This window comes from Adiantum capillus-veneris, chromosome 17, assembly GCF_014529385.1.
Source record: "Adiantum capillus-veneris isolate H3 chromosome 17, ASM1452938v2, whole genome shotgun sequence".
NCBI classification, from domain to species: domain Eukaryota; kingdom Viridiplantae; phylum Streptophyta; class Polypodiopsida; order Polypodiales; family Pteridaceae; genus Adiantum; species Adiantum capillus-veneris.
Window position 1 is genome coordinate 28,804,675 of NC_140947.1, and position 288,358 is coordinate 29,093,032.

The 288,358-nt window shown below is 43.6% G+C and overlaps 3 protein-coding genes and 2 pseudogenes across 4 annotated transcripts; 3 read left to right on the forward strand and 2 right to left on the reverse strand.

Moving 5' to 3' along the window:
* The first annotated feature begins 36,554 nt into the window (after window positions 1-36,554).
* LOC147436983 (NAD(P)-linked oxidoreductase superfamily protein) lies at window positions 36,555-144,312 on the forward strand. The gene is made up of 12 exons (XM_086486387.1): window positions 36,555-36,907; window positions 96,859-96,933; window positions 97,030-97,046; window positions 100,134-100,174; window positions 116,777-116,938; window positions 117,026-117,048; window positions 117,552-117,623; window positions 141,455-141,622; window positions 142,214-142,296; window positions 142,424-142,486; window positions 142,607-142,675; window positions 143,883-144,312. The coding sequence occupies exons 1-12, from the start codon at window positions 36,613-36,615 to the stop codon at window positions 143,997-143,999; spliced, it is 1,185 nt and encodes a 394-aa protein (XP_086342513.1). The 5' UTR covers window positions 36,555-36,612; the 3' UTR covers window positions 144,000-144,312.
* Window positions 133,902-134,557, forward strand: LOC147436984 (diacylglycerol O-acyltransferase 2D pseudogene; annotated as a pseudogene).
* A 3,131-nt stretch (window positions 144,313-147,443) lies between the features above and the next one.
* Window positions 147,444-195,424, reverse strand: TIP1 (Ankyrin repeat family protein with DHHC zinc finger domain-containing protein). 2 transcript variants are annotated; one of them, XM_086486389.1, is made up of 14 exons: window positions 195,014-195,424; window positions 194,500-194,643; window positions 181,072-181,184; window positions 180,914-180,993; window positions 180,658-180,821; window positions 180,436-180,574; window positions 180,239-180,338; window positions 149,791-149,845; window positions 149,562-149,639; window positions 149,395-149,493; window positions 149,232-149,310; window positions 148,962-149,110; window positions 148,128-148,367; window positions 147,444-147,526 (listed from the first exon to the last, which is right to left on the reverse strand). In XM_086486389.1, the coding sequence occupies exons 1-14, from the start codon at window positions 195,278-195,280 to the stop codon at window positions 147,473-147,475; spliced, it is 1,761 nt and encodes a 586-aa protein (XP_086342515.1). In that variant the 5' UTR covers window positions 195,281-195,424; the 3' UTR covers window positions 147,444-147,472. The 2 variants fall into 2 exon arrangements, with proteins under 2 accessions (XP_086342515.1, XP_086342514.1); XM_086486388.1 differs by having other exon boundaries at window positions 147,444-148,367; window positions 195,014-195,421.
* Window positions 195,425-214,615: 19,191 nt separating this feature from the next.
* LOC147436986 (pentatricopeptide repeat-containing protein At3g26782, mitochondrial pseudogene) lies at window positions 214,616-217,975 on the forward strand (annotated as a pseudogene).
* Window positions 217,976-256,000: 38,025 nt separating this feature from the next.
* LOC147436987 (putative protein ABIL2) lies at window positions 256,001-273,007 on the reverse strand. Its single transcript, XM_086485810.1, has 9 exons — window positions 272,582-273,007; window positions 271,895-271,977; window positions 271,583-271,733; window positions 271,371-271,470; window positions 271,104-271,211; window positions 257,024-257,129; window positions 256,899-256,939; window positions 256,657-256,745; window positions 256,001-256,341 (listed from the first exon to the last, which is right to left on the reverse strand). Exons 1-9 carry the CDS (start codon window positions 272,957-272,959, stop codon window positions 256,177-256,179), a joined length of 1,221 nt encoding a protein of 406 aa, XP_086341936.1. The 5' UTR covers window positions 272,960-273,007; the 3' UTR covers window positions 256,001-256,176.
* Between the last annotated feature and the right edge of the window lie 15,351 nt (window positions 273,008-288,358).

A 288,358-nucleotide genomic window follows, 5' to 3' on the forward strand; every position in this document is an offset into this window, starting at 1 on the left:
GAGCAAGATGAAAAGAAGAGTTCAGTGAAGATTGAAGAGGTGAATGTCACAGGATCTGGTTCAGACAGTGATTCTGGTATAGCAGCTGGTGACATCTTCCTTACAAGCAATCTTGATTTTGTTTTCTTGACTGCAGAGGATGGACATGCTATGAGTGATTGGATTATTGACTCAGGGGCATCTTTACATGTTTCTCCGCACAAAGAGTGGTTTACATCATATGTGGCTACTAAAGATTATGTCAGACTTGGCAATGAGCAGGTTTGTGACATACTTGGAGTGGGAGATGTGCAGTTGAAGTTTCAGAATGGCTCTTCTTTATGGCTCAAGAATGTCAGACATGTTCCAGCAATCCGAAAGAGCTTGATTAGTACAGGGAAGTTGGATGATGCGGGTTATGTGACAGTTTTTGGGAACAGCGCTTGGAAGATCTCCAAAGGTTCGATGGCTGTAGCACATGGCAGAAAGTCAGGAACTCTGTACACTTTATATGTTTCAGAGGTTAAAAACCATGTAATTAATGTGATTGAGCAGCCAAGTGTGTCACTGTGGCATCGTAGGTTGGGACATATGTCAAAAAGAGGAAGTCTCATGATTCGAAGTCAAAGGATGACATAGAATGCTACCATTGTGGTAAGAAGGGTCACATGAAGCGAGACTGTACGAAGTGGAAACAAGAAAAAGGCAAAACAAAGAGTTCTGAGCAAGATGAAAAGAAGAGTTCAGTGAAGATTGAAGAGGTGAATGTCACAGGATCTGGTTCAGATAGTGATTCTGGTATAGCAGCTGGTGACATCTTCCTTACAAGCAATCTTGATTTTGTTTTCTTGACTGCAGAGGATGGACATGCTATGAGTGATTGGATTATTGACTCAGGGGCATCTTTACATGTTTCTCCGCACAAAGAGTGGTTTACATCATATGTGGCTACTAAAGATTATGTCAGACTTGGCAATGAGCAGGTTTGTGACATACTTGGAGTGGGAGATGTGCAGTTGAAGTTTCAGAATGGCTCTTCTTTATGGCTCAAGAATGTCAGACATGTTCCAGCAATCCGAAAGAGCTTGATTAGTACAGGGAAGTTGGATGATGCGGGTTATGTGACAGTTTTTGGGAACAGCGCTTGGAAGATCTCCAAAGGTTCGATGACTGTAGCACATGGCAGAAAGTCAGGAACTCTGTACACTTTACATGTTTCAAAGGTTAAAAACCATGTAATTAATGTGATTGAGCAGCCAAGTGTGTCACTGTGGCATCGTAGGTTGGGACATATGTCAAAAAGAGGAATGGAAATACTTTCTCATTATGGTTATTTGTCTGGCTTTTCATTTCAAGATTTCGAGTTTTGTGAGCATTGTGTTTATGGTAAGCAAACACAGGAACCGCACAGATCAAAGAGGAATCGTAGGGACGAACGGTTAGCTCTTGTACACAGTGATCTATGCGGACCAATGCCTAGTTTGTCACTAGGGGGAGCAGCGTACTTTTGTACATTCATAGATGACTATTCTCGCAAAGTATGGGTTTACTTCTTGAAGCACAAGGATGAGGTGCTCAAGGTCTTTAAGACATTCTTGCAGCTGGTGGAGAATCAGAGTGGTCAGAAGCTGAAGTGCTTGAGAACTGACAATGGTGGAGAGTACGTTTCCAAAGCTTTTCAAGACTTTTGTGAAACAAAAGGGATTAAGCGGGAACTTACTGCACCATATAATCCTTCACAAAATGGGGTTGCAGAACGTATGAATAGGACCATACAAGAGAAGGTCAGAAGCATGTTGTCAAATGCTGAGTTGCCTGATGGATTTTGGGCGGAAGCAGTGGCTACAGCAGTCCATTTGATCAACAGGTCTCCTAGTAGGGTTCTGGATAAGAGTGCAGTGGCCGAGATGCTATGGACAGGCAAGGCACCTTCGTATAAGCATCTCAGAGTCTTTGGTTGTGAAGCTTATAGCCATATTCCTAAGGAGTTCAGAAATAAGTTAGAACCAAAGAGCAAGAAGTGTACATTTCTTGGCTACGGAGAATCGGGCGAGATGGGTTACCGGCTTTGGGATCCTGAGTCCAGAAAGCTTATTCGTAGCAATGATGTGCATTTCAATGAAGCCAAGTTTCACGCTAAGCCAGAGAAGACAGAGGAGATCAGAAGAGTTGTCTTCAGGGAAGATGGACCTAGTGCTAGCACATCAAGATAGCATGGTCAGGCTCAGGAACAGCCTATAGTGGCTAGAGAGGCAGAATCAGTTGTGGTGAGACGTTCTGAGCGTGTCTCCAAACCACCTGATCGTTATGTGCCATCTCTAAATTATGTCATGCTCACAGATTGCGGAGAACCATCTTGTTACAAGGAAGCATTACAAGTGGTTGACTCGAAAAAATGGCAGTTGGCCATGCAGTCAGAGATGACAGCTCTGCATAAAAACCAGACATGGAAGTTGGTTAAATTACCACAGGGCAAAAAGGCTCTACCTTGTAAATGGGTTTACAGGTATAAGATCACCGCTCATGATAGTCAGCCAAAGTACAAAGCAAGGCTTGTTGCCAAGGGCTTTAAGCAAGAACAAGGCATTGACTTTGATGAAGTCTTCTCTCCAGTGGTCAAGATGACTACATTGAGATGCTTTCTTGCATTGGTTGCTATATTGGATTTGGTGTTGCACCAAATGGATGTCAAGACAGCGTTCTTGCATGGTGATTTAGATGTGGAAATTTACATGCAGCAGCCAGAAGGGTTTGTTGAGAAAGGCATGGAACATTTGGTATGCCAGTTGTTAAAGAGTCTTTATGGCTTAAAGCAATCACCGAGGGCATGGTACCATAAGTTCCACCAGTTTATGCTTTCTCAAGGCTACAAACGTAGTGAGTTCGATCACTGTCTATATACAAAGAAGGCTAAGGATGGCAGTTGGCTGATCCTTATTTTGTATGTGGATGACATGTTGATTGCCGGCAAACACTTGGAAGAAATTTCAGCTTTGAAGTCAAAGATGGCAAAATCGTTTGACATGAAAGACATGGGTGAGGCAAGTCATATACTTGGTATGCGCATTGAGAGAGACAGATCAAAGAAGTTGATTTGGTTATCTCAAACACAGTATATTGACAAGGTTTTGCAACGTTTCAATATGGAGAAGGGAAAGGCATTGAGTGTTCCATTGCCACCATATGTGAAACTTAGCAAACAAGATTGTCCTGTGTCTGAGGAAGAAAAGGCTGAAATGGATAAGATTCCATATGCGTCTGCAGTGGGTAGTTTGATGTATGCAATGATTGCTACACGTCCGGATATTGCATTTGCAGTGGGAGTGGTTAGCAGATATATGTCAAATCCCGGCAAGAAACATTGGGAGGCAGTGAAAGGTATCATGAGATACTTAAAACATACAAAGAGTATGCGCATATGCTATGGTAGTCAGGATTTGAGTGTCAGAGGATACACTGACTCAGATTATGCAGGAGACTTGGATAAGAGGAGATCTACATCAGGCTATGTCTTTACATTGGCTGGAGGTGCCATATCATGGCGATCTCGATTACAAAATTGTGTTACGCAGTCTACTACAGAAGCTGAGTATGTTGCAGCAAATGAGGCATGCAAAGAAGCTATTTGGCTTGGTAGATTGGTTGCAGACTTGGGAATCAATGCAGATATGCCAGAGTTATATTGTGATAGTCAAAGTGCTATACAATTGGCAAAGAATCCAGTGTTCTATTCGAAGACTAAGCATATTGATGTGAAATATCACTTCATTAGGGAAGTACTTGAAGACAAGCAGATACAACTGCTGAAGATCCACACCAAGGACAATCCTACTGATCTACTCACAAAGGGACTTCAAGGAGAGGGCTTTGTGCATTGTCGTGAGTTATTGGGCATTGGATAGATGGCAGGCATGTAAATCTTTGTACATTTATGTTCATAGATTTACAGTTACTTAAAGTGCCACATTGGACTTTAAGTGGGAGGTTGTTGGGATTTAAGCCCAAGTGGCCTCTTATGCGGATATGGCCGGCCGCCCGCCTAACTCACTTACCTCTAACTCTTTGTATATACTAACTTATTCTTTGTGAATACTAAGGAATTGGGAGATAACCCTTCTAACAGTTCTCTGCGTACTGTACTGTGTAAGCTCACTGTGTGTGTGTGTGTGTGAGAGAGAGTCGACCCACGCTCCGCTCCGCGACTTCACTCATGCTAGAAGCTAATGTGGTGATGCCAAGACATGTGGATATAGTCTCTATGGAGGATGAGGGAGTGATGACTATCCTGGAGTCAAGATTGACATGTCCATACATGACTAGTTCTGGTAGTGATGCATTGAGCGTTGAGATACTACAAACAATTGTGATCCCAACCCACTTCTCATTGTTCATATCCTAAAGAAGCCTCATCATTTTCACCTATTGCATGCTACTACTGGTGCTACCTTTTCATCACCTCATGTGTACTAGCATGCTCCTCGTCATCTACTTGGCACTCGTCAACAACCTGCAGTTCGCTGTTCACATCATCATCTGGCTCACGTGCTCATCATTTCCTGCACTAACAACTATTAACCCTTTTTTGGCTCGATATAAGCGACCTTTTATTTTATTCAAATCTATCCTCAAGCAAGGGTATTTTCCCAGGGCTTCCAAACTATCTTAAGTGAGAAAGGCCTAGTTCACACACTCCTTGGTCTCATACCCATATTTTGAGTACCAAACCTTGATCACACAACACCTACAAGCATTCCATTGTATTTATCTTTGGGTCCAACACTATGCTATACCCTCTTCCCGAGCCTGTTCTCACAAGCTCTACTTCATTGAGGCTATTTTATGGAACTATGGTATATTATTTCACCGCGCTATAGAGACGCATGTAAGGATTCGAGCATGAGGTAAATGTTTCTATGGAACTATGGTATATTATTTCACCGCGCTATAGAGACGCATGTAAGGATTCAAGCATGAGGTACATGTTTCAAGGCCTTTAAACATTCAAGATTTGGGTAGAATTGTAATGTATGCAAAATTTGAGTCATCAAAACTCCTACAAAAAAATGGAACCATTTATGCTATGCATGTCATACCTAATCTCAAGGTTGTAAGGGGTTATAGACACAAGACCACCCATAACCAAAGCACCAACATAATCATGCATATACTCAAAATGTGCTTCTATGATGAATATAAACCTAATACAGATCAAACCATGTGCACCCACATGTGCACGACCATCAGAGTTATCCAAATTCCCAAAAGGAAAGGAAGTTAATGCATAGGAGATGAGGCCCATAGTCCCCTAAAGAAAATAATGACCAACATTTGTAAGCGTTTAGACATTTCCCAAACCATATAGTTTTCTTGCATCAGATTCCCTCTTTATGAGCCCTATGAAGTTACCCATGTTAGAGTCCGTAATTAGAATCTTTTCTCTATCATGTAAGCTTTAGCTTATGGGAGCATTTTTCGAGGTAATCATGTAGCTTACACTCACAATAATCACAAACCCTTACACCAAGCATGCACCATTTAAGTGCATAGTCACATTTTTCCTATGGAACCTATAAGTCTCACACATGCTACTCATTCCCTAAGCACATGCTACACACTTGATAGCCACATGCTACTCATTCCCTAAGCACATGCTACACACTTGATAGCCACATGCTACTTGTGGTATCTCACATGAACCATGCCATTTCCACTTGTGATGCATACCCATCCAATCATTGATTGCACTTCTCCACATTGAGCCTATAAATGGCCAATATCCAAAGCTTGTAAATCCCCTTCTCCAATTCTAATCAATCAAGCAAGATCATTTCTTTGACTTTGAATACATTCTTTCTAATCTACTTATTAGTAATTGTTATGAATCTATTATTATGATGAATTCCTCATTGGTCTATCCACCATATGTGTTACAAGGGTAATTTGCTAAGGTGAGTATATAAGCACACTTAGCCCCCATCATAAATCATATCAGTTTATTTCCAAGGTTGGTTGGTTCAAAAATATCTCTTTCCCTCTCTCATGTATTCTCCCCATTGCTCTACACTTTTGCATCGTCAACTTTGACATGGTATCAAATCTTTAAGCTCGTTGGTCATAAGGTGACCACACCCATGGAGCGAATTGGCACCGTGAAGAAGAAGAGGAAGTGAAGTTTCCAAGGCTTCAATGTTTTGCTCATGCCAGAGAGAGGCTTGTGAGCGGCAGAGAGGGGCAAAGTGAAGCTCCCTATAAATGATTTAGACCCATGTGTTGGAGTTCAAGTTATCCATCGGTGTTTGAACCCATGGGTCAGAGTTCAATGCACATTCATCTTACAAGGAACCAATCAAATGTATCTAAAACACTATAATGAGTGCACCAATTGATTGTTTTTTGCCACATTATGGACATGATTTGTTTCAAAGTTCATTATCTAGAAAAATTTGAATGTGATGTGTTCACAGTTCTTGGATGTAGTGTACTCTACAATTTAGTTTTCTATTAGGCAAACGATGCTCAAGATGGCATTCTTCTAAGGTAAAATTTTGAAGGTAGCATAACGGAGGTGCACCTAGTTGGAGGCCTCTTTTGGGGTGTCCATAGTAGCTTCTTTATCAACTTGGCCTTCCTACATATGTCTAGTGTGAGCTACAGCGCAGGTGTTAAAGTTTATAGCATCTCAAGTGAATAGCCCAATGTGATCTCAATATTTTGGGTTGAGGTATTTATTTTTCCCACATAGATCACTATGTACCAAGTCTAGAGGATTCCCTAATTCTCTATTCAATGGCAAAGTGGTAGCCCTACTCTCTTTGCCACATAAATGCAATGTTCACACAAACTAAAATCAAAATAGTTTAAGACAGTGAGTAGCCCAAACATTGAAGTTGTTTCATTCCTTTTTGACTCATATGTCCAAGCTAGCTATGCCACAACTCAGTAGAAGGCAGCTCGACAACATAAATGGATGTGTGCGTATGTACGAAGGAGGGGGAGAAGCAAATTCACACAGTTTGGTGAAGCTTAGAGTGAGGATAAGAATACCTCACTGCTCCTTAATCTATTATGCATTAAAAGTAAGGTTAGATGTGCTACTTACGGACGTGGGCATCCGACCAGTTGGTGAGAACCCCATCATTAAAGTAGACAAGAGGGACTCCTTAGAGAGTGGCCTATGATCATTCAACTCAATTATAGGTAATTAAGGAGTTTTATAAGATCTTGTGGGCTGAGCATAGAGGGGTTTGGGCTCCTTCTGCAAAATTCAAGGGTCGTTATTGATGGAAGGACATGTATAAAGATGTGGTTCAGTTTGTCAAAACCTATGCTATTTGCTAGAGTTATTTGAACATAAGCCGTTGTCATGATGGTTTGCATCCTAAATATTTACTCGCTGTCCATTTTAAACGTGTTGTGGATTTGGTTTTGTCTATGGCAGATGTAGTATATTGTGCTTCAACAAGGGAAGATTTGGATAACCAGGTTGAAGAAATGGCTTTGAAAACCAAAGGCACGAGTATCGTATGTAAGTTTTTCTTGACGATGTTATATGTAGTTTTGGATGCATTGGGAAGATTACTACAGACAAAGGTAAATTGGATGCTGATGAAGCAAAGGATTTCTCTCCTTGGATGGGTATTAAGCTAGCTCTTATTATTACTATAACCCCAAGGGCAATGGAAAAATGGAAAGAGGGAATCCCCCTATCATCCAATCATTGGCAAAGGCGTATAAAGGATACATTGGGGAATCGCCAATATAGTTACCTTATGCTTTGTGGATAGACTATACCACATGTAGTACTGAGACAATTTATATGCCAACAAAATTGGTGTATGGACAAAAGAAAATTATGCATAATAAGAAGTAGTGGTAGCTTGGAGTATTTACCTTGGGATACTCATTTGCGTAGGGAGGATCTACTTGCTTTGAGGATACATCAATTGGGGAAAAGGGATGAAGTTATAAAAGCTGCAAAGGCAAAGTTAAAGGATGCTTAATTGAAGAGCAAGGGAGCATTTGATGAGCAACATAGATTAATACGAAGTGCAAGTAAAGAGGGAGATCGGGTTTTAGTTTATGACACCAATCATGATAATTAGTATGAGATTAGTATACAACTTTGAAAAATATGGTTAATTGGTGGTTTGGCCCCAATGTGGTTAAACATTCTTATGAAAATGCTAGTTACTTGTTATTGCGAGCTAGATGGTACATAAATGGAGATACGTATTCCTAAAAAAAGGGCTAAATTGTTTATGAAGCAGGGTTCAAACATCTAGGTTGAGGATGAAAACTTGGAGTAGTATGAAGATGAGGAATTGGATGATAAATCTGATGATATTTCTGATTTGGATAAGTTTTAGAGGTTGACACATGATAGAGGAAGTGAATGTTCAGAGGAGGTGAATGTTCTCCACATCGAGTGCATAATGTGAAAAAACCTAAAAGGGACTCTCAGGTTTTATGCATGTCCAAAAGACTTAATTGGTGCATCAGAGACAATGGATTTATGATTGGAATGTATAGTAAACATTGTCCTTGGACAGAGTTTCGAAAAAAAATGTCACTTTTTGAAGAAGTTTGAATGGTTATGGGAAGAGGGTAAATTGGTTGTAACATCAATATGGAGGCCGTACAGAGAATATGGAAAACTTTTATCAATTTTAGTGGCTCTATTGATTAGGTTATGGGATTTGGGGGATCAATCGGGTTCTAAAACCATGGTTTTGTGAGGTTTTTGCCCATTGGAGGTGGCAAGGCATATAGCCCATATGCATTGTGTGGGTCTTGAGGTTTGAAGTGTATATAAAGTAAAGGGTGGAACCATTAGGGTTCTCAAAAGGAGAGGCTCCCTTTGTTGGAGTTTGTGAGCTTTGTCCTATGCTTTGTACCTTCTTTGTGTATGCCCTCTCTAGTATACTAGGATGCCAATGTGGCATGAGTCATATAATTGATGATACAATAGCATGTGGATACTTTCCACCTAGTATGATGATGTATATGCTAAGGTTTCACCCAATGATGTAGCCATGATTCCACCTTTTATGATGCCTATATAAGAGGCTCATAATCTCTCTTTCTTAATGCATAATCAAGAGATATTTTAGATTCTCCATCTTGTGTTTACTTTCTTTTATCACACACACACACACACACACACAAGCACACACCATGAATGCTACACTCACTAATACTCCCTAGATCCATCACCTTTTTTTGGGGAGGCTGTCTCATGGTGGCTATGGTGGCCACCATGAGTGCTTTGTGTGGCCTCCACGTGTACAAATGCATGTTGATGAGGTGTGGTAGTTTCTGCCATTGATAGAGTAGTGTCATCACTCTCCTTGATGACTTCCATTAGGTACACAATTCACATTAGGTGGCTGATGGGCAGCCTCTATTGAATGGATACCCCCTTAGGAAGTTTTCCTCCCTTGCAAAAAGGTACTCACGATAGCGTGATGAGATGAAATGAGAAGTCTCATTTGTCTATTAAAGATAAACCTTGTACGTGATGGATGTAAACTTTTGGTGAGCATTTTTCGATGAGCACTTTTTGGAATCCAGTGAGTAGATTCCAAAAAGATTCTTTCTAGACCTCAACCCTTGATAGTTGAGGATCCTCTCTTTTTTTACTCTCTCCTTATTCTCCCTCATCCTCATCCTCCCTCTCTCTCTCTCTCTCTCTCTCTCTCTCATTTGTTACCTTGGTAAACACACCTCAATTAAACATCTAGTATTTACAAAACTCCCTCTTTTCTGTCTCTCTCATGTACACTCATACAAGCACATAAATACATTTAAATCATTGCATACACACACTCTTTCAAACATCGTTATCTATGTCGAGCAACGAGTTTAACCACCAACCAGATAATGCTACACCCGAATAATTCACAACAAGCAAATTATAATGATTTTCATTCCAAAATAATCCAATCTAACTTTGCCTGATAAATCTCCCTCTTTTTTGCCTCATTCATGTACATTCATACACATGCACACTCATATACAAGCACAAAAATACACCCGAATCATTACACACATAACATCATGATCAATGTCAAGCAACAAGTTTAACCACCAACCGGACAATGGTACATACACTCTAATCATTCACAAAAATCTAATTTTAAGAGCTTATAACTTTGCTTTGATAAATCAAAGAATGAATAACATTGAAAGACTATTGAAACATATCCATGTAAACTAATATTGAAAGACTTGAAAGTAAACATTTTAAAATAGCAACTTCAAAAAGATAGATATGGAGTAAAAGAAAACAATACAACATTCTCATATGGGTTCACAAGCTTATTGTTCCGCCACTAGCTTACAATGGGATAATCTTTGTCGTCTTTGTTAGTGTCCTCATCATTGTCATTGTCATTACCATTGTTCTTATAGTTGGCTCCATTGGCTTGTCCTTTTGAAGAAATGTATGTCATTCATACTTCCATCCAAGCCTCCACATGTCTCTCAAAGCCTGCACACTCATGTGGGTGCAATATCTATGTTCCCCCCAAACCATTATTCATTGTGGGCAAAAATTGCACCTTCCTTAACATCCTCTTTGGCTGGCTGTGCATTTTTGTCAAGCTCATACATGGCATTGAATAGGGTCTTTGTGGCGTCATCGACTACACGAAAATCATCCGTGTTGTTGCGTGCACTTTGTGTTGCACATAAATTATTCATTGCATACACATTGTTAAGAGTGTGATTAGCATGCACATTGTTGATGGGGTCAACATGGAGGAATGGTGGACCACGTTCAGAGCCATGTCTTGTTGAGCGGCTTGTGTATGCTGATTGCCTTGTCCACAATTTTCCCTCAGCATGGTAAATGTGTGAACGCGAGAAGATTGAAAGAGAAGCTTGTGAAAAAGAACACAGAGAAACTTGTGAATGAATGATACTAATTAATTTTTGGTTTTTAATAGGAAATCCTAAGCGACTGTACTTCAAAGGCCATTCACACCATGTCCTTTGTTTGATTTTTGAAAAAAATAAAACATTCGATAAAATGTCAATTCAAGATTAAACATCTTCGATTAAATTACATTCAAACCAAGGATTATTTAACATAAAAAATAAACTAGCCTCACTAATTAAAAATTAAAGATAGATCCTTCCAAATTTTAAATATAGTGAGAAGAACAAATACCAAGTCTAAATGTGGCATTGCATAGAAAATGAGTACATACAAAATAATTAATACATCATGGGTTTCAAGCACTTGGTGGCCGCAGTTCTGGTGATGCGTGTGCAGGTGTAGGCCCCATGGGTAGCAAGAGAAATAGTGGCCTGTAGAGCGATCGAATGTGGCATGGCCAACCTAGTGCTACAGGTGGTGGTCTGCTTGGGGGTGGAACAGACGGCACCATGGTCTCCTAAGGACATGGTAAAAGCAATGTGGGTGGTTGTGACTATGCTAAACATGAGACCTCACTGAAATGTGGATTGCTGTTGTTAGAGTTGTTTTGCCTACAGTAGAACAAGCTGATTGAGATGTAAAAGATGCGTAGGCTCATGCCTTGATTGTGTTGTCTATGAAGCGCACTATTACTCCTCATATTTGTTCAACGAAATCTACAAAACAGGCTTGGGATATTCTGGCTGGTCTTTATGCAAGTCGCAATGAGACTAAAATTGCATTGTTGCGTAAAGAGCTGGAATCAAAGATTATGCATGAGGAAGATGACATGGACACTTTCCTTGCTGGTGTCAAGGATATCAACGAGCAACTTATTTTTGTAGGTGAAGTCATTACAGACAGTTTCCTTGTGCAGACCGTTCTTGATGCCTTGCCAAATTCTTATCACTCTTTTGATAGTACTTGGAGACTTATGACCCACGGAAATCATGAAGTTGTCAAGTTTGATGTATTATGCACATCGCTGTTGCAAGAGTCACTTTCTAGAAAAAAAAGGACAAGAGGGTGTGCAATTGAACATGCTTTTATTGGTCCTCAAAGAAAAGGTGGTAGCAGTAATGCAGCCACTTCTCATGGTTCTTCTACGAGTGAAAAATCACTTGCTTCTAATGCTTCTGCTGGCAGCAATTTGTCCGGAAATGTTGGTGATAAGGGCAAAAAGAAGATGCGTTACCATTATTGTAAAGCTAATGATCACTTGATCAAGCACTGTCCTAAGCCTTGAAGGCCAAAGAGGCTGGTTCCACTACTAATGCTGGTTCCATTACAAATGCAACTATTGTTGAGTCTTCTGTGAAAGAAGACTGTGATGCTGATGTTCATGCAGAATGGGGCAGAGTGCACTTATAATCCTGCTATCCATGATGCATGCATGTCAGTTGCTGCATATTCACATGTGTGGTATTTTGATAGTGGTGCTACAAAGCACATTACCTCACATCGTGATTTTTTCACCTCTCTTGAGTCTGTCTCTCATGAGAATTCAGATACTTGTGCCAACAATGTCTCTTATCCGGTTCATGGAGTTGGAAAGATTGTGCTTATTGCTACAAATGGAAGTTCTTTCACAATTACGAAAATGGCACGATGTAAAGTCAAAAGTCAAGCTTTGCCGCATTCTTTTTGGCTTGAGGCCATCATGTGTGCCACTTATGTTTTAAATAGGTGTGTTACAAAAGCTTTGTAGTCTATGACTCCATATGAACATGGCATGATAGAAAGCCTTCTATTGAGCACATGCGTGTTTTTGGATGTTTGACATATGCTTTGGTGCCACAAACACAACGTAGAAAATTGGATGATAAGGCTGTCAAATGTATTTTGTTGGTTATAGTGTTGAAAGCAAAGGTTACAGGTTGTATCATCCACAAATAAAGCGTATTCTGGTTTCATTGGATGTTGTGTTTGTGGAAGATTTTGTTCATTGTTGTCATGTACTAGAGACAATAATGTAAGCTCACATGACATTTATGACACTTTGTTGCCTCTTTTTAGTGGTGGAAGTTCAAATGTAAATTCCAATGAGGCAAATGTACATCCTATCGGGGTTTTTGAAAATGTTACAGATCAGCCTATTACTGATGTAGATGTACATGATGTACTTGATGAGGAAAGGGCTGAAAATGAGTCTATTACTGATGTAGATTTACATGATGTACTTTTGCTCCCACTTGTCGTATGACTACTGTGCATTTTTTATGTGCATTGGCATATCATTCTGGTTGGGATGTACATCAATCAGACATTGTGATTTCTTTCTTGAATGGTGATATATTTGAGGAAGTTTATGTAACACAGCCTTGCGGTTTTATCAAGAAAGGACTAGAGGATAAAGTGTGCAAATGTAACAAAGCTTTGTATGGGTTGAAGCAATCTCCTCGTGCATGGTAAGAGAAGGCTCACACTCATTTGGTCAAACGAGGCTTTTGTAATAGTCCAATAGAAAACACATTGTATGTAAAGTGTGAGGGTGATGTACTTCTCATTGTGGTTCTCTACGTGGATGATTTGTTGATCACTAGACCCAATGAGAGACATATTGCTGAATTTAAGGCTAATTTGAATGCTACTTTCAAGATGAAAGATTTGGGGCTGTTGCATCATTACTTGGGTATACATTTTTAAGCAGTGTGATGGTGGTATTTCCTTGTGTCAGGAAAGTTACGTAGAGACATTTCTATGTAAGTTTGGACTTGAGGATTGCAAACCTATTGCCACTCTGATGGAAACAGGTTTGAAATTGAGTCTTTATGATGCTGGTGATCCTGCAGATGTCACTCTTTACCGAACTGCTATTGGATGCCTCATTTATGTATGCAACACAAGGCCGGATATTCAATTTGCAGTCTCACAGGTCAGCAGATTCATGCATAGCCCAGGGTCTAAGCATTGGTAGGCAGTCAAGAGGGCTTTTCACTACTTGAGTGGCACTTTACATCTTGGCTTGTTTTATCCCAAGGGAGGATCATTGCCGCCAAATTTGCATGCTTTTTCGGACTCAAATTGGGCTGGTTGTTTTGACACACGAGTGTCCATAAGTGGTTTTCGTTTCATGCTTGGCAGCTCATGCATATCATGGTTGAGCAAGAAGCAACCTACTATGGCCACTTCCAGTTGTGAGGCTGAGTACATGATAGTCTTCACAGCTACGATTAAGTGTGTATTTCTTAGAAGTCTTATGGCTGATTTGGGTGTTGGGCAAGACACTACCAACACTATCTACACTGACAGTCAGAGCGCATTGACAGTTGCGAGGAACCCAGTTTTTCATGCTCGCACAAAGCACATTGAGGTGCATTACCACTATGTCAGGGAGGGGCTTTGAGCAGGAGAGATTATCTTGGCTTATGTGCCAACACATGACAACCTGGCAAATCTTTTCACAAAGGCATTGTCTCATGAGAAGTTTGAAGCTTTCCACAAAGCTTTGGGCTTACTCCCCTTTGTGGACTGATCATGTCCGCAGGGCATGGAACTACCCTTTACTCTATGTGACAGCTCTTGTTCACTGCATCCCTCCAGGGGGGATCTGCTACCATATACATGTGGTAGTGATGTGTGTGAACACACTTAGGATCGCTGGGGCATTTTTTCCCTCACTAGGAGGTTTTTTCACCCGTGCATTGTGTATACGCCCATCACTCTAGGGCTAACTTATCTTTACATTGCACACTAAGCAATACACTCTCTATTGTGTGCCCTGAGCTTCCTTCATCTCCTCCAAGCTGTGTGTGTTTTCCTGCAACCCTAATTCCAACATATAGTACACAACAAACCCCTAGATCTTGAGCCATGAGATAGACTTGACCTCCACAATTCCAAGTGTCGATCGAGTCATCATGCTCAAAATAAGAACCGCTATCTTGTTGTTCGCTCCTTTCAATCTACTGCTCATCTGAAAACTCTTTGAATTCTTCAATGACTAGTCGTCCTCTCTTCTTACCGCATGCAAGCCCACTAGCTGCAGTTTTTGGGTTTGGATGTCCCTTAGCAATGCTAGGAGAAATGGGTTGATGGTGACACTTCTGCTTTTGCCCTTCTTGTGTAATGTTGCAAGTCAAAGCAATAGTGAGGACACTATTCAAAATCAAATACCACATTAGTTGCATAAGGAAAAGATAATGTACCATTGTATGCTTTGGCTTCGTTTTCGGGAAACTCGCCATCCACATAGTCCAAGAACCATGGACAGCCTCTCCACATATCCTTACCATGGATTTTATCTATCCAAACATCGAGATAGATCCCACTCTCCTCTCTCTCAGACTCCACTCAAGCATCGCTTGGATGCTCGGGGTATGGACTATGCAAGCCTTTCTTGAGGGCGCCCAACCACCATCTACAAGTTACAATTACAGCTCTATTAATTAGAACACACAATATGAATCATACATCCCAACAAAACTCTATAGTTGAAACAATCCAACAAAACTATATGTAATGTGCAACGCCTATATAGTAGGCATCACACAATACATATAAAGTGCGGTTGCTCCTCTCTATTGTGCGTGGCTCATATGGCAGTCTTCCACCGCACAAGAGCCTTGCCAAAGTGCTCTTGTTGAAATGCCTACCTTGCGTCTTCAAGGGATATGGCATAATCGCGTGTGGCACGTGCATGCAGCTTCTTCAACATGGAGTTCTCGGCCTCCATCTTTTCTACCAAGCTCAATACACCTCTGTACTTCAAGCATTAGTAGCAGGGCTAGAAAAATACATTTTACCTAACCAAAGAAAATAAGGGCAAGCTTGAAATTCTCCCGGTTTTTAGGTCAAAATTTAAAGCTTTTGCCGATAATTACACTAAAATTTGTGAAAACTTCCCGGTTTTCTTCAAGGCAAACTCAAAATCTAATCGGGATTTTAGGATTTCAGTCGGTTAAAATACACTCAACCCCGGGTTTTTTCTAACATTGATTAGTAATATTGTACTAATAAATGTGATCCCGTACTATAATGTTACTACATCGATCTTCCAATTGCCACTAATAAATGTGCATTCTCAGTCACTATGAGAATGGCTTCTCTTGAGTTGGAATAGATGCCTCAATCATCAAAACATCACCATTGGCCAGTATGTCAACCAAACCAGATTTCCTAAAATGTTTATTGGATACCATCTTACATAATCATTTAAAAAAATTCATAAATACTTACTCCACAGGACTGATGTGTGCATGTGCAACCTCGGACACTATGAAGGGGGTCATTTTGCAACCCTTCTCTCCCCAACCCACAAATGAAATTCATTTTCAAAAGATTTTCATGTCATTCTCGAGATTGATGATGATTGCTATGTCCAATCCCTTTGAAAGAAAGAAGTTCTCGGTCTCCTTTACCGCCAAGTCATTGGTTGCCTTGTAACCAACTTCGTTGGAAAGGTACTCTCTATTGTCCTTAGCTGATAATTCTATGTTTTGAGTTGGTACATTGCATTGAACTCCTCCCATAATACACATCATATAAATACAAACTAATTCTCAAGCAAAATAATATGTAGTCATCAAATGCATGTGTATTTTAATTTACACTTACCTTCCTTGCGTCAGATGGTAATGAAACTTGGCACACAGCTTGCCTTGGGTCCACTGATCTTTGCTATATGGTTTTTGTGTGATTTGGACTTGTTTAGGTTAGGCAAAAGTCAATCCACAAATCTGTTTTAGGGTTTTCACCTTGAAATATTTTTGGCACTTTTGATGAGTTTTTTGGGCTTTTTCTAAATAACTCTTGGAGACTTTTGTTCACAATGGTCTCTGCTACAGGCTGGTAAAGTTTTTCCCAAACATTCCTCAAGGGTCATGGATCACGATCCACGTTTCACCAAATCTGGACACCAAATTTGGTATGCTGATTATTGGTAGTATCGGTAGTCTACTCCACCACTTCTTAGTTGTGCTAGCAAATACATCGCCATTTTGATCAGTTCATTGTCGTGTCACGAAGTGCCCTCTCAGTTTTTGCCCTATCCTCTTCATTGAACTTGTCCAACAAGGATTGTGGGTCCACAAGTGCCAATTTTTGCATCATGAAGATGTCCTGGACACTGGTGTGAGGCACATGAACTCCTTTGAACCTATTTTTAAAGGTAAGAAACTAGTAACAATCCAAAATTTAAGTGCACCAAAAGTAATGTAAAAGACCTTACTTGTTGATCATGCCGAGCGCTAATAGAAATTTCGCCATGTCCTTAGGGTCAAATTTCACAATCGTGCACTCGACCTTTGGGGTAGAGAATTCATATAGCCGCTCGTGCAATGCCCAATCTTTCCACGCATTGAGCCAATGATTCTCATCCCAAACAATGAACATTTTTTCCTCCATTTGAGAGAGCTCTAGATAGGCTCTAATTTGGTCTTCAAACGTGGCCCATATCACCAACTCTCTAACATAAGTGCCGTGCATATCAAATGGTATGAGATCTTGCACGGGAAAAGCTTCGGACACAATGAAACAAACCATCATGGGCTGGTAACATATTTTGGCTATAGAAATACACAATCATTGTTCGTTCTAATGGTCGGATTGGCCAAAGATAACAAAGAGAAATTCGAGGCAATAGGTGACTGTATGGCACAACATGTGCATCAATCCAACCTTTAAAAATGTGGCTATCAACCACAGAACCAAAGAGATCACCAAGAGGGTCATTATCGGTGTTTTGTGCCTCTATAGATGTTGGCATGACTGCAACCTTCGTTGGACGTACGTGTGTAACCATCAACACAGACGCTCCAATCGCGAATGTCATTACAAGAGACGAACCACTTTCTTGAATTGTGTGGATTGGGGTTCCTTCTTGGTGGTCCACACCTTTAAACTAATTTCTAGTAAGAATTGGAATTTTTTTATTATAGGGGTGCAAAAAAAAGAAGTGAGAATGCGCTGGGTGAAAGAGAGAACTATAGAAGCGGGACGTGTGAAGAGAGGATATTGGGTGGAGAGGTTAGAAGAGAGGGATGTAAGGGAGTGAATGAAGAGATCAAAAGATAAATATAGTAGAATGGAGGGGAGAGGTACAGCGTAATGAGAGAAAGAGTGAAAGAGAAACTTGAGAGTGTGAGAGTAATAGTGAGGGAGTATGAGAGTTTTAGTATATGATTAATATTGAAAACCCTAACAGCTTGAGAACTTGAGAGTGTGAGAGTGAATGCTTGAGAGACAGAGAATAAGAGCTAGAAAGAAACAAGAGTGTATGGAAACACTCCTCTTTTATAGGAAAGGGGGAGATAGTTAGGGGGGGAGGGTCGGCTTTTTGGATTTCACAAAGTCTTGAACCCTGAGAGTTAGAGAGTGAGAGTGAGAGAAAAGGGGAGTACAAGAGGGCACTCCTCTTTTATAGGCGAATGAGGGGGTTGGCGGCCCCCACTAACGGTCATGAGGGCAGGGGGGGAGGGAGACAGAGAATAAGAGTTAGAGAGAAATGAGAGTGTATGGAATGGATTTCACAAAGTCTTGAACGGTGAGAGTTAGAGACTGAGAGTAAGAGAAAAGGGGAACTCTCCTTTTATAGACAAATGAGAGGGGCTAGTGCAAGGGGGAACTCTCCTTTTATAGACAAATGAGGGGGGCTGGTGGACCCCTCTAACGGTCATGAGGGCGGGGGGGGGGGGGGGGGGGGGGGGTCCACAGGGACGCCCCACATGGACTCCAGACCGCCCGTAGTCCACGCGCGCTACGTTGTAGACCAATGCTCCACGGGAGCGACTCCGTGGCGGAGGGCGGTCCCGCCTCATCAATTACGTTGATAATGGGCTTACATACTTGGGAGAGCTCAATTCCAAACTTGATGACAATCAATGTCACCAAGTAAGTGACCTTTCTATTGCAGTGAATGCGATCAACGAGGAAGCTTCTTGAGAGTGGATACCTTGCCAACTCAACGAGGATACCTTTTGATTGTAGTGAATGCGATCAAGTACGTGATGGGGATACCTTACCAGTTTAATGAGGAGCGGAATTATCAACTCGGTGATGGAAATATACCACTTCATACTGTTGGCCAAGATTTGTGGTCTTGGCCACCATGGACGCAAAACTTGTCAATTGTTAGGTCGCTAAACCAAGTGAACTAAATATACTTGATTTGGGAATGAGCTTGAATAACCTGTAGGATACTATGTTTCGATAGTTTATTTTGTAATACCCAAATATCTATGTTTGTAATGGTTTTTTGTTGGTTTGTAGCACATAATGTGGATTGGACAATTTCTTTTGGGTTCATAACGCCAATATCTTTTTTTGTAACGTTGGTAGACAATGACATTAGGCATCCAAAACAACCCTCTCAGATAATAAAATACAAATTAGAAACAAAAATAATTAATAAATTTAGGATTACTAAAAAATATCCTTAACTCTCCTAAACACAATTAGACACTTTTACTCTCAATTTTCCAATCTATTGCTTATTTCTTGATCTTTGCTATTTCCCTCCTTCGAAAGTGCTTTTCCTTTTACCAATGGGAAATTATTTTTGGGGTTAGATATCTATAAGAACATGTTGCACCGCAAACATTGAGTGCTTTACATGCCATTGTCATGGTTGGGAGCGAAGAGTTGTTAGTGCCATTAGAGAAAACTAGCAATCACTTAGGAGAGGGGTTTTATGTTGTAAACAAATCTCTCTCTACAAAGTTCGTGGTGGTGGTCGAAGATGGCATAGTCTCAAATTCGAGTGGGATGGTTGCTCCTCTTGTGGACGCTTCCTACACAGACCTTACTATCCCAAGCAAGGAACAACTTTATGGGGTGAAAACATTGGAAAACTCTACCGAGATAAGCGGAACAAATAGTATTTTGTCTTTTTTTAGCTTAGTGATGAAGCCAAACATATTAACAAATCTTCTTTCAAGGATGGTGGAAACCAAACAAGTGACAAAAATTCCAAAAATACACGATGGTAATAGGGTGTTTGAGTTTCCACCAACCTTAGGCAAGGTTTATCCAATAGATGCTATGGAACATAAGTATGTTCCACACCACTAAACCAAATCGCAAACCTCGAACATTGCATTTCTTGGAGTATGTCACAAAATCCATTGTGTAGAGTGTCTCAATGAAAGTTGTCCAAAATTAGCCAATTTTGGGAAGTCGAACACGACACATTCCAATGGTTGCATGTTTAAATTACATTGTATGGGCGAGTTGTGTGATGGCCATGGAGGCAAGCTTACTTGTCACTATTATGGACAACCACCCATTCGTTTGCGTACATGTGATTGCTTCGTATATTATGGCATGCTAAGGGATGAAAGCATGAGTAGATTAATGGTACATTAAGGGAATCACCAACATGACATGAGGGATGGTTCATTCAAAAGAATCACCATAAAACCAAAGAAATGGTTGCACGAGTCCTTAGTGTAGACAGACATGCAGGTGTACGAAAGGTACAAATGTGTGTGGCAAAAGAAATTATGACAACAACTTTGATGCAAGAAGGGGGCTCTCACCATGTACTTAGCGAACAAGAATTTTTGAATGTTGCTAAAGCAATTGGCCCCTTAGTGGAGGAAAACTGGTGAGGATGAACAATTGTTGCTCTTGTTTGTACATATTATTTCAAAGTAACTCAATTATGTAATACAGGTTTCCTAGGTTCGTGGCAACAACAAGAAATGGTCCAACAAAAGAGAGCTTCGGTATAGATTTCTGTTGCGGCTAAAAAGGTATTCCACATATGGTTTTTTCACAGAAGCGGATTTCCAGGGCAAGGAGAAAAAGGAGAGCGATGCTTTGTGTTCAAAATGTCTACGATTGGCTCTGCCTCTGGATTGGATTTGGTCGATCGGATGCTACAAAGTGGAACTACAGATCTTTGACACGCTTGGGTGCAATTTGATCACACTCACCAAGTGGTGGATTGGGTGACCACGGCATGCCATGTATTCGATCCAAGGTTTGACTTTTTAGCAGCATATTTTTCAAGTTTGACATATCTTAAGAAATGACTATTAATAGGGGATGGAAATGGAGGGCGCTTTGGAGGCAGCTTTTTCTAAATTTTGCTCAACTAACCAATTTTTTAAAAAAAAAGACTCGCTTCGCTCTAAAATTAGTTTTTGGAGCGAGCTTTTTCTTAAAATCCCTCTCTCCCTCTCTCTCTCTCTCTCTCTCTCTCTCTCTCTCTCTATTTATCTCTCATGTGCAATAGAAAAAAATAAAGTAAACCTCTTTCTATGTTGAGTAGCACAATGTTGTTTCCTCCCGTGTTTCACATCCGACACATCACCATGAGAAACTCTATGGGCAAGTCTTGCATATACATTGTAAGAGCATGGATCCATTAGAGGTAAAAGCCCTGGTAGCATTCTGGAAATGTGCAATCTATTGATCGAAACACGATCAACACAGGGTAAAAAAGATACAGATACCTAATTTACATATGTGCGAACCCCTGGCTGAAATCTTCCACTTGCTAGTGGTGACGGAGTGAATGCAAAGAGGTGGTTGGATGTTGTCGGCCCGCTCTTGGAAGACCTTGTTACACCTCTTCAAATACAGCCAACACTTTGACAGATGGTTCACTACATTCTCCCTTGTTAAGAGGGCTCCCCCATAGGTCGAGGGGCTTTGGAGTGCCCTCAAATCACAAAATGGGTGCCCTATACCCATTTTCTTTGAGCAATTTTGATACAGGGTGGTCGCTTTCCAATCGCCTACTAAACTGACTACAACAAGTGGTGAATATCCAGAAAATTCCACAGAACATCACTGCATACGATTGGACCTGCACATCTCCAATTTCCATAATGCATCCACTACCTAAACCATTGTCCATCTCTAAAGCGATTGAAGCGTGTGTGTGTGTGTGTGTGTGTGTGTGTGTGTGTGTGTGTGTGTGTGTGTGTGAGAGAGAGAGAGAGAGAGAGAGAGAGAGAGAGAGAGAGAGAGAGAGAGAGAGAGAGAGAGAGAGAGAGAGAGAGAGAGAGAGAGAGAGAGAGAGATAGATAGAGAGAGAGAGAGAGAGTGCCATGAGCTACACTTGTTGTGCCATTGAAACCTGTGAGAGAGAGAGGCTACTGATAGCCATAGACTGATGTCTGAGGCTAATAAACTCTGAGTATGCACTCATCACATAAAAAACGACAACGTTTGTTGCAGAATTGTTAAGGAACTTTGCAGGATAGTGAGCTTTGCATGCTGAACCTTGAGGCTGGGGGAAGATTTGGTAATGGATGATGAATCACCTCTCTCTCTCTCTCTCTCTCTCTCTCTCTCTCTCTCTCTCTCAGCCCAAGTGGGTGCTTAGTGCCTGCTTGGGCTGAGAGGGAGGGAGGGAGGGAGGGAGGGAGAGAGAGAGACTTAGAGTGCTCCAGATTCCGATCAGCATAGCATGTTGGGCGATTGAATTCGCTAAGATTGAGCACTTCGCAGGCCTTGTCGAATATTATGAGGCAACACATAACCCTCTGTTGGCGTGATAGGATTTTTTTTCCAAAATCTTGGCAGACCTACATACAAGAAACATTAGAGGTAAATTGACTAAATTTGAATGTTTTTACATCAAATTACATCAATTTTTTTTAAAAAAATTGTAAGTGTGTCAAATTTTATACTACCATTTCAGAGGAGGCAACAAAGGAAATTGGTTTGGCTCTTGGTTTAAAGGCTAAGGTGATTGAAGAGTAATCCATCTTAGACAATGTACATGAAGTCTTCATGGTGGAGTCTCTCGTAGGATACGAACATGTAGGGGTGTATGAGGTGCTTATCAAGGATAAGCCCTACTGCACATGCCCTAATTTCACCGACAGGGAGACCAAGAAAAAATCATATTTTGCTTGCAAACACTTGTACTTCATTTTCTTGAGAGTGCTTGATTGAGCCAAAATGAAAACATGTTCATACATTAGCGTGTGCTCTTGGATTTTAAAAAAGTGCTCTCCAAAAAATGCTTGCTAGAAAATATTCTAATTACATCTATCTGCCAATATGCCATGCTCATACAAGAACAACTTATATATCACAGAAGTAGAGGCATTCCACCAATTTAAAGTGTGAATAGGTGGTCCTCAATCCCTATGCCTATCTTCTAGGAAATGTTCAAGTTGTTGACACAAGCTTGCAAAAGCCCCCATTATAGAGTGAAGGAAGTACTGTCTCTTGGAAGTAGTACAAGATTTCAAGTCCCCATTAGAGTCCACCACATTACCTATACAACTTCCCTTTTTGAACAACTACAATGCTTTATTTTTCAATAGCAATGTAGGAGGCTCATTATACACAAAAGACCAGCAAATACTTTCAACAGCAATGGAGTTCACCGATTCTACCCTCCCAGATGAGCTGCCCACAAACATGTTTCCATGAAGCAATCAACATTTGGGAGACTGCATAGCTAGTTTTAAGAGGATCATGGGAGAACAGCTTGTCCCAAATAAACATATTTGAACTACCATGAAAATATAACACTGAAGAATCAATCAAAAGCCACATACATTCAGCCCATAGAGTGTCAGATTTGGTCAATGTTTCAAAAGTGTTGCCCGTCTAGCATAAGCATGCTTAGACACATTAAGCACTCCCATCCTACACTAATCTATGTATCTTTTCAAAAAATTCCATGCTATCAAGGTTGCAGAGCCAATATTCCTCTCCCATACAAAATTAAGCATGGCAGACATGAAGGCCTTTAAATTTTTCTCAGACTAGTCCAACAAAGGCAATCAAAATTGTAGGTACGGGGCAATGATGGCTAGCAAAATCCTAACCCTAACATGGAAAAGCCTCTCATTACAATGCCATTTAGCTATCTTTTGGTAAACTTTGTCAAGAACCCATAATTGTAGCTTGTTTTGAGAGGGAGGAATACTAGTTCTGTAGCCTTGATATGTCCCACAAGTAGCTTTATCCTTGCAAGATATCTGGAGATATGCCCCACAAGTAGCTTGATCCCTTGCCAAATGGCATTATCTAGCAAAGACATCAATCAGTTGGGACTTTAATTATAGAGAGGGTGAGTGGCAATCGTAAAGAAAAGGGGCTAAGAGGGCACCCCCGTCTAACAAAACCCCAGGTGAGAGTCTACCATTGATTAGTCTCTCTCTTCTTCTTCTTCTTCTCTCTCTCTCTCTCTCTCTCTCTATCCCCCCCCCAAAAAAAAAAAATCACATTCCTTAGGTGTTGGTTGTAATATCCTTAACCATTAAGAGATAGTAGGTGCTCCTAGTTTTAGAAAAACAAAAAGTACATGCATTAGAAAGGGACAATCTCAAACATAGGAATTTTGGAAGTGGGAATCATGAGATTTGGAAAGTCAAGGGATAATTCTATTTTGTGTCTTTTTGTTCTATGTGATGAAAGAAGGCATAATACTCTTTCTCTCTCGCTTTCATCGCAAAAGTTTCTCTTTTCTATAATAGTGCCTCATACCATACTCGCTTCTACTCTTTCTTCTTCTTGCACAATGACATAACCTCTATCAATTCACTCACACACACACAGACTTAAGGGGGGCGGGGGGAGGGGGGTCAATATGTACAAATTGTGTATATCGCATGCGTTTAAGGGCTATTTTAAAAACTCCTTATCTGGTAAAAAAAAAATTATACATAAAATACACCCTTTTCATATTTAATCTGTAAATTTTTTTCCCAATTCTATTTTACGGCACCCTTTTGTATGTGAAAATGTGAGAGAAAATAAAATTTAATAAACCCTTCTAAGTGATGGATACATAAGTATTAAGTGACCCGCAGAGAGAGAGAGAGAGAGAGAGAGAGAGAGAGAGAGAGAGAGAGAGAGAGAGAGAGAGAGAGAGAGAGAGAGAGACCCTTTCCCTCTTATATCTACGCATAGGGCCATCGCTTATTAGCAAGATACATATTAAGGAATTAGGAAGAAGGCAAGGTCGTTGTTCAACTAGAGGGTTTCATGAAGTGTGTACACATGGGTAAGTGGATGGATAAGTCCATACTTGAGAGAATCAAGAAAATTCCAAAGAAATCTCCAAAAAAAAGTAATAGCATATTTATTTTCTCTCGACCTATGAGAAGATACCCATTATGATTTTATTTTTTCCATTTTTATTTTTGTCTAAAACTCACTCTAGTCAATTACAATTAGTGAAAGTCCACTCTAATTCTTGTCTTTAAACTCTTAATTATTCTAACTAAACTCCTCTCACAGCTAGAGGCCCAGTGACTAGCTAGTCTCCCCTTGAGCAATAATTTTTCTGACAGTGCACTTAGCGGCAAGGTAGCTAATTATTGAGTTAAACCTCTTTGTTGTCTATATTTCCAAAAGAATGTGAGCTTTAGCTTGAATGTTTTGTCTACTTAAGCTTGACAATGGGTAGAATAAGCATATGAGGGAATATCTAGAACTAGTTAAGTGTGCATGTAGGTGGATATATTATGGATGCACGCATAAGAGGACCAACTTCTTTTTTTTAATAAAAAAATTGCTTACTTGAATTGCCTCCCCCCATTGTTATCACTCCTCCTAGATTGGCCCCCTCTTAATCACTTGCAAGTGGTATGTGAATTATGGGTTTTCTTTCACGGATGGTTGTGTGTGCATTAAGATGTCTTCCTAGCTGGATAAATGCATAATCCCATGCATTAAGACCATATCCTTATCTCTTTCCCTATTTTTTGGTTATTATATTTCCTTATTTTGTAATCAACATCCAAGTGATTTTAATTGATTCTTTTCCTTTTCTGTGTACTACGTGAGAGATGGCCCCACTAATGAGAAATATGTGAAGTTCTAATACCATACCCGCAGCTCCAACAAACCGTCAACTTGCAACACCAATGAATGAAGTTGAAGTTGTCCATCCTTAACCACAGGCCATTATTGCACTTGCACCTTTTCCTAGTAACTCAAACTATCAAATCCTGCATCGGTGATACATGAGTTGACCTTTTCAGAGAACCTATGTTGTCCCAGAAATGGCAAGAAATGTGATCTACATCACAAGACTCAAGCATGTGTTTCTAGGTTAAGTTGAAAAGACTTGTTTGATGAAAGTTTTATATGGTTTAATGGTAGACATATTTGACCACTATTGACAAGAATTCTTTGAGAAGAAGGTTACTGATAGGGCATCTTTTTGCCATATGGAACTCATAGTTTATAAGGAGATCTTACGATTAGCGAGTAAATACCGCAATTATTGGAGAATAAGTTATGGTTAGCAACTCTTATATCTTGTAGCGATAAAATGCCAAAGATCTTTCCAACTTCATGATTAGATTTTTTTTTATATTTTGTGGCAAAGGCTCTTTTGGTTGGATTAAGAAAGTCCATGGCCAGTGGGACACTTACAACTTTGGACAAGTCATTTGGGACCTTATTTGAGAAAGAATTATTTGGGTGATGTTTCAAGGCTGTATGAAGAAACCAACGATAAAGACTACTGAAGAAACACAAATGGTTTATGTAAGCTAGTGCAATATTAATTAGAAAACAAGAAGAATGTCTGAGTGCACTGTGGAAAGTGGGTTTTTTTTTTTTTGAAAGGCTATGTTGGTTAGACACAGCGAGCGACACACTTATAACTTTGGACAAGTCATTTGGGACCTTGTTTGAAAAAGATTTGTTAAAAATGATGTTTGAAGAGATGTATGAACAAACCAATGATAAAGACTCATGAAGGAACAAAAACGGTAGATGTAAACCAATATGGTATTAATTAGAAAACAAGAGGAATGGATAAGTGCAATGTGAAAACTGGGAGACTAGTATCCAAGTGGACCTATATCTACGAACTGGTGAACTAAATTAGTCAGGTCTTTTTCACAAGACTAGCTATTAGTTAAGGATAAGTCCCCTACCATGTCTAAAACAAAAATGCATAATCTATAGATCCTAATCATGTTAAGACTTTAGTTTAACAATAGTAGGATGTTAAATCCCATCATGACCTTCTAGTTATTGACCTAACTTGTGGTGTAGGACCCTTACATCCTTGACTGTGAAGGATAGAGGCATGAATGATTCTCCTTCCTCTTCCCTACCCTCATTCCCCGCCGCTAGCTCTCTCCACCTTCGAGGGTGTTTGAGGCCTTGGGACTGAGGCTTGGGATAGTTAATGCTTTTTGCAAAGTTAATGTTATGCTCGTGATGCATGAAGCTTTCCATCTTCATTGCATCACCTAGGTCACAAGGAACACAAAGATTGTATTGTACCAAGTTTCTCTTGATGGGAGAATCTATAATACAAACGCCTTTTGGAGGGGGGACCGCCGGCTCCAAGTAAATCCGGTCCTCAACTATTGTCATGTTCTCTATTCAACTCTCTCTTGCAAAATTATTGTTCATGCCAAGTTGATTAAGTACTATGTTTATGTTGCTACCATCAATTAAGTTCACCCTATATGTTCTTAAAGTAATCTCACAAAAATGCTCACTTTTTCTCAATTGGAGTGAAGTGTCATCAATGGAGCCTAGGAACAAAGGTCGGTCTAACTATCAAGTCACCCCAGGTCCCAGGTTGAGGACCTAACAATTGGTATCAATTTTCTAGGTGAAAAGATGTGGGTTATTTCCATTCTACACTATCCTTTGACTTGTATGCATGAGTTCATAGAATGATATTGCTATTCCTTCTATTTCTTAGCACCAATTTATGGATTTTGACTGTCTAATCATTTTAGGAGCAATGTAGCACACCAATCACCAATAAATAGACTTTCACTTTTGATAGAGTGAGTTTATCATTCTTGAGAAGTTTTTTGTATCCCATATTACTATCATCCCATCTCTAAGTGCATACAATTCTTTGGGTTTGTGGATATTGCTTTTGTATCTGAGCTTGTCACGTTGAACATTTTGAAGAGTTGAAGTTGGTTTGCTTCTTCTAGTTTATTGAAGCTTCTCCAAAAAAACATGGCCTCTAATGGAGTCACCACCCTAAATAAATGGCTTTATAAAAAAATAATAGCTATAGTCCCTGCCAATCATGTTGTGTTAGTAGGAGAAATTGATTGAAATTTGGTGAAAGAATTTTGTAAGTCTACCCCTAGCTTTCCCACTTGTATCATTTTTTGTATGCATATCTTTATCCACTAAAGGACTGCAACCAACCAATTGCCTTGTATAACCACTATGGATTCAAGACAGATTGAAATTTAGGGAAATAATTTTGTAAATCTACCCCTAGCTTTTCCACTTGTATCATTTTTTGCACTCATATCTTTATCCACTAAAGGGCTTCAACCAACCAGATGCCTTGTATTACCGCTATGGATTCAAGACAGATTAGGTTTTCCTCATGGAATTTTTTTTAAAAACCTCAACTTTTGCAATTAATAAAAATGTTGATGATTTTTGATACTTCATACCTTTTTTATGGTTGCATGAATTTTGACTCTTTTGTAACTCCATAACATCAAGTTTATTTTCAATTTTTGTGCATATTAAATCTTGTGATAAGCTCTTAGGGGAGTCCATAAATAAGTGCCAGTCTTAAATTTAAGGTGGATAAAAGAGAGTAGCATTCATGCTAATAACATGTTAATCACAACTCAACAAAAATTGACTAGAATGTAGGCACAAAATGAACTATATTGCTTGGTTGAAATGAGTAAAATAGGGGGTGCTTCTATAGCACTAGATATGTAGCATATGCTTGCCTCATGCATGACAACTTGGAACAACCTATTCTAAGACCCAAACTCAAAGCTGTATATTTAGGAGGTTTTATTCATGCCATGTCATGGGGAAATCTTACGATCAAGGGATGGCAGTGCCTGTTGGAACCCCTCAAATGCATACACATCATTTGAGCTTTTATCATGCTTTGGATGTATGGAAATATGAAGTGCATAATGCCTATGCTATGCTTTTGTACAAAAATAAAACTTGAAAAAAGTTTTTGTGTGGTGAATGTGAACTCCCCTTGTGTGTGCTTGAGGCCTTGGGAAGGGAGTAGTCCATAGGAAAGTTCCCTGTAGAGGAGAAAAGAGTTTTGAAAGGGTGGATGCGGGAATCAACACCCCCCCCCCCCCCCCCCCCTCGTGTGGTGAATGTGAACTCCCCTTGTATGTGCTTGAGGCCTTGGGAAGGAAGAAGTCCACAGGAATGCTCCCTTTAGAGGAGAAAAGAGATTTGAAAGGCTAGATGTAGGAATCCCCCCCCCCCCTTGTAAGGACCTTGGAGCCCTTTGGGTAAAGGAAGCTCCTCATGGGAGTGCTATCTTGTAGACCCAAATGGAAGAATAGCGCATATTGCAGTGAGGGTCCTGTCCAATTGCACTCCAAGCTCTCAATTGTGTGTGCTATCCCCAATAGACATGAAGTAGCTCTAAATTCCACCTTGGCGTGTTGATTGAAATCCACCCATGTTCCTAACAAAGAGCTCCAAGGCACACACAACCTAAAATTGGAATCAAGCTCTTGACCTTATCCACCTTTCTCAAATACTATACTCACCTCCTATCCACTTGACCATGCACTTTTGAGTGATCCACCCTCCAAATTTTAAGATGTTAAGCTCGCATAAACAAAGAGCTTCAATGCAAAAAACTCGTGGGTCTCCACCTAGTGAAAAAGAAGCTTAATCACACCCAAATGAATCATGCTCAGGCTCAATGGAGAGCTCTCTCTCCATAGTTTGAATATAATACGCACACACATACACACACACACACACACACACACACAAGGATTTAGTGGCTACAATACTATATATAGAGCACTCATACACACCCAAAGATTTAGTGGCTCCAAACAAGGCATAAAGCTTGTGGATAAGATTAGTGCAAACCTAAAATGCATAATGAGAAACCTACTATCTTGCCAATCGACACTCATTAATCATAGAGAGTAGTGGCTCATTGGTGCTTCCAAGAACGCACTCTCACATGATCAATTAAACATTGACTAGTAGAAGACTAACTAGCTAGTATGGTTACACTGGAATATCTAAGATTAGGAAATGATAATCTCTTTATAGCTTTGATATCATATTTTAGGTTTAAGGTGGATAAAAGAGAGTAACATTCATTCTAGTGACACATTAATCACAAAACTAATAGCTCAAGCATGACAACTTGGACCAGCCTATTCTAAGAGTCAAACTTGAATTTGCATATTTAGGAGTTTTATTCATGCCTACATGACTTCTACATGTGATATTATTCTCTAGAAATTCTTCACATGGGATAACCTATGACCAAGGCCTCTTTTGACAATGCTACACATGCTATTCTTGGGGAGGGTCACTATAATTAAAAAAGTGTATCATGTGGGTAATAGCAAGGATTATTTTATTCTATATTTTCTCACATTTTTAGATACAAAAGGGTGTTGAAAAAATGATCTTGAAAAAAGAAATACAGATTGAATAAGAAAAGGGTCCCTTTTGTTGGTTAAAAAGTCACAAATAAGGGGTTTTATAAGTAGTCCTTGAACACACGTGATATATATGTTTTAGATACAGTGACCCCCCCCCCCCCCCCCCCCCCCCCCCCGGATGCCACTTAGGAATAGACTAGGGGCATGCTTCATGGTGACTCTAGGATAATACCCATGAACGTAACAAAAAAGATACCTTGTTATTTGGGTTGGTCATCAAAATTTGCAAAGGGAATGAATTCAAGTGACCCATTGATGTTTATTAAAATATATTGATATATGATTATGCTCCAAAAAACTCTCAAAATGATGTGGTATACACAAAAATACAAGAAAAGTAGTTGATGCTAAGATAAATGCAACCACCCTCTTTTAAAGGATAGGGGACAATAACGGAAGCAGACATATGAATCAAAGCTATGGATAATTACCTTTCAACTACAAAAACAGCCTATAAACCAAGCAATGCTAGGGATATTTTGCCTCACAAGGGAGGCAAAGTTGTGGTGAAGACAGCCTTGCCCCAACATGGGTGTATTAAGTGACTCCCAGAGTTAGAGTGAGATTAAGCAAGCACCAAAGGAGAGATACTTACCCTCTGTCCACGAAGCAACAAAGATAAACGGTTTCTATAGCTTGAAATAATATGGGTTTTCCTATGAAGAATATTGCATGTAGTTTGTGAGTCTTAGATGTTATACATTGCCAATGACCATAGATCAATAGGTAGCTCGCTTTTGTCAAGGCTTGGGGACACAAATTAGTTCGTATCTAGAATCTATGAAACCCACCACTCTACAAGATGTGTTAGTGTGAGCCAAGCCCTTGATGAAGGAGCAAGGGATCAAAAGAATATTTGAAGAGAATCAAAGTTTGAATGGCGCTAGGCAACCAAGAAGGTTTAGCAATGATAGGCAATTGCAAGGAACTTATAGTGCTAATGACCAAAATTCTCCATGCTTGGATGTTTGATCCTTTGAATGAGGTGTATTGGGGCATTACCACGACAAATGCCCATAGTTAACTAACAGAGGAGTGGTTGCATCTAATGTAGACCAAAGATATCACCCTGGTAGATGAAATGGTGGGAAAAACAATGGACGAGTTAGAGGGTGAGGAAGAGGAGCAAGACCCTTTGGAGGATGCACATGTCCATGCAACCGTAGAAGAGCCTACTCTTGGTGAAGGAGAAGAAAGCAACTGTTTATGTGACTATTGACAACTCTAGAGCACAACAATAATTTGTTGATACTCAAACTCCTACCACACATTGAGGTTGAATCTCCTTATTGATTGTAATAGTACTTATTCCCTTATATCATGGAAATGCTTACAAATTTTGAGCTTAAATTAAGAGATAGCTAGACCTATGCTAGTAGAATTGGCTAATGGAAAAACCATGGCACCTCGATATTTTGTGGGAACCCTTGATTTTGAACTAAGGGGATATTCTACCTCAGCATTCTCTAGAACTCTACCAGTTGGGATATACGATGGGATTCTCAAAATGGATTGATTATGAAAAAATCAAGCTAGCATCCATTATGACAAAGGAAGTTGTCCTTTAGAGATAAACATGTGCAACAAGACAAAGTGCAAGGGAAGAATGGGAATCGAAGAATTCAATCAGTTAAAGCAAACCACCCCGTACTCTTCCAAACTAGGAAAGGTGAAATGTTTGACTCTGCATCAACTATAGAGGATTGAAACACGTAGCCATTAAGAAGCTATCCTATACCCCCCATTGATAAATTGTTTCATAGCTTACATGGATCTAAGGTCTTCTTAAAGATAGATCTAAGATCGGGGTATTACCAATTTAGAATAAACTATCCCAAGATAGCCTTCAACACGATATGTCCATTTTGAATTTATAGTCATGCCCTAGATTGATGCATGATATTTTCAAGCCTTACCTAAACGGCTTTGTTCTTGTCTTATTCACTTGTATTCTAGTCTACTCAAATAACGAGAAAGAACATGAAGTTCACTTGAGGAAGGTGCTAGTTCTTCTTTGACAACACAATCTGTATGCTAAGAAGAGTAGTGCACTTCTTTCTCTCCAAAGATCAAATACATGGGATCTATCCTTTCTCAAGAAGGAATCTCAATGGACCTTTTTAAAGTTCAAGACATTGTTTAATAACACTTGTCATGTCATGTATGTGAGCCTAGAGGATTTTTGGTGAATGGCCCCAGTCATCTATCATGTAAGTGATTTTAGAGGATTTTTGGTATTTACAGAATGGTATATAATCTTTATAAAGGACCATGTTGTGTTCATATTACCCTTGACTTGTCTTCTAAAGAAAGGGGTAAAGATTAATTGGAAACTAGAATACCAAGAAAGGTTTGATAAGAAATATATCACTATTGCACCTTGTCTAAAGACACTGCCAACCAAACCTTTCATATTGTCACCGATGCTAGTGGCATAGCAGTTCAGAAAGGCAGACTAATAGCTTTCACATCACATAACCTTAAGATTCATGACAAAAACCACCCAACCCATGACCTCAAAATATTGGCATCCATACTCATTCTAAAGATATGGAGGCATTCCTTGTTGGGAAAAAAAATGATTTGCAACCAACCATAAGAACTTAAAGTGGGTCTTCACTCAATTGACCTTGAGTATGCGACAAAGACAATGGGTTCAGCTTTATAAGAATACAAGTTGATATTATCTATCGCCAAGGGAAGGAAAATTCGATTGTGGATTCTCTTTGTCAAAAACCCTTTTTGAGTTTCATATCTATATCCAACAACCCTATCATTGAAAGAACAAAGGAAGCTGCATTATTAGATATGAACTATCAAATGGAGCTTACCCATGTCTAGATCAATGGAGAATCAATGAATATACCATCAATGTAGTACTTCACATATGATATCATTATCTTTATTATAGACATATATTATATGTACAAAAAGGATTCTAACCTAAGGAAGGCTATCTAGGAGTTAAACCTCTTTGTTGTATCTATCTACAAAACAAATGCTGGGCTCAACTTAAATTTTTTGTCTTCCTTAGCTTAACCATGTGTAGAATAAGCATATCATGGTATATCTAGAACTAGTTAAGTGTGCATGAAAGTGGGTGTGTTATAGATGCATGCATCACTGATTAGAGGATGAATTCTTCTTTTCTTTTTGAGATTTTGGTTACCTTAGTTGCCTCCCCCTATTGTTAGTAATCCTCCCAACACGTCCCCCTTCTTAATCACTTACAAGTGGTGTGTGAAGCATGGTTTTTTTTTTCAATTCTGGTTGTGTGTGCACTAAGACGTCTTCCTAGGTGGATAGATGCATAATCCTATGCACAAGGATTATATCCTTACTTCTTTTCCTATTTGTTAGTTGGTAGATTTTCTTGTTTTGTGATTAACATCCAAGTGATTACGATTTATTCTAGTATTAACCCCTTGTTTACCTTTTTTGTGTACTACACGAGAGATGGCCCCACCAAAAACGAATGTGTGAACCTTACCTGCATCTCCTGAGAATCTTAACCCATGCTACAAGCGAGCGAGTTGCAACTGGCTATCCTCAATTGTAGGCTGTTGTTGCACCACCACATCAACTCTTGCATTGTTAGTGTAACATTTAATGGCCTAATAACTTATGTGTAGCGGAAATTAGCATGAACATAGTGGGCATTTCATTAGAATAGATTCCTAATGAGAATTACAAGAGTGCTTGGGTGGAGAGAGCAACAAAAAGCATAAAATCTAGTTAGATAGCATCGACAATACTTTCAAAAGAGAGAGAAATTAAGCTATTGACAACAGTTGAGGACCGGATTTTCATGGAGCCGGTCCCCCCTCCAAAAGGCTTTGTATTATGGTTTCTCCCATCAAGAGAGACATTGTACAATACAATTCTTTGTGTTCCTTCAAGACTAGCTAGTGCAATGAAGATGGAAACTTCATGCACTAAGCAAAACACTTAACAAACACAACTTGAATTATCCCCGTTCTCAGACCCAAGACCTCACACACCTTCGAATATGGTGAGAGCTAGCAGGGTATGAGAGTAGATTGAGAGGAAGAAGGAGTATCTTACGAGAAAGATGTACATCTCCTCACATAATCACTCATATGTAGCATAGATTAGCTTAGTAATTAGCTTGGTAGAGGAGATGAGCATGCATTGAAGCTTGGCTCTTAGTTGGATTTGCATCCACATGCCAAGAGAGTGTTGATGTAGGCTTCTATCTCACAAGCTTGGAGTAGGTGATGAGTTCTCCATTAAAGCTTGGGAAGAGATAGTCTTCTCTTTCTTCACACATGAGCTTGTGTGAGTGTGTGTGTGTGTGATAATGCCTTGCAAAAATCAGCCCCCTCTCTCTCTTGGGCGAGCCCTCTTGCTAATTGCTCTTGCTGAAGCCTCATTGGCCCTCCCCAAGTCAAGCCAATTACAATTAAGCAGCATAAGTGATAGCCTTCTGACATGTGTCCCCCTTTCCCCTTTTGTGAGAGCTTTAGGTAATTAAATAATTAAACTAAACTCTCATTGGACCCCTTTGCCTCCTGGCCAATAGGAATTAGGCAAGCCATGGGGCTCCTGAATGCTCATTGGACCCCTTGGGAGACTGCCCAATAGTCTTCTAGGAGACTTAATTCTCATTGGTTTCTTTTATTAAATGTTTTTAAATTAATTAAACTAGATTTACTCTAGCTTAATTCTCATTGGTCCACTTCAAGGGTCATCCAATAGAAATTGGGCACACCTTGTGGGCATCTGGCCTAGGGAGCTGACATGTGTCCCTCATTCCCTTTGTGTAAAGGGAGCCTGTGTGTGTGTGTGTGTGTGTGTGTGTGTGTGTGTGTGTGTGTGTGTGTGTGTGTGTGGCTTTCTCTCTCATCCCCTACCTTTAGGGCTCGCCCCCTCCCATGTAGGGATGTGCAAAGACTTTTAGGGCACACACAAAGCATCCAATTTTCCCTAGGGTTGACCTTTGGACACAACCTTTGAATTTTGGAACCTTAGCATTTTGGAAGTCTTAATGGGCTGAACCTTAGGGTCTTTTTAGCCCATTGTTGCACATGGCTCTTTTGCAGATGGCCCCCCCTTTGGATCCCTATTTTCCCTCCTTTGGATCCCTACTGTGGCCGGTCTGCTAGCTTAACCAATATTCTAGCTTTTTCTCCCTTGGCCTTCCCCACATTAAATGATCAGTTTAATATGAGAAAATCATTTAGGAGAATTAGATATTGATTATTATGACAGTTAGTACATGAGGTGACCTTAGTGAGAAAACTTAGGGATGTCCCAAAAACGGCCAAGAAATGTAATTTGCTTAATGAGGGACAAGCATGTGTTTTCCAAGTCAAGTTGAAAAGAGAAAGTAGTTTGATTTCAAGGTAAACCTATCTGAAAGGAATTCCTTGATAAGAAAGTTATTAATAGTGCACCTTATTGCCACGGTGAGCAAGTGTCCCTAGCGGTTAGCAAAAGGGGAAAGATGGAAAATAAGAAAACCTTTGCAAAGGCTTTGTTGGTTAAATAGAGAAAGTTTGCATGTAGTAGCAACAAACTTATAACTTTGGATGAGTCTTTAAGTTAAACTTTAAGACTATTTCATTAAATATTGTTTCAAAAAGAATTGTTTGGGTGATATTTAAAGGGTTGTATGAACGAAATACTAATAGAAACTTATGAAGAAACTCAGATTGTATATGTAAATTAGTGTGATAGTAATCTATAAAAAAGAGAATTGGATGAGTATGATGTGGAAAGTGAAAATTTAGTATCCAATTGGAACTATGTTTACGTACGGGTGGACCTAATTAATCAAGCTACAAAACTAATTGTTAGTTAAGGATAAAGTCTGCTAGGATGTCAGCTCCCATGACGTGGCTTGTAGTGTAGGACCCTAATAACCACAACCGTGAAGGATAGTTCCTCCCTCACTTATGTTGCTGCTTCTCTCAATCGGAGCGAGGTGTCGGCAATGGAGCCCAAGAACAAAGGAAGGCCTAACTATCAAGTTGCCCGGGCCCCCGAGTTGGGATCTTACAAACTAGCAACACAATAAAATGCAATGTATTGCGCAAACCGAGGTGCTCCAATCTCTCTCTCCTCACTCCCCTCGCCCCCCCCCCAAAAATACACACACACACACACACACACACACGCACATTCCAAAATTTTCTTGATTCATGTTGGTGTGCGCATGTCCTTCTTTCCCCCTCTCTCTGAATCTCATCATCTCTTACGCTAGGATCAGTGAGCAATAAGATGCCACGTTGCATGCTCAAAGAAAGCACCACGTGGCGAAGCCCTTTTCATCTTACAACTTGTAAGCCTAGTGTACAGCAGCTAAAGCCAGTGAGCAAACGAGAGAGAGAAACTTTAACGTCTTGGGACAGCGCGAGCAAGAGAATGGCGAGTCTAGTTTCAGAAGGGGCTGCTGCTCTCTTATCAAAAGGTGCTTTTCACCATCATCATCAGCATCAGTACAGTAGGAAGATGAAGACCCCCTCCGTCTCCCAGCGCTTCAGAGCTTCTTCGACCTCACCATCAACAGACACTCCGACCAGCAATTCCTCAACAGCAATTTTGCAAGCATCAGCTGACAAGGTAAGACTCGGAGCTTCAGATGTGGAGGTCACGAAGGTTGGTATTGGAGCATGGTCGTGGGGCGATACTTTCTACTGGAACAATGGGTCTTGGAACGGTATGTTGTACTCTTACTACTATGGGCATTACAACAAAAGAGCGCTCATTTGTTCATCAATACTATTTAGAGAGAGAGAGAGAGAGAGAGAGAGAGAGAGAGAGAGAGAGAGAGAGAGAGAGAGAGAGAGAGAGAAGATTTTACTAACTTCTTCGAAAGGCCGAGCTCGGTCTATGGGATGGAGCATAGCCTTACCTTCATTGTAACACAAGAGTTATAATGACCATGTTTGAAGTTGGAAGTCTTGCATTTAATTTATTGTTTGGATCCTGGTCGAATCTTGTAGCCATGAGGTCTATATGCTTGCCTTTTATTTCTTAGTGTCTTTGTATCTTTTTATACAAAAGCAACTATAGAGCTCATTGAAATGCTCACAAAAGGAAACTTTTGTTTTGGTCAAATTTTGGAAGAGCTACACATGTTAAGTTGGTATAGAGCACAGTGGTGCGGAACAAGAGTAGTAGAGACAATCTCAAGAGACCTCAAGCATTAATTCAATGAGTCTTGAACTCAACATCTACAGCATATGGGTGATACAAGAAAGGTATAAACAAAGTTGCGCGATGGGAGGTTGAGGGTTTTGCAAAGGCGTGTGATGGGAGGTTGAGGGCTTTGCAGCGGCGCAAAGGTGCTAAGTATTGCAATTTTAGGCTTCCAAGGTGGGTGCGGGTAGTTGCTCTGATTGGGGACGCGAGTGTTGGGTAGACGGTCTGCCGCTGCGTTGGCCTTGCCTCGGTTTGGGGTGGCGAGGGTGTAGCTGCCTTCTCTTGGTGCTCGCTGGGCTTTCAGGCGGTAGGTCATACTTTTTTCAGCAACTGGTATCCGGTGGTCACAACAATGAGTATCTTGTGAAAGTCCTTGCTTTTGAAGGCGTGGTACACTAGCGATTATAATCGTCTCTTTTTCCTTTGGCATCAAAGCTAGCTTGGTGGGGGGTCTTGTCCCATGTGATGGAGCAAGGTCTGCCTCTGGAATGTGAGCATTGGAGGGAGGAGCCCCCCATTATAGATATGGATGCAGCCGGGTTTGCAAGATTGGACTTTGTGTTTATGTCTGAAGGCAAAAAGCGTGGCACCGACACTTGCTCTTTCGCAAGGCTCCATGAGAAGGCCCTCAAGCCGGCCCCGTTTGGCGAGTGCACTGTGGCGGAGGAGATTTTGCATGGGATAAATGTGTTTTGTCAAAGCAAGAACGCTGATGGCGTCGGTGCAAGTCGAATTCAATCCTGACGTTGCTCTCCAAAGCCTGAAGATTTGCTGCGCTAAATCGGTAGTGTTGTATTTCATGGGCAAATGGTTGACGACCCAAGGTTTATGAGATTGGGCAACTGCCATGTTCAACAACGGGACAAGGTGTACCACTTTACAGCGGTGGGCAAGGGGTTTTATGTTACTGCGTGTACCTCGAAGAAGGTGGTTCAGGATCTGGTCTTAAGAGGGGGAGTTTGGGGTGCCTCGTCGTTTGCATATGTCATGCCGTGGATCCCGAAATTCTACCTAGATGAAGAGATCATGTGCTCTTGCCCAATGTGGGTCACTTTCAATATCCTCTTGATTTGGTTGCATGATTACGTACAATCCGTTGCCGCTAGATTGAGCCGGCTGCTCTTCATGCCGAAGCTGTAAAGGATGAAATCTGGTCTAGATATTACGGTGTGCATATTGTGGAACATGGACATACCCATTCCGAGGTTTGTGGATCTGAACATGGGATCCCAATGAACTCGTGGCCATGTGTCAATAGATCCAATTAAGCCACTCAATGGAAAGTTGCGAACTAGGCGCCTTAGAGGTGTGGAATGTATTTGTGACAGATTCAGAAGGGCATCATCTAGGAGAGAGGACTCACATTGATTGGACTAGATGGGATAATGGCCTAGTAGGTTCTCTCCTTCGTTGGTCTGATGTTTCCTTGGATGGTGCATAGGTGATTGGTGCTATCTAGGGGACCCGCCGAGGGGTTGTTGCCCATATGAGAGATTGATGAGGCTATTCTTGGTGACTTGCAATTGTACCCTCACTTGAGAGAATCGATAGTTGCTCATCACTAATTGGCTATCACATCAGGTTGGAGTTCCCAGGCGAGTTGCCACTTGATCAGCAGCTGGATGTGATTGGCAGCTTGTTAGAGCTTCTTAGAGGTGCTCTTGTGTTGACCTTGTCTTCACTACAGAGGAGGCACCACTCTAGAGATTGTGGCTATGGCAAGGAAAGCCCTTGTTTGAGTTGGACTGGTATCTTGGTGAGTGGGAGTGGTCTTCTTTGCAGGCTGATGGAGCCCCCCTTTCCTCTTTTTCTCACTCGGGAGGAGGCTCATCCTCTGAACACGACACCTGCCTCACCTTCCACGTTAGTTAAGAGGTATGGCAGGATCAACGCATCATGCCCTGGACCCTCGAGATCAGCTGGAGGATATGTTATTTTATGTGGATGATCACACATGCAGGATTGCCTGTTGACACTTGACTGCAGTCTATCATGATCCGGCTTGCTAGAGATGTAGTCTATAGCTTGAGTCTTTGAGGCATTGTTTTTGGATTTTTCCATATGCTTAGCTAGTGTGGAAGGCAATTTGTTGATTAGAGTGAGCATACATAATGTGTTAGCGACGTGGGGGCATTTACATGGATTTTGCAATTTCTAGGGTCAGACATCCTTTTTCAAGGCCTACTGACAAATCTAGTCTTCATGCTTACTTCCTTGGGATACAGATCCGACAATCTGCAAATGATTCTAGGTGCAAGCCATCAGTTGGACTTCTATTGACAGGACAGTTTTTACTATGGTTTGCTGTATCACTCTCTGGACCATGTGGAAGGCTCGTTGTGTACACATTTTTTTGGGCTCATAGTCTTTCCTTACATCCACCACTTTGACAGCCATTTGGAGTGAGCTACTGCATACTTTCTACCATTAGTGGGACACTTTTTCATGCTTCTCCAGGACAACGGAGCAACATAGACGCTCCTTTCTTCACAAATGGGCAAGATCTTGAGTTCTCTCTAGTGGAGACCATAGTCACATCACCTCAAATTATGCACCTCCGCTGTGGTTCGTTTTACACTCATCATAGAGAACACCTTGATATCTACATAGCCCTCACTTTGTTACCCCACTTTTGTACTTCCTCTAGGAGATAGATCATAGGCCTTTGAGAATCTCCAGAGGTCTCTTTTGTACATAGAATATACCCTCCTTCACACACACACACACAGAGAGAGAGAGAGAGAGAGAGAGAGAGAGAGAGAGAGAGAGAGAGAGAGAGAGAGAGAGAGAGAGAGAGAGAGAGAGAGAGAGAGAGAGAGAGAGAGAGAGAGAGAGAGAGAGAGAGAGAGAGAGAGAGAGAGAGAAATGAAATGAAATGAAATGTTATATTAACGTCTTCAAAAGGCCAAAATGACCTATGAGACCAATCAGTTACAAAATAGTGAATCTAATACCATGTCTGGGTACAAAAGAACTAGAAGTGGAACAAAATACTACTACTACTACTACAATCTAAAACTACGTGGGTGTAGCAGCTGATACAATAGATACCCGGTAAACTGGATGTAACAGTGTGTGAAACAAAGATGGAAGAAATGGTGAGGATCCATCCTCATCTGCACTCTGGATGTCGAGAGAGTATGGCTCGAATCTTCTGTTGTAGTCTCCGTCGATGCTGTGTAGCTCCTCTCCTCAGTCGTGGTCGTCTGTATCTCTGTAGCTCCAATGCTCGGTCGATGAGAGTGCCAGTAGTGGTCGAATGAGTGTGGGACGAGCTCTGCAGTGGTGGCTGCTCCTCTGGCTGTCCCATATCTAGTGAAAAGAAATCTGTAATGTGTCTCTGGGACTGCCTCTCTCTAGCTCTCCCCAGTAAAGTGTCTCTACACCTGTGTAACTCAAGTAGATATAGTCCAAGACATCTCTGATCCTCATAACTCATGACCCTAGATAGAGGACCAAAACCCTCTCTGAATAAGCAGTGGAAACGCCCCCGTATCTCATAGAACACTGTGCAATGACATATGTAGTGCAACTCTGTCTCTGGCTCTCTCTGGCATAATCGGCATATCCTGCTGGTATCCCTCTGAATCTACCAGTCTCAATCTCGAGCTGATGTGAGGATGTGCGTATCTGACCAATGGCACAACGCAAACCATGAGACATATGTGTGTCCATGTAGCTGGGTCGAATCACAAACCCATCTCCTGTGAGGTGGAGAAGATGCTCTCTATAGAAAGCCATCTTCGTGCTCAACTCCTGAGGCGGCTCTATCCATGTCCTCCTGGTGTTGAGCTGGATCAGGTCCTGACGAATGAGTCTAGTGATCTCCACCCGTGTAAGAGACAGCGAGGGTGCCTGAAGAGAATACTGGAACGGGGGCAATCTGTCCATGGTGAAGCCATGCGTCTGAAACCATGAAGTCGTCTGTGCATACCAGCATGAAGTGTCCCCCTGTAGAGCTAACTGTCTGGAAGACTCAAGGGCCAGTCTAGCATATCTGTCTCTAGTAGTATCCCATCGGCTGTGCACAAAGGACACTGATCTGGTAAGCGCCTCAATCTCCATGGGGGGGGTAGCTAGCTGTGCTCGAATGATTGCGTGAGGTACGGAGGCCTTGGCTCTAATCAATCGGGAGATCATAGATACCAAGGGCCTCTCCATACGTCTCCAACCATCCTGGCCTACAGAAGGTCCCCATACCTGTACCCCATACATCATAGCTGAGGCTACTAAAGTATCAAAGAGCCATAACTTTGTCCGAGGTTCCTGGAACTGAACCTGCGAACACATCCTCTCCAAGCCTCCCAAGGCCGCATAAGCTCTGGTCAGTCTAGTCTCTGCTGCTCTCCCCAAAGAAAACCTCGGCCCAGTGAAGACTATCCCAAGGTAAGTGTATGCATCTGTATACTCCACAATCTCTTGACCATACGTGAAGGTCGGTGCTGATCTCCTGATCCACTGCGGTGTGGTGTTAAACACCATGACCTTGGTTCTACCAAGGTTTACAGACAATCCACTATCCTCTGCAAAACTGTGTAATGCATCCAACTGTCGCTGCATACCCTCTGGTGACTCAGAGATCAAGAAAATATCATCAGCATATAACAACAATGGGATCCACGTCCCTGCCAGCTGGGCACCTCTATCACCCTCTCTGTCAATGTAATCAGACACCTCATCAACATACATACCAAATAGAGTAGGAGACAATGGGCAACCCTGTTTCACCCCGATAGTGGAGTGAACTAAGTCAGATATCCCCTCTGGGGTGCGTACATGTCCCATCACTGATCTGTATAAAGCCATAATCCCCCAAATCAACACTGTGGGCACCCCCATCTCCTGCAGTCTGCGCATCAGTCGAGCTCTCGGTACCATGTCAAATGCTTTGCGGAAATCCACAAAGCTACAATAAATCCGTCTCCCATGTGACCTGCCCTCCTCAATGATAGCTCTGAGTGTCAGAATATGGTCAAGAGTGGAGAAACCCCTCCTGAAACCTGCCTGTCCCTTTGCCCGTACACCCTCACCCTCTGCCCAGTTACTCAACTGCTGCTCAATAATGGATGCATACAATCGTGCGAGTGTGTGTCCAACCATAATAGTGCGGTAATTTCCAGGCTCTGTAGGATCACCTGCCTTGAATATAGGCACAATAGTAGACAACCTCCAAGTCTCAGGTAATCCCTCACACATGGCACGATTGAACAACACTGCAAGAACCTCCATCAGCATATCCCTAGCATGTATAAAGTGCTCCGCTACTAGACCGTCATGATCGTAAGCCCTCCTGGTCCTCATCTTGTCAATGGCTCTCTTTACCATCTCAGTGGTAAAGAAGGTGCTCGTAGGTGGACATGGCTCTGTAGGATCTGGAAGCGGATCCTGCCCAGGAACCGTATATAACGATGTCGCATATTGGCCCCACACATCAGGAGAAGTAATCACTGGGGGAGGGGAGTGCTCATGGAAGAGTCGCCATGCCTCGCCTGAGTCTACTCTCAAGAACAACTGATACAAGTCTCGCTCCATCTGGGCCAGGTAAGCTCGTTTCTTCTGTCGCACAAGGCGCCGGAAAGCAATCCGCGACTGTCTGTAGGTGATGACTCCTAAATGAAGATCCCTCTGAAGCTGGGCTCTCATCTCTCTGCACTCCTCATCATACCAACTATTCTGGGGCATGCTCCCAGAATGTCGCCTCCGATCGAGTTGAGTGTGTGGGTATGCCTCTGATGCTGCATCATGTAGTGTCTCAGTCAGTAAAGTAGTGCACTCCTCTACTGAGAGGCCTGGAGCAACTGTGCATAGACGATCCCAGATCGCCTCTGTATAAACCGAGTCAGTCTCTGGTGTAAATGTATAACGGGTGTGTGACCTGCCTCCTGATTTCTGGGCTGTACTAAACTGAAAAGATACGGACAGTGTCAAGAGAGCATGATCCACTGCTACGCCCACTGGTCTGGCTCCCACTGTGAAATCCTGAATACAAGGAATAAAGCTCGGCTGTGTCATAACATAGTCCACTGTACTGGCCCCATGTCTGTGTGTGGAGAGAGAGAGAGAGAGAGAGAGAGAGAGAGAGAGAGAGAGAGAGAGAGAGAGAGAGAGAGAGAGAGAGAGAGAGATTTTATTATTGTCCTGGAGGTCAAATATGACCTATGGGACCAAAGTTACATGTAATGTAGTGTGTGTGTGGCTGATGAGTGATTCTTGATGCTTCAAAATTGTGTAATGATAGTCGCAATGGAGAGTTCACACTGTTGACAGGGAGAGGAAAGTGTGTAGGTCTAAGTCATGGCTAAAAATGTGAGCGAAGCAAGTTCGGATGTGACCAAAAACTGAGCACTCTAATAGCGTGTGGTACTTAGACTCTCGAACTTTCAAAGTTTATGTTATGCTCGTGATGCATGAAGCTTTCCATCAACATTGCATCACCTAGGTCACAAGGAACCAGTGTTACCAGGGAACGGACATTTCGGGCCTTGGAACGCCGGAACGGCGTTCCGGCCGGCTGGGATTTTCTGGAACGCGTCGGAACGGAACGGCGTTCCGGCTGGAAACTGTCACAGGAACGGGACGACCGGAACGGGCTGGAACGGGACGGAACGGACCGGAACGGCCGGAACTGCCCCAACGGCCATAAACGGCAGTTTTTGAAATTGAAAAAAATGACTGTTAGGCAGCCAACGGCCATTTTCAGCAGTCAAAAAAGTATATAATGCCCCCCTCCTCCCCCATTCTTCACACACTCATCAAGCCTCAAGGCCCATTCTCCCTTGCTTGAGCCTTGCTCTCAACTCTCAAGCCAAGCTCATTCTCCCTAGCTTGCTCTCAACTCTCAAGCCATAGTGTGGCGCCACGGCATGCCTCAAGGCTCAAGCTCTCAACCTCTCTCTCTCTTGGGCTAACTTCTAAGTTCTAACCCTCAACTTTCAAGGCTCAAGGCTCAAGCTCTCACGGAATCAAGCGGCAAGCCTCTCTCTCTCAATCCCTCTCTCTCTCTCTCAAAGTTCAAAATCAAGCTCTCTCTTTCACGGATAATCCATCATCCATGGCCTCTTCTTCTCGTTCAACCCCCTCCGTTCATGCGGGCAACACTCAAAAGGCGAAGGAATGGTCGTGGTGGGATGAAGTGACCTCGGAGGGCACCTTGTCGGCGGCGGGAGGTTCTCGTGCATGGGGATGCAAGCTATGCTCTTACACGCGGAAAGGGGGGCATGACAAAGTGAGGGCACACTTTCTTCGAGTGCCGGGACATGAGGTGAAATTTTGTGCCAACGTAACCATCGAGAAGAGGAAGGAGCTCGAGGAAAAGGATCGGCAATTCAACCATAAAGCCAAGCCGGCACGCAAAGGTATTGATCCAAAGACCCTCATTTTCCCTTCTTCCTCTCTACCCGGTGTAGGTGTTGGTGCATCTTCAAAAGGTCCAATTCGTCGCCAAAAGACCCTTACCACCTCTTGGGACCCAAAGAAGAAAGAAGAGGTGGATGCGGCCGTGGCCCGATTCTTCTATCACGACCATATCCCATTTGTCGCAGCGAGGTATGTACATTGTTTTATGATTCATCAATCTTCTCTCTCATTTCTTCCGTTATCGTCGTTTCCACTTTTTTGATACTAACCTCTTCTATGTTTGATCGAAATAGGTCGGAGTATTGGAAAGTCATGGTGCAACGGATAGGAGAGTATGGCACCGGCTATGTGCCGCCATCTTCAGAGGCTCTCCGAACCACCTTGCTCGATCGAGAGAAGGCTATCGTGGAGCAAGCAACCCTCAACATTCAGCGTCTTTGGGCAAAACATGGCGTTTCCCTCATTGCTGACGGGTGGAGCGATACAAGGAAGAGATCTATCCATGGTCTCGTCGCATACTCCAGTGGAGAGATGTACTTTGTGCACTCTCATGATGCCACTGAGAGTGGCAAGTCCGCCGATGTCCTCTCTGCAGAGTGGACAACGGCCATAGAAACCATCGGTGAGCAACACGTGGTGGCCTTTGTCACAGATGGGGAGGCATCAAACAGGGCAGCAACAGCTATCATAGATGGCCACTATCCGCATGTGACAGTGTGCTTTTGCATGGCACACTGCTTGAACAACCTTCTGAAAGACATCGGCAAGCTAGACTGGATTGCTCCAGTCATTGCTGATGCAGTGAAGATGGTTACTTTCATCAACAATCACAACTTGGTTCGGAGTGAGTACCTCAAGAGGTCGGGCGGCAAAGTGCTTCTAAAGTATTCAGATACCCGCTTCGCATTCAACTTTCTTCTTGTACGCAGGCTGTCTGAATGTCAAAATGCGGTCCGACAGGTCTTCATCAGTGATGAGTTCACCACCTCCCCCTATGCAAAGACAGTTGCAGGGATTTTGTGCAAGGATAAGGCAGAGAATCTTGAGTTCTGGAAGGAGCTCAAGAGTCTAGATGCACAGGTAAAACCGGTGGTTCATTTGCTTCGAGTTCTGGATGGCATGGATCCTTGCATTGGCAAGATTTATGAGGCAATGGACCGCATGATTGAGCAGCTTGCACAGCTTGAGCCGAACGCAGAGCGATATGAGGAGATCCATGCGCTTTGCAGCTCGAGGTGGAATTCATATGCCTCTCCTTTACACGGGGCAGCGTACATGGTGGATCCAGAGTTCCAAGGTGCAGGGCAAGAGACAGATAGGGAAGTCATGAACCAATTTACAGAGATCTTAAACAAGATGGTTCTAGACAGAGATGGGCGACGCATTGTCAGAGATCAGCTGAGACAGTACAGAGAGATGCGAGGGTCATTTGGCAGTCTAGATGCTCAGATTGATCGCAGGAAAATAGGTTCAGTGCTTTGGTGGGAGGACTATGGCTATGATGGCCCTGAGCTTCAGAGATTGGCGATCCGTATTCTCAGCCAGTCAGTTAGTACCTCATGCTTGGAGCAATTGTGGAGTACCTTTAGCCACATTGCTTCCAAGAAGAGGAATCGGCTTGGAGTGGAGAAGGCTAATGATCTTGTCTTCGTCAGCGCAAATTTGAAAATGCTTTGCAAGAGTACAGACAAACAGACAGATCCTTTTACACAGTGGGAGATGGAGCAAGAGGCTTCTCAGGCGGGTGGAGATGCACATCCACCAACACCAGGTACTTCATCTGTGGCTGAGATCGAGCCGGACCTAGACCTCGATGATGAGGAATGGGAGGATGTGCATGATTTACAGCCGGCTACTACGGATTGGGAGGCCTCTCAGGCTAGTGGCTCTTGAGTCTTGAGTCTTTGCCATTTATCCACCTTTTTGTATGGCTGCTTGAGCCTTGCCCTCTTTGCCATTTGTAGCTACTAGCATCTTTATGGTATTTGTCACCTTCAGTCTTTTGGTATTGTGGTCACTGAAGTCTGGTTTGAACTTTGCCCCCCTTTGGTTTTTTTGTAGCACCTTGGCCGTTGGCGGCCCTTGAGGCTTGTTACTATGTTAGCCATAATTAATTCCAAAGTGTTATCTCTGACTACTACTCTTGCAATTATTTGAGAGCATTGTGTATGTACTATGGGCATTGTGTTTGCTCATTGTTGTTCATCTGGCTATGTTGTTCATCTGGCTATGTACTCTGGGCGCCTCACATCCCAATCAAGTCATAATAAGGTTAAATGGTCTTCGAATCGTGTTTTTTGTGGGTATTAGAGTCAAAGGACTCTAATACTACTTGTATTCAAACACATAACGCTAAAAAAAATAATATTTGGGTGTTTTTTTAGCCTGCCGTTCCGCGCCGTTCTCGTTCCGGGCCCATTCCCATTCCCCCGTTCCGCAGGGAGGCCCGTCGCCGTTCCCGTTCCGCGTTCCGGGTAACTCTGCAAGGAACACAAAGATTGTTTTGTAACAAGTCTCTCTTGATGGGAGAAATCATAATACAAATACCTATTGGAGGGGAGACCGGCTCCACATAAATCCGGTCCTCAACTGTTGTCATGTTCTCTAAATTCTCTCTCTTGCAAAAGTATTGTTCATGCCAAGTTAATTAAATGCTAAGTTTATGTTGCTACTACCAATTATGTTCACCCGTTATTCTCACAAAGTAATTTCACAAAAGTACTCTCTCTAATTTCCGCTACTCAAGTTAATAGGCCAATTCCATTACACGGAATTTCCTGTTTGTCCCGTGAAGAGGAACCCTCTTCCCTTGTGTCAGCCGTTCTGTCAGCCATAGTGTAATTCCAAGTTCCTGTACTCTGTCTTCACCAAACCAACCGAGGCTCACTTCTCGAGGAAAAAGTGATTCTGTCCCGGCAACGGAACCATGAAATAGGCCCGTGGGACGGTGGACTTTGGCTTTTACCCAAAATTCTTTACTTTAGACTTTAGGACACAAACGAACTTCACGAATAATCTTGTGACTAGAATTCAACCCCTCAAGACAAACCACGGCCTGGTTGCTAGAGCACTACCAAGTAGACAACGACACCCTATTGCCTCCAAGAACTGGCACCCCTTTCAATATTTCTTTATTCTTATTACTTTGAGAAGAACTTGTAAACTTCTACAAGCTGTCCCACTTTTATCGGGCTGAAATTCCTCTACTCTAACCTGATTTCGGCAACATAACCACAGTAGAAGTCTCCACGAACAAAATCCCAAGTAAACATTGACTTTCCACACACTTTAGAGCACTTTGTAAAACCTAGTGAGAAATTGCAGCTCACTGAATTCTCTGTTTTGTGCTCCGATCCGTGTGTCGGTCACTTTTGTGGATAGCCCTCGAGCTCTCGCACCTGTAGGGTCACTTGCGCCTTGAATTAGACGAGATTCCTTACGGGAAATCTCTCTAAATTGTCCTATACCCAATGCTTTCCCGAGGCTCCCCTGGAAAATAAACGATCCGAACGATTTCACCTAACCCTCACCAAGCTGTACAAACCTGTCCATGGCTGTAATTGCAGATTTTTGACCCAATTTCGCCAGCATAATGGCGCAAAAATCCCTGTAGGCCAAAAGTACACGTCAAGGACACTTTCCTTGCAGTATGGAAGCTTTCCAATGAGCTGCAGGTCAATTTCAGCATGTTATAATTTTCTGTTTTGCCAGTGCTAGGTGCCTACTGCCCTGTACATGCATCCCAAGGCCTTTCCGTGGCTCCCCTGGCGATTCCCTGCAGTTTAGGTGCGAAACCCTAAACCTATAGAAAAACACAGCAGGCTGTAATACTCTGTTTTGGACCGTTTCGAGCGGAGTGAGCACGCCTACGCATATCTCAGGTGCTCCTGCACGCAATGGGACAGTTCCCTTTCAAATCGGACGAGTTTTCACGTGAGAAAACTCTCCGTTTTTGCATTCCTTCGCGATGGAACTATGCGTAAGTGAAGGGGATTAGCAATCAGCTAATCCGGTTCCTATACAGAAGGCTCTGCCCTTGGCAAACGCGCATAAACCCCCATAACTGTAGATGGTCATCTGAGAAGCCCAACTAGAGGGGCATTACCATATGTGCAAAGGGTAGAGAGATATGCGCCAGAGTAAATCATCGCACTACATAGAGCAAGGGAGAAGGCAAGGTTTCCTTTAAAGCTGTGAGCACCTGCACCCACTACTCACACACATTGTAGCACTCCTTATGGGCTGAAATCAGCCCCCCCTCTTGAAATGGGCGCCCCCTCTTGCTGATGCTTCTGGCAATTGCATCTGGAACCGCCATGTGTCCAGTTTGCCTCTTTTGAGTTAATTCCCTAGTACCCACCAATTTATAAGTGTAGCGAGGGGTTTAAATGACTTTGAACTGAGCCTAGACACCCTTTTTACTGCTCGGATTCGAGTGCCGATTGGCCCGACCAACTCGTGGTGACCTGCCCTTCCCAACTGCGGGTGAAACTCTCGATCGTTGGTCGTTTCACACTGGCCATACAATATTCGGACATTTGCAACTTCAAAAAGAGGGTCCCAAAAATTAAACAAAAATCATCGGAAAGAAACCAACAACTCAAGTGAGCAATTGGCACGTCCTCGTGACACATGCATATAGGGTTACATGTGCACGTGACATCCCTCCCTTTTCAAGGTGAGGTACTGGTACCGAGGTGCATGGCTTTTTTGTAGTGTGCCAACAACTCAGGAAAATGTGTGAAAAATGCTCGTGGGTTCCTCGATCTTTGAACTTTAAAAGGTATTGTCGTGCTTGCTTCTTTGATCCATGGTGAAACCGATGCAGCAAAATTTGCTCCGGTTTCATGACTTGTGCTTCATCAATGATCTTGGGTTCTTCTTCTTCCGAAATGCCCTTTAGTGGGTCTCCTTGAAACAACTTCAACCAAGAAACATAGTAAACCCTGTGCATTGACCATGAGTTAGGCAACTACAATTTTGTATAAACCTCATTTATCTTTTTAACGACTGGAAAAGGGCCATACATACGAAAAAACAAGTTTGGACACTTTTTTCCTACTTTTTTGAGACGTTGCTTCATGATCCTAAGATAAACCCAATCCCCTTCCTTGATAGTAACATCTTGACGATGCTTGTTAGCCTGCCGAGAATAAGACTCTTGAGCCTTGCTTAGCCGAAGCTTCACACTCCCAGTAATCTCATCCAAAGATTGGCTCTTAGCATTGGCATCAGGCAACTGACTGACCGATTGAGTAAAAAAAGACTGAAACAGACGGCCAAATATTGCCTTATACAGAGTTCTACCAATGGCACTAGAATATGAGTCATTCAAAATGGCTTGCACTAAAGGGAGATATTACTCCCAATGAGACTGCTGATCATGCACATAAGACTTCAAAACATTGAAAGTCAGCTGATTGTATATCTCAGTTGACCATTGGATTGTGGGTGAAATGCGAATGAAAAATTCAACTTGGTGCCAAAATTTTCAAAAAGTGCTTTTAAAAAATTCAACGTGAACTTGACAGCTATATCTGACACAATTGACTTTGGCAGACCACAAAGGGGATACCAATGCTTAATGAGCAGACGTACTACATCTTGTGCTGTCACTGTGGCCTTACAAGGAATAAATATAAAAAACTTGCTGAAACGATCAACGATGGTTAGACATTGAGTGTTCCTTGAATGCAGACTAGGTGGAAGATTAGTCACAAGATCCATGGAAATGTCCTGAAATGGCCCTTCGGGAATAGGCAGCGGTGGCAAGAGGCCTTGCTTACCCCGAGGAGCTTTTACTTTTTGACAAATGGAACAGTGTGTGACATACTTGAACACATCGATTCGCATTTTAGGCCAAAAAAAGAATCTTTCTACCTTTTCTAAAGTGGTATTCATGCCTTTGTGCCCACCCATGAGTGCATCATGTGCATCGTGCAATATGGCTTGCCTAAGAGGAGGCAATATACATAGATGGTGGCGAAACTACAAGAGACCCTCACGATGAGATTGTTGGTAGGTCCTTGGGAAGCAAGAGCCTGCAAACATTGCTTACCAAACTCGGAATTTGCATACTTTTTCTTCAAGGTGTCGAAAGAGACTCCTTGATTAGAGACGGTTGAACTTGTCTCGAGTCAAAATCTGTCCTTTGCGACTTAACAAATCTGCAATAGGGTTAGCTTTACCTGGAACATACTAAATCAAACCTCCAAATTGCTCAAAAATTTGTGACCACCGTGCTTGGGAGTCACTCCAATGTGCACAAGGCATAGACTGAAGCCATTTGAGGGCTTGATGATCAGTATGCACAGTAAACTCTCTACCATACAGAAAATGCTTGAGAGAATGAATGATAGAGAGAAGTTCCTTATCATACACAAATTTTTTCTTTTCAATACTATTTAACTTCCTACTGAGAAATGAAATGCAACTGGACGGCCATCGGGTTGGAGGACAGCTCCTATGGCGATGTTGCTTGCATCCGTCCATATCTTAAAGGGGGTCATCCCAAAAGGCAAGGATGAGACACGGAGCCTCCCTCACGGCAAAGTTTGAGAGCTTCAAAAGCCTCAATGGCTGCCTCGAGCAAAACAACACGCTGTCGGCGAGTTTTCATCCCTTCAAAACATTAGTCATGGATGCGGCAAAGCATGCAAAATCCTTGATATGCGAACTATATGCCTGACATAGACCTAAAAAAGAATGCACACCATATGCAGTTTTGGGCAAATCGCAATTACGAACCTGCTCCACCTTTGCGGGGTCCAACCTGACACCGTCTACAGAGATGATATAACCCAAGTAAGTAACTTCGGTTAGAAAGAAATCCGACTTCTTAGCTGCAATGTACAACTGACACTCATCTAAACGGGCTAAAACCCTTTCCACATCCCGTTCATGCTGTTCGTATGAGGCAGAGAAAATGAGAATGTCATTTACAAAAAGAAAAACACACGCCAATCATGTTTACAAAACGACCTATCATGAGATGGTTGAACATACCCACGGCACTTGTCAATCCAAAGGGCATAACAACATACTCCCATTGCCCTCGCTCTGTATGGAAAGTTGTCTTGTAGATGTCGCCCTTGAATACTCTTACCTGTTGGTACCCACTTTTGAGCTTGACTTTGCTGAACACCTTCGCGTCATTGAGCCTTTCGAGGATATACCCAATGTGAAGCATCGAAAACTTATTCTTCACAGTCATCTTGTGCTACACATAAACGAGACAACCTATCTTTCTTACGAACAAACAAAATAGGAACAGCAAAAGGACTTACACTAGGGCGCATGAAACCATTGCCCACTAATTGATGAGTTGTTGTCTCAAAGACGTGGCAACTGCTAACCTAGTTATTGGTTTCTTTCCGATGATTTTCGTTTAGTTTTTGAGACCCTCTTTTTGAAGTTGCAAATTGCCGGACATTGTATAGCCAGTGTGAAACAATAGTTTTACCCATAGACGGGAAGTTGGTCGGCACTGGAATTCGAGTAGTAAAAGGGTGTCTAGGATCAATTCAAGGTCATTTAGGTCCCCTCGCCACACTTAATAAGTTGGTGGATACTAGGAAACTAACTCAATGGAGGCACATTGCCAAGGTGGGGTCATCAGGAGAAAATCACCCGGGAACTGGGTTACATTGCATTTTTGGACGTGGTCCTAGTGGTGAAAGATTGTCAGATGACCAGTGAGAGTCCAATGGAAGCATCTCCTAAAATATAGGGAACGCTATTTTGGGCCATGGAATCTGTTCGCATCATTAGCTCCAGAATGACAAGAGGAACATTTTATTACTTTGCCGCTAAGTCAACTGAGCAACCAGTTGAGATATTTTTAGATCGGAAGGTATCAAACAGGAAAACCATGCATGAGTGCCACTTGGCACATTTTTGGGCATTTTCCACCTTGAGAGAGAGAGAAGCGTTAAAATAAACGTGGGGAATTGCATTTTTTATCCGCATGGTGAATTGTTGCAGGCAAGCTTTCCCTCTCATGTACAGTGTAGTGCAAGAAGTGATGTCCTGCACACTCTACACTGCTCTCTCTCTCTCTCTTCCGTGCAGTTATGTGATGCCCCACAAGAGGGCTCTTCATTTGACCTATGTACAATTGTGTGGTCTTATGCTTCTTGTCGAGGCAAGAGTCTCTTTGAGCAGAAACAAGAGTAGCTAACTGCTACTTCAAAAGCAGGCACTGGTGAGGGTGATAACCTCACCTTACATGTACATTTTCAGCGTTGGTTATGCGTTGTTTTTGGATTATTTTGCAGCCGTATGGATGCCAGAAGCATTGAGAACAGTGCCTCAGTGTTAAGAGGACAGTTCCGGGACTATTTAGGGAAAACAAGGTAAAAACCAATAAATATGGCGAGCTATGGCAAGTTGTAGTTGCTGTTTTTGGGTTGAAAACAGAGGGTTTACATCTTTGGAAGCGAGTTCCAACAAGGGGATTTGTTCAGGGCGATTTTTGGAACCGTTATGTTGCCGAAGCCAAAACAGGTGTGATCTAGCTGGATACAGGTGAAGATCTCGAGGACTAGTGTTTTGTAACTTTACCCTCTAAAGGAATAAAGAAATACCGAAAGGGGCGCTAGTTTTTAGGCCTGTATGCCCTACTGGTTGTCGGCGTTTGCTCGAAGCATTCTAGCTTCTGAACCGTGTGTGTTTGAAGTATCAATTCCCTATTACAGGTCTTTATTTGCAAAGTTTCTCTATGTCCTAAAGTCTATAGTAAAGTTTCGGGTGAAAGCCAAAGTCTACTGCCCTACGGGTTGGTTTCATGGTTCCGTCACCGGGATTGAATCACTTTTTCCTCAAGCAGTGAGCCTTGGTTGGTTTGTGGCGAAGACACAGAGTACAAGAACGTGGGATTACACTATGGCCGACAAAGGGAAGGGCATTATGGAAGAGGGTTCCTCTTCGAAGAACAGGCAGGAAATTCCTGTAGTGTTCGAGGTTGGCGAGAGTTCACTGCCACGTCTGTCTATACCTCCTGTTGATGTGAATGTTCCCCTAGTGCAAGGCTTTATGACTGGGCAACTTGAAGATGGTTCGTTTAGGACTCAGTTGGTTGCCGTTGTGAATGTGTTTTCTTGACTGGTGTAGAACCCAAGGTTTATGGAGTTCTTGCAAGCGCCGCCAATGCCACAGCAGACAAGGCAACTCACACAGCCAATAGAGCCTGTTGAGGCTCAAGCCCAGGTACTTCATGCGTTCCAGCAGAATAGGGAGCACTTGCATGTTGCGGAGTAAGGGGCTCCAAAACAGGTTCCTTCCGTCCATGAATAGGGTGTTAGGACGCCTATTCTACAGGCTTTGCCAGTTCAACCCGCCACCTTTCCAAGCCCGTATGTTGCGTTACAGGGATAGGGAATCAATTTCCAAGCAATGCATCAGGTTTTTCCACCACCCACGGTGCATCCTGGGTATTTCGGGGGTGTATCTGTGTTCCAAAGTATGGCTGGTTCTGCGCCTGGAAACCAGCATTATGTGCTAGGAACAATGTTCGGGGGTATGCAAGGCATGATGCCAAACCCCATGTATGGTAGCATCGGCATGCAGCAAGGCTTTTAGAGCAACCAGGGCCACTTTGGGGTGCCACAGGGTAATTTTGGCATGGTGGTTTTTCCGGACAGCAGCTAGACATGGCACCTATGACGCAAAATGTCAATGGCCAAGACGCGCAGATGATCCCTATCACAGTACCCATGTTGCAAGCAATTCCCTATGACAATTTGGGGGCACTGGAGAAACCAAAAGCATACAAAGAAGGTGGTGCAACTGTTAAGTTTGAAACTTTCAGCGGCTTTGAGGATAAGACAAGGGCTCTCACTTTCCTCCAGCAGTTTGATACAGCTTGTGCAGGGGGGAATTTTATAGAGGCCTCCAAGGTCAAGAAAGCTTCCACCTTCTTGAAAGGCAATGCGCATACATGGTGCACGACCCTCTTGATGCAAGGACAGGCACCTGCCACATGGGTATACTTCAAGAAAATGTTTGGCTGTCAAATGAAGCCGTCGTCATGACACATTGGCACCAACTCACTGCGGCTACTTGCAAGAGCCTACAGGAGTACAATCGGAGGTTTTGTAAATCATTGCTCTCAGTAACCTCCTACAGGTTCGTGCCATTGATAGAGCAGATAGAGAAGAATTGTTGTGGGTTGCCGAAAGGGCTTCGAGATTATTGTACAAAGAACAAAGTGGCTACCCTCACTTAGCTTATGGAAGTTGCCAACACTGGTCTTGCCTTGTTGAAGGGAGAGGGCAGTGGATTTCTGCGCAACGTAAAAGGGGGGCAGCAAAAGAAAAATTCAGCAAAGAAGCCCTTTTCAAAAGCGGCTCCTAAAGCATCACATGGGTGGGAAAAGGACAACAAGGATAAGGACTCAACCGGTACTTCTGAAGCGTAGGCAAAGAAGCCAAGAAGGAAGCCTTTTGTGCGCAAGTCGCTCGAGGAAAAGAAGGTCTTGATGGTTGAAATTAAATGCTTTATATGTGAGCAGCTTGGTTATTTTGCTGCAGATTGTCCACAAAGGAAAAGGTAGCTAATGCGGATGATAAAGAAGATAAGGAAAGAAGCCTAAGCCTTCGGTGCCAGATATGGTGGGTGACAGGCCAAACACAGATGAAAGCGAGTTATGTAGAGGAGCTTTTAGAGAAGGGATTGATTAAGCCTAGTTCTTCACCTTTCTGCTCCCCTTGCTTTTAGTGCAGAAGAAGGATAGCTCTTGGCGCATGTGTATTGATTACCGTGTGTTGAACAAGAATACCATCAAGAACAGGTTTCCTATTCCAAGGATTGATGATATTCTTGACCGTTAAATGGGTGCTGCAATTTTCAGCAGGATAGACCTTAAGAGTTGCTACCATCAGATTCGTATAAGGCTAGAGGATGTGCACAAGACTGCGTTTAGAACAACATTTGGTCTTTATGAGTTCTTAGTGATGCCATTTGGTCTTACAAATGCTTCTGCCACGTTCAATAGAATGATGGACCGGATTTTCCGCTCGCATCAGAAGTTTGTTGGCACATTCTTTGACAACGTGATAGTCTACTTGAAGAATGAAGAGGAGCATAGGCGTCACTTGACCGTTGTGTTCGAAGAGCTACGGTGTCACAGGTTACTTGTTAATCCTAAGAAAAGTGAGTTCGTCTTGGAAGAGATCCAGTTTCTTGGCCACAGTGTCAAAGGATGGTGTCCGGATGAATCCCACAAAGGTTGAAGCTATTAAGACATGGCCAGACTTAAAGACTGTGCATGATGTCCAAAGCTTCTTGGGATCATGCTCATACTATAGAAGGTTTATAAGGAATTTTGTAGAGATAGCTTCATCTCTTCACGCTTTGCAAAAGAAAGAGGTCACTTTCAGATGGACCCAAAGAGAGATTTCAGCTTTTAGCCTCATAAAGGAAAAGTTGACTTCAGATCTCGTGATTGTTTCACCAGATCTGAGGAAGTCATTTGTGGTCCAATGTGACATGTTTGGCAATAGCATCGGAGGAGTGCTAATGCAAGATGGTCAGGTAGTAGCTTATGAGAGCAAAATCCTGCAAGTTTCAGAAAAGACTACGCAAATTTATGAGAAAGAGTATTGGCCGTCATTCATGCGCTCTGTAGCTAGAAGCACTACCTGTTAGGTGCTGATTTTGTTGTCCAGACAGATCATCAGACCTTGCGATACTTCTTGACACAGTCAAAGCTATCCAAAAAGCATATGCGATGGGCAAACATTCTCTCTATGTTTCACTTCCAGATTATGTATGTCGAAGGCAAGAAGAATGTTGTGGCTGATGCGTTATCAAGGAAGCCACAAATTTCAGCTGTGTCAATTCCTTATCATCATGAGCCGGATGATATGAAGGAACAATATGCTAGTGATGAAGATTTTGCAAGGAATTTTGAATAGCTACAAGAGGGGCAACATCATGAGCACTACACCTCAGAGACGGTTTTATGATGATGCATGACAGGCTTTGTGTTACCAGGCCATTGCGACATAAGGTCATGGTAGAAAGTCATGTCCCACCGTATGCAAGGCATCGTGGTATTGATGCGACAGTTAAAGCGATAGAGACATTCTTTTATTGGCCTACTTTGAGGAGAGATGTGGATGCCTTTGTGCGAGCATGCGTAATTTGCCATAAGGTCAAGTTTGACAGGCAAAAGGCACCAAGGTTGTTACAGCCACTGCCGATTCCGGACAAGCCATGGGAAAGCATTGCTATGGACTTTATCTTTGATCTTCCAAGAACGCCAACAGGGAATGATGGTATATGGACCATTATTTGCAGTTTCAGTAAACAAGTCCATTTTATCCCTGTCAGCAAGAAGATAAAATCTGATGAGATGGCACGGTTATTCATGTACAATGTATTCAAGTACCATGGTATGCCACAATCGATTGTTAGTGATCGCGATCCTCGCATGACAAGTTTGATTTGGAATGGATTGTTTGAAAACATGGCACTATGCTCAAGTTCTCGTCTTCGTTTCATCCACAAACTGATGGACAGTCAGAGAGGCTAATTCTACTGTCTTGGATCTGCTAAAATGTTATGTGTCAGATAATAAAGGCAAGTGGGAACAATATTTGGCTATGCTTGAGTATGCATACAACAATACGGTCCATTCGTCCAATTGGCAAGGCACCTTTTGAGATTGTTGAAGACGGCAAAAAGGTTCCTCCCATTTTTGCATACAAAGGACAAGATCTTTGAGGCAGATCGATATGTTGAGAACATGGATGAAATGTATAAGAAAATCAAAGTTGCCTTGGAGAAGACTCAGGCAAAGCAGAAAAGGGCTGCTGATCGTCACCATCGTGAACTATTGTTTTTCCTTGGTGATTGGGTACTTTTGTGATTTAAAAAGGCAAGCTTGAAGAAAATGAAGGGCAAGGAACGGTTGTTTCCGAAGCTCAGCATGCGTTACTATGGGCCTTTTCAAGTGTTTGATAAGATTAGCGATGTTGGTTACATGCTGAAATTCCCTGACGCTTGGAAGATTCATAATGCGTTTCACGTGAGTCTTCTAAGACCCCTCGTTGGTGATGTGCCGGAAGATATGCCAGATGAGGACCAGCCAGAAGTTGAGAAACTTGATGAAATCTTGGTTCCTAAGCAGATTTTAGCACATAAGGAAAGAAAAGTAAAGGGACAGGTTGCAAGACGCTATTTGGTGAAGTTCAAGAACTATCCACCTATGATGCAAAGTGGATGGAAGAGCATGAACTGTCACAGTCACCAAATGTATAGCAACTTTACCTTGAGACCTTTGGGTTACAGCCTACGCATGCCCCAACACGACGTGTGCAAAGGAGGGGTAATGATAGAGCTAGTACATTGAATATACATATGGATTCAATGTAATAGAAGTGTGCATCTCTCTTTAAGTGTTAAACGTATAATGTTCACTTCTATTATAGATGGAAATGACAAAAGTATAAAGGTCTCATTAAGTCATTTGTATCTATGTCTTATCATCTCTCTTGCGGATACATGTGATGGTAAAAGAGTGCTGATAACACAAGATCATCAATGGCATGTATTTATGGTATGCAATCGACGACGTTTGCGATTTCAAGAGGGGGATATGTCACGAGGACGTGGAAACTGCTAACCTTAGTTGTTGGTTTCTATCTGATGATTTTTGTTTAATTCTTGAGACCCTCTTTTTGAAGTTGCAAATGGCCGGACATTGTATGGCCAGTTTGAAACAATAGTTTCACACCGCAGACGGGAAGTTGGTAGGCATTGAAATTCGAGTAGTAAAAGGGTGTCTAGCTCAGTTCAAGGTCATTTAGGTCCCCTTGCCACACTTAATAAGTTGGTGGATACTAGGAAACTAACTCAATGGAGGCTGGCTCTTAGCATTGGCATCCGGCAATTGATTGACCGATCGAGTGAAAAAGACTGAAACAGACGGCCAAATGTTGCTTCATACGGAGTTCTATCAATGGCACTAGAATATGAGTCATTCAAAATGGCTTGCACTAAAGGGAGATACTGCTCCCAATGAGATTGCTGATCATGCACATAAGATTGAAAATCAACGAAAGCCAGTTGATTGTAAATCTCAGTTTGACCATCAGATTGTGGGTGAAATGCGGATGAAAACTTCAACTTGGTGCCAAATTTTTCAAAAAGTACTTTCCAAAAATTCAACTTGAACTTGATATCTCTATCTGACACAATCGACTTTGGCAGACCACAAAGGGGATACCAATGCTTCATAGGCAGACGTGCTATATCTTGTACTGTCATTGTGGCCTTACAAGGAATCAACATGCAAAACTTGCTGAAACGATCAACGATGGTTAGACATTGAGTGTTCCTTGAATGCAAACTAGGTGGAAGATTAGTCACAAAATCCATGGAAATGTCCTGAAATGGCCCTTTGGGAATAGGCAGCGGTAGCAAGAGGCCTTGCTGCTTACCCCAAGGAGCTTTTACTTTTTGACAAATGGAACATTGTGTGACATACTTGAACACATCTTTTCGCATTTTAGGCCAAAAAAAGAATCTTTCTACCTTTCCTAAAGTGGTATTCAGCCTCTGTTCCCATCCGTGAGTGTATCGTGTAATATGGCTTGCCTAAAAGGAGGCAACATACATAGATGGTGGCGAAACTACAAGAGACCCTCACGAATGAGATTGTTGCTAGGTCCTTGGGAAGCAAGAGCCTGCAACCATTGCTTACTAAACTTGGAATCTGCATACTTGTTCTTCATGGTGTCGAAAAAGACTCCTTGAATAGAGGCGGTTGAACTTGTCTCAAGCCAAAATCTGTCCTTTGCGACTTAACGCATCTGCAAACAGGGTTAGCTTAACTGGAACATACTCAATCAAACCTCCAAATGGCTCAAAAAACTGTGACCACCGTGCTTGGCGGTCACTCCAATGTGCATGAGGCATAGACTGAAGTCATTTGAGGGCTTGATGATCCGTATGCACAGTAAACTCTCTACCATACAGAAAATGCGTCCAATGCTTGAGAGAACGAATGACAGAGAGAAGTTCCTTATCATACACAAAATGTTTCTTTTTAACACTATTTAACTTCGTTCTGAGAAACGCAACTGGACGGCCATGCTGTTGGAGCACAACTCCTATGGCGAGGTTGCTCGCATCCGTCCATATCTTAAAGGGGTCATCCCAAGAGGCAAGGATGAGACACGGAGCCTCACTCACCGCAAGTTTGAGAGCTTCAAAAGCCTCAGTGGCTGCCTCGGGCAAAACAACGCGCTGTTTGCGAGTTTTCACCCCTTTCAAAACATCAGTCATGGGTGTTGCAATGCGTGCAAAATCCTTGATATGCGAACCATATGCCTGACAGAGACCTAAAAAAGAACGCACACCCTATACAGTTTTGGGCAAATCCCAATTACGAACCTGTTCCACCTTTGCGGGGTCCAACTTGTCATCGTTTGCAGAAATGATATAGCCCAAGTAAGTAACTTCAGTGAGAAAAAAATCCGACTTCTGAGCTGCAATGTAGACCTGACACTTATCTAAACAGGCTAAAACCCTTTCCACGTCCCAATAGGCAAGGATGAGACACGGAGCCTCACTCACCGCAAGTTTGAGAGCTTCAAAAGCCTCAATGGCTGCCTCGGGCAAAACAACGCGTTGTCTGCGAGTTTTCATCCCTTTCAAAACATCAGTCGTGGGTGCGGCAATGCGTGCAAAATCCTTGATATGCAAACTATATGCTTGACATAGACCTAAAAAAGAACGCACACCATATGCAGTTTTGGGCAAATCCCAATTACGAACATGTTCCACCTGTGCGGGGTCCAACTTGACATCGTCTACAGAAATGATGTAACAGACTTGGACACTCCAAGTCAAGAATCTACCACGACAGCACAAATAACCACTTCAAAAACAGTTCACAATTCACAATTGATTCAACACTGGCCCGACGGAGTTTCGTGCCTAGAGATATTGGCCCCAAAGACTGGCGCCCCTTTCGGTATTTCTTTTTGTATTAATCTGAGTTCAAAGTACAAGAGTGCGGGCAAGCGCTCACACTCAGGCTCTGCGTCTAGATGCTCTGAGTTGTGAGAGACCTGCTCACATATTTAAAGGTACAAGGGATGCCAAAAGCAGAGCCCCAAAAGCTGAAAATCAAAAGCTCAAAAGCTTTGCAAAAATAAAGCAGTTTCTCTTTCTCTCTCTCTCTTGCTAAAATAAAGCAAAGAGGCTTCTCTCTCTCTCTCTCTCTCTCTCTCTCTCTCTCTCTCTCTCTCTTTTTCTCTCGCTTAGTAAATTAAAGCAAGGAGGCTCTCTCTCTCCCAATTGCGTAGGAAAAAGCAAACCAAAAAGCTGCCCAAAGCTTCCGTGAATCCCACCGCAAATCACGGAGATCTGTACAACTGCCACATGAGCAAAATTAGGGTTACTGCAGTTAGGGTTAGGGTTAGGGTTTCTGATTTTAGGGTTAGGATTTCAGCAAAATTAGGGTTTTTGGCAGCCATGTCATCACTTTGTGACATACCCCCCTCTTGAAAGCATTGTAATCGTCCTCGATTACGCCTGCAAAACAGACAGGTCATAAACCGTCTTAGCAGACACTGACTGTTAGTACCTACGCACGAGGAACACACATCTAGCACATGTACCAATTGACAGTCACATCACACGACATCACAGGACATCACTAGACATCACAGAACATCACATGACATTCAACATTCATTCGGATCTTAGACCATGATTTATCGGCAATGTAGCTAGCAATCGCATCTAGATCCAGTCAAGACCTCATCGATGTCCGATTGACTAACGCCTATTGCAACCATGTCTATTCGAGATCAATTAGACCAAAATGCTGCAGTCATTTCGTCTATCAGTTCGTGCACTCAAAAACAAGTCAAGAACAAATCAGTTTCATATTCCGGAATTCCATTTTATAAAGTCATCCAGCAAAATACTGTCAGCTCTCAGTATCCCTAAAGCTCAAAGAGACATCAGTGACTCTAGTATTCAAAAATCGAGGCATCTATTGACAAAGGAGCGGAGTTACTCCCCTCTTGTGCAAACCCATTGCACCAGATCTCCGGCCAAGCTGAATTCTGGGTTCCTTTTGGAGTAGACTATGCTAAACCAAAAGCTTCAAGGTAAAGATTCACATTCCGAGGAATATCTGCTAGGTCTTCCTCCTCCATTCGCTTCGCATCCAATGCAAAGTAGGTCTTGAATTGAACCAAGAACAGTCAGTTCGCTTTACCTTCTTTCTTTCTTTCTATGCCAATTTCTGTTCTGGAACGAGTATCTGCTCGTTTTTGTCCAAGTCTAGTTGTTCATCATCAGGCACATCGCCTTCAAAAGGCTTCAAGAGAATCACATGAAAAACATTGTGAATCCTCCAAGCATTCTGGCGGCTGCTGTCCAAAGGAGACATCTTTTATCTTTTTGGAAAATCTGGAAAGGTCCACACTATCTCATGCTAAGCTTTCAAAGAAGCCGCTCCTTTCTCTTTTTTTCTTTTCTCGCGCGTCCCTTCCCATAAAGTAAGAGCACCAAATCATTCTCCTTCAATTTCAAATCGAGCAAATGGCGATCTGCTACCTTTTTCAGTCTTTCGTGAAATTTTTGCAAAGCCTTCCGTACCAAGTCCCTCGTAAACTGGGCGACTTCAAAGAAAAATTTTATCTTTCGTGCTAAGGAAGGGTAGAACCTTCATAGCAAATTCAAAAATCTCAAATGGCATCTTCCCCATCAAAGAGTCAAACGTGTTTCTGTAGGCATATTCCACCAAAGGTAAAACCTTCCGCAAGCAATCTTCTGATCCAACCAAGAAGACTTCAACAAAGCCAGTACCACTGAATTAGCAATCTCTGATTGCCCGTTAGTCTGCGGGTGGAACGATGACGAGAACTGCAACCGAGTGCCTATGTTCTCCCAAATAGCTGTCCAAAACAAACTCGTGAACCTGGGGTCCTGTCGGAGACAATCGTCTCAGGCATGCCATGTAATCTGAAGACCTGGGCAATAAATAATCGTGCCCACGCTGTGTTCTCGGGAGATGAAATTCAATGCAATACTTTCCCAGGGCGCGTGGGTATGGGTAAAAAGGCTGTATCAATCCTTGTGCTTTATGCCTCTCAAACTTGACCTTTTGGCATACCAAGCAACTGCGCACAAACTCGTCCACATTCTTCTTGAGTCTCGGCCAAAAGACGTATCTCTCTACCCAGTTCAAGGTGGTAGCAATGCCGCGGTGACCGTAAACGGTGGACAGTGGCATTCGGTTAGAACCTTTTTCCTCAACGGTTGTGTAACGCACAACATGGTTTTCCTCATCTAGTCGTCATCCCGAATGGAATAGTCCGCTACTATCTCCCCTTTCTGTATTCAACTGAATACATCTACAAAATCTGTTCTGTGGCGTATTGACCGACCATATCCTCAAAGTTTCTATGATGTATCGCGGAAATAGCTAGAACCAACGGCTTTCGGGACAAAGTATTTTCCACCAATTTCTTCTGTCCTTGCACATGGACAATCCGGAAGTAAACCGTGACAAGATGTTTGCCCACCACATCTACTTTTCCAATAGCTGCTTCCATGACAAGAAGTAGCATAACTCCCATCATCTGTGGAAAACAGTAAAATCGGCTGCGAGCAAGTAATGTCGCCATTGAATAAGAGCTTGGATAGCCACCAAAAGCTCTTTCTCACATATCTGTACTGTTAATTTTGGCCTTGAAAACAATCGGCTTTTATAGGCAATGACATTGGCCTTTTTGCATTAAGACCGCATCTAGACTACGACCACAAGTATCACAATATACTTCAAACGACTTCTGCAAATCTTGCAAAGTCAAAAACTGGTCCTATAGTCAAATTCTGTTTCAATTCCTGAAAGGCAGTCACTACTGTGGGTCCCCACAAGAAAGGGACTTCTTTCTGTGTCAAGATATGCAAAGGGGAAGCAACCTCTGCAAACTTTCGAATGAACCACCTGTAGTACGAACACAGTCCCAAGAAGCTTCCAACTTCCTGGACATTCTTCAAATCGGGCCAATCACGGATAGTCTCTATCTTGGCCAGATCCATTTGCACTCCTGCTGCTTAGACAAAGTGTCCCAAAAGGTGTATCTCTGGTAGGAGAAATTCACTTTTCTTTGCATTAATAACTTGGGTTACCTGCCACTCCTCAAAACCACAAATTAGGGATCGACACGCCCAAGTGGTCTTGGGTTACGTGCGACCACAAGAAGCAAAAAAAATTCTTGTGGTTCTTTCCTTGAGTGATAATACCGAACACTTCCAAAGAGCTTTGATACCAATGTAATGTGCAGCGGAAGTCAATGATGGTGTATGGCTCAAGATGAGTGACCAGTGGTCCTCAAGGTTCCTTTTTACTTAGCGGAAGGGAGAGCCTTCCGTGCTTAAAGAGAGAATGTGCAATGACCAAAACAAGTGAACGGAATGCAAATTGTGAGTGAGACGCAAGAGAGTGCTAGAGGGAGAGAGACAAAAGACGACAACAAATGGGGTCCCAAACCCCTCTCCAAGGGCCCCCCTCTCTGTTACTAGTAGAGAGGTATTTGCTTTAGATTGCACAAAGGTCTGGTACAATGCTTCTAGATGCTGTGGTACTCAACGACGATGATGTTGACGACGATGACTACAATGATGTCGATGACGACGAAGGCTGAGGCTGAAAATGGGAGAACGCTAGGGTTGAATCTGGCTGAAATCTGAGCGCTGTCCTAGGACTGAAATGTGCAATTGTCGGCGATGACGACGTGAGCGACGGCGAGTCGATGCTGAAAACTGATGGGCTGAAAATCTGAAAACTGATGGCTGAATCTGAAAACGCTGGCTGAACTAGTAGCGTTGGAGAAAACCGGCTAGAAACCGTGGCGAGACGGTGTGGTACTGCAAGCCGAGGGCTAATCTGCTGGCGATAAGGCCAAGGGCTGAAAACGCTGGCCTGAACTCCAAAACGCTGAACTTATTTACTGAAAACGCTTGCTGGATTGCTTCAGAAAAACGCTGGGAGAGCCTGCTTCTTGGATGCACTGTGTTCTCCTTCTACTTCTCTGCTGCTTCTCATGTGCCCAATCTTTCTTTTGTACTTGCCAAAGAGTGGGTCGAGCAATTCTCAGCCAACCCCCACTTGTAATTTGTAGTCACTTAATAAATTGACTTCATTTAAGAGGTGGTTCACATGCCTTGCAATTTTGGGTTCATGCGGTGGTAAATCATGCTGATGCTAGGTGTGTAATCAGAGGGTATGTAACTACGCTAAGTGCCTGGACACGCACGGCTTGTGTACAGGCTCACAAGGTTGCCAGAACACTTCCTAGGCTTCCTGAACCCTAGAAGTAGGAACAACTTGTCCACATGCACATAGGGTTAGATGTGCATGTGACACTTTTGTGCATCCTCTAAAGTGTGTGCTAGAAGCACTACATCGTCCGTATACAACAAAAGCATGATTACTGCAATCCTTCTCACAAATTGTTATGTGGAACCATATCAAAGCCTTTCTTAAAGTCCACAAAGCAACAATACAATCTCTTGCCTTTTGATGGACTTTCCTTCATGAGAACACGAAGAGTGACGAGATGATCAATGGTGCTATAGCGTCGACGAAAACCCGCTTGTTCTTTTGCACGGTTGCCATTCTCTTCAACGCAATCACTCAATTTTATCTCCATTATGTACCCAAACAACTTTGCCATAAGAGACCCAATCATTATAGTTCGGTAGTTATTTACATTCTTTACATTTCCTACTTTATGCAAAGGCTTGACCCAATTAGTACTCCAATCACAAAGCCTACCATGTTGAAGTGCAAGGTTGAACATATTACACATCCACTCGTGTAAAATCTCCCATCTATTTAATCACTGTACATATCCTCAATAAAAAAAAAAGATGGCATACATGGGAGTGAACCGTAAAATGGCATTTTTTAAGCATTTGGTTGCTCATATAGTTGTCTATAATGTGTGTACAACTTTTCGAGCCCACTATACATATCCTCAATATTAAAAAAAGAGGGCATACATGGGAGTGAACTGTAAAATGACATTTTTTAAGCATTTGGTTGCTCATATAGTTGTCTACAATGTGTGTACATATCCACAAGACTCAAGTGACCAAAACTCTCAACCTGTTTGCCCCTCAAGTTTCTCCAAAATCTTTCACATGCACGTGTCTTTTCTTAGACTTGAAACAACTAATGCTTTACTTACCATCTTCTTCTCTTCTTTTGAATCAATGCCTTGTATGTATGCAAATGACTTTGATAGTCATCTTTAACCATAGTTGCATCAAGCTTTATCAAGGACTCTGGAGCATCTTGACATTCTTGATCAAACAACCTTTTTCTTGATCTATCTTTGTTGATACCATGGACATGCTTTATGGAAAAGCATTCTTCGGCACACGAACAAACAACTTTCTTGAAATCTTCCCATTTAGTTTCCAATGGTGCGTCATATTGAAGCTTTGTCATCCATAACTTTTACTCAATCATTTCAATATACATTGGTGCCCACTTGAAATCCATACAAAGTGATAACTTCTCTTTCCTTTGGCTGAGATTATCATGCTTAGTTGCTTCTCCACATGCAAGGTCAATACATAAGGTCCGATGGTTTTATTCCAAAGTCCATTGGTCAAACGTAATACTCTTTATGCGATACTTGATGGCTTCGGAGAGTAGCATATAGTCAATCACACTATCCTCATTATGTTTTCTACATGTAAATCCATCGCTTCCACTCCACAAAAATACACCATTGGCAATGAGCATACCGGTGCTATTATACATGTGTAAAAGTAACTTTTCATATTGATCCAGCTCTTTCTCATCCATTGAAGTAGGATCATATTAGTGAACTTCCTCCAACTCCCTTGAAATATATGGCATATCAAATTGTTGAGTATCATATTGCAATGTTTTTGTGCGAGCATTCATAACCCCAAAGACAATAGCATCACCTTTGCGTTTAAAATAAGCAATGTCCTCCTCTAAATAATAAAATGGTTGATCTCTATCCATGGAAGCATAAAAGGGGGATTCATGACGAGGAATGTAGCAACCGGCTACAAAAATAGGTGCTCATTTGGTGTCATAATTTTCAGCCATACATAACGTTTGTGCTTGTCATCTTTCACAATTGCACCGAGGAGCCAGCGCGGCCTCTGGAAGAGCTTACTACTATACTGACACAAACATTGCATGATGTAGCAGAGACGACGTTCTCGGAGCATGTCCCAAAACGGCTAGTATGATGAGGAGTGCCACGAGACGAGAGCTAGGCTTCAGAGGGATGTGCTTTTGGGGGACATCACTCATAGACAGTCACAGATTGCCTTCCGACACCTAGTATTTTTGGCTCGACTAGAGCAGGATCTATATCAATTATTCTTGAGTAAGGACTTAGGTGAGGCATGGCGACTCTTTCATGAGCACTCCTCCCCTTCTGCCATTACTTCTACAGAAGCCTAGGGCCAGTATGCGTCATCTCTGTACACAGTTCTTGGATAGCCGCCTCCTCCCGACGCCCGAGCCATGCCCACACGTGCTTTTTTCATCACACTGAGATGGTGAAGTAGGCCATTGATAGGATGAGGACTGGGAGAGCATACGATCATGATGGCTTAGTGGTTGAGCATTTTATACATGCCAAGGATTTGCTCGCAGAGCTTCTAGCAGTGATGTTCAACCGTGCCATGTGTGAGGGTTTGCTTGATACTTGGAGTTTATTTACTATTGTACCTATCTTCAAGTTAGGAGATCCTATGGAACTTGGGAATTGTCGCACTATCATGATTGGACACACATTGGCACGGTTGTACGCATCCATTCTTGAGCAGTAGCTAAGCAGATGGGCAGAGAGGGAGGGTATATGCGCAGTCGGGCAGGCAGGGTTCAAGAAAGGTTTTTCTACTCTTGTCCACATTCTGACACTCAAAGCCATTATTGAGGAGGTCAGATCACATGGGAAATGGATCTATTGTAGCTTTGTGGACTTCCACAAAGCACTTGACACAGTGCCCATAGCTAGATTGATGCGCAGACTACAGGAGATGGGAGTATCCGCAGAGCTGATTTGGGGGAATATGGCATTATACAGGTCAGTAGTGGGGCATGTATGCACTCTAGAGGGGTTATTTACATTAGTTCACTCCACTATCGGGATGAAGCAGGGCTGCCCGCTCTCTCCTACTCTATTTGGTATGTATGTGGATGAGGTTTCTGACTATATTGAGAGAGAGAGAGAGAGAGAGAGAGAGAGAGAGAGAGAGAGAGAGAGAGAGAGAGAGAGAGAGAGAGAGAGAGAGAGAGGTGCATAGTTAGCAGGGACCTGGATTCCACCATTGTTATATGTTGATGATATTGTGTTGATCTCGGACTCTCTGGAGGGGATGCAACGTCACTTGGATGCTTTGCATAGGTTTGCTCACGACAGTGGTCTGTCAACCTTGGTAAAACCAAGGTTATGGTGTTTAACACCACCCCACAATGGACCAGAAGATCAGCACCCACGTTCACATACGGCCATGAGACAATGGAGTATACAGATGCTTACACCTACCTCGGGGTGGTCTTTAGTGGACCAGAATTTTTATTGAGGAGAGCAGTAGACACTAGACTGACTAGAGCACATGCAACATTGGGTGGATTGGAGAGGATGTGTTCACAGATTTAGTTTTAGGAGCCTCAAATGAAGCTCTAGCTTTTGACACTTTGGTGGCTTCCGCATTGCTCTGTGGAGTTCAAATATGGGGGCCTTCATTGGGGGTCGCACTGATGGACGGGAGACATGGAGAAGCCTCTAGTCTCTATGATCTCGTGGCTTATTAGAGCCAAGGCTAGTACCACATGACATTATTCGAGCAGAGCTAGCTGTCCCCCCCCACTAGTGGTTGGTGGGCTATAACTGTTACCATATACATGTGGTAGTGATGTGTGTGAACACACTAGGACCGCCGGGGCATTTTTTCCCTCTTTAGGAGGTTTTTCCCCCTGAGCATTGTATATATGCCCATCACTCTAGGGCTATCTATCTTTCCATTGTACACTAAGTAACACACTCTCTATTGTGTGCCTTGAGCTTCCTTCGTCTTCTCCAAGCTGTGTGCGTTTCTCTGCAACCCTAATTCCAACAATTGGTATCAGAGAAGGTTACGTCCTCTCGGGCTTAGTCGCCAGCTGCCCCAGCACACGCCTGCTCACTTTCTCCGATCACAGTGAGGTTTGGCAAGCGTTCGGCAGGTCGACAAAAATTTCGGGAGAGCTCGTAGAGCATAGTTTGCTCAGATTTTTGATTCGGCTCATTTCGGCATTTTGTGCAGAATTTTTGTTAGTGCCATTTTCTGCATATCAGGTGCCTTACAGTCTTCTACGGTTTGTGCTATATAGTACGTGTTGTTCCCGCCTCGTTTCTCCTCTTTTCGGGCAGTTTTCACATTAGGTGCAGCATTTACCATGGCTGACAACAACACAAATGTGTTCAAGATGTTTGCTGCTGAGGACAGGTTGGATGGGGACAGTTACCCTATGTGGGCTTACATGATGCAACATGCTCTTGTGTCAAAGGGCGTCTAGAATATTGTACAGGGCATTGATGTACGTTCTGGTTCTGAGGATGTAGGCGATGTTGAGGATGTTGCAGGTCTTGCTGCAAGGATTGCTGCTATTAGAGTTGTTTTGCCTACGGCAAAACAATCTCGTTGGGAAATAAAGGATGCGCAGGCTCATGCATTGATTGCGCACCATTGTTCCTCACATTCGTTCAGCAAAATCTGCAAAACAGGCTTGGGATATATTGGCTGGTCTTTATGCAAGTCGCAATGAGGCTAAAATTGCTTTGCTCTGTAAAGAGTTGGAGTCGAAGATTATGCATGAGGAAGATGATATGGACACTTTCCTTGCTAGTGTCAAGGATATCAATGAGCAACTTTTTTCTGCAGGTGAAGTCATTTCAGACAGTTCCCTTGTGCAAACTGTTCTTGATGCCTTACCAGATTCTTACCAGACTTCTGCTAGTACTTGGAGACTTATGACCCAAGGATCCTGAAGTTGTCAAGTTTGATGCATTATGCACATTGCTGTTGCAAGAGTCACTTTCTAGAAAATACAGGACTAGACAGCATGCAGTTTAACAGGCTTTTATTGCTTCTCAGAGAAAGGGTGGTAACAGCAATACAACCACTTCTTATGGTTTTGCTGTGAGTGGAAAAAATTCTGTTTTTAATGCTTCTGCTGGCAGCAATTCGTCTGGAAATTCTGGTGATAAGGGCAAAAAGAAAATGCGTTGCCATTATTGTAAAGCTAATGATCACTTGATTAAGTCGTGTCCTAAGTTGAAGGCCAAAGAGGCTAAGAAGAAAGAGGGTGGTTCCACTGCAAATGCTGGTTCCACTACAAATGCAATCATTGTTGAGTCTTCTGTAAAAGGAGACTGTGTTGCTGATATTGATGCAGAATGGGCTTTTAGCGCTGAGTGCACTTACAATCCTGTTGTCCATGATGCATGCTTGTCAATTGCTGTAGATTCACATGTGAGGTATTTTGACAGTGGTGCTACAAAGCACATTACCTCACTTCGTGAATTGTTCACCTCTCTCGAGTCTGTCCCTCATGGGAATTCAGTCACTTGTGCCAGCAATGCCTCTTATCCGGTTTAGGGAGTTGGAAAGATTGTGCTTACTGCTGCAAATGGCAGTTCTTTCACACTAGTTGATGCACTTTATATACCTAGGATCAAGAAGAATCTCTTGTCTGTATCCGCACTCGCTAGACTTGGACTTGTAGTCAAATTTGTGGATGACAGATGTACAGTTCATGATCTCAGTTTTGGTGATGAAATTGTTGCATCTGGCCTTTTGTGCCGTGGGCTATATAAGCTCACTTTGTATGACAAGTGTGGACAAAATTTTGCAAATGTTGTTGCAGATTCAAGGGCTATTTCAGATGCAAAACTTTGGCATGCACGTTTTGGTCATCTGAATTTTGCCAGTTTGCTGCATTTGCAGAAATCTGATATGGTTGCTTCTTTGCCGCGTCTTGAAGCACCTGTCAAACATGTTTGTGAAGGCTGTATTTTGGGTAAAATGCAGCGTTCTAAGTTTCCAAAGGATGGTTCGGTTAGGGCCACATGCAGGTTGCAGCTTGTGCATAGTGATGTTTGTGGGCCCATGCAAACTCCGTCCTTGGGCAATTACCTAAACTTCGTGACTTTCATTGATGATTACTCCAGGCATGCATGGGTATCTCCGCTTAAAGCGAAGTCCGAAGTTTTTATGTGCTTCAAACAATTTCTGGCTATGGCTGAAAATGTCTCAAAATGTACTATGGGCACCCTCCGTTCCGATCGAGGGGGGGAGTATATGTCTCATGAATTCAATGCATTTCTGGCTAGTCGTGGGATAAAACACCAATGTACAGTGCCTTATACACCTCAGCAAAATGGTGTTGCTAAGAGGAAAAACAGGTCACTTACGAAAATGGCACGATGTATGGTCAAAAGTCAAGCTTTGCCGCATTCTTTTTGGCTTGAGGCCAAATGTGTGCCACTTATGTACTAAACAGGTGTCCTACTAAACTGACTTTTAGGCTGATTTGAATGCTACTTTCAAGATGAAAGATTTGGGGCTGTTGCATCATTACTTGGGTTTACAGTTTAAGCAGTGTGATGGTGGTGTTGACTGGATATTATATGTTGAGTCTAAATATTGGTTGGTCTGAAATTGGGATGCTGCTCTGAATATTGTTAACTCTGAATATTACTGAGTCTGATATTTGGTCATGCTAGTCGGATTATGTCATGCTGGCCAGATTATGTCATGCTGGTCGGAATTAGTTTCAGTCGGATTTTGGCTAGGTCTGGTTTTGCTGACTCTGATATTTTATGCCAAGAACATTTTTGGGTTGGACAGTTATAACCATCATTTGGTACTTGTATTGGGACGAGTTCTGAGTAGGGGAATGTGAGAGAAGCTTTAGCCATGGTGTTCTTTGCTCTGTCTGATCTTTTCTTTGTGTTCTGTTTGTTGACTCTAAAGTTATCTGACTGTGTCTTTTGCTGAGTCTGATTATGGAGTGAGTGTTTATTCTCTGTTTGAGAGCATGTGTACGAGAGAGATTCTTGTGTTGTTTGAACCCCAACAGGTGGTATTGCCTTGTGTTAGAAAAGTTACATAGAGACATTGCTATGTAAGTTTGGACTTGAGGATCGCAAACCTATTGCCACTCCCATGGAAACAGGTTTGAAGTTGAGTCTACATGATGCTGGTGATCCTGCTGATGTCACTCTTTACCAAACAGCTGTTGGATGCCACATTTATGTATGAAACACGAGGTCGGATATTCAGTTTACAGTCTCACAGGTTAGCAGATTTATTCATAGCCTAGGGTCTAAGCATTGGCAGGCTGTCAAGAGGTTTTTTCGCTACCTTAGTGGCACTTTACATCTTGGATTGTTTTATCCCAAGGGGGGATCAGTGCCACCAGACTTGCATGCTTTTTCGGACTCAGATTGGGTTGGTTGTTTTGACATGCGAGTGTCCACAAGTGGTTTTTGTTTCATGCTTGGCAGTTCATGTATATCATGGTTGAGCAAGAAGCAACCTACTGTGGCCACTTCGAGTCGTGAGGCTGAGTATAGGCAGTCTTCACAGCTATGGTTGAGTGTGTGGCTCAGACACCTTATGGCTGATTTGGGTGTTGGACAAGACACTGCCAACACTATCTACACTGACAGTCAGAGCGCATTGGCAGTTGCGAGGAACCCAGTCTTTCATGCTCGCACAAAGCACATTGAGGTGCATTACCACTATGTCAGGGAGAGGCTCTCAGCAAGAGAGATCAACTTGGCATATGTGCCAACAGAGGACAACGTTGCAGATCTTTTCACAAAGGCATTGTCTCGTGAGAAGCTTGAAGCTTTCCACAAAGCTTTGGGCTTCCCTTTGTGGACTGATCATGTCCTCAGGGCATGGCACTTCCCTTTACTCATGTGCCAGCTCTCGTTCACCGCATCACTCCAGGGGGGATTTGTTACCATATACATGTGGTAGTGATGTGTGTGAACACACTAGGACCGCCGGGGCATTTTTTCCCTCTTTAGGAGGTTTTTTCCCCCGAGCATTGTATATACGTCCATCACTCTAGGGCTATCTATCTTTCCATTGCACACTAAGTAACACGCTCAATTGTGTGCCTTGAGCTTCCTTCGTCTTCTCCAAGCTGTGTGCGTTTCTCTGCAACCCTAATTCCAACAATAACCTAGCATCAAATCTATCACATGGTCCTTAGGCCTCTCGAGCGGCAATCGAGACGATAGTGAATCAAAAAAACAACCACTAAACTCTCACAAAAATGCTGACCTTCCTCTATCTGAAACATCCAGTGCAATAACCAGGTACGTAGAAAGATGATTCTTAATTACAAAAGTGATAGCCGAAGCAGATACAATAGGGACAAGACTCCCCTTTAAGCTTTACATCAAGGATGTGAGTTTTGCCCCTATGCTAAAGGGTGATCTTTTTGTTGAAGACATCCAACACTCCCATGTATACAAAACATCCACGGGATTCCCAATAGCGCATCACACCCTGCCAGTGGCATGATGTAAAATTCCTCTCTGTTTACATATGACTAAATATGGAGACGGAGCTTTCCAATGATAGGAATAACACACTCTCAGTGGCCAGGACATGCCAACCCTGCCTCTGTTGTGTAGCCCATCTTTTCAGCTTTGATACCCAATTTGATGGCCAATTCTGGTGAGAAAAAGTTTTCTTTAGCACCTGGATCAAAGAAGATAAGTGTCGTCTGGTCTCTAACTTTACCCCACGCTCTGCATAACTCACTGGCATCTGAGTTTAGCCTATCACCCACCCTACCTGGCACTAATCCGGCTATGGGTTTAATCTTCTTCCCTCTCTTGTCCTCTTTGTCCTCTGAGTCACCTAGCCTCCTCTTTGGGAACAATCAATCTGCAACAAAATGACCAGGTTGCTCGCATATAAAGCATTTGTTCTCAGCCATTAAAGTCGTCTTCTCTTCAAACAACTTGCGCACAAAAGACTTCCTTTTCTTTTTCTTAGCATGTCCTTCAGACGTCTCGGCTAAGTCCTTGCCTTTGTCTGCCTTTTCTGATCCCTGTGACACTTCAGGATCCGCTTTTGCAAAGGGCTTTTTTACTGAATTTTTCTTGGGTTGGCACCCTTTTACGTTGCCTTGGAACCCATTGTCCTCTCCCATTAACAAGGCATGACCTGTGTTGGCAACTTTCATAAGCTGAGTAAGGGTGGCCACTATGTTCTTTGTACAGTAGTTTCTAAGCCCTTTAGGCACCCCACAACAATACTTCTCAATCTTCTGACAATGGCACAAACCTGTAGGAGGTTACTGAGAGCAACGCTTTACAAAACCTCCAATTGTACTCATCTAGGCTCTTGCAAGTAGCCACAATGAGTTGGTGCCAATTTGTCGTGACATCGGCTTCAATTTCGTTTGGAAGCCACTCAAATGCAAATATTTGCTTGAAGTAAACCCATGTGGTGGGTGCCTGTCCTTGCACCAACAGTCCATGTACGCGCATTGCCTTTCATGAAAGTGGCAACTTTCCTGACCTTGGAGGCTTCTGTAAAATTCCATAGGCACTATCAAACTGTTGGAGGAAAGTAAGGGCCTTTGTCTTATCCTCAAATCCACTAAAAGTATCCAACTTCTCAGCTGCACCACCTTCTTTGTATGGTTTTGACTTTTCTAGTGCTCCCAAATTATCATAGGAAAGTGTCTGCAACATGGGACACTATAATAGGGATCATCGGTGTCCCTTGGTCATTGACATTCTGAGTCGTTGGTGCATAGTCACAGGGGACGCCCATTTTTGGGCTTCCCATCCCCACTTGCCGTCCCATCCTCTTTTTTACACTCAAAATCCATTTGAGCCCTGTCCCCCGTCCCCACTCCTCGGGACGCGTCCCTTGTGACTATGCATTGGTGCCATATTTGCTTGCTGGTTTAACATGTGGCACCTCTCAGACTGGCCCTAATTGCGCTGAAACCCTTGTTGCATGCTAATATTACCATACATGGGGTTTGGCATCATGCCTTGCATTACCCCAAAGACCGATCCTGGCATATATTGCTGGTTTCCAGGCGCATAACCAACCATGCTTTGAAACATAGATCCACCCCCGAAATGCAACATTTGGACTCTGAAAGGTGGCTGGCTGAACTGGTAAACCCTGTGGAATAGGCGTCCTAACCACCTGTTTGTGGACAGAAGGAATTTGTCTTGGAACCCCAATTGACTCCGCAACATGTGAGTGCTCCCTATCCTGCTGAGACGCATAAAGAACTTGGGCTTGAGCCTCAACGGGCCCTCGTGCATGAGGAAGTTTCCTTGTCTGTTGTGACACTAGTGGCGCTTGTAGAAATTCCATAATCCTAGGATTCTGCACCAATTGAGAAAACACATTCACAGAGGCAACCAACCATGTCTTGAACGCATCCTCCTCTAATTGCCTAGTCATAAAACCTTGACCTTGTGGAGCATTCATATCAACAAAAGGTATAGACAGGGGTGGCCGTGAACTCTCGCTAACCTCAAACACTGGAGAAATAGCCTGTCTGTTCCTGTGAAGAGGAACCCTCTTCTCTAGTGTCATTCACTCTGTCAACCATAGTGAAATTCCAAGTTCCTGTGCTCTGTGTCCTTGCCAATAACCAACCAAGGCTCACTCTTTAAGGCAAAAGTGATTTTGTCCCGGCAATGGAACCATGAAACCGGCCCGTAGACTCGCTAGAGGGTGGTAGACTTTAGCTTTCACCCGATCTTTACACTGTTAAACTTTATGACACAGAGGAATTCACGAAAAGCATGTGACTGGAAACTACACTACAAAACATAACACGGCCTGGGAGCTAGAGTGCTTCCAAGTAGACAGTGACACCAAGTTGCCCCCAAAGGTTGACGCCCCTCTGGGTATTTCTTTATTCAATCAAAATTTTGGAGAAAACCTGTCAATTCCTACGAGATGTCCCACTTTTATCGGGCTGAAAATGATGTACTCTAGCCCGATTTTAGTGGCATAACCGCAATAGGAGGCTTCATAGAAAAAATCTCCACGCAAGAGGTGACTTTTCAGCGCATTTGAGCACTTTTCCAAACCTGGTGAGAGATTGCAGCACACTGAATTCTCTGTTTTCTACCCCGAAAATGCATCAGAATACATGTACAATGATCCCCTACCTTCCCCGAAGCTCCTGGGGGATCAACAAGGGTCAAAACCCTAAACCTGCAAAAATACACAGCAGGCTGTAATTTACTGTTTCGGGCTCCGTTTCATGTGCCGGTCGTATCCGTAGCAAGCCCTCGAGCTCCCGCACTTGTAGTGCTACTTGCCCTTAGAATTGGACGATATTTCTCGCGTGAGATCTCTCCGAGTCCACCTATACCTACGGGGGATTAGCAATTAGCTAATCCAGCACTTGTGCAAGAGGCTCTTGCCTTTGCAATCGTGCATGAACCCACACAACTGTACATACAGGTGGAAAGCCATTGAGTTGGGCATTACGTTTCTATATTCAAAGGAGGAGAGAGGTGCACGAGAGCGGAATCATCGTGCTACATAAGATAAGGGAGAAGGCAAGCTTTCCATTGAAGTTGTGAAACCTGCACCTCACACACACTGTGGAGCACTTAATGAAGAAGAAAGGCAGCCTCCTCTCTCAAAAATGCACGCCCCCAGTTGATGTGGCTTGCAAAATGCCTTGAGTTGGGCATTACGTTTCTATATTCAAAGGAGGAGAGAGGTGCACAAGAGCGGAACCATCGTGCTACATAAGATAAGGGAGAAGGCAAGTTCTCCATTAAAGCTGTGAAACCTGCACCCACTACTCACACACACTGTGGAGCACTTAATGAAGAAGAAAGGCAGCCTCCTCTCTCAAAAATGCACGCCCCCAGTTGATGTGGCTTGCAGAATGCCTCACAGACCGCCAAGTGTTCAGAATGCCTTCTTGAGTTAAATTCCTAGTATCCACCAACTTATAAAGTGTCACGTGGGGCCTAAACGACTTTGAACTAAGCCTAGCCAATCTTTCACTACTCGGATTTCAATGCCGATTGGCCCGACCAACTCGTGGCGAGCTAGCCTTTACTGCTGCAGGTGAAACTCTTGACCGTTGGCCGTTTCACACTGGCCATACAATGTCCGTCCATTTGTGACTTCAAAAAGAGGGTCCCAAAAATTAAATAAAAATCAAGGGGAAGAAACTAGCAACTAAGGTTAGTGGTTGCGACAACCTCTCTCTCTCTCTCTCTCTCTCTCTCTCTCTCTCTCCAGGGACCAATGCAATACTTTCTCGAACAACGATCGATATCGGGCATTCTCAGGCATTGACGATGACGATGATGATCTTAGTCTGATGATTTAGACTTTTAGTTTAGTCTTTCACTTTACTTCATTTTATTTTTGTACCCAAACGTTGGATTAGATCCACAAGGATTGTATCAGTTTGGTCTCATAGGTCATTTTGGCCTTTTGAAGACGTTTAATATAACATTTCATTTCATCTCTCTCTCTCTCTCTCTCTCTCTCTCTCTCTCTCTCTCTCTCTCTCTCTCTCTCTCTCTCTCCATGAAGCCTGAAATTGTCTCTTGGATCAACAACACACATAGGCACGTACCACCTGAGCACTGCATACTCACTTTCAAGGACAAAGATGAACGAATGAAGCTGCTACGCCAATCTCGACTTCCCAAGGGAAAAAAGTTTTGAATCACTGAGGAATTGACTACAAATCAACTCAAGAACAAAGCAAGCGAGCTCAAGAAGATGCATGACACACGCAAGCAAGCTAAATGGGCAGTCTATCAAGGTGGCGAGTTTCGAAGTTCGAACTCCTAAACCGGCTCTCCTCTTAGCTGACCCCCTTAGGTTTTTGTTCTTTCCGTTATCCTATCCTCCTAATGGACCCTCAGTCCTTGATTGATATGTATCGACCATCCTCACTTGGAAGGATCTCTTGCAATGTTTTGTTTCGGTCCCATGGGTCATATATGACCTCTGAGGACGATGAGTCAATCTATCTAGTTATCTCTTTAGTGCAACCGTTTTTGACCTAGTAGACAACAATTCACTCTTTTGATCATAACTTCTTCATCGAAACTCTGATTTGGGTGATCTATAGCCTCAATCAAAGAGCACAACGCCCTTTACATATTGATGTAGAAACAAAAAAATTTGAAGTTATGGAAGGCTTTTCTGAAGCAAAATTTTTGAAGTGTACAGGTTCGGGGAAGTTGACTCTCATCTCTTACTTTACATACAATGTCTGCCGGCGCTCGCAAGGGTTTTTCTTCAACAAGGTCCACAACCATTGTAGAAAATGATCCAAAATCTCCTAAGTATGGAGATAGCAAAACAACCACTCAACCAACAACATCGGAAACCATGATAATAGCATACTTCGCATCGTTGCAAGAGACCATAAACAAACAAGGTGAAGACTTACAGGCACTTGCAATGGAGAATGGAAGGCTAAGGGTTCTTGTGGTTGAGAATGAGAATCTCAAGAGGACACTTGAGATACAAACTACACGTTTGAGGCAACTTGAAGTGGAAGTCAAGGAATGTAAACGCTCTCTTGTGGACTTGTGCTTTGAAGGAGCGCATGAGCAAAGTACAGCATGACTAGGTATTGAAAGAGGAGAAATTTGACAGCATGAGCGGGGATGTATGCGACATGTGAAATGTATGCACAAACAAGTCTTGGGCTCATGTATGTGGTAATAATGTGGTTTCTAATTCCTCCCCATACAAGCTATAGCTCAAACAAAGAATGTTGAGAATGTGGATGTAGAGGAGTTGAAGGAACGGGAGCGACGTTTGAAGAACATTGTCATTCGTGGAATTTCCGAAGAGAAGTTAGAGACAGCTCCTTCTCTTGCCATTGTTATCGAATATTTCTTCAAAACCCACTTTGGCATGTCAAGAGTTATGGTTTACGGAGTACATAGAGTGGGTAAGCACGGAGTTTCTCCCTCAGGAGAACAACCAATTATGTAAACCATGCCGGATGAGACCAAATGAAAGATTATCCTTGATAATATTTGGATCTATTTGAGGGATACAAAATGTATTTGTATGTGAAGATCGTACAAAATGTGTCGCAAGGTACATGAGGAGAGGAATAAGAAAAGGTGTAAAGGTGTAGCGAGTAAGGGCTGCTATCCATGGTATGTGTGCTACACTAAATTAGAAAGAGATGGTCATCAATACAAGGGCATGATCTACTGCCACACCAGCAGGTCTAGGTCCAACTGTGAGGTCTTGGATACTAGAGATAAAGCTCGGCTGTGCCATGACATAATCCACTGTGCTGGCTCCATGTCTGTGTGGAAAGCATGTAAAACCTCCCGCAGCAAGAAATCTTTGTAGGCCATTCAAAGTGGCCAATCCATGTGCAGTCCCCATGTCTATCAAGTGTTGTCCATACTCATTATTCTCCACATCTTGTGATATTCTAGATAGGCCCATCTCTGCAATGTTCAGCTCCCTCAGCATCTCCTCTGAAGTATCATAAAATATTGTCTGGTGATGGGCAGTCCTACCATTGAAGTCCCCCAAGATGATAATGAGAACTCCCATATGTCATCATCCAAAATAGAAAAGGGGGAATGTCCTCTAGGTGGTGCATATACTGACATACTTGGAGGAAAGTAGCTAATAGCAATGTAGAGATATTTATGTGTCTCTGCCCTCAGTCTTACCCATATGTACCTAGCATGCTCATCCTTGCGGGCTATACGTATCAATGGATGCAACTCCTCCCTGAATAAGATTGCCACTCCCCCTGAGCCCCGTCCTCTGTGCTCTGATTGAGTTTCCTGTCTGCAAGCTATCTCCCATTTGTATCCGTTGACATGTGGCATAGACTGCCCAGGGGCCTGATGTGTCTCAGAATAGATAGAAGATGTTGTCCCTCCTAGTGAAACTAACCTCAAAAGCACCTACATCAAGGTGTAGAGATCCATTACAATTCCAAGTAGCAACTTTGAGTGTGGTCCCATAGGTCTCGCGTCGTCATGTAGAGCGCCTCTCCATAACAACCACTTGTCCGTCTCTATAGAAGGCCAATTTCCCTTTCTCTCGGGTTGTCCTTATCTCAGGCATAACTTCTTGCATTTGAGCAAGATGTGAGAGTGTGAGGTCGTCCCTAAGGAATATCCCTGTCTTCTTTAATGTAGGATGCTTCTTCAAGAAATCCTTCTTTGCTTCCATGGAGGGGAAGCGAAAGATCAATGCTCTCACCTTGGAAGTCTCCCCATTTCCTTCTCTCTTCTTCCCCACTCTCCATGCCTTTGTGTGAGTAGCCTTACGTGTAAGGCCCGCATATCCTTACGTGTAAAGCCCGCATACGTCTCCTTTGCTCCTCTTCTAGTGTCAAGTTAATGATGGTTGGTGTGGGGGTTATTTCCTTGCCCTTTCCTTTCTTGACAATCTCGATCCATTTCTCGGCCTTGTCTGCTTTTTGTTGGGTCTTTGTGATGACATCTACCCACGAGGTCGTCATTTCTTTTTGTTGCTTCTCACCTTCTTTCATGGCCCGTACTTGTTCTTTAATCGTGTTGAGCTCTTCAACTAATGAGGGTTGAAGCTCTCCCTCTTCGAGAACATTTTGCGCTCGCACCTCTGCAAGCTCCTTCTTGAGTAGAGCGATCCTCATCTTGGGCCTTCACACGATCCTCAAGTATGTATCGTGCTTTCCTAGGCCGACACGCGCTCGTCGAGTGCCTAGAATTAATCTTGTTGATGGACTCGATCATTTCTTCCTTGCATTTTTGAATGGCATCCTCCATAGGATCATCCTTGCCATTTTGTTTCCTCATGTTTGAAGGCCGCAAAAGAAGAGGGAGAGGAAGGGAATTTTGAATTTTGAAGAGAGAAAATCGGCTATCAAACCATGACAACGAGTAGCAAGGGATCATTGTGGGTGCACTTCTTCATTGCCTGCTATGCAGCATTGCTCACCATTTTTTTTCCTCTCTCTCTCTCTACGCGTGCAGGCTCTCTCTCTCTCGACGCTTTCTCTCTCTACGTGCCAGGCTTTCTCTCTCTACGCGAGAGAGAGATGCTAGGGGGGGAGGGAGAGAGAGAGAGAGAGAGAGAGAGAGAGAGAGATGAAATGAAATGAAATGTTTTATTAATGTCTTCAAAAGGCCAAAATGACTTATGGACCATAGCATTACGCTGGGGTGGATCTGATACAAAGTCAGAGTAACAAAATGATAAAATGACAAAATAAAATGAAATACTATGGAATCCTAAACTAGTAGGTGTGAACTAAGCAAACTAAGTAGCTAGTTGGGATAGCTAAATCACAAGTCACAAGAGATCCAGCGTCAGTCGCTGGCGGATCTCATCAAAATGACCTATGAGACCAGAGCGTTACAATGGGGTGGATCTGATACAAAGTCAGAGTAACAAAATGATAAAATGACAAAATAAAATGAAATACTATGGAATCTTAAACTGATAGGCGTGAACTAAGCAGCTAGTTGGGATAGCTAAATCACGAGTCACAAGAGATCTAGCATCGGTCGTTGGCGGATCTCATCAATCTCCTCCATGGTGAGTAGTTTGACCGAGCGTCGTGCATGTCGGGCCAAGGTGATCCGAATCCTCTGATGTAACCTTCGTCAATGCTGTGTAGTCCTCCGCAATCGTGGACGTCTGGATCTCCCCAGCTCAGTCGCTCGGTCGATCAGTGTGCCTCTGGTGTGAGACAAGCTCTTCTGTGGTAGTAGCTCCTCCGGGTGTCCAATGTCTGCTCTAAAGAAGTCTGTAATGTGTCTCTGGGACTGGCTGGCCTCGCCTCTCATCACGCTCTCTCTGTGTCTACGCAGCTCGAGTAGAAACAAATCCAAGCATCTCTGATCTTCGTACTTGATGACTTTGGAGAGTGGTCAAAAGCCCTCTTTGAACAAGCGGTGGAAGCGGCCTCGTATCTCGTAATAGACGGGGCAGTCACATGCAGCTCTGTCTCAGGCTGCATGTTACGCAGGGGGCATGTCTTGGCCTTTGCTGGAGCCTGGCACTCCACTGTATCTCCCAACTCTCGATCTGCAGCTGGTGTGAAGATGTGCGTATCTAGCCAATAGCACATCGTATGCCATGAGACAAGTGGATGTCCATGTATCTGGGCCTCGTCACAAAACTGTCCTCCGTAAGCTGGAGAAGATGCTCTCTGTAGAAAGCCATCTTTGTGCCCAGCTCTTGTGCTGGCTGTGTTCATGTCCTCCTGGTGTCTAGCTGATTCATGTCCTGGTGGATGAGCTTGGTGATCTCGGACTGTGTAAGAGTCAGAGAGGGTGCATCCAATGAGTACTAGAAGGGGAGCAATCTGTCTATGCTGAACCCATGCGCCTGAAACCATGATGTCATCTCCCCATACCAACACGTTGTATCTCTTTGCATGGCTAACTGTCGAGAGGACTCAAGTGCAAGGCGGGCGTATCTGTCTCTGGGAAGTTCCCACATGCAGTGTATGAAGGAGACACATGTGGTGAGCGCCTCAACCACTAGTGGGGGGGCAGCTAGCTCTGCTCGGATAATGGCACGTGGTACTGAAGCCTAGGCTCTAATGAGCCGCGAGATCATAGAGACCAGAGGCTTCTCCATGCCCCCCCACCAATCAGTGCGACTTGTCCTCCCGTGAGAGGAGGGGGGGGGGGGGGGGGGGAGAGAGAGAGAGAGAGAGAATGAAATGAAATGTTATATTAACGTCTTCAAAAGGCCAATGTGACTATGAGACCAGAAAGTTACAATGTGGTGGATCTGATACAAAGTCAGAGTAACAAAATAACAACATAACAAAACAAAACAAAAAAATACTATGGGATCCTAGACTGGTCGATGTGAACTAAGCAAAAGGGGCAGCTGGCCGGGATAGCTAAATCACAGGAGATCTAGCATCGGGCGCTGGCAGATCTCATCAATCTCCTCCATGGTTAGTAGTTTGACCGGGCGTCGTGCATGCCTGGCCAGAGTGCTCCGAATCTTCTGATGAAGCCTCCGTCGATGCTGTGTAGTCCTTCGCAGTCGTGGGCGCCTAGATTTCCCTAGCTCACTCGCTCGGTCGATCAGTGTGCCTCTGCTGTGAGACGAAAGTGATCTCTGTTGTGGTAGTAGCCCCTGCGGCTGTCCAGTGTGTGCTCTAAAGAAATTTGTGATCCGTCTCTGAGATTGGCTAGCCTCTCCACTCATCAGGCTATCTCTGTGTCTGCGCAGCTCGAGCAAGAACAAACCCAAGCATCTCTGATCCTCATATCCCATGACTCTGGAGAGTGGTCCAAAACCCTCTCTAAACAAGCAATGGAAGCGGCCTCGTATCTCGTAATAGACGGGGCAGCGGCATGTGTAGTGCAACTCTGTCTCAAGCTCCATGTCACACAAGGGGCAAGTCCTGGCCTCTGCTGGTACTCCGTTTTATCTCCTAGTCTCAATCCGCAACTGGTGAGAAGATGTGCGTAACTGGCCAATAGCACATCTTATCCCATGAGACAAGTGGGTGTCCATGTATCTGGGTCTCGTCACAAAACCATCCTCCGTCAGCTGGAGAAGATGCTCTCTGTAGAAAGCCATCTTCGTGCCCAGCTCCTGCGCCGGCTGTATCCATGTCCTCCTGGTGTCTAGCTGGGTCAGGTCTTGACGGATGAGCCTGGTGATCTCGGACTGTGTAAGAGTGAGAGATGGTGCATCCAATGAGTACTGGAAGGGTGGCAAGCTGTCTATGCTGAACCCATGCGCTTGAAACCATGATGTCATCTCCCCATACCAGCATGTTGTATCTCCTTGCATGGCTAACTATCGAGAGGACTCAAGTGCAATGCGAGCATATCTGTCTCTAGGAAGTTCCCACATGCGGTGTATGAAGGAGACTGATCTGGTGAGCGCCTCAACCACTAATGGGGGGGCCGCTAGCTCTGCTCGGATAATGGCATGTGGTACTGATGCCTTGGCTCTAATGAGCCTCGAGATCATAGAGACGAGAGGTTTCTCCATGCTCCCCCATCCATCAGTGTGACCCGACCCCCCGTGATGATCCAATGAAGGTCCCCATATTTCAGCTCCATAGAGCAATGCAGAAGCCACCAAGGTGTCAAAGAGCGAGAGCTTCGTCCGAGGCTCCTGAAACTGAACCTGTGAACACATCCTCTCCAATCTACCCAATGATGCACGGGCTCTAGTCAATCTGGTCTCTGTTGCTCTCTTGAGTGAGAATGCCTGTCCGCTAAAAACCACTCCAAGGTAAGTGTAAGCATCTGTGTACTCCACAGTCTCCTGGCCATATGTGAATGTAGGTGCTGACCTCTTGATCCACTGTGGGGTGGTATTAAACACCATAACCTTGGTTTTACCAAGGTTGACAGACAAACCACTTTCATGGGCAAACCTATGCAAAGCATCCAAGTGACGTTGCATCCCCTCCGGAGATTCGGAGATCAACACAATATCATCAGCATATAACAAAAGTGGAATCCATGTCCCTGCCAGCTATGCACCTCTATCACCATCGCTCTCAATGTAGTCAGAAACCTCATCTACATACATACGGAATAGAGTAGTAGAGAGCGGGCAACCCTGCTTCACCCCAATAGTGGAGTGAACCACATGCCCAAATACTGATCTGTACAATTCCATGATCCCCCAAATGAGCTCTGTGTGTACTCCCATCTCCTGTAGTCTGCGCATCAATCTAGCTCTGGGTACTGTGTCAAAGGCTTTGCGGAAGTCCACAAAGCTACGATAGATCCGTCTCCCATGAGATCTGCCCTCCTTGATGATGGCCCGGAGTGTCAAGATATGGTCAAGAGTAGAGAAGCCTCTCCTGAACCCTGCTTGCCCATCTGCACATATTCCTTCCCTCTCTGCCCATCTACTCAACTGCTGCTCAAGAATGGACGCATACAACCGTGCCAGTGTGTGTCCAATTATGATAGTGCGATAATTCCTAGGCTCCATAGGGTCTCCTGACTTGAAGTTAGGTACTACAAAAGGCCAAAATGACCTATGAGACCAAATTGATTACAATGGTGAGTCTAGTACCAAGTCTGGCTACAAACAAAGAAAACTACAAACTAGAAACTGAGATAGGAGTCCTACCGACTCCTATGGGTGGCTGGTAAGCTGAGCAATGGTATAATGCCACAAAGGTACAAAATGGGGGTAAGTGTCACCATGATACAATATAGCAGTAGCATGAAGTCTATCCTGATCGACACTCTGGGTGTCATGCTAGAATCCTGTGGATCCTCTGCCGCAATCTCCGTCGGTGCTGCGTGGCTCCCTCCTCAGTTGTGATCGTCTCGATCTCCCCAACTCTATAGCTCGGTCAATGAGAGTACCACTGGTGTGTATGGGTGGGAACCGAGCTCTGTGGTGGTGGTGGCCCCTCTGCCTCTATGGTACTCGAACTGAAGAAATCTGAGATGCATCTTTGGGACTGTCTCTGTCTATGCCCTCTCAATAGAGAGTCTCTATGTCTCTGTATCTCAAGTAGAAATAATCCGAGACATCTCTGATCCTGATATCTCATGTCTCTATCTAACGAGTCAAAACCATCTCTGAATAAACAGTGAAAGCGTCCCCGTATCTCATAGTAGACTGTGCGGTGACATATGTAGTGAAACTCTGTCTCTGGCTCTGCATGGCATAATTGACATATCCTACTGTCTGTTGGTATGCCTCTGAATCTACCTGTCTCAATCCCAAGCTGGTGTGAAGATGTGCGTATCTGGCCTATGGCACATCGTAACCCATGAGATAGATGTGTGTCCATGTAGCTGGGCTGTGTGACAAATCCGTCTGTAGTGAGTTGGAGAAGATGCTCTCTATAGAAAGCCCTCTTCGTACCCAACTCCCGTGATGGCTCTATCCATGTCCTCCTGGTATCAAGCTGGATAAGATCCTGCCAAATGAGTCTAGTAATCTCCATCCGTGTAAGAGCCAAAGATGGTGCATCAAGAGAATACTGGAAGGGGGGCAGCCTGTCCATGCTGAAACCATGCCTCTGAAACCATGAGCTCATTTGTGCATACCAACATGATGTATCTCCCTGTAGTGCCAGTTGTCTGGATGCCTCAAGAGCAAGCCTAGCATATTTGTCCATGGTGGTGTCCCATAAGCTGTGTACAAATGATACTGATCTGGTAAGTGCCTCAATCTCCATAGGTGGGGCAGCCAGCTCCGCTCGTATGATATCATGTTGAACTGAGGCCTTGGCTCTAATCAGCCTAGAAATCATAGATACCAAGGGCCTCTCCATATTACTCCATCGAGCACTGTCAACAGATGGTCCCCAAACCTGAACCCCGTAGTGCATAACTGAAGCGACCAAAGTGTCGAAGAGCCAGAGCTTTGTTCGAGGTTCCTGGAACTGAACCTGCGAACAAATCCTCTCTAAACCGCGCCTAGGGCTGCATAGGCACGAGTTAATCTAGTGTCTGCTGCCACTTTCAGTGTGACCCTCGGTCCACTAAAGACCACCCCAAGATATGTGTATGCATCAGTGTACTCCATACTGTCTTGACCATATGTGAATGTAGGTGCTGATCTCCTGACCCACTGTGGCGTGGTATTAAATACCAGGACCTTGGTTTTACCAAGGTTGACAGACAATCCACTATCCCCTGCAAAACTATGTAATGCGTCCAAATGTCTCTGCATACCCTCTAGTGAGTCTGATATCAACACGATATCGTCAGCATACAATAAAAGAGGGAACCATGTCCCTGCAAGCTGAGCACCTCTATCTCCTCCTCTGTCAGTATACTCAGAGACCTCATCAACATACATACCAAATAAAGTAGAGGATAATGGGCATCCCTGTTTCACTTCGATAGTGGAGTGAACTATGTCAGATATCCCCTCTGGTGTGCGTACATGACCCATCATTGAACTGTACAATGCCATAATCCCCCATATCAGCTCTGTGGGTACCCCAATTCCATAAGTCGGGGCATCAATCTGGCCCTCCGTACTGTGTCAAAATCTTTGCGGAAGTCCACAAAGCTGCATTATATCCGTCTACCATGTGCTCGACCCTCCTCAATGATAGCTCTGAGTGTAAAGACATGATCAAGTGTGGAGAAACCCCTTCTGAAACTGCCCTGTCCAGGTGCCCGTATGCCCATAGTCTCTGCCCAACTGCTCAGCCTATGCTCAAGTACGGATGCATACAACCGTGCCAATGTGTGTCCTACCATGATATATATATATATATATATATATATATATATATATATATATATATATATATATATATATATATATATAGAGAGAGAGAGAGAGAGAGAGAGAGAAATGAAATGAAATGAAATGAAATGTTATATTAACGTCTTCAAAAGGCCAAAATGACCTATGAGACCAATCAGTTACAAAATAGTGAATCTAATACCATGTCTGGGTACAAAAGAACTAGAAAAGAACTAGAAGTGGAACAAAATACTACTACTACTACTACAATCTAAAACTACGTGGGTGTAGCAGCTGATACAATAGGTACCCGGTAAACTGGATGTAACAGTGTGTGAAACAAAGATGGAAGAAATGGTGAGGATCCATCCTCATTTGCACTCTGGATGTCGAGAGAGTATGGCTCGAATCTTCTGTTGTAGTCTCCGTCGATGCTGTGTAGCTCCTCTCCTCAGTCGCGGTCGTCTGTATCTCTGTAGCTCCAATGCTCGGTCGATGAGAGTGCCAGTAGTGGTCGAATGAGTGTGGGACGAGCTCTGCAGTGGTGGCTGCTCCTCTGGCTGTCCCATATCTAGTGAAAAGAAATCTGTAATGTGTCTCTGGGACTGCCTCTCTCTAGCTCTCCCCAGTAAAGTGTCTCTATACCTGTGTAACTCAAGTAGATATAGTCCAAGACATCTCTGATCCTCATAACTCATGACCCTAGATAGAGGACCAAAACCCTCTCTGAATAAGCAGTGGAAACGCCCCCGTATCTCATAGAACACTGTGCAATGACATATGTAGTGCAACTCTGTCTCTGGCTCTCTCTGGCATAATCGGCATATCCTGCTGTCTGCTGGTATCCCTCTGAATCTACCGGTCTCAATCTCGAGCTGATGTGAGGATGTGCGTATCTGACCAATGGCACAACGCAAACCATGAGACATATGTGTGTCCATGTAGCTGGGTCGAGAGAGAGAGAGAGACTAAAACAACCAAAAAATACAAGAACCCGTAAAAAACAGTAAGAAACGATTGTGAAACCCTTAAAAACAGAGAAAATCAGCTTCTAAACCCAAAAAAGCAACAAAACACATATTTGAAATCCTAAACAACAAGAAGAAACAGTGACTAAACCCTAAAAAACAGCCAAAAATAGTTTCAAAACCCTTAAAATAGCAAAAAAACAGTGACAAAACCCTAAAAACAGCCAAAAAGTAATTTCAAAACCCTGAAAACAGCAAAAAAGTGATGATAAAATCCTAAAAACAGTGAGAGAACTCAAACCCACGAGAGAGAGAGAGAGGTCTTCAATTTCTACTAAAGGCTGAAATTGGCCTATAAGACAAATAGAAAGTACATATGGTGGGTGCCCTTTGTGCATCCATCAAAGGAGAACTGTGGGGTTCGCTTGGAGGCAACGGGGGTAATACATGGGGAAGAGGGCGGGTGGGGGGGACATGCAGCTCTACCACTAGGGGAAAAGATGCAGTCTATATGTTGGGAGGAGTATATTCATGAGAGATGCAATTAGTATGCCCATCACCTCCGGAGGGTGATAGAAACTTAGCTCGTTGGTTTTGTAGAGTACGTTCAAAGCATGAATGACCTCTATACAAACCTGCACCTACTCTTGGGCACTGACAATGTGAGTAGGGATGTCATAGCTGTTGTCCAAGCTATGCATGATAAAGGTGATAATCTTATTCTTCCTGTTTGGACAAGCAGCGAAGTTCAGATCACATATTGTCAAGTTGCTCTTCGTAGGTTTGTAGTAGTATTCATTTTTCGATTTCGTATTTAGCTTACGTGAGGACTTAAGAATGTGTTCCTTTAGAAGTTGTTGTGTGAAGTTTGATTTCTAGGATTAAGTTTTTAAGATGTCTTATCCTTTTTTGCTTAAAGTTGAGTACTTATTTTAAGCCAAGTAAGTTGCGTCAACTTATTTTACGCATGCCTTTTCTAAAAACTTTCTTAAGTTAATAATGTTTTGTTTTACCTAGTTTTGTTTCGCAGCAAACAAAGTGATTTAGTTTGTTTGTTTTTTTTCTTTTCTTTTCTTTTCTTGTGTCCCTTGCTTTTATAGTTTTATGAGTGCTTTATTTCCTCCTATAATTCGGGAGTTCAGACTATTCTAAACTTATGAAGGTATATATATGCTATTAGTAGTCTAGGTCCATCCAGTCGCCCCCCCCTCCTCCCCCCAACAACCCCAAAACACACACACACAAACAGTGTCACCAAGTGATGATGCATCAATCTGGCAGATCTGTGAATGGTTGCACATTGACAGAGCAGATTCCCCAACAGACTCTGTGATTATTAATAACAAAAGAAGTATCGAAAAGGGTGCCAGACTTTGGGGCCAGTGTTTGGAAGTGGAATTAGGCCAGTGTGTATCGCGACTTCACTTCAAGTTCAATTGTTAAAAGTTTTTCAATTCTGTTCGGACGTTTACTGTGGGTTTACCACTACCGTAGTTCCAAGCGAGTTCCAATGGTATCAAAGCTTCAGTCAATTTTTCTTCTACGGAGGATTCAATCCGACTTTTTGCAACGCATGACATGGATTCTGGCAGAGAATCCGATTAGGAATGTGAAACCATCCTAACGACAGTCTTGAAGGATGAAGAACTCAATGGCATTAGGGATTCAAACAATGGTAAATCAGCTAAGAATCAACTAGAGGATCAACTTGAAGAATCACTAATGGAGGATCCAAAACTTGCACATCTTCCACGGAAACTGCAAGTTAGCACTTGTGCTTAGCAACTTTTGAAGTATCAAAGGATCTTAAATATTCCAAATTTCTGAAGAGGATGACAGTATCCTACGAAAGTTGATGGAGAAAACTGGACTAGCAATTTGAGTCGTCTTCCGTGTTGGCAACTGTAAGGTGTAGCGGAATGAATGTTGTATTTTCTCAAGATTAGTGATCCATATTGCTCAAGGTTCCTTTTTAGTTCTTATGGAAGGGAGAGCCTTCCGTTCTTTATGGAGAGTGCTATGATCACGAACAAAGTGAGTGGATATTGTGCGTGCACGTGTATGAGACTGAGAGAAAGAGAGAAGAGATGATATGACACCAAAGACGTTGTAAAACCCTCCTCCGAAGCCCCCACTCTCGTTGTGGTCTACGATTGATTGCACAAAGCGGTACAATGATGATGCATGGAACTGATGCAACTTGGGACTATGTCGGTGACGACGTTGACGACTTAAGGGCTGAAATCTGCGACCTATCTGCTGTCCATAAAAACGCTATGGCTGATAATCGGGGACTGTTTTGGGGCTGCTGAAAATGCTGTTTTGGCTGCATTTTTGAAGGCTGAAAATGGCGATCTTCTGCAAGTGGCTAGGGCTGAATCTGCTGCTGTTCCTAAGGCTGAAAACGCTGCCTTGTCTACTTCACTGATGGCTGAAAATCCACAAACGCTGGCAGCTATTGTAGCGTTAGTGAAAACGCTAGGGGTCTGGGACTGTTGACGATGAAGCAAAGCTGAAAAACGCAAGGGCTAGGGAGGATGTGGCGATGACCAAAAACGCTAGTGCTGAGGGTGGAAAACGCCAAGGGCTTGATGGTGCTTGAGGGGTTCTTGTTGAGAGAGAGGGAGTACCTGCTGCCTGAGGGCCTGTTGTGCTCCTTGCTTATCTGCCAAAGAATGCTAGCTTTGGTTTGCTTATATATTTTCTTACCCAATTTGCCCTTCCTACTTTTGTTGGGAAGTCACTTAAAGTAATAAGTGAAAAATGTCAAAAATAGGGAAAATAGGCTAAATGCACTGGAAAAATCCCCTAACTAATTCTAATGGATTCTAATGGAGATACTGATGATCATGCTGTGTGCAACCAGAGGATATGCATCTATACCAAGTGATTGGGCATGCACGGTCTACGAATAGACTCACAAAAGTGCCAGATCACTTCTAATCTAGACTTGACTGGACTTGATGGAAACCCTGTCATGGTGTAGCTTGTCCACGGACACATAGGGTTGGATGTGTCACGTGACATCCCCTCCTTTTCAAAGTGAGGTACTGGTACCGAACTGTATGGCGTCGAGGGAGATCGCCAATAGCATCCGGAATCCTGGAAGGGACTCTTCGCCGGCCCACTTTCATGTGTGGGTCGTGCGGTACTTGAATTTCATAAAGGTCTGCAACGCTTGCTTCTGTGGGCCGCGCCGAAAGCGACACAAAGTCTTCTGAGTTTCCTTCGATGCTTCAATTTCGTCGAGAGTCATGCTTCTTTCTTCTTCAAGAATCTCCATGGCTGAAAATTCCTGAAATCACTTCCAACACAAAAACATGAACATACCTATTTCATGTAAAGTGAGTGGAAAAAATCTTGTCTTCCTCAAAAACTGTGCATGCAATGTAGATGAACAAAGAGATGGAGCGCCAAACCGTTCACCACACACACGCAAACAATGAGATCCAATCTTTCTCTTTTGATCTAAAGCAACGAACTGTGGCAATTCACAACGGAAATGCCCATGCTTGGTGCTCATACTTTCATGTGCTCTTACTACGAATGTGTCATGCCAAGGAAGAGACATGGAATGTAACTTCCTTGAATGCATACTTTTCAGCTTTTCATGAAAAATCCGCATACATTCGTGCTCATTCATGGGTGAAACATGCTCAACGTACATTATGTCATGCCTAGGAAAAGGGATCACGTAAAGACGCTGACTAAAATACAGGAAACGACCACGAATGAAACACTCGAACAATGCGTGCGTATCAATCATGCGAACACATAATACTTCCTGTGAGGGTTCTTTGGACCTAAGCTCAAAAGTCAAGATCGGTTCTTCTTGAATGATCGAATCGTCCTGTGGGGGTTCTTTGGACCTCGACTCGAAAGCCAAGATCAGCTCTTCGTGATTGATCGAATCTACAACGAGGTTAGCTGCGCTAGAAAAAGCATCCATTAACACATTATCCTGGTGAACAATCACATCATCTTCATGCAACTCATCATGCTTGTGAGAAATCACATCTTGATCATGCAAATCATCATGCTCGTGAGAAATCACATCTTGATCATGCAAATCATCATGCTCATCATTATCATCCAAATCATCATGCTGATTATTGTCAATGAAATCATCATGTTGCTCACAATCATGCAAATCCTGTGTCATGCTTTGGAGAAAAAGAGACTGAGAGTCTCTCCTTCTCCTGAATCCTTTCAATCTTGTCCTGCATATTAGCAATGAGAGATGGAGAATGAACGATGTCCTCTCCATGAATGACAATGGGAGAATCACTTTTGGCATTGAGAGTGAAAGTATTAGCCTCGCAATCAATGAGAGGGTTAGCATCACGAAACCATCGAATGCCTAAAATCATATCACGTCGTGAGAGAGGAGAAACAACAAATCTTCTAGTGAAGGCAGCTTTTTGAATTGCAAACAACACATCAAGACACTCCTCCGTGATGAGAGCGTCCATACCGGGAAGAAAACCAGAGACCTCGATAGGAGATCTCTGACTAACTTCGAGGCAGGCTCTCTCAATAAGAGAGGGACTGATCACATCATACATACTACCTGGGTCAAACAATATGACAAAACGCTGCCCCGACGTACGACCATAACATTTAATGAGAGAATCATCAATGGGAGGGTCATGAGAAACTTGGGGCACACTCGTGTTATCATTAATTGCATTGACAGAGAAAGTGGGTTCTGTGGATTCTTTAGATTCATTCGATTCAAGCTTAGGACATGTTCTTTTTATGTGACCCTTAATGTGACAATGAAAACAACGACCTTCCTTAGAATAAGTGCTTTGCTCTTCCGACGTGATGTATCCTCCTCCAATTCCTTGTGCTACCTTTTCATCTGGAGTAAGCTTAGGTTTAGCAATTGTGTTAGCCTTACCCTTAGATTCATTGGAAGAATTCTTTTCTGAGAGACTGTTGGAAGATTGGTCAGAAGAGTTACCATTCTGAGGGTTCTGAGAAGTCTGCGAGGTACTTGTGGAAGTCTTGTTCTCCTTAGGCTTTCCCTTGTTGTGCTTCATCTCCTGTGCGAGAGCAATCGCTACTGCCTTGTTGAGATCGATTGGGTCGAAGACTTTGACATCAAACTTGATGTATTCGTCTAACCCAAAGAGAAAAGCCTCTTTGCGCTCATCATCCGATTTGCGTAATTGAGTACCTAGCTGCAAAACACGGTTAGAAAAAGACATGACTGGCATACCATGTTGCTTGAGATTGCGCCAATCCTCCTTCAATCGTGCAACGTACTGAGGTGGCATAAACCGCGCCTTGAGCTTGTCTTGGAAATCAGCCCAACTAAAAGAGAGGGGCGTGAATTCGTCGGCTTCCTCTAGGTGCGCGGCTAGCTGTGCCTCTTGCCATGCGTGGTATCAATTGATGGCATCATCGACAAGGTACATAGCTGCCGTCAAAACTTTGCTATTTCCTGTTTTCTTAGTTGTCGCAAAATAAGCATTAAATTGATGCAACCAAGAATGACTAACCGTAGCATCCATCTTACCATCATACTTACTGAAAGTCAACTTTTCGGTGACTTGGTTGTTGGAATCCGCATCGTGGCTTGCACCACTTGAGGAAGTCTCACAATCTTTGGGTGGTTCGGTCTTCGAGGCTAGCACTTGTCGAAGCAATTCTTGAGTGCGTAGCTCTCTTTGAGCTTCACGCTCGGCCTCCCTTTCTGCTTTTCGTTCATCACGCTCGCGTTCAAAAGCAAGGCGATTGGTTTCTTGTTGTGCCAACGCAACTCGATTCGCTTCTTGTTGTTGTATTGCATTTCTTTCAATTTGTTCCAAAGTAATGCGAGTCGCTTCTTGTTGTGCCAGCATCATGTCCATCATTGACTTGACCATCTCCATAGGAGTTAGTACAACTCGTGGCGTAGATGGCGAAGAGGGAAGGTCGAAAAAATCTCCTGGTGGGGAAAATTCTTCATCGCCTCTCTCATGCTCATCACCTGTATGCGAAGTATCCATTCCGCTTCGGGTGACGACCATGCACTAGGATCTTTGGTTCTTAAGTTCACGAGGAACTTCGGTTCTTGAGGGTCTTGGGTTCTTGGGTTCTTCAGGTTCTTCAGGTTTTCTTTCGCTTGCAAACCGTGTTTGAGAAGGATCTTCTCTTCACCCGAGTTCTACTCCTTTCTGCGGGCGCACCCCTTGGCGGCCTTGCGCTCACACCAAGGTTGCTTTTTCCCACCTCACGTCGAGTGGCCGGCCGCTAAGTGCACGGTCCGCTCTCAATGAGTGAAAAGAGACACAAGGGGAGGCTGGACAAGCCCTTCTTTCTTGGGATTCTTGTCACTCTTCAAAACACACGATTAGGAATCGACACGCCCAAGCGAACTTGGGTTCGTGCGACCGCAACAAGCAAAAAAAAAAATTCTTGTGATTCTTGTGGTTCTTTCCTTGAGTGATACAGAACACTGCCAAAGTTCTGATACCAATGTAAGGTGCAGCGGAATGAATGTTGTATTTTCTCAAGATTAGTGATCCATATTGCTCAAGGTTCCTTTTTAGTTCTTATGGAAGGGAGAGCCTTCCGTTCTTTATGGAGAGTGCTATGATCACGAACAAAGTGAGTGGATATTATGCGTGCACGTGTATGAGACTGAGAGAAAGAGAGAAGAGATGATACGACACCAGAGACGTTGTAAAACCCTCCTCCGAAGGCCCCACTCTCGTTGGCGAGAGTGGTCTACGATTGATTGCACAAAGTGGTACAATGATGATGCATGGAACTGATGCAACTTGGGACTATGTCGGTGACGACGTTGACGACTTAAGGGCTGAAATCTGTGACCTTCTATCTACTGTCCATAAAAACGCTATGGCTGAAAATCGGGGACTGTTTTGGCTGCGTTTTTGAAGGCTGAAAATGGCGATCTTCTGCAAGTGGCTAGGGCTGAATCTGCTGCTGTTCCTAAGGCTGAAAACGCTGTCTTGTCTACTTCACTGATGGCTGAAAATCCACAAACGCTGGCAGCTATTGTAGCGTTAGTGAAAACGCTAGGGGTCTGGGACTGTTGGCGATGAAGCAAAGCTGAAAAACGCCAGGGCTAGGGAGGATGTGGCGATGACCAAAAAACGCTAGTGCTGAGGGTGGAAAACGCCAAGGGCTTGATGGTGCTTGAGGGGTTCTTGCTGAGAGAGAGGGAGTACCTACTGCCTGAGGGCCTGTTGTGCTCCTTGCTTATCTGCCAAAGAATGCTAGATTTGGTTTGCTTATATATTTTCTTACCCAATTTGCCCTACCTACTTTTGTTGGGAAGTCACTTAAATTAATAAGTGAAAAATGTCAAAAATAGGGAAAATAGGCTAAATGCACTGGAAAAATCCTCTAACTGATTCTAATGGATTCTGATGGAGATACTGATGATCATCCTATGTGCAACCAAAGGATATGCATCTATACCAAGTGATTGGGCATGCACGGTCTACGAATAGACTCACAAAAGTGCCAGATCACTTCTAATCTAGACTTGACTGGACTTGACGGAAACCCTGTTATGGTGTAGCTTGTCCACGGACACATAGGGTTGGATGTGTCACGTGACAGCAACACTTCACCTAACATCCCCCCTTAATGCGAACTTACCCAAGTTGTACCTACTTGACAACTAGAGCTAACAATGCTTCAAGCTCACGAAACTTAGGCCGGGTTCACAGTGGGCGGCGGAAGTCGCTGCATTATCCTGCTAACCAATCAGCAAGCGGCCTTTTTGATGCCCCGTTCACATAGGGCGGTGGAAGTCGCTGACGGGGCAGCCACGTTAAGGAAGAGAAACGCTTTTTCTCTTCTGACCCCCCCACACCACTTCCACCCTGACAAGGGTCTCCTGCAACCTATGAGGAATCGACATGCAAGCAAAGCACGCCAGGCAGCTACCGCCTTGTGTGAATAGCAGGGCGGTGGATGAACTACGTGTGCTCTATTCCGCCTGAAAGCGATGAGATTCTTATTTTCTTCCACCCTTCCAGTCTGAACCCACCCTTGATGCCACAAGTTGAATTCCTTCAAAGCCACCTCATGGCACAGCAGTTAGGGCTGCACTGATGATTACAAGCCTCCATATATCAGCACCGTAGGACCTGAGCTAATAGCTGAGGAGGTTCAAGGAGCACGACCAAAGTTGCACTACCCCATAATGGCATCACCAAGACGTACGACAAGAAAGGGCTTTGATATCATGCACGAGGTCATCCATCATAGTAGTGTCACCACACACGTGTTCAAATGAAAGATTTCTCGAAGTGTTTAGCCGTCTGGACCCCCAAAGGCTTAAGGTGATCAAGACCTCCAATCTAGCCAACTTGAATCATCTTACACGTGGACAACAGTTTACTCAACATTTTTGTGGGCTTTGTGGCTGCCTTTTGGAGAGATTAAACCACTTTCATTTGGATGGATGGCGGTACTTGTGTCCTTGAGGCTTGCTTCTAGTATCATGTCAAAATTTACCTGTGTGTTCGATGCCAACCAGAAACATAAATTCTAAAGATTAAAGCATGGATCAAGAGGTAGGTTTTCTTTTCACTTTCGTACATCCATGCAAGGCAGATTCGTTAGCGGTTGAGTGATTCGAATAAGCTATACAGGTAAAGTTATGGATTATGAGTTCTGCATGCCCTTGTTACTTGGTGCATGACCTTTGTTACAAGTAGTAGCAAAGGGGCCTTGTGTGTGGACATGTATGGTTGGTGCATGACCTTTGTTACAAGTAGTAGCAAAGGGGCATTGTGTGTGGACATGTATGGTTTGTGAATGAGGGAAAATTCCCTACTTGAAGCTGTCCATATTTATTTGCTTTTTCCCATTTTATGTTGTTGTGGTGCTTAGTCAAGAATGATTTTGTTTAAAGATAGGAACATAGAGGATGCCAGGGCTGCCTTCAATGCTAGCGTGGATGTGGGTATTAATTTCTTCGACACAGCTGGTAAGCACAAATCTCAAATATTAGCTTTGGGGAAACGATCAGTAGATTAACATGTCAATATTACTGAATGATGAAATCGTCTTTTGTGTCTTGCAGAGGTGTATGGATCTCAGGTATATTGGTGCTTTTTGGAAACCAATCATCTTTAACACAGAATTTGTGATCATCTCAGATAATGTTGAAAGCTCTTTCTAGAAATTGGAGTTTTACCCCCCCCGGTTTGCGACAGTGCTGGCAGGAGTGTGTGAATACTAGGAAGGGGTAGCTTAGATCTGGCAGTCTGTTCTGGGGTTGGTATGTAATTGTTTATTAAGAAGCGAAACACGTTCAAGTTGAACACAGTAACATGCAGATTGAAAGTTTAGGCTACCTTTTCTTTAGTAGTGTGTGGTGACAAAGTGCTATCAACACTCATTCCAGTCTCCAGAGAAGATGTAAAGGAGATCAGAACAGAAAGCTGTGTCATCTGATATGACACTGTTCAAGTATAAACAGCATTGAAACTAGAGTTGAACGTTTGGGCATGGTTTAGATGGTGCAGCCTTGTGACAGAGCAGCACCATGTTTACTTGGGCTGGGGCAGCAGATAAGCATTGACATGGATACATAAAATATGAATCCCAGTGTGGCTAGTAGTGCACAGGGTTGTCACAAAGCAGCAGGATGTTTAAACATTATTTTGGCTCAGGTTCTAGATAAGCTTTGACAAGGACGTTAGCTGTGTATCCCGATTGAAGGCGGCTACTAAGGCACTGGGTTAAGTAGCCCCAGTGGTTGAAGGAACAATGAAATAAAGGCCCATGGGGTGGAGATTGTACCTTCATTAAGAGCTATGCCCGACTGAACTAAGTGCACAAAGTTTAGGAGTGATGTGTGACACATGGTTATGCCAAATGAAAGAGAGTTTCAGGGAACTCAAGCTGCTACTTCTTAAATGCCATTTCATCAAGTAAATCCATTGGCTTCTGAGAATTCTACAGCTGAGGAGGAGGATCTGTAAGTTTCTGGACCATGGTAATATTACTGGTTGCATCCAGAAAGAAGTTTGTGGAAGTTTTGTTGTGCATTCAGCCAGTGAATACAGCCTTCACAATCAATCTCCCATAGGGATTGACCTGGCTCCCTTGAATCTGTTAAAAATACCTATTTTCTGCTTTGGTTCTTCACGTGACTAGATGTATCATAATTAAGGGCTGGCTAATGTTTTTGCTTGATGAGCATCCCCCATGTGTTCCACTTGTAATCACGTGAGCGTTATAGTTCGGTCAGAGGCATTGGGCTTGATATCGATGTGAAGATCTCTCTGCACTACACATGCCACTGCCCCGTCTACTACGAGATACGCGGCCGCTTCCACTGCTTGTTAAGAGAGGGCTTCAGACCACTCTCCAAAGTCATGCGGTACAAGGATCAGAGATGCTTGGGTCTGTTTTTGCTCGAGCTGCACAGACACAGAGAGAGCCTGATGAGGGGAGAGGCCAGCCAGTCTCAGAGACGGATCACAGACTTCTTTAGAGCAGACACTGGACACCCGGAGGAGCTACTACCACAGGAGAGCTTGCCGCCTCAGAGGCACACTGATCGACCGAGCTAGGGAGATCCAGACGCCCACGACTGTGGAGGACTACACAACATCGACGGAGGCTGCATCACAGGATTCGGATCACTCTGGCCCGACATGCACGACGCTTGGTCAGGCTATTGACCATGGAGGAAATTGATGAGATCCGCCAACGACCGATGCTGGATCTTTTGTGATCTGTGATTTAGCTATCCCACCTAGCTGCATAGATCACACCTAGCTGTTTCGGATTCCATAGCATTTTATTCTGTCATTTTATTTTGTCATTTTTGTTACTCTTCACTTTTTATCAGATCCACCACATTGTAACTTTCTGGTCGCATAGGTCATTCTGGCCTTCTGAAGACATTAATATAACATTTCATTTCTGCCACTAGTATTTCATGTGTGGTTCATTGCTTGCCAAGGCCACATCGGAAGCTGGCTTTGCTTTAGTCAGTTTTTCTTGGCCCCCCTCTCCTTTGAACATTTTCAAAGGAGGTCTGGAAGAGTTTGAGATTTCTGAAGGCATCTGTTACTTGACAAAGAGCTCAATCTTAGTTGGTGTTCTACTTTCAGAGATCTCTCATGTAATGGTGGCCACTCATTAGATTCTTATTTTATCTTCTATGTTTTTCTGGAGTCACCATGCATAGAAGAGGGGAGCACAGGCAGCTCAATCCTTAATGGGAGGGAATTGGATTCCAGTCACATGGGAGTTTGTGCAGAGAGGCTTTTCTCAAGTAAAGGTGTTGGATTGCTACTTCATGAGAAGCATGCTCAGAATTGTTTTGGGGTCAGTCATCCCTGAGGGTGTGCGACTGGAATAACAGAGCATGGCACGAAAAGACTTTTTACTTCCCTGAGGGGGAAACTTACTTCCTGCCCCCGCCTGCTTGACAGCAGCTCGAGGCTCTTTTCCCCTTGCCGGCTCTAGCCTGAAAAAGTAAAAAGTAAAAATAAAGTGCGCAACTGGAAGCTGTACAGAGCTTGCATTCAACTACTTCACTACCTATGTCCAATTTGCCATATTATGTTCATTGACCTGTCTGTCCCCTTTGATTAAAAAATTTCACGATGTGTGACCTTTAAAAATGGAATCAGGGATATGGCATTCTACATCGACTAGGGTGCAAAGTAATGGCATATATTTTCAAGTTAATGTTTCTTGTGGATCCAATCTTTAAATTGTACAGATACACGCCCTTTGATCATGGTTGCGAATATCTCAAAGTTTCACAAAGAGCATGTTATATATTGGTAGCAACTAAAATTGGTGCCCATTCGGGGGATCACAGTGTGCATTGACTGAGTGCCAAACCTTTTTTCTACGTCATATGAAAAGGTCATTTCAGATAAGCGCCTTTACTATTTAAAGCTGATTGACTACTGTTTCTTGGATTTTTTGTTACTGAAATTTCAATAATAGGTGAGGTTGTGTAAATTTAGGTGCAATTCTATTTTGTTGTTTATTTGATAACAGTAGGCAGTCCATGGTGACTTTGATATAACTTCAACAAGTATTATTTTGAAGCGCTGTAACTGTTGTAGGCAGGTCAATAGAGTTTTGTCTGAGATATCTACTATTGAGGTTAGGTATTGTTCTTGTATATTTAAAAGGTGACCTTTGGTTTCTCAGATTATGGGCGTTGGAGGAGAATCAGAAAGGTTACTGGGCAGGTATGTTTTCTTTCCTCTATGGATACAAGGCAACATTCTAAGGAAAAAGTCAGTAGTTTTTTCATTGAAACTGTTGTAAGAAAACAGTCCTTTTGTCTTGTCTCATAAGCCTTACAAGCTACTTAAGTTTTCGGAGAGACACGTTAGCCCTCCCCCCCTTCACATTAAAAAATGAACTAGGGATGAGCTGTATTTTAAGTTTTTATCCAATGAGAGATTTCCTCGTGAATTGTGACGCCCCCCATTGGCACCTTACTTCCTTAACCCCTGGTGAAAAATGGCAACAAGCCCTCCCACCCCTTCTCACCTATCTCCCCTTTTTGTTCTTCCCTGGCACTCTTGGCACCCTCACGAGATGCAGGTGGAGCACAGGACAGCATTAGTGCTGAGGTGTTTCAGGCGAGGAAAGAAGGAAAAAGAGCCCTCTACAAGGATGGTATAACCGGCCTGTACAACGTAGAGGGCGGTACAATTTCAATTACCTGTTAACTTTACACAGAGCTCTGAGAAGGGAAGAGAAAACAGTTGCGTCCAGCGACTAGAATGTCACTGCGCACACGAGACCGACACCCTGTAGGCCCCAAAGACTGGCGCCCCTTTCGGTATTTCTTTATTAATTTAAGGTAGACGATCCGACCCCTTAGCACAAGCTTTCACAAAGCTGTCCAAACCTGGCGAGAGCTGAAAACGCAGGTTTTCGACCTGATTTCGGCAGCATAACGGCGCAAAAACCCCTGTAGGTCAAAAGTACCTGTCTAGGGCGGATTTCCTTACTATCTGGAAGCTTTCTGGTGAGGTGTCACAGAAATTCAGCGGGCTGTAATTCTTTGTTTTTCATTTGCCGGGTGCCCAAAAGCATGTACACGCATCCCAAGGCTCTCATGAGGCTCCCCTGGTGTTCCCTTGTAGTTTAGGTGCGACTAAACCTGCAGAAAAACACAGCAGGCTGTAATTCCCTGTTTCGGATCGTTTTTAGCAGAGCGAACACGCCTACACATGTCCCAAGGGCTCCCGCACGCTATGGGACCGTTCTCCTGTGAATTGGACGAGTTTTCACGCGAGAAAACTCTCCAAACTCGCAATCTTTCGCGATGGAATTGTGCGTACCTGTGGGGGATTAGCAATTAGCTAATCTGGTTCCTGTTCAAAAGGCTCTTGCCTTGGCAAACGCGCATAAACCCCCAGAACTGTACATATTCATCTGAGTAGCCCAACTAGTAGGGCATTACCATTTGTGCCAAAGGGGAGAGAGAGATGCACGAGAGCAAGTCATCGCACTACATGAGACAAAGGAGAAGGCAAGCTTTCCATTAAAGCTATAGACCTACACCCACTACTCACACACACACTGTAGGTCACTTATGTGTAAAAGTCCAGGCCCCAGCCTCAAATGGGCGCCTTCTCTTGCTGAGGTGTCCCGCAGGCTGCTCTCCTCTTGCCAAGTGTCCAGTTTGTCCCTTTGAGTTAGTTCCCTAGTTCCCGCTGACTTATAAAGTTATAAGTGACTTTCGGAGTGGCCCTGACTTCATTTGGCGCACACAGGCTTCCATACTCATCAAAATTCAGTACTAACTAGCCCGACCAGTCCCAGATTGACCGACCTAGACTCTCGATGTGAGAAACCTGTTCGGCCGCAGCCGTTTCACATTGGCCATGCAATGTCCACTTGCACCTTTTCAAGGGTTCTGGGCAAAATAAGTAAAAATAAAAATAAAAATAAATATCTAGAAAAATACACCTCTTGGTGACACACCTCACCCTTGAAATACTGCAAGCGGCCTCGATTGCATGCCAATAATACATGCGGTATCTCTTGATATCACACATATTCTATGATGGGAATCCAAGATATACATGCTTCCGGAAATGTAGCGTTGGACGATTAAACAATCCCACCAACCTGGCTACGACACATATATCAAGCATAGAAGTCTTCTAGTGTACTCTCAAGCACAAACTTCTCTAGCTAAATTTTGTATGGAAAGAGTAGATACAATTGCTTAACTACTCTCTTGAGCATCATGAACCATGCTATTGCCTTGCTCCAAAAAGGCTACATCAAGTCACTGTGGGTTCCATCTGAAAGGCTTCAAGATATAATTGCAATAGCTGAGGTGAATCAACCAATTCAGACTCTTCCATCCATTTGGCATCCAACGATGGATGGTTCTTGAACTTCACCAAATAGCGTCTTGCAACTTTTCCTCTAACCTTTCTTTCCTTATGTGCCAATATCTGTTCAGGAACAAGGATCTCATCCAATTCTTCCACTTCGGGTTGTTCCTCATCAAGTATATTCTCTGGCACATTACCAACAAAGGGTCTTAGAAGGCTGACATGAAAAGCATTATGTATTTTCCAGCCTTCTGGTAGCTTTAATCTGTAAGCTACATCGCTGATCTTTTCTAAAATCTGAAAAGGACCATAATATCGCATACTGAGCTTAGGAAACAAGCGTTCCTTGCCTTTCCTTTTCCTTAACCTGGCCTTTTCAAAGCGCAAAAGCACCCAATCACCAAGTGAAAATACAAGTTCACGACGGTGACGATCAGCACCTTTCTTTTGCTTAGCCTGAGTCTTCTCAAGAGCAATCTTTATCTTCGTGTATGTTTCATCCATATCTTGCACATACTTGTCTGCCTCAAAAATCTTGTCCTTAGTCTGCAAAATGGGCGGGAGTTTCTTCCCTCCTTCCACTATCTCAAATGGTGCCTTACCTGTTGACGTATACAGAGTGTTATTGTAAGCATATTCAACCAATGGAAGATGGTGTTCCCAAGTTGCCTTGTGCTCTGACACATAACATTTGAGCAGGTCCAGGACAATAGAATTGGCCTCTTCTGACTGTCCATCAGTTTGCGGATGAAACGAAGAAGAGAACTTTAGCGTAGCGCCCATATTCTCAAACAATGCTTTCCAGAAAAGACTCGTCATACATGGATCCTTGTCACTGACAATTGACTGAGGCATCCAGTGATATTTAAAGATATTGCTCATGAATATCGTGACCATGTGTTCTGGCTTTATCTTCTTCCTCACAGGAATGAAATGGGCCTGCTTACTGAACCTACAAATGATAGTCCAAATCCCATCATTGCCTGTTTGCGTCCTTGGAAGATCAAAGATAAAGTCCATTGCTATGCTTTCCCATGGCCTATCAAGGATCGGCAATGGCTGCAACAATCCCGGTTACTTCTGTCTGTCAAATTTGACTTTTTGGCATACTAAGCACGATCTTACAAATGTGTCAACATCTTGACGCAAAGCTTCAATAGGAAAATGCCTCAACCCCTTTCACTGTCGCATGAATTCCATGATGCCCAGCATAAGGTGGAGCGTGACTTTCCATCAAAATCTTTGGCCGTAACTATTTAGTAATGCATAACTTTCCATGCATCATGAGAAAGTCATTCTTAAGCATATAGTGCTCATGATGTTGCCCATCAACAAGCTGGTCATAGATCCTTGCAAAATCTGAATCTTCAACATATTGTGTCTTCATTTCGTCTAAAAATCAGCCCCTAGTAGATAGTGTTTCCAACTAGTGAGAACATGAATTACTGCCAGCAATTCTTTCTCATAGACTTGCAAGTTCCTTTCGGTCTTCAAAAGAATTCTGCTCTCATATGCGACTACTCGGCCATTCTGCATTAGAACCGTACCAAGACTATGGCCACACGCATCACACTGAACCACAAAAGGTTTCGAAAAATCTGGCAAAATGATTACCGGATCTAAAGTCGGCTTCTCTTTCAAGTGTTTGAACGCTAAAATTTCCTTGGCTATCCACTTGAAAGTAACTCCTTTGCCTTGTAGTGCATGGAGTGGAGAAGCAATCTCAGCAAAATTTCGGATGAACCTCCTGTAGTAGGAACATAAGCCTAGAAAGCTTCGAATGTCATGTACGGACTTCAAGTCTGGCCATGACCTAATTGCTTCCACTTTAGCGGGATCCATGCGTACCCCATCCTTTGAAACAATGTGCCCAAGGAAGTGAATCTCTTGCAAAAAGAACTCACTCTTCTTCGCAGTAATGAGTAGCATGTTCTTCTGTAACTCATTGAAAACTGCAGTCAAGTGATCTCTATGCTCCTCTTCAGACTTCGAGTAGACAATCATGTCATCATAGAAGGTACCCACGAAGTTTCTATGTGGTTTAAAAATTATGTCCATCATTCTATTAAAATGTGGCAGGAGCATTTGTGAGACCAAATGGCATGACAAGAAAGTCATAAAGACCAAATGTTGTCCTGAACGCGGTCTTATGGACATCTTCTGGCCTAATGCGTATCTGATGGTAACCACTCTTTAGGTCTATCCTTGTAAACAATGACGCTCCCTCGAGCCGATCAAGAATGTCATCTATCCTCGGTATGGGGAACCTGGTCTTGATGGTATTCTTATTCAAGGCGCGATAGTCAGTGCACATGCGCCATGAACCATCCTTCTTTTGCACTAAGAGTACAGGCAAACAAAAAGGGGATGAACTGGGCTGAATCAGCCCCTTCTCTAAAAGCTTGTTGACCTGACTCATAACTCTTTCTGCTGGGCTGCACTAACCCTGTATGGTGGTCTATTCGGTGGACTAGAACCTGGCACAAGATCTATGGTATGATCCTCAGGTCTCTCAGGAGGTAACTCCCCTGGCAACGAGTCCGTAAAACAATCATTGAAACCACTCAAAAAAGTTGATCTGTCTTTATCTAAGGTAGACAAATTAGATACAACTTGAGGTACTTCTTTTGCAAAGATCAAGTACGCAGAAAAGTACGAAAGATGATTCTTATTACAGATGAAATAGCAGAAGCAGAAACAACTGGAACAGACTCACCTTTAAGCTGTACATCAAGGACATGAGTCTTTCCTCTATGTACAAGGGTAATCTTTTTGTTGTAAGTATCCACCATAGCATGTAACCTGTAACACCATGGGATACCCAGTAAGACATCACAGTCCTCAAGTGGCATAATATGAAATTCTTCTGCATCCACATAGCTCTGAATGTGCAGACAAAGCTTCCCCAAAATGGGAGTAACAGGCTTTGAATAACCTGGGCATGCCAAACGTGCTTCCCCTTTCATACCCATCTCCTCTGCACGAATGCGCCCAACTTTGATGCCAATTCTGGTGATATGAAATTTGCACGGGCTCCGGGATCAAAGAAAACGAGCACTGTCTGGTCTCTAACTTTGCCCCAAGCTCTGCACAGCTTGTGGCATCTTTGTTTGGTTGGTCTCCAACCAAATCTGGAACAAGTCCTACATTTGGATTTGACTTCTTCCCTTTATGGTCTGACTTGTCATCCTTATCCTGTGACTTCTTCTATGGGCATTCATTTGCAAAGTGTCCTTCCTGTTCACAAATGTAGCATTTCTTGGCCTCCCTAAGAGCTTTCCTTTCTTCAAAAGTTTTTCCAGAAAAATGCCTTTTTTGTCCTTGTCCTCGTCTCGAAGGAGATTTAGACTGCTTCTTGGACGTATCAGTTTCTTCATTGGAGGGCTTCTTTGTGGGGGGCTCAGAAGGCTTTGCTGCAACATTGCCCTTGGCTGAAAACTGTTTGCCCTGGGACCCTTTCTTGTGGCTATTAAATCCATCGGAATCTCCCTTCGATAGATTGCTGGCCACTCTTGCATTCTCAATCAACTGAAACATATTCATGATAGTAGTCTTTGTGCAGTAGTCCCTGATTTTCTTGGACAATCTGCAACAGTACTTCTCAATATGTTCTGACAATGGCACAAACCTGTAAGAGGTGACTGGCAATAGTGCGGCCCAAAACTGTTTATTGTACTCTTCCAGATTCGCACACTGTTTAGCATTCAACTCGTGCCATTCTGTCATCGCATCCACTTCAAAAGTGTTTGTTAGCCATGCAGGCGCAAAAAGCTGTTTGAATTGGACCCACGTTGTTGGGGCTTTACCCTGGTTTAACAATGCGGTCCACCATTGAAGCGCACTCCCTTTCAAGAAAGTGGCAGCCTTGCGTATTTTTGAAGATTCCGTGAAGTTTCCTCCGGCATAAGATGCATCAAACTACTGTATGAAGGTCAAAGCCTTCAATTGATCCTCAGTTCCTCTGAAATTTTCAAACTTCACTTCCTGCCCACCTTCCTTGTAATCCTTAGGCCGACTCATAGGAGCCACATTATCATAAACAGGTGCCTGTAACAGTGGTGCTCCATGATTGTTCATTCCAACACTTGCATCAACCTGTTTACCTGTCATATCTGCATTTTGTACGTATGGCTGCGAAAAACCAGCCATACCAAATTGTGTTCCAGGCACTCGAAACTGGCCATAGGCACCCTAAAAACCTGGTTGGACACCCATGTTCGCGTACATAGGGTTACCCATGCCTGTTTGCATTGTCCCGAACACATTCCCTGGCATATAACCTGTGGAAGGTCCAGCCATAGCTTGAAACACTGAACCACCTCCAAAATAACCACAGGATAAGTATTAGGTAATGGAAGGGTCCGACACATAGCCTGTTCATTACTCCCTTGACCATTCACAAACGGTTCCTGTCCAGCTAAAGCGAGTTTCTTTGGATCATTGGACACCGCTAGTTGCTCAACCACATGGCCTTACCCTCGAGCATCATGAGTCCTCTGTGCATTGGAAATCTCCTTTTCTTGCAACGGCTCAGTCATGCCCCGTGTAGGAGGCTGAAAACCCTGTGTCGGAGCTTGTAGGAACTGCATCCTTAGATTGCTAGCCAACTGCTGAAACATGTCCATGCAGCAACGCAATTGAGTTCTAAACAACCTGTCCTCTTCTTGAAGAGTTGAAGGAATTTTCTCTGTGCCATGTAAGGAAGATCCCTCTTTAGGTACTTGGTCTTTCTTCTCTGCCATAACGACAAGCTATGTGTTGCTTTCACCCACAACAATCCACGCTGCACTTTTTGAAGAAAAAGTGACTATCCCGTCGATGGAACCATATAAAAGGCCTGTATAACGTAGAGGGCGGTACTATTTCATTTACCTGTTAACTTTACACAGAGCTCTGAGAAGGAAAGAGAACACAGTTGCGTCCAGCGACTAGAATGTCACTGCGCACATGAGACCGACACCCTGTAGGCCGCAAAGACTGGTGCCCCTTTCTGTATTTCTTCATTATTTTAAGGTAGACGATCCGACCACTTAGCACAAGCTTTCACAAAGCTCTCCAAACCTAGCGAGGGCTGAAAACGCAGGTTTTCGACCTGATTTCGGGAGCATAACGGCGCAAAAACCCCTGTAGGTCAAAAGTACCTATCTAGGGCAGATTCCCTCACTCTCTGGAAGCTTTCTGGTGAGCTGTCACAGAAATTCAGCGGGCTGTAATTCTGTGTTTTGCACTGCCGGTTGCCCAAAAGCTTGTACACGCATCCGAAGGCTCTCACGAGGCTCCCCTGGTGTTCCCTTGCAGTTTAGGTGCGAAACCCTAAACCTGCAGAAAAACACAGCAGGCTGTAATTTCCTGTTTCCAATTGTTTTTAGCGGAGTGAACACGTCTACGCGTGTCCCAAGGGCTCCCGCACACAATGGGACAGTTCTCCTGTGAATTGGATGAGTTTTCACGCGAGAAAACTCTCCAAACTCGCAATCTTTCAGGATGGAACTGTGCGCACTTGTGGGGGATTAGCAATTAGCTAATCCGGTTCCTGTTCAAAAGGCTCTTGCCTTGGCAAACGCGCATAAACCCCCAGAACTGTACATATTCATCCGAGTAGCCCAACTAGTGGGGCATTACCATATGTGCCAAAAGGGGAGAGAGAGATGCACGAGAGCAAAATCGCGCTACATGAGACAGAGGAGAAGGCAAGCTTTCCATTAAAGCTGTAGACCTGCACCCACTACTCACACACACACTGTAGGTCACTTATGTGTAAAAATCCAGCCCTTAGCCTCAAATGGGCGCCTCCTCTTGCTGAGGTGTCTTGCAGGGTGCTCTCCTCCTGCCAAGTGTCCGGTCTGCCCCTTTGAGTTAGTTCCCTAGTTCCCACTGACTTATAAAGTTATAAGTGACTTCCCGAGTGGCTCAGACTTCATTTGGCGCACACAGGCTTCCATATTCATCAGAATTCAGTGCTAACTGGCCTGACCAGTCCCAGACTGACCGACCTAGACTCTCGATGCGAGAAACTTGTCGGCCGCAACCGTTTCACACTGGCCATGCAATGTCCACTTGCACCTTTTCAAGGGTTCCGGGCAAAATAAGTAAAAAATAAAAATAAATAAAAAAATCTAGTACTTATTGATGGAAGGCAACAAGAAAAATACACCTCCTGGTGGCAGATGGACGGGTCATCATTGATGGCCCGCCCATGGACTAGTGGTTTGGGGCCTAATGGACACATACTAGCCCGCCTACAATGTTGCGTCTGGAAGTGCAACAGATCATTATCGGCACAGCTTGGACCACTAGAGTGGGTGATGGGAGGGGAGAGACATATTACTAGTGAGACAGAGACACACCAGAGCTTTGAGAGAGGGCTACCCTAAGTAGAGGGATACCAGTGGGAGTCAGTATACAGGAGGACTATATGCCAAGGCACTCGAGAGGATCTGGTGGAGTGGCAGTGTTTTTCAAGCAAGAGCTATAGGGACGCCTTGGAAGGGTTGCTCAGTATCCAGAGGGTAGGTACATCTATATAGCCACCTCAGACAAACACTCACGAGAGGAGATGGGACATCATCACACATTTATTTGTTGGGGGGGGGCCAGCTAGCTCTGCTCGGATAATGGCACGTGGTACTGAAGCCTTGGCTCTAATGAACCGCGAGATCATAGAGACTAGTGGCTTCTCCATGTCCCCCCATCCATCAGTGCGACCTGTCCTCCCGTGATGATTCAATTAAGGTCCCCAAATCTCAGCTCCATAGAGCCATGCAGAAGCCACCAAAGTGTCAAAGAGCCATAGCTTCGTCCGAGGCTCTTGAAACTGAACCTGTGAACACATCCTCTCCAATCTACCCAATGCTGCATGGGCTCTGGTCAATCTAGTCTTTGCTGCTCTCCTCAATGAAAATGCTGGTCCACTCTAAGGTAAGTGTAAGCATCTGTATACTCCACTGTTTCCTGACCGTATGTGAATGCAGGCGCTGACCTCTTGATCCACTATGGGGTTTATTAAATACCATGACCTTGGTTTTACCAATGTTGACAAACAAACCACTTTCATGGGCAAACCTATGCAAAGCATCCAAGTGACGTTGCATCCCTTCCGGAGAGTCGGAGATCAACACAATATCATCAGCATATAACAATCCATGTCCTTGCCAGCTGTGCACCTCTATCACCATCTCTCTCAATGTAGTCAGAAACCTCATTCACATACCTACCAAATAGAGTGGGGGGGGGGAGAGAGAGAGAGAGAGAGAGAGAGAGAGAGAGAGAGAGGGAGGGAGGGAGGGAGAGGGAGGGAGAAATGAAATGAAATGTTATATTAACGTCTTCAAAAGGCCAAAGTGACCTATGAGACCTGAAAGTTACTATGTGGTGGATTTGATAGAAGGAGAGAGAGAGAGAGAGAGAGAGAGAGAGAGAGAGAGAGAGAGAGAGAGAGAGAGAAAATGAAATAAAATGTTATATTAACGTCTTCAAAAGGCCATAATGACCTATGAGACCAGAAAGTTACAATGTGGTGGATCTAATATAAAGTCAGAGTAACAAAAATGACAAAATAAAATGACAGAATAAAATGCTATGGAATCCGAAACATCTAGGTGTGATCTAATCAACTAAGTGGGATAGCTAAATCACAGATCACAAATGATCCAGCATTGGTCGTTGGCAGAGCTCATCAATCTCCTCCATGGTCAATAGCCTGATCGGGCATCGTGCATGTCGGGCCAGAGTGATCCGAATCCTCTAATGCAGCCTCCATCGATGCTGTATAGTCCTCCACAGTCGTGGGCGTCTGGATCTCCCTAGCTCGGTCACTCGATCGATCAGTGTGCCTCTAGTGTGAGGTGGCGAGCCCTCCTGTGGTAGTAGCTCCTCCTGGTGTCCAATGTCTGCTCTAAAGAAGTCTGTGATCCGTCTCTGAGACTGGCTGGCCTCTCCCCTCATCAGGCTCTCTCTGTGTCTGTGCAGCTCGAGCAAGAACAGACCCAAGCATCTCTCCTCCTCGTACCGCATGACTCTGGAGAGTGGTTCGAAGCCCTCTCTGAACAAGCAGTGGAAGCATCTGCGTATCTCGTAGTAGACGGGACAGTGGCATGTGTAGTGCAACTCTGTCTCGGGCTCCAGGTCCACAAGAGGCATGTCCTGGCCTCTGCTGGTACTCTACTGTATCTCCCAGTCTCGATCCGCAGTTGGTGTGAAGGTGTGCGTATCTGGCCAATAGCACATCGTATCCCATAAGACAAGTGGGTGTCCATGTATCTGGGTCTCGTCACAAAACCATCCTCCGTGAGCTGGAGAAGATGCTCTCTGTAGAAAGCCATCTTCGTGCCCAGCTCCTGTGCTGGTTGTATCCATGTCCTCCTGGTGTCTAGCTGAGTCATGTCTTGGTGAATGAGCCTGGTGATCTCGGACTGTGTGAGAGTCAGAGGGGTTGCATCCATTAAGTATCGGAAGGGGGGCAGTCTGTCTATGCTGAACCCATGCGCTTGAAACCATGATGTCATCTCCCCATACACACCAGCATGTTGTATCTCCCTGCATGGCTAACTGTCGAGAGGACTCAAGTGCAAGGCAGGCATATCTGTTTCTGGGAAGTTCCCACATGTGGTGTATGAAGGAGACCGATTTGGTGAGCGCCTCAACAACTAGTTGGGGGGCAGCTAGCTCTGGTCGGATAATGGCACGTGTGTATTGAGACTAGTGGCTTCTCTATGTCCCCCCATCCATCAGTACGACCTATCCTCCCATGATGGTCTAATGAAGGTCCCCAAATCTCAGCTCCATAGAGCAATGCAGAAGCCACCAGGGTGTCGAAGAGCCAGAGCTTCGTCCGAGGCTCTTGAAAATGAACATGTGAACACATCCTCTCCAATCTACCCAATGTTGCATGGGCTCTGATCAATCTAGTCTCTGCTGCTCTTCTCAATGAAAATGCTGGTCCACTAAAAACCACTCCAAGGTAGGTGTAAGCATCTGTATACTCCACTGTCTCCTGGCCGTATGTGAATGCGGGCGCTGACCTCCTGATCCAGTATGGGGTAGTATTAAATACCATGACCTTGGTTTTACCAAGGTTGACAGACAAACCACTTTCATGGGCAAACCTACGCAAAGCATTCAAGTGACGTTGCATCCCCTCCGGAGAGTCAGAGATCAACACAATATCATCAGCAAATAACAATAGTGGAATCCATGTTCCTGCCAGTTGTGCACCTCTATCACCATCTCTCTCAATGTAGTTAGAAACCTCATCCACATACATACCAAACAGAGTAGGAGAGAGCGGGCAACCCTGCTTCACCCGAATAGTGGAATGAACTGCTGTAGATAGGCCCCCTAAGGTGCGTACATGCCCCACTACTGACGTGTATAGTGCCATGACCCCCCAAATGAGCTCTGTGGGTACCCCCATCTCTTGTAATCTGCGCATCAATGTAGCTCTGGGTACTGTGTCAAATGCTTTGTGTAAGTTCACAAAGCTGCAATAGATCTGTCTCCCATGTGATCTGCCCTCCTCAATGATGGCTCTGAGTGTCAAGGTATGGTCAAGAGTAGAAAAACCTCTCTTGAATCCTGCGTGCACCCAGCTACACGTATCCCCTCCCTCTCTGCCCATCTACTCAGCTGCTGCTCAAGAATGGATGCGTACAACCGTGCCAATGTGTGTCCCATCATGATGGTGTGATAATTCCAGGCTCCATAGGATCTCTAGACTTGAAGATAGGTACAATAGTAGATAGGATCCAAGTATCAAGCAAGCCCTCACACAGCACGGTTAAACATAACTGCTAGGAGCTCTGCTAGTAGATCTCTGGCATGCATGAAGTGCTCAGCCACTAAGCCATCATGAACATATGCTCTCCCAGTCCTCATCCTGTCAATGGCCTTCCTCACCATCTCAGCGGCGGTGAAAAAAGCACATGTGTGGGGGCATGGATCGGGGGGTCGGGAAGGGGTGGCAGTCCAAGAACTGTGTACAGAGATGACGCGTACTGGCCCCAGGCCTCTGTAGAGGTAATGGCAAGAAGGGGGGGGGGGGGGGGGGTGCTCATGAAAGAGTCGCCATGCCTCACGTGAGTCCTAACTCAAGAATAGCTGGTATAGGTCCTGCTCTAGGTGAGCCAAAAATGCCCTCTTCATTCCGCCGCACTAGGCGTCTTAAGTCAATCTGCGACTGTCTGTGAGTGATGGCCCCCAAAAGCAACTCCCCGTGAAGTCTAGCTCTGGTCTCGCGGCATTCCTCATCATACCAGCTGTTCTGGGGCATGCTCCCAGAACGGCGTTTCTGCTCAGGCTGCGTGTGTGGGTATGCCTCTACTGCTACATCATGTAACGTCTGTGTTAGTATAGTAGTAAGCTCCTTCAAAGGTCGCCCTGGCTCTTTTGTACACAATCGTTTGTAGATCCCATCTATGTATACAAAGTCCGTCTCCCGCGTGAAGGTGTAGCGAGTAGGAGCTGCTGCCTGTGGCCTGTGTGCTACACTAAACTCGAAAGAGATGGTCAGCGACACAAGAGCATGGTCCATTGCCACACCAACAGGTCTAGGTCGAACCGTGAGGTCCTGGATACTAGAGATGAGACTCGGTTGTGCCATGACATAATCCATTGTGCTAGCTCCATGTCTGTGTGGAAAGCATGTAAAACCCCCGGCAGTGGGAAATCTCTGTAGGCCATTCAAGATGACCAATCCATGTGCAGTCCCCATGTCTATCAAGTGTCGTCCATACTCAGTATGCTCCCCATCCTGTGATAGCCTGGATAGGCCCGTCTCTACAACATCCAGCACTCTCAACATCTCTTCTGCAGTATCATAAAAAACTGTCTGATGATGAGCAGTCCTAGCATTGAAATCCCCTAGAATGATGATGTCGCCATCTCTAGAGAACTCCCAGATGTCATCATGCAAAATAGAAAAGGGGGACTGTCCTCTAGGTGGTGCATACACTGACGTACTCGGGGGAACGTACCAAATAGCAATATAAAGATATGTGCTTGTCTCTGCTCTCAATATCTCACCCACATATACCTAGCTTGCTCATCCCTACGAGCTATATGTATCAATGGCTGCAATTCCTCCCTGAATAACATTGCCACTCCACCTGAGCCCCGCCATCTGTGCTCTGATCGTGTGTCCTGTCTACATGCGGTCTCCCATCTGTATCCACTAATGTGAGGCATAGACTGCCCAGGGGCCTGATGTGTCTCAGAGTAGAAGATGATATCTCTCCCACTAAAACTTTCCTCAAAAGCACCCACATCTAGACGCATAGATCCATTACAATTCCAGGTAGCAACTTTGAGTGTGGTCCCATAGGTCTCACACCGTCATGTGGAGCGTGGCTCCAATATCACCACTCTTCCATCTCGGTAAAAAGCAATCTTACCTTTTTCCCTTGCCGCTCTAATCTCTGGCATTACCTCCTACATATGAGCTATCTGTGAGAGGGTAAGGTCATCCCCGAGGAAGATACCCATTTTCTTAAGAGTTGGTCTCTTCTTCGAAAAGTCCTCCTCCGCTTCCATGGAGGGAAAACGAAGGATGAATGCCCTTTCTTGAGAGAGAGAGAGAGAGAGAGAGAGAGAGAGAGAGAGAGAGAGAGATGAAAATGAATTGAATGTTATATTAACGTCTTCAGAAGGCCAGAATGACCTATGAGACCAGAAAGTTACAATGTGGTGGATCTGATACAAAGTCAGAGTAACAAAAATGACAAAGTAAAATGCTATGGAGTTCGAAACAGCTAGGTATGAGCTGAGCAGCTAGGTGGGATAGCTAAATCACAGATCACAAAAGATCCAGCATCGGTCGCTGGCGGATCTCATCAATCTTCTCCATGATCAATAGCCTGACCGGGCGTCGTGCATATCGGGCCAAAGTGATCTGAATCCTCTGATGCAGCCTCCGTCGATGCTACGTAGTCCTCCGCAGTCGTGGGCGTCTGGATCTCCCTAGCTCGGTCGCTCGCTCGATCAGTGTGCCTCTAGTGTGAGGCAGCGAGCTCTCCTGTTGTAGTAGCTCCTCCGGGTGTCTAGTGTCTGCTCTAAAGAAGTCTATGATCCGTCTCTGAGACTGGCTGGCCTCTCCCCTCATCAGGCTCTCTCTGTGTCTGCACAGCTCGAGCAAAAACAGACCCAAGCAGCTCTGATCCTCGTACCGCATGACTCTGGAGAGTGGTCCACAGCCCTCTCTGAACTAGCAGTAGAAGCGGCCGCGTATCTCGTAGCAGACGGGGCAGTGGCATGTGTAGTGCAACTCTGTCTCAAGCTCCAGGTCACACAGGAGGCATGTCCTGACCTGTGCTGGTACTCTACTGTATCTCCGAGTCTCGATCCGCAGCTGGTGTGAAGATGTGCGTATCTGGCCAATAGCACATCGTATCCCATGAGACAAGTGGGTGTCCATGTATCTTGGTCTCGTCACAAAACCATCCTCCGTGAGCTGGAGAAGATGCTCTCTGTACTGTGTGAGAGTCAGAGAGGGTGCATCCATGAAGTACCGGAAGGGAGGCAGTCTATCTATGCTGAACCCATGCGCTTGAAACCATGATGTCATCTCCCCATACCAGCATGCTGTATCTCCCTGCATGGCTAACTATCGAGAGGACTCAAGTGCAAGGCGGGCATATCTCTTTCTGGAAGTGCCCACATGCGGTGTATGAAGGAGACAGACTTGGTGAGCGCCTCAACCACTAGTTGGGGGGTAGCTAGCTCTGCTCGGAGAATGGTGTGTGGTATTGAAGCCTTGGCTCTAATGAGCTGTGAGATCATAGAGACTAGTGGCTTCTCCATGTCCCCCCATCCATCAGTGCGACCTGTCCTCCCATGATGGTCCAATGAAGGTCCTCAAATCTCAGCTCCATAGAGCAATGCAGAAGCCACCAGGGTGTCGAAGAGCCAGAGCTTCGTCCGAGGCTCCTGAAACTGAACATGTGAACACATCCTCTCCAATCTACCCAATGCTGCATGGGCTCTAGTCAATCTAGTCTCTGCTGCTCTTTTGAATGAAAAAGTTGGTCCACAAAAAACCACTCCATGGTAGGTGTAAGCATCTGTATACTCCACTATCTCCTGGCCGTATGTGAATGCGGATGTTGACCTCCTGATCCACTGTGGGGCGGTATTAAATACCATGACCTTGGTTTTACCAAGGTTGACAGACAAACCACTTTCATAAGCAAAGCTATGCAAAGCATAGGAGAGAGCAGGCAACCCTGCTTCACCCCAATAGTGGAATGAACCGTTGTAGATAGGCCCTCTGAGGTGCGTACATGCCCCACTACTGACCTCTACAGTGCCATGTCTGTGGGTACCCCCATCTCTTATAATCTGCGCATCAATCTAGCTCTGGGTACTGTGTCAAATGCTTTGCGGAAGTCCACAAAGCTGCAATAGACCCGTCTCCCATGTGATCTGCCCTCCTCAATGATGGCTCTGAGTGTCAAGGTATGGTTAAGAGTAGCAAAACCTCTCCTAAATCCTGCGTGCCCGGCTGCGTGTATCCCTTCCCTCTCTACCCATCTACTCAGCTGCTACTCAAGAATGGATGCATACAACCGTGCCAATGTGTGTCCGATCATGATAGTGCGATAATTCCCAGGGTCCATAGGGTCTCCTAGATGATATCTCTCCCACTAAAACTTTCCTCAAAAGCACCCCCATCTAGACACATAGATACATTACAATTCCAGGTAGCAACTTTGATTGTGGTCACATAGGTCTCACACCGTCATGTGGAGCGTGGCTCCAATGTCACCACTCTTCCATCTCGGTAAAAAGCAATCTTACCTTTTTCCCTTGCCGCTCTAATCTCTGGCATTACCTCCTACATATGATCTATCTGTGAGAGGGTAAGGTCATCCCCGAGGAAGATACCCGTTTTCTTAAGAGTTGGTCTCTTCTTCAAAAACTCCTTCTTAGCTTCCATGGAGGAAAAAAGAAGTATGAGTGCCCTTTCTTTCGAGGTTTCCCCCTTGCTCCCCTTTTTCTTGTTGCCCGCTCTCCAAGCTCTTGAGTGCATCGGCTCATGAACCCCCATCAAAACCATGAGTTCTTTTACCTCTTCGTCCACATTATCAGTGTCTTTAAGACCGCAAATCCTCACATGTAGAGAGCGCACACGCCTTCTTTGCTCCTCTTCAAGTGTCAGGTTAATGATGTCGACGTAGTTGTTTCCTTGCTTTTCCCCTTCTTGGCAACCTCAATCCACTTCTCGGCCTCATCTGCCTTTTGTTGAGTCTTTGTAATAACGTCCACCCAAGAGGTTGTCATTTCTTTGTGCTGCTCTTCCCCCTCTTTGATGGCTCGCACCAGGAAGTAGACCTGGTTTTATTGGTTTTCTATCTATGTCAGCTACTATTGGGATTACGCACTTTGATATAAGTGGCATTTTTGTATATCTCATCTTGGGATATGTGCCCTCAAAATGTTTAATTTACAAAAAGATATTTTTTCAACCACATACACAGAGGCTTTTATTTTCTGTAGGTTTGTGAAGGAGAGAAACAGACTTGACAGCAAGGGCATCGCCATAGCCACGAAATTTGCCGCACTGCCATGGCGATTGGGTAGAGGAAGTCTGATTTGTGCCTTGAAGGAGTCGCTAAAACGTCTTGATCTTAGTTCTGTTGATTTATATCAGCTTCATTGGTAATCTTGTTTGGAACTATTTTCTGTCTCACCGTGCGTTGCGTGCTTTAAAAGCCTCTATGCCTTACCGAACTCATCTTCTTGCAGGCCTGGACTGTGGGGAAATGAAGGTTTGTCCTTCAACTGATAAAACTTACTGATACACAGTTAACTTTTTTGACTGCTAAATTGCTGTTCCAAAGTTTTTGAGAGGAGTAATAGTGCCCATTCCTTTTTCTGGTTGGACACATTTCATCCTCATTTTTGCATATCACATGCTCTCTGTTACAAAGTATATATGTTTCCACAGATCCGAGTCTAGTGGCCAGGCCTATTTGACTTCAGTTTTAGCATTTACTATTAGCCAGTCTTATTTGCATTCTAGGAATATTGGGTCGTTTATTGACGTTGTTCATACTCTATTAAATCCATTGTAACAAGTGCAAACATATGAATGTGAAAGAACTATACAGTCATCTATAAAGTTTGGGGAATGGAAATACAATTTGATTTTAGGGACTTTTGGATCATTTTCTACGATGTAGGTCTTACCTTTTCACATTTTGATTTATGTTGCTTTGATGTATTTTTTGGATGGGGTTTTATGATGTGATAATTTTGTGCCCTTAAACAGGTTACATTGACGGATTGGCTGACGCTGTTGAGCAAGGCCTTGTGAAGGCAGTAGGTGTTTCAAATTATAATGGTGGGTCTTCTCTCTTCAAATGGTGTGTTTGATTGTGAAGCATGGACAAGATTAGGATGCATCTCTAGCCTATGCTGAAGTGATAGTTATAGCTTGGACCAGCTCTTTCAATTTCAAGTAAGATACTTTATATCATCAGTTGCATCAAAACTAAAAGCAGGACCTGTAGAAGGAGATGAGAGGAGTGCAAAGTACGGTGAGAAACACAGAAAAGGGCGGGGTAGACAGAGAGGGAGAGGGTTTCATTGCATCGTAGATGTTCCTCCCTCCGTATTTCTTTCCACAGCCAGCCTTCACCTATCACCTCATCATTCTCGTTCCGCACACTTCCCGCACACACACACACACACACGTACTGTCCACATCACTTGAAGGGTGAGGTTGGGTTGAGGAGAGTACTAGTCTTGATTTTCTTGGCAAGTTACTCTCTGAATTGGTATGGCACTGTCTATGACCACATTTAAAGAAGACCTTCAATAGAAGGTTGGCGACTGTATTGAGGTTCTCTCCCTCTCGTAGAGGGATTATCAGACAAATAGTGCGATGTTCCTACACCCAGGTTAAAATTTGAGAATGGCTAATGGGGTTATAGCTTCCGTGTTCAAGGTAGTGTGGAGGACATCATTTTGTTGGGCAGAGGTACTTTCATTGCTATTTTTACATCACAAGAGCTTGCTTCTACACTGGCTGTCCACTCTCCTTTCACTATTAGGGACAGATGGATTTTCTGGTACCGTGATATGAAGATTTTACATTACTTGCTTTTGAGGAAATATGTCTATCTTGTAAAAATTGATGTTTTTAAGCTACTTGCATAGTTTGGGTTGCCTGATATGTTAGAGGCAAAGGGGACTATCTTTGGCATAGCTTTCAGGTGTTCAGTACAGACTGTGATATCGGTGCCATCTAATAAGGTGGCTGTCACCCCTTCCACACAATTTCGAGATACTATCAATTTTGAGTGGAAAGGGGTGTTACACTCACAGAGGTTTGTGGTTATAAGCATACTAATCCAGTGTCTTCTCATCTGATGGATCATCTAGTTAGATTAGAGATAGATTGGTTGCAATAGATGTTAGGTGCAGCGGAATGCTTGTTTGCGCTTTGCTCAAGATGAGTGCTCCGAACTGTGCTCAAGGTTCCTTTTGTTCTTATGGAAGGGAGAGCCTTCCGTTCTTAATGAGAGAATGCTATGATCACAAACAAAGTGAATGGACACTGTGCGTGCAAGTGTATGACACTGATAGATAGAGAGAAGAGAGACACGACACCAGAGACGTTGTAAAACCCTCCTCCGAAGGCCCCACTCTCGTCGGCGAGAGTGGTCTACTTATGATTGCACAAAGTGGTACAATGACGATGCAATGGACTGATGCAATCGGGGACTATGCCGATGACGACGACGGTGATGACGACGAAGACTTGATGGCTGAAATCTGTGGTCTTCTATCGGCTGAATTTCGGGACTGTTTCAGTGGCTGAAAATGACTGTTTTGGCTGCATTTTTATGGCTGCAAATGGAGGTTCTTCTGCAACCCATGGGGCTGAATCTACTGCTGTTCCATAGGGCTGAAAACGCTGTGGTTCTGAGGCGGTAGTGATTGAAAACCACTAACGCTGATCTGCTTGCTGAGCTAGCAAAAACGCTAGGCTAGCTGGAATCGCTAATGAACCTTAATGCTGAAAATCTGAAAACGCTAGCAGTTGAAGGTGCTGGTGATGGGAGCAATCTGCAAACGCTAGGATGCTAATGATGATGGCGATCAAGGCAATGCTGAAAACGCCAGATCTTGGGGGGTACGGCTGAGGTTGTCCAATCTAAAAACGCTAGGCTATGGGGAAAGGTAGCGCCAAGGTTGGGGGTTCTGCAGGTTCTGCTGAGAAGTTGCCTGTTGAGCGGGGAGCTCCTACTGCCTCTTCGGCCATTTAGTGCTAACTTGAGTTTGCTTATATATTAACTTTGCAAAATTGCCCTACCTACTTTTGTTGGAAAGTCACTTAAAAATAATAAGTGAAAATACCAAAAATAGGGAAAATAGGCTAAATGAACTAGAAAATTCCCCTAACTGAATCTTATGGATTCTGAAGGGAATACTGATGATCATGCTGTGTGCAACCAGAGGATATGCATCTATACCAAGTGTCTGGGCATGCACGGTCTACGAATAGACTCACAAAAGTGACAGATCACTTCTAATCTAGACTTGACTGGATTTGATGGAAACCCTGTTATGGTGTAGCTTGTCTAGGACACATAGGGTTGGATGTTTCACGTGACATCCCCTCCTTTTCAAAGTGAGGTACTGGTACCGAAATGTATGGCGTCGAGGAAGATCGCCAATAGCATCCGGAATCTTGGAAGGGACTCTTCGCCGGCCCACTCTGATGTGTGGGTCGTGCGGTACTTGAACTTCATAAAGGTCTGCAAGGCTTGCTTCTTTGGGCTGCGCCGAAAGCGACACAAAGTCTTATGTGGCTCCTTCAATGCTTCAACTTTGTCGAGAGTCATGCTTCTTTCTTCTTCAAGAATCTCCATGGCTGAAAATTCCTGAACCCATTTCCAACACAAAACCATGAACATACCTATTCCATGTAAAGTGAAGGAAAAAAAAACTTGTCTTCCTCAAAGACTATGCATGCAATGTCGATGAACAAAGAGATGGAGTGCTAAACCGTTCACCACATACACGCAAACAATGAGATCGAATCTTATCATTCTTTTGATCTAAAGCAATCAAATGTGGCAATTCACAATGGAAATGCCCACGCTTGGTGCTCATACTTTCATGGGCTCATTCGGAAACTGTGTCATGCCAAGGAAGAGACATGGAATGCGACTTCCTTACATACATACCTTTCGGCTTTTCATGAAAAATCCGCATACATTCGTGCTCATCCATGACAGAAACGTGTTCAACATACAATATGTCATGCCTAGTAAAAGGGACCACATAACAATGCTGACTAAAATACAGGAAACGATCACGAATGAAACACTCGAACAATGCGTGCGTATCAATCATGCGAACATATAATACTTCCTGTGAGGGTTCTTTGGACCTAGGCTCGAGAGCCAAGATCGGTTCTTCCTGAATGATCGAATCGTCGTGTGGGGGTTCTTTGGACCTAGACTCAAAAGCCAAGATCGTTTCTTCGTGATTGATCGAATCTACAACGGTTAGCTTCGCTAGAAAAAGCATCCACTAACACATCATCCTTGTGAACAATCACATCATCTTCATGCAACTCATCATGCTTGTGAGAAATCATCTTGATCATCATGCTTGTCATGGTCATCCAAATCATCATGCTCATCATTATCATTCAAATCAATGTCATTCAAATCATCATGCAAGTCATTGTCAATCAAATCCTGTGTATCATGCTTTGGAGAAGAAGAGACTGAGAGAGCCTCCTTTTCCCGATCTTGTTGAATCTGTGCCTGCATTTGGAAAAAGGGTCGCAACATCGCTTGCATTCTTGCTGTGGTCTCGCGGTCATATTCTGCTTGTCTTGCTTTGGCTTTTAAGCGTGCTTGCTCGCTCTCACACGCTATGGCTGCCATTCTTTCTTGGTATTGGCGCTCTATGGCTGCCATGTCTTCTTCGTAGGCTTTTCTTTCTGCTTCTCGTTCGGCATCTCTTGCTTTGTCTTCTAACTTCTTGTGCATCATCCTCTTGTCAAAAGCCTCCATAGGAGTTAGCGCAACTCGTGGCGTAGATGGCGGAGGGGGAGGGTCGAAAAAGTCTCCTGGTGGGGAAAAATCTTCTCCGCCTCTCTCATGCTCATCACTTGTATGCGAAGTATCCATTCCGCTTCGGGTGACGACCATGCACTATGATCTTTGGTTCTTAAGTTCACGAGGAACTTGGGTTCTTGAGGGTCTTGGTTCTTGGGTTCTTGGGTTCTTGAGGATCTTGAGGTTCTTGCGGTTCTTGAGGTTCTTGAGGTGTTCTTTCGCTTGCAAATCGCGTTGGAGAAGGATCTTCTCTTCACCCCTACTCCTTTCTGCAGGCGCACCCCTTAGCGGCCTTGCACTCACACCAAGGTTGCTTTTTTCCACTTCACGTCGATTGGCCGGCCGCTAAGTGCACGGTTCGCTCTCAATGAGTGAAAAGAGACACAAGGGGAGGCTGGACAAGCCCTTCTTTCTTGGGATTCCTGTCACTCTTCAACAAAACATGATTAGGAATCGACACGCCCAAGTAAACTTGGGTTCGTGCGACCTCAACAAGCAAAAAAAAATTCTTGTGGTTCTTTCCTTGAGTGATACAGAACACTGCCAAAGCTCTGATACAAATGTTAGGTGCAGTGGAATGCTTGTTTGCGCTTTGCTCAAGATGAGTGCTCCGAACTGTGCTCAAGGTTCCTTTTGTTCTTATGGAAGGGAGAGCCTTCCGTTCTTAATGAGAGAATGCTATGATCACAAACAAAGTGAATGGACACTGTGCGTGCAAGTGTATGAGACTGATAGATAGAGAGAAGAGAGACACGACACCAGAGACGTTGTAAAACCCTCCTCCGAAGGCCCCACTCTCGTCGGCGAGAGTGGTCTACTTATGATTGCACAAAGTGGTACAATGACGATGCAATCGGGGACTATGCCGATGACGACGACGGTGATGACGACGAAGACTTGATGGCTGAAATCTGTGGTCTTCTATCGGCTGAATTTCGGGACTGTTTCGGTGGCTGAAAATGACTGTTTTGGTTGCATTTTTATGGCTGAAAATGGAGGTTCTTCTGCAACCAATGGGGCTGAATCTACTGCTGTTCCATAGGGCTGAAAACGCTGTGGTTCTGAGGGGGCAGTGGCTGAAAACCACTAACGCTGATCTGCTTGCTGAGCTAGCAAAAACACTAGGCTGGCTGGAATCGCTAATGGACCTTAATGCTGAAAATCTGAAAACGCTAGCAGTTGAAGGTGCTGGTGATGGGAGCAATCTGCAAACGCTAGGATACTGATGATGATGGCGATCAAGGCAATGCTGAAAACGCCAGATCTTGGGGGGTACGGATGAGGTTGTCTAATCCAAAAACGCTAGGCTATGGGGAAAGGTAGCGCCAAGGTTGGGGGTTCTGCGGGTTTTGCTGAGAAGTTGCCTGCTGAGCGGGGAGCTCCTACTGCCTCTTCTGCCATTTAGTGCTAACTTGAGTTTGCTTATATATTAACTTAGCAAAATTGCCCTACCTACTTTTGTTGGAAAGTCACTTAAAATAATAAGTGAAAATACCAAAAATAGGGAAAATAGGCTAAATGAACTGGAAAATTCCCCTAACTGAATCTGATGGATTCTGAAGGGAATACTGATGATCATGCTGTGTGCAACCAGAGGATATGCATCTATACCAAGTGACTGGGCATGCACGGTCTACGAATAGACTCACAAAAGTGACAGATCACTTCTAAATCTACACTAACTAGACTAACTGAACCCTTGTCGTGCTGTAGCTTGTCCACGGACACATAGGGTTGGATGTGTCACGTGACAAGAGAGGACGACCTTCTCAGCCACAACAGACCCAACACAATTCTGCCCAGCTACACGATCCTGCATGACAGCAATATAGAGATCAAAGGGGTCAGATTCAGCAGCAACAGAGTAATCAGAAGCAGCAGGGTGGTGAGCAGGCATAGAGATAGAGATAGAGATAGAGACAGGCAGATGGATAGGGTCAGGTGTAGCCTATCCTTGTTTACAGGTAGATAGGGAGACAAGGGATTGATAAGGTAGAGCAGTCCTCAAATAGACCTCCTGAAGAGAGGTTACCAGACGAGGATCAAGAGGTTGAGCCAGAGTAGTTAGACAGATGAATAAATCATGCAGATCTACAGTCGAACGCATTTCGTATCAGCCTGAGGAACCCCATGAGAGGTGAGTTAAGCAGCTTTTTGATTCCTTGGAGATTCACACAGGTGCCTCTTACAATAGGCACTATTGGGAGGGAGCAAGATATCGTTTCTCCTTGATTAGCTAAGGAGTTTGATTACTCAGCGAGTTTTGCCTAACCGACAGGTGTTCCATTATCCAAGTGGTTCCCCGCTCGTTTCTATGCTCGTGGTCCATAGAGATTTCCAGTTACATCCTTAAGGTGTGGGCCACTATGTGTTGATATTTTCATCTTGCAGTTGTTTCAAGATGCCAGACTTTTTTGGTCCACAGAGCTCCTATGATTAGCTTCACATTACAGACGCTACATGATCTCTCTTTGGACAGAGGAGCCTATTGATGATACATTATAGAAGCAGACAATGGTGGAGGCCAGCAATTTCATGGATCTTAGACAGTTTTCGCAACTATATGAGAGTCAGATTAGTGATACCTTGGGAAAGTTGGTTTGGTAAGCGAGATCTTTATCTTGGTACCTTCTCTTGGCTTTTATGGCAGAGGACAAGTGGATCCCTCTCTTACAGTTTGGTTGTGCAAGAGATCTGCATCCCCCGTGGAGTAACACGTAAAGAGAGAATGGACTGGATGCAGATGATTTTGGATGGATAGGATAGGGGATTTTCAGTCCCATGGCTTTTATGATTGGCTATAGGAGGGTTCTTACAGCTAATACTTCGTATCATTTTGGTGAGTGCCATTGGACTACACAGTCTCGCTACACAGCTAGATGTGGATAGAGTCTTTGGGAGATTTGTGTAGGCTTTCCGCAGCTAGTTAGGGCTACTCGTTAGTAGCCATCCTCTACTATAGTCATGACTCATGAAGCGAGCTATGTAGTACTGCATCCTCAATGGAAGAGGCAAAGGCAGTGCGGGTGTAGTCCATATCTCCTGGATGTATAACTTCAGAGACTGTGTCTGAGGATCTTTGTATTACTACTATTTCAATGGAAGAGGTAGTTTGGGTCCAATCTATGTCTCTTGGATGTATAATTGCTAGAGATCTTGCGTGAGAATGTAAGGTTTCCAGTTTTTATAATAAAGAAAAGGTTTACCAAGTCAATTAAAGTGGAGTGAAATTATCTCATTAAGTTTTTACTAATTTACTAATTGCTTTGTTTAATTTTCGGCTAAAAACAGAAAATTTAAGTAGAAGTAATAAGCAAAAGTAATTAACTAATTATAACATAATTATCATAAGTTCCTAACAACGTAATTTTCTTGTGAAAATGATCTCACTAACTTCTAAGCTTATTTACTAATTATCTTGCTCAATTCTCAACTAAAAACAGAGAATTTAAGTAAAATTAATTAAATATGAGATAATTATCACGATTATTGACAATATAATTTTCTTTTGAAAAATATCTCACAAACTTTTAAGCTAATAATTAATTGTCTTGCTTAATCTTTAGCTAAAAACAAAGAATTTAAGTAAAAATAATAACCATGAAAATCATGTCATAATTAGTTAAGTAGTTTTGCTCATTATTTTTGCTTGAACTTTTTGTTTATAGCTGGGAAGTAAGCAAGATAATTAGTAAATTAATTTAGAAGTTAGTGATATAATTTTGAAAGAAAAATTACAATGTTAGAAGTTCATGGTAATTACTTTTTAATTAGTTAATTAGTTTTATTAATTATTCTTGTTAAAATTCTTTGTTTTTAATTGAAAATTAAGCAAGATAATTAATAAAGAAGCTTAGAAGTTAGCGAGATAATTTTTAGAAGAAGATTCCAATGTGAATAATCCATGATAGTTAATTATTTTTATTTAAATTCTCTGTTTTTAATTAGAAATTAAGCAAGACAATTAGTAAAGTAGCTTAGAAGTTAGTAAAATACTTTTGAGAGAAAGATTACAGTGTTAAAAATCTATGATAATTATCTCATAATTAATTTATCTTGCTAATTACTATTGCTTTAGTTCTTTGATTTTAACAAAAATTAAGTAAGATAATTAGTTTATGAGGATAGAAGCTAGTAAGATAGACAACAAGCTTAATATAAAAATGGTGCAGATATGCTCGGCTCGCTAGTGTTGTGCATTGTCCTCCCCATCGCTGATCACCCTCCCTTTGTCCTTGCGCTGCCGGTGCACTGCACTCTGTGTTGCCGGCTCTCACGCGCAGCCCGCCTCCCCCGCTTGCTCAACTATCCTCGCGTGTCACCCCCCCATCGCCAGCTTGCTCATTCGTCCTCTGGCACCAACCGCCCCCTGTCCCCAACTCGCTGCATCCAGCTTCCCCACCCCGTTCCTCCCTTGCGCAACAACCCCCCTTGCCGTCGGTTCCTCCTGGCGCCTCGACCCTGCGGGCCTGTCTTTCGCAGTCGAAGCTTCTCGGAAGTCGTCTTGTTCTTGTCATTCGTCCCACTCACAACAGTAGACACAGATGGAGGCTCATGCTCCGTCCCATAGGGACTCTCCATAAGCCCTCTCACTTGACCTTGCAAAGCTCACCATCCGACTTGCTCTCTCGTCGACAAAGCAAGCGAGCCTAGCCGCAGAGGTGGAGCGCCTCCAAGCGACTTCCGTCATTTGCAAGATCATCGGCCCCCGACCTAGTAGAGGAGAGGTGTGTGATCTCCTTCAGGCCCGCCTTCTAGCAGAGGTAGGCAAGATTCTCGATGTACAGTTTCTTGGGCGTGGTTACTACCAGATAGAATTTGAGACTCCCGAGATGGCGTCCTAGGTCATTGCGATGAGCCCCCTGGCCATTGAGCAGTTCGGGCCCACTTTCGAGAGTGGTGCCATGGTTTCGACCCAGCTACCGACATCTTGTCGAGGAGGTGAGATCGACCTGCCCATCTCAGTCTGCTTCCCCGGCTTGAAGAGAGAGTACCTTTCGCTCCTTTCCAGGATAGGCTCAAAGATTGGGGCTGTCCTAGAGGCACCTTGAACGGTAGCCTCTGTAGCTGCCAAGGAGTCCGGCATTCCCATAGTACGTGTTTTGGTTCGGGACACCCACTCTCTTCCGAAGGTCATCCTACTACCTCGGGCGAGTGGTGGCTGGTTCCATCAAAGCGTGGAGTATTCGGGCCTATCGAATCGGTGTTTTATTTGCCATCAAATGGGTCATCTTGCGAAGGCCTGTTCACAGAGGAGACCCCGACCTTCACCTCAGGCTGAGCCCCAGCCTTCAAGGGTTGGCCAGCCAGCAGACAAAGTCACAGGGTACGCAGGCTCGGAGGGTGGCTCAAGTTGAGGAGGCTTGGCAGCAGGTTCGTGGTCGGCGTCGAGAGGGGCCACCACACCAGCCTGGCACTCAGAGTGGCCCCCAGGCTCCAATCCAACAGCAGTGGGTTCACACAGGGAACCGTTTCGACCCTGTTCAATAGGAGGAGGTTTTGGCTTCAGCCTCTAACGCAGCCTCACCCCCGACAACCCCCCCCCCCCCCCCCCGAGTTCCTCTCCGCCCCTCCCCCTCCGCCTCCTTCCTCCTCCTCCCCTCCTCGCCCTTCTCCCTTTGCCGCTCCCCGTCCCCCTCTACTACTACTACTGTTATCCCCCCCCCGCTTCCACATCTCCTCCCGCTCCTGCCCCGCAGCCATTAGGGGGAAGGACGATCCTTGATTGCTAGAAGATCTCCTGGCAGCGCCTTTGCCACGAGTCGCTTGGCAAGAGAGGGACAACCTTTCTTGCGAACCCCCCTTCTGGTGCAGACGTCTCCTTTCGCAGCAGTTCCTCGTGGACTGACGAGCTTTGACATTCGTCGTCGTCGGTGGGACTTCTTTGCCTACGACTCCACACGTTTTCTTGGCGACCCTTGACCAAACTTTGAGGCAGCTTGCTTCAGAGTTCATGTATTGTTCCTTGCAGCTAGAGGGATAGAGGCCCTAGACTTGGCGGTTGGCTTCTCTTTTCCCCTTTGTGGCAGGGACCAGCCTGAGTGGACTTTGGATTCGGTGTTGGAGTGGCTGCAGGCACAGGCCCTTGAGTTCTCTCACCACATGGGAGACCTAGGGGTTACAGACCTGGTTCAGACTCTCTGGCCGTTGACCAAGCTCTTAGTAACACCTCCAGACTCGGCAGGATGTAGATACATTGTGGTTCACTTCTTTGCTGACACGCGGAGCCCGCCATGCTATGTACACATACATGAGGACTCCTAGACAGAGGAGGTTGCCCTGTGCATGGCTTGTTCTTCTTTGGCCTAGGCTAGACACTCTTTGCAGTCACCCCTATCTCGGGGACGCTCGGATGCGGATTATTCTCAATCCAAGCCAGCCTTAAAGATAGCACGGTTAGCTGCTGTTGCTGCAGCATGAGTTCTCTCGCTCTATGAGGATCGTCTCATGGAACGTGCAGGGATTAGGTGGGCCCCAGCTTCAGTGCCAAAGGGGCCGATTACGTCAAGAGCTTCAGCAATGCCTTGTGGGAGGAGACATTGATCTTCTTATGCTACAAGAGCGGCATCTATGTGAGAGCCGCATTAGATGATGTGGTCAGCTTTTGCGTGGTCGATATGAGACATTTTGGTCAGCTGCATTTGGACTCGGTGGTATCGAGGTAGGGGTATGTATGACTATTGCGGACTCTTGGCAGCAGGCCATTGCGGACAGAGGTATTATTGTGCCTGGCAGGGCTCAGTGGCTTTTTAGGCTTGTCTCTTGGGCTTCTAGAACATCTATGCGCCCAATGTGGCAAGTGCACATGCAGAGTTTTGGTCTCATATTGTAGAGTCTCTGCCGCATGTAGAGCAATGGTGCATTGAGGGAGACTTTAACATGCTGCAGGACCCCTCCTACAGGATTGGAGGTAGCCATGCTACTATGCATGGTGCAGAGTTGGCAGCTTGGGAGAGGCTATATATGACTCTGAGGGTTTTAGGTGTTTGGCAGCACTCTGGCTTTGTGAGGCCCCAAGACAGCCTTGTCTTCTCTCGTTCAGACTGCAGAGTGGGAGAAGTGAATCTATCTCGGATAGATCACTTCTACGCTAGTGACCACTTCTATGACTTGGGTGGGGACAGTTTGCATTCTGGCTGGGACATCTTTTTCGGTCCGTGCATGAGTGATCCTCACAGTGACAGATAGACGGAGGACGGGGAGCACGATGCTACGAAACCTTGAGAGAATCTTGCTGGACTCCGAACTCAGAGAGCGAGTGTTGGCTCCTCTGACAAAGTCCCTTGTTGATAGAGTAGCCTCTAGACTTGCTCAGCTTAGTCGGTTCTTTCTTTAGGAGTCTACGGGAGCAGCGTCTCTGACGGGGCGTTGCGTCCTTGCAGAGGATGCAGGAGCAGCACCCAGACAGTCCATGGTTGGAGGAGCAGTTGCAGCAGGCTCGCCAGGAGCTTGCCAGCACAAAGGAGAGGCGTCATGAGTTTGCTTTCCATCAACAGGCATCTCAGTGGACCCAAGTGGCTGACAGAGTGATTGGGGCGTTCTTTGTGATAGTGGGACCACGGCACGCGCATGCTAGTTGTAGCAGGCTACTGTGTCACTTCTCAGGACACACAGTTAGTACAGTTGGTCTGGTCTAGTTCACACTGGATGGACTCTCTAGGCTGGGCAGTGACACGTGGCAGGGATATGGACGGTAATCTAGTGGACATCGTGGCCAGGTCACCACCACTACTCAGTTTGGAGATAGACTTAGATGGCTGACATTTATGAGCCGTTGGTGGCTCTTTATGGTTGGACATATGAGTAGTAGTTGTTGGGTCATCAAGATTATCTTCTTCATATATGGTCAAGCATCGTCGTCAGACGAGTGAGTCTATACACAGCACATCTGCACCATCCCTGCACATCTGAGCCTCGACACCCCCATTGTACCCATGAGTTCTGGGCTGGAGCTAAGTGTGTTGCCACGCCAGAGTCTGTACTGGTTCCTTTGAGATAGTCGAGTCCATATGTTCTGGTCTGCTGCTGTGTCTCTATGTTGATTTGTTGTTATCTATTGTTTCCTATGTTTTCATGTTGTTTGAGTGAGATGTCACGCACATTGCACTGAGGAGCACCTACTGTAGAGAGCACGACACACTATCCACGCTACAGGTGCTCTCATTTTTGGCACACCCGGTGGGACCTCAACCAAAGTCTCACTCTCTGTTGAGCTACAAATCGAGGAGCTAGCTGGTTTTTACCTAGCCTCGCCTACTTCGCCTTGCACCGTGCAGCCTGCTGATCTGGTCCAGTTTCACCCTAGACAGCTTAGTCTAGCTGACCTAGTCTCTCGCCCTGCTGGTGTGGTCCTCTCTTGCCCTAGTCCAACTAGCTCTCGCCCTGGTCCAGTCCTTCCTCGTCCCTGGTCCAGCCAGATGGTCTAGTCACTCGCCCTGGTCTAGTAGAGTCTAGACCGGTGTTCAGCCATTTAAAGGTCTTCTTGCCCAAAGCTCTAGCTCTCGTCTTGGTCTAGTCCTTCCTCATCCTTGGTCCAGTCCTTCCTCGTCCGTGGTCCAGCCAGGTGGTCTAGTCACTCGCCCTGGTCTAGTAGAGTCTAGACCGGTGTTCAGCCAGTTAAAGGTCTTGTTGCCCAAAGCTTGGTTGGGTTTGTGGTTATTGCATGACACATACAAGGTGGTCATTAGAGCGTCGAAGCGCACTACCGAGTCCTCTGAAGTACTAACACAGACGGCCTCAACCCTTGGTACCTAGTAGAAGTCCACCAACCTCATCACCCATACCTCCACATACGGCATCATCCATTCCTCCATCCGGTTCTACATCTTCCAGGTTACCTTCCCCAGTAAAGCCCTCTCCCATTTTGTTACAGCAAGCTATTGAGCAACAGGCTCCTGAGCAAGAGGCCATGGAGGAGTTGACCAGTGTTTTGGCCAAGGTAAACATCAAGTTTCCTACTTTCAAGGGACTCTCCTCAGAAGATGCAGACGACCATGCAAGGAGGTTTGTATCTCTCTGTAGAGGTCGTGGTCTTAATAGAGAAGATGCTTATTTGGTGATGTTTCCATCAACCTTGGATGGTTTAGCAGACAAGTGGTACAGTCAGTTTGCAGAGAATCACTTTCGAACTTGGGCAGCTTTATGACAACAGTTCTGTGCAGCATTCAGGCCAGGTGACTTCCAAGAAAAGGTTTTGGATGAGTTGGCCAACATGGTGCTCCAGCCAAAGGAGACTTTTGCAGAACTCATGACTAAAACCAAGTCTCTGGTTCCAAGCTTCCTCAGAAACCAAGGGAATTTACGGTCAAGAAGTGGGTAGAGAAAGCTCTTCCAAGGACGTCTCAGTAGAAACTACGCGAAAGTCTTCGACCTGAAGCATCTCTTGAGGAGTTTATAGCGGCCGCTACCAGGATAGGAGCAAGGAGGCTATTCAAGGACCCCCTTCAGGTGGAGACTGCCTCAGCACTCACGGAAAATCCCTGTGACCCCTTGCTTTCTTTACGCGGGGAGTTAGAAGCACTGAAGTTACAAAGAGCACTTCAAGAGGAGAGGTCCTTCTCTCTTAGACCGGAAAAATCTCCACAGCAAGAGGCTTTAGAACAAATCAAGCGGGAGCTAGAAGAGCTCCAGGCACAACAGGACACTAAGCCTCGATGGTGTGGTGTTCCTCCTGTCGCTCTCCAGGGCATCCTCCTCAGTATTGGCCACTTCGAGCTTACTGCCATCTCTGCGAGAAAACCTGGCCATGATAACAAAGAGTGCTATTATCTGAAGGGAATGCGGCAACTACAACAGAGCCTCACCCCCAACCTTCAACAAGGGTTGACACCTGCATCCAACATGGTTTCACCCTAAAGCCATCAAAACCCTATGCCACCTCTGCTGACAACACCTTCTATGCAAATATGCACAACAACTTTGCATCTCCCAGCTTTTATCATGCTAATGCTCCTTCAATTTCCCAAAGCTTCTACACATCAGCATCCGTCCACATGCAACAAGGGCCGAGCCCTCCAATAGGCCAATTTTGTACTACAGGTGCGGGGAGTATGGACATTATCAGAGCAAATGTCCGTTGCCAGAAGGGTCCCCTCCTTGCCAACACCGCCCTAAAGCTAAGGATCACTATAGTAAGGACTACCCAAAACAACGCTCATCCACATCTGCAAGCACAAGCCAGAACCAGCAGGAGTTTACATTCTCGAAGATCAACCTAATCACAGTAAGCACCATTCCACAGGCCCCGTAGTTGCCTCTCGAAATGGGTTGAAATAGGTGGAAGAGCTTGCCTATGTGCTCACACGGGCACAGAGAATTGCTCTTGGTCTCAGCCTCCCCGACGGTCCAACTTTTTAATCTCCAATCACACAAATGAGTCAACCTCCCCTAGTAGCTGATAAACCAGCAGGTAGTGCCAGGAGCCAACCTACCTCTCTTCTCTCAGATATTGATGGTGCCTTCACGGAAGCAGTAGAGGACTTGCAGAAGCTCAAGATACCAGAGCAAGCATTGACCAAAAGAGAGAAGCCTACAACAGAGACTCTCTTGAAAAACACCTTTCAGCAAGTGTCATTGTACGACATGCTTCGACTTGATGCAAATTTTCGAAGTGACACCCTTTTTATCATTCAATCTCTGTATCCTGGTGCAGGGTCTAGTGGCGGGCACCTACCCGTGCAGCCCTTAGAGTCCTACATGATTTCATTTCCTGCTGCCCCGCTCACTGATTACAGGAATCCTCGTCTCACCGCGTCTATTTTACGGCGCGACTTCTCCGGTGTCATAGTGGATGGTGGGTCGGGTATCAACTTGATGCCCGAATTCACTATGTTGGCATTGGGTCTCGAGCCTACCCGGCCCGCTCCCTTCACAGTTATACTAGCCGACCAGTGGACAGTCTACCCAGTGGGCATAGTGGACAATGTGCCTCTCCAGGTACAAGACTTTACTTTTAACTTGGATTTTGTTGTGGTTCGTCTTCCCCATGTTGAGGGCGGATTTCCCTTGCTCATCGGTAGACCATGGCTGTGACACACTAAAGCACTTCATGATTGGGGAAACGATGCCATGTAATACATACTCCTGGCTCCCCGATGCAACCCATTCGCCTAGGAGGCATGGATCGCATCGTGCAACATAGTTCTTTGTCCCTTGAAACCAGCCTTGAATTAGAATAGCCTACTCCACCTGACGGGTCAGACGAGGATCTGTTGGAGTGGTTGGACGCTACCAAATCTATGTCTTATTATGGAGTCTCTATTCACTCTTTGCCTGAAGGTACACCCTCTTCCAATGTTTCCACAGTAAGTAGACCTAACGAGCCACCTAAGCTAGCTCAAGGGTGGAAGGTCACAGAAGCTATTCCCCGTGCGTCCTGGGTGGAAGCATTTGGAATTGGTGAGCCTATGAAGAATCATAAAAGCGGAAAGAAATCTCCCCTACAGGAGTTCACCCCCCTTCAACATCAAAACCCATCGGTGTCTGCTTCTCCGACTAGAACAAAGCTCTTTCTGTGTTTAGCGAACTCCCTTCACAAAGCTTCCTCAAGACGGGATACAAAAAAAACAATGTTGATTTCAAGCTTGATGAGTTCCCTGATCATGATATCTCTTTGCTTCAGTTCCATCTCCCCTCACTACCTCCTCCCTCCCTCCTCGCCCTTACCCACCCCCTCACCCCTACACTCCTTCCCTCGCCCCTACCCTCCCCCTCCCCCTCACTCACCCCTACCCACCCCCTCTCTCTCCCTTGCCCCTACCCACCATTTTTCCCCCTCGCCCCTAGTCCCTACCCCTCACCCCCCACCCACCCCCTCTCGCACCTACACACCTCAACCCCCTAGCCCCTATCTAGCCCCTAGCTACCCTCTCTCCCCTCGCCCCTCTCCACCTCTCCCTTGCCTTCGTCCCTACCTAGTTCCCCCTCACCCCCCCCCCCCCCCCCCCCCCCCCCCCCCCCCCCCCCCCCCCCCCCCCCCCCCTCCCTCACCAGCCCACCTCTCGCCCCTCCCTCACCAGCCCTCGCCCCTAGTCCCTCCCCCTCGCCCCCCCCCCTGCCCAGGCCTCGTCCCCTCACCAGCCCTCGCCCCTAGTCACTCCCCCTCGCCCCCTACCCACCCCTCGCCCCCTCCTTGCCCAGGCCTCGCCCCCCCTGCACCAATCATACCATCCTCCCCAAGACCACTAGCGCTTTGCGATCTCCTGCGCAGCTGCAAGCTTTGTAGCGAGATCTCCATAGCCACCCACATTTCTTCTCTGCGAGCAACAGATCTGCAGAGCACTATCTCCACTTACACGCAATGGCCTGCACAAGAGCTTCCGTGTGCTGGGCATTCCTCACAATCATAAGCTGGATGGTGGTGATGATGATGGTTGCAGCCAACGCACAGGCACCGACGCCCAGTCTCATGGTTCCAGAGAGCGCAGCCTCCGTTACAACATTGTCAGGCTTCTTAAGCATCATCGCCATGCTAGCAGTTGGCGGGTTCACCCTCCGCCTTGTGTAGGAGTTTATCACAGAGGATTGCGGCGGCTATGGAGATGGCCAGTGACACAAAGGGGGAGAGCAAGTTTTCTGTAATCCGATCACAGCAGACGAGCAAGCTGAAGAACCTTTTGGATGTTTCCTTGTGGCTTTCAAGCATTCACCTGGTTGCCATCCTGTTGTTGTTAATGCTTTTCGTTCTGCCATCACGATGGAGCTTAACCTTATTTGCGGTGTTATTGGGCTTATGGTCATCCCTCTTTTCGAGAAGAGTGCTGTTGCAGAAAGTGTTGCAAGGTTCATCTGCAAGCATGGACCAGGTCATTTTCTTCTCACTATGGTTATGGAGGATAAAGAGACGCTGGATCCAAACCGAGCATATCTCTTTGCTGTGGAGCCTAAGTCTGTTTTGCCAACTGGGATTCTTGGACTATGCAATCATACTAAGTTCCTGCTTATTCAAAGGCTTAAGGCGTTTGCAAGCAGTGAGTGCAGTGTTTTTAACTCCACTTTTGAGGCATGTGTGGTCATGGTTGGGCCTAGCATCTGCTCCAAGAAAGATCGTAGTAGATATATTAAGCAGGAAGTACAGTTGTATCCTATCCCTGGAGGGGTCAGAGAGATGTGTTACATGGAACAGGATTGCAAGATTGTATATCTGAAACAAAGGCTCGGCTTCATACGTATAGCCATTGAGTTGGGTGCTCCGTAGAATCAGGAGCTCACCATTGTACAGATGGAGTACCTAGTGGTTTTCTTTCACCATTGTACAGATGGAGTACCTCAACGGAGATGCCAAACTTTGGTGGAAACAGCCAGTTGTCCGTGTGATATCCACGTCTCTCATGTGTGAAGGTGCCACAAGACCTGCCTCGGAACTCTATTTCTCTACTATACGAGAGATGGATATGTAATGCATCTTTGCTATATTGGAATGGTGAAAGGTTGTCCATGTCAATCTGGTGTTGTGAGCCACCGTGTGACGTGAGCATACCATGATCCTCTATCTTGCCTGAGCCAATTGTCTGAATGCCTCAAAAGCTTTGTATGACAACAGATCTGGTGGCATAGCTCTGAATTTGCCTAGGAGATACATGGTTTGAAACAAAGCCTCCACTACCATGGGTGGTACAGCAAACTCCGCTCAAATGATGTCATGAGGTACCGAAGGTTTGTTGGGTATCATTCGTGCCATCATAGAGCTTGTGGTTGCTCTACCTGAGGTTGTTGATTTTGAGAGAGAGAGAGAGAGAGAGAGAGAGAGAGAGAGAGAGAGATGAAATGAAATGTCATATTAATGTCTTTAGAAGGCCAAAATGACCTATGAGACCAATCTGTTACAAAATGGTGAATCTAATACCATGTCTGGGTACAAAAGAACTAGAACAAAGATACTACTACTAGAATCCATCATCATCTGCACTCTGGATGTCGAGAGAGTATGGCTCGAATTCTCTGTTGTAGTCTCCGTCGATGCTGTGTAGCCCCTCTCCTCAATCGTGGTCGTTTGGATCTCCGTAGCTCCAGTGTTGGGTCGATGAGAGTGCCGGTAGTGGTCGAATGAGTGTGGGCCGAGCTCTACAGTGATGGCTGCTCCTCTGGCTGTCCCATATCTAGTGAAAAGAAATCTGTAATCTATAATTTGTCCCCACCCTCCCCTCCCATCTCCCCCACTGGCCCTTCAACCTCGTCTCTTGGCCGGTCTCATATTCCATCACCTGCTTAAGGGACAGGACACTCCTTAGTAGCTTGGAGATCTCTTGGCAGTGCTTTTCCGACTGGCTCGAGAGGGACACCCGTACTTGAGGACACCACTATTGGTGTAGGCTTCTCCTTTTGCATCAATTCTTGTAGGCTAACTAGGTTTGTCATTCGTCGACGCGAGGACTTCTTCGACTACGACTTTACATGCTTTCTTGGCAACCAATCTCCCGACCTCGAGGCAGCTTGTTTTAGAGCACATGTGCTCTTTGTGGCAATCAGAGGTGCAAAGGCCTTGGACACACCGGTTGGTTTCTCAACCTTACACTCACTCAACCTTGACTGGCCTCAACTAGCTTCCCTCTACGCCACTACCATTCCCGCTATACCTGGTTGTACTAAAGGAAGTAAAGAGATCAATAAAGTTAAAGAAAAAAGTGAGAAAAAACAAAGGAAATATCTGCACTATTGGCAATAAAGCCAAGGGCTTCACTTCTTTTCTAACACCCTTCCATGTGCTAGGAGAGACTACATTGGCGCTCCCATATATACACATAGCTTTACCAAAACCCATTCAAATCCAGTCCAATTTGAAATCCCACAAAGTTCAGCAAAAAAACTCAAAAAAAGTGATGGGGAACCGTATATGTACAAGCAAAGTATTGTAGCGTATAGTCTACAGTCGACTAGCCACACCACAAGGAGTTGCACACAACATAGGTACCATATCTAAAACCAAAACAAAGCGAGGTCACTATGAAGATCTAAGCACCCACTTTGATCTGCCCATTGATAGAAGAGACACTCAACTCACCACACCAAGCTCTCGCAAAGCAAGAGGGATATCTCCATAGCAAAACCCCCACCCTTCAGTGCAGGCTACCTGAACATGGAGCTTCTTTTTCTTTGTTGAATTCCCCACTTAACTCACGACCCAAGGCTGAGAAAAATTCGGTTTTCTTCATATTTTAAAAGCACTTACTCTTTGAAGTCTTGACACTTCTATGTAGAAAAACAACAAAACTATGTATCCTACACAATTGTCCCACATGCGTAGAGACAGCTGGCACACTCCGCCTTTGTACACTTTTTACAAGCATGCTTTATTTTACATCCAAGAGGTCCAAAAGCACTCGGGGTGGCTCGCTTCATTCCGTAAAAACACGTCACATATGGCCTCCCAACAAACATGGAACACTTTCGAGTGTTCAATATACTTTCCTTGCTTCAAGTAGGCACCTTGTATGTTGCACTCCAAATAAGCATACCGGTATCCAATAGAAACCAAGAAAAGTGTAGATTCTCCTATCAACCAGAGCCAAATGGAGTTAGACATTCTTTGACCTCCTGAACTCCCACTGTGAGCTTTTTTGATGACTTGCATCCTTCCCTACATAGGCACATGCCTACAAAGTACCCCATCAATACCTAATTTGTACAATGCCGCTCCAAAATGATGATAAACTTCAAACTCTTGATTTGCCTGGATCAGTCCTCTAGAAATCCTCCAAACTGAAGGAAATCATAAACGTCCTACCACTCTGGATCCGGCCCATCCACTGTCGAATTTGAAACAGCTCAGCATCTACTGGATCGTCTCACATCGATGTGTCTGAGATGCCTTCTGTGGTTCTTGAGAGAAAATCCGCATTGCAGTGAGTCTTGCTTGGCTTGTGGAAAATCTCAAACTCAAACTCACTTTCTTGATCAGAAATAAAAGAGCTTGCTGATTGGCATAGAAGTGAAACAATTTGCCCAACAAATAATGTCATAATTTTGTTGCAGTGAAAACCATCCCCATTGCATCCCTTTCAATCATAGAGTATCCTTGTCAATTGAATTGAACCAGCGATTGGCAAAGTAGACTGGGTAGTCCGTCTTAAGCAAATAACTCCTTTGTTGCAGAAGCCGAATTTTCTACCAAACAACATATATTCTTTTTGTCCCTATCATATACATATTGGATACCCTTTACACCAATATAACCATGTTTCAGAGCATCCAAATCAGAATGATACTTCCCTGCATAGCATTCATCATAAAAGAGGTACCACACAGTTTCTTCCTTACCTTGTTCAAAACAACTCCAATCAAAGGCATTTAACTTCCAAAAGTTTCTCACATCATAAACACCCTCATCATGTTGTGGAACCATAGATATTTATAGTTAATGATACATCCCTTCTCTTTTTATAAGCACCATGTAATGTCTCATTCACAGCATACTTCTTAGCATCTTTATCAACCACGCTCAAGGGAAAATTCAAAACAACATTGTCTCTCATTACCACACTCCACACTATCACCTATAACATCATCCAAGATTGTATGGATCTCTTAATCTTTATGGTTGGCAGCCTTATGATCAGATTTTTATGAACTCGTCATCTTCATTTTCTTACATATACTATTCACAAGTGCTCTGTATCTCAACTGGGGAACTTGCATCAAGCAATTGGCTCATCAAACATTAATAAGTGAAGACATAGTCATCAGTTGTAGCATCATGGATACCTATGGTGTCTTCACCAAATTCAAATGAGTTAAATTTCCCCTCATCAACCACAATATGAGGACCCAAATCATGATACATAACACAAGGATCAAAAATCTCAGGCACCTCATCAAACGTTCCATAGGTAGAGACATAGTCTTTATCCACATCCACATCACACGTACCTATGGGCTCAAACTTATCCTTAAAAGCATCCAAACCAGCATTTTGGGTCTCGCCATAGGTCTCGATACAGTTATCTACAACGCAATCATATATAGCATGAGTGACAATTATAGGTACGTCATCAAAGAGCATGCACAAGGAGAGACAATCTTCTTCCATCACATCATCACTATTATGAAACTCGGTCCATTGAACTTAGTGTTGATGTATGCTCATGTTGGTGCGCGTGTGGTGTGTGTGTTGTTTGGGAGCATATATTAGTACCTAGTTCTACACCCACTATTGGGCGCTGACGACATTAGTGGGGATGTCATGGTCTTCAGTCAGTACTATGCATGATGGAGCTGATGGTTGTATTGTCTTGTGGGTGACTACCATGGGTCTATACCTTGCACTTTCTTGTAAGGGTGAATCTGGGCTCTTATCCGAAGGGTATGTTACGTTAGTGTGCCAGCATGCAAACCAAAACCCTCTTTGGAATGTCCCATACGTCTTTGAATGGAGTAAAACTTCTTTTGCAAGCAAAATCGCAATATCTCTTTGGGTAAACCGCAACAAAATCACTCAACTTGTTGCTTGAAGGTGATTTTCTTAAAAGAAGAGACTAGAAGAAAAGTATCTAAATTCCTCTGCAATAGGTGTCCAAGGTGTCTTCTTTGATCATCCTTAAATGATTCTAGGTTGTGCCGACATCCTCTTTGTATTCTGCAGTGAGCCATGTGGAAGTGAAGACGCGTTTGAATTTCAACCACTTTGTAGGTGCTTCCCTGCGCAGCAGTAGGGTAGACCACCATGTCGGGCATGCCCTTTAAGATAAGACGACGCTTTTTGCACTTTTGAGTGTTCTGAAAAACGGCCTCTCGAAAAGACGATTCGAATTGTTGTATGAATGCAAGAGCTCGGTGAGTATCCTTAGAGCTTGAAAACATATCAAACTTGAGTGCTTACCCACCCTCCTTGAAATCCTTAGTCTTCTTGCCCTTCTTCTTGAGATGGTCGTACTGTTTAAATGATACCGGTGTCTTCTCTTCTCCTCATACATTCACTCGTATGAGTCAGAACTGGCAGAGAACGAGGTGTCCTTGTCAAAACTGTCAGAGTGCTTCCGAGATTTCTTGTGGGATCTTGTCTTCTTACTTTTTCTTCTTGTTCTTGTTCGTTTTGCTCTTCTAAGTCTTTCTCTGCTTCCGATGCTTGTGGTCATCCTCGCTAGAGTCAGAGGAAGAGGAGCTCTCCGAGGTGTCTGAAGGCGATGATGAATTGGGATCATGCTCAAAGCAAACACACTTCTTGGATTTGTTGGCTGCCTCGAAAGTAGATTTCCGACCCAAATAGCTAGGATAGTCTGTTGATCGACTCTTCTTCGGAGAGCTTTTTGTAGTCTTCATCAGTTTATTGACCTATTACTCAACAACATCATCAAATTCATCTTGCGAGTGCAACTTTTGCTTATCTGCACCCAACTTCCCTTTTTGTGTCATGGCCAACTTGAGAGGTGAGTGGATGGCAGCACCCCATCGTGAATGAATCTGATGATTCTTGAGAAACTTTGAATGTTGTGGATCCTTGGAATACATGAGCATCTGGTTAGCACCTGTGTCAACCTGCAGTTGACGTTGAAACTCCATCATGTCGAAGTCGCTTGGCGGGAAAGAGCCATGCTCTTCCCTCAAGTCCTCGGAAAGAGGCTAGCTCCCGCTAGTTTCTTCACTCGTGCGAGTAGGTGGAATAGTTTCTTCGTCGGACACATAAATTCACTACCTGAATCCATGTGTGCTACGGAAAATGGGATCGAATCCTTCGTAGAAGAAGAATCGTATGAGCTCTACTACCACTAGAATGACTTTGGACACTCCAAAGCAACGATCTACTGCAACACACGTGAGATGCTGCACACAACTGTATCGAAAAAAGGGGGGAGAGAAAAAAGAGAGTCGACATGGCACAGCAGAGTTCCTCTCTGTGGCGATGCTCCAAAGCTAATCTGCCAAGAGAAGAGGCCCTAGCACTCTTATAAATGGCCAAAAGCAGTTACATAAAAAGCTTATTCCAAAACCACTGGGTTTCAAAAGCTCTGTACCAAAAGCTAGCGTCCTTTGGACGGATTCTGTAAATCGCAGAAATCCATACAGTGCCACGTCAGTAGTCAACACAAAATGCGAGGGTGGTCGTACATTTTGCCACGTGTCATGCTCCACACAATTTGTGGGTCTTGCTTTATAATTAAAGGGTTTAGGCCCCTCGCCTTGGTTCCGTAGGTTGGTATGGCTAGGTTTCTAGCCCTAACCCGCTTTTTAGTCCACTGTGTCAAAATTTGTAAGTTGTTTGGGGTTAGATTTTCAACTCTTAACCCCCAAGTGTCCTCTCGGCCATACATTTTAGAGTCCAGGCATGCCACGTTATCAGTTTGTGACAGAGACATCTACCTATGAAGAATATGCATTGGATCTAATTGAGAAAGAGCGGAGGAGGAAGCGAGAACGCCCCGGGCACGGGGGGGGGGTTGGTTGCTGTAGAGACTCCCTGTCTATGAATTGTAATGTGACCCCATTGGCTGAGCTCCAAGCTGTAAATGGTTGATTCAGATGCAGCCAATGGCTTACACAGCAGTTATGTCTTATAGACCTCTACTGTCAACTGCGAACTCAAAGGACCTCTGATCTATAACTAATTTCTTTCCTCCTTAACTTTTTACACGTCAGCCCGTTGGTTGATAGGAGAAAAACCTTGCCTCAAAGTGGCCTTAGATTGATACCTGCTCTTTCCCACCTGTTCCATAAAAAGAGAAGCTTGTGACCACGCTTACTGCAAATCCATGCTGATAGAAGGTTTCAAGACGTCTCTTTTAATTGAATCATTTGTGTTGTCAAAGTTGGAACAAATTTTGAAACGCTGACAATTAGGGAGTTACCATTCATGTTTGAAATTATGTGTCTAATGAATCACATCTGCAAGGAAAGGTTGAATCTGTCTGCTCATGACTTTTAGTCCTCATTCACAACATGTTGGCTTTAATATGGTACTTCTCTATTGACACACTCCGGATCCCCATGCATCAGGAAAAACGTCTAGAAGGCGTCCTGAGTTGTATATTGTTATCAAATAGTGTATCACAAAGAAAAACCGCTCAAAAACTTTGTCATTATGTATTTGATAATTAAACATCTTGTACGTATGCAAACATTTTTTCTGGTTATAATTAACATAAAGTCCATTTGACTGAAACAGAGCAAAGGCTTCGAAGTGCATATGCACAGCTAAAGAAGCGGGGTATACCATTAGCATCCAATCAGGTCAACTACAGCCTGATTTATAGACTCCCGGAGAAAAATGGTGTCAAGAAAGCTTGCGATGAGTTGGGTGTTACTTTAATAGCATACTCACCCATTGGACAAGGTATGACAGCTATCTTAATTGGCTTTCATAACAAATTGCTGTGTCACAATGCAGAATGTGGGGGGAGTAATTTAGGAATTCTTTCTCCATCGTTTTGTTTATGGGTCAAGCAGGACTCTTTCTGTGAAAGCTTTTCGACCTTTTACTATTGGCACCTTACATCAGGAATTTCTCAGTGCAATTTCTTTTTCATGTCTTAGACTTTCATGATCTACATATTGCTTCATCTTCTGTTTAAGCAATAGGCAACAGAAATCGTTGAGACAGGAGCTTTGCTACATCCATTGGTAGAGCATCTAACACTCACTGCATGCACTTTCTTCTTAGCCTTTGGCAAGCTGACCTTTTCTTCTTCATTTTTCACTGAAGATGTTTGGGAATATCAGACCTGCTTCCATTTGTTTCCTTGATAAACCTCTAGTTTAGAAAGTCTGCTTTAGTCTCCCTCCAGTTAAGCACCATTTTGTTAGTCCACAAGGAGTTTTCAAAGATCAGTTTTCTCTGTTTGTTGCATTTTGGCATTAATCTCTCCGCTTGTGAAACTTGATGCAAAGATTCTTTTGCTCATTACCATTGGTAATTCTGTCAAAGGTGTCCTCAGTGGAAAGTACACTCCTAAGAATCCTCCCTCTGGACCTCGTGGTCGGATTTACAATAAGGAGTATCTGACAAAGGTAAACTTCAGCAAAGTGGGTTGTTTCATACCAATAATGATTGACTTTGGATTTTATAGCAGAGTCAATCATTGTTGCTATCAATGTTCCTAAGATTGTATGCTGACTTGAATCCTTGTGAATCAAGGCGACTCCTTTGCTGCAAGCACTCCGGGAAATAGCTCAACAGCATGGGAAGACACCATTACAAGTAAACAGCTATTAAACCAGAGCAGGAGACACCCTCCATCAATGTTTTTCCTGCTCTGCTTTGAATATGACACCTTTTTTCCGAGTATATTTAGTACTTCTCTTTGTTTGATATGCTCAGGTGTCATTGAATTGGCTCATGGCACAAGAGAATGTGGTCCCAATTCCAGGAGCTAAAACAGCTGCCCAGGTGCTTTATTCATTCTTGCATATTGATTTCTATTGCACACATAATTTCAAAACTAACAATGGCAAAAGGCTAGAAAGATGGCCTCTGAAGGGGGAATGTCTTCAAACGAGGAGTCCATTCTCTTTAATAAAGAAACTCTTCTCTTTGAGGGCCGCAAGGTCTGGAAAAGAGACTCGTTTCAAAGGAGTTAAGCCATCAATGTATTTTCATTTTGCATCCTTAGTAACTGTTGTTACGAGACTTGATTCTGAATTGAGAGGTCTTTCACACAAATCCGGGTTAGATGTTTACAAGGTTCTCATGTTGGCTTACATGTAAGAGCAAAAAGCGCACACATCAGACATGGTGCCTTTGCTCTTGAGCCCCTTAATGAGGAATTCTAGAGGTTATATGTTGAGAGAGACTTGATTCTGAATTGAGAGGTCTTTCACACAAATCCGGGTTAGATGTTTACAAGGTTCTCATGTTGGCTTACATGTAAGAGCAAAAAGCACACACATCAGACATGGTGCCTTTGCTCTTGAGCCCCTTAATGAGGAATTCTAGAGGTTATATGTTGAGAGAGAGGAATCATGGTAGCGCATTCCGATGCAACTATGGTAGCTCAAGATTGATTCTTTGAGGGAAGAATTGAACCGTTTTGCCACTTTTTCTTTCAAGGCAGATTTGGAAACTCATGATTCATTCTTTGAGGGAGAAGAGGAACCATTTTGTGACCCTTTCTTTCAAGGCAGGGGACAAAGGAAAGAGCACATATCTGTGGTCTTATGTCTATTCCTTTCACTTATTAATGACTTGTGTCCTCTCTATTTCCTCCACAATATCTTACACGGATAGCCTTAATTTGGAATGAACGGCTGGGATCATGAGGGCCGTCAGATGCATTTTTGTAAATTCCAGAGATTCGGTGAATTGGGGCAATCTCACACCCCAAACATCCAACTCACGATCCCTCCCTTGCGACCCCTAAGATCTAGCCATACACGTGCATGTGATTATTGGCATTTGGGTGCATAATGTTGTAAATTTGGGGCACTCCTTTGGTGCCCACGATTGGACAGCTCAGGATATACGTGGACCCCGATTTTCACCTCCACCCTTGATCCCAGTTTAACATCCCCATGTGAAAAATAGTGTTGAGGGTCAAATTATCTTCTATATGTGAAACTGAAAAAGGTATCTAATGTTTGCAACTTGCACTTTTCAGGCAAAAGAGTTTGCAGGAGCTCTTGGATGGACTCTTACAAGCAGTGAGGTGGATGAATTAAGGCGTCTAGCTTCGAAACTGGACCCCATAACAGGGTTTCCAGCCGAATCATTTTGAAGACTTCACATTCTACTTACCTCATTGTCTGATGAAGGTCCCATTGCTGTGATACACATTTGGCAATGCACGCATTTTTCTTTTGATTGATTCTTGAGAAAGCTGGATGTTGAGCAGGCGCTTCTAGCACTTGCTCAACTGCTGTGGAAGCTTGAAAATATTGTTTGTAATATTTTCTTTTTGAGGATGCTCTCCGACTTCAATATGCAAAATGTACAGATTTTTGGCCTACAGAAGGGCTCCAGAAAACTCAATTTATCCAAAACCTGTTGTAATTAAAGAGAGAGATAGCCGCCTCAAATTTTTGCAAGAAGGATTTTGTTCAAGATTTGTAGTTGAAAAGTTCAATTTTATGTAGATTTTTCCTACTCAAAAATGGTGTTCACCCCTTCATAAAGTGGTGAAAACAATCCAAAGTCCCACCTCCCTAAAGACCTTTGTTCAAGCATGGGACTCTTGAGAGACCATTGGATAGAGCTTATCGATTAGTAGCACGTGGGAAGGTAATGATGACAAAGCAATTTTTTCTTCTTTCTTGTTGTAAGAGGGGCATTAGATGGTGCAATCCCGTAAAAACTAGTCAAGGCAAAGCTTCACATGGCTATATAAAAAATAATAATAATAATATATGTGACCCGGATGTACGAGTCAAAAAATTCCAAAGAATCGATTTTCATTAGGTAGAAAAATGCTTTAACTAGATATGTATGGGAGCATCACAAATATAAAAACAAGAGAAAACATGTCTTGAATGTGAGTTGATAAATTAGGTGAAATTTAGATGAAATAGAAGCTATTTGCAAACAAATGGCTCATGCTTGAAATTAACATTCTAGAATGTGGTAGTTAAAGGCATAGCATCTGCTCATTGAAAAACCTACTTCTCATTCAAGTGCACTCTAAAGGACTTCGTTGACTCATAGCTAAATTAGTTTTTCTCATTTGAAAGCCCATTAAAATATATTATGCCTCAACGTGAACTAAATACACAAAAGCCATTCACTAAACCACCTATTCAAATGCAAGAATGGACATTAAATGTCACAAATATTTGCTACTATGGAAGTTACATATATTTCTATTGAAAGTCATGGTTCTATTGAAGACTTTCATGGATCTTTGTTTCTAATCATCAAACAGAACCTGACACAAAAAATTGTAGGAGCATCTTACAAGTTGATAGATGGTGGAATCAAGGTGCTTAGGTTCAAAGTATGTAGCTATCTTACAGATCTCAACTGAACATTGGTGGCTTTGATTAAATGAAATGCAATATTGTCTTCGTTAGTACATATTTTATATTGTAGCCATGCATTATGAATTATTATTGAAAAGTTGGGCAAACCACTCTTTTAGCAAAACTCAACCTAGGAATGATTTTCTCGAGACATAGATGGCCCAAAAAACAGAAGGTACATAAATTTCCAAGAACATTGTTTTCGATCATCTTGCAATGCTCGATTTTAATCGTTTGGCTTATTCGAATCAAAATAGTTCTACATTTCAAATAATAGCTGAACAAGTTGGACATACCACCCTTTTAGCAAAACTCAAGTAGGTGATGATTGTTCTTGAGACAAGTGCCCAAAAACAAAAGGTTTATGTAATTCCAAGTAAGCGATTTCTCACCATTTTCCAATGTGCTTGACTTTACTCGAAATAGCCATGCATTTTAAACAAGTTGGATCTACCATCCTTTAAGCAATTAGTGAAATCACAAGGACTATGATTTATCCGTCGTGGTAACGCTCATGGCTTTGATATGATATGTGTGGATTGTTATAAATCAATAATTGAATAATATGATGTTTTAAATTTTGAAAATTGATCACAACATGAGTCATCATAACAATTCAAGGAGACTAATTGATTACCAAACCCTATAAATATTTAGATCATCAATTGTTTAGAGCAATTATTGGTGTGATTCTTCCTTCAATGTCGAATTCCCTTGGAGAGAACTTGAGTTTTCAAGCGGTAAGAAAAATCAACCAAAGGAAAGTTAAGGTACGTGTGGTCTTGTTGTAATGTCTAAAGGAAATAACATCAAATTGTTTTGTTGTTTGGTCTCTTCTTTTCTTGTCATGATAATTTATGGCTTTAGGGGAGTTCTACTTTCCATCTCTTTTTTCTTGATTAACTTCTTCTAAGTGCTAATTGTCACCTCAGCATGTCTCAAGAACTTGGAGTGGCAAGCAAGAGCCCTCAAGTAGGAAAATTAACTATAGCGATCGATCTATCTAGTATTGCATCTTGTGATGCACTCTACTTGAAAGAGTAGCTCTACATACTATCTTTCAATCAAACCGTGCTTTCCTCATTAGCATCTGACATGCAATATATCCTTCAAAGCAACAATATTACATCAAAAATTTGTGACGACGAGGACTACTACATGCTTCTCCATGTGGATCTTCGAGCACTACAGTATGTACCTCAAAAAGAGGCCATAAATAAAAAGGATTGATGCAAGCATCATGGCAACCACAAGAACATGACATAATGAATGCCCAAAGTCTCACTTCAAAAAACTAATAAAGAAAAAGTTATCAAGATGTATTTATAGCAAACATTTTGCATGAAATTCTAACACATACATGTCCCTACAATGCCTATATTACTTATGGAAAACAAGATCCTTTTAGAAGCATTTCACTTTTGCATAATAATAGCAAGGGAGAGACCAAAATGGAAAGCTGTGGTCTCAAAGGATAATCCTAGTCAAATTGCTAATACATTCATGCATTACCTTTAGCGCTTGATACAACCTTAGCATGAAAGAGTATTCCTCATCACTAATATCACAATTAAGTTTGAGACCAGGCCGAGATATGTTGCTGTGACACAAATTATTAGGAGTTACTGTTAAGGAAAAGTATTTCTCTGTTTTCTGCCTTGAGAGAATCTGAATGTGCAAGATTTACTTGTTGAAATTGGACACTATTTTAGTCATAAGAGAGTAATATTTCATTTTATAGGATTCTACATAAAGGTGGCCAATAGAAAAGATTAGTGACAACCGTTTGAAAAGCAACCCAATGTGATGCCAAAAGATAATTTACACATAATTGTTGCAACTCAATCCACCCTCACTCAAACAGAGGCACCCGCATGTGATAAAACGCATGTGATAAAACACACTTGATATGACAAACACATTATGATCGAACCGAGTTTAATTTACACATTCATACATCTCTCTACTCATTGCATCAATTACTTGTTGAAGGGGCTTTTTTTTGTTAGCAAGGAGGTCATGCTGGTACCCACATACAAGCACCGTAGCAGTGTGTATTTTGAGAGGGTCCAGTGGCAACCAACAAGGTGGTGAGAAACAAAAAGGTCTGTTGCGAGCTGGTAAAGACTATTTTGACTAATTCCTTACATGCTCTTGCTGTCACCAGGTCCACTACTATTGTCATCCACATCCTTATGAAAAAAAGATTATGTAACTGGGAGCTATTACCTCCCAACTAACCTTTAGCTGTCATTTCAAGTACAGAACAGACTGATGATATGTCATAAAGCTGAGAATATAAAGAATTCCATTACATCAGGCAATCAAGGATTTGAGCATGGTCTAAAGGGGGGAGATAGAAACACATTATCAAAAACATCTCACCATAAACCCCACTGCTGCCCCTTTACACCAGGGTTATAGCCACAACATCAAACCCAAATTTTATGCACTTCCTTTTGATCACCTGAGTTCCAGCGCAAGCTTGTATATGTTTCACAGAGAGAGCTCAAGAACAGCCATAGTAAAAATAGAGATTTCAATCTCTCAAACCTGCCACAGTACCCATGATTTTATCAGCAAGGACAAGAGGATAACTGTAGTGCTTTTATGTACCCTTGGAATTGATGGCAGATGTGACTTGGCTGTCCTTAAAAAATGGGGGAAAGAATTTTGGGGGATGTACACATATATCTCAACATAGGCTATGAAGCTACAGGTTTGCTTGTCAATCCCAGTCCCAGTCCCAAAGGGACAAAGTTTGATGAGGGCCCATGATGGTTGTTGCTATTGGAAGTTAAGGCATGTTGTTGATGATGATGATGGTGGTGGTGATGATGAGGGGCATGATGGTGGTGCAACTGTGGCCCATTGGAGCTCACCACATTTACCTCAGTTGAGGACGACGCAGCAGCACCAGCATTGTGCATTAACTGTACCATTGCCACCCCATTCGGTTGCGAAGGCTGCCATAAAGGAATTTCATCCTCACTGTATCCATTTGCGAAGAAATCACTGCAATTTTTGCGACAACCATGATCATTAGAATTGTGGAAACGACCATCTGGACCCTTCAAATAGCTATATCGCATTGCATTTGTGAGCTCATTAGTGGTGATATTCCTTGCAATCTGCAAAATGGAGCAGAAAAACAGTTGATTGTGAGCGCTTAGTGTAGTAAAAATATGAAACCCATGAATTAATGAATGCCCAACATTCAAGCGGCAGATGTCATGTTCGTTCCATAATGTTGATGAGATCTATATTAGTGGACTGGTAAACATCTCCATCAGTGTAAGAAGCTAGACTACCATGAGTTTCGTACAAAACCTAGTCTACAGAAAGGGAGCCAAAACTGCCTAGGACAAAAAAGAAAAACAACAAAATCTATAAATGTTGCGGACAGAGAAAAGAAACGTATTACTCAACAGAACAAGACACAAATGTAAGCCTTCATACGTGGCTGCAGGCTAGACTACCATGAGTTTGTATACAAAACCAGTCCACAGAAAGGGAACCAAAACGGTTTCGGAAAAAGAGAGAATCCATAAAATTTGTGGACAGAAACGAAATTATTGCTCAACAGACAGGACACATGCAATGCAGCCAAATGTTGGCTCATTTATGGTATCTTCCCGGCTGCCGGCTCATTTATGGAATCTATAAGAAAACATTTTTTTTTATTAAGTCTGCTGTAAAATGGATTTACAATGAGCTGACAATACCTGTGTTGCTTGCATGCCTGTCAACGTGACTACCCCTATGAACACAAACAAATCGATCAAAAAGAAACCCAGAGCGCCAGCATGTCGTGTGCCAATAAAACTGATCCATTGACCTGCAGTGTCTGGAGCAGTGGGATCTGTCCACAATCCTGGAAATATTTTGCTCAAATGAGGCTACAACACCATACGTGCAATTACATGCTTGTAAAAGAGATCTGGCATGTTCCTTCAAAAGATAGCTTGTGTTCAATTTAAATTGAATAGCCTTACTGTGGATGGTCACAGCTCCACTGATGAGCATAGCAAAACATTCTAAGCAGAGGAAAACAAAAAACTCCCATTTGTTCTTCTGTGGGACATGGCAAAGACAAGTTTTAAAGCAAATTCATCAGCTTAGCTTTGAATAAGCAAAGCTAGCATGCCACTATCTTACCTTGCCAACACAGTTAGAGATCCATGGGCAATGATGATCAAACTGCTCTACACATCTGTTACAAGAGGAGCAATGTTTGGACCTCAACGGACGTACTATCTGCAAAAGACAGAGCAAGCCTGAAACTGCTGAACACTATAAGTACCATACTAAGGAACAGGAATCACCTTGCAGGTTGGACACAACTGAGACCAATGTCCTGCCCAAAGAGCTGGATTATCTAGTTCACTCTTCAACAAGGGTTGCTGCATTTGTTTAAGACAACAATAGGATTACAGCCAAAATAAAACTTGCGACGTATGTCACACTCTGTGAGCATTCCCAATCAAATTTAAAAATATTCTAATCAAATACACAAATGCACAAGCACGCAAAATGAGAAAGGAAAATAATTACATGGTCTTTTGAATTTTGTGATCCGGTGGCAGCACTAATATAGCCAGGATCCTTACTGTACAGTCACAAATAATTGTATTAGCAGCCTGCTCAGCATTAGATCAATTAAAGTTGGTGTTGTCAGTGACGCAAGTGATTCAAAGTATGCAAATACATTATAGACGAACTGTATCTAAACGCTTGATGGTACGACCGTCACTTCTAGGTACTTTCTGTCACAGATATAAAAAAACCATCTTGAGACATGTCCATACTGTAGCCACTTAATGCTTTTGTGTGGAATTTGATAACTCTAGTTGTCTAGAGGAGGTGAAGAAATTACAAGACGAATCCAATAAGGTTTGACTGTCCATTAAACTGTGACAATGCTTCAAGCTAAACAGAATCTCGATAAAGTAAATAAATATTATGTTTTCCTAATATCTCTCACCTTGGACATGTGAAAAAGAATTTTTGTGTCAATTGTAGGTGATAAAGCCCAAAATTGAGCAGAAGGTAACATGTTAATAACTTTTGTTACAACATACTTGGCTGAATAATGTGAGAAAGTCATAAGAAGATTTATATATCACTGAAACAAGTAGGGAAGATAGATTTGAAGTGCTCAGAGATATGTGTTGGAATTGGGTGCTCTACCCAAAGCGCCATTAGTGTGAGCTAGGGTATGGTGGATAAAGCCTTAAGCTCACCATGGTGCTAAGGTTAGGGTTAGAGCAAAAAAGATTAGGTTTAGGGCTACACCAAGAGCAAGAGCATAAAGAGAAAATAGACACAATGGTAAAGCTCAAAAGTGCAAAGATTCATTAGAAACGAAGCCTCTCAAATATTCTTGGTGCTTTACAATCATTGGCCATTGCTATTGCACCCTCTTGCTAATGGACTATGTCATTATTTCATACTTCCTAGGTGGCTAGCTGGCTTTCCCATCAAAGCCAGAAGTTGGGCTTACTCCAACAATCATCCCCTCAAACTTGGGGCTCGTACAAAAATTTCATGTGAATTATGATATGATAGTGCCTAGGTCTCTTGTAGGATACATATACAAGGTTCTCGTGATACATCATGGCGGTTCTCGCTGGATTTAACACTTCACGGTTCTCAATTGGATACATCGTGGCAATTCTTAGCGGATTCAACGACCATGGTTCACAACATGTAGGGTCTCATGAGATCCTTAGGTGATACAAAATCATTCATTCATTCATTTATTGTGAAGAGGTCTCATGCGTCCTCTTTCAAAATCGTCTTCCTGTCATTGTCATGTCGTTGTTGATATTGTCATCTTCATGCTGAGGTCGATCTTTGGTTTCTTGATTTTGTTGGTCCATTCTGTCAAAGGTGCAATCTTCATGGCTAATGGTGTGGGGCACGCATACATTTCATTTACAATTCTTGTGATTCTTGTGGGTGCGCTCATCATGTGTTACCATATCTTTGATGGCAGTGTCTAGTCATGTGTGCATTGTGCTTTGTACATAAATATTGCTTACATTTCAATAATGGTGCACGCAGAGCTTACATTTCAATAATGGTGCACGCTGAGAGACATCTCTTCATAATAAGCATACGTGGTTTTGCTTTTGTGTGATGGTGTACAGGATTTTGGTAGAAAATAGTGGTCACACTTATACAATGTCATTCGATGTGACAGAAAAAACTACTTTCCACACCAAAAGAAAATGGTTGAAAGAGTTTGTGCTCAACCAATGTGAAGCTCTTAGTGAGTTTGTAAATTCCCTTAAGTTGGTGTGAAAGCACTCTTACCGAGAGAAGGAGCCTTGGAGCTCTACCAATGGGGATGAGGGCTTTTTTTTAAAAAGCCACAAAGCAAACAAAATTGGCATTGACTGCAGACCCAAAAAAACATGGTCAGCGCGTGTGTTTAAGGCACGAGCATGCGGAAGTGCATTAAGGCACAGATTGCGCGAGCCAATGGACAGAGAGCACAAGCTGTAGCCAATTCCTGAGGCTTGTCGGCAGCAACAACAGATTGGTGATTACATGCGATGCCGTGTGAGCTCCAAGTGAGCAGTATACGCAGCAGCGGTCTTCAAAGGCCGTTGAGGAGCAGAGGGGGGGAACAAATAAGGCAGCCTTTGACGAGCTAATAGCAAGCAGCGAGGTAATGCGGGCCAAACGCAATAGGCGGCGAGGGCTGAGGCTTATCAATACTGCAGTTGTGGTGAGGAGGCACAAGCCGAGAGCCGGATTTAGAAGCAGATGGGATGATGTAAGCAGTGGAGTCACCGTGTGAGCTGGATTGGCAGAGGGTACTTAAGGGAGTGAGGGGCAGGGAGAGCTATGGAAAGGTTTGACACTTACGCAAACAAAGTTAGGCCTTGAGAGGGGGGGGACTAAGGGTCAAACAAAATTGGAATTTTCCATTTCGTTTGTAGAGTCGTGCTAGGTGCTGCCCACATAAGGGTGGTCCTCTACCAGTTTTCAGAGCAATGTCAAATATGCCAAAAAAGAGGCAAAGCCAGCAACCCTTTTCACCTTTTGTAGGAAGTAGTTCCCAACACAAATGGTGTGCACGCGCGCACACACACCTATTTTCAGAATGTAATACATACAAACACACAAACTCACAAACACACCCAAAATAGCATAAAGTGGGCAATGGTGTTGAGTGGCCTCTCGATCTCGGAATGCAACAATTAGGCCAGAAAGATCTCGACGAGCACTCTCTCCCACAGGTGGTGCAAGCAAAGGATATATAGGGAGGATGTAATTGAAAAAGCAAAGGACGCAAAAACAACACTAAAATGCAAATACAAGTAATCCTAATTAACGATGCTCAATCAAAGAGCTTATAGAGAGTAAATGCACTTAATCACTTGCTTCATCGAACATTTGATGAGGGTAGTGGCTCAATGGGCCAACACCATGAATATATCCCACAATCATAGGCTGATTAAGAAGTAGATTAGGAAATGCTAATCGTGCCAAAGCTCTCATACCACTTGTTGGAATTGGGTGCTCTACCCAAAGCCCCATTAGTGTGAGCTAGGCTATGGTGGATGAAGCCTTAAGCTCACCATGGTGCTAGGGTTAGGGTTAGAGCAATAGAGATCATAAAGCAAGTATAGACACAATGGTAAAGCTCAAAGTGCAAAGATTCATTCGAAAAGAAGCCTCTCAAATAGGCTTGGTGCTTTACAACCATTGGCCAATGCTATTGCACCCTCTTGCTATTGGACCATGTCATTATTTCATCCTTCCTAGGTGGCTAGGTGGCTTTCCCATAGGAGCCACAAGTTGGGCTTACCACAACAATACACATATAGAAGCCAAAAAAAATATAATATAGTCTTCATGTCAAGAGGATAAATAATGGAGACAATGAGGGCAGCACATGGCCTCACAAAACGGAGGGCGGGGGACAGCCTATAAGAAAACCCCAAGGTATAGAATCAAACCCACACAATGAAATGTTTATTACATCTGCAAAAGCCCTAAAAGACCTATGAGACCATAGAATTACATCATCCTGATTCATCATATGATCCAAACGTCCAATACAAAAGGCTAAACTACAAAATTCTAAAAATGCAAAAAATGAATTGAACCAGTACTAATGAGTAGAGCCAGTTTGTAGCATTTCTCCCAAAGCCCGACCTGCAAAGTAGGCGGCTGCTGTAAGCACAATCACATACACTCCCATAGGCCGCTGCATTATGGCTTCAATCTCCTCCTCTATGAAGAACCTCGTAGGAGTTGCTCTTTGCCTCTCAATAATGGCTATTTGCAGCTGATAGAGATGGTGTGAAGCTATCATATGACACATCGAGCACCATGCAAGAGGTATGAAATCATGTATCTCCATTAAAAAAATTCCATCCTCAGTCATGTGAAGAAAAATCTGTGTAAAAAAGGCATTTTCTTATGTCGGGTACAACGAATTTGGGTGAGAAGGTAGATCAAGCAATCACAGCAATCACAATCCTTTGAGTTAAATCTTGCATCAAGGAACGTAACTTCGCATTATTGATGGTTCCTTCTATTGACTTCAGAGGGAGATGTATGGAGAGATAGATCTCTCAAGTAGATAGGAAGATCCATGCCGAGAGATCCTATTAAGAATGTTGTAATCAGATAGAGAGAAAGAGAAAGAGAGACATACGGATGGGATCCCAACCAACACTCTGAAGGGCCCCCACACCATTACCGATGTGGAATTTGCAGCAACAAATTAGATCAGGCTGCTTTATCTTAAAGAGTCTTAGGGACGGTAATTATCCTAGAGTCGAGTTATGCATTGAGGTATTGCATTCGTTTACAATGTGTTAACATGAGATCCGACTCAATGTGCACTGCAGATGGCCATCGAAAGGAGTCTGGGGCTGATTTGCATACCCGATGTAAGAGGATTCAACCGTTGATTGTTGGGTGTGAGAACATAGATCTGAAACACAAAAGCGCAACTTGTCGCAAATGCATGGCTAAAAATGCAGTAGATGAAGGAGTGGATAATGGACAGCAGATGCACAACTTTAAGGAGTAGATGGGACGCCAAAGGAGAAGGTGGAGAACTGCTGCCAAGGTGCTTCCCATGGGCTGTAAAAGAGAGGGTGACAAGGTTCAAGAACGCCAAATCTGGGAGGCGACCAGCCTTTGCAAAACGCTAGATAGGGTAGGACGATAGAGAGCAAAAACACTAGAAGGCAACGGCAGTGATACTTAAGAAGCGACATGTGGACGTTCTCCCAAAGCCATATCCCTGCTTGAGAGAGAGAGAGAGAGAGAGAGAGCTTGAAGATACCTCACAAGAATTGAGAACCAACTCTAAAGCTCTGACATGAAGAGGTAATGTGGGGAATATAAGAAGGGGCAGGAGGAAGAGGAATAGATCTGAGAATTTTGTTGAGGGATAGCAGGGGTAACAGGAGGATTAAGAGAGCCCAAATAATTATGCAAAGCCTCCAAATCAATCCAATCATCTGTCAGCTTCTGCTTTTGTTGCTCAGCCAGATACACCAATTGTTGAATCACGTACTGAGCATGTGTCTCCTCTGGATCCTTCTGGGTGGAAGGACTCCCTAGATTTCCGCCTTGTCCATTGTAATCTCCATGTTTCCCGTACATGTTAGGATCATGCTTCGATTTGCAGACAGCAAGGAAGCAATCCGAGCTCTAATACCACCGTAATCACTTCCGGCAAGGGACCGGATGGAAGCAATTTGCAAAAATCTGGAACACTATCACTTCAAAACAACTTGAATAACTAAACTGAAAGAGAGAGAGAGAGAGAGAGAGAGAGGCTGTCGGAGCGGGATGCTCCTACACAATTGGTGGCCCTGAACTTCCACTGTCGGCAACCCCGTTCGGGAATCTCTTTATTCAATTAAACTCTTCACATACAAGGATCCGAGAGCTGAAATCCAAGAGATGGTGCTCAAGCAATCATGAAGCATCAATTTGCAATTGAACTGTGCGTGTGCAAGTGAAGGGGGAAGGGTGCTTTTATATGTGATGGGGGGTAGCAAGAATAGGGATGCCCAGAAAAGCAGGGCGCCAGGTTTCCTGTCACATGCACATTGTACTTGAGCCACGTGGACAAGCTACTACTGCAGGTTAGCGTCAGTCTTAATTAGGGATCTAGCTTGGCACTTTATGAGCCTCTAGAAGAACCTGCATGATCAAGCAGGTCAATAGTTGCACACTCTCGCTTGCACAATACAGTCACTTAAGCATATAGGCATATGGACAATCACATAAGTCATTTATTAATAAGTGACTTTGACATGACATTTATATAACGTAGGTAGGGCAAATGTTTAAACCTATAAAAGAGTCATTTGGTCTTCAGGTTTTAGATCTCAAAACCCACTACCCATGGAGGGCAACCAACGCCCTGTCACCAGCAATATCCAACATTTTCGCCATCAATACCCTCAACACCAACGTTTTTGCATCAATTCAGCCGAGTGTTTTTGCACCAGATCAGCCCAGCATTCTTGCACTCGATCAGCCCAACATTTTTGCACCAGATCAGCCTTAGCGTTTTTGCATCAGATCAACATCAGCATGAAGCATTCAATATTCAGCATTTGTGCAAGTAATCTAAAGCAAGTACTTGCTCTGGCAACAAAGCAAGGGGACTCTTGAGGGTGGTTGGAACTTGGGACCCTCGTCTCTCTCTCTCTCTCTCTCTCTCTCTCTCTCTCTCTCTCTCTCTCTCTCTCTCTCTCTCACACACACACACACACATTGTGTTCAGTTTAGTTTCTCTCAAGTAAAGTAAAGTAGCCTTGTGTTTGTGCAAAGTACTAGATCCAAGCTGAAAACCATAAACCCTTCCACTAACTCCTACTTTTAGGGTTTAGGACAACCTAGAAAGTGTTCGCCACCCTTGCGAGCCTATAACCAAGACGTGCATGTCTTTGCACGTTAGATTAGTTGCATACCCTCTGATTGCACATGAGCACAACCAATGTTTACAGGATGTAGGCACTGGGGAGTGTGCGCATAGTCTAGCATAGTAATAAGCCTAGGTAGTTTCACCATACGAAGCACTTCTTATTAATAGGTTCATCAACTTACCAATAATTGACATTTAGCCAGCAGAATAGAAGTCGTGGGTTTTTTTAATAGCTTTGCTCGACCCAGCATAATTTCATTATATAGGTGAACCTAGGGGTCACCTCTCCAACCATATCAATACTCGCAATACAAGTACCCCCAGCACCTGCATACCTCTGGCGTTTTTCCAACAGGACCATCCCATAGCATCTTTCAGCATTCAACCTGGCGTTTTTTCAACATTCAGCCTGGCGTTTTTTCCTCTGTCTCACACTTGCAGATCAGCGTTCTGCATCAGCATCTCGGATACAGTCGCGCACAGCCACAAAACAGCCCTCACTCCCTAATCTGTTCCTAAGAGATACTGGAGCTACCACCGAACAAGAACTTGAACTCTTAACACCCCCTCTCAGCTCCTGGACGAGCTGGCATGAGAGGATAATGTCGCTTGTGAAAGAGGTTTGGTGTAGGTATCAGCGGGTTATCCGAAGTTGGGATGTACTCAAGTAGGATAGAGCAATCCTTGGTCTTCTCAAGAACAAAATGGTACTGTATCTCTATATGCTTGGTCCAGGCATGAAACACCGGGTTCCTTGCAATGCTATACAACTCAGGTTGTCAGAGTACATGATGGTTGTTTGATTGGGAAATCCAACCTCCAAAAGTAGCCTCCGAATCCAAATTGACTCACATGTAACACTCCAAACAGCTCGGTACTCTGCCTCTGTGGAAGATAAGGCAACTGTGGGCTGTTTCTTTCTGCTCCATGAAATTGCTCTTGAGCCAAAAGAAAAGGTGTATCCTATAGTCAATCGTCGTCCATCTGATCTCCACCCCAATCTAAATCACTCCATCCTTGTAGAATGACCTGGGAGTCTGTACCTCCAGCTGCATAGTGAAATTTGAATGCCTAATGACTTGGTCATCTTTAAATACCGTAGAGTTCGAAGAGCCCACTCCAAATGTGCGTAGCGGGTTTCTGCATGAAAGAACTGAGAAGTCCCACCGGAAAACTGACATCAAACCTGGTATTGAGAACCCAAATAAGAGAACTGACAAGTTTGCGATACTTTGTAGCATCTGCTACATCTGGGGAATCATCCTGTGAAAACTTCTGATTGAGATCTAAAGGGGTTGAGATAGGTTTGCACTCCTTCATACCAAATGTCACAAACTACTAATGAGTCAAGACACAGAAGAACGGAGCCAACCTGCACATCTCGGCCGAGAAGCCTAAACCCTAGAAGCAGCAGAAGGAGCAAAAGAAGTTTCACCAACTTGCAAAGTTTGGCCTACTGGCCTATTTTTAAAGAAAAGTTCCCAACTTATGGGACCCCGTCCAATGGGGCCCAAGTGACATAAAGGCATTAAAAATAAAGCAAGCCCACACACACACACACGCACGAGCGCGCGCGCAGAGAATTGATGACGTGGCAGTTGTACGGACTCCCGGAATTCGCACTCACATGGTGCCGTGGCAGCTGTACGGATTTCCGCAATTCGCGTTGACATACTGACGTGGCAGCTTGTACGGATTTTAGTGATTTACGCTGGCTGATTTTCCAGCTTTTTGGGCAGATGCTTTTGAGTTAAAAGTTTCAAGCTTTTCATGTAACTGCTTTTCAAGGCCAAGGGCCTTTAAATATGTGCAGAGGGCTCATTCTTTTGCATTCTTCTCAGTGAAGGTGCCAAGCGTGAGTATTGGCGTTGTATGGAGTTCAAGTAATATAAAGAAATACCGATAGGGACGCCAAGGTTTGGGGCAGTGCTCTCTCGAAGTGAAACTCCGCCACTCCATGTGTCGTCTATCTCTTTCAGTTCAATTGTTATTGAAGTACTAAAAGTCAGTTCAGTCTGTTCTTTTCCGTTGGCACGTGGGTCCCATGACACCAAATGCTTCCAACAATTCTTGGATATAGCGCTCTTGGGAGAGAAGGATGCCCCCCTCTGTCTGCCATAGAGGGGATCCAAGAAAATAGTGAAGCAAGCCAAGATTTGTCATCTCAAACTCCTTTGGCAAGGTCTCCATAGTACTGCGGATATGCTCAACATGGCTACCTCTAATCACAAGATCGTCCACATAGAGGATACAAGTGTCACCAATCCTCCCTCACGGTAAATGTATCAATCTGGGTCTGCAGAAGTTCATCGAAAGGAGTGTCATAGAAAGAAAATGTCTATCTTCTAGTACCACACTCAAGGGGCTTGCTTCAGGCCATAGAGAGCCTTTAGCAACCTACAAACCATGTCTGCTAAGTCTGGATCCTCGAACCCTGGAGGTTGCTCCACATACACCTCCTCCTCCTAAGTCACCATTGAGAAATGCCAAAACAACATCCATCTGAAAAAACGGCCCCCCGAAAAAGGCAACAAGGGCAAAAACTATGCATATGGTCACCATCCTCGCAGTCGGTGCAAAGGTTTCATCATAGTCCACACCAGGTTTCTCAGAAAAGCCTTTGGCAACTAGTCTTGCCTTGTGCTTGTCCAAAGAACCATCAAATTTGTACTTGGTCCGGCAGACCCATTTGACACCGATCACATTCCGCTTGGCAGGCCGTGGAACCACCTCCCTAGTGTTGTTCTTCTTGATGGAATCAAGTTCTTTCTGCATGGCCAACTTTCACTTCGGTTATGAAAGCACCTCCTCAATTGTCAGAGGATCTTTGTCCTTGATCACTGTTGACATCAAAGCATAGTTCACATGTAATAAAGTCCCATCCGTCTCAACAAGGCGAAGTCGTTGAGATCGTCATGTAGTATTGGCTTCACACCAATTGGGTGGAAAATCTGAAGTTGCTAAATCTAGAAGCCCCCTCTGAAGGTAAAAACTCATGGAAGACAACATTAGGGCTGAGTACAACATCCTTCTTCTCTGGATCATAAAGTCGATATCCCTCGGAAAGAAGTTGTAGCCAACAAAAAACATTCTCTTGAACTTGGGGTCAAACTTCCCTCTATGATCCTTCAGAACATGGACATATGCATCGCTCCCAAAATTCCAAAAGTCGAAGACGTCGAGATTCTTCCCAAAATCGGCTTCGAATGGGATCTTCTCGGGAACTAAAGAGATTGGAGATCGGTTTATGGTATGAACTACCATCGCAATTGCCTTTGCCTGTCACAAATTGGTGCCCGGACACATAAAGTACGGATTTCCGCATTTGGCGTTGACAGCTACTGACGTGGTAGGCTGTACGAAAATCCCGCTTTTTACGCTGTCAGGCTAAAGTGGCAGAACTGTACGAATTCGCCGCGTTTTACGCTCGCTAACTGTACGGAATTCCGCGATTTCCGCTGGTTGCTTTTGGCAGCGCTAGTTTTTGGGAGAAGTTGCTTTTCAAGTTTAATGCTTTTGGGGCTCTGCTTTTAGCATCCCTTCTAACCTTTATAATGAAACCCAAGGGGGGTCACTCTGCAGAGCATCTAGACGCAGAGTTTGAGAGCGAACACCCGCGGGCAGTCGTACTTTGCTCAAAGATTAATATAAAAGAAATACCGAAAGGGGCGCTAGTCTTTGGGGCCAATATCTCTTGGCACGGAACTACGCCAGGCCGTGTCGACTCTCTCTAGATTTTGTGAAGTGTTTTGAAGTGAATCTCTGTTGTGTCGCGACAGAATCTTGACTTGGGGTGTCCAAGTTTGTTACAGTGGTATCAAAGCACGGAAAGATTCTCCTTCTACGAAGGATCCGATCCTTTTTGCAACGCGCACACACTTTTGTGAAAGAATCTTCGTGGCCCGAGCCCGTTCTTATCAGCCACTCCCACCCTTCATACATCATGCATCGGGCGCGCTCCCGCTTTCATCACTCTCTCTTACAGGGCATAAAGCCATAAAGAATCCCAAATTCCACATAGGTTATCCGGCATGGGAACTGAAGAAAAGAATGAAGATTTGGGCAAAAAAAAATTCGACGTACAAGCTTGCCAGAACGGAGTACAAATGTCAACTGCAGATTGGCATACGTGTGAAAAGATTAATTAAGTACTCTAAGGACCCGAGATTGGCGAAACACCTGAAGACTTACCCGATTGATAAGATTTACTAGAGATGGCGTGTGGCCATTGCTTCTCCTCTCAGTTAGGGAGGAAAGCCGAAAGGACAGACGAGTGTAAAAAAGCGGAACCTGTACTCGCAGAAAGAGATGGACAAGAACTCTTGAAAAGAAGATGAACCAAAGGACCATCAGAAGATAAACTTGAGAGTTACAGAACAGCAGCCAAGTGCGGAAGAAAAGAAAAGATGAAAGTAGAACTGGTACCACATTGCGTGGGGCCCGACCCGAATCAGATGAACGAAAGTACAAAACTTTGCCGCACATGGGACAAAGTGAGATCAGGAAGCCCTCATTTTCTTTGATGTAGGAGCCAAGGCCAACTTCTTTTCACTTGAATTGGCGGCTCAACTTGGAATTACGCCTGACAGGCTGAGGCCATAGGCAGAGGCAGTTCTAGCCGCACCCGGACGGATGTTGCCATTACACCGATCATTGGCAAACAATGTCAGGGGTGTTCAGGGCATGAGGACTTTTATATCATGCCTTTGGAAGGGTGTGATGTCCTCCGAGGAATCCCTTGGTACCAGTTTCTTTACTCGATTTTCTTGAGAGAACTGAATGATGATTGAAGGTCGAATATGTTTGACCTCGAAAAAGAACGACATGATTTTCTGCAATAGAGGCTAACTGTTTCTCTGAAGGCATACAAAACAAGTTGCCTCCTTTACGACATGAAGATCACATGATTGATTCTTGGTAGTACACCACCGAATCGGCCACCTTACAGAGTTAGCTGAGGCCAAAATAAAGAAGCAATGAACCAAAACAGATTTCTACGTTACGAGGATCGATGATATACTTGACAGACTTCAGAATTTTACTTGCCGAATTGATATGAAAAGTGATTATCATCAGATCTATGTTGCTCCTAGAGACGTCTACAAGACACCTTTCAGGACGACTTTTTGGATTTGCACAGAGTATCGATCATTTGTGGGTTTTCCAGACACTTGAGGAAGCATAAATTGCTTATAAATGTGAAAAAGAGCGAGTTTTTCTTGCCTAAGATACATTTCTTGGGACACATCGTCTCAACAGAAAGGGTACAGATGGATCCAGCCAAAAGTGACACTATCCGCGATTGGCCCGACTTGAAGAATGTTCATGAAGTTAGAAGCTTCTTGGGCTTGTGTTCTTACTATCGGCAGTTCATTCACAAGTTTGCAAAGGTAGCTTCCCCTTTGCACATATTGACTCAAAAAGGAGTCCCTTTCTTGTGGGGACCGACAGAGGTGACTGCTTTTCAGACACTAAAGGAAAAACTGACTACTGGACCAGTGTTGGCTTTGCCAGACTTGCAAAAGCCATTCGAAGTTTATTGTGATGCTTGTGGTCGTAGTCTGGAAGTGGTTTAATGCAACAAGGCCATGTGATTGCTTATGAAAGCAAGGCTTGAATTGATAGCACAGATTTATGAGAAAGAGCTATTGGCAGTGATCCATGCTCTTACTAAGTGGCGACATTACCTACTCGGAGCCGATTTCACCGTCTTCATTGATCATCAGAGTTTACGCTACTTCTTGTCACAGAAGCAGCTTTCGGAAGATTGCCCATGTTCAGGGACAAAAAAACTTAGTGACAGATGCTTTGTCTCGGAAGCCCCTCGCCTTGGCTATTTCTACGATCCACCATAGAAGCTTCGAGGATATGGTTGACCAGTACGCCACCGATCCGGATTTTTTCGATGTGTTTACTCGAATACAGAACAGGAAGATAATGCCAAGATATTCCATACGGGATGGCTACTTGATGAAGAAAACAATGTTGTGTGTTACACAGCCGTTGAGGGAAAAGGTTTTGACTAAGTGCCATTGTCCAGCTTTTACGGGTCCCCACGGCATCGACGCCACCTTGAAAGGTGTGGAGTGTTATTTCTTTTGGCCGAGACTCAAGAAAGATGTGGACGACTCTGTTTGCAGTTGTTTAGTATGCCAGAAGGTCAAGTTTATCAGGCATAAGGCACAGGGATTACTACAGCCTTTACCCACCATTCCCACCCGCCCCTGAAAAAGTATTGCAATGGATTTCATCTTGATCTCTTGAAGACACAGAGTGAGCATGATGGCCTTTGGACGGTCATCAACAAATTCAGTAAGCAGGCTTACTGCTCTGCAGTAAAGAAGACAGTTAAGCCCGATCCTCTAGCAAAACTGTTCGAATATATGGCATGTTTGAGTCCATTGTTTCGGACAAAGATCCCCGGTCTACTACGTGCCAATGTTCTCTCAGATTGCCGTCCAAAACAACTGGTTGCAGTTCTCGTCCTTGTTCCACCCGCAGACAGATGGGCAATTTGAAATAGCCAATTTAATGGTTTTGAATTTATAGAAGTCTTCTTCTTCGGATCAGAAGACTAAATGGAAAAAGTATTTACCCTTGGTGGAGTTTGCCTACAACAACGCACGGGAAAGACGCCATTTGAAGTGTTCGAGGGTGCTAAAAAGCTTCTTCAATTTCTAAGCACCTAAGACAAGAAAGCAGATTTTTGGAAAAAGTCTAGAAGGCATGGAAGGCCCCCTAGCAATTCAGAGGAGGAGAGCTCGTCCTCTTTTGACAATGACCAGATCAACACGAAAATCAAGGAGTTCAAGGGAGTCGGGCCGTCAGGTTTCAGACATTTTTTTTCAGGCTACCGGGACACCCATCAAGCCCTTGAGTTTGTACAACAGTTTTAACATCACCTTCTCTGGAGAGCGGTTCTCAAAGCATTCCAAGGAGCAGGCAGCATCTTACTTGAAAGGAACAGTGCAGATGAATATGTCATCACGACTTGGCATCACCTGAAAATGATTGAGAAAGATACATTGGATGACTACTGCCAGAGATTTTGGGATACTTGTTTGCCAGTGTCTTCGTTTCGGAAGGTTACTTTGAAAGACCAGATTGAGCGGTTTTTCTCTGGTTTGCTAAAGAGATTCAAAACTATGCTTTAAACCAGAAGTCTGACTCCATTCAGAGACTTATGGGACATGACTAAGCAACAAATTGGTATGCATGCCGGCTCATTAACTTATGCGACGGGCAGGATAGTATCCACCTCAAAAAGGCAAGAGTCCGCCAGTGAAGAGAATGAATCAAGGAAACCAGATGATAGCTCATCAAAGGATTCTGGAGAATTAGAGGGTTCCGACGAACTAAGGAAACAAGATGCAAGTTCATCAAAGGATTCCAAAGGAAGAGGAATCAGATGATAGTGCGTCTTAGGGTTCCGATGATTAAGTCTGACGTGCCAATGGACAAGGGAAGTCAAAGACGCTACCCGCAGGTCCCAAGGCGCAAGGAAGGAAAGGAAAAAGGGAATCAGTTAGTAGATCAGAACATTCCCCAGACCCAGGATAAGAATTTTGAAGCCGACCAGTACACGAGGGACTTGGACACTACTTTTGCCAAGGTCCGGGAGGCTTTAGAGAAATCTCAAGAACGAGATAAGAAGGCAGCAACTCGACATCAACGGGTGCTCTTACGTTTTGAGAAGGCACGCCTAAAAAAACGAAAGGGAAAGGAGTGGCTTTTTCCAAAGCTTAGCATGAGGTATTATGGCCCTTTCCACATTAAAAAAAAGATAAATGATGTCTCCTTTCGACTCAAGTTGCCCGATACTTGGAAGATTCACAATGCATTTCATGTGAGTCTCTTGAAACCTTTTAAAGGTGATGTGCCAATTGATGGGGAGCCTGATGAGTAACCCAAAGTGGAAGAAAGCGAACAGATTTTGGCACACAAGGAAAGAAAGATGAAAGGTAAAATGATTCAACGGTTCTTGGTTAACTTCAAGAACTATCCGGCATTGGATGCTAAGTGGATGGAGGAGGAGGACCTAGCAGATACTCCTCAGATTTTGGACCTTTACCTTGAAGCATTCGTTTAGCATAGTCTACTTCGATAGAACCCCGAACTCAGCAAGGGTGAATCTGGTACAACAGGTTTGCACAAGAGGGGAGTCACTCCGCTCCTTTGTCAACAGATTACCTCGCTTTTGAATAAGGTCACTGATGTCCCCTTTGGGTTTCAGGGATACTAATGGGCTGACCAGTATTCTGTTGTATGACTTTATGAAACGGAATTCCCGAAAAAGAATATGATTGATTTGTACTCTCTCACTTAACTTGTTTGAGTGCAAGAACTGAAAGACAAAATGACTGCAACATTTCGGTCTCATAAATCTCTATAAACATGATCGCAATAAGGATTAGTTAATCGAGCATCAGTGAGGTTCGGACTGGATCTAGATGCGATTACTAAATACATTGCTAGCAGTCATGGTCTGTGATGTGACTGTCGTTTTTGTACAAGTGCTAGATGTGTCATGTCTAGTGCGTCGATACTAACAGTCAATGTCTACTAAGACAGTTTATGGCCTCTGTCTGTTTTGCAGGCATAATCGAGGGCGATTACAATTCTTTCTGTTGGAATTAGGGTTGCAGAGAAACGCACACAGCTTGGAGAAGACGAAGGAACCTCACGGCACACAATAGAGAGTGTGTTACTTAGTGTGCAATGGAAAGATAGATAGCCCTAGAGTGATGGGCGTATATACAATGCTCAGGGAAAAAAACCTCCTAAAGAGGGAAAAAATGCCCCGGCGGTCCTAGTGTGTTCACACACATCACTACCACATGTATATGGTAACAAATCCCCCTTGGAGTGATGCGGTGAACGAGAGTTGGCACATGAGTAAAGAGAAGTGCCATGCCCTGAAGACACGATCAGTCCACAAAGGGGAGTAAGCCCAAAGCTTTGCGGAAAGCTTCAAGCTTCTCACGAGACAATGCCTTTGTGAAAAGATCTGCAAGGTTCTCCTCTGTTGGCACATAAGCCAAGCTGATCTCTCCTGCTGAGAGCCTCTCCTTGACATAGTGGTAATGCACCTCAATGTGCTTTGTGCGAACATGAAAAACTGGGTTCCTCGCAATTGCCAATGCGCTCTGCATGTCAGTGTAGATAGTGTTGGCAGTGTCCTGTCCAACACCCAAATCAGCCATAAGGTGTCTGAGCCATACACACTCAACCGTAGCTATGAAGACTGCCCTGTACTCAGCCTCACAACTCGAAGTGGCCACACTACGTTGCTTCTTGCTCAACCATGATATGCATGAACTGCCAAGCATGAAACAAAAACCACTTGTGGACACTCGCGTGTCAAAACAACCAATCCAATCTGGGTCCGAAAAAGCATGTAAGTCTGGCGGCAATGATCCCCCCTTGGGATAAAACAAGCCAATATGTAAAGTGCCACTAGGGTAGCGGAAAATCCTCTTGACAGCCTGCCAATGCTTAGACCCTAAGCTATACATAAATCTACTGACTTGTGAGACTGCAAACTGAATCTCCGGCCTCGTATTGCATACATAAATGAGGCAGCCAACAACAGTTTGATAAAGAGTGACATCAACAGGATCGCCAGCATCATGTAGACTCAACTTCAAACCTATTTCCATGGGAGTGGCAATAGGTTTGCAATCCTCAAGTCCAAACATACATAGCAATGTCTTTATGTAACTTTCTAACACAAGGCAATACCACCATCACACTGCTTAAACTGTATACCCAAGTAATGATGCAACAGCCCCAAATCTTTCATCTTGAAAGTAGCATTCAAATCAACCTTAAATTCAGTAATATGTCTCTCATTTGGTCCAATGATCAGCAAATCATCGACATAAAGAACCACAATGAGAAGAACATCACCCTCGCGCTTTACATACAATGTGCTTTCTGTTGGACTGTTACGAAAGCCTCGTTTGACCAAATGAGTGTCAGCTTTCTCATACCAAGCACGAAGAGATTGCTTCAACCCATACAAAGCCTTCTTACATCTGCACACTTTGTCCTCTTGTCCTTTTATGACAAAACCGCGAGGCTGCGTAACATAAACTTCCTCAAATATGTCACCATTCAAGAAAGCAGTAACAATGTCTGATTGATGTACATCCCAACCAAAATGAGCTGCCAATGCACATAGTGTCACCAGTGTGTGACTACTATCTATCCTTTTTGTTGATTTCTTTCTTATTATCTATTTACTTTCACTTTTTGGAAACACCCCTCGGGAAATCTAACTGCCCTGCATTGCATAGCTAGTGTGGAACTGTCCAGAGGGAGTCCAGGCCTGAGGGCAAGAGAGCACTAAGGTTGGACAAGGACTATGGTTAGCCAAGTGGGGTCATTGACTAGCCAAAGTGGAATCCTTTGCTACAGAGGCTACATTTCAGTTCTGGATGTGGCCGCAGTGTACAAAGAGGGTCGGATGACCTAGAAAGATACAATGGCAGCATCTCCTAAAATTTAGGGAACTGCTATTTTGGGACCTGAAAATGTCTTCGCGTCATTACGTGCAGTTTGACATGGGGATCATTTTGTTACTCTGTGGCCAAGTCAACAGAGGCTGCAGGTGAGATATTTTTAGACCCGAGGGTCTAAAGCGGGAAAATGCACAAATGAGTGACACTTGGCACTTTGAGGCCAGTTTACTACTTATAGAGAAGGCAAAAACGTGATTTATAGTTGGGAGGCTCATTTTGCAAGTCTCTGTCACAGGTTAAGAGCTATGGAGTGCTTGCTTTCCCTCTTATGCACAGTGCGGTGCCAGGAGTGATGCCCTGCACGCTACGCACTGCCCTCTCTCTCCCCTTTGGCAGTATGTTATGCCCCTCTAGTGGGCTCTTCATTTGACCAATGTACAGTTGTGTGGGTTCATGCGCGATTGCCGAGGCAAGAGCCTCTTGCACAGGTACCTGTGCAAGAGGCTCTTGCCTCGGCAATCGCGCATGAACCCACACAACTGTACATTGGTCAAATGAAGAGCCCACTAGAGGGGCATAACATACTGCCAAAGGGGAGAGAGAGGGCAGTGCGTAGCGTGCAGGGCATCACTCCTGGCACCGCACTGTGCATAAGAGGGAAAGCAAGCACTCCATAGCTCTTAACCTGTGACAGAGACTTGCAAAATGAGCCTCCCAACTATAAATCACGTTTTTGCCTTCTCTATAAGTAGTAAACTGGCCTCAAAGTGCCAAGTGTCACTCATTTGTGCATTTTCCCGCTTTAGACCCTCGGGTCTAAAAATATCTCACCTGCAGCCTCTGTTGACTTGGCCACAGAGTAACAAAATGATCCCCATGTCAAACTGCACGTAATGACGCGAAGACATTTTCAGGTCCCAAAATAGCAGTTCCCTAAATTTTAGGAGATGCTGCCATTGTATCTTTCTAGGTCATCCGACCCTCTTTGTACACTGCGGCCACATCCAGAACTGAAATGTAGCCTCTGTAGCAAAGGATTCCACTTTGGCTAGTCAATGACCCCACTTGGCTAACCATAGTCCTTGTCCAACCTTAGTGCTCTCTTGCCCTCAGGCCTGGACTCCCTCTGGACAGTTCCACACTAGCTATGCAATGCAGGGCAGTTAGATTTCCCGAGGGGTGTTTCCAAAAAGTGAAAGTAAATAGATAATAAGAAAGAAATCAACAAAAAGGATAGATAGTAGTCACACACTGGTGACACATAGAAAACACACAGTAGTCATACGACAAGTGGGAGCAAAAGTCTCTTCATAATCTATGCCTTTTTGCTGTGCATAACCCTTTGCAACAAGTCGAGCCTTATGGCGATCGATCTCACCATCCGGCTTGCGTTTCAACTTGTAAACCCACTTCGTACCAATGGCCTTTTTGCCAAGAGGCAAATCACATAAAGTCCATGTGTCATTTTCTATAAGTGCATCATATTCTCATTGCATGGCAGCCATCCAATTTTCTGAATTCTGTGCTTCATCAAAAGACAGAGGCTCCTCAACATCATGTAAGCTAGACACAGCCAAAGCATAACAATCTGATGCATAAGATGCATGGCGAGAGCCTGAACGAGTACGACTAGACAAAGGTGCATCCAATTTACTGTCACGCAAAGTGTGCACCAGCCATTTTGGCATACCTCTAGCCTGCTCATTTTCAGCCCTTTCCTCATCAAGTACATCATGTACATCTGCATCAGTAATAGGCTGATCTGTAACATTTTCAGAAACCCCCATAGGCTGTACATTTGCCTCATTGGAACTTACATTCGTATTTCCACCACTGAAAAGAGGCAACAAAGTGTCATAAATGTCTTGTGAGCTTACATTATTGTCTCTAGTTCATGACAGCAAGGGCTGAACAGAATCTTCCACAAACACTACATCCCGTGAAACCAGAATACGTTTTGTTTGCGGATGATACAACCTGTAACCTTTGCTTTCAGCACTATAACCAATAAAAATACATTTGACAGCCTTATCATCCAATTTTCTGCGCTGTGTTTGTGGCACCAAAGCATATGCCAAACAGCCAAAAACACGCATGTGCTCAATAGAAGGCTTTCTATCATGCCATGCTTCATATGGAGTAATAGACTGCAAAGCTTTTGTAGGACACATGTTTAGTACATAAGTGGCACACATGATGGCCTCAAGCCAAAAAGAATGCGGCAAAGCTTGACTTTTGACCATACGTCGTGCCATTTCCGTAAGTGACTGTTTTTCCTCTCAGCAACGCCATTTTGTTGAGGTGTATAAGGCACTGTACATTGGTGTTTTATCCCACGACTAGCCAAAAATGTATTGAATTCATGAGACATATACTCCCCCCCTCGATCGGAGCGGAGGGTGCCCATAGTACATTTCGAGACATTTTCAACCATAGCCAGAAATTGTTTAAAGCACATAAAAACTTTGGACTTCGCTTTAAGTGGAAATACCCATGCATGCCTGGAGTAATCATCAATGAAAGTCACGAAGTAAAGGTAATTGCCCAAAGACGGAGTTTGCATGGGCCCACAAACATCACTATGCACAAGCTGCAACCTGCATGTGACCCGAACTAAACCATCCTTTGGAAACTTAGAAAAATACAGCCTTCACAAACATGTTTGACAGGTGCTTCAAGAGGCGGCAAAGAAGCAACCATATCATATTTCTACAAACGCAGCAAACTAGCAAAATTCAGATGACCAAAACGTGCATGCCAAAGTTTTGCATCTGAAATAGCCCTTGAATCTGCAACTGCATTTACAAAATTTTGTCCACACTTGTCACACAAAGTGAGCTTATACAAACCACGGCACAAAAGCCCAAATGCAACGATTTCATCACCAAAACTAAGATCATGAACTGTACATCTGTCATCTTTGACTACAAGTCCAAGTCTAGCAAGTGCAGATACAGACAAAAGATTCTTCTTGATCCCACGTACATAAAGTGCATCAACAAGTGTGAAAGAACTGCCATTAGCGACAGTAAGCACAATCTTTCCAACTCCCTGAACTGGATAAGAGGCATTGTTGGCACAAGTGACAGAATTCTCATGAGGGACAGACTCGAGAGAGGTGAACAATTCACGATGTGAGGTAATGTGCTTTGTAGCACCACTGTCGAAATACCACACATGTGAATCTGCAGCAACTGACAAGCATGCATCATAGACAGTAGGATTGTAAGTGCACTCTGCGCTGAAAGCCCATTCTGCATCGACATCAGCATCACATTCTCCTTTCACAGAAGACTCAACAATGGCTGCATTTGTAGTGGAACCAGTATTTGCAGTGGAAGCACCCTCTTTCTTCTTAGTCTCTTTGGCCTTCAATTTAGGACACTGCTTGATCAAGTGATCATTAGCTTTACAATAATGGCAACGCATCTTCTTTTTGCCCTTATCACCAGAATTGCTAGACCAAGTGCTGCCAGCAGAAGCATTAGGAACAGAAGTTTTGCCACTCGCAGCATAACCATAAGAAGTGGTTGCATTGCTGTTACCACCCTTTCTTTGAGAAGCAATAAAAGCCTGTTCAACTGCACGCTGTCTAGTCCTGTTTTTTCTGGAAAGTGACTCTTGCAAAAGCAATGTGCATAATGCATCAAACTTGACAACTTCTGGATTTCCTTGGGTCATAAGTCTCCAAGTACTAGCAAAAGTCTGGTAAGAATCTGGTAAGGCATCAAGAACAGTCTGCACAAGGGAACTGTCTGAAATGACTTCACCTGCAGAAATAAGTTTCTCATTGATATCCTTGACACTAGCAAGGAAAGTGTCCATGTCATCTTCCTTATGCATAATCTTCGACTCCAGCTCTTTACGCAGTAAAGCAATTTCAGCCTCATTGCGGCTTGCATAAAGACCAGCCAAAATATCCCAAGCCTGTTTTGCAGATTTTGCTGAACGGATGTGAGGAACAATGGTGCGCTTCACAAACAACGCAATCAATGCATGAGCCTGCGCATCCTTTACATCCCAGCGAGCTTGTTCTGCCGTAGGCAAAACAACTCTAATAGCAGCAATCCTTGCAGCAAGACCTGCAACATCCTCAACATCGCCTACATCCTCAGAACCAGGACGTACATCAATGCCGTGCACAATATTCCAGACGCCCTTTGACACAAGAACGTGTTGCATCATATAAGCCCACATAGGGTAATTTACCTAGATGAATCCAGGATAAGCTCAGATTCACCCTTGAAGGAAAGTGCAAGGTATAGACCCATGGTAGTCACCCACAAGACGATATAAGATTCAGCTCCATCATGCATAGTATTGACTAAATACCACGACATCCCCACTAACGTCATCAGTGCCCCATAGTGGGTGTAGAACTAGGTACTAACATATGCTCCCCAACACAACACACGCCACACGCACACACATATGAGCATACATCAACACAAAGTTCAACGTACTGAGTTTCTGTCATGACTCCGGAGATCAAGGGCAGACTCAGCCATAACGAAGCCTAGCACTAAAAGAAGCATGAAATCGAAAAAAGTAGCACAAATGAGGTAGTTGATAGGGCATACGCACCACAAAAGATAGAAAGAATTAGCACAATATCAACTGGTCGTAACTCGGACGAAAACTTCACAATGTGAAGTATGCATGTCTACTATACGACTAAAAAATAGACCGAGATGAATCCAGGATAAGCCCACATAGGGTAATTGTCCAACCTATCCTCCGCAGCAAACATCTTGAAGACATCTGTGTGGTTGTCAGCCATGGTAAATGTTGCACCTGATGTGAAAATTGCTCGAAAATAGGAGAAACGGAGCGGGAACAACACGTGCTATATAGCACAAACCGTAGAAGACTGTAAGACACCTGTTATGCAGAAAACGGCACTGACAAAAATTCTGCACAAAATGACGAAATTGCCTATGCAGACCTGCCTGTAGTGGAAACGGAGGCCGAAATGAGCACGAATCAGAAATATTTGTCGACTTGCGAACGCTCGCCAAAGCTCACTGAAATCGGAGAAAGTGAGCAGGCATGTACTGTAGCAGCTGGCGACTAAGCCCGGGAGGACGCAACCTGCTCTGACACCAATTGTTGGAATTAGGGTTGCAGAGAAACGCACACAGCTTTTGGAGAAGACGAAGGAAGCTCAAGGCACACAATAGAGAGTGTGTTACTTAGTGTGCAATGGAAAGATCGATAGCCCTAGAGTGATGGGCGTATATACAATGCTCGGGGAGAAAAACCTCCTAAAGAGGGAAAAAATTGCCCCGGCGGTCCTAGTGTGTTCACACACATCACTACCACATGTATATGGTAACACTTTCAAGAGGGGGGTATGTCACAAATTTATGACGTGGCAATGTTCGGACACACAATACGGATTTCTGCGTTTGGCGCTAACAACTGCTACAAGGCACGCTATGCGAAAATCCCGTTTTTTACGCTGATAGGATGACGTGGCAGAACTGTACGAATTCTCCGCGTTTTACGCTGGCTGACTATATGGAATTCGGCGATCTTCGCTGGCTGCTTTTGGTAGCACTAATTTTTGGGAGAAGTTGCTTTTGAAGTTTAATACTTTTGGGGCTCTGCTTTTAGCATCCCTTGTAACCTTTATAATGAACCCAAGGAGGCTCACTCTGCAGAGCTCTGGACGCAGAGTCTGAGAGCGAGCACCAACTATTGCTCAAAGGTTAACATAAAAGAAATACCGAAAGGGACGCAAGTCTTTGGTGCCAGTATCTCTTGGCACGGAACTACGCCGGGCCGTGTCGACTCTCTCTAGATTTTGTGAAGTGTTTTGAAGTTAATCTCTACTGTGTCGCGACAAAATCTTGACTTGGGGTGTCCAAGTTTGTTACACTGCCCATAAAGACTTTGGCAAGTCTCGATGCTAAGGCATGGTTCGTGCCATTTCTACCATTGTCCTATTCTTCCGCTTCACAACTCCATTCTCTGAAGGTGACCAGGTATTCGCAAGCTCTCGCTTGATGCCATTGTCAGCACAAAATTGAATGAATGCATTGGAGGTAAACTCCCCGCCTTTGTCCGATAGAATAGTCTTCAACACTTGATTGCTTCTTTTCTCCACAAGAGCGCCAATTCTTGAAGAGGCCAAATGCCTCATGCTTGTGCTGTAGAAAGTATACCCTTGGTAACTACACCACTCGTACAGAAGAAGTCAAAGCATCTCCAACTCGCTTTGGACACTTTCTCCAATAATGTCCCTTCTCATCGTAACTGTTGCAATGCCATTCCGCCTTCAAGGCTTCCCGCTTGGCATCACTCTTCTTGTCTTTGGTGTTGTTGCTTTTCTTCTTACCCATTCTGCTTCTTGTTGCTATTGGAAAAACTGGTCAAGGCTTCGAAGGCTGACTTCTTCCCCGTATTGAACCGCTTCCCTTGATCCAATACCATTGGAACAATCTCGTCCCAAGAGATAGCGTTCAACCGGCCCCTTGTAATCAATGAAGAATAGAAGTTGGTATCCCGAGGAGGCAATTGGGCCAAAAGCTGGATGGCCATATCCTCTGAACTGATAAGCTTTCCCATATGAAGTATCTCTTGTTGAAGCTCCTGTATCTTGTTGATGTGATCCCGCATGGATGAGTTCTTCGCATCAAGAGTCCTCAATTGCACCTCGAGGGCTATTCGCTTCATTGGAGAAAATTGCACCTAGAGGGCTATTCGCTTCATTGGAAAAACTTGATCATAAAGTGAAAAAAGCGGATCCCAAATCAACTTCGCATCTTTCATCAAGCATATATGGCTAATAACTTATGATGTACTGTTGAGGATGATGAAATACCGGATTCGAGCATTGACACGCTCCCATTGCTTCGCTCCCGCAAGGTCCTTTGGCCTTTGAAAGTTTCTCGAGACAAAACCTCCAAGCTCGTAAGAGTCAAAGACCTGCCATCATGGTAGCTTTCCGAATGGCATAGTTGTCTCCATTCAATTGCCGATTCGAGGGAAAGGTAGGGAGAGTAGGTATCTTGATTGGTTGATCACCTGCGCCGGAGTAGAATTGGGACCAATCTCCCCACTCCTCGTTGACGGGTGGTTCATCACCACCGTCGGCAGCATCATCATTGTGTACTTCGTCATCACACAGTGCCGGAGTAGAATTGGGACCAATCTCCCCACTCCTCGTTAACAAGCGGTTCATCACCACCGCCAGTAACATCATCATTGTGTACTTCGTCATCACGGACCGAATTCATGTTGGAATCATCACTCTTCTCCATGGTGTTAGAGAATTTGGGCATGTGATGAGGCTAGGTCGATTTAGAAGAGAGAAAATCTGCAAATTTTCCCACTACAACCGAAATCAGCCCCAAATGAGTGAAAATCGCAGAAAAGCTTTAAACTGTCTCATTTCGTCGCGGAAATTCAGCACCAAAAACTCGCACAAATCACCAATCCGAATCAAGAGCACGTCGTGGCTCTGATACCATGTCAAAGGTGCAGCAGAAAAGGGCGAATTAGATTATGAACTTGGCTGCAACCGCAAGCAAACCTCCTCTCTGGACCGGCAGTCATATTGTGATAGATCTCCTCGTCGTCAAGCTCCTAGCGCGTACTGCCCACCGAACGGGCACAAGTACTCACTGCAAGCAATGCCACACCAGGAGAGTGTGCACACGGCAAGAGAGAGCGAGCGCTAGTGAAAACGCTGGAGAGAGAGAGAGAGAGAGAGAGAGAGAGAGTGAGTGAGGGCGAAGCCGTACACAAAACGCTAGCAGTAGAAAACACACGAGAGAGAGAGAGAGAGAGAGAGTATGCCCAAACATTGAAGCTCTGCAATGATCACAACACATGTCAAAAGTACAAGGGGCTGGGTTGCATATATAGGCAATTCCTAGAATTGCCCTACCTACTGCAAAACCCCACGACCCTGATAAATGGCTAAAAATGCTAATAAATATGTAAACTCGCTAAAAGTGACCTGACACACATACTTAGTATCAAAACTGCATAGCACTCCAGACTCTGACCCCGGGAAACCCTAGGAACGGGGGTCCTGCCTCATGCCAACCTACGGAGTGAGCAACACCATGGAGTGCATTGCCGAGAACAGGTACGTCTACCTCAAATATGGCCGGACACAGCCACAAAACAGCCCTCACTCCCTAATTTGCTCCTGAGAGATATTGGAGCTACCGCGGGACAGGAATCTGAACTCTTAACAAAACCACCCAACCCACCCACACAATAGGGGGAAAAGAAAATTGCGTACTAGACGAATCCGTACATACTATTCCGTACCATACAGATATACCGTATTGTATGGATCAATATGTACGTACTGATGCAACCTTGCTTCAACTTCCTAGTCCGTCTTCCTTTGCAAGAACTGAAAGGGAGTGTTAAGAGTTATGGCATCTCTCTAGATTCGTCCAATCGGTCCCAGTTTCTCGTAGGGACACGTGACACGGAGTGAGGGATGTTTTGTGGCTGTACCCGGCCAAACTGTGCAAGCAGCGCTGCCAAGGGCCTAGTGTCCAAGTGTGGTGATCGCACAAGACCACTCGCAAATTAGGCTAGATCCTATTTATAGGATTCCTTAGCCGCCCTAATCATAGGACCATGTTCACAGTTGGCCGTACAAAGCTCATGTGCCCATCCTAATGTTTGGGGACATAACACTTCCCCCTTACTTTTAATTGCTGTCCTCATCAATATCCTTGGTTATAAAATCAGGTAAATGACTCTTCAAAGAGCATACTGATTCCCAATTAGCACTTGACTCAGGTCAACGCTTCCACTTGATCCAATATTCGGGGTAAGAAGCCTTTGGACACCGCTTGACCCTTTGATCAATAACCAATTCGGGTTCAAGTGGAATATAACAAGTGGTATCCTCCAAAGTCGAGACTTCCTCCAAAGGAACGGCTTGTTCATCATGTCCCAACCGTTCCTTCATGCAGCTAATGTGGAACGCCGGATGGACAATAATATCAGAGGGTAGATCCAGATTATAGGAGACATCACTAATCTTCTTGATGATTCGGAATGGCCCACAATATCACAAAGATCATTTTGAGCATTGACCAGTACTGACCAGTACGGATCGTTTCAGAATCCTTCGGTATCTTAAGGTACACCCACATCCCCTCCTGGAGATTACGAGACTGTCGATGTTGGTTAGCATAAAAGATGGCCCGGTTTGTATGCTTTCCTTAGTGATCAAGAGCATCTCTTACCTGTTGTGCAAGAAATCGACCACAGATTGCATCTTAACACCTTTGAGTTCAATGACGATGGGTGGCTTCGGCTCATAACCATACATAAGCATGCGCAGGCCATATCCAGTAGCCGAGTGCTTAGTATTGTTATAAGCAAAGTCAATCTGGGGGCAAATATCGTCCCTAATCAAATTGACGACAGGAGACATGCGCAAAGACCAGTTGCCAAAATTAACAATAAACTTGGGATCACAATCACTGACAATTCCTTTGGGCAAACCAAAAAGCTTACATAAGTGCTCCACAAAGAGCTGAGCTAAATGATGTCTCTCTACGGTGGTGCGAATAGGAATAAAGTGCTTCATCTTCGTGAGTCAATCAATAACAACCCAAATGGCATCATAACAATGATTGATCTGGGGCAATCCAACCACAAAATTGATAGAAATGCTAGTCCATTTCTCATCAGAGGATGTAAAAGCCAAGCACACATTTGACATTCAGCTTTGTTGAGCTGACATTACATGCATTCTAGTTTCTTGCACTTACTTCTCAACAAAAGCTTTCATGTGCGGCCAATAGGAGTACAAGCTTACTAAGGCGGAAGTACAGCATATGCCAAGGTGTTCCGCACTTGGAGCATCATGACAACCAAAATTTTGTTGCAAATATCCTCATCAATAGGCACACACACTATGCCTTGCTTGAAAAGCAATCCACCACCAATGGAATACTTTTCCGCTACCATTCTCTCCGTAGCCAGCCGACAGGTGTCTAGACCGCAATTGCTTTCCCAGCTACGTAATCCTTCTTGGACTCCTCTCTAAATGTAAGGATCGGTCTCGCAGCGCACCTTTGAGTCAAGATTTCAATAAACGAAAGAACATTTACCTTCAAGATTCTACTAAGGCCATCCGCCACCACATAAGTAGCACCCTTATGGTAGCGTATCTCAAAGTTGAACTCCTGCATGAGCTCACCTCACCTGGCTCGAAGGTCACAGAGATATTTCAATGCATGGTGGTCAACCCATACCACGAAGCCAGCCCCATAGAGGTAATGACTCCAAATTTCAAGGCATGGCTGACTATCAACAGTTCCTTCTCCTGTGTAGAGTAACGGGTTTGAGTATCCGTGAGCTTGCAACTTTCAAATGCTACAGGTCGGCCATCTTGATAGAGAATAGCAAGCATGGCATAGCCCCTAGCATTCGTTTCCACCAGCATCCATTTCCACCACTAAGGGTTTATGCGGATCCACTCTCTGCAACATCGGTGCAGATGTAACGAGTTGCTTCAACATCTGAAAACATTGGTCGAACTCATCGGTCCACATGGGATAGATGGACTAACACTACGCTTTTTGCTTTTAACGCCATTTAGGAAACGCGTAAGAGGTTCAGCATTCTTGGCGTAGTCTTTGATAAAATCCCGGAAAAATCCGATGAAACCTAGGAAAGATTTCACTTGCCGCATGGTTCGAAAAATGGGCCACTATAGGACCACTCATACCTTCTCGAGATCAATGTTCATGGCCGAGATAATACAACTCCGTGCGGAAAAATTCGCACTTGGATTGCTTCACATATAACTTCTCTCATCGTAAAATACGTAGGACGAGGCGAATGTGTTGCAAATGCTCCTCAAGTGTCCAACTATAAATAAGTATGTCGTCAAGGAACACGACAATCCACTTTCCCAGATACACACAAAAGAGGTCATTCACCACCTACTAGAAAGTTGCGGGAGCGTTGGTCAATCCAAAAGGTTAGACCAGAAATTGGTAATGTCCATACCGTGTATGAAACACGGTCTTCGGGACATCACGCGGGTGTATTTGCTGGTAGGCGGACCGAAGATCGATCTTGGTGAAATATTTCGCACCCGCCAAGAGTCGATCCATGAGGTCATCCGTCCTAGGCAACGGATACTTGTTCTTAATGGTGACTTTATTGAGACCCTTGTGATCTACGCAAAAACACATCCTACCATCCTTTTTAGTGAGAAGAGCAAGAGCGCCCCACAGAGATTTACTAGGCTCAACAAAACCCTTTGCAAGATAGGCTTGTATCTGCCTAGCAATCTCGTCTTCCTCTTTCACTCTAAATCGATAAGGTTGCCGAGAGGCGGGATGGCTATTGGAAAAAATCTTTATCCTGTGATCAAGGTCCGGCCCGCAAGGCGGTGGAAGCCCATCTAGTAAATCTGATGGACATCAGTGAACTCTTTCAAAACGGAATCCAAATATCTTTTTGCAGTAGCATCATGATCAGACAAAGTAACTTCATGCTCAAATAAAAGCACGTTACCATTTGGTGACAATGAAAAGAAAAATCTACATTATAGTCCTTGACAAAAATGACTAAGACTTCGACATTAGGATCATGACACCATGTATCAGACTCTTTTGCTAAGATAAAGTTTACATAAGAATTGGTGGTCCCAGAGGATGCAGAACCCTCAACCATATGATACACGCCATCAAGCTCAAATAAGATAGTATGAGATGCATAATCCACTGACAAAGAAGCTGTCTTGCTATAGAACCACGGAATGCCTATAATGGTGTCTTTATGCTTAAGTCCAAGAATTCATGACAATGTTGAATAGGGAGGTCGATTGGCACGACCTCAGTCCATTGATCCAAAACTCAACTTTCCGCGTATCGAACCGAGTAGGGTCGGTTTGTCAAAACGATTTTGAGCTTAAGATCCTATAACACACAAAAAGAAACAAAGAGTGGAGCCATTGTCGACCAAAACCGTTACAGTTTGGCCATTGATTTGCCCTTGCACATGGAGAAGATCATGCACGCCAAACACAATCTTATCGACCAGACAATCTTGGCATCTACGTGCGTCAACACAAAAAATCTTTGAATTTGAACAAGACAAAGTACTTGGTTCATCGATAATATTTACCAAAATCTTTGCCGCTGTGGAGGTGCTTGAGTTCTTTCTACGTTTTGGCAATCCTTGTCGTCATAGAAGTTGACCCATCTGATGACAATCATAGCATCGATTCTTCTTTTGATCCTCGGCCAAGAAGCCTTGCCTTTGCCATTCTCCTTCAATTTCGTCCGCAAAGGTGAAGTTTACTTATTTGAAGATGTTGATGGCGCAAAGCGTTTAAACTTTGACATAGAAGTGTTGCGGTTAGAGGTCTCCCTCGCCGCCGGCTGACACAGCCAAAGTATTGTCGTAGTTCTTCGCGAACTTGTAGATGTCCTCAAATGATGTAAGGGGATTGCACAATACCTCGTTTTGGTACGCCGGCGGCAATCTGAACAAATAAAGCATTTGTAGAATGACATTCGGATCCTCCAAGGCCTTCGTTTCATGGACAAAATCCTTGAATTCCTGTGAGTGAGCATCGAAAAACCAATCTGCCCCTCAAGCCGAGAGGAGTGCGGCTGACAACCCTAGAGGTAAGCTCCTGTGATCACAAAATAACAATGAAAGTACCTTTGCCAAACAAGATGATGTCCTCCACTTTGCCTTCATTCAAGCAGACTAGAGTGCATGTGAGCCACTCCCGGACGTTGACAAGAGCATAGGAACAAACGGCATAGGCCCTCTTTCACAGAGAACCTCCATAGGGTCACCTATTTTGTGCTCCAGATCTCTGAAATTATGAAGGAAGGTCCCCATAACACTCGAGAGAGTCAAGCCAATGAAGAAAGACCGATACCGGAACCTGGAGACCTTCCCCCACCTCAACCCTCAATACCAGAGACGACTAAAGAGGTGTCATACGAAAGATCTATCTACCCTCTTCTCTTTATTCCTTCATAAACCATCATTAAAAAATAGCATGGGCATCTACACGAGCATACAAAAAACTCAAATGGTTGATATATGTCTAGCACCCTTGTAACCTTGTTCGCAGGAGATGCATGACCAGAAGAATGCATTAATTAGAATCCGAGCATGCATTACCAATGTTGCATAAATTCTTGTACACAGCCAAGTTAGGTGTTGTTACACTTTTGTTGGAATCTGGTGATGTCAGCATGTAGCCTAGAGCATGTTTTGTGAGCGAGAAATTATTTATATTTGCAAGTCTGTTTTGGTGATGGTCAAAATGGCTGGTCGCTTGGTCGTGTACTTCTTCAAAGGGCATGAAAATCAATATGTAACTAGAAACAGAAAGTACGGGGAGCTGATTTAGTACCTGAGTCTAGGGGAAAAAACACAGCTACCACAAGCTCAGGATTGTCTCCAGAATGCTTTATTTACATCAGAATCTATGCTTTCAAAAATCTTCCAAATCAAATGATTTAAAATTTTCTCAGGGACAAGCAATCAGATTTTAATACAGAACATCTTGCAACTTAAGTCACCTTTTTGTAAGATTGATTTAGAAATCTGAAAAACTACAACCTGAAAAGTTCACGAGTATTAAGGTAAAGGCCCTTACCTGCTGCATCTGTACAGAAGGAACAGCCCACCGGTGCCACAGAAGACCGCAGACCACGCCCAAAATCCAACTAGTGGTGTTATCCTATAGAGCCTTGATGCTGCAGTAGTAATGACAAAAGATGCCAAAAAAAAAAAACTGTTTATAGAAAGTTAATAAAAGTCCAATAGTACAGGGAAAAGCTTCAGAATACTTACTTATGATGACACAATTGATATAAGCCATAAGCAATCCAACAATTAAGACCCACAAGATTGGAACAAGACCCAACTTTGTTAACCTTCCGAACCCACTCTTGTTATCGCTTCGGTTCTGCAAAACCCTCCTTGCATTGGACTGCATAGGCAAAAGCAGTGAGAGAATAATAGAATAAGCAAGTATAGAGATGAGCCTTCAGAATGCAAGACGTGGTTACTTACCAAAAACAAAGCCACATGCCTGTGGCCTTTATCAGAAGCAAGCTGAACTGCTGTACACCCAGTGTAGTCGGTAGCCATCAAATCATCCAATGTCCCTGCTTGGACCAGCACAGTGCATGCTTCCAAATTCCCTCTGATAGCTGCCCAATGCAAAGGGGTGCAGCCTATTCTTCAAAGGCACAGAACAGCAGCAGGGAAAGTAAGCTAAACAATCAACCTTCATGGCTACAAAAAGGCACCAGAAAGAAGTACTTACCTTCTTTATCTTGTCTACTCCGGGAGGCATCCATGAAAAGAAGCAATCTCACACAATCTACAAAACCCTTGTATGCAGCCCTAAAATTCCCATAATACAACATCATTTTTTTTGGTTGTTAGTTGTAAAACAAAGAGTATATGTGGTATCTGTTCTACCAGTGAAGCGGACTTCGCCCGTCATTATCACAAGCATCAATATCTGCACCCCATTTGGTGGCAATATGGTATAACAATGCTGTCTCCCCATATTGAGCTGTGACGTGTGCCACCTACAAACCATTAAGAACAGCTCCTTACACAATAATGACTTAAATAAAATACCTTCATAGGGTTAGAAAACTCTGAACTTACGAATTAAAGCACAAGTTAAAACACTCGCACAAAATACAAACCCGAGACACTCAAAGAAAGAGGAATCAAAAGTTATAGTAAAGCAAGTGAATCTTATTCATTTAGAACAGAATACAAAGATAAAGCAGAACAATCACCTAAAAATAACTTAGACCAAAGGGATGGTCAACATAAATGGGAGAAGCTTACTTCAATGAATCTTGAAAGCACAAGATGATTTAACTCTACATTTCAAACTCCTACAACAAAAAAGACATAAAACAAAAATGAAAGTTCTCCAATCCTAGTTCAAACTAAAGACTAAAATATGATAGGAACTATGGCTGTAGAAATGCATGTGAAGATCAAGGAAGACGAAGGAGAAGCCCAAGAGTACACAGCACACGAAGAAGTATTACTAAGTGTGCTAATACAAAGATAAGTCTTGCCCGAAGAGTGATGGTCACTTCTCAAGCATATGTCAGTATCTGCAGTACAAGTACCAAGTCTCCGTGTACCTCAGTCTCTCTGGAGTTTTTGCACCAGATCAGCCCATCAGCATCAGCGTCTTCAGAATTCAGCCATAGCCTCGCCGCACCGTCGCAGTTCCAACCATCAGTCCCAGCATTTTCAGGTTTTCAGCCCAAGACGCCAGATCAGCCAGCGTTTCCAGATCAGGCAGCGCCTCGCCGCACCGTCACAGTTCCAGCCATCAGACCCAACATTTTCAGTTTTCAGCAGAAGATGCCAAATCAGTACCAGCATTTTCAGTACCCAGTACAACCAGTGTTTTCAGCCCAGTACCCTCAGCGTTTCCTAGCCTCAGCACTTACAGCGTTTTCACTTCAGTACCAGCAGTCAGCGTTTTCAGCCCAGTACCCTCAGCGTTTCCTAGCCTCAGCACTTACAACGTTTTCACTTCAGTACCAGCAGTCAGCGTTTTCAGCACCAGTACTATCAGCATTTTGTGCAATCTAAAGCAAATACCTCTCTAGCGATAGAGAGGGGGGCCCTTGGAGGGGGGTTTGTGGATCTGGGGTCAGTCCTCTCTCTCTCTCTCTCTCTCTCTCTCTCTCTCTCTCTCTTTGAACCTTTTCTCACAGTATCACTCTTTCTCTTTCTAGTTTATTGCACAACTCTCATGAAGTGAAAGGAAGTCTCTCATTCATTAGAAGGAACTTGAGTAGACATTGAGCACTCATCCTGAGCACACACCAAAAATCACTTCCGTTGCACATAGCATTGGTATCAGAGCTCTTTGGCAGTGTTCGGTATCATCACTCAAGAAAAGAACCTAAAGAATCTCTCTCATATTCAATTTGTAAAGAATCTTCGCGTCCCTACCTCGGGGGCCGGACTTATTAGCCACTCCCACCCTTAGTTCATCGCGCATCAAGCACGCTCCCTTCTTCATTGCTCTCACAAGACGGGCACCACACGCCAATAGAAAAGAACAGACTGAACACACTTTTAGCACTTCAATAACATTTGAAACTGAAAGAGAGAGAGAGAGAGAGCACACGCAACACGGAGTGACGGAATTCCACCCCAGAGAGTATTGGCCCCAAACCTTGGCGCCCCTTTCGGTATTTCTTTATATTGCATCATCAAAGTACAAGCCGGTACTCCAGACTCTACACCTTCTCCAAGAAGCATGCCAGAGAATGAGCCCTAGCCTCATATTTGAAGGCCCTTGGCCTAAAAAGTAGTTTACATGAAAAGCTTTCAAACTCAAAAGCTTCTGGTCCAAAAGCAAAGCCAAAAAGCTGCCAGTGTAAATCACGGAAATCCATACAGCCTGCCACGTCATCATGCCAATGCAATTTTCGGAAATCTGCCACGCTGTTTGCAGTTTTAGTGTTAGGGTTTTCAGGATTAGGGTTTGCGGGTTTTAGGGTTAGGGTTTCAAAAATTAGGGTTAGGGTTTCTAAAATTAGGGTTTTAGCAGTTAGGGTTTTTGGAATTAGGGTTTTTGGTATTAGGGTTTAGGGTTTAGGGTTTAGGTTTCCAAAATTAGGGTTTCATCAGTTAGAGTTGGAATTAGGGTTTCAACAGTTAGGGTTTTTGGAATTAGGGTTTCAACAGTTAGGGTTTCTGGCAAAAATTAGGGTTAGGGTTTTCTGCTCTCGAGCAACTACATCATCACTTTGTGACACTTCTTCTGTGACTTGTTCTTCTTAGGGTTTAGGTCCCTCGGCCACATCTGTAAGTTGGCTCCATTCTTTAGGCTTTGACACGTAAGCAGTTTGTTACATCTCCCCTTCTTGAAACAGAGTAATCGTCCTCGATTACAGCATATCTGCAAAACAACTCAAGTTAGCTCAAAAATTTCCGAGGATCATTCCGAGGGACATTCTGAGGGACAATCAATTTGCTCTTTTTATTAAAGAGTTAGCTTCTCCTTTCTGCTCTTTTGATCAAGGAGTTAGCTTCTCCTTTCGGCTCTTTTGATCAAGGAGTTAGCTTCTCCTTTCTCCTCTTTTGATCAAGAAGTTAGCTTCTCCTTTTGTCCAGATTGGAACTCTTGATATTCTGGCGTAGTAAAATTAGCCATCACACCCAGACCGTACTGATCTTCCACGGGTATCTTGATGCACTAAAATTACATACCCAGGCAATCTCATCCAATTAGGAATATTCAGTAGTTGGCACATCACAATGCAGCACAAATGCTTACATATGCATGTTACAATAGAAACATAAAGCCGCCGATGAACACTCCCCCCGCAAATAACCATACAGGTCTGGGCCATGAGCTGTTCAACGACTCCCTCATCACTCCTCCCGCAAATAACCTAAAAAGGTCCGGGCCATGAGATATAGAGGCCTTTTACGACCAAATGCTCCCCAGACCGCAGCCTGCGTCGTTTGGAGGTGCTGAGAGTAACTATTGCTCAGACTTCTTAATACTCCTCCCGCATAACCATCCAGGTCCGGGCCATGAGTAACAACAACAATACTCCCCCCGTAAAATAACCACAAGGGTTTGGGCCATGAGTAAAAACAACACTTTTCAATCATTCAACACTCCCCCCCCAAATAACCACAAGGGTCCGGGCCATGAGTAAAAACGTCACTTTTCAATCATTCAATACTCCCCCCGCAAAACCACAAGGGTTCGGTCCATGAGTATGAACAAGCATTCTCAAACATAATTTCTCACTACTCCTCCCGGGAGTAAATCACCAATCATTGAAACCACTATTAAAACCAGAGTCAAACAATTCAAATCGGCACCAAGACAGGTTCAAAACAGATACCATCCATTTCAAACAAAATCCAAACAGGATCCCCAAACAAGATCAAACAGAACTCAAACTTAAAAAGCAATCTCGACATCAGCCGAGCTCGAAAAGTAGATTGACTTTCCATCCTGAAACTTGCACCAAAAATTAGGGTTAGGTTTCTTTCATAAGGTTGTAGAGAACCACAGCATGGTCCATCAACTCTCGGACAGACAGTGTTCGTCTGGCGGCTGATGATTTGCTGATCACTGGACCAAATGAGAGACATATTGCTGAATTTAAGGTTGATTTGAATGCTACTTTCAAGATGAAAGATTTGGGGTTGTTGCATCATTAGTTGGGTATACAGTTTAAGCAGTGTGATGGTGGTATTGCCTTGTGTCAGAAAAGTTACATAGAGACATTCCTATGTAAGTTTGGACTTGAGGATTGCAAACCTATTGCCACTCCCATGGAAACAAGTTTGAAGTTGAGTCTACATGATGCTGGCGATCCTGCTGATGTCACTCTTTACCAAGCTGTTGTTGGCTGCCTCATTTATGTATGCAACACGAGGCCGGATATTCAGTTTGCAGTCTCACAGGTTAGCAGATTTATGCATAGCCCAGGGTCTAAGCATTGGCAGGCTGTCAAGAGGATTTTCCGCTACCTTAGTGGCACTTTACATCTTGGCTTGTTTTATCCCAAGAGAGGGATCATTGCTGCCAGACTTACATGCTTTTTTGGACTCAGATTGGGCTGGTTGTTTTGACACGCGAGTGTCCACAAGTGGTTTTTGTTTCACGCTTGGCAATTCATGTATATCATGGTTGAGCAAGAAGCAACCTAGTGTGGCCACTTCGAGTTGTGAGGCTGAGTACAGGGCAGTCTTCACAGCTACGATTGAGTGTGTATGGCTCAGACGCCGTATGACTGTTTGGGTGTTGGACAAGACACTGCCTCTGAGAAAAACAGCAGCTCAAAACAAATCTTGGATCCTTCTCCTGCAAGTGATCTTTAATGGCTTATGCCCTATAAGACATGAGCGGTGAAGACGGGAGCACGCCCGATGCGCGATGAAGTAAGGGTGGGAGTGGCTAATAAGTCCGGGTTGGAGGGCGAAGATACCTCCAATAAAATTCCATCAATAGCTATGTCTACTCTTTTGTAGGACCGGTATGCTTTCAGAAAAGCACACCCCTGATGCTCTGATGCCACTGTCACAAGACGGGCACCACGTGCCAATAGAAAAGAACAAACTGAACAAACTTTATAGCACTTCAATAACATTTGAAACTGAAAGAGAGAGAGAGCACACACAACACGGAGTGGTTGAATTCCACCCCAGAGAGTATTGGCCCCAAACCTTGGCGCCCCGTTCGGTATTTCTTTATATTGCATCATCAAAGTACAAGCCGATACTCCAGACTCTGCACCTTCTCCAAGAAGCATGCCAAAGAATGAGCCCTAGCCTCATATTTAGAGGCCCTTGGCCTAAAAAGCAGTTTACATGAAAAGCTTTCAAACTCAAAAGCTTATGGTCCAAAAGCAAAGCCAAAAAGTTGCCAACGTAAATAACGGAGATCCGTACAGCCTACCACATCATCATGCCAGTGCAATTTTCAAAAATCTGCCACGCTATTGCAGTTTTAGGGTTAGGATTTCCAGGATTAGGGTTTGCAGGTTTTAGGGTTAGGGTTTCAAAAATTAGGGTTAGGGTTTCCAAAATTAGGGTTTCAACATTTAGGGTTTTTGGAATTAGGGTTTCAGCAGTTAGGGTTCCTAAAATTAGGGTTTCAACAGTTAGGGTTTCTGGTAAAATTAAGGTTAGGGTTTTTTGCTCTCGGACAACCACGTCATCACTTTGTGACACTTCTTCTGTTACTTGTTCTTCTTAGGGTTTAGGCCCCTCGGCCACATCTGTAAGTTGGCTCCATTCTTTAGGCTTTGACACGTCAGCAGTTTGTTACAATTGTTGTGTCTTTGAACGAAGATACACGACAATCCAGACCTTGAATAGCAAGGTTTGCTTGCCTCAAATACGAATATTGAAGGAGTTCGAGAAAGGACAATCCAGATCGACATCGGATACACGACAATCCATATCTTGAATACCAAGATTTGCTTGCCTCAAATACAGATATTGAAGGAGTTCAAGAAAGGATCCCTAACCCTCTTCTCCATTCGCATTCGCATGTAGCGTGCATCCACTTCCATCGACAAGCAACCCTTGGAAATACCTCCGAGCACCCATACCTTTCACCTTCACCCGCAATGTTTTCACGACAGGACTATTCAAGTGGTCGTACTTGCTCGCAAGGCAGAGTCAGTATCAAGGCTGGTATTCTACAACAATAGTAAGGCTACCTAGTATGGCACTGTGAACCTCTAGCAAGACGTACATGCCTAGGCAGGTCACAGTTGCATACCCTCTCTTGCACAGTACAGTCAATTTCAGCATATAGGCATAAGAAGCACCTCTTATTAGAGGGACTTATTATAATAATAAGTAATTTTTTACCCCATTTTTGTTAAGGTCGTGGGGCTGGATTAGTGGCTGCCCGACCCAGCTTTGCTTGGCTACTTAAAGGACATGGGGGATCACCTCCATCAGCAAGAAGCAGTACTAGCACACGCAACACCCGCAGTACAAGTATCCTCAGCAACCAGTTCAGCATTTTGCCTTCAGCACTTTTTCAGCAGCCCATGAACTCCAGCGATTTCAGCCCTTCAATCAACAGATTCAACACTTCAGATCAGCATATCCAGTCCAATACAACCAGCATTTTCAGCCCAATACCACCAACGTTTACAGCCCAGTACCATCAGCATTTGCAGCCCAATATCACCAGCGTTTGCAACCCAATACAACCAGCATTTTCAGCCCAGTACCATCAGTGTTTTCAGCATCAGCAATTTCAGCCCATCATCATCAGCGTTTTCCAAGCATCCAGTCCTTAGCCTCACAGTACCAAGCATCTCTAGCAAGCACCCGTCAGCATCACATTAGTACCAAGTATCTACAGCAAGTACCCCTCGGCATCTCAGCAGTACCAAGCATCTACACCAAGTTCTCATCAAGCATCTCAGCATTTAGGACCGTTGTATAAGCATTGTGCATGTTAGGTGCAGCGGAATGAATGTTTGCGCTTTGCTCAAGATGAGTGCTCCGAACTGTGCTCAAGGCTCCTTTTAGTTCTTATGGAAGGGAGAGCCTTCCGTTCGTAATGGAAAGTGCTATAATCACAAACAAAGTGAATGGACATTGTGCGTGCAAGTTCATGAGACTGAGAGATAGAGAGAGAAGAGTGATACGACACCAGATACGTTGTAAAACCCTCCTCCGAAGGCCCCACTCTCGTCGGCGAGAGTGGTCTACTTATGATTGCACGAAGTGCTACAATGACGATGCAATGGACTGATGCAATCTGGGACTATGCCGGTTACGACGACGGTGATAACGACGACGACTTTAGGGCTGAAATCTGTGGTCTTCTTATTGCTGAATTTTGGGGCTGTTTCGGTGGCTGGAAATGACTGTTTTGGCTGCGTTTTCGAGGGGTGAAAATGGGGATCTTCTGCAACCAAGTAGGGCTGAATCTGCTACTGTGTTTACTACTGAAAACGCTGCCTCTTCTGCTGCGGAATGGGCTGAAAACCAAAACGCTGGCAGATCTGAAAAACGCTAGGGACTGAGGAAAAGCTGGCGATCATGGAATACTGGAAACGCCAGGCAATCTGGGACTGTTGGTGAAGACCAAAACACTAGGGCTGAGTATCTGTGGCGATCAAGCAAATCTGCAAAACGCCAGGAATGGGGAAGTGCTAAGGATGTCCAAAAACGCTAGGCTATGGGAAGCTTGGCGCTTGAGGGTTCTTGCTGAGAAGAATGCCTGTTCAGCGGGAAGCTTCTGCTGCCTCTTCTGCCATTGAGTGCTAACTTGGGTTTGCTTATATACGAACTTAGCAAAATTGCCCCACCTACTTTTGTTGGGAAGTCACTTAAAAACAATAAGTGAAAAATGTCAAAAAATACGGAAAATAGGCTAAATGCACTGGAAAATTCCCCTAACTGATTCTGATGGATTCTGATGATCATGCTGTGTGCAACCAGAGGATATGCATCTACACTAAGTGATTGGGCATGCACGGTCTACGAATAGACTCACAAAAGTGCCAGATCACTTCTAATCTAGACTGACTGGACTGACTGAACCCTGATCATGCTGTAGCTTGTCCACGGACACATAGGGCTGGATGTGTCACGTGACATCCCCTCCTTTTCAAAGTGAGGTACTCGTACCGAACTGTATGGCGTCAAGGCAGATCGCCAATAGCATCCGGAATCCTGGAAGGGACTCTTCGCTAGCCCACTCTGATGTGTGGGTCGTGCGGTACTTGAACTTCATAAAGGTCTGCAACGCTTGCTTCTTTGGGCCACGCCGAAAGCGACACAAAATCTTTTGAATCTCCTTCCTGGCTTCAACTTCGTCTAGAGTCCTGCTTCTTTCTTCTTCAAGGATCTCCATGGCTGAAAATTCCTGAAACCATTTCCAACACAAAACCATGAATATACCCATTCCATGTAAAGTGAAAGGAAAAAATCTTGTCTTCGCTAAAGACTGTGTATGCAATGTAGATGAACATAAAGATGGAGTGACAACCCGTTCATCAAACACATGCAAACAATGAGATCGAATCTTTCTCTTATGATCTAGAGCAATCAACTGTGGCAATTCACAACGGAAATGCCCATGCTTAGTGCTCATACTTTCATGTGCTCTTTCTACGACTGTGTCGTGCCAAGGAAGAGACATGGAATGTGACTTCCTTATATACATACTTTTCAGCTTTTCATGAGAAATCTGCATACATTCGTGTCATCCATGAGAGAAACGTGCTCAACATACAATATGTCATGCCTAGGAAAAGGGATCACATAACGATGCTGACTAGAATACAGGAAACGATCACGAATGAAACACTCGAACAATGCGTGTGTATCAATCATGCGAACACATAATACTTCCTGTAAGGGATCCTTGGACTGAGGCTCGAGAGCCAAGATCGGTTTTTCTTGAATGATCGAATCGTCCTGTGGGGGTTCTTTGGACCTCGACTCGAAAGCCAAGATCGGTTCTTCGTGATTGATCGAATCTACAACGAGGTTAGCTTCGCTAGAAAAAGCATCAACTAACTCATCATCCTTGTGAACAATCACATCATCTTCATGCAAATCATCATGCTCGTGAGAAATCACATCTTGATCATGCAAATCATCATGCTTGTCATTGGCATCCAAATCGTCATGCTTAGCAATATCATTCAAATCATCATGCTTATCTTTGTCATCCAAATCATCATGCAAATCATTGGCATCCAAATCATCATGCTTATCATTGTCATTCAAATCATCATGCAAATCATTGTCAATCAAATCATCATCATGCTTCACACAATCATGCAAATCCTGTGTGTCATGCTTTGGAGAAAAAGAGACTGAGAGAGTCTCCTTTTCCCGAATCTCTTGCATCTGTGCCTTAGCTTGAGAAAAGAGTCGCAAGAACTCTTCCCTCTTTGCTTTGATCTCACGATCAAATTTTGCTTGTCTTGCTTTGTTCGTTGCTTGTATTTCTGCTTCGTCTTCTACGTGTCTGCGTTCCATTTTTGCTTTTCTTTCTTTGAATTCACGATCCAATTTGGCTTGTCGTTCTTTGGCTTCCAAGCGTGCTTGCTCGCGCTCACGCGCTATGGCTGCATTTCTTGCTTCGCGTTGTAAATTCTGTTCCATAAACAACAGCTCCAACTCCTCCATTGGAGTTAGTGCAATCCTTGACGTAGATGTGGAAAGGAGAGGGTCAAAAAAACCTCCAGGTGGGGAAAATTATTCTTCGCCTCTCTCATGCTCATCACCTCCAAGCGAAGTATCCATTCCGCTTCGAGTGATGACCATTCTGCAATCGTGCGTTCTCGTGGGTTCTTGTGGTCTTGGGTTCTGAAGTTCACAAGGAACTTGGGTTCTTGGGTTCTTGACGGTCTTGAGGTTCTTGAGGTTTTCTTTCGCTTGCAAACCGTGATCGAGAAGGATCTTCTCTTCACCTGAGTTCTACTCTTTTCCGCAGGCGCACCCCTTGGTTGCCTTGCGCTCACACCAAGGTTGCTTTTTCCCACCTCACGTCGATTGGCCGGCCGCTAAGTGCACAGTCCGCTCTCAATCAATGAAAAGAGACACAAGGGGAGGCTAGACAAGCCCTTCTTTCTTGAGATTCTTGTCACTCTTCAAAAAACACGATTAGGAATCGACACGCCCAAGCGAACTTGGGTTCATGCGACCGCAACAAGCAAAAAAAATTATTGTGATTCTTGTGGTTCTTTCCTTGAGTGATACAAAACACTGCCAAAGCTATGATACCAATGTTAGGTGCAGCGGAATGAATGTTTGCGCTTTGCTCAAGATGAGTGCTCCGAACTGTGCTCAAGGCTCCTTTTAGTTCTTATGGAAGGGAGAGCCTTCCGGTCGTAATGGAAAGTGCTATGATCACAAACAAAGTGAATGGACATTGTGCGTGCAAGTGTATGAGACTGAGAGATAGAGAGAGAAGAGAGATACGACACCAGAGACGCCCTCCTCCGAAGGCCCCACTCTCGTCAGCGAGAGAGGTCTACTTATGATTGCACAAAGTGCTACAATGACGATGCAATCTGGGACGATGCCGCTGACGACGAAGGTGATGATGATGACGACTTTAGGGCTGAAATCTGTGGTCTTCTTACTGCTGAATTTCAGGGCTGTTTCGGTGGCTGGAAATGACTGTTTTGGCTGCGTTTTCGAGGGCTGAAAATGGGGATTGTTGCTAAACTGGCTTTATTTGACAAGAAAATAATTCTAAATGAATTATTGGATTTATAAGTGAGAGGGTTTTCTCGCTTGGAACAACAGGAAAAATAATTCTAAATGAATTTTTGGAATTTTAAGTGAGAGGGTTTTTCTCACTGGAGATATCCGAGTACACAGTATTCCTAGTACGTCGTTCAAAGTAATGACGAGAGCATTGTGAATGGGAATATTTGGAAGGCCACCAGGAACGGGTACTTCTGATGCGTCACATCAGATGGGTGACAGGGAGCATCGGGAAGAAGTATCCGACCATCCGAGAACGGACATCTCTGATGCGTCTAGCGTTTCGAGGGTCGAGACTTTGAAGGTAACGATTTTCATGTTATGATCTTTGAGTATTTGATTGCAGGTGTACTTCCTCTTCGTGAGGGAGTAGGAGCAGAGGAAGGCATGAGCCTCTGCAGGAGAAAAGCGCTCTGAGGAACTAGAGCCAGATCAGCCCAAGGGTTTCGTACCCGAGTTTGGGAAGTAGATCCACGGATCGGAGAGAGGTAGTCTCTCAAGTTGTGATCCGGAAGTTGGGATTCCCAAGTAAGGACTTCGTGGCCGGGAAAGCAGAGTTGTTTTGCGGGAAAGGACTCTGGAAAGAGAGTTAGAAAAGAGTTGCAGGGATGCCATGCCCTGAGTCTGGAGGGTGAGATCCAGAGGCGAGAACCTTGATTCTCGAGGATTTGGAATAAGGAACGGAAGTTCCTTGGAATAGGGTTTTGCCCTAAGAATCGGAAGCTGAGGCTTCCGGGAACCATCAAGTCTTACTCTAGAACGAACGTGGTAATACGTTCGGTTCAAGTGCTTGTATAGACTTCTCCTCAGTAATAAAGATACTATTACGGGGGGGACCAGCCCATCTTCTGGTCCCCAGTACTGTGTCGATCTTCTCACTCTCTATCTCTCTCTCTATTTATTGCTCTCTATATCCTCTAGCTTCAGTAATAAGTGATAAATCCTATTTATCCAAATGTATTTTATATTGTTATGCGCTCCCGTTTGTGACAGGGATCTTCTGCAACCAACTAGGGTTGAATCTACTGCTGTGTTTACTGCTGAAAACGCTGCCTCTTTTGCTGCGGAATGGGCTGAAAACCAAAACGCTAGCAGATCTGAAAAACACTAGCAAAAACGCTAGGGACTGAGGAAAAGCTGGCGATCATGGGATACTGGAAACGCAAGGCAATCTGGGACTGTTGGTGAAGACCAAAACGCTAGGGCTGAGTATTTGTGGCGATCAAGCAAATCTGCAAAACGCCAGGAATGGGGAAGTGCTAAGGATGTCCAAAAACGCTAGGCTATGGGAAGCTTGGCGCTTGAGGGTTCTTGCTGAGAAGAACGCCTGTTGAGCGGGAAGCTCCTGCAGCCTCTTCTGCCATTGAGTGCTAACTTGGGTTTGCTTATATACAAACTTAGCAAAATTGCCTCACCTACTTTTGTTGGGAAGTCACTTAAAAACAATAAGTGAAAAATGTCAAAAAAATAGGGAAAATAGGCTAAATGCACTGGAAAATTCCCCTAACTGATTCTAATGGATTCTGATGGGAATTCTGATGATCATGCTGTGTGCAACTAAAGGATAGCATCTACACTAAGTGACTCGGCATGCACGGTCTACGAATAGACTCACAAAAGTGCCAGATCACTTCTAATCTAAACTGACTGGACTGACTAAACCCTGATCATGCTGTAGCTTGTCCACGGACACATAGCGCTGGATGTGTCACATGACAGTGCAAGTAATAAAGCAAGTACTTGCTCTGGCAACAAAGCAAGGGGACCCTTGAGGGTGGTTGGGACCCGACATGCCATGTCCTCTCTCTTTTCTCTCTCTCTCTCTGTCTCTCTCTCCATTGTGTTCAATTCAGTTTCTCTTTCAAGTGAAGTAAAGTAACCTTGTGTTTGTGCAGAGTACTAGATTCGAGCTGAATCCTTAAACACTTCCGCTGCACCTGACAGCAACCCACCGTTGCCACCACAACAAAGCTGTATCCACTTTAGGCCAAGGCAACATTTTATTCTTTGGAAAATCAAGGTTAGAGAAATATGTTTGCATCTTAAAGGTGCACTGATCTATGACTCGTTTATTTCATCTACCATTGTATGGTTCAAAAAGTTTAATGTCAAGCTTCTTCTGATTTGTTTCCAGCATTAAATTGTACAAAAGTTTTTAAGTAACGCATTTTCTACCTGAGCAATGAGATCTAGAACAAGAAAAACTTCTTCTTCTTCTAATCCTTACAGTAGCCATTTTTTATGCAATGTCAATGACTCATAAATTTGTTTCACTCAAACAATAAGGTGTCAAATTCCATACAAGGAAGATCCTAGGATAAAATATACAAAAATTGATTCTATAACTGTAATTGAGCAAAGTAGGAAAAGGAAAAATATGCTACAAACATAATATATTACGATTTTGCGATTAAAATTTAAGAACCTGCAAATAACACATTAAGGATGCTTGCCAATTACATTTTGAGCCAATCAGATGAATAAGGAAGTATACCCAGTATCCATTGCAATCTCCTAGCTCCACACTCAGATGAGGAACTGGCCACTTGTTTAAAACAGCCCATTAGAGGCTGAGACAAAAGAAGAAAGTGCACACATTTGGCACTTGGACTCTGTGTAAACACACACACACACACACGTCTCTATTTAAAGGGCTTCACATCAAAGTGTTTTTTCCATCTCCAACACACCATTGCCACCACAGGAAAGTTGTTCCTTGAGAAGGCTTTAGGCCAAGGCAACTTTTTTATTCTCCGGCAACTGAAGGTTAGCAAAATGTGTTTGCATCTTAAAGGTCCACTGATCTATAACTCGTTTATTGCATCGATCATCGTATGGTTAACGTCAAGCTTCTACTTATTCGTATCCAATATTGAATTCTACAAAAGTTTGAAGTGCCAGATTGCAATGAGATCTGGCAGAGGAGAAACTTCTTCTTCTTCCATATAGGAGCCAATTTTTATGCAATGTCAATGATTCATAAATTTGTTTCACTCAAACAATAATGTGCCAAATCCATACAAGGAAGATCCTAGAATAAAACATACAAAAATTGATTCCTGCAAATAAGCACATTGAGTATGCTTGCCAGTTTTGTTTTGAGCCAATCAGACAAATAAAGAAGTATACCCGGTATCCATTGCAATCGGCTAGCTCTAACTGAGCCCCGTTTTGTAGCAGCAATTCTGCAACTTGAATTGCTCCACGCACGCCAGTCCAGTGTAAAGCAGTCTGCCCAGAATCCATATCGATGGCATTCACATCTGCCCCATGCTGTCCAAGAGTTAAATATAGTAAATTATCCAGGTTGTAGAACCCACAACGCAGCACATAATGCTTTGTAAGGAAACGGATGAAGCGATAATATAAGCAACATAGAATTAATAAACGTTTAATTGTATTTTCATGCAGCATTGTTTAACACAAAACCAAAGCGAACTTGATGTTTTCCCTTCCCAGCGAACGTTGAAAATGTGTGTGCCTGCTTAAACCTCCAGTCTAATTACATCAATGATCCAGGTTTTGGCATCAGTAGGTAGCAATATGGAATTTTACTTTAACATTCATGAAGTGTGAGTTCAACTAGAGCGGTTGAAAAGCATGCCAAAGAGTTTGGGACCCGGGTGAGGATGAAAATTCTTGCCTCAATGAGGTATTGGGCAGCAGCAACACGGTTATTAAGGGCGCTCCACTGAAGGGCATAGTGGCCACCAGGATCGGGCTGTGAAACAGAACATCCCTCTTGCTCGACGAGACGGTGGAGCTTCTCCAGATCGCCGTACGCAGCTACGGTGAAAAGGTCGCATCGAAGGATTGCTTCTTCTTTCACCATTGAAGCCTGGGCCCCCGTTCCTTCATCTCCTTCCTTCCCCTGCTGGGGATCACCCACCACCTCTATCTCCGACGCCATCGCTGCTCCCCAAGCGGCTGTCTGGGTGTTGAACCTAGGACATCACTGCAGTATTCAAACTTCGTTGCAGTTGACTTGACCAAGGTGGCCCTAACCACACGTACACTGGTTGTGCATCAACACTCGAGTATTCATCGTAGTGCCAGGTCCAAAAATTTAGCATGGTTCAAAATTGTTGTTGGAACTTAGCACTATTCAATTACCATAGAAAGTGATGGTGCAAATATTGGCAAAACAAGAAGACAAAAAGGCATACATGACATTCAAAGGGTTGAAAAAATGATTGAAACAAGAAGACCAAAGGAAGGCAATGTGATAAGAAAGCAACTCAACACGTGTAGAGCGGAGCGGCTCCTGTTTCGCTCTGTTGCCTGCGAGGCAATGGAGCTGGGATGCTCACGTATGGTGTTGCGGCAGGGCGGAGGAAGGCTTAAGCATGTTGGGGTCGTGTTCGTGAAGGTGTTCAAGGGTGGAGGCTCTAGGTAGCTCGTCCCTTCTTGCATGCGGCCTCCTCAAGCCGGCCCCCTCATTTTCTAGGATCGGTGAAGATTGTCTTTCCTGGATCTGCAAAGCTCCAAAACGGCAGTTAATCTTTTTTATGGTTCTGCTGTGGATGGGGTCGTGGTGTCAGTGGAAGGGAGGCTCGTTGGTGGCAGCAATAGCGCCACTTCGTGGCATCTAGTGGCTCACTTCCACCTTGATGGAAGGTGCGAGGCTCACCTTAATAGCCCAATCGTGGTGTGGTCTCCGGAGTTGATGGTTGTGGCCAACTGTTGTGTCTTCTAATGGCTCGATCTGCGACGTGATGGAGGATCATGCCTCCCCCTTATGCAATTTTTGATGGTAGGTCTATGGTATGTTTAGCTCCTATCATTGCTTGTTATGCTCGGCTCTCGGTCTGTTGTAATGGATTATCCTGAGGGGATTTCCTCCGAGGGTGGCAACCCTGCTGGTTTCTGTGGCAGCCTCATGATGCTTTGTTGCATTGGTACATCTTGATGTAGTTTGTATGGACTCATAGTTCTAGTTCTTTTTGAATGTGGAGGTTGTATCTTTTGGAACCCTGGCTCGAGATTACCAGCAGGGGGAAGGTTGTAATTTTTTATTTATGCTTAATATAATCAACTCACAATTGTGAGCACTGCAAAAAAAAGCAACTCAATACGTGTAGAATTGTAATCCATAAATACCATGTGACCAATTTATGACAGCATAACCTCGGAGACAAAGGACTTAAACGTAGGTAGACATATCAAGAAATTGATCGCCCCTTACCAATACCTCACAAATTACTACCTCTTGATGGAGCCCCTGTCTCAAATGTTGGCATTTGCTTTTCCTAACAGTTTGTGGACATCAACGAAACAAGGAGCTATATGTTGAGAACTGCCTTCCACGATGTTGAATGACTTCTTGTTTTCATGTAGCGATAGCAAGTAACAAAATATGGTTATATATTTGTAAAAGTTGAACCCCCACCCTGATTCGTCTCTTATGCATTCCTACTCCCTCTTCCAATACCCTTACAATGTGATCATATTGATTAATGAAAGGCTTATTTCGCTTCACTCTCTCCCCTTTGGTCTTCTTGTATAATGCAATGATAACCTTTATATGTAAACTTTTTCTATCATCGGGTACAAGTATAGTGTAACAACCATCTCCTACACACACACACACACTAGTGTACAATTTTTTCCATTTTGGGAAAATTCGTATTGTTGGCATTGAATTTTGTACAGAAGCTATTCTAAGTACTTGGGAGCTTGAGACAATAGTCTCATGTCATTGTGGTGTGTCTAAGTGCTTCATCATTAGTCTTGCATCAATGGCTACCTCTTAGCATGTATCTCACTTTATATGTATGGGGTATGTATGTTGCACATTTGTATGGCCCCTACTATGAGGAGAAGCCTTTAGTGCTGCAAGAGCGGTGGTAATGTGTATGCTAGTCTCCACCCAATCGTGCTATCTTATAGACTCCCCCTAGCGTACACACTGTCCGACCGTGCCAGTGGCCTTGCCCATAGGACCCATGTCCTTACATTACCCCCCCCCTTGGAGAATCGTTTTTGTCCTTGAAAACGAACGTAGGAAAATGTTTCTTAAGTGCGGAGTCATTCTCCCATGTAGGACCTTCTTCAGGTCTATCTAGCCATTTTACCAACTCCAATAGTCTGACATGATGTATGGTGTGAAGCTCACGAGAATCCAAAATCTTTTCGAGCTCATGAGGAATGCTTGGCGGTTCGATAAGGTCAACTAACACACCTATGTCAATGACATTATCATTTTGTCCTAGCTGTTTTTGTAAACGGCTAACACGAAAAACAGGATGAACTCGTGAGTGCTCTGGAAGACAAAACTTATAGGCCAGTTGATTTATACGTTTGAGAATGGTAAACGGTCCACAATAGCGTGGTGAAAGTTTAGCAACTTTTTCCGTCTTCAGACTTTCTGAATGCTCCGGAACTTTGAGGAAAACCTTGTCTCCTTCTTTGAAAGTAGCAAGACGACGATGCTCATTTGCATACTTCTTATATCGATCTTGAGCTTGCTTAACATTTTGTCGAGCAACTCGAAGCATGTCAAAATAGTATTGGAGAAAATCCCTCGCTTGATGTATCTTCTCCTTAGCCAACCCCACCGTAACGGGTGATCTAGGTTGAAATCCATACAAAATCATAAATGGACTAAACCCTGTAGTCACATGCTTTGAACTATTATAAGCGAATTCCAATATAGATAAGTAGTCTTCCCATTTGGTTTGCTTCTTGCTAACATACGTCGTAGCATATACTCTAGCACTTGATTAACTCTTTCTGTTTGACCATTCGTTTTTGGATGATCAGCCGTACTTAGATTAAGTTTAGTTTCCAACTTTTGGAACACAGCTCTCCAAAAGTGATTATCAAACTTTCGATCTTTGTCACTAATGATAATAATTAGAAGACCAGAGACTTTATATATATGCTCTTCAAACAGACGTGCTAATTCCGGTGTATTAACCGTAGTCCTAGTGGGAATGAATAGACCCATCTTTGTGAGATGGTCTACAATTACCAAAATGGCATCATGGCCACGATTTGTAGTAGGTAGTCCTACTACAAATCCCATAGAGATACTCTCCCACTTACCTTGTGGAATCTCTAAAGGATGTAAAAGGCCACCTACCTTGAGGCGCTCTGCCTTATTAACTTGGCACTGTTGGCAGTTTAGTACGTACTCTTGAACATCATGATGTAAGCCCGGCCAATAAAATTGCCGTCGAACTAAAGCATACGTCTTACGAATACCTGGATGACTAGCGCTTGGACTATCGTGACACTCAAATAAGATTTGGCGCCTAGTGTCTGAGTCCTTTGGCACACATACTCTACCCTTGTGGAGTAAGTAGCCATCATCCATGGAGAAATTCTTCCATCGCTTAAGCTCTTTCTGAGTAGGGGTGGAGCTCTGTGTGTTGGAGTTTCTAGCTGCGTGTTCAAAGACATGTTTGATTTGGCTGTACAGAGACATGTGAGTGTGAAGGATCCCTTTTTAAAACTGCACTCCACACTTTAGCATATGATTGATCTTGTGCACACTTGCCACGTAATGACTCCAAAAATTTACTTTTTAGTTCCGTGAAAGCAAGTGAACTAATCTGAGGCATCTAACAGTGTGCATCCGCTACTACATTATATCGGCCCTTGCAATATCGTAGCTTACAATCATAATCTTGAAGGATTTCGGTCCATCTAGCTTTACGGCCCTTCAAATCGTTTGAGTAGTAAACCATTTGATACTCTCATGGTCAAAAACTACTTCAAACTCGGCACCATATAAATAGTGTCGCCACTTTCGTAAGCGTAATTATGGCATAGAGCTCTCTCTCATAGCCAGAATAATTATGTTGAGCTCTATCTAACTTTTTACTTTCAAAGGCTATAGGTCTTCCCTCCTGGAGAAGTATTGCACCGATTGCTTTATCACTAGCATCAGTCTCTACCACAAACGGCTTAAGTGGGTCGACGATTGCTACGATGGGCAGTGGCTATAGCTACCTTGAGCTATTCGAAACTGCGTTTTTGGGCTTCTTCTCAAGAAAAGGTCTTACCTTTTGCTTTAGGTTGATCCGTCAAGGAACAACCATTTTGGCATAATCACGGATATACTGTCGATAAAATCCAGCCATGCCTAAAAATATTTGAAGCTCCTCAACCGCGTTGGGATGTGGCCATCGAAGAATGGCAACGACCTTGTCAGTGTCTGTTTTGATGCCAGAATAAGAGATCACATGACTGAGGTAACGTATCTCTGTTTTAAAGAAATCGCACTTGCTTTGCTTAGCATACAACGTGTGAGCTCGTAGCTGTTGGAACACTAATCGTAAGTGTTCTATGCGTTCATCTTCAGTCTTACTGTAAATGAGAATGTAATCAAGGAAAACCACAACAAATTTTCCAAGATAGGGACGTAAGACACTATCCATGAGTGTCATAAATATAGCTGGAGCATTGGTTAGACCAAAAGGCATAACCAAAAATTCAAAATGCCCAAACTATGTTCTAAAGGCAGTTTTGGAGATATCTTGCAGTAGGATACGCACCTGGTGGTATCCTGAACGAAGATCTATCTTTGTATAGTATCTTTCCCCGTGGAGTTGATCAAACGACTCATCCACTCAAGGCAGAGGATACCTGTTCTTGATGGTTATCGCATTTAATCCGCGATAATCTACACACATGCACATAGTACCATCTTTCTTTTTTACCAATAGAAGTGGTGATGCCCAAGGTGAAGTGTTAGGTCTAATAAAACCACGAGCGAGGTAGTCAGCCAACTGACTCTCAACCTCCTTAGCTTCTTTAGCACTCATACGATAAGGTGGTTTACTCACCGGTTTAGTGCCTGGCAAGACATCTATGCCATGATGCACATCACGTGTAGGGGGTAAACCCGATGGTAAATCGCTTGAAAACATATCATTATAATCCGTGAGTAAGTGAGTTAGCTTTTGCCGTGCAAAAGGATAAAGTAAACTAGAGTTATGCTGGGATGGAGAATCTTGTAATTGTTTTACAACAGTTGCATGTTGCTCTATAGAATTAAAATTGAGAGCACTTTGCTCGTTAGATTTGTTAACACTTCGTTTATCGTTAGAATTCATTGCACTTTGCATACCATTACTAGAATTCACCGCACTTTGCTCTTGAGAATTCACAAGACTTGGAGACAAGCAGTAACACAAAAAGACTTCATCTATCAAATCTGCTTTCTGTAAAATAGAAAGCTCGACTGTACATATAAGAGGTGCAGATGGTATATTTTTCTCACCAAGCAAAAGCACATGTTTACCATTGGCCGTAAAGGATAAGGAATTGTGTTCATAACTAGTGCGCAATGTGTTTCCTAAACCATGCAGCCACTCCCGACCTAAAACTACATCAGCACGGTCCATGTTCATAACTTAGAAGTCAAGGGTCATCGTATGATCTTGAACAATAAGCTCGACCCCTTGAACTACCGCGTCCCATACTTCTTTATCATTCCCAGACATTTGCTCCACCACATACTTGTGAGAGGAGGGAGTCTGTGTAAGCTTCAATTTCTTGACAAGCTTATAGTTCAAGAAGTTATGAGTTGCACCATCATCCACTAAAATATGAAAACGTTGTCCGTTAATAGTGCCATGCATGAGAATCAAATCGTGGGGGCCGAAGGTGGGCTGCCACATTGAAGTAGGCACACAACACTTGTGATTTTCTTCCATATGAAGAACCTCTACAACACAATATTTAGGAGATGAATCTAATGTGAGGCGTTGCACCATGTGCATGGCCTTTTCTTTGCCTTGCAAAAGAGGACAATCTTTCTTGTTATGTTGGTCCAAAAGACGTCTAAAACACAAGTTGTGTTTCTTCGCACGCTTAAAATCAGCAGTGTTGAGAGACCCACGTGGAGTATCTCGTGAGTGCTTAGGCTTTTTAGCCTCTTGTGGGCGTGGAGAGGTAGATTGTCTTTTATTCCTTTTGGAACGTGTGGGAGATCTACCTTGCCATTTGCTCTTAGCAATATTATTCTTAGTGTAGGGAACATTTCCTTTCCTCTCTTGGTCATCATCATATCTTTGGACATGACTGATGGCTTCTTCCAAAGTTTTTGGATGGCCACGGTAAACACACACTAATGCAAAGAGAGAAAAAAAAACGTCAACTTGTACCTTGTGAAATTGAAGTCTTTGTGTTTTGTATGCTCCGGGATTTGTGTTGCATGCGAACCTCGCCTTGCCGGAATTGTAGCGCTTCATTTGTCGTTCGTTGTAAGAACACTTTTGTTGATTCTTCACAAAAACCCGTCGTTTTTGTGAAGGCTTTTGTTCACTTTCAAGCTACCTCTTTGAGGAAAGAAGAATTTTTGGAAGAAAACTTGCCTTTCTCCAAAAAGTAAAAAGGAAGGGTGAAGCTAGTTCCTTGAAGTTTGAAGCTTTCCCTTTTCTTTTCCTTTCAACACAAGTATGCTATATTTCCTTGTTATACACAACAAGGGTCAATAGCTTGATGGTAAAGTGTTTGCCTCTTACCCGCATGGGATAGGTTCAACCCTCCTTCATGCAAGGGTTAAGCTGGCCTTCCTACGCGCGCAGCCAACGAAAGCCTTCAGAGCCGTAGAGTTTGCCTTGGTCGCGCACGTGGACAGACAGTGATAGTCAGACGCGGACGCCCATCTATGCCCTCCACAAGGGGCGACTAAGGCAAACACAATCGGCAACTCAACGGCACCGAGTCTCTGAAGGCTTTCGTTGGCGCCGTTAGCTGCGTACGTAGAAAGGTCCGCTTAACCCTTGCACGAAGGAGGGTTGAACCCACCCCATGAGGTAAGAGGTCAACACTTTACCATCAAGCTATTGACCCTTGTTATGTATAGCAAGGAAAGATAGCATACTTGTGTTGAAAGGAAAGCTAGAAGGAAAGGGAAAGCTTTAAACTTCAAGGATGTAATTTCACCCTCCCTTTTTACTTCTTGGAGGAAGGCAATTTTTCCTCCAAAAATTCTTTTTTCCTCAAGGAGATAGCTTCCACACACGTTTGATTTTGAGCACGTAGATCAAAATCAGGGCATCATGGGTGTGGCTAACACTAATATGCATGATGACGATGATCTAGGAAATCATGGTCTTGTAGATATTCCTGTTTTCAAGACTTTGGAAAATCTCCAAAGCGTACTTAAACGCAACCTCTCTGTACTCAATGCAAATGTTACCAATCTTACGGAGTTACTTGTAAAATTTATGAATTCACAGACGGCTCAACGAGCCACAAGTGGCACGGTTCAAGGGAACCAAGCTCGTACGACTCAAGGAGTCCAAGAGACAAGTGCTTCAGAAGATACACAAGGTAGCAATGCATTACTTAAGAATATCACCATTCTTAAGTTTCATGGGGAAGAGCGTGATCGCAACAAGGATGCGGTCAATACATTCTTACACAAATGGAGTGATATTCATAGATTAAGACACACCCCTGATATAAAGATGGCTGTGGAAACAAGTTTATCTCTTAAAGGCAAGGCCTATAAGTGGTGGATGACATTTCCAATAGATGCTCATCCTCCATTTTGGGTTGCGTTTCAAGCTTCTTTCTCCAAAGAGTTTTTGGACTCTAATGAAGAAGATAAGAATTGGTTAGCATGGGATGCATGCCGCATGTCTGGCCTCTCTCTCACACAGTACCTTTCGAAGTATTGGGAAATCATATTAAAACTAGAAGGTCTAGATGAATTCCAAAAGGTTTTAACAGGGGTTCTTGACAAAGACTATTGTCTTCATGTCAAGACCCAACATCCAAAAACTTTGGAAGAAGCCATCAGTCCAACCCAAAGATATGATGATGACCAAGAGAGGAAAGGAAACGTTCCCTACTCTAGGAATACTTTTCCTAAGAGCAATGTGGTTAAGAGCCAATGGCGAGGTAGATCTCCCACACGTTCCAAGAGGAATAAGAGACAATCTACCTCTCCACACCCACAAGAGGCTAAGAAGCCTAAGCACTTACAAGATACTCCACATGGGTCTCTCAGCACTGCCGATTTTGAGCGTGCGAAGAAACACAATTTATGTTTTAGATGTCTTTAAGACCAACATAACAAGAAAGATTGTCCTCTTTTGCAAGGCAAAGAAAAGGCCATGCACACGATGCAACGCCTCACATTAGATTCATCTCCTAAATGTTGTGCTTAGAGGTTCTTCATATGGAAGAAAAGCACAAGTGTTGTGTGCCTGCTTCAATGTGGCAGCCCACCTTTGGTCCCATGATTTGATTCGCATGCATGGCACTATTAACGGACAACGTGTTCATGTTTTAGTGGATGATGGTGCAACTCATAACTTCTTGAACTATAAGCTAGTCAAGAAATTGAAGTTTACGCAGACTCCCTACTCTCACAAGTATGTGGTGGAACAGATGTCTGGGAATGATAAAGAAGTATGAGATACGTTAGTTCAAGGGGTTGAGCTTATTGTTCAAGATTATACAATGACCATTGACTTCCAAGTTATGAACATGGACCGTGCTGATGTAGTTTTAGGACGGGAGTGGCTGCATGGTTTAGGAAACACATTGCACACTAGTTATGAACACAACTCCTTATCCTTCATGGAAATTTGTTGTGGTTTTCCTTGATTACATTCTCATTTACAGTAAGACGGAAGATGAACACATAGAACACTTACGATTAGTGTTCCAACAGCTACGAGCTCACACGCTGTAGGCTAAGCAAAGCAAGTGCGAGTCCTTTAAAACAGAGAGACATTACCTCAGTCATGTGATCTCTTATTCTGGCATCAAAATAGACACTGACAAGGTTGTTGCCATTCTTCGGTGGCCACATCCCAACGCGGTTGAGGAGCTTCAAATATTTTTAGGCATGGCTGGATTTTATCGACAGTATATCCCTCATTATGCAAACATTGTTGTTCCTATGACAGATCAGCTTAAAGCAAAAGGTAAGACCTTTTCTTGGGAAGAAGCCCAAAAACGCAGTTTCGAACAGCTCAAGGTAGCTATAGCCACTTCTCCCATCCTAGCAATCGTCGACCCACTTAAGCCGTTTGTGGTAGAGACTGATGCTAGTGATAAAGCAATCACAGGGAGAGGCTCTAAGCAGGAGAGATCAACTTGGCTTATGTGCCAACACAGGACAACCTTGTAGATCTTTTCACAAAGGTATTGTCTCGTGAGAAGCTTGAAGCTTTCTGCAAAGCTTTGGGCTTACTCCCCTTTGTGGACTGATCATGTCCTCAGGGCATGGCACTTCCCTTTACTCATGTGCCAGCTCTCGTTCACCGCATCACTCCAAAGGGGACTTGTTACCATATACATGTGGTGGTGATGTGTGTAAACACACTAGGACCGCTGGGGCATATTTTCTCCCCCGAGCATTGTATATACGCCCATCACTCTAGGGCTATCAATCTTTCCATTGCACACTAAGTAACATACTCTCTAATGTGTGCCTTGAGCTTCCTTCATCTTCTCCAAGCTGTGTGTGTTTCTCTGCAACCCTAATTCCAACAACTAGAAGGTCTAGATGAATTCCAAAAGATACGGGGTTTTAATAGGGGTTTTGACAAAGACTATCGTCTTCATGTCAAGATCCAACATCCAAAAACTTTGGAAGAAGCCATCAGTCATGCTCAAAGATATGATGATGACCAACAGAGGAAAGAAAATGTTCCCTACTCTAATAACACTTTTGCTAAGAGCAATGTGGCTAAAAGCCAATGGTGAGGTAGATCTCCCACACGTTCCAAGAGGAATAAGAGACAATCTACCTCTCCACGCCCACAAGAGACTAAGAAGCCTAAGCACGAGATACTCCACGTGGGTCTCTCAGCACGGATGATTTTGAGCATGCAAAGAAAAATAATTTGTGTTTTAGATGTCTTTAGGACCAACATAACAAGATAGATTGTCCTCTTTTGCAAGGCAAAGAAAAGGCCATGCACACGGTGCAATGCCTCACATTAGATTCATCTCTTAAATATTGTGCTATAGAGGTTCTCATATGGAAGAAAGGCACAAGTGTTGTGTGCCTGCTTCAATGTGACAACCCACCTTTGACCCCCATGATTTGATTCGCATGCATGGAACTATTAACGGACAACGTGTTCGTATTTTAGTGGATGATGGTGCAACTCATAACTTCTTGAACTATAAGCTAGTCAAGAAATTGAAGCTTACATGCTCTCACAAGTATGTGGTGGAGTAGATGTCTGAGAATGATAAAGAAGTATGGGACACGATAGTTCAAGGGGTTGAGCTTATTGTTCAAGATCATACAATGACCCTTGACTTCCAAGTTATGAACATGGACCGTGCTGATGTAGTTTTAGGACGGGAGTGGCTGCATGGTTTAGGAAACACATTGCACACTAGTTATAACACAACTCCTTATCCTTCATGGCCAATGGTAAACGTGTGCTTTTGCTTGGTTTGAAAAATATACCATCTACACCACTTATATGTACAACCGAGCTTTCTATTTTGCAGAAAGCAGATTTAATAGATGAAGTCTTTTTGTGTTACTGCTTGTCTCCAAGTCTTGTGAATTCTCAAGAGCAAAGTGCGATGAATTCTAGTAATGGTATGCAAAGTGCAAAGAAATCTAATAATAAGCAAAGTGTTAACAAATCTAACGAGCAAAGTTCTCTCAATTTTAATTCTATAGAGCAACGCAGAACTGTTTTAAAACAAACATTACTGGAATTACAAGATTCTCCATCCAAGCATAACTCTAGTTTACTTTCTCCTTTTGCACGGCAAAAGTTGACTCACTTACTCACGGAGTATAGTGATGTGTTCTCATGTGATTTACCACCAGGTTTACCCCCTACAATTGATGTGCATCATGGCATAGATGTCTTGCCAGGCACTAAACCGGTGAGTAAACAACCTTATCGTATGAGTGCTAAAGAGCCAAGGAGGTTGAGAGTCAGTTGGTTGACTACCTCGCTCGTGGTTTCATTAGACCTAGCACTTCGCTTGGGCATCACCAATTCTATTGGTAAAAAAGAAAGACGGTACTATGCGCATGTGCGTAGATTATCGCGAATTAAATGCGATAACCATCAAGAACAAGTATCCTCTGCCTCGAGTGGATGAGTTTTTTGATCAACTCCATGGGGCAAGATACTTTACAAAGATAGATCTTCATTTAGGATACCACCAAGTGCGTATCTACTGCAAGATATCTCCAAAACTGCCTTTAGAACGCGGTTCGGGCATTTTGAATTTTTGGTTATGTCGTTTGGTATGACCAATGGTCCAGCTACATTTATGACACTCATGGATAGTGTCTTACGTCCCTATCTTGGAAAATTTGTTGTGGTTTTCCTTGATGACATTCTAATTTATAGTAAGACCGAAGATGAACACATAGAACACTTACGATTAGTGCTCGAACAGCTACTAGCTCACGCGCTGTATGCTAAGCAAAGCAAGTGCGATTACTTTAAAACAGACATACATTACCTCAATCATGTGATCTCTTATTCTGGCATCAAAATGGACACTGACAAGGTCGCTGCCATTCTTCAATGGCTACATCCCAACAAAGTTGAGAAGCTTCAAATATTTTTAGGCATGGCTGGATTTGATTGACAATATATCCCTCATTATGCAAAAATTGTTGTTCCTATGACGAACGAGCTTAAAGCAAAAGGTAAGACCTTTTCTTGGGAAGAAGCCCAAAAACGCAGTTTCGAACAACTCAAGGTAGCTATAGCCACTGCTCCCATCCTAGCAATCGTCGACCCACTTAAGTCGTTTGTGGTAGAGACTGATGCTAGTGATAAAGCAATTGGTGTAGTACTTATGCAGGAGGGAAGACCTATAGCCTTTGAAAGTAAAAAGTTAGGTAGAGCTCAACAGAATTATTCTGTCTATGAGAGAGAGCTCTATGCCATAATTCACACTTACGAAAGTGACGACACTATTTATATGGTACCGAATTTGAAGTAGTTTTTTACCATGAGAGTATCAAATGGTTTACTACTCAAATGGACTTGAAGGGCCGTAAAGCTAGATGGGCCGAAATCCTTCAAGATTATGATTGTAAGCTACGATATCGTAAGGGGCGATATAATGCACTAAGTCGGATGCCTCAGATTAATTCCCTTACTTTCAAACAAATAAAGAGTGGACTTTTAGAGTCATTATGTGGCAAGTGTGCACAAGATCAATCATATGCTAAAGTCTGGAGTGCAATTTTAAAAAGGGATCCCTCACACTCACATGTCTCTGTATATCCAGATCAACATGTCTCTACACGCGCAGATAAAAACTCCAACAAACAGAGCTCCACCCCTACTCAAGAAGAGCTTAAGCAATGGAATAATTTTTCCATTGATGATGGCTACTTACTCCACAAAGGTAGAGTATGTGTGCCAAAGGACTCAAGCACTAGGCGCCAAATCTTATTTGAGTGTCATGATAGTCCAGTGTTGGTCATCTAGGTATTGGTAAGACGTATGCCTTAGTTCGACGGTAATTTTATTGTCCGGGCTTACATCATGATGTTCAAGAGTACGTACTAAACTACCAACAATGCCAAGTTAATAACACAGAGCGCCTCGAGGTAGGTGGCCTTTTACATCCTTTAGAGATTCCACAAGGTAAGTGGGAGAGTATCTCTATGGATTTTATAGTAGGACTACCTACTACAAATCGTGGCCATGATGCCATATGGGTAATTGTAGACCGTCTTACCAAGGTGGGTTGATTCATTCCCACTAAGATTACGGTTAAAACAACGAAATTAGCACGACTATTTGTAGAGCATATATAAAAACTCTACGGTCTTCCAACAAAAAGACTTCATCCATTAAATCTTCTTTCTGCAAAATAGAAAGCTCGGCTGTACATATAAGAGGTGAAGATGGTATATTTTTCTCACCAAGTAAAAGCACATGTTTACCATTGGCCATAAAGGATAAGGAATTGTGTTCATAACTAGTGTGCAATGTGTTTCCTAAACCATGTAGCCATTCCCGTCCTAAAACTACATCATCATTGTCCATGTTCATAACTTGGAAGTCAAGGGTCATTGTATGATCTTGAACAATAAGCTCAACCCCTTGAACTACCGTGTCCCATACTTCTTTATCATTCCCAGACATCTGCTCCACCACATACTTGTGAGAGCAGGGAGTCTGTGTAAGCTTCAATATCTTGATTAGATTATAGTTCAAGAAGTTAGGACTTGCACCATCATCCACTAAAATATGAACACATTGTCCGTTAATAGTGCCATGCATGCGAATCAAATCATGGGGGCCAAAGGTGGGCTGCACCATTGAAGCAGACACACAACACTTGTGCTTTTCTTCCATATGAAGAACCTCTACATCACAATATTTAGGAGATGAATCTAATGTGAGGTGTTGCACCGTGTGCATGGCCTTTTCTTTGCCTTGCAAAAGAGGACAATCTTTCTTGTTATGTTGGTTCAAAAGACGTATAAAACACAAATTGTGTTTCTTTGCATGCTCAAAATCAGCCGTGCTGAGAGACCCACGTGGAGTATCTCGTGAGTGCTTAGGCTTCTTAGCCTCTTTGTGGGCGTGGAGAGGTAGATTGTCTCTTATTCCTCTTGGAACGTGTGGGAGATCTACCTCGCCATTGGCTCTTAGCAAAAGTATTCTTAGAGTAGAAAACATTTTCTTTTCTCTCTTGGTCATCATCATATCTTTGTGTGTGACTGATGGTTTCTTCCAAAGTTTTTGGATCTTGGATCTTGACATGAAGACGATAGTCTTTGTCAAGACCCCTATTAAAACCTTGTATATTTTGGAATTCATATAGACCTTCTAGTTTTAATATGATTTCTCGATACTTCAAAAGGTACTGTGTGAGAGAGAGGCTAGACATGTGACTGCTAACCTTCTTCATTAGAGTCCAAATACTCTTTGGAGAAAGAAGCTTGAAACGCAGCCCAAGACGGAGGACGGGCATCTATTGGAAATTTCATCCACCACTTATAGGCCTTGCATTTAAGAGATAGGCTTGTTTCCACAACCGTCTTTATATTTGGTGTGTGTCTCAATCTATGAATATCACTCCATTTGTGTAAGAACGTATTGACCGCATCCTTGTTGCAATCACGCTCTTCCTCGTGAAACTCAGGAATGGTGATATTCTTAATTAATGCATTGCTACTTTCTGCATCTTCTGCAGCACTTGTCTCTTGGACTCCTTGAGCGTGCGAGCTTGGTTCCCTTGAACCGTGCCACTTGTGGCTCCTTGAGCCGTCTGTGAATTCATAAATTTCACAAGTAACTCCGTAAGATTGGTAACATTTGCATGAGTGCAGAGAGGTTGCGTTCAAGTACGCTTTGGGGATTTTCCAAAGTCTTGAAAGCAGGCATATCTACAAGGCCATGATCTCCTAGATCATCGTCATCATGCATATTAGTGTAAGCAACACCATGGTGCCCTGATTTTGATCTACGTGCTCAAAATCAAAAGTGTGTGGAGGTGGGATATCCTCACTGGCCATGGTAAACACACTAATGTAAAGATAGAGAAAACATCAACTTGTACCTTGTGAAATTGAAGTCTTTGTGTTTTGTATGCTCCGTGATTTGCGTTGCATGCGAGTCTCGCCTTGCGGGAATTGTAGCACTTCACGTGTCGTTCGTTGTAAGAACACTTTTGTTGCCTCTTCACAAAACTCGTCGTTTTTGTGAAGGCTTTTGTTCACTTTGAAGCTACCTCCTCGAGGAAAAAAGAATTTTTAGAGGAAAACTTGTCTTCCTCCAAGAAGTGAAAAGGAATGGTGAAACTACTTCTTTGAAGTTTGAAGCATTCCCTTTCCTTTCAACAAAAGAACCCCTATTAAAACCTTTTGGAATTCATCTATACCTTCTAGTTTTAATATGATTTCCCAATACTTCGAAAGGTACGGCCAGACATGCGGCATGCATCCCATGCTAACCAATTCTTATCTTCTTCATTAGATTCCAAAAACTCTTTGGAGAAAGAAGCTTGAAACGCAGCCCAAAACGGAGGACGAACATCTATTGGAAATGTCATCCACCACTTATAGGCCTTGCCTTTAAGAGATAGACTTGTTTCCACAGCCATCTTTATATCAGGGGTGTGTCTCGATCTATGAATATCACTCCATTTGTGTAAGAATGTATTGACCGCATCCTTGTTGCGATCACGCTCTTCCCCATGAAACTTAAGAATGGTGATATTCTTAAGTAATGCATTGCTACCTTGTGTATCTTCTGAAGCACTTGTCTCTTGGACTCCTTGAGTCATACGAACTTGGTTCCCTTGAACCGTGCCACTTGTGGCTCGTTGAGCCGTCTGTGAATTCATAAATTTTACAAGTAACTCCGTAAGATTGGTAACATTTGCATTGAGTGCAGAGAGGTTGCGTTTAAGTACACTTTGGAGATTTTTCAAAGTCTTGAAAGCAGGTATATCTACAAGGCCATGATCTCCTAGATCATCGTCATCATGCATATTAGTGTTAGCCACACCCGTGATGCCCTGATTTTGATCTACGTGCTCAAAATCAAAAGTGTGTGGAGGTGGGATATCCTCACTGGCCATGGTAAACACACTAATGTAAAGATAGAGAAAACATCAACTTGTACCTGTGAAATTGAAGTCTTTGTGTTTTGTATGCTCCGTGATTTGCGTTGCATGCAAATCTCGCCTTAGGGAATTGTAGCACTTCACGTGTCGTTCGTTGTAAGAACACTTTTGTTGCCTCTTCACAAAACTCGTCGTTTTTATGAAGGCTTTTGTTCACTTTGAAGCTACCTCCTCGAGGAAAAAAGAATTTTTGGAGGAAAACTTGTCTTCCTCCAAGAAGTGAAAAGGAATGGTGAAACTACTTCTTTGAAGTTTAAAGCTTTCCCTTTCCTTTCAACACAAGTATGCTATCTTTTCTTGTTATACACAACAAGGGTCAATAGCTTCATGGTAAAGTGTTGGCCTCTTACCCTCATGGGGTGGGTTCAACCCTCCTTCATGCAAGGGTTAAGCTGGCCTTTCTATGTGTGCCGCCAATGGAAGCCTTCGGAGCCTCAGTTCCCTAGAGTTGCCAGTTGAGTTTGCCTTGGTCGCCCATTGTGGATGGTGTAGATGGGGCAGCTGTCATTGTCTATCCATGCGTTGCGCACAAGAAAGTGTGTTTGTCTTCTTTTGCTGCACAACGAAGACGTCGCTGTCTGCGGAACGTCGGAGAGAAGCAGCACGTCGCATGCACATGCAACCCGTTTTTCCTCTCCTCCAAAAATAGCTATGATACCAGTGAAACCACGGTCGCCTGTTGCTGTCTGTCTATGCGCTACACATAGGAAAGCGTGCATGTCTTCTTTTGCTACACAGCGAAGACGTCGCTGTCTGCGGAACGTGGGAGAGAAGCAGCGCATCGCATGCACATGCAACTCGCTTTTCCTCTTCTCCAAAAATAGCTCGAATACCAGTGCAAGAGCGATGGTAATGCGTGTGCTAGTCTCCACCCAACCGTGCTATCTTATAACCTCCCTCTAGCGTACACACTGTCTGGCCGTGTCGGTGGCCTTGCCCATAGGATGCACGTCCTTACAAGTGCATACAACTTGGGTTGGATTCTGGATTAAACACGAAAGTGGTCGTAATTGTGACCACTGATGGTAGTGAGCTAATCCAGTGATGCCAAACTTTGGGCTATGGGATAGCGGTAGCAAACCCGAGTATGGGATCTAGAGGGCCAATGACCCCCTAGAAATGAAGAAAAGCTTTTAAAAATTCTCTCTAGAATATTTCCCTCGATTCTATATCATATGTATACTCTATCAACAACGGATGGTTGATCTGTGTTTCTCCGGGTAGCAGGTTTATTGATGTGGTCAGTGGCCAGTGGCCATGGGTCATATGCAATCAATGATTCCCATACTACACATGCTACATACACTACCCTACCACACTTGCTTAACACTATAAACAAGGCAATTGCCATGAGCCACAACATCCTATGTTGTGGATATCTAGTCTCTACTACTTGTATGTGTTACTAGCTTGAGTTGTTTAGTTTTCCATCTACGCGCTACCTTGAGAGCACATGGGTTGAAAACACCATCATATTATATCAAGTTGGTAGTCAAAAAATTTAATTCTATCCATTGTGCGTTTGCGTTGTTTCTCTACTCAAATTTGGCCTACCTCATTGATATCTTAAATCCATACAATAATCTAGCAAGCTTAGCATCCATTTTAGCCACCCGCCACTCCATCCCTTCTTGAGAGAAACTTTAAGTTCCATTGGGATGCCCGTTAATTTGAAGATTTCACTTTGTTTGATAGTTACTATGTAAATGATTAGTAGTTGAACTTACATGGGACACATAATTGACTTGTATACCATGTGTCTAAATCCATGGGTTCAATTACTCTCCACGTGCAGAATAATCTCAAAATTGATGATGTTCTCCTCAAAAGAAGAAGAGCCTTGTGTGGAGTGACTACAAGGAATTGAACGGGATCCCAAAAAATCTAACTCTACAATCTACTAGGCTATTTGTACACGTAAAGAATTGAAGCCTATACTACTACACATAAATTCCTCTAATAGTAATTGATACGTGATGTTGCATATGATCAGAGTTAACTCAATTGCACACTCTCCTTGTAGGAGTAGTCCTTATCTCCGTCACCCTTAGACTAAACTAGATAGGACCCTTTTCCTTACATTGAAGCTAAAAGATCTACTCTCGTGGGCTTACCGAAGAGTTCATGGAGGGGTGGAATAGATACAAACCCTTTAGACTATTGATGTAACTCATAGTTGGGTGGCGGAAAACTTTGATTTCCTATAGTATTCAGTATTATTTGTCCCATAGTTTTAGCCTTCATACACAACAAATTTTCTCTTTTTGATTGTGAATTTATGGATCTTGGTTCATCTTCAGAATTGTACAAGAAAGGGATCATGTGTTGGGAAGATGTTTGGAAAGCTTCACAAATTAGATGGTTGTCCATGGAAGATCTTCCAATGTGGTCCCATATGTATCCTTGGGGTGTTAACCTTATTGAATGAAAAGATTAAATTTCTTTCTTGTAGGTGATAGCTAAGAAATTGGTTTTTAGGGCAGTTTTGAATTTGATATGCCTAAGATGTGTGGGCAATTTCAAGCTTAAACATAGTCAATTTCAAACTTAAACATAATCAAATTGTAACTCATGAAAGAGACACCATTCACTTGATCATCTTAGGTAAAGATAACGTGCACCCATTAAATGTTAGCTATGATGCCATCTTCAACCAGGACCCCTCCCTTGGAATAAATTCTTTTTGGAGGATTCCATTTGTTGCATAACTTCTTTGCAGAGTGGTATATGAGGAGAATATCTTTATTCCATCTAGAGGAGGATGAATGTTGCGGTCTTCAATTATGTCCTTGCCATTCCACACATTTCTCTATTGTTTTAGACTATTTATGTGAAATAAATTTCTTGAAAGAGAACGCTATTCAGACGGGGGCACTTGTAGATGCATATGAGGCACAAGAAAAGAGTCTTCACATACATATAACTCTTGAATTATTCATGTGGTAATGAAACATCTTCATATGTGGGAGTATGAATCGAACATAGCTTTGCAAACAATGCAGAGGCAAATCTCGTGTTTATCAGACAATGCATTGAATACGTGTATACTTTGGACATGATTCTTATCGATTGTGCCACTCATAGGGCTCCAATTAAGCAAATTTATGTTGTCAATTTTGTTTGTATAAAAAATGGGTGTTGGCTTGAGACAAGCTTGATTATATATAATCAATCTCGGGGGCTTTGAACCCCCTATTGTGGCTCCTGCATATATATTTTTTCCCTTTTTGCTTGCGAGAGAGAGAGAGAGAGAGAGAGAGAGAGAGAGAGAGAGAGAGGAGGAGGAGGAGGAGGAGGAGGAGAAGGAGAAAAAGAGGAGGAGGAGGATATGTGCTTAGCTCAGATGCATAGGGCACAACTCTCTGTAGGCGGAGGTCGGGGGTTCAAAGGGTAGTCTTTTGCTCAATGAGACTTGATCAATGGTAGAATAAACCTCCATCGTCCCCCTTAATCATTTGCTCGATGAGACTTGATCAACAACGGATTAAACCTCCACCTCCCCCCTTTAGCATTAGCTCGACGAGAGTTGACTAATGGCAGATTAAACCTCCATCGTTAATCCCTTCACTTTGCCAGTTTCACATATAGTTGAGGCCCCACATATACACACATCTATCCATGAGTAAGAGACCTCTAAGGCCTTGGGAAAGAGAATTCAAAACCTGAAGACGAGATAGCCACTTTCGTAATAAATCCATATGAGAGAGTCTACCATATGCAGCGCTCTGATTGTTGGCACTCCAAGCCTGGGGAAATGATTTGGCCAACTTGAAACAAAATGCTATTGAGTGCTTCCCAGAGCCGCACACATGGTTTACATTTCTCGCAGGAGTACCACCATAGCCAGGCTGCAGCAGATCCCCATCAGCGGAAAAGGAAGGTGCACGCTCAGCATTTTGTTATCCATAATGAAAACACAGAGCGTGAACTTATCTCGATCAAACGCCCTTCTGTGCTGCCCAAGAAGCCCCTATCTCGGGAGTCGGAAATGGATAATGGGGAAGGAGACCCTCCCACCTTCTCTTCTAACGTGGGCACCTCCTTAGCCTCAAAACCTGCTTCAGGTATACCCTCTGACGATCTTCTTGTACATACATCAAGCTCTTGCAGGGAAGACGATGCCCAGGATGATGAGGGCCGCACACACACAGGCCGTTCTTCTTTGAAACAAAGGCCAATGCTAACCCTTGACATCTCTTACAAAGCAGTGAAGATGGAACCGCCAAAACTGTATGATCAAAAGGGCTCTTCAGAAAGCTACTCTTCACATGAACTTGAAGACATTCTGGAATCTATTAAAGAAAATGCAAAAAAGGGGAATTTGAAGGCTGCTCTCGAGAAGCTGGAGAGCTTGCCAATTGAGATCTACATCAGTTCGGCTACACATTCTTTACTCTTGAAGCAATGTGGGCAGGCTAAGTCTCTCCTTTATGGGAAATGGGTCCATGATCACATCAAGAGACAAGGCCTCCAACATAACACCTTTTTGGGAAATCATCTCATCAACATGTATAGGGATTGCGGGGATCTTGCCTCAGCTGCTTCAGCTTTTGATGATATTCATAGGAAAAATGTGATTTCTTGGACCATCATGATCTCAGCTTACTCTCAGGATGGGCAATATGAAATGGCCCTTCAATTTTTCAGCAAAATGCAAATTGAGAAAGTAATGCCTGACAAAGTGACCGTGAGCACCATCATTGGGGCATGTTCTAGCATATCTTCATTACAGCAGGGAAGAGAGATTCATCAAATGATTTTGGATGGAAAGCTCGAGTCTGACATTGTCGTGGATAGTGCACTTGTGAACATGTATGTCAAGTGCGGTAGCTTGGAAGAAGCGCGAAAGGTGTTTGATGGCATGAAATCAAGGAATGTTGTGTCTTGGACTATCATGATTACTGCATATGCCCAAAATAACCAGGAGGAAGAGGCCTTAAAGCTTTTCCAACAGATGGTTGTGTGTGGCCCAGCACCTAATGAGTTTACTCTTGTTGGTGCTCTCTGTGCTTGCTCTAATCTAAGATCTCTAGCAAGAGGCCAGCATGTCCATGCTGTTGCAGTCTATCATGGTTTTGAGTCCAATGTTGCTGCAGGAAATGCTCTTATCCACATGTACAGCAAATGTGGGAACTGGGACTTGGGATTGAAAGTATTTTGTAAGATGCATGTGAAGGATGTCATTTCATGGACATCTATGCTGGATGCATATGCAGTGCACGGGCGTACGAAGGATACTCTTCAACTGTTCGAAGAGATGCAGTGGGAGGGGATCATTCCAGATAAGGTTACTTTCCTGAGCATCCTTGGTGCTTGTGCTGACCTTTCAGCTCTTGAACAAGGCGAAAGGATACATGCCTCTATCATTGTGAGAAAACTACATACAGATCAGATGGTCGGATGTGCTCTGATTCATATGTACGGAAAATGTGGATGTGTGGAGAGTGCACGTGAAGTGTTTGATAACATCCATGAGCAGAATGTGCACACATGGACTGCCATGATAAGTGTGTACTCTCAACATGGTTTTGCAAGGAACGCTCTTGTGTTGTTTAGTCAAATGCTGAAGGAACACATAAAGCCCAATGAAATCACCTTTGTTAATGTACTTTTTGCATGTAGCTATGGGGGTTTTGTAGCAGAGGGGTGGCGCTGTTTCCATTCCATAAGTAGAGACTTTGGTATCACTCCTATGGCTGAGCATTATGCTTGCATGGTGGATACCTTGGGCCGTGCAGGGTTTCTCAAAGAAGCTGAAGAATTTATCAAGAAGACACCCATGGATGGAGAGATGATTGTGTGGAGAAGCATGCTCATTGCATGCTCTGCCTTCGACGATATCGAGAGGGGTAAACGAGCAGCGGAAAAATGCATACAGTTGGAACCTGGATATGGTGCACCATATACTATTCTATCTAATATCCATGCAGCAGCTGACCAATGGGACGAGGTAGCCAGGATTAAGAGGTTAATGGAAGAGAACGGTGCAAAGAAACAACAAGGGAAAAGCTCGATTGCAATCAAAGATAAAGTTCATGATTTTGTTGTGGATGATCAGGCACACCCCCAGATACAAGATATACATGCAGAGCTGGATAGATTGAGTAAGGAGATGGAAGATGCAGGGTATGTTCCCAGTACAAACTCTGTCCTGCATGAAGTGGAGGAAGAATTGAAGCCATACTTGTTAAAATATCACAGTGAGCGTTTGGCCATTGTTTTTGGGCACATCATGACACCTCCAAAGTCACCAATCCGCATCACCAAGAACTTGCGTGTATGCACAGATTGTCATTGTGCTATCAAACTTCTGTCAAGGATTCTGGAAAGAGAGATCATTGTTAGGGACTCTCATCGCTTTCATCACTTCAAGGAAGGCTTGTGTTCGTGCCTTGACTATTGGTAAGGCCATAAGCAAGAAAGCAGGGAATGTTATATATGGGGATTACTGACCTTGCACTTGAAGTTTGTCTCACAGAAGGAAAGCACATGCATATGGGCTACTAGCTAAAGATTTTTTCATGCCAAGTGTGCCAGGTGTAACGTAGCGCAGGTGATGTAACATGTAATTTTTTGTAACTTGACTAATTTGTAAACTTCAAGGAGCTAGCGGCGGCTAGCCAGAAGGGGGAACTTGGCCAATTTGTAGAGAAATTCGTGACAGGTAACGATAGAGTGACTCAAAAATGCTGTGGAGATCAGCATTCAGAGGATGTTTTGGGTTGCTCGTGTGCAAGTTTTTTTAACCTACACTCGCCCAAAACCTGCAAGTGTACTTCTCTCAGTTGGCATGTACAATATCCTTGCTGTAGGAGTTCTATCCAGCTGGGCTTTGATAATTATTTTGTATTAATGTGTTTTATAACCCAACAGTTATGCTATTGGGCTTCAACCTGGGACACTAGCTGGGCTTTGGTAATTATTTTGTATTGACGTGTTTTACAACCCAACAGTCATGCCATTGGGCTTTAACCTGGGTGTCCAGGCATAGTCACAAGGAAACTCCATTTCGGGGTCTATTCAATTGGAAACTCCATTTCCGAAGTTGCCCGCTTGTCTTTGCAATGTGCCGTTTCTTAATGAATTTATGAAGTTTTACATACAAAATCTGACTATGAGAAGCCGATTCTAATCAGTTCCAATGCAAAGTGCAAACTGTTTCCACTTGGTGACCCTAATGTGCTTTTCTGGTTTCTTGAGCCTCGGAGCAACTGCTTGGCATGATCTAGGTCATTGCCCTTGATCCAAATGGGACGGCCAGCAATATAAAACCTCACCCAAACTTTTGCGATGATAATCTACGCAATAAGCTTTTGCTTGCATTGATGACTTCAAAAGCAGCACCTAGAAGCCTTGTATAATCAGAGCCCTGCACAATTTCAGCCCATCGTTTTGCAGCGTTTTTCCTACGCAACTTCAGCCCGTTGCCCATTCCTACCAGTATCTTTCATCAGCTCCTTACTCCTCCATTTGTACTCCACAACTAGTAACTCTCTCTCTCTCTCTCTACACGATTAAAGAACAAGTCCGGGCCATCAAAGGTGAAAAGTAGCACAAAGAAATGACGACTTCATGGGTGGATATCATTACAAAGACCCAACAAAAAGCAGACAAGGCCAAGAAATAGACTGAGATCGCCAAGAAAGGAAAAGATAAGGAAACAACTCCCACACCTACCATCATTAACTTGACACTAGAAGAGGAGCAAAGGAGACGTGTACATGCCTTACACGTGAGAATTTGTGGCCTCAAAGACCAAGATAATGTTGATGAAGAGGTAAAGAACTCATGACTATGATGGGGGTCAATGAGCCAACGCCTACAAGGGCTTGAAGAGTCGGCAATAAGAAAAGTGAAAGCAAAGGGGAAACCTCAAAGGAAAGGGCACTCATCCTTCATTTCTTCTCCATGGAAACGAAGAAGGATTTTTTGAAGAAAAGACGAACTTTTAAGAAGATGGGTATCTTTCTTAGAGATGACTTCACTCTCTCGCAGATTGCTCATATGCAAGAGGTAATTAGAGCGGCAAGGAAAAAATGCAAGATTGCTTTTTGCCGAGATGGAAAGGTGGTGATATTGAAGCGACGCTCCGCATGACGATGCAATACCTATGGGACCACACTAAAGATTGCAGCATAGAATTATAATGGGTCACTTCGTCTTAATGTAGGGGTATTTGAGGGCAACTTTACCGGAGAGACATTGTCTATTACTTAGAGATACACCAGACACCGGGACAACTTATGCCACATGTGACTCGATATAGGTGGGAGACAGAGACGGATCAGAGCACATGGACAAAGGATCACAAGGAATAGGAGTTCTATTTAGAGAGAAGTTACAGCCGCTTGTGCACATTGTTCGGAGAGATGTCTAAGCAAGATACATGTGGGTGAAATTGAGGGCTGAGACGGCAGGTGCTTGTACATTGCTATATGTTACTTTGCCCCTAATACATCAGCGTATGCCACACCTAGAGGATAGTCCCCTTTCAAGGTACTAGACGAGAACATATGGGAGTTCTCCAAAGATGGTGACATCATCCTTTTTGGGGACATTAATGCCCCCACCAGAAACCATCAGACAACTTTTTATGATACCTCAAATGAGACACTGAGAGAGCTAGATACCAATGATATGTCAAAGTAGACGATGCGGAAGCGTATAGACCAAGGGGAGAAATCACGAGAAATAGAAAGAGAGAGAGAGATACTGCGAACCAATCAACCTTGGCAATGAACTGATGATAATACAATGGGGGCTGAGGGTTGCTTATATAGCAACCTCAGTGAATTGCCCTATCCAAACTTTGAGAAATAAGTAGAATAAATACCTAAAAGCAAAACTATATAATGTAATCACATTGGGCAGTTTGGCTAAAACTCCTACACTCTCTCTGCAGCTCATAGTGGACATCAATTGTGAGACCAAGTCGATGAAGAAGCTGCCATGGACACCCCAGCAGTTGTATACTCCATTCGATACACCTCGGATTTGCTTTCCTTAACTTTGCTCCTTAGAAGAATGCCATCTTGAGCATCAGTAGCGTAGAAAATTCAATTGTAGACCACACTACGTCCAAAAATCCCCATTCATGAACTGTGAACATATCACGTTCAAAGATACTTTCCAGATAATGAAGTTTGAAACACATTCTGTCCATAATCCAAGCAACAACAATGGATTGGTGCACTCATCCATAGTGTTTTAGATACGTTTGATTGGTTCCCTGCCAAATGCATGTGCATTGAACTCCGACCTACGGGTTCAAACACCAATAACTTGAACTCCACACAAGGGTCCAAATTAATTATACAGAGGAGTGTTTGCCCCTCTCTGTCACTCACAAGCCAAGCCTCTCTCTAGCTGAAGCTAGTGGCGACACCGGCACTTTGACTAGGAATTTGACGTCAAGGATATCGTGACCGCCGCCACGTCCATGCTGATCTCCTCTGTCAAATCTTTATTACCGTAATCTTTGTTCAGCTTGCCTTTGTCTGTTTCTATTGGTGAGTTCTCGTTCTTCCCTTTGGCTTCAAACTCTCAAGCCAAACTAAGGGTTGAGTCACATTCATAACAACTGTGGTCTTACCTCATGGTGGGTATCGAGACAGCTAACTGAGTATTGATATTGTCATCCTTGTCAAGTGTGCCTTTGTCTGTGTCCTCTAGCGAACTCGACCATTTGCTTTTGGCTTCACAATCGTGAGCCAAACAATCTACTGGTTTCCTTGAGAACTTTGGTTGAGCATAGGCCGCTAACTGGATGGTTGATCTGCTATCCATAGCCATTTGTTGGTTTTGGTCAATGTTGTCGTAGGCGCTCGAGCAAGGGTACAAGATCTGGAAATCCGGTTTCCTTCTTGTGCTACAAAAGATGGCAGTACAAACTCCACCTAGCTGCTTCGCCAAATTTTCCCTCTCTCAAGCTTCAATCTCCACTTTCCAAGTCGCCTTCCCAAGGCCGATCCAAGGTTTGATGCCCTTCACGAACCTCAAATACTCCTCCCAAAGCCGATCACACAAAATCAATGTCCCCTTGAAATCCGGTTTCCTTCTTGTACTACAAAAGATGGCCGTACAAACTCCACCTAGCTGCTTCGCCAAATTTTCCCTCTCTCAAGCTTCAATCTCCACTTTCCAAGTCGCCTTCCCAAGGCCGATCCAAGGTTTGATGCCCTTCACGAACCTCAAATACTCCTCCCAAAGCCGATCACACAAAATCAATGTCCCCTTGATGTCCGCTTGTGACTTCATCCTAAGGCAATTAATGGTGCCTTTGGCAAGTTGAGTCCAACAGACGAGGATACAAAAGGGCAATGGTGGGTAAAGCGCAGGAGCGTTTTAAAACGCTAGATGTGGAGAGGGGGAGTAGGGTCGTCGTCAACACACAAAGCCTTTGCGGAATGCGTCTCAGAACGTTGCCGCTTGGACTCTCTGCTACCCAACGTTTCAAAACGCTCCGACTGGCAACCACCTAACACTGCCAGCGTTTTCAAAACGCGCTGCCGGTATTGCTCCACTGTGCGGTGCCTTTGAAACGCTGCCTTGAAGGTTTTCCTCAACGCCTCTCTGCCCTGCGTTTCAGAGCACCAGCTTCACCATGCTTAGTGCCCACAGCACGGCACCGAAGGGAGAGCAAAGCACTGGCGGACGCCAGTATTTTGAGATGCTGCCAGGAATAGAGTGGGATCGACACCGCCCACTGAAGGGAGGTTCTCTGGGTTTCTTCTTCTCTTTTTCACGAGCCGCCTTGCTCGCCCAAGGTCATGGAGCACTAAGCTATGATACCATGTTAAAGTCGACGATGCAGAAGCGTACAGACCAAGGACGAGAGAGAGATACTGCAAACCAACCAACCTTGACAATGAACTGATGATAATACAATGGGGGACTGAGGCTTGCTTATACAGCAACCTCAATGAATTGTCCTACCCAGACTTTGAAGAATAAGTAAAATATATACCAAACAGCCAAACTAAATAATGGGATCACATTGGGCAGTTCACTTGAGATGCCAAAACTCCAACATGATATGGGGCTTGATAGACGCTCACATGATAAGGAGTAAACTGTGTAAGAAATATATGATGGAATTGAGAGCTTCACATGGATTGGCATACTTAATGGCCTACAGCTATTTCTCACATTAGATGGATTTACTTGCTTCTTGCATAGGCATGGGCCAGCACAGTGGACTATGTCATGGCACAGCCGAGCTTCATCCCCTGCATTTAGGACCTCATAGTAGCATCTATACCAGTGGGTATAGCGGTGGACCATGGTCTCTTGACATTTTCAGTCTCCTTTCAGTACATAAGAGCTCTGGTTTCAAGGTTTACACGAGAGACTGATTCTGTTTATATAGCGGAGATCTATGGTCATCTATGTACACCGGCCAAGCCATGACTCTCGGTGGAGGAGATCACCACTCTATTGATCGAGACATTGCATGATGCGGCAACAGAGGCATATCCACACACTCAGCATGACCAGAGACGACGTTTTGGGAGCGTGCCTTAGAACAGTTGGCATGACGAGAAATGCAGAGAGATGAGAATATAGCTTGAGAGAAATCTTCTTCTAGGGGTCATCAATCACAGACAGTCTCAGATAGCCTTCCGACGCCTTGTGCTACGGAAGAAGCGAGCGTTCCTAGCTCATATGGAGCGAGATTTATACCAGATGTTCTTGAGTAGAGAGTCAGGAGAGGCATGACGTCTCTTCCATGAGCACTCTCCTCCTCCATCGGTGATTACTTCCCCTGATGTGTGGGGTCAATATATAACATCCTGATATATGGTCCCTCGACAGACACCCCTCGAGATCCTCCTGAGGCATGCCCATCTATGAGTACCTTCTTCACCACTGAGATGGTAAAGGCCATTGATAGGATGAGAACCAAGAGGGTATATGATCATGATGGTCTAGTGGTGGAGCACTTTATACATGCTAGAGATATGTTGGCAGAGTTTCTTGCAGTTTTGTCCAATTGTGTTATATGTGAGGGTCTACAGAACAAAAGATGGGAGTGCCCAATGAGTTGATTTGGGGGATCATGGCTCTCTACAGATCATTGGTGGGACATGTACACACCCGAGAGGGGATATCTGATTTAGTTCACTACACTATTGGAGTGAAACAAGGCCGTCCATTGTCTCCTACCCTATTTGGTATGTACATAGATGAGGTTTCTAATTACATTGACAAAGAGGGTGACAGAGGTGCACAACTGGTAGGGACATGGATTTCATTGTCATTATATGCTGATGATATTGTATTGATCTCTGACTCACCGGAGGGTATGCAACGACATTTGGATGCACTAGATTGCTTTGCTAAGGATAGTGGATTGTTTGTGTACCTTGGTGAAACCAAGGTCATGGTGTTTAACACCACACCGCAGTGGATCAGGAGAACAACACCTACATTCACTTATGGCCAGGAGATTGTGGAGTACAAAGATGCATACACTTGGGGTAGTCTTCGCCGGGCCAACGTTTTCTTTAAGAAGAGCAACAGAGATACCAGCAACTAGTAGGATCTGCTGCAGTAGGATATGCTGCCTATGCCATACAGAGCCAGAGACGAAGATGCATTATGTATGTCACTGCACAATGTACTATGAGATATGGGACCGCTTCCACTATCTATTCAGAGAAGGCTCGGACCTTTCTCCAGAGTCATGAGATAACAGGATCAGAGATGTCTTGGATTGTATCTACATCAATTACACAGATACAAAGATAGTTTACTAAGGAGATCTGGAGAGAGAGAATCCCAGAAACAGATTAATGATTCCTTCACAGAAGACATTGGACAATTAGAGGAGCAACAGCCACCAGTGCAAAGCTCAGCTCATACTCACACTCGCGGTACTCTCATCAATCTAACATCGGAGCTAGGGAGATCGAGATGCCCACGACTGAGGAGAGGAGCTTCACAACATCGACGAAGATTACAACATAGGGTTTGAGCCATACTAGCTCGACAACCAAAGTGTGTATGAGGATGGAATCATCACCCATCTTACCACCTTCTAGTATTGGGCACACACTGGATCAGTGATCACACATACCATACACATTTCCAATCGGTAGCACCTCTAGTTTTACCTCTTTTCTTTACCCAGACATGGTACCACATTCACCAGTTTGTATCAATTTGGTCACATAGGTCATTTTGGCCTTTTCGAAGACGTTCATTTCTCTCATCACTGACCCAACATACCCTAACGACCTCCAGAATTGCAGATCTGTTGCAGCCCAACAATCTCTTCATCTGGCCAAGGCCAGCTACTAGGCACTATCTCCTGCCAGCCCCTGCTCTCGCCCAATAGCATAGTGTTTCAGCATCCTCAAGAGCTTTTGCCTCGTCCGCACCAATGCGTACTAGGGGGTGAAGAGAGTGCAGCCACTGCGGTTGAGTGTAGACACCTGCTGACATGAATAACCGGTGATCGTTCAAACATTGAAGATTTTAGTGTCTAAACCTCAAATATAGTCAATACGAGCTCGCGCCACCCGCTTATGGCGGGTCTCGCTCACTCTTACCAATGGTGACTCATTGACACTCACTCTGTGATGGCCGCAATTATTTTTCCATGGTTTCTATAGAATGGTCGGAATTATCTAAGCAGGGCTAGCTAGTAGGCTTGAGCCTTGCACCACAATCGTGGAGGCTATGTAAGAAGTTGTCGTATAGTCAAAGAAGCCCAATTTGACCTTGTTGGGACTATGACACATGGCGCTCAAGAGTGTGTGCCTACGTGGATGACTAGTGCCCTTCACTGAGTGAATAAGCAAAATAGGGACCACCTATAGCTTGGGTAGTCCCCCTCCTTGGTCCATAATGTTGATCATCGTCCATGAGCATTGAACTAAAGACATGTATAAAGATACCCAAATTACTAAGCTACCCCCAAGGGATTCACTATTAGTAATGGGGAGATGTCACCTGCGTGCATCAAAATTAGAGAAACCCCCCTATGTACGGTATCTTACTTGTTAACCTACCCCCCTACATATGGACAAGATACGAACTTTCTTGCAATGAACCATCCCCCCTCATACGGATTTCGTATGGAATGTAATGACCCACTATTTTATGTATACTAGTAACATAACAATTTTAGAAGCACATGCTTTTGCAAAAATACATATTGAATTGCAAATGAATAGAAGTATACATTGTAGTGTGTTTTCATTTGCAATAGATGTTAAGATAACAAATCATGAAAAGCAACAAATATAATGAATACTAAATTAAAATAAACCGATCGTTTCAATGTAATTTATCAAAAAACTAATAGCATTTGTCTTGTAAACTGTAAACTGATACAAATCTCAATCTTAAAACATATGATACTAGCCACCTACTTAGTAGGCTTCCCACAGGGGATTTAAGGCACACATATTAAATGGATTCCTCTCTAAATAAAAAATAATGCATATTCTTAAACAACTATGAAAAACTTCACTCATCAAATCAAAACACATTACAAAACAACCCATTAAAAGATTAATCTTTTTGAACAAAAACAATTATATGTGATATGAATGCACGTCTATGCTTAAGCAAAATGCAACATTTAAAAAAGCACCATCTGTATTTAATTTTGAGTTTATACATAAAATATAAATCTTAAAAATTTCGTCAGAGCTGTACAAAGACCTCTTTCTAAAAAAAAATCAGTATATACTTTTCTTGGGCTCCCACATGGGATTTTTATCGTATAATTTCTTTTTCCAAAAAAATTGTCCACCTCATCTTGGGCTTCCACGTGGGATTTAAGGATTATCTTACACATTAAAATCAAACACATTTTCAATAGAGTCAAAGGAATCTAACTTCAAAGTGGTGGTATGACCTGCATATCATAGTACATAGGAAACCTCCAATCACATAGTCTATTCACACGATTACCAAAAGGCCATGTCCACATCGATAGGCGATCATGTACAAAACAAACACAAAATGAAAACATAAAAGTAGCCTACCAAATCAACTTAAGAACCCTCAAAACCAAACTACATTCCAAGTGCTAGCATGTCATGCTTCTCATAATAAATCAACAAAATGGCATGTCCATGTCATATGGCTGCCGTGTACATAAAAATACATAAATGAAAACATCAAAATGAAATGTCTGAAGAGAGATTTCATTGGAGACCGCACTTACGGTTTCTTTTTCAAGCATTTTGTCTGTGAGCATCTCATTTTGCACACTACTTTGCACCTACTTCTCCGGTAATTCACTAATCACCTTGCAAAGAGTTGACCTTAGAGATTGAAGAAATGCCTTCTTCTTACCCTCTGCCATAATGACTGTATAGATATCCTATTATAAAAAAAGCATTCAAATCAACCTACATATATATATATATATATATATATATATATATATATATATTCTATTTCAAACTATTACATCAAGGCTCGTGTTAACTTAATGTGACACATTGATATACCATATTTCACTTTGAAAGCTAGAAGAACTGAAGGTGAAAATCGTTAGCTCAAGATGACACACCCAGTCGACCCATATGACCATGTGACAAATTGAGACTATATTTGTAATTTTATATAAAATAACATTGTGTATGTGTGACATATAGACCCAAGGTATGCTAGACGTGTCTTGGCAAGAAACTATAGCTCAAGATAACACACCCGGTCAAGCCATATGACCATGTGGGAAATTGAGACTATAGAATTTATAACTGCATGGAAAAAAACTAACAGTCTTAAAAACTTTAACGCTTTTTATCGTAAAAAGAGGCACAACTACACATTTGGTAAGAATGGATAGCTCAAGAGACCCGGTCAAGCCATATGGATAGCTAAAAGAACTGAAAGGTAAAAATTGATAGCTCAAGATGGCACACCCGGTCAAGCCATATGATCATGTGACAAATTGAGACTACATTTGTAATTATATACAAAATAAAGACATTGTGTATGTGTGACACATAGAACAAGGTATGCTAGATGTATCTATATTTGCAATTATATACAAAATAGAGACATTGTGTATGTGTGACACATAGACCCAAGATATGCTAGACATATCTTGGCAAGAAATTATAGCTCAAGATAACACACCCGGTCAAGCCATATGACCATGTGAGAAATTGAGACTATAGAATTTGTAACTACATGTAAAAGAAACTAACAATCTTAAAAAAATTTAACGCTATTTATCATAAAAACATGCACAACTACACATTTGGTAAGAATGGATAGCTCAAGAGACCCGGTCAAGCCATATGGATAGCTAGAAGAACTGAAGGTAAAAATCGATAGCTCAGGATGGCACACCCGGTCAAGCCATATGACCATGTGACAAATTGAGACTATATTTGTAATTGTATACAAAATAAAGACATTGTGTATGTGTGACACATAGACCCAAGGTATGCTAGATGTGTCTTGGCAAGAAACTATAGCTCAAGATACTGCATTCTAATTTTCATAGGTTATCACTAACTTGCAAAATCTAGGCTAGATTTAGAGCTTGCCTTGAAAAAATTTGACAAAATGTGATAAGATTTAGTGTAACTACCGATAGATGCTTCAAACTATATTCAAAGAAGAGCACAACACAATGCTAGGATTTTGCAAGCTAGGATTAATTGGGCTCTCCTTCTGCCACTTCTGTCCACCCAAATGCAATCATCCATGTAGCATAGATGCAATGATCAATCGCTTGCCAAGAGTGTCACACACAAGGTCGCGGTCCCAAAAAAACCCCATGGCGCCCATGAACCCAATCTCTCTCTCTCTCTCTCTCTCTCTCTCTCTCTCTCTCTCTCTCTCTCTCTCTCTCTCTCTCTAACCTGTTGCAAGTGCTTGTGAGCATGTCTCTGCGGAAGTGCTTGTCCAAGTTATGTGTAAAGTTGCGCTCTCTCTAGTGCCCACTTTGCTAACCGCCCAATAGCAGCCTGTGACACTGCATGTGTGTGTGAAAATAATGCTCTCTACTCGTACAAAGACTCTGCACTGTCTGCAACGAAGGACCAACATTTGGAAATGCTCAAAAGTTGGGGAAAAAAAAAAGTTGTCAAGTCAAATTTGCATGAAGATTTTTAGACGTAGGCTGGATTCACACGATGCAACGAAAGAAGAGGTGACCGACCTTCTCTATGTTCACATCGTGCACTTGAGGAGGGATGCTTGGATTAGTCTTGTGCTGCCCCCATATTCAAACGGCGGTGATAGAAAAGATCGATCTCATGCATCCCCTATGTTCAAATAGTGCAGGTAGATGATGCTTGAACACCATCATGTTGCCATGAAAGGTGGTGAAACAAATATAGAGTGAAAATCTATGTTCTCACGATGTGTCATTCCTACATTTGAACTAGCATACCAAATACCATCTTTAACATTCTCCATCTCTCTCCCTCTCTCTCTCTCTCTCTCTCTCTCTCATAATAGGTCTTGAGTTCAACTCTCCTCGTCGGCTAGATCATTAAGGTATCTTGGGATAGTTTCCTACGACGTTAAAACTCTCTTCTTCTTCTTCTTCTTCTCTTCTTCTTCTTCTTCTCTCTCTCTCTCTCTCTCTCTCTCTCTCTCTCTCTCTCTCTCTCTCTCTCTCTCTCTCTCTCTCTAGCCAATGTGTGGCAGGACAGAGAGGAATTAGGATGTATTCTTGTTCTTCAATAATTGAAATTTTGTTGATGACTACACTTATGTGTTATCTTGGTGGACATAATCGTCTGTTTTGTGAGGTAATATGACAAATTACATGCTAACCACTCAAAAATGCATCTCAATTGTCAAAAAGGAATAAAAATTAGAAAAGCTTGATCAATCCGACTAAAATAGATACGTGGATACTTTGGGAATTTTAAAAATTTGAAGGGTATTTTGGGAATTTTGACAAATTAGAGGGGTTTGAGCTTGGCTTTAAGAAAATGAGGAAATTTACATAAGTTTTAGTGTAATTACCTAGTGTAATTACCGACAAAAGCTTCTCATTTTGGCCAAAAAAAAATGAGAGAACTTCAAGTTTGCCCTTACTTTCACCACGCCATGAAAGTATTCATCGATGCACACAGAGAGAGAGAGAGAGAGAGAGAGAGAGAGAGAGAGAGAGAGAGAGAGAGAGAGAGAGCTTACTAATGTATTTAAGGTGGCTCAGGTAATTGAATGTAGCCCCAATGTAACCACCCTCCCCCTTCCCCCTCTCCCTTATGTGTACGGTATGAGTATGAAATAATGAGGGGCTACCCCTATTGTCTACGCTTATGTACAAAATCTAAAAACCCCCCAATTGTACACTCACGTGGTACCGTACGGAAAAACACAGTGAATCCCCCGGGTAAGCTACCACCTACTCACAAACTATAGTTTGGTTTTTTAAAGTCTTGAAGATGCCCCACCCTCCCTCCTCGCACCCATCTTGTCTTGATGCAAACGACGGCATGATGAATTATGAACGTGTTTTTTTTTATCACTACCTTGAGGGCAATCTAGGGACATTAATGAAAATGCCTGGTTTTAAACATTTTCTCAAGTGAGAGGGGTTGAGACGAGAAGCTACCAAATGCAACTCTCTCTCTCTCTCTCTCTCTCTCTCTCTCTCTCTCTAGCTAGCTAGCTAGCCCAGGCTGTCGACGTTGCAGGGGTGCTTGCTTGAGGACACTTGGCAGTGTTAGTGTTGGTGATGTTGAGCCATCAAATGCTTAGCTCGCAAGCAACAACCTGTTATCTCTCTCCGCTGCCCACTATAGCTTCCCTGTTCACCGACTACCTCCTTATAGAGAGAGAGAGAGAGAGAGAGAGAGAGAGAGAGAGAGAGAGAGAGAGAGAGAGAGAGAGAGAGAGAGAGAGAGAGAGAGAGAGAGAGAGAGAGAGAGGAACCTACATATGAGATCAAGCTTGACAAAGCATTACAAACTCAATCCAACTCAGGCTTGAGAGCTAGTGAAACATTGGAGTGTTGTTGTTGCTACTCACATAGCACAGGAGGCCGAGGAAGAGTTGGGCTTTTGAAATTTCACCCATGCTATGAGCTTTCTGCATCCCTTCAGTCATCATCTTCCTCCCCTCTGGACTCAGCTCATTCCAGCCTTTCCATCGCCGCCATGAGCCTTGACCATTGAAAGCCTCCATTGCAGCAGCCTCTTCATGATCACTACAGGCAAAAGTCTCGACTTAGTTCTACCCGCATGTAGGCATGGTTTAATCTGCGATCACATCTTGCTTCTTCCATGTTTGAATGCGCCACACCCTTGCATAGCTTGTCTGCTAAAGGAGCATCCCACTCAGGCTAGAAGATGGTTGATAGTTAGAAAGAGGGTGCAGGCAAGCATAAGAGGGTTCCTTTGAAGTCATTTCTTGCAGTGCCCCCCAAAAAATGTATGCTTGCAATGACAGATGTGATTTGTGCCAGAGAGAGAGAGAGAGAGAGAGAGAGAGAGAGAGAGAGAGAGAGAGAGAGAGAGAGAGAGAGAGAGAGAGAGAGAGAGAGAGAGAGAGAGAGGAACCTATATATGAGATCCAAGTCCAACTTGACAAAGCGTTACAAACTCAACTCAGGCCTGAAGCGACTGAAATGCCTGCTACAAAAAGGGACCATAGTAAAGGCATAGGATTAGCGCGTATAGAGGGGGGGGGGGGGGGGGGGGGGGGAGAGAGAGAGAGAGAGAGAGAGAGAGTTAACTACTTACGGACACCCTATGACCTTTAACAGACACCTTATCACTTTATTTGAGTCATGGATTGGGCTTGTCAGTCCTATAGGTGCGTAGGTGATCGCCGATGAGAGGTGCACCACTTATCTCATTTTTACATTATTTTTGCTATGACCGGCCATTGTGGGCACCCATGTGTGAATGGGTCAGATTCATATAAAAGGTCCATTTTGACCTAAAGTCTTCATTCTTGAGGTGCATGCTAAAGAAGTCCTCTTGCTGTACCTCTACCTTCTTCTCAATCGTGTGCTCACGAGTGTGTGTCTGTGTGTGTTTATACTTGAGAGAGAGAGAGAGAGAGAGAGAGAGAGAGAGAGAGAGAGAGAGAGAGAGAGAGAGAGAGAGAGAGAGTGATCGAGCATTGTGGCGGCATTGAGGCGGTTGAGCACCGCGGCAGCTGCTCCCTCTTCTTCGTGACACAAAATCCTTCACGACGGCAAGCATTGAGCTGTGAGTGACACACCATTGCCCCCTTTTAGCTTACTAGAATAGTCTAGTTTGTGCTTGTTGCAACCATTCATGGCTTGCACACAATGTTCGACAAGTCCCCAACCTCCGACACGTGCGGTAGAAGTGCACATTTTTGATGTTGTTACCGGGGAATGCCCTGCACTAAGCTTGAGGAGCACTCTGTGCTGCCTCTTGAAGCCATTCTTTTCATCTATTTTTGGTTTTTTCTGAGTTTGGATTAGATCTGTTAGTACTGCAATGTGCAGGTTTTGTTAGATCTGTTAAGCTCTATAATGTGCAGGTTTTGGCAGGTTTTGTGAGATCTATTAAGCTCTGTAATGTCCATGTTTTAGCATGTCTGTTAGTGTTAGTAGCTCTGCAATGTGCAATTTTTTTTTGCAGTGGACAGTGTTGTGAAGTGTTAGTTAGTGTGGACTGTGTAGTGTTAGTGTTGTTAGTGTGCAGTGTGCTATAGTTGCAAGGTGCAGTTGTGTGCGTTAGGCAGGCTTTGTGCGCATGAGCTCGATGCCCACACAACACAACCTTATCCAAAAAAACCTTTTTTTTTAAATAAAAGTAATGCTCCATTCACTACACTCCCTGACTCTATAGAGCTATTCCCCTCCGAGGTTATATTACCTAATGGTAGAAGCCGTGCTGAAGTGCATGAGGTTGAGCGATATAACCTAGCAGATAGAAAAAAGAAAATCGAAAGCTTACGCAAGGCAGAGAGCTAAAGGCGAAGGCCCCTATGTCAACATCCATGCTAGTCGAGCAATCAAGTGCTCCTGAATTAGCAACCACTAAGGGTCAAACCATAGAGAGCCACATTGCATCTAGTTTAATGGATACCTCTAGCACCTCAATCCTAGATGGATCATTTCTAAATGAAAATTGGGAGTACGAACTACAAACGGAGACTTTAACCGATCTATACACAGGTCACACCTATCACGTGGGTTGGTTAGATGTCCTACAATCCACATTGGGTGCTACTAGTGTAGAGGAGCAACAACATAGGGTTACTAAGTTGGAGAGGCAGAAAAAAGTGATCCACATGCCTTCAACATCCAATTAGAGGACAATTTAATTATTCAAGGAGAAAGAGTGTCTGTTGAGCCTAAATCTACTAGCTCACAAGCATCGAGGCATGAGCCAATGACCATAAAGCCTATTACTAAAGAGCCAAAGATATCTGAGATGACTTTAGCATATCTCACCAAGTCCATTCAAGAAAGAGACACTCGTGCTCCACAAAACAATCATATGTATACAAGAAGGGAGCAACAATGGTGCTCAGTTTGCTTTGGTCCACATAGTACCAGTGAATGCCCTACGTTTAGAGTAAAATTTAATGGGAATTGCAATGCATGTGGGAGGTAAGGTCATCAAGCCAAGGATTTCATAGTATTAAAATGCGCGATGGCCAATAGACTAACCTTAGCATGGACGAACACACCTCAAGTGCTTGCATTGATTCCGGCCCCACCTCTTGAACAACCGTCACAACATATGGTCCCTAGGGCCAAAAATATTGTTCAAACAACACCATTACCACCTCCAGTGCTATGACTGCAACCTCCACATTCAAGAATCACTTATGTGAATCAAGTGGGTTGTGAGTCATATGTTGCTTGTGTGGATTGTGAGGATGAGTTAGACCCAAATATTGCATATGGGATTGATGCACTTGAAGAAAGTCCATAATACTACATGGATGACTATTGGGGACAAGTCAAACTTGTCTATCAAGTAGCTGCTCTTGCGACAAGAGGCCAATATCAATTTCACTACCAAGAGACCACCTCTTCAATGCTACAAGTGTGGAGGTTCACATCGTGTAGCCGAGTGTCCTATTAGACTACAAAAGAATGCCACACTAATTCAAAACAATCAAACGAGTACAACTACAATGTTGATACTCATGTGTAATCGATGTAGCATAGATCATTTGATTTCCCAATGTCCTACTAATCCAAATGCGCCAAAGATCACACCATTAAACTTAATTGAGGTTACGGAGGAGCCATCACAAAGTACACTTCTGATATCAATAAATGTACTCACACGATTGATGCTCCAAAACCAAAATTATATTCTGAAAGAAAGAGACATAACATCAATTGCCTAATCGGAAGAGATCACAGAAAGTAGCAAAGTCAAACCCCAATTCAAAGACCAACATAGGGACTGGTGACAACCCCATGTATATGAATAATGTTGAAGAGGATTTCGATTCAGGTGAGACCATGGAGACTAAAACGACCATTAGGAAATAAACAAACAAGGAAGGTCATCATGAGCCACAATGGCCAGGACCCAAGGAACCCAAGAAGAAGATATGAACTTACCCAAACCCTATAGAGGAGATCGAGAGAGTCAAGCAATTAATGAGTTTGGTAGAAGAGACCCAAAGGGATCTAGAGCCAGTACCTAGGCAGATCCAGATTATCGACACAGTGTTCCCTACGTGAAATCAACCTCACAAAGACCATAGACCACTAGCCATACCTAGCATCATCCAAGAAGAAAGTGACTTTAAGTCATTGAAAAGTGGGCATACTCCCTTTTTGTTGGAGAGAATGTTTACACAGAAATTATTTGATCCTATCGAAGAAATGGAGATCCCATATTCCCCATGTCAAGGGACTGAAGCCCAAAAAGTGCCGTTAAATATTGCCAAATTGATGGGTTTCATGGCTTCAAAAGTTAAAACCACCATCATGTCTAAACTATATGGAGACCTCAAGCTATTCTTAGCTCTTCGAGCTTTCCTCAATGGAGAACTGAAAGTCGGGCTACCACAAATTTTACAGATGGATGGAGCTAGGGAGGTGCCAATAGAGGAGGAACACTTAGATCCATAACCCAACCTAGATGAGAACTCTCTTGTTGAAATACCTGTTAACGAGCTGGAACAATAATTTGAAGGTGATGAATCCAATGCGACCATACCAATCACTACCAAGGGATTAACTGTGAAGGGAATCCTTGATGGTGGCATTAGGGTTAGCATTGTAACTAAAAATTGATAGGAATCTCACCTTGGGACTACAAATATAGTGGTAAAGATGGCCAATGGGACTATTGTTAAACCTATTGGTATGCTAGAAGATCTCAAGATCAAGGTCTTTGGGCACAAAATAAGGCATACCTTCATTGTTATGGATTTTTCCAAGCACACTATGTCATCTGAGATGATCTTAGGATGTCCTTTCATGAGGGAAGAAAAAATGATACATGACTGGTCTAAAAACCATGTCTACTTGCAGTTCCAAGACTCTGTCAATTGAGTTGATCTTGTAAGTGGTCGAGCACATCCTCTAGGAAGCATATTCATAATTGATTATAGATCTGACACCATGATTCACTCGATCGCATTGCAGTATTGTTACATGTTTAAAAAGGACACTGACGTTGGGGAAGATTCCCCTTATATGGATGTTCTACCTAGGATGACTGAGTCTGACAATGTGGATTGGTTCCACCTAGTAGCAATCATAGACACTTGAGAAAATAGGGGGATGACGTGGGTAACACCTGAGAGGGATGAAATGCCACAACTCGTACCTTTAAATATTATAGGAGCAATGCATATAGCTTGTAGGGACCTAGCAGATGAAGGCTTGATTCACATTGAAACCAGTAGCGTCTCAAAACATTATTGCTCACATGATTTGGATTCTAGATCATCAATTGAAAACAACTCTGAGGAAAAAGAATTTGAATTGAATATTGGTGCAAATATGCAAATGAACAATACAGAGCCCAACAGTGCCCTAATTGACAATCTATCCAGGAAAGGAGAAGACACGAGTAGCGGTTCATCTAGTGACTCTTCATTGGAGGAAGGTCATAATAAAAAATTAAACAAGAGAAGTAAGAGATATAAGAGGCGACAATATCGAGCAAATGTGCATGCTAGGATAAATGAAAAGAAATCTATCGCAGAATGGCTCAGTTATATGGGGGCATGTGATGCTCATTGAAAGTTGCTAAATAATTGGGGTAATTACCTTTAAAGCATCATGTGGTGAAGTCCACGACCCATTGACATCACACAACTAGAAGCTACAAAGAAGCCAAAGTTGAGCCATATTGTAAGGAGACGACAAAATCAAGAGCTATCTCAACAACAAAATGAAGCAGAAGAAAAATCACAATCCACAGAACAACAAGACCCCACATATTTACATCCTGCACCTGAGCATTTCAAATCCTACACCACGGAGGAGAGTAAGGTTGTGTATACAAAGGCCCAGAGAACACCTACCGATGGAAGTAATGGAGTCTATGATGGTCCAATGATAGTTAAGGAAACAGAGTTAGCAGACCTAGGCAAGGAGTGAAAACCTATTTTCGTTGCCCAAGATCTGACAGAGACTGAGGAATATGTACTTAAGGAGATTCTCAAGGAATTCAAGGATATATTTGCTTGGACATAACATGATATGAAAGGTGTTTCACCTTCCGTGGTGCAACACACAATTCCCATGAATAGCATGGCTAAACCAGTCCAGCAACGTCCTATCCAATGAATCCTAATTATGCAAAGATTTTTCAAGAAGAGATTGAAAAGCTTGTCAAGTGCGGATTCATATACCCTATTGAGCACTCAGAACGGGTGTCTCCAATAGTTATTGTGCCAAAAAAGAATGGGAAACTCACAGTGTGTGTGGATCTCAAGAAGGTCAATGCCGCCACTAGGAGAGACCATTACCCCTTGCCATATTCGGAACATGTGTTGGATAGAGTTGCAGGGAAGGAAGCTTATAGCTTTTTAGATAGGTACTCTGGCTACATTCAAATCACAATTTCACTAGAGGAACAATATAAAAATGCTTTTATAACCAAATTTGGAGTGTTTGCATATTGTTATGGCTTTTGGCTTAACCAATGCCCCTGCTACCTTCCAAAGATTAATAAACACTGCTTTTAGGGGATATTTGAGGGAGTTTTGCAAAGCTTTCTAAGATGAACTTTGTGTTTATTCTTCTTGGAAAGAACATCTATCATGTTTAGGAAAAGTGTTTGAAAAGTGTAGATTGTATCGCATCTCATTAAACCCATTCAAATACCAATTTTGTGTTAAACATGGAGTCATTTTAGGACATATACTGTCCAAAAATGGGATTTCCACAGATAAGAGAAAAATTAAAGCCATTTCCAATTTGCCACCACCTACAAACTATAAAGGAGTTCAAAGGTTCATGGGCCATGTTGGTTATTACCGGCAATTTATTTTAAACTTTACCGAAATAGCTCGCCCATTGTACAAGCTTCTTATTAAGTTCCATTGGACCGCGGTGTCGGGGGATATGTGTTCAAAACGTGAGCCGGGAAGGTGTTGGCCCTCCGGCTATGAGAGGTGTGAAAGAGAGAGAACAGCTAACACTAAAAGATCTGGTAATCACCGTAACCATCAATAAATTAAGTTAAAACTTTGAGTACAACTTAATCCTTAGCCAAAGCAGACTGTTAACATCATTGTCACTTGGATCATCTGATCACTAGGAGTTTAAGCTCCCTTTTTATAGGATTAACCGGGCCGTTAACGACACCGAGGCTTAACATGATGATTAATCAATCTCTAGCTGATGACACTGATGGAAATTTTCTCCATGACGCACTCTTTCTGCTTCAATTTCCCTTACGATCTGCCCTTAAGTTGTCAAAAGCTCTCAAAAGCTCTACAATTTTTTTTCTTTTTGGTTGCCTTCAATTGGAGTCCACCTGCTTCACGAGCTTATTATCATTATTTGGCCAGAAAATTAGCCAAAATGATTTCACACACTTGTATATATATACACTCACTCTAGGCATCATGTTTATCAAAAATTGCCAATACGGCTCATTATTATGTATATTAAGAGGTGAATCTTGATATAAAGGAACTTAAAAGCAAAAAATTGAGCAAAAACACACACTTTATACACTATACACATGAATTCTCAACATCTTGCAGCTAAAGATCTTGCAACAGGCTGCTACAGTTATTGCTACTCCCAATTCCCATTCTCAGTCATCCTAAACGAAGGTTTGTGCAATGTGCATAGGCGCAAATAATGTATCAACGCAAGTTCATGTAACGTGTCCCTATTATGCCAATGAAAGAGATGCACATGGTAACAAGACGTTGTGAAAAATGAAGGTATTGAGCAGATTGTTCAATGGATTTTTCTGTGTCCATCTAAACTACATGATCCGAATGAAAGCATTTGAAGATAGCGTGCTCTTTCCTTGATGGTTGGGTTGGTGAGTACTGTTGGCTTGTTTTCTATGGGTGGTGTGTTCTTTGGTACCCACTTGTTTTTGGGCTATGGAGTAGGTTTGGATTGGTTGTTGGATTTGCACTTTGGAATTCATTTATACTTGGATTGACACGGTTTAGGTTGTGTCAACTGTAGCTTGTAGGTTGGCATTTCAAATCATTAGCCATACGGTTAATTGGATTCCTGACAAGAGAAAGCAGGATAAGAATGCTCTCCTCCTCTCCTGCATAGACTCTTGTTGTGTGTGTGTGTGTGTGTGTGTGTGTGTGTGTGAGAGAGAGAGAGAGAGAGAGAGAGAGAGAGAGGGTGAGCGAGTGACAATACGGCAGCGGCGGCGAGATCTTCACAACGTCGCAAGATTCCTACATCGACAGCTTATTGAGGTGAGTGACACACCATCTGTGTTCGTGACACAAGTTGTGTGTTTGCAGTCATAGTGGCTCACACACAACGGACAACAAGTCCCTTGTGATACGACATTTTTAGCACCGTTTTCGGAGAGGCGCTGTGCGTCGCCAGACGCAGCTGTGATGCTAGTCTTTTTGCAAATTTCTATCTTTTTCTGCAGATTTGTTACTTTGATTACTATTTTGCGTAGGTCTACTGTTGTAACAAGGTAAATCTATTGTTCTGGCTGAGAAAGATTTAGGGTTAGGCTAAATTTTTTATTTTTGCACATCTTGTAATTTTTGCATTATTTTCAACAATTTCAATAATTGCATTTTCAATAATTTCTCGTATTTTTTGCATTTTTTGTGAGTTTTGAAATTTTGCACTTTAGTAATTTTTGAGATATTTTTTTGAATTTTTGTATTTTTTAAAAGTTGCAAAATTAAAAAGTTTTTACAAAATAAAAAATAAAAATAGAAAACAAAAAACAACACACAATTGTGGCTCGAATTTAAATTGAAAAAAAACGACGACTTCAACTATCCTCCCGTGTAAGCGAGAAAAAGAAAGAGCCGCATTGGCCCCGACCTAGGCCTCGGTCTTGATATATATATATGGTCCTCCATAGCTTACTTTCAAGTGAAGTAATAGTGTGTCTCATCTTATATATATACCCCATTTCTCAAGGGCAAAAGGAAGCATGTGGATTAAGGGCTGCTCCTTTTCCCTCCACTAGCTTCCTTAGACTTTCCCTCTTGTGCCTACACGTCCAAGTGGAAATCAACTGTTTGGGGATTTTGAGGGCTTCCTATAACTGAATTGTGTACTGTAAAGCATGCCATATTCCTCTAAACGATACGCTCATTGCAAGCTATCACATGACTGATTCCACATTACACACTTCAAAAAGTTAGAAAAAAATAGCAAAAATGACTAAATTAGCTAGTGGTGAGGTCTCTTGGGGTACTCTTCAACACCTTTAGGGTATACTCGTCACACGTATCTACACTCTGGTAGAGTCCTAGAGTCTGAAAGGCTTGAGAGTGCTTCCAATTACGTGGGCACTCTCCCTACCTTAGATTCTAGACCTTCGGCCGAGACCCAAGGTGGTGCGACCCAATACCCACATATCGCATCTAGTGACTGTTCCTCCAACTACGACATCATGGAAGGGCACCCTACACAAAACCCTAAAAGTTCTAGTCAAGACATGCATGCCTTGGGCCCACAGTGCAGGCTGAGCGTGTTCAGTCGCTTAAGAGAGACCTTTAGTAGGGCCACTCGCTCCAAACATGCGGCTAGTGAAGTGCATGAAGGGTGGGGGGAGGTAAATTCACCTTTCATGTCTAATGTAGACCCCACTTTCCTTGAGAGTGGATGTGGGAATATTCCATCCACTACACTCTCTGGCCCTTCAGAGCTATTTCCCTCTGAAGTTATATTATCCACCGAGGGTAGGAGCCTTGCCGAAGTGCAAGAGGTTGAGCGCTATATCTGTGCGGCTAGGGAAAAGAAAATTGAAATCTTACGCAAGGCCGAACAACATAGAGAATTAAAGGCAAAAGCCATTATGACAATAGTCTTGCCAGTCGAGCGATCGAGTACTCCCAAATAAGCAACCACTAAGGTCAGCCCATAGGGAGACACATTGCATCTACTTCGAAGGACACCCCTAACACCTCAATCCTAGATGGGGCCTTTCTGAATGAAAATTGGGAGTATGAACTACAAACAGAGACTTTAACTGACCTATACACGGGTCACACCTACCACATGGGTTGGTTAGATGTTCTACAATCAACATCGGGCGCTACCAGTGTAGAGGAGCAACAACAAAGGGTCTGCGATATCATCCATAGGGTTGTCGAGTTGGAGAGGGAGAATAAAGCGATTGACATGCATTCAACGGCTCTCATGAGATTTTTGAATACAGGAAAGGCCAAACAACCAACCTTGTCAACGCGACTAATCCCAAGTGTGTTGTACCATACTGTGGATGGGAGATACCCCATATAGCACTCTGTGGCACTTTCAAGGGAGACTCCCTCAGTGGAGTCCAATGGATCCTCCATATGTCGTTTCACCAGGATTCTCGGTACAATATGAGTCCACAAGCAATAATTTTATCTTCCCAAACTTAGCTCATCTTTCTCTCGATGACACTATGGTTACCATGCCTACCCCAATGATGAGCATGGCAAAAAATACACCATGGACCTCATTTGTAACTAAAGCACTACTACTTAGTAGCACAGTGCCTACAACATTACCTACAAGTTTGCATCAATCATATGTACATGTTCCCCCTCATGCTCATGTAGCACCTACACCCCCAATTGTTTCAACAAATTATTCTCCACTACCACCCTATCCAAGCCCTTATTTGAGTGGAGCCATACCGGCTAGCATTAACATGTCACACCCCACGTCTGCCAGGCCTTTAATTTCTATCTTAACCAAGACACGATAGAGGCTCATCACACAGATTGGGATTTGAAGCTGACATTAGCTCTATGGCATTATCATACTGCTTACAAAGCGGCTATTAATTGTACACCATTCAAGATGGTATATGGACAAGAAGCAGTTATGCCATGGGAGTTTTCCATTCCTAGTCTTTGAGTAGCTCCACAAGAATGTTGGGATGGTAACCCTTTAGTTGAGCGTTTATATATCCTTGAGAGGTTAGATGAAGAGAAGCAATTGGCTATGTTAAAATGCACTTGTGGAGAAAGATAGGCGAGAGAAACAGTTTTATTGTCATTTAAAGAACAAGGATATCGAGGTTGGGGATAAGGTCCTTATGTATGAAGTGCGTAATGAGAAGAAAAAGTTGAATATGCGATAAAATGACCATATAGAGTACGCAAAATCACCCCACAAGGTATCATTCGTGTGGAAACTCTTGATGGAGTGGAAACCATTGGATTCCTCAATGAGAGTAAATTTGAAAGATAATATGATCCTTTAATCCAAGAGGATCTACATCTATTCATCTAAAGAAGACAGCCAAGGCACAAGCAGAATTGAAAAAGATACAAGTTCATCTTAAGTATGGAGCCTGATTTACCTTGTAATCTTCTGTGGTAAAAGCGCACATTTGTAAGGCCCCCATTATGAGGAGAAGCCATCGTGCGTGAAGAAAAATCACTCATTGGAAACGAAAATTTCCCAAGGACGGAGTTTGCATGGGCCCACAAACATCACTATGCACAAGCTGCAACCTGCATGTGGCCCGAACTAAACCATCCTTTGGAAACTTAGAACGTTGCAATGTACCCAAAATACAGCCTTCACAAACATGTTTGATAGGTGCTTCAAGAGGCAGCAAAGAAGCAGCAAAGAAGCAACCATATCAGATTTCTGCAAACGCTGCAAACTGGCAAAATTCAGATGACCAAAACGTGCATGCCAAAGTTTTGCATTTGAAATAGCCCTTGAATCTGCAACAGCATTTGCAAAATTTTGTCCACACTTGTCATACAAAGTGAGCTTATACAGCCCACGGCACAAAAGGCCAGATGCAACAATTTCATCACCAAAATTGAGATCATGAATTGTACATCTGTCATCCACAAACTTGACTACAAGTCCAAGTCTACCAAGTGCGGATACAGACAAGAGATTCTTCTCGATCCCAGGCATATAAAGTGCATCAACAAGTGTGAAGGAACTACCATTTGTAGCAGTAAGCACAATCTTTCCAACTCCCTGAACCGGATAAGAGGCATTGTTGGCACAAGTGACGAAATTCCCATGAGGGACAGACTGGAGAGAGGTAAACAATTCACTATGTGAGGTAACATGCTTTGTAGCACCACTGTCGAGATACCACACATGTGAATCTGCAGCAACTAACAAGCATGCATCATGGACAACAGGATTATAAGTGCACTCTGCACTAAAAGCGCATTCTGCATCAACATCAGCAACACATTCTCCTTTCATAAAAGACTCAACAATGGCTGCATTTGTAGTGGAACCAGCATTTGCAGTGGAATCACCCTCTTTCTTCTTATCCTCTTTGGCCTTCAACTTAGGACATGACTTGATCAAGTGATCATTAGCTTTACAATAATGGCAACGCATCTTCTTTTTGCCCTTATCACCAGAATTGCCATACGAACTGCTGCCAGCAGAGTCATTGGGAACATAAGTTTTGCCACTCGTAGCAGAACCATAAGAAGTGGTTGCATTGCTGTTACCACCCTTTCTTTGAGAAGCAATAAAAGCCTATTCAACTGCACGCTGTCTAGTCCTGTTTTTTCTGGAAAGTGACTCTTGTAACAGTAATGTGCATAATGCATCAAACTTGACAACTTCTGGATTTCCTTGGGTCATAAGTCTCCAAGTACTAGCAAAAGTCTAGTAAGAATCTGGTAAGGCATCAAGAACAGTCTGCACAAGGGGGCTGTCTGAAATGACTTCACCTGCAGAAATAAATTGCTCATTGATATCCTTGACACTAGCAAGGAAAGTGTCCATCTCATCTTCCTCATGCATAATCTTCGACTCCAGCTCTTTACGCAACAAAGCAATTTTAGCCTCATTGCGGCTTCCATAAAGACCTGCTAGAATCTCCCAAGCCTGTTTTGTAGATTTTGTTGAACGAATGTGAGGAACAATGGTGCACTTCACAGACAACGCAATCAATGCATGAGCCTGCGCATCCTTTACATCCCAACCAGCTTGTTCTGTCGTAGGCAAAACAACTCTAATAGCAGCAAGACTTGCAACATCCTCAACATCGCCTACATCCTCAGAACGAGGACGGACATCAATGCCCTACACAATGTTCCAGACGCCGTTTGACACAAGAACAGGTTGCATCATATAAGCCCACATAGGGTACTTGTCCCCATCCAACTTATCCTCAGCAGCAAACATCTTGAACACACATGTGTTGTTGTCAGCCATGGTAAGTGTTGCACTGATGTGAAAACTATCCGAAAATAGGAGAAACGGAGCGGGAACAACACGTGCTATATAGCACAAACCGTAGAAGACTATGAGGCACCTGTTATGTAGAAAACGGCACTAACAGAAATTTTGCACAAAATGACGAAATAACTTGTGCAGTACTACCTGTAGTGGAAACGGAGGCCGAAATGAGCCCAAATCAAAAATCTGAGCAGACTAAAATCTTTGCCAAAGCTCACTGAAATCGGAGAAAGTGAGCAGGCGTGTGCTGGAGCAGTTGGCGACTAAGCCCGGGAGGACGCAACCTGCTCTGATACCAATTGTTGGAATTAGGATTGCAGAGAAACGCACACAGCTTGGAGAAGACGAAGGAAGCTCAAGGCACACTATAGAGAGTGTGTTACTTAGTATGCAATGGAAAAGATAGATAGCCCTAGAGTGATGGGCGTATATACAATGCTCGGGGGAAAAAACCTCCTAAAGAGGGAAAAAATGCCCCGGCGGTCCTAGTGTGTTCACACACATCACTACCACATGTATATAGTAACATTTCACACGAGATAAGGCCATGCTCATGGTATATGGAATTCCCAGAGAAGACACCACCATCTTGGGTGGACAGACACTTACCACTTGACCTCGACACGTCACATTACACAAGAGCATCTACATGGACTTAGGGAGAGGATCTTAGATCTCTTCTTGGACAGGTTCATTGCTTGGATCTACAGACTAGAGTGGGACTTCAGTGCTTTGGACTCTCTTGGAGATTTTACCGAGGAGATGCGGGAGATCACACATCACGCGACTACATCCGAAGTCACCCGGAGCTTGGCTTGGATGGTAGTGCAGTTGTTCTTCTACACTCCTAATCATTTGGATTGCTACCTTCAGAGTTGCTTGCACTCGCCCTCAGTAACCTTACAACATACTTATCCCCCTGGACTAGGCAGTAAGCCACTCCCGGCTCATTCACATTGAGAGCCTCACCGAGTTGCGGTTTGGTGGCATTGTTGGCATGGATTTTGTTTTGATTTACATCCGAGGATTGGTGGCAGAAGATATAGTCACGATGGTGCAGACAGATTGGTCTGGACTTTCCTCTTCTCGGACAATCTTCACAATGCAGGCTACTCAATCTGGCTTTCCCCTCATCTTGGATTACCCTACCTATTGACAGGACACCATTCGATGGTGGTCCATGCGGTCCCTCGGTGACTAATGCAGCTTACGGTAGCTTCTACAGTGCAGACTGTTTAGTCTGGCTTTCCTTGATTTGGAGGAGTTTACGGTGTAGATTGCTACATCTGGCCATCCTGGAGTTTTACACAGCTTAGCCACCTAGCCACATTGGGTTGCAGGTTCATGCATTGACAGGCTTCCGGTCTTTCTCTTGACGGTTCGTGGGCTTCTCCATTTTCTCCATATGGTTTGACTATCATATTGTGCAGGACACTTGCAGGTCTATTGGCACTTCTTTCACGAGAAGGAGTGGTTTTCACACTCCTTGATGCAGTATCTTCACCCTGTATCGGTGGAGTACAACAGTTTGATACATTGCTTGTGATGGCATCTTTCCATGGTTGTGACATGGAAAGATTTCTGAGTGGTTGTGACATCCCATGCTGCTGTTACACTCGCGGAGTTTGTTGAAGTATTTGTCCTTTAATGGACATCACAACAGACATATTCATCATTTGCCTCACATCTTCGGCTTCACGCAGTTTGTTCAGCATCAGGTGCTGAGAGGGGGTGTTAGACTTACACCACTCTGTTGTTTCATAGGTCTAGGGCATACTTGTACGTCTAGTATGTCTCTGGGATGGCCACCCATAGTCTAGGTTGCTCCTGGTCCGTCGGCTGCCCGAGTTTGGGACCGGCCACCCACTTTGTCTGGGTGCCCTCATATATTTCCATATATTATTTCTTTTTGGGTTGTGGGGATTTTTTAAGGCATTGCGCTACCTCCCCTTGGACACCTATTTATGGGGCCAGGGGGTACCCACTTCCACACACATCTGATTTTATTGAGGGTCTTCTGCTCATGGTAGTCATGGGGGGTGATTCCTCCCTCTTCACCATCTCTAGCGTTTGTGTCTATTCTCTCTCTCTCTCTCTCTCTCTCTCTCTCTCTCTCTCTCTCTCTCTCTCATGCTTCTGCACACGTGCACTCTTACAATGTCCTCTAGCTGTGGTGCAAGTTTGGTATCAGTCTGTGACAGAGGAACATGGATCGCCATCCATGTACCCTTGTGTTAGAAGGTACTAAAACTTGACACAGAGGTTCACTGATCCCTGCTATATAGTTTGATGGAACATGGATCGCGGTGTTTGATGAGGTACATGGACCGCGATCCATGTTCCATCACATCTAAAGTCCAAATTTGGCTTGATGATTACCTGCATTGTCAATAGTCTACTTCACCTCTTCTTTTTGAATTTGGACAAGTTTTTCCCATTCAAAAGTGAGTTTTTATGCCTACGGTTTTTTGCTATCTGGCATAATTTCGGTCTTTTGATAAACTTTTTGTTGGAATTAGGGTTGCAAGAAAACACACACAGCTTGGAGAAGACGAAGGAAGCTCAAGGCACACAACAGAGAGTGTGTTACTTAATGTGTAAAGATTGATAGCCCTAGAATGATGGACGTACATACAATGCACGGGGGAAAAAACCTCCTAAAGAGGAAAAAATGCCCCGACGGTCCTTAGTGTGTTCGCACACATCACTACCACATGTATATGGTAACACTTTTTTAATTTTTTTGCTATGGTCCCTTTTGGCAAAGTTGTTCCACTAGTCATTAGGGATGTACTTATCAAATATCAGCCCCAAATGTCAAAAGGTACATGGATCGCGGATCGCGATCCATGTTTGACAGCATTTTTTCATGAATTCTGTTTTGCAAGTTCTCTATTCCCTGTAGAAGCCAAATCTCACCCCTTTTTAAATTTGGATCCCAAAAAGTTGAAAAAAATCCCAAATTTTGTATTTGTAATGTCTGTTTTGTTGTTTTGCCCTAACAACCAATTTTGGTGTGTTTTTTGAGTTTTTCTTTCAAGAAAACTTGATGAGAGCAATGTCCCACTGATTCACAGTGTCACTGATCAATTTTCTACAAAATTGGTCTCTGAGATACATGGATCGCGATCCATGTTCCTCCACAGAATCCGATCAAACTTCTTATATTGCTTCTAGAGAGTACCGTGATGCCCTTCATCCATAAATTTTTGAATTTGGATCACTAGCTCTCTACCATCAAATTTTCAAAATTTCAAAGTTATGGTCATTTCGACCAACATATGGTTTTCACTCATTTTTCCTTCAATCTTTTAGCCAAATTTGATGGTGGTAGTTTCTACTTACCCTACTCCTAAGTACTGAAATGAAACATGAAACAAAAACAAACAAAAAGGTACAAAATAAAGTCGAAACGAAAAATGAAACAGCACTCTAAATCATAGAGAAAATCGGAGAATGAAATGCTTTTGGCTATCTCACTCATAACCCTCTTTACTTCTTAAGAATAAATCTAGCAAGTCCTCAACTTCTAGACTCTACCAAGCACTAAACACCGTGTCTAGCTGCTTCACTGATAAGGTGTAAATGGAATGGAGAGACAAATCTTTGGAAAAGAACGCTCTAAATATGCACTAGGTCACTCACCATCTAAGAATCATATCCCCGGCAGCGGTGCCAATGTTAGCAGGTCACCGCGATGGACGTCTGTAGCATAGCGATCTGACAGTAACATAATGTCGATACTCAGGGAAGTGATTCGAATGGGGCACGGAGACTCTTTGAGGTGGTCAATCTCAAGAAGTGAACCTAACAAGCTAACGCAAGAACTCAACAAGCAAATCAATCACTCAATGATCAGGAAATCTACCTATGTCCTTTCTCACCGCTCTAGGTCATCACGCCTTCTTGGCACTCGAACGGACTCGAAATGCAACGAAACTTTAGGAGGAGGTCTAGGACACCTAGGGACGCTATCCTAACAAGTCTGATCACAATCCTACAAGGTACCAAAATCACGATCGATCATGAAAAGGGTCCTAGAAACTACAACAGGACTATCCAAAATGTCGCCCTATGGTTTAGAAACACTCTCCTATGGTCAAACCGTTAAAAACAGTGATTTAAGCACTCTAATATGAATATTAGGCTCACTAACGTGTAATCAAGAACCTCAACAAAAATGACAATGCTTACACTCAATTGAAAGAGCAAAGAGAAAGGAACACAATGCAAGTTTTGGAATCAAAAACGGATTACCCAATCGTTAAAAAAGTTGATTACAAGTTGGAGTAGCTCCGTAGCTTCACCATACGTTTTCATAGCTCCTTTCTTCTTCTAAAATAAGCCTTCTTTCACATTAAAGTTATTGACCTTTATACCTAGGACATTCTAAATGGTCAGCGGCTAGCTCACACAGACCTTTACAATTATCATGACATAATTACTACTCAGAGAATCGATTGGAATGAGGATTTACACAAAGTATCACTACACTAGCTCGGAAAACTAACAGAGTAAATATGTGGTGTCCAGCTACGTGTCCGGCCAGGTGGGCGTCCGTTCGATCAATGCTCAAACAGCTAATAAAAAGAGAATTTCACCTAAGTGTGGTAGATTGTTTATGCCATTTTTCTCTTGAATAATTGGTCTTGAGTTCAACTCTGCTCATCGGATAGATCTTTAAGGTCTCTTGGGATTGTTTCCTACTACGTTAAAATACTCTTCTTCTTCTTCTTCTTCTCTCTCACATCCCCTCCGTGCCCGTAGGAGGTCCAAGGTGCATGCAGAAGAGAGACAGGCTTGTCTCATGCAGAACTAGACGATGGTTGAGTGTTGGGCCCATATGTGGTGGTGAGAACAAGCTGAAGTGCCTGTTCATTTAGTAAGGAGGAGAGTTGCGCAGGGAGAAGGAGGTGGAGAACCAAGACAGAGACGCGCCGACTTCCGACGCACCAGCAATGGCGAGGGATGAGCTTGTAGGGCTCCTTTTGCTTTCCCATCAGAAGACTAATGGGGAATGTCCTCCTCAAATTAATGAGTTTTTAGAGAGCTCTGTCTGCCTAACAAGCATCAGAGACTAAGACAATGCTTGTAATGTCTTCTCTGTCTCACAAGATTAAAGGGTATCTCATGAGATACTCTAAGAGCTTTGAACATAAAAATTGGGTAGTGGGCACGTGCACACACACACACACACACACACACACACACACACACACACACACACACACACAGAGAGAGAGATGTCATACGTCAGCACGAGTGCAGAGGGAGGGAGATATCTTTTGGGTCTCCAATGCATCAGGGCAATTTGCTAGAGTTGCAGAGGCATTAAAAGAGGTGCTCCCTCTCTGTGTCCGTGTCTGCTCATAAATGCTTTGTTTTTTTTCTTTTTTTGCCAAACGCTAATAATCTTAATAACTTTTACCCTTGCACAACAAAAATTTTCAGTGTATTATTTATTTATTGAAAGCATATACTCATAACCCTTTAGATCCCCATAGAAGAGTTCACACCCCTAAAAGTACACGTTGCAAGGTCTTATGAAAACTAGAACCTTCCAAAGGTCACTTCTTATACTCCTAGTGCACCCGCATGATTAACAAGGGCCGTCAGTAACGCACAGAAGCGGCACTGCCTAACACACACACACACACACACACACACACACACACACACACACACACACACACGGCGGGGGGGGGGGGGAGAGAGAGAGAGAGAGAGAGAGAGAGAGAGAGAGAGAGAGAGAGAGAGAGAGAGAGAGTCAATCATCTTGCTCTCATCTCTGCACTCCATGTGTTGTTGCTATTTGCAAAGCCCTTTTTTATGCAAGCGCTATTTTTATTACCAAGCATCATAGAATCTAAAATAGCCTTAAAAGCCTAAAAATAGGCCTAAAAAATGTGTACAAGATTTGATAGGCTCCACGCCTATATCACTACATGCAAGCAGTTGGTGCCAACAAAGGAACTTATGGCACTATGCCTCAAGACTAAGTAACACCTAGCATTAATTGAAGGGAGGTGGGGGGACCTACAGCCGAGATGCACAAAAGCCGTAGAGATTGCAACCGTAGGTGTCAAGTCAAAAACTAAACCCCAAAAACTCGGACAGTGCATGTTAACTCACAATATAACCTCATAAAAATGGATGAAATGAAAACGTGTGCGCAGGTGAGGTGGTTAGCCCATGCATCACAAAACCGGGCACGAGGTTGTGTTACCATATACATGTGGTAGTGATGTGTGTGAACACACTAGGACCACCAGGGCATTTTTTCCCTCTTAAGGAGTTGCATTGTATAGACGCCCATCACTCTAGGGCTATCTATCTTTCCATTGCACATTAAGGAGCACACTCTCTATTGTGTGCCTTGAGCTTCCTTCATCCTCTCCAAGCTATGTGCGTTTAAAACCTCTACAACCCTAATTCCAACAATTGGTATCAGAGCAGTCCTCCCGCGCTTAGTCGTCAGCTGCTCCAGCACACGCCTGCTCACTTTCTCCGATTTCAGTGAGGTTTGGCGAGTGTTCAGATTTTTTATTCGGGCTCATTTCGGCCTCCGTTTCCACTACAAGTAGGTCACACAGGCAATTTTGTCATTTTGTGCAGAATTTTTGTCAGTGCCGTTTTTTGCATAACAGGTGCCTTACAGTCTTCCACGGTTTGTGTTATATATAGCAAGTGTTATTCCCGCTCCATTTCTCCTTTTTTCGGGCAGTTTTCACATCAGGTGTAGCATTTACCATGGCTGACAAAAACACAGATGTGTTCAAGATGTTTGTTGCTGAAGACAGGTTGGATGGGGACAATTATCCTATGTGGGCTTATATGATGCAACACGTTCTTGTGTCAAAGGGCGTCTGGAATATTGTGCAGGGCATTGATGTACGTCCTGGTTCTCAGGATGTAGGCGATGTTGAGCATGTTGCAGGTCTTGCTGCAAGGATTGCTGCTATTAGAGTTGTTTTGCCTATCGCAGAACAAGCTCGTTGGGATGTAAAGGATGCGCAGGCTCATGCATTGATTGTGTTGTCTGTGAAGCGCACCATTGTTCCTCACATTCGTTCAGCAAAATCTGCAAAACAGGCTTTGGATATTCTAGCAGGTCTTTATGTAAGCCGCAATGAGGCTAAAATTGCTTTGTTGCGTAAAGAGCTAGAGTCGAAGATTATGCATGAGGAAGATGATATGGACACTTTTCTTGCTAGTGTCAAGGATATCAATGAGCAACTTATTTATGCGGGTGAAGTCATTTCAGACAGTTCCCTTGTGCAGACTGTTCTTGATGCCTTACCAGATTCTTTCCAGACTTTTGCTAGTACTTGGAGACTTATGACCCAAGGAAATCCTGAAGTTGTCAAGTTTGATGCATTATGCACATTGCTGTTGCAAGAGTCACTTTCCAAAAAAAAACAGGACTAGACAGCGTGCAGTTGAACGGGCTTTTATTGCTTCTCAAAGAAAGGGTGGTAATAGCAATGCAGCCACTTCTTATGGTTCTGCTGCGAGTGGCAAAAATTTTGTTCCTAATGCTTCTGCTGGCAGCAATTCGTCTGGAAATTCTGGTGATAAGGGCAAAAAGAAGATGGGTTGCCATCATAGTAAAGCTAATGATCACTTGATCAAGCAGTGTCCTAAGTTTAAGGCAAAATAGGCTAAGAAGAAAGCGGGTGGTTCCACTGCAAATGTTGGTTCCACTACAAATGCATCCACTGTTGAGTCTTCTGTAAAAGGAGACTGTAATGATGATGTTGATGCGGAATGGGCTTTTAGTACAGAGTGCACTTACAATCCTGATGTCCATGATGCATGCATGTCAGTTGCTGCAGATTCACATGTGTGGTATTTCGACAGTGGTGCTACAAAGAACATTACCTCACATCATGAATTGTTCACCTCTCTCGAGTCTGTCCCTCATGGGAATTCAGTCATTCGTACCAACAATGCCTCTTATCAGGTTCATGGAGTTGGAAAGATTGTACTTACTGCTGCAAATGGCAGTTCTTTCACACTTGTTGATGCACTTTATGTACCTGGGATCAAGAAGAATCTATTGTCTGTATATGCACTTGCTAGACTTGGACTTGTAGTCAAATTTGTGGATGACAGATGTGCAGTTCATGATCTCAGTTTTGGTGATGAAATTGTTGCATCTGGGCTTTTGTGCCGTGGGCTGTATAAGCTCACTCTGTATGACAAGTGTGGATAAAATTTTGCAAATGCAGTTGTAGATTCAAGGGCTATTTCAGATGCAAAACTTTGGCATGCATGTTTTGGTCATCTGAATTTTACCAATTTCTGATAAGGTTGCTTCTTTGCCGCCTCTTGAAGCACCTGTCAAACATGTCTGTGAAGGCTGTTTTTGGGTAAAATGCAACGTTCTAAGTTTTCAAAGGATGGTTCAGTTAGGGCCACATGCAGGTTGCAACTTGTGCCTAGTGATGTTTGTGGGCCCATGCAAACTCCGTCCTTGGGCAATTACCTTTACTTCGTGACTTTCATTGATGATTAATCCAGGCATGCATGGGTAGTTCCGCTTAAAGTGAAGTCCAAAGGTTTTATGTGCTTCAAACAATTTGTGGCTATAGCTGAAAATGTATCGAAATGTATTATGGGCACCCTCCGTTCCGATCGAGGGGGGGAGCATAAGTCTCATGAATTTATTGCATTTCTAGCTAGTCGTGGGATAAAACACCAATGTATAGTGCCTTATACACCTCAGCAAAATGGTGTTACTGAGAGGAAAAACAGGTCACTTAAGGAAATGACATGATGTATGGTCAAAAGTCAAGCTTTCCCGCATTCTTTTTGGCTTGAGGCCATCATGTGTACCACTTATGTACTAAACAGGTGTCCTACGAAAGCTTTGCAGTCCATTACTCCATATGAAGCATGGCATGATAGAAAGCCTTCTATTGAGCACATGCGTGTTTTTGGCTGTTTGGAATATGCTTTGGTGCCACAAACACAACACAAAAAATTGGATGATAAGGCTGTCAAATGTATTTTTGTTGGTTATAGTGCTGAAAGCAAAGGTTACAGGTTGTATCATCCGCAAACAAAGCGTATTCTGGTTTCATGGGATGTAGTGTTTGTGGAAGATTTTGTTCAGCCCTTGGTGTCATGTACTAGAGACAATAATGTAAGGTCACATGACATTTATGGCACTTTGTTGCCTCTTTTTAGTGGTGGAAATACAAATGTAAATTCCAATGAGGCAAATGTACAGCCTATGGGGCTTTCTGAAAATGTTACAGATCAGCCTATCACTGATGCAGATGTACATGATGTACTTGATGAGGAAAGGGCTGAAAATGAGCAGGCTAGAGGTATGCTAAAATGGCTGGTGCACACTTTGCATGACAGTAAATTGGATGCACTTTTGTCTAGTCGTACTCGTTCAGGCTCTCGCCATGCATCTTATGCATCAGATTGTTATGCTTTGGTTGTGTCTAGCTTACATCATGTTGAGGAGCCTCTGTCTTTTGATGAAGCACGTAATTCAAAAAATTGGATGGCTGCCATGCAATCAAAATATGATGTACTTATAGAAAATGACACATGGACTTTATGTGATTTGCCTCTTGGCAAAAAGGCCATTGGTACGAAGTGGGTTTACAAGTTGAAACGCAAGCCGGATGGTGAGATCGATCGCCATAAGGCTCGACTTGTTGCAAAGGGTTATGTACAGCAAAAAGGCATAGATTATGAAGAGACTTTTTCTCCCACTTGTCATATGACTACTCAGCGTTTTCTATGTGCATTGGCAACTCATTTTGCTTGGAATGTACATCAATCAGACATTGTTACTGCTTTCTTGAATGGTGTCATATTTGACGAAGTTTATGTAACGCAGCCTCACGGTTTTGTCATAAAAGTACAAGAGGACAAAGTGTGCAGATGTAATAAGGCTTTCTATGGGTTGAAGCAATCTCCTCGTGCTTGGTATGAGAAGGCTGACACTCATTTGGTCAAACAAGGCTTTCGTAACAGTCCAACAGAAAGCACATTGTATGTAAAGCGTGAGGGTGATGTACTTCTCATTGTGGTTCTTTATGTCGATGATTTGCTGATCACTAGACCAAATGAGAGACATATTGCTGAATTTAAGGCTGATTTGAATGCTACTTTCAAGATGAAAGATTTGGAGCTGTTGCATCATTACTTGGGCATACAATTTAAGCAGTGTGATGGTGGTATTGCCTTGTGTCAGAAAAGTTACATAAAGAATTGCTATGTAAGTTTGGACTTGAGGATTGCAAACCTATTGCCACTCCCATGGAAACAGGTTGAAATTGAGTCTACATGATGTTGGTGATCCTGTAGATGTCACTCTTTACCAAACTGCTGTTGGATGCCTCATTTATGTATGCAACACGAGGCCAGATATTCAATTTGCAGCCTCACGGGTCAGCAGATTTATGCATAGCCCAGGGTCTAAGCATTGGCAGGCTGTCAAGAGGATTTTTTGCTACCTTAGTGGCACTTTACATCTTGGCTTGTTTTATCCCAAGGGGGGATCATTGCCGCCAGACTTACATGCTTTTTCGGACTCAAATGGGGTTGGTTGTTTCGACATGCGAGTGTCCACAAGTGGTTTTTGTTTTATGCTTGGCAGCTCATGTATATCATGGTTGAGCAAGAAGCAACCTATTGTGGCCACTTTGAGTTGTGAGGCTGAGTACAGGGCAGTCTTCACAGCTACGGTTGAAAGTGTATGGCTCAGATGCCTTATGGCTGCTTTGGGTGTTGGACAGGACACTGCCAACACTATCTACACTGATAGTCAGAGCGCATTGGCAGTTGCAAGGAACCCAATTTTTCATACTCGCACAAAGCACATTGAGGTGCATTACCACTATGTCAGGGAGAGGCTCTTAGCAGGAGAGATCAACTTGGCTTATGTGCCAACACAGGACAACCTTGTAGATCTTTTCACAAAGGCATTGTCTCCTGAGAAGCTTGAAGCTTTCCGCAAAGCTTTGAGCTTACTCCCCTTTGTGGACTGATCATGTCCTTAGGGCATGGCACTTCCCTTTACTCATGTGTCAACTCTCGTTCACAGCATCACTCCATGGGGATTCGTTACCATATACATGTGGTAGTGATGTGTGTGAACACACTAAGACCACCGGAGTATTTTTTCCCTCTTTAGGAGTTTTTTTCCTCGTGCATTGTATATACGCCAATCACTCTAGGGCTATCTATCTTTCCATTGCACATTAAGGAACACACTCTCGATTGTGTGCCTTGAGCTTCCTTCGTCTTCTCCAAGCTGTGTGCGTTTCTCTGCAACCCTAATTCCAACAGGTTATTGGTTCGAATCCTAGGTCGTGAGGGGGTGCAAGAGTCTCCATATCGCTTTGATTTTTGCGCCGTTCGGGTTTACTTTGCCTCGAGATCTCGCCGACAAAACTCGGCCATTGATCCCATCACTCCCCCCTCATTAAATGCTCGATGTCACTGAGTGGCGAGGGGCACTATGGGAAGTGAAAAACAGTATTGTGGTGGTGGGGGAGGGGGAGGGGGGCCCGTCCACTTTTGAGATGCAGTTACATTTTAGCTTCATCAACCCCCCCCCCCCCCCCCGCCCCCCACCCCCCGCGTGTGGAGGCACCTAATCAAATCTCTAACTTCACTCATCGTTTGAAAGGATTAAGCCACAACATCTCAGTAGCCTACCAAACAATGAGTAGACTTAGAGGTTTACATAGTCGTACAAGGAGTAGAATCTGAGGAGACCTTGCAAATCTCTTTGAAGAGGCTTGAATTCAAGAGGGGGGGGGGGAAACCAATCTATGGTCATAAAAAGGTTGGTCCAATTTCCTCTTCACACATTCTTTCTTTCTCTCTCTCTCTCTCTCTCTCTCTCTCTCTCTCACTCACTCACACACACACACACACACACACACACACACACACACGTACTAGTGTAGATAGAGGAGGAGAATCATTAACATCAAAAGGAACAATCATCAACATTGAAAGGAACAATCCCAAGGGACCTCAAAGATCGTATGAATCTCCTCCCACTCCAAAACCTATGTTGCCATGTTCGAGAGCATATTGGAGAGAGGACCTTCAAAAAGGGTGCCAATGCGCAAAGTTTACCTCCTTTGGAGTATTTGTTTATGTGAGGATTTTGTCTTGTTGTCGCAGGTTCCTGCAAAGCATAGGATGAGTGGGGTGAAGGGGCTAAGTTAAGGCCATCTAAGAAAGGCGACAGATTTCAACCATTGTGTTGCGCGCGCGCGCGCACACACACACGTCCTATAGTGTTTGTGGGCACTGTGTGGAGAGAGAGAGAGAGAGAGAGAGGAAGTAGGAAGTCTGAGGTGTAATTTCTCTAATAAATCCACTAGTTGCTACCATGTGCTAGCCATCTTTTACAAATGCGATTGTGGAACGAGTTGAAGAATAATTTCCCGCATTACTAATTGTGAAACATGTGCCACTTCCAGTAATCATATGTATTAACTTGTATAAAGATTCTCTTATATTCTTCTAGATGAATCCAGGATAAGCCCAGATTCACCCTTAAAAGAAGTGCAAGGTATAGACTCATGGTAGTCACCCACAAGACAATATAACCATTAGCTCCATCATGCATAGTATTGACTAAATGCCATGACATCCCCACTAATCTCGTCAATGCCCAATAGTGGGTGAAGAACTAGGCACCAATATATGCTCCCGCACCCACTGCGGAGCATACCTCAATACATAGATCTTCGTACAAAGTTTTTGTCATAACTCTAGAAGTTTTCATCCGTGTTAATGACCAAATGATATTGTGCTAATTCTTTCCATCTTTCGTGGTGTGTATGCCCTATCAACTATCTCTTTTTTGTGCTAATTTTTCCTATTTAGTGCTTCTTTTAGTGCTAGGCTTCATTATGGCCGAGTTTACCTTGCATCTGTACAGTTATGATAGGAACTCAATACGCAGATCTATGTATTGATGTATGCTCATGTGTGTGTGTGTGTGTGTGTGTGTGAACCTCTCGAAGATTTGACCGTTGAGATTGAGCCTACTTTGCAAAAAGTATTCCTTTCTACAATACCATTGCTAGGGTATAATGCATTTTCCTTGCCCTATTTTAGGGTGCGCACACATGCAATGAGAAACGTCTAAAGTCAACTCTCTCTCTCTCTCTCTCTCTCTCTCTCTCTCTCTCATGATTCTAACTAAGTGACTTTGGCTTCTAACAAAAGCATAAGCTCTTTCAAACAAACAAAGAAGCAAGCTCTTGCTTCATCATCATAAACATAATCACGACTGTAAGAAGAGAAACCAATACATCTATAAGATCCTCATCCAAATGAATAAATGGATACCTTGCCATTGCTACATAGAGATACACAAATGTCAATGAGGACTTCACATCTTTGTGAATAAATCACCAATAAATACTTTGAAGGGTAGGTAAAAAGAGAGTATTTGACAGCTGATACAGAGATACAAATCTGAGGATAATAGAGCACTACTTAAAAGAAGTTAATGTGTTCAACCTCTTTGGCTTTCCACTCTTCGTCTTGCTAAGGAATGTAGAAAGCAAGCCCTTTTTGTGTGTTGGCGAATCATGATGCCGTGTATCATCAAGAGAGAGAATTGATGATAATGCTTTTGATGATCCATAAGAATGAGCCTGCAGAAGAGAACCCAATCCATCAAAGATACACGTGGCATCCTGAGATCTATAGATGATCCCTAAGATACCAAAATTACAAAACTTCACGTAGCCATTGCAGCAGAAGGCTACTTATTTAGGCTGAGTATCATTTATACAATAGAAGTGAAATTTGAGTGAGGTATCTCAAGAAAGATTCAGAACGACATATGGATTGAGGCATTCCTTTGCAAGCTTTGCACACTAGATGGAACAATTCACTTATTCTCTTATGCGCGCACGCACACGCACACGCACGCACGCACATATATATGCATACAAAGAAAACTGTACCGGTTCTTGTATAGTGTTCAGTATGCTAGGACTGGGTGAAAGTTTTGAAGAGGAAAATTGTCCACCAGACAACGAGCGCGTTAGAAACCCTAAGTCGCCACACAAAAAGAGCAACCCATTAGACTCTCCAAGGTTTGACAATGTTGCATAATTTCAAATCTTCATGAATTTCTGCCATGCATCATCATAAGAGGCATGTGTTGTACATGCAACCAGAAGCCAAAGCCTCGTCGTTGAAATACCTTGTAACTTCTTGTCGCTCCTGGAATTGGAGAGAGTGGACCTGAAAGTGCAAAAAAAGTGTAAATGGATGCAAATAACTACATTCTTGAAATCATGCAATACAATCCTCAAGACATACACACACCTGTTTACAACATTAGGCCCATGAGGTCCAGTGGGTGTGCTACTGGAGGAAATCAAAGGTGTTTCTGATGTCAAGTGCCACAAAAGACTCCTTCGTGCGTTTGAATCTGCAATTCATGAACTTTCTTGAGAATCGCGCACACAAATCAACAAACCATAAACAGTTCTTCCCACAAAATCTTTGCCTTATTGACACACATCATCTATGCTCTCTGCTTTCACACACACAATGGTTGATTCACTGAATATCAAGAAATACTTACAGGAGGCCATAAGGTCTGCCAAGCAAACATGCCCAAGAAACCCATAGGTTTTACAAAACATGAAGTGACATACAAGTCACATTATACCCTTATTTTGTCAAAGTATGCATTGGAAGATGGGAATATGGTTTTTGGTGATGCCTTTTGGCTTAACCAATGCTCCTGCGACATTTAACCGGATGATGGACAGGATTTTTCGAGAGTATGAGGGCGGTGCAGGCACAAGAGAGAGAGAGAGAGAGTCCTGCCAGGCTACCTCTATACAAGAGTGATGCCAAGTACAAACGACCCAATGGTCTTAAGGGCACACCCCATGAGCCCATGAATAAGGGTTAAGAGTTTGGCGTCTCTCTGGATTCATCCAGTTCATCCTGGTTTGTAGTTGTGCCCGGCCAGGGTGGGATAGTAGTTTCATGTCGGGTTCTTTCTAGCCATGTTTAGCCCTAGGTTATGGCTCTCTTTTTTTTGGCACAAAAGGTGACTGTATACTGCGTACAAAGAGACCGCTGGGGATCCTCGAAGACTTATCACCTAGAGGATGTACAAGACAGGGAATACAAGGTGAGCGCTATGTATACATCAAGGTGGCATGTATAAAGGATGTAAAATGACCCACTGGAGAGGTGCGTAGTGCCATGTGATGTGCCCATGGTCCAAAGAACTGAAGATCCCGCCTGTATCGTGAGGAAAGAGAATCCCCGCTGCCCTGCTGAAGTATCCCACTGCCGGCAAAGAGTAAGCAGCAGCTCAGTCCATATAGCTGTGGTCAATGTCAGGGAAGACTATGAGCACAACGAGCCTTCCACATGCTCCAGAAAATGATGCTGCAGATCGTGGTAAAAACTACGTCCCTCTGAGAGAAGTCCATTCAATGGACAGTATATAGAACATCTGTAGAGTGCCTACATCCCAATGATGTAACCATGAAGGCCGAAAGAGTGTGTGACCCCAGAAATCGCAAAAGCCATGAAACTACCCCCCATGTCTTAAATCTATCATGAACTGTCACAAGACAGGCACCACGTGCCAATAGAAAAGAACAGATTGAACAAACTTTTAGCACTTCAATAACAACTGAACTGAAAGAGAGAGACGACACGCGACACGGAGTGGCGGAATTCCACCCTAGAGAGTATTGGCCCCAAACCTTGGCGCCCCTTTCGGTATTTCTTTATATTGCATCAACACAGTACAAGCCGGTACTCCAGACTCTGCACCTTCTCCAGGAAGCATGCCAGAGAATGAGCTCTAACCTCATATTAAAAGGCCCTTGGCCTGAAAAGCAAATACAGTGAAAAGCCTTTAAAACTCAAAAGCTTCTGGTCCAAAAGCAATGCCAAAAAGCTGACAACGCAATTTACAAAAATCCGTACAGTCTTGCCACGTCAGCACCGCCAACGTGAAAAGCGAAAATCCGTACAGTTCTGCCACGTCAGCAATCAACGTAATTTCCGGAACTTCCGTACAACTGCCACGTCATCAGCTTTGAGCGAGTGTGTGTGTGTGAGCCTTGCTTTATTTTAATCCCTTTATGTCACTGGGGCCCCATCGGACGGGGTCCCCATAATTGGTAGGACTTCTTCTTCTTCTGCTACTTGTTCTTGTTAGGGTTTAGGCCCCTCGGCCGGCATCTGCAAGTTGGCTCCCTTCTTTAGGGCTTTGACACGTCAGCAGTTTGTGACATGTCCCCTTCTTGAAAGAGAGTAATCGTCCGCGATTACAGCATATCTGCAAAACAACTCAAGTTAGCTCAAAAAAAATTCCGAGGGACATTCAATTTGCTCTTTTTGTTAAGGAGTTAGCTTCTCCTTTCGGCTCTTTTGATCAAGGAGTTAGCTTCTCCTTTCGTCCAGATCGGAACTCTTGATATTCCGGCGTAGTAAAATTAGCCATCACACCCAGACCGTACTGATCTTCCACGGGTGTCTTGATGCACTAAAGTTACATACCCACGCAATCTCATCCAATTAGGAATAATCAGTGGTTGGCACATCACAATGCAGCACAAATGCTCACATATGCATGTTACAAGACAGAAACATAAAGCCGTCGATGAACACTACTCCCGCATAACTTAACAAGGTCCGGGCAAGGAGATATTCAACGACTCCCTCGTCACTCCTCCCGCATAACCTAAAAAGGTCCGGGCCGGGAGATACAGAGGCCTTTTACAACCAAACGCCCCCAGACCGCAGCCTGCGTCGTTTGAAGGTGCTGAGAGTAACCACTGCTCAGACTTCTTAATACTCCTCCCGCATAACCATCCAGGTCCGGGCCGGGAGTCACAACAACAATTATTTTATAAGCATACAACCAAACGCTCCCCAGACATCCCGTCTGCGTCGTTCGGAGATTCAAACAATAGCAAAACAACATTTCTCACTACTCAACCCGGGAGTAAAATCACCAATCATTGAAACCAGATCAAACATTTCAAATCGGCATTAAGACAGGTTCAAAACAGATACCATCCATTTCAAACACATTCCAAACAGGATCACCAAACAAGTTCAAACAAAACTCAAACTTAAAAAGAAATCTCGACATTAGTCGAACTCGAAAAGTCGACTGATTTTCCATCCTGAAACCTATACCAAAAAATTAGGGTTAGGTTCATTCCATAAGGTGGTAGCTGAGCACGGCATGGTCCATCAGCTCTTGGACAGACATTGTTTCTTTGGCGGCGATGGTAGTCCCACGATAGCAATCGCACTAAACCTCCAAGGTCATCTGCTCGTGAAGAGACATCTATTGAGAGATGTCGAAAAATTTCAAGTTATAATCTACTAGGGTTTCCATGGCAAGCATTTCAGGATACCCCACTCTGCCAGAAGTTGCACTCCGAAGGAAGATGTCAGAAACCGTATAACTTCGGGCAAAATAAAAATAAAAATTTCTTGAAAGCTTGCCAAGTACTTGGAGTATGCTGCATGGTAGCTATCACCATCTGCATGGCACTGCTTTTGAGAAAAACAGTGACTTGAAACAAATCTTGGATCCTTCTTTGCAAGTGATCTTTATGGCTTATGCCCTGTAAGACATGAGCGCTGAAGACGGAAGCGCGTCCGATGCGCGATAAAGGGTAGGAGCGGCTAATAAGTCCGGGGTCGGAGGCTGGAGATACCTCAAATAAAATTCCACTAGCTTTGTTTGCTCTTTGGTAGGACCGGTGTGCTTTTCTGATGCTCTGATACCACTGTCACAAGACGGGCACCACGTGCCAATAGAAAAGAACAGACTGAACAAACTTTTAGCACTTCAATAACAACTGAACTAAAAGAGAGAGACGACATGCGACACGGAGTGGCGAAATTTCACCCCGAAGAGTATTGGCCCCAAACCTTGGCGCCCCTTTCGATATTTCTTTCTCTTGCATCAACACAGTACAAGCCGGTACTCCAGACTCTGCACCTTCTCCAAGAAGCATATATACCTTCATAAGTTCAGAATAGTCTGAACTCACGAATTATAAGAGGGAATTAAGCACTCATAAAACTATAAAAGCAAGGGACACAAGAAAAAAAAAACAAAAAAACAAAAAACCAAATTAAAAAAAGCAAACAAACAAACAAACTAACTAAATCACTTTGTTTGCTACGAAACAAGCAGGTACTCCAGACTCTGCACCTTCTCCAGGAAGCATGCTAGAGAATGAGCCCTAACCTCATATTTAAAGGCCCTTGGCCTAAAAAGCAGTTACAGTGAAAAGCCTTTAAAACTCAAAAGCTTCTCGTCCAAAAGCAATGCCAAAAAGCTGACAGCACAATTTACGAAAATCCGTACAGTCCTGCCACGTCAGCACCGCCAGCGTGAAAAGCGAAAATCCGTACAGTTCTACCACGTCAACAGTCAACGTAATTTCGGAAACTTCCGTACAGCTGCCACATCATCAGCTTTGCGTGAGTGTGTGTGTGAGCCCTGCTTTATTTTAATCCCTTTATGTCACTAGGCCCCATCGGACGGGGTCCCCATAAGTTGGTAGGATTTCTTCTTCTTCTACTTGTTCTTCTTAGGGTTTAGGCTCCTCGGCCGACATATGCAAGTTGGCTCCCTTCTCTAGGGCTTTGACACGTCAGCAATTTGTGACATGAACTCCCACTCTGATCAGCAAACAACAGACCGTCGTCCACACTGGCTGAGCATACGGACAGACCCAAAAACAATGCCTCAAGGACTCATGCTGCAAAGGACATCTCTCGGATCATGACCAGTAATTTCAGCCAAAGAACCAACATGCAATCCTACATGTGCAATCATCCACAAGAAATAGCATGTCCCGCGGCTGATCCTGATGCTCCAAATGCATGGCTAAAACTGTCTCTGTAGCCATGTAGGTTCCTCTAGGTGCAGAGGATTTTTCCCTTGCCTTCAGGGTGCCCTTAGTTGTCCTTGTGGCCCTTCTCCACATTCTCCCAAATTTGTGCCCTATTTTCCATTTCATGGAGGCTGATGCGTGAGTGAGGCAGCCGGCTTTGGCACTATATAGGGGGCACGGAGAGTACTTCAAAGGAATTGTATGGTGTAATTGTGTCACGTGACACATCCAACCCTATGTGTCCGTGGACAAGCTAAATCATAACAAGGTTTCAGTCAGTCTAGTCAGTCTAGATTAAAAGTGATCTGGCACTTTTGTGAGTCTATTCGTAGACCGTGCATGCCCAGTCACTTAGTGTAGATGCATATCCTCTAGTTGCACACAGCATGATCATAAGCATTCCCATCAGAATCCATCAGAATGAGTCAGGGGAATTTTCCAGTGATTTTAGCTTATTTTCCCTATTTTTGACATTTTTCACTTATTAATTTAAGTGACTTTCCAACAAAAGTAGGTAGGGCAATTTGGGTAAGAAAATATATAAGCAAACCAAAGCTAGCACTATTTGGCAGAAGAGGCAACAGGAGCCAAGCTCAGCAGGCAACTTCTCAACAGAACCTTGGCGGTTTCCCCCTCCAAGCAAGAACCCCCATGCTAGCGTTTTCTGCATCAGCCATCCTCTAGCGTTTTCTGCACAGACTCTTCTTCTCCAAAGCATGATACAGAGGATTTGCATGATAATGATGAGCATGATGATTTGGATGACACTGACAAGCATGATGATTTGCATGATCAAGAAATGATTCCTCACAAGCATGATGATTTGCATGAAGATGATGTGATTGTTCACAAGGATGATGAGTTAGTTGATGCTTTTTCTAGCGAAGCTAACCTCGTTGTAAATTCGATCAATCACGAAGAACCGATCTTGGCTTTCGAGTCGAGGTCCAAAGAACCCCCACAGGACGATTCGATCATTCAGGAAGAAGCGATCTTAGCTCTCGAGCCTAGGTCCAAGGAACCCTCGCAGGAAGTATTATGTGTTCGCATGATTAATACGCACGCATTGTTCGAGTGTTTCATTCGTGATCGTTTCCTGTATTTTAGTCAACGTCTTTATGTGATCCCTTTTCCTAGGCATAACATATTGTATGTTGAGCACGTTTCACTCATGGATGAGCACGGATGTATGCGGATTATTCATGAAAAGCTGCAAAGTATGCATTCAAGGAAGTCACATTCCATGTCTCTTCCTTAGCATGACACATTCATAGAAAGAGCAGATGAAAGTATGAGCACCAAGCATGGGCATTTCCGTTGTGAATTGTTACAGTTGATTGCTTTAGATCGGAATGACAAGATTCGATCTCATTGTTTGCATGTGTTTGATGAACGGTTTGTCACTCCGTCTCTATGTTCATCTACATTGCATACACAGTCTTTCGGGACGATAAGATTTTTTCCACTCACTTTACATGGAATAGGTATGTTCATGGTTTTGTGTTGGAAATGGTTTCAGGAATTTTCAGCCATGGAGATTCTTGAAGAAGAAAGAAGCATGACTCTCAACGAAGTTGAAGCATCGAAGGAGCCACAAAAGACTTTGTGTCGCTTTCGGCGCGGCCCAAAGAAGAAGGCATTGCAGACCTTTATAAAATTCAAGTACCACACGACCCACACATCAAAGTGAGCCGGCAAAGAGTCCCTTCCAGGATTCCGGATGCTATTGGCGATCTCCCTCGACGCCATACAGTTCGGTACCAGTACCTCACTTTGAAAAGGAGGGGATGTCACGTGACACATCCAACCCTATGTGTCCGTGGACAAGCTAAATCATAACAGGGTTTTAGTCAGTCCAGTCGGTCTAGATTAGAAGTGATCAGGCACTTTTGTGAGTCTATTCGTAGACCGTGCATGCCCAGTCACTTAGTGTAGATGCATATCCTCTGGTTGCACACAGCATGATCATAAGCATTCCCATCAGAATCCATCAGAATCAGTCAGGGGAATTTTCCAGTGATTTTAGCCTATTTTTGACATTTTTCACTTATTAATTTAAGTGACTTTCCAACAAAAGTAGGTAGGGCAATTTGGGTAAGGAAATATATAAGCAAACCAAAGCTAGCACTATTTGGCAGAAGAGGCAACAGGAGCCAAGCTCAGCAGGCAACTTCTCAACAGGCAACTTCTCAACAGAACCTTGGCGGTTTCCCCCTCCAAGCAAGAACCCCCATGCTAGCGTTTTCTACATCAGCCATCCTCTAGCGTTTTCAAGATCTACTCATCGGCAGCAAGTTCAGACACCAGCGTTTTTCAGCAGCAGATCAGGCTGCGTTTTCAGCTTGATGTGCATCAGATTCAGTGGCGTTTTCAGCCCTAAAACACGGCAGCATCTCAGCATTTTTCATCAAGCAAATTAGAGTTTTTCAGCAGCACCAAAACAGCCTCAAAATCAGCGTTTTCCATCGCAGCAGATTTCAGCAGTTAGCGTTTTTGGACAGCAGTTAGAACCATCCCATTTTCAGCCCTATTGTCGTCATCGCCATCCCGGTTGTCGTCGTCGACATAGCCTAGATCTGCATCAGTTTTATGCATCATCATTGTACCCGTTTGTGCAATCAATCGTAGACCACTCTCGCCAACGAGAGTGGGGCCTTCGAAGGAGGGTTTTACAACGTCTCTGGTGCCGTATCTCTATTCTCTCTATCTCTCAGTCTAATACACATGCACGCACACTGTCCACTCACTTTGTGCGTGATCATAGCACTCTCCATTAAGAACGGAAGGCTCTCCCTTCCATAAGAACTAAAAGGAACCTTGAGCAAATATGGATCACTCATCTTGAGCAAAGCGCAAACATTCATTCCGCTGCACCTTACAAATTGTCAAAGGTGCAGCGGGAAGAAGGTGAATCGGACGAGGAACTGTCTGCACTGCAATCAAGACACCTCTCTGTGACAGGCAGCCAATAGATCTCGAATCTATCGCGATGGATCTCCTCGCCGTGTAGGCACAGGTAAGTACCACCTACCGAACGGGCACTAGATCTTTCCAAGGATGCACAACCGCTAAGGAGCTGTAGTAATAGGCCAGAAAGGGAAGCGTCAGGGCTAGAGAGAGAGATCAATGGCTGATGTCACCTCCTCCACAAAACGCTAGAGAGAGAGTGCTCGCCACAAAGTGAAAACGCTAGAGAGAGAAAACGCTAGCAAAGAGAGAGCCCAAACGCTGGTAATCTGCATTCAACAACTTGCCAAACGTACACGCGGGGGGGGGGGGGGGGGGGGGGGGGGGGGGGGGGGCTGCTTATATAGGACAAACTCCAGTTTGCTCAGCTTGCCCTACTCAGCTGAAAACCCCATGATTCTGGAAATTGGCTAAAATGGCTAATAAATATGTAAACTCACATAAAATGACCTAGAACACATATTTAATGGTCTAAGTGCAGATGACTCAAGACTCTGACCCTGGGAAACCCTAGGAACATGGGTCCTGTCTCATGCCAGTCTATCGGGTGAGCAATACCATGATGTGCACCGCCGAGAATAGGTACGTCTACCTCTAGTACAGCCGGGCACAACCACAAAACAGCCCTCACTCCCTAATCTGCTCCTGGGAGATACCAGAGCTACCACCGGACAGGAAGATGAACTCTTAACACCCCCTCTCAGCTCCTCGACGTGGAAGGAGTCCAAGGGAGCTGGCATGAGAGGATAGTGTAGCCTAAGGGAGAGGTTTGGTGAAGATGTCAGCAGGGTTATCCGAAGTCAGGATGTACTCTAGTCGGATAGAGCCATCCTGTGTCTTCTCACAAACAAAATGGTACTGAATCTCTATATGCTTGGTCCGGGCGTGAAACACTAGATTCCTCACAATGGCAATACAACTCTGGTTGTCTGAGTACATAATGGTCGTCTGCTGCGAAAAGCCCATCTCCAAAAGTAGCCTCCTAATCCAAATTGACTCACATGTAGCACTACAAACAGCACGATACTCTGCCTCTGTGGAAGACAAAGCAACTGTCGGCTGTTTCTTGCTGCTCCATGAAATTGCTCCTGAGCCAAAAGAAAAAGTAAATCCTGTGGTCGACCGTCGTCCGTATGGATCACCTCCCCAATCTAAATCACTCCATCCTCATAGAATGACTTGGGGATCCGAACCTCCAACTACATAGTGAATGCTAAATGATTGGGTTGCCTTCAACAAATACCGCAGAACCCTGATGGCTTGCTGCATGTGTGACTTGGCGGGTTTCTGCATGAAAGAACTGAGTAGACCCACCGAGAAACTGACATCAAATCGAGTGTTGAGCACCCAATGAGAGAACCAACCAGTTTCTGATACTCTCTTGCATCTGCAAGAAGAGGAAGATCAAATTGTGACAATTTTTGATTGGGATCCATTGGAGTAGAGATGAATTTGCACTCGGTCATACCAAATGCTTCCAATAATTCCTGGGTATACCGCTCCTGAGAGAGGAAGATGCCCCCCCCCCCCCGTTTGTCTAACTTCTAATCCAAGAAAATGATGAAGCAAGCCAAGATCTGTCATCTCAAACTCCTCTGACAAGGTTGCCATAATACTACGGATGTGCTCAACATGGCTACCTGTAATCACAAGATCATCGACATAGAGGATAACAAGTGTCACTAACCCTCCCTCACGGAAAATGTACAAATTTGGATCAGCAGAAGATCTCTAGAAAGAGTGTCGTAGGAAAAAGGAATCAATCCTCCGGTACCACGCTCTAGGCGATTGCTTGAGGCCATAGAGAGCCTTAAGCAACCTAGGTCCTACAGACCATGTCTAGAAACTCTGGATCCTCGAACCCTGGACGTTGCTCCACATAGACTTCCTCCTCTAGATCGCCATTGAGGAATGCCGAAACCACATCCATCTGAAAAACCTGCCACCCGTGAAGGGCAGCAAGAGAAAAAACAATCCGAATAGTCACCATCCATGCGGTCGGTGCGAAGGTCTCCTCGTAGTCTACACCGGGTTTCTGGGAAAAGCCTTCGGCAACAAGTCTCGCCTTGTGCTTGTCCAGAGAACCATCAACTTTATACTTGGTTTTGTAGACCCACTTGACCTTAATCACTTTCTGCTTGGGAGGCCGCGGAACTAACACCCATGTGTTGTTCTTCTTGATGGAATCAATCTCTTTTTGCATGGCCAACTTCCACTGAGGTAGTGAAGTGCCTCCTCAACTATAGGAGGAACTCTGTCGTGCAGCGCTGAAGACATCTATGCATAGTTCACCTGTAGTATCAGGTCATCTACCTCGGCAAGTCGAAGTCGATGAGAGCGTCGTGAGGTACCGACTTCTCGCCAATCGAGTGGAAAATCTGAGATTGCTAAATCTCGCAAAGTCTCTAATAACCACTTTGGTAACTTGTCGGGCTTGCTCCCCTCGGGGGGAACAACTGGCAAATCTGTCTCTACATCGGCACTGTGATGAAATCCACTGTCAACTGTATCTTCGGGAATGGGTACATCCTCCTCCGTGGCCCGAGGGACAGGGGTAGGAGAAGAGGGCTCATCATAGGGTAAGTCAAAATCTGGATCTCCAAGAATCGGAAGATTAGGAGTCGTCGTTGGGAGCGGGAACCCCCTCTGAAGGTAAGATCTCATTGAAGACTATATCATGGCTAAGAACAATCTCCTTCTTTGGATCATAAAGTCTATATCCCACTGAAAGAGAGTTGTAGCCGACAAAGATCATGTTGCGGGTCTTGGTTTGGTACGTGGACATAGGCATCTCTCCCTCCTAGCCATCTCTACTACTGACCTGTTCTTCCGCTCCACAACTCCATTCTTTGAAGGTGTATTGGTGTTCGCAAGCTCTCACTTAATACCATGGTCCGTACAAAATTGAATGAAAGCATTGGAGGTAAACTCCCCACCTTTATCCGATCTGATGGTCTTCAATACATGATTGCTTTCCTTCTCCACAAGAGTATGCCAATTCTTGAAGAGGGCAAAAGCCTCGTGCTTGTGTTGTAGAAAAAATGCCCAAGTAAAGCGGCTAAAGTCATCCACCAATAACATAAAGTAAAGAGCCTTGCCGAGGGAAGAGGTCCGCATAGGTCCACAAAGGTCGGTGTGAACCAACTCCAACAAGGAGTGGCTCAGCGTGTAGAAAGCCTCGGATAAATTCTCGATGTTGTTTCCCACGAATGCAAGAAATGCATTTCCCATGCTTACTCCCAACATTTGCTAAGCCTTGAAGCAATTGTTCTCGAAAAAGCAAGTCGAAGGGCATCATTATTCAAATGGCTAAACCTGTAATGCCATAAATCACCTGTGGGTATCCGAGTCGAGGAAGAAAGAGCGTGGAGTCGATAAAGGCCGTTCTCTACCGAGCCCCCTCTGACTTCTACATTGGTTTGCCGATCCCGTATAGATATTGAGTCCTCCGTAAAGATCACCTCCATGCCAAGCTTGCACACCTCGTGTACTGACATAAGATGAAAACCTCGTTTTGGAGCATAAAGTACCTTGGAGGTATGCATACCTCCTCTGCCATCGGAAATGCGCTCCATGGAACCCTCCCTGTGAATAGGAATTTCATATTTGTCGCCGATGAAGATAGTACCACAGTGTCGTTGCATGTTGGACAATAGATCCATCGTAGGTGTCATGTACCCTGAGGCACCACTGTCAAGAATCCAATCACGACTATCTCGAGGAGAATAGATCACCAATGCCTCCGATGTCCTCGGAGAGTCTGTTGAAGGGAGAATCTCCAAATGAACAAAGATCGGTGACTTTACTACTGCCACCGAGGAGGTCGAAGCTTCTCTAACTCGCTTTGGACACTTCCTCCAATAATGTCCTTTCTCACCACAATTATTGCAATGCCGCTCCGCCTTCAAGGCGTCACGCTCGGCATCACTCTTCTTGTCTTTGGTGTTGGTGATGTTCTTCTTACCCTTCTACTTCTTGTTGCTGCTGTTGTTGGAAGTTCCGGCCAAGGCTTCGGAGCCTCACTTCTTCCCCTTTGGGAACCGCTCGTCATGGTCTAAAACCATTGGAACTAGCTCCTCCCATGTGATAGTATTCAGTCGTCCACTGGTAATCAAGGAAGAGTAGAAGTTGGTGTACCGGGAGCCTGTTTGATATGATCCTGCATGGAAGTGTTCTTCGCATCCAAGGTTCTCAACTGCACCTCGAGGGCTATCCGCTTCATTGGAGAGACTCGATCATATAGAGAAGAAAGCCGATCCCACATCAACTTCGCATCTTGCATTAGCCTAATGTGGCCAATCACCGCGGGTGAACTGTTGAGGATAATAAAAGACCGGATCCGGGCATTTACTCGTTCCCATAACTTCGCTCCCTTAGAGTCCTTTAGCTTTTGAAATTTGCTTGAGACAAATCCTCCAAGCTCGTAAGAGTCAAAGACCGCCATCATGGTTGCTTTCCAAATGGCATAATTGTCTCCACTCAATCGGCGATCCGAGGGATAGGTAGGAAGTGTAGGTATCTTGATTGGTTGATCACCTACTCCAGCATATAACTGGGACCAATCTGCCCATTCGTCATTGACGGTGTGGTCACCGCCGCCGATCCCATCCTCTTGGTGTCCATCATCACCATGGGCTGAAAATGTGTCAGAATCATCACTCTTATCTATGGTGTTGGAGAATTTGGGCATGTGAAGCGGCTGGGATCAAGTGGAAGATAGAAATCTGCAAATTTGTCCACTACAGCCGAAATCAGCCCCAAAAGAGTGAAAAATGCAGAAAAAACAGCAAACCGCATCTTTTTTTGGTCGCAAAAAACAGCAACTCAATCTCCCACAAATCAATGATCAGATTCGCGATCAAGACACCTCTCTGTGACGGGCAGCCAATAGATCTCGAATCTATCGCGATGGATCTCCTCGCCGTGTAGGCACAAGCGCGTACCGCCCACCGAACGGGCACTGGATCTTGTAGGGGATGCACAACTGCTATGGAGCCGTGGTAACAGGCCAGAAAGGGAAGCGCTAGGGCTAGAGAGAGAGATCAATGGCTGATGTCACCTCCGGCAAAAAACGCTAGAGTATGCAAAACGCTAGAGAGAAGAGTGCTTGCCACAAAGTGAAAACGCTGGAGAGAGAAACGCTAGCAAAGAGAGAGAGCCCAAACGTCGGTAATCTGCATTCAACAACTTGCCAAAAAGTACAAGAGGGGGAGCTGCTTATATAGGACAAACTCCAGTTTGCCCTACTCAGCTAGAAAACCCCACGATTCTGGAAATTGGCTAAAATGGTTGGTTACCTGTCACTCTTTAAAAACACAGATTAGAGAGATCGACACGTCGAAGTGGTCTTGGGTTTCGTGCAATCTCAAACAAGTTTAAAAAAATGTGGTTCTTTTATGGTTTAATGGCCCTAAAGACAGAGCGATGAAGACGAGAGCGCGCCCAATGCGCAATGGACTAAGGGTGGAAGTCGCTAATAAGTTCGCAGCAGGGACACAAAGATTCTTTCAAAGAAAAAACTGAGAGAAATTCTTTAGATTCTTTTCTTGAGTGATGATATTGAACACTACCAAAGAGCTCTCATACCAATGTGATGTGCAGCGGAAGTGATTGATGGTGAATGCTCTAGATGAATGCTCAGTGCGTACCCAAAGTTCCTTTTACTTAATGAGAGATGTGCAAAGACTAGAGAGAAAAGAGAGAATGATAATATAAGTGAAGGTTCTGTGAGAGAGAGAGAGAGAGAGAGAAGACTAGCACTAGATGGGGTCCCAAACCCCCCTCCAAGGGCCCCCCTCTCTATTGCTAGAGAGGTAATTGCTTTAGATTCCACAAAATGCTCATACAATGGTCCTACATGTTGTGATGTTGATGGGACCGTGCGGTAAAACTTCAATCTGCAAGGCTAAAGGCTGGAAATGCAAAACGTTAGGGATGTTAAATGGGACCTGCGACTATGACGAGGCTATGGGCTGATCTGTTATAGCCAATGTCGGCGATGGGCTGAAAACTGAAAACGCTAGTGCTGATGGCTGGATCTGCAACGGTGCGGCGAGGCTATGGCTGAAAACTGAAAACGCTGGTGTCGATGGACTGATCTGGTGCAAAAACGCCAGAGATGCCGAGGTACTGTAGGTACTTGATGTTGGTACTGAGGGTACTAACTTGTGCTTGAGAAGTGACCCCTATATAGGGAATTAAAGTTCGGTCGGGCAAACTCATAAAAATTCCTCGTTTTCTACAATGTCACTTATTCGTAAGTTAATGAAACTCACTTATGAGAGGTGCTTCACATGCAGATAAAAATTTAAAACCTAGGCTTGGTACTAATGCAACTGTATGGGAACACTCTTCAATACCCTTGGGCCATTGATATTAAATCCAAAGGCAAATTACAACATACAACTGCCACAAAGCCTGCATTCTTCAATAATTACAAATAGAAGGAAAAACCCTAGTGATGCAATGTTAGTAAGGTTACCGCACAAAGAGATGATCATAACTGAAAAAACTAGTTTAAGTTTGCTTGGCTCTACCTGAAGCTGTGTCGTCTTGACGTTGTCCAAGGTTTCCTGGAAGCGACATGTTTTGGGCCATTGTACATTCCTTCTCTATATATGTTGATCCTTCACCCACAGGTTGTTCTGCTCCCTAGCATTAAGCAGGTTAAGTCATTTTGTATGCTAACAACACAAGCTCAATCACAACTCTTAAAAAGACAAACACCTTCTTTATGGGCATGAGTGCACTTTGAGGTGATGCGGCACATAGAAAGAGGAGTTGCTTGCAAAGTAAAAACTTACCTGAAAGAGCATAATGCAGGCCATATCTTGGCCTTCTTCGAGCATTTTGGTAATGATTCAACCCTTCACAAATTGTACTATCATGGTATGCTTGAAGTTGCTGTTTGATAAGTCACGAGCAAAACATACCCTTTGAGCTTGACCACAAAGCAGGAAAATGTGCAGTCTCTAGAAAATATTGGAACGTCCTTGCAAGTTCATTGATACAACACCTGTGTGACGCGAGACATGTTGAACTCGAGAATGGACATCTCTTTGGTGCGCTTTGATAGCAAATCATCCAGCTTTGCTGCCACGGTTCCTACATGATCTACTGCATTCACAAGGGCCTTGACAGAATAGTCCTTCAAATTCTCGAAAATTCTGGCAGCAACACAGAAGATCCCAGGTTTAGGATGCAAAAAGCTGAGAAATAGTAATTGATTAGATTCTTTCGCTGTTACTGCCACAAAAACCCACTATCTATCCTATATGGCTTAAAGGACGTGTCCATCCAGACAAAGGGATAAATTCTTGGACATTACGCTTGCTTCTGATCACTGTAAATGTATGCTGATTCGCAATACTCAGCAGCAGAATAGAGGTGCGATTGAATGCTCTTTAGTTCCTGGTTTAATAGAGCAGTTTATCAATACATAATGAAAGAGAGCTGGACATGCACATTTATCAAGCACAATATGCAACCACAAAGCATAACTGCATATCTCAAAACTTGAACATTCTATTCACAGGCATGCTGCAGATGTCTTTGGCTTCAGATTGAGTTTGTTTTCATCATGATAAATGTAGACTAAACCTTCAACCAAGCGTTCACACAACGTGAATGAGTGAGTGAGTGGACACGCGCACGAAGAGAGTTCATGCAGTTCATCCATGCCGAAATACCAACAACACCAAGTAATCTATGTGTTGAAAATGTACAAAGCAAAGAAGTCAACTTGTAGCTTGTAATTTTCAACATTGTTTGAACTTTAAATGGCTTTATTGATAACATATTTCCCTACAAAATTGGCTAGAATTTAGGTCACATATGTTTCAGGCAGCCCCTTTGAAACATACTTTCCATACCCCTATGCGTATGCTCCCCGTATGTTTCAAATTATGACTTGAAGAGTGCGGTGTGTGTGTGTGGAGAGACTTTATGCATTTCATGCTCGCTAGGGAAAACACCAGGCAATCTATTTGCGTTGATAATGTGGGACAGAGCCAACCTGAAGGGCAATGGAGACCTCAGCACCGTGTCTTGGGTTGAAAAATTGAGCTTGAGCTTCGTCTTCATCGTCCTCCTCTTCATCTTCTTCAATGATAGTTTCGTGAGGAGTAGAAAGAAGAGAAGATCTGTTGTAGGCATCAATGTCTTCGTCGTCGTCGTCGTCGTCGTCATCCTCCTCGTCCTCCGCATGCTGAGGGCTTAAGGAAGCCCAGGTCGCCATAGCCAACAGAATTTGGAAATCAAGACTAAGGTGAGGAAGTTGTCCTCGTTGCAAGTGTGAGCTGAAGCACCTGCGGAAGACACAATCCGACGCTGCGTTGCCCTTCGCTGCATGATGAAGCACGCGATAGTGATGAGCTCGATCGTGCCAGGCCATGATCTAAATACTTAAGCAGAACGTGCATTTCAACATTCATTTTTTCGCCCGTCCTTTGAGTTTCTTTCTATTAATTTAACACTTTTGTATGTTTACTTCCAGAAAAAAATCCCCCACTGGATTTTATATCTATATCTATACTATCTATTAAGCACGCAAGGATTCCGAGAGGCCACGTGGTGCAAGCGGAGGCCAATAGTCCATCACACAAATTGCAGAGAGTGGCCGTGAGGCGAACAGAGATACAGCGAGGCCTTCGTGAGAGAGAGAGAGAGAGAGAGAGAGAGAGAGATTTCGGTAACCACCACCTTGGCAGCAATCTTTCACGTTGCGATGCAAGAAACTTCCTCTTCCAAGATTGGGAGAGTATGGTGCTTCTCTCTCTCTCTCTCTCTCTCTCTCTCTCTCTCTCTCTCTCTCTCTCTCTCTCACACACACACACAGGTCTCGGCCCCCCATCTCTCTCCTTGAGCAACGGGCAAGTGACCTCTCTCTCTCTCTCTCTCTCTCTCTCTCTCTCTCTCTCTCTCTCTCTCTCTCTCTTCCTTCGAGCTGCGGGATGTTTGCTGGCAAAGAACGTAGGCAAGGGCGTTCTCTCTCTTGGCCCTGATGCAGTGCTCTCTCTCTCTCTCTCTCTCTCTCTCTCTCTCTCTCTCTCTCTCTCTCTCGTACTGCTTACCATCGCCTGTGTTCTTCCATTCAGGGTTTCCAACATGTTGAGCTGATTAGCTATGGAGAGGTTGATGCATGAGAAGCAACCTGACGAAGCAAGCGGGTTTGTGAAGGACGAGTTTTATGAGGGCATCCAAGCCGATGTACTTCGACTTACCTAAAGAGCTTGTCGATGATCATGAATGGTTATGTAGAAGAGCAAGTGATGCCTCTTCATCTTGACATTTCCTGCTGCGTTAGGGTTCTCAAGTTAAGCTTGGGAATCACAATGTTGGATTTGAATGACGAAACTAATGTTGTATGCAAATGTTTATTGCGTTTTCGTGTGTATTAAGGACGGTCTGTGGATTGAGGGTTCGAAAGTATGCACAGGATTTTTCGCAATCGCCATGGGTTGGTTGAGTCAGGGAATGCCCATCAAATGTGTATGTTGCGTGCATATGCTTAGTTGATTACGACAACACCTTGGCATGAACTTCATCCGCTCTAAAGACAAAAAATAACTCTACGATGCTTCTGTAATATTCTTTGGATATGGTTCATGTTTGTAGGAATTTGGATTCTCTCTCTCTCTCTATCTATCTCTCTCTCTCTCTCTCTCTTTGCGGGATGGTTCTGTTGGCAAGGGGGCTCAGAGAAGCAGGGAGGAAGCGATGAAGAGGATGCATGAGTACCGAATCCAGCATAAGAAGCAGCCACGGTCCAGAAGCGCTTCGGGTACAAAAGGCCGCTCCTCACCATCGTTGCTCCTCCTCCTCCTCCGCCTGCTCGAATCACAACACTTGCAACTTCGAGCCACTCGATCAACCCACTTCGTCTTTCTCTTCTACGTGGAATTAGTATGGAACGGTTAGCTATTGCAAAAGTGGTTTAGCAGGTACGTGCTTAATCGCCACTACCCGCCTCTCGATAATGAAATTTTGTGTTAGCTCTCTCTCTCTCTCTCTCTCTCTCTCTCTCTCTCTCTCTCTCTCTCTCTCTTTCAGCCGTTTTTTGACCTAGTAGACAGCAGTTCACTCTTTTGACCATAACTTGCTCATCCGAACTCCGATTTAGGTGATCTATAGCCTCAATCGAAGAGCACGAAGCCCTCTACGCATTGATGTAAAGACAGAATTTTTCTGTGTAATGGAAGGCTTTGCTGTAACAGCATCTCAGAACTGAAAAAACTGTCAAAACTTTGCGTTTTTGTTGCCGACTTGAAGGCAATGTCAGACAAAACTCGCAAGGGTGGAAAAGCCACACTCTCCATGGAGAATGATGCAAAATCTCCAAGGAATTTGGATGCTAATCCAACCACATCGTCTACAACAACGGAAGCAATGATCATGGCTTACTTGATCTCGTTACAAGAAACCGTCAACAAGCAAGGTGAAGAGTTGCGCGCACTTGCAATGGAGAATGGTACTTTAAGAGTTCTCGTTGTGGAGAATGAGCACCTCAAGAAGGTTCTTGAAATGCAAACAACACGCTTGATGCATCTTGAGAATGAAGTTCAAGAATGTAAACGCTCTCTTGTTGACATGAATGTAGTGAAAGAGCGCTTGAGCAAAGTTGAGAGTGATCATGTAGTGAAAGAGGAAACGATAGATACAATACGACATGATGTATGTGAGATGAGAAATGCATCCAAATCATGGGCTGATATATGTAAGGATAATGTGGTTTCTACATCTCCTATCACGCAAGCCGTTGTCCAAGCAAAGAATGTAGAGAATGTGGACACTCAAGAATTGCAAGAACGACAAAAACGCTCAAAGAACATCGTCATTCGTGGAATCAAGGAGGAAAGCATGGAAACACCCCAATCTCTTGCGGTTGCTATTGAAGAGTTTTTTGCTACACACTTTGGCATGTCAGGAATTATGGCTTATGGTGCACATCGAGTTGGAAAACAAGGAGTCCCTCGCTCGGGAGAAAGACCTATTGTATGTACCATGGCTGATGAGATAAAGAGAAAGATCATCCTTGACAATGGTTGGATCTACCTCAAAGGAACGGGTTGTAATGTATATGAGGATCGCACTCTTATGCAACAAAATGTACGCCGCAAAGCATACGAGGAAAGAAGCAAGAAGGTTAAGGTATCATCTCAAGAAGAAAAGGCACTTAAGGAGGATGCAAGTCCACCCAACAAATAGGGACACATGATCTATGAGACCAACTCATGCTTGCGAATAAGCTTTTGGAATTGTAACGGGTATCCATGGAATGCGGGAATTGGCATTGATGAGCTTACCAATGATTCCGATGTGATACTTCTTGTCGAAACATGGCAGCATGATGTGCAACGAATTCTTGGATTTGACAAATACGATGTGCATTCTTTGATGTGGGCCAAAAATGCAAAGCAACGAAGAGGCCAAGGAGGCGTAGCATGTATGACCAAAAAGGGTTTGAAAGATGTTTCCATTGTCAAAGAAGATAAGTATAAACGCTACTTATGGCTGAAAATCAGCCCACCAAATGGTCAAGTCATGTTTGTGGTCGGCTGCTACATTCCTCACTATGACTCCAACTTTTATGCTCGCTTGAATATGGATAGAGATCAGCCCTTTGTTGAACTAGAGGAAGACATTGCTCATTACAAGGATCAAGGTGAAGTCATTGTTTTTGGAGACATGAATGCTCGCACAAATATGTTACAACACGACACACAACAAGTCGACATGCCGCATGTCTCAAGAAGAGTGGATGACTCATACATGTATAATCGAAGTTCTAATGATGCAAAAGAAGTGGATCACTATGGAATGTCACTTCTACATATGTGCAATAGTACCGGAATGCTCATTGCAAATGGTGTATCTCTATGGCAAGGCACCAATGACTTTACATGTAGAAAGCACAATGGTGCTAGCGTGATTGACTATATGTTGTTCTCAGAAGCCACTCTAGAATGCATACAAAGCTTTACACTTGGTGAATGGAGTCCGGAATCGGATCACAGGATGTTATGTATTGACCTCAAGTGTGGTAAACGGCCCGAGCATGTAGCCTCCAATCATGATGTGAATCATTTGTACCTACATCTAGACTTCAAACGAGCACTTATATATGCTGATATGGTGGACCAAATGTTAAGCATGATAGAGCATCAAGGGAGCCCAACATTAGAATGCAAGTGGAAAGTTTTCAAAGAAGTAATTTGCTCTTGTGCGAAGGAATGCTTTTCGGCGAAACACATGTCTTGCAAAAGGTCTAAGAAGGGTAGCACCAAGAAGAAATGGTTTGACATGGAATGTAGTCAAGCCCGAAAACACTTGCAAAGATTGGATGCAATCAAAGACAAGGAAGTTTACTTGGAATGTTCACACACATACAAAGCACTTGTTCAAAAGAAGAGGAGAAGGTGGGAAGTCGAAAAACAACTTCTTTTAGCACAAGAGAAAGCACATGCATGTGGCAAGTTTTGGCAAAATCTAAAAGGCAAGCGCGTTGAGAGCTTTGGTGACTTGACTCTTGAGGATATGTATATGCATTGTAAGAACCTCTATGAGCAACCCAATGTTGATAAGATGGAGGGTTGTAGCTCCCTTCCATTTATGTCTTCCTTCTTTACCATTGAAGATGTATGCCGCGCGCTTGAGAAACTTGCTACTCGCAAGGCAGGTGACCTTCAAGGTGTCAAGGCTGAAATGATTAAATGGACAAGCAAGAAAACACGATATTGGATATGCGATATGTTTAACCTTGCACTTCAGTATGGCATGCCTCATGATTGGAGTGCAAATTGGATCAAACCTTTGCACAAAGGAGGAGATGTAAACAATGTGAACAACTATCGCACTATAATGGTTGGTTCTTTGATGGCAAAGTTATTTGGATGTATCATGGAGATGAAGATAAGTGAATGGGCTGAAAAGAATGGCAAACGTGCACTTGGCCAAGCAGGTTTTCGAAAGCATCATAGCACTATTGATCACCTTGTCACTCTTCGAGTTCTTATGGAAGCGTCTCGATTGAAAGGAAAAAAGTTGTATTGTTGCTTTGTGGATTTCAAGAAAGCTTTTGACATGGTACCGCGAGGAAATCTTTGGAGACGTATGCAAAGCCTTCAAGTGCCGAGAGAATTTATGCATGCAGTCTTTCGCATCTACCAAAAAGTGATATGTCGATTACGTATGGGAGATGGAATTTCAGAATTTTTTGCAAGCACTATTGGTGTCAAACAAGGATGCCCACTTTCCCCAACCCTCTTTGGGCTACTCATTGATGAATTGGAATACATGGTTCTTGATTTTATGCAGCAAGAAGGCATAGAAGAGGTTAAGATTGGAAATGCGGTGATCATGCTTTTGCTTTATGCCGATGATGTAGTGCTCTTGGCACATACCTTAGAAGATGCACAAAAGCTTATGAGTGTCTTGGAACGCTTTTGCCTACATAGCGGGCTGATCGTGAATGGATCCAAAACCAAGGTTATGCTTGTAAAGACCCTCAATGACGAAAATCCATGCATTGTATACAACAATGAGAAACTTGAAGTGGTAGATCACTTCAAGTACCTTGGCCTTGAGGTTCCATCCAATCATAAATGGAAGGATTGTGCAATGCGTCGCTTGGAAGCCGGAAAGAGGGCTTATTATGCATTTGAGAACATGTGCAATGCAGGAGAGATCAAGTGTTGGGCTCTCAAAAAGTACCTCTTTGACACATTGGTGACACCGGTGCTTCTTTATGGAGTGGAGGTGTGGGGTGGAAGCATCGGGAAGTCTACTTGGAAAGAGTTTGAGAATGTCCAAAAGCGTTTTCTCACCAACTTTCTCCAAGTCAAGACACAAACACCCTACATGCTCTTACTTCTTGAGTCCGGATCGCTTCCCATTGAGGTCTTGGGCATGGAAAGGGTTGTGGAGTACATGCGTAAGACACAACGTAGCCCTTTGCATCGACTTCCTAGAATCGCATATGAAGCAAGTCAAAAGGTTCAAAAGACATGCAAGAGCAAAATACTAAGTTCGGGGTGGATGCTTGATATCAAGAAATGGTTTGGAAGATGGGATGCATGGCACTTGGTCAAGGATGCGTCGATCGACTCCCAAGTTAATGAGGCCTTCTTACAACGCCAATGTATCATGGCTTGGGAGAAATCCGGAGGTTCTCGCTTCAGCCATTACACCACACACGTTGCCCCAAACTACAAATCTCTCTTCTTCTCGGAACGAGGTAACCGAACCCATTCCTACATCCTTGAGCCCATCCCGTTGAGTGCGATCCGCACCATTGCCTCCATTCGTCTTAGCTCCCATTCTCTACGTTGCGAGACAGGACGTTGGGGCACTGGCGAGGAGTGTCATCGACTTTGCACCTTATGCCCTCGTCAAGTGCGAGAGAGTGAGTACCACACACTCCTTGAGTGCTCAGCTTTTGACCACATTAGGTCCCCTTTTCCCCATATATTCAGCCATGAGCTCTCCCTACATACCTTCCTCTCCCAACCACGATGTGGACTCTCTATTGCGACACTCATTTCAGCCATTTTTGAGCATCGAGAGTCACTTATGAACTCCACTCACACCACGTGACATGTTCATTTGGTCCCATAGGTCATATTTGACCTCCCAGGACGATAATAGAACTATCTACTATCTCTCTCTCTCTCTCTCTCTCTCTCTCTCTCTCTCTCTCTCTCTCTCTCTCTCTCTCTCTCTCTCTCTCCACCTATAAACGGCAAGGGATGCAGAGAACAAACTGGGAATGAAGATGACGATGCCATAATGCTCCCTGAGAATGAAGAGAATGACACCATTGCTCTGGCCTGCGAGCCCCACGTCAACAGCTAGAAGTTTCAAAACTTGAATCGTCAACAGCTAGAAGTTTCAAAACTTGAATCCCACCATTTTCCCACCTGCTACGTATCGAGCAAGAGTCAATGCTCTGTGTGTGTGTGTGTGTGTGTGTGTGTGTGTGTATTGCCGTGCAGAGGACGGGTTCACCTTTTAGTTTCAGGTTCACCTTCCTTGTTGTCGTTCTCCTCTGCAACTTTTGTGTTCATCACAACAGTCCCCTAAGGGCATGGTCACGGGAGGCTTAGTTATCAGTCATTGATAACTATGCCAACTATGCACAGACAAAGCATTTAATGAATAACTAAGCCTCTTGCATGGTCACGTGAGGCTTAGTTATTCATTCATCCTCCCAACTCTCTCTCTCTCTCTCTCTCTCTCTCTCTCTCTCTCTCTCTCTGGTACTGCTCACCATCGCCTATGTTCTTCCATTCAGGGTTTCCAACATGTTGAGCTGATTAGCAATGGAGAGGTTGATGCAGGAGAAGCAGCCTGACAAAGCAAGCGGGTTTGTGAAGGACGAGTTTTATGAGGGCATCCAAGCCGATGGACTTCGACTTACCTGAAGAGCTTGCTATTATTAAACAAGGTAAAAAGTCACTATGGCTTTCATAGGGCTATCGAGAAGAATTTCATAATAAGAGGCTTATTTGCAAGAGAGAAAAATAGTAAGTGACGTTAGTATTTTAAAACATGTGGTATCATAATAAAATATATTATTATTTTTTTAAGTGTAACAATGAACTATTTAAAATACAATATATTCCAAAAAAGCATAAAAATTTATTATTGAAAAGCACTTGGAAGCATTGTAAGAAATTAGAAACATGAGTGTGGGTTCAGACTAGGCGGCGGAAGAGAAATGCAAAGGGGCGTCAATGCTCCATGGCAAAAATTGATTGGTTGGAGATGAGGCTCCCTCCATTTTTCTTCCAAACCGCCCCCCCCCCCCCCCCCCCCCCCCCCAAGAGTTGATGGCCTCTCTCAACCCCCTTCACTTTTTCACTCTTCCTCCTCCACACTGTTCAAACAAGGCAGCGACAGACTTGCGAAGGCTTGTTTCTTTCGTCGGTTCAATTAGAACCCGGCCTAAAACAAAAGTGAAAGAGGATAAGAAAGATTGTGTTTTACACAATACTCAATGCCCCTCTTTAAAGAGAGAGGGTACACAAATGTCAACACCCTCTCACAAGGGCCTTCAAAAAAAAAGGTTTATTATCATTAGCTTGTCATGTGGCACGTGTATATCTTGGGTCTATACTTCAGTTTATTAATTAATTAACTCCTAAGATTCCTCACCCAAGCTTCAAAAAAGCAAAAAGTGCCTAGGTTCGGGTGTTCCCACGCAGCTCCTCCCCTTGGAGACGTAGTTGCCCCTACACCTTCCCCCCTTCTTGCAGTCATCTCCCTCCGTCGCTCTGGTCTCCGTGTTATTACCCTTGTTGCCCTCGCTACACTTCTGTTGTGCCCGCAATCTACCCGCACGTCAGTGAGGACAATGTGATCGACCTTGCAATCATCGCAGCAGCCAACACATTAGTTTGTCTTTGCCTTCATCATCGCCGTACATGGTATTTGTCTCTGTCGTTGTCCCCCTCTCTCTCTCTCTTCCCTCCACGTTGTCTCCCTCAAGATGCCAATCTCCAATCCCCTCAAATTCACCTCTATCTCTTCCGCCGCTCCGCAATCTCCCCTGCAAGTGAAAGGACTTACGACGGCTATGCAAATAGCAAACAAAGAGGACTCTCTCTTGGATCCTGCTCCTGACACATCGGATATGTTTCCCAGCTTTCTCTCTCCCTTTTCTCCACACGGCATTCGCCCCCTTCTCGTGCTGTCGTAACATCTGTGCCAGCCAGTGTTCGTCAAAAATGATTTTTCCAAACATACAAAATTCCTTTCATGTCCAGAGCTTAGGATTGCCTCTTCCTTTGCAAGGGCATCTCTCGAGATTCTATCTAAAAGAAATGAAGAAAAGATCGTGGGGACATACTCCAATGGTCCAAAGATGCACCCAAAATCCAACCCTTTACTAAAGACTACTTATGTAGTCAAAAAAACTAAAGTGCCATAAACCTCATGCAATACAATTGTCATGAGAGACAAGGCAACATCCATATCAATAAACTGCCTTTTACAAACAAGCATAAGAGCCGGGTCACACCCTATGGTAGTATGGCTAGTGAAGAAGAGAACTGCCATATTTAGGAGGTTTGTTGCTTTTTCACAACTTTGCAATCGCTCCACTAATCCCATAAAAAATGAAGGGAGTACACTATTAATCAAAAGGAGAAGAACATGTGCCTTTTCTCCAAGCTCAGTCCAACGCAATTGCAGATAGACTAGTTACTTTTCAGTCATACTTTTGCAATGTTGCCTCTACAACTTGAGTTCGACCTGGTTTCTCCTTCCCCCTCTTTATCTTGCCAGCGCATAGATCGACTCCTCACTAACCTATAGCAACCTAAGAACATAGGTGCCACCACAAGTCAACCCCCTCTCACAAAGCAAATTGTGTCCACACATAAGCAAACCATAAACAATGGTGATACATGGTAAAGAACCTACAATGTAGCCATGATAGAAACTAGCAGAGCAAGTCTACCAAAAAAAAATCAATCGCAACCCCTTCACTCGAGCCAACAGCACCATCACCACCATTTCCTTCATCAAAAGCGCCAAAGATGAGATACGTTGTAGCAAAAGGAGCCTAGCGCACCATTCTTCAAATCCAAACCACCAAGCCTCTCCAAGGAGAGGAGGGAGGATGGTCCTCTCCCTTTGCCAAAAAAAGGGTGCATATAGCATATCATAGGAGAAGAGGGAGGGGCTGTCGAGTGCCCCCACTCGAGGCGGTTTCCCATGCCTCATGTCAGGCTCAAGCCTAGACCGACTTTGTAGCCCCACTATCTGCAATCCACCCATGAGTACAGGCGCCTCACTACGATGCAGACTCTTGGCTCATGAAGGGTGAGCATAAAACGCAAACATAGCACGGAAGCTCCAAACCTACCTTTCAGTACACTATAATTTTTCTTAATTGTTTGGCTAGGGAAAGGAAGGATATGTGGAGGCCATTGGAGAGGGTAATTTTTTTTTGCTTGGCCTAAACTGGTGATGATTTTTAATGTGAGTTGTTTCCTCTACATAGAGCCCCATCCCACTAAGCGCTTTGAGGGGTTATATGCATTGTTAGTGCTAGGAAGCATAGTCCTGCCTAGTATTTATAGTGTTTCCACGAGCTACTCTAGTATGCTAAAAGCACTACAATATCAAGTTTCAAATCCAATTTTTGTAGTGCATGTACTTCAGAACCAGCTATTGTAAGTAAGCACAGGTTTCGCCACAAAAAGAGATTCGATTATTGCAATCAACCAAGCCTCACATTCACTAATACTACCACTTAAGCAATCAACTAGGGAACTGAGCACAAACAACTAGATCGGTGTGACGTATCTAAGTACTTTTGGCACATGACTGGTAGCCTCCCTACATTGCTCCATGAGCGTTGGGTGTGATAGGGCTCCCCCATGGGCCTTCTAAATTAGTAGCCATAGGCCCCCATAGGCACTTTGGATGCCCTCACAAAGAGCAACAATGTGATCCATAAACCTCTTGCAACAACAACCTCATTGGCAAAGAACTGTGACCTATTTGCTAGGGGGTGCTTCAACCACCCCCCCCACATTTGCAAAACACCCTTTTGATTTGTTATAATTAGCAATGGCATCCAGACTGACTTATTGCTATCAATATGCAATTAAAGGGTCCTCCATCGCAACAAACCCTTAAAGGGTGTCAACGAGTGCTAGCTCAGTCGATAGAGCAAGAGCCTCTTGTGTCCAAGGTCTTGGGGTTCAAACCTTCTCGACAGCTCGTGTGACATGTAACCCATAGGGGTTGTTCCCCAAGTCTATATGATGGGTTGGTCTACCTTATATGGCTAGGATGCTCCACCTCATGGAGTTGGGTGTGTGACTTGTAATTTCAAGTTGTAGGTATCTCTCTCTATAAAAAAAAACCCCTTAAAAGAGCGTAGGGTAGATGACGTGCTATATGCAAAGAATAAGGGATTCCAATTTGGGTGCCTCTAAACTAGCTTCTTTACCCTATGGGGGAGGTCTCTAAAACAAGTGATATGATCATGAGGCCTACCTCCAGTAGGATGTAGCAAAAGAAAGCAAAAGTGATCATTTGTGTAAAAAACAAAACAATATAATTACACTTGAAGCAAATGCCACACTAGTAGGATGTAGCAAAAGAAAGCAAAAGTGGTCATTTGTGTAAAAAAACAAAAGAATATAATTACACTTGAAGCAAATGCCACACTGTGAATACTTAATATGAACTCCTTTCTGAAAGAAAAGCAATATAGCTACACTAGATGTGAACATCACAACGTTAATCCATACTCCGCGTCTATGAAGAAGGGTACCTTGGAAAAATCACATACAACATGAAGATAAGTGCCATACAAATAAAAAAGAATGTGGTCCCAAAAAGAGTAAAATCGAAAGTTGAAGCAAGAAGAGTGAGCAAATGAAGCATGAATGAACCGCTCAGGGTGTAGAGTTATGGTGAAAACACACAAGTGAGCCATTCATGATTGAAGTGCGCATCATGTAGCTTCTTAATTCATCATCAAATAGGTAAAAATGTAGTCCATTCATGATTGAAGGTGTGCATCATGTAGCTTCTTAATTCATCATCAAATAGTTACAAATGAACTCCTAAGGAAGAGGTATCTTGTTTACATCATCTGTGAGGTGTGAGAGGCTCTTCAAATCAGCCCAAAAGGAGAGAATCAAGTGGAAAACTTGTGCACACCTTTTTAGAGGCTATTTGACTCTTCAAATGGACTCATATGCAAGTGTAATATGTCTAAAAACCTCTATGAACCATGTATATGTGGATGGGCATCATCCAGGATGTCTAAATATGCATACTAGTTAAGAAAGGGCTCCAAAAGTGGTGCGTAATGTGTCACACACCCTAACAAGCCTCCCCATGCCATGTCATATGTAGCACCCAAGAATTAACAATAGGGTGTAAGATTAGATGTCTCTCCTAGAGAATTTAACAATAGGAGTAGACCAAAAGTATGCGCCTCCCCTTGAGAGAATGTAGGATCAAAACAAATATGATTTCAAATGATTTTGTGTGTGTGCCTCCGGTGTCGGAATGCCAAATGTGTTGTTGATGCCAAATTCAAATTTGCAAAGTTTTTTGTCAATGTCGTCATCAGATTTTGCTTCATCTTCATGTCGCCCAAAGCCTTTGTGTTGGTCATTGTTTTCTTCTTTGTATTTCTTTATTGTCAATGTTTGTAGATGCTTTTTGGTGATGCCTCTCCTCGCTTGAAGTGTGAAAGAGCTCAAAGTAGTTGTGTGTGTGTGTGTGTGTGTGTGATTATATGAAAATGTCAAAAGAGGCATTACATGCATTCCATGGTTGGGTAGTGTACATCATGTGGTACATGTGCTAATAAGAAGGTCTTACCACTTATGGTTATGGAGGCAGTGTCTAGTCCTTTGTGTAACATTAATACAACATCATACATCGCTTGGTGCGCAATATTACTTGTGAGTGGACGTAGAGTGTTGTGCAAAGGAATTTTCACAGAGATCTTAGAAAAAATTACTTGAGCATCCTCCCCTTGATTGTGGTTGAAGTTTTGGATTTGGGGCCTATTGGCTTGATGTTGTGCATTAGTGTGGGAAAAGTCTCTAATGGCAAGATGGAAAAATTTAGCTTTTGTAGGATCGTGTGAGAAAGCCCGTTTAAGAAAATCTTATTCTAAGGCATGGGCTATGAAACCTCGACTCTCCACCCAGCCATGTGCCTCTTTTATAGGCAACCCCCGAGCTCAATTTCACACTGGCCCATGGCCTTACATTACTCCCTCCTTGGAGAAGTGTTTTCATCCTCAAAAAAAATGGAAAATTTCTTCATGAGAACACTAATGTTTTCCCAAGTGGCACCTTCTTCAGGTCGGCTTTCTACTTGACTGATGCTCGACGATGCACATGATGACAAGTACGTAAATGATGATAGTTTAAAATGTGCTCAGATTCATGCGGCTAGGTTGGAGGTTCAATGAAATCAACCAAAACTTGTTGGTCAATGACATTGTTGTCCCTATGCAAGCATTTACATGCACAACTAACATGAAAAACCGGATGAATACCAGAGTGGATAGATAAAGATAGTTTGTAAGCCATATCTCCAACTCGCTTGAGTATCTTAAAAGGCCCACAATATCTTGGAGATGATTGTTGGAATTAGGGTTGCAAGAAAACACACATACCTTGGAGAAGACGAAGGAAGATCAAGGCACACAATAGAGAGTGTATTACTTAGTGTGCAATGGAAAGATAAGATCAGTCCTAAGTGTGTTCACACACATCACTACCACATGTATATGGTAACAAATCCTCTGGGAGTGATGTGGTGAACAAGAGCTGACACATGGAGTATAGGTAAGTGCCATGCCTTGTGAGGACATGATCAGTTCACAAAGGGGAGTAAGCCCAAAGCTTTGTGGAAGCTTCGAGCTTCTCATGAGATAATGCCTTTGTGAAAACATCTGCAAGGTTGTCTTGTGCTGGCACATAAGCCAAGGTGATCTCTTTTGCTCAAAGCCTCTCCCTGACATAGTGGTAATGCACCTCAATGTGTGTTGTGCCAGTTGAAAAAATTGGGTTCCTCGCAACTGCCATTGCGCTTTTACTGTCAGTGTAGATAGTGTTGACAGTGTCCTATCCAACACCCAAATCAGCCATAAGGCATCAGAGCCATACACACTCAACCATAGCTATGAAGACTACCATGTACTTAGCCTCACGATTGGAAGTGTCCAAAGTAGGTTGCTTCTTGCTCAACCATGATATGCATGAACTACCAAGTATGAAACAAACTCGTGCACACTCGCGTGTCAAAACAACCAAACCAATCTGAGTTTGAAAAAGCATGTAAATCTGGGAGCAATGATCCCCCCTTGGGATAGAACAAGCCAAGATGTAAAGTGCCACTCAAGTAGCAAAAAATCCTCTTGACAGCCTCCCAATGCTAATACCCTGGGCTATGCATTAATATGCTGACCTGTGAGACTGCAAACTGAATATCCGGCCTCTTTTTGCATACATAAATAAGGTAGACAACAACAGTTTGGTAAAGAGTGACATCAACAGGATCACCAGCATCATGAAGACTCAATTTCAAACCTGTTTCCATGGGAGTGGCAATAGGTTTGCAATCTTCAAATCCAAACTTACATAGCAATGTCTTTATGTAACTTGTCTGGCACAAGGAACACCACCATCACATTGCTTGAACTGTATACCCAAGTAAGAATGAACAATCCCAAAGCTTTCATCTTGAAATTAGCATTCAAATTAGCCTTAAATTCAGTAATATGTCCCTCATTTGGTCTAGTGATCAACAAATCATCTGCATAGAGAACCACAATGAGAAGTACATCACTCTCACGCTTTACATACAATGTGCTTTCTGTTGGACTGTTACGAAAGCCTCATTTGACCAAATGAGTGTCAGCCTTCTCATATCAAGCACGAGTATTGCTTCAATCCATACAAAGATTTCTTACATTTGCACACTTTATCTTCCTACCCTTTAATGACAAAACCACGAGGCTGCGTTACATAAACTTCCTCAAATATGTCACCATTCAATAAAGCAGTAACAATGCCTCACTGATGTGCATCCCAACCAGAATGAGCTGCCAATGCACAGTAAACATACAACAAGTGGGGAAAAAAGTCTCTTCATAATCTATGCCTTTTTGCTGTGCATAACCCTTTGCAACAAGTTGAGCCTTATAGAGATCAATTTCACCATCGACTTGCATTTCAACTTGTAACCCCACTTTGTACCAATAGCCTTTTTTCCAGGAGTCGAATCACATCAAGTCCATGTGTCATTTTCTATAAGTGCATCATATTCTGATTGCATGGCAACCATCCAATTTTCTACATTATGTGCTTCATCAAAAGACAGAGGTTCCTCAATGTCACATAAGCAAGACACAACCAAAGCATAACAATCTGATGCATAAGATGCATGGTGTGAACCTGAACAAGTACGACTGGACAAAGCATCCAATTTAATGTCACGCAAAGTATGCACCATCCATTTTGGCATACATCTAGCCTGCTCATTCTCATCCCTTTCCTCATCAAGTACATCGTCTATACATCTACATCAGTAATAGGCTGATCTGTAACATTTTGAAGCCCCCATAGGCTGTACATTTGCCTCGTTTGAACTTATGTTCGAAATTCCACCATTAAAAAGAGGCAACAAAGTGTCATAAATGTCATGTGAGCTTACATTATTATCTCTAGTATATGACATTAAGGGTTGAACAGAATCTTCCACAAATACAACATCTCGTGAAACCAAGATACTCTTTGTTTGTGGATGATACAACCTGTAACCTTTGTTTTGAGCACTTTAATTAACAAAAATACACTTGAAAGCCTTATAATCCAATTTTCTGTGCTGCATTTGTGGCACCAAAGCATATGCCAAAACACACATGTGCTCAATAGAAGGCTTTCTATCATGCCATGCTTCATATGGAGTCATAGAATGTAAAGATTTTGTAGGACGCCTGTTAGGTACATAACTGGCACACATGATGGTCTCAAGCCAAAACGAACGCAACAAAGCTTGACTTTTCACCATACATCATGCCATTTCCATAAGTGACATGTTTTTCCTCTCAGCAACACCATTTCTCTGAGGCATATAAGGCACTGTACATTGGTGTTTTATCCCACGACTAGCCAAATATGCATTAAATTCATGAGACATATACTCCCCCCCCCCCCCCCCCCCCCCCCCCCCCCGATTTGAATAGAGGATGCCCATAGTACATTTCGAGACATTTTCAGCCATAGCCAAAAATTGTTTGAAG

Excerpts from the sequence above, each read along its gene's own strand:
- LOC147436983 (XM_086486387.1), top strand. The coding sequence starts at position 36,613 with ATGGCGAGTCTAGTTTCAGAAGGGGCTGCTGCTCTCTTATCAAAAGGT. Across the intron at positions 36,908-96,858 it reads GAACAATGGGTCTTGGAACG|ATAGGAACATAGAGGATGCC; the intron begins GTATGTTGTACT and ends TTTTGTTTAAAG. Across the intron at positions 116,939-117,025 it reads GATTTATATCAGCTTCATTG|GCCTGGACTGTGGGGAAATG; the intron begins GTAATCTTGTTT and ends ATCTTCTTGCAG.
- TIP1 (XM_086486388.1), bottom strand. The coding sequence starts at position 195,280 with ATGGCGTCGGAGATAGAGGTGGTGGGTGATCCCCAGCAGGGGAAGGAA. Across the intron at positions 149,846-180,238 it reads CTTCTGTACAGATGCAGCAG|TAAGGATCCTGGCTATATTA; the intron begins GTAAGGGCCTTT and ends GTGACTGTACAG. Across the intron at positions 149,494-149,561 it reads AGTTGTGTCCAACCTGCAAG|ATAGTACGTCCGTTGAGGTC; the intron begins GTGATTCCTGTT and ends TGTCTTTTGCAG.
- LOC147436987 (XM_086485810.1), bottom strand. The coding sequence starts at position 272,959 with ATGGCCTGGCACGATCGAGCTCATCACTATCGCGTGCTTCATCATGCA. Across the intron at positions 271,471-271,582 it reads ACATGTCTCGCGTCACACAG|CAACTTCAAGCATACCATGA; the intron begins GTGTTGTATCAA and ends CTTATCAAACAG. Across the intron at positions 256,940-257,023 it reads GGGCCTAATGTTGTAAACAG|GTCCACTCTCTCCAATTCCA; the intron begins GTGTGTGTATGT and ends TTGCACTTTCAG.